Source organism: Elgaria multicarinata, chromosome 5 (genome assembly GCF_023053635.1).
Source record: "Elgaria multicarinata webbii isolate HBS135686 ecotype San Diego chromosome 5, rElgMul1.1.pri, whole genome shotgun sequence".
NCBI classification, from domain to species: domain Eukaryota; kingdom Metazoa; phylum Chordata; class Lepidosauria; order Squamata; family Anguidae; genus Elgaria; species Elgaria multicarinata.
In genome coordinates this window covers 71,968,688-72,216,494 of record NC_086175.1, presented here as the reverse complement: position 1 = coordinate 72,216,494, position 247,807 = coordinate 71,968,688, and the positions used below count along the sequence as shown (strand labels likewise).

The window sequence follows — 247,807 nt, the reverse complement described above, 5'->3', positions numbered from 1 at the left end:
ATAAATAAATAATAATAATAATAATAATACACATTTTAATGCACATCTGTATGCCCTGTTTTGGTAATGCGTTTCCTCTTTTTTGGTGATGCAGATGCACCAAACAGGAGGGGGACTGTTTGGTGGTGACCCACCTGGCTCAGCCTGCTGTTCTGAGGACAGTGCTACCTCCTGGGCTAGCATCACGGAATGGCATCGACTCTGGGGACAGGAGAGTCCTGGGACAGATTGGAGAGAAGAATCACTTCCCTTCAGGCCACTTTGGCCTATTTAAAAGGTCCATACATATACCAAAGCAGTTGGTGCTAGTAATATTGTGGATTGTTTATTTGTCCTCTCTGTGTTGGCTCGTTTATTTTCACCTCCACTTCCACTGAAGGCAAAAATATGACATGAAGAAATTTTAAGATTTATTTTGAGATTTTTATGGAAGTGGTCCATTTATTACATTTGAAAGCATGACTAAGATTAGCTTCAGACTAGATATTTCATAATGCATAATATATAGTTTTAAAGGATAGTTTGTAATAAATGTTGTGTTAGAACCAGATTTATGCTGAATCTCGTGCATTGGCAAAGGTGGACTTCCCCACCCCACCCCCATCTCCCCACAGCAGCCTCTCCAGTCCCTTGGAAATGCTACACAGAGAGTCAGGAGACCCTGATGTATGAGATGAGATGTGGGGGGGGGAAGCCCCATACATTGGGCACAGGGACCTCCCGCAAGAGGAATCTTTCCTCTTGTGTCCAAAACAACATATGAAGGTAAAGGCTGCAATCCTTTACCCACTTACCAAGAAGAAAGCCCAATTGAACTCCATGGGACTTACCTCCAAGTAGACATATATAAGACTGTTTAAGATTTATAATGTTGTGTTGTATTATCTTCCCCATGATAGTAATATACATCTTAGCTGGAAAGAGATTTCCGTGAGGTTGCAAATTAATGATTGAACATGGAAGCCTAAAATAAATTGCTGTGAGCTGATAAGGAACTTTTTTGTATTTCAACAGGGATGGGCATAGTCAGAATAATCATAACCAGAACTAGAAAGGGAATAAAGTTCTGCCTACTAAATACACTAAAAAGGTTGGATTGGAGAGTCTTCCACCCTCCCCATATTTTTGGTAGAAACTAAGATATAAACATAACATTCAAAGAGATTTTCTTTGCTATACTGTATAGGATGATTGGTATTTTTATTGGAACAAAAATGGCAAAATATATTGTGGAATATCATGTTCCCTCAGTGCTGCAAGATGAAAAAGTGGTTATCAATAATTATAATAAAAAGTTAAAAGCGACTTGCCTGAATCTACCTAGCAACTTAATGGCAAAGGCAAAATGCTTCAGGATTTTTGTTGTTCCTGTCTCTACTCTCCATTCTGGTGTATCTTTAAAAACAAGGAGCTCTGAATGTATTTTTAATGTATTTTTCACCTTATGGAAACAAATACCAACTCATAGTTAAAAGGAACTGAAAAATTAATGTAATAAGCCTAACCATGTTGTTGCCAAGCCACTAAAGCAAACATCAAGAGAGTGGCTGGTTTAGGCTGCAATCCCAGGCACACTTTCCTGGGAGGAAGTTCTTTGAACTCAATGGGGCTTACTGCTCAAGAACACAAGCATAGGATTATGCTATTATCAGCCACGGTTTTACCAGAGCTCAGGCTTTATCAGAACTTTGTTCTATGGTGGTTTTATTCTTTTATTCTGTTTGTTGTTCACCACTCTGAAATCTGTTGAATGAGGAGTGGTATATTAATGTTGTAAATAAATAACTAATAAAAGCCTGTAGAGCCAGTGATAAAGCCATTGAAATCTAGTCAGGCCAATGTAAGCTCACAGTACACTTTTGTAACTACCTGGGACCTGGGTGAGTGACTGATACTTATCCTTCACGCCCTTTTAAAAAGCACCAAGTGACTGTGAGTCACTATTTAAATTTCCCACAGTGCCCCAGAGAGATGTAACACTAAGGGTATTGTGGGAAAATAAAATGGCAACTCCCAGCTGCCTGGCACTCATCCAGAGTGCTGCCATTGCTCTCCACTGTCTCTACAAGGATTCACCAAGGAAAGTATTTATATTATAAGTAGGCCTGTGCACTGCTTTGGTTCTGGATCTGGAACCCAAGCGGGCCAATGTGGTCCGCTTTGATCCAAATCTGGATTGGGCCGAAGTAGTCCTGAGCATGTTGAATCAGGTCCAAAGTGCTTTGGAGTGTTTCAGCCCAATCCGGGATGATGGCAAGCCACTGACCTCACCTGCTGAGCCACCATCTTTTAACAGAGATGTGGGCTCTCTGTTGTCGTAGATCCACTATTGCAAACAATGGTGGCTGTAAGGAGCCGTTTTGGGGTGGGGGAGTGGGGGAAAATTCCAATGGACTCCTGGTCGGCCTCATGCTTGGCTTTCGCCCCTGGGGAACCACAATATCTGACCCACTTTAGATATAGGGATCTTGCTTCAGATCCAAATCAAGCAGGCTGAAGGAAGGATTGATTTGTGTCCCTTTCAGCCATGTAGCCAAGTCTATCTATGTGTGAAGATGGAGTACTATATAGTATAGCATGGTATAGCAGACAAAGCACTGGATTGTGACATTGACAAGGGGATGGAGAGAACCAGGGAATTTCATTGACCTGGATTGGGACCTCCACCAGGCTGGATCAGGCCATGAGGTCTGAGATTCCCTTGCCTTGGGAGAGAGCATTGGAGTAGGAGCGCCTGATTTCAAATCCCTGTTCAGCCATTAAACTCTCTTGTTTACCTTGAAGCGGCCACAATCTTACAGGCTGGTGGGAACCATGAATACCACACTGATCTCATTGGGGGCAAGGTGGGGTTAAAAAATGTAATAAACAAATGATCATTCACCTAACGATGTAGCTTTTAGGTACAACTTCTGCTTTAGCAGAAACTGGGATATGGTAATTCATGAAATTCCTTCCAGCTCATGTGTTTCTTTCTACAATAGTCAGTTTAAGATAAAGCAAACCTGCACAAAGTATGATGTTTCAAATTGCTGCAGATGAGGAGCAGCTACTTTCCCAATGTTTCCTTTGCCTGTTTTCTTTACATTTCCTCTGCAATCTAAAATTACCCCAGCTGGAGAGAGAGAGAGAGAGAGAGAGAGAGAGGAGCAAATAGACAAAATGTTTCTTTTCTCGTTGAATGCCGATCAAAGGCTAGCCAGGCTGTGAGTTTTGGCTTAAATCTCTGCAGTGCGACCTACTGCGTATTTTGAAGAGTGCCAGCTAGCCCAACAAACAGGTGGCGGACTTCAACAATAGGCAGTTACCCTTCTTAGTCAAATATTTGTTCAGTTGTACAGGCAGACAAGTTTTTTTTTTAATGAAAATTTATTCCACTCAGTTACTGACAACAGCATGTCTACTACACTTTACACAACAATGTACAAAATCAGAATACTTAGAAACATGCAGACTTTTTCAAGCCAGCAAAAACAAACTGTTTTTTTTTAAAAAAATAACCCTCTACTCCTAAGAGAGAATATATAAATAACCTCAGATAGCCTCTTGCAGGGCATTAACCTAAATCCTTTGGGTTGGATCCAGAGTTGTGCTTTTGAGAATGGATGGGCTCTTGCAATCCGTGGACAAGGCTTGGCTCCAGCAGAAGTCCCCATTGGAGGAGAGGTGTTTTTATTTGTTTGTTTTGTTATTGCTGGGGGGATTCTACACGCCGTACTGAGGCTGCTTCCATGGGCCCCAGTGCGGACCCAAAGCGATCGTGTAACTTGCCTGGAGAAGCGACGAGGAAGAGGCGTCCTTGCCGCCACTGCCGCCACCCACCTACTTCCTCGCCGGCCGGGACGGAGAGCTCGGCAGAAGAAGGCAGGGTGGAGATCTTCTTCCACTCTCCACCCCGCCTTCTTCCGCCGAGCTCTCCGACCCGGCCGGGTCGGAGGTAGGTGGGTGGCGGTGGCAGCAGTGGCAAGGACGCCTCTTCCTCGTCGCTTCTCCAGGCAAGTTACACGATCGCTTTGGGGTCGCACTGGGGGCGCATGGAAGCGGCCTCAGTACGACGTGTGGAATCCCCCCTGGTTCCTCCTTAGGAACATAGGAAGCTGCCTTATCCTGCATCAGACCATCGGTCTGATGCAGTGGCTCTTTGGGGTTTCAGGCAGGAGTCTTTCCTAGCCCTGTCTGGAGAAGCTGGAGACTGAACCTGGGACTTTCTGAATGCAAAGCAACTGCTCTGCCTCTGAGCTACAGCCCCTTCTCCACTCTGCAGCTCCAGGGTCATCCCTGTGATGTTCTGGAGGGTCCCTGTTCCCCAGAGCAGCATTTAAGGGGGGGTACAGGGGGGAGGAGGAACCAGGATACATTGAATCACAGTGGGGGAAGAAGCCATCATGGCTGCTCCCTCTGCCCCCTCGTGTGCTGCACATATAATCTTGCATTAGATGACATGCCATCCTGAAGGGGCACGGATGCTCCCAGGCACCCCCGGACCAGCCTCATGAGTGCTCGGGTGGGTGAATGCAGTGCCGGTGGTGCCTGGAAAACCCTCAACTGTGCTCCTTCCCATGTAGATGTTCAGAAGAAGCATCAATGTGGCTCGCACCATCAGGCACAGCATTATCTACGTCATATAGATGAGAGCCAACACTTCATATTTCACCCAGTGAAGTGATTTTAAAATTGAATCAAGAATGAAGCAAGCAAAGAGAAGTTCAGTAATGGTCAGTGTCTTTAAAAAATGAAAAAGAGAATGAATTAGCTAAGGCTTTGCTAAAAGAAACCTAAATGCATTTTACACTTCTATACTGTGCAGTGGCTGAAGCGGTCTGTGTGGTTCAGCAGATGACTCACCAAAGCAGCTTTCAGGTAGGGGAGGAGAGAGGCCCACTTCGGACTCCACAATGTGGCTTAGTCTCGACTTTTTCCAGTTGCCTGAAGACAAAATAAGACTTCACAAGCAAACGTATTTCTAAGGAGGGTGGGAACTCCCATAGAGAGTTTGGAAATTCACACTGACTAGTCAATATCCCAAGAGGACCTGATGATGCATCCTTCAGGTGATTCTGGTATGTACTTGTGAAACAGGAGTGGGCAACCTCTGTGCATCTGGGAGCCAATTCCCCCTCTCAAACCACTGGGGACCACACCCCATTGAAACTGCCACTGTGCTGCTGATGTCACTGCCAAGGTTCAGCAATGTGGTAGTGGCCCAAAGAAGGCCTGCTTCTTCTTTGAAACAAGGCATGCGGGGAATGCACCATGTTTCAAGGACAACTGGACTCTTTTGCTGCTCTAGCATTGGTAGGGATGATGGGGGGCATAAAAAAGGCCAAGGGAAATGCATGTAGCCCATGGACCACAGTTTGCCCACCCCTGTTGTAGGGGGTGTGACTCATCGGGAGGTGAAGGGGAAGAATCAGCCTTGGATGGGTATGCAGATTTTGGGACCTACAGTTGCTTGGTCACCAGGTCTGGGCATGTTTCCTTGTCATGGATGTATTAAAGGGAGGGGGAAGATTGGATTTGTCACAACGGATCCAACTGCCTCTACTGTGTCTTTGCCAACAGAGGGACATTTTAGCATGACTTCCTGGACTTCATTGCCACCATAATGGCAATAGCATCGGTCTATTTGTGCTATTGTAAAGCTTGATTCCCTTACAGATAATAGTGTTTTCTTTTGTCTGCCTCGCACATTTGGAAGGCACAAATGTTTAGTATGTGGAACTCTGCCCAATCCACCCATAGATGTTGGTTCAGGAAAAAGCAGGTTTAAGCCAATTGGCATCCTGATTCTCAATCTTCACATTTGTGCCAGATGGTCTCTCTGCCAATTGTCAGCAGACCCTCATTTTATGATGCCATGCTCCTGTAGCAGATCAGGTGGCCTGGTGGTTTTCAAGCTGTCTTCGTCCAAGAAAGTTCCACATCAGCTTGGGAAGCCCATTGTATCTGTCACAGAAACTGTGTGCTTTGGCTGAGGATTTTGAACATGTTCTACAGCACTGGTAGGCAACCTGGTCAGTACATCCATGACAAGGAAACATGCCCAGACCATTTTGGACTACAACTCCTAGAACTCTTGGTTGGTGCTTATGGAAGTTGTAGTCCAAAACACCTGAAGGGCCCCAAGTTGCCTGCCCTTGTTCTATAGTGTATTGTCCACACAGCTTACTCACTCTTTAATGGAGATTAGACTTAGAACACACCCCAAACTCTCCTGTGTCTCCACATTGCAGAGGAAAATACCTAGTTGTGGGCAACCTCTCTTTAAGGAAAGCTTGAGGATCAGCTTCCAATGAGCTCCAGAATTCCCCAGAAAACAGTTTGAAAGCCTTATCCTAGCACTTATTGGCCAGCCCAACAGATGGGCTGCTCACAAATATATACTGTAATTTTAATTTTAAATCCACATCACTTATTAACTTTACTGGAAGTAGAATTGCTTAATTTTGCTTAACTATGGAGAAATGGCATGAAATGTTTCTGCAGTTATGAAAGCAGACAGAAGCCTTTAGGGAACTTTAAGTTTTGACATTTTGTTCTAGACAAGAAGCAATCAAGGATGAAGAAACATGGAGTGAAATGGCTTGACAAGCTTTTCTATACAACCTGAAGAGAAATGACCAAACTAGTAGGAACATAGGGAGCTATCTTAAACTGAGGCAGACCATTGGTCCTGGAGACCAGCAGTGGTCTCCAGGATTTCAGGCAGTGGTGTTTCCTAGCTCTACTTCAAGAGGTCTTGGATTGAACCTGGGACCTTCTGCATACAGAGTAGGTGCTCTGCAATTGAGCTATAGTCTTTTGCTATCAATTAGCCAGGAATATATCAGACACTACCTCTTTCATGAAACATTTGCCCCATGGAGCCAAGCAAGCTGGCTGAAGTAACTGAGCTACCTATGGGCAACCTGTGTTTCAGGAAACCAATCAGTTTATTGATCCAGTCAACAGACTTCACAATAATACATATACAACAAATAGACATGGAAGGAAAAAAAATACAAGGCCATAGCTTAACTTATAGAAATAAGATCCTAAAACATAAATCAAATATTCCATTTACACAATAGTTAAAGACCAAATAAAATAAAATAAAACAGAACACAAGCAGATAATTTGGTCTAATTCAACAATATTTTAGACTTTGCTCTCAGCAAGTATTTAACTACATTTTTTTTGGTAACAGACTGTTTTGAATCAGAAAGAAGAAAAAATATAATATTCAGAGGATCTTCCTGGATGCGAAGAGATTAATGGGTTAATTAGCTCATTATGAGATATCAATAAAAATTACAGAAAAGAAAAACATGAAGCAATGGGCTGCCTTTCAATTTCTTCTGAGTGACAAGGGCATAGTCTGGATCCCCCATGGTTCAGCCATGTTTGTGGTGCTGCATGAGGGTTCCTGCCTCCTTTTTCTCACAGGCTCATCTTTAATAGCTATATGGGAGACAGGTACTTCATGGTCTCTCCATGCTGGGAAGAGCTGTGCCTATTAAATTTGGCTTGTTCAAATGGATAAGAATGTCGTTTCAGTTCATTTCTGAGAAGAATTTTCCAAAAGTCACAAAGTTCTTCATAGTCGGGAGAGAAAGAATATTGAGATTGCCACCAATTTGGATACCTTTCAAAGGAGGTTAGAGAAATTCCTGGAGGACAAAGCTATCAATGGCTACTAGTCCTGATGGCTATCTGCTCCAGTATCAGAGGCAGGATGCCTATGTACAGTACATGGGTTTTCCATGGGCAGCTGGCTGGCCACTGTATGAACAGTATACTGGACTAGATGGACTCTTGGTTTGATCCAGAATTGCTCCTCTTATGGTCTTAAATTCTACATTTAAAGCCTTTAAATGAGGGAGAAAGCAAAACTGAGAGTTTTGCCATCAAAGCCCATCATTAACCTGAAGGAATAGGCAACCGAACAGGTTGTCCATTGAAGGCTATGTCAGTTGGAGTTTAAAGTCTAGCCAATCTTGCAGCAGGGTGTTGGACTAGGTAGCTCATGTAATGCTATCCAGTTCTATGGTCCTAATCTGTCCAAAAATAGATGCTGCTGTGCTGAAATGTAATGTCTGTAGTATGCTACAAGGTCTAACTGAGCTATTATATTTGGAGCTGAAATCAGAGCATAATTATGTTCTATGAAACTGTACCGTTTTAGAATTAGTGAATATATTTCAAAACAAGAGATAGATTATGTTATTTTTGAAAGTGACTGTGGTGAAGAACTTCAGAAATGAGACTTGCACCACCTAGTGGCAAGAAAAACCTCATTAACTGCACAATCGTATACATTAGGGGTGTGCACGGACCCCCGCTCCGCTTCTCTTCCAGATCTGCGATTTGCGGATCGGGCCGCTTCGCTCCACCCCCGCTCCGCCTATGTCCGCTCCGCTCCGCTGCGGAGCTCCGGATCCGGATCGGAGCTCCGTTTTCCCCCCCATAGGGTTGCATTGAAAGCTAAAAAAGTATACAACTTTTTTTCTGTGAAAGTTAGAAACCTCAAGTTTGGCACCATGACACCTCATGGACGTATACACACATGCCAAGTTTCAAGGGAATCCCATCATCCCCTGATTTTTGGGGAATTTTTGAAAATCGGGCACCCCATTCACACCCCTTTCAAGAGGCAGCTGGACAACCATCTGTCAGGGATGCTTTAGGGTGGATTCCTGCATTGAGCAGGGGGTTGGACTCGATGGCCTTGTAGGCCCCTTCCAACTCTGCTATTCTATGATTCTATGATTCTAGCTCCATCAATTTGCGCGTTAAAAACCTCAAACTCGCCACCATGACAGCTTATCCATGTGTCCACATGGACGCCCAGACTCAAGGCAATCCCATCATCCCCTGATTTTTGGTGGGGCTTAAACCTTTTAACTCACCCCAAATCAAGTCCCATTCTACAACTACGTCAATTTGCACATCAGAAACCTATCCTTTGGTCCCATGACAGCTTACCCATGTGTCCACATGGACGCCAAGTTTCAAGCCAATCCCATCATCCCCTGATGTTAGGGGAAGTTTTAAAAATCGGACACTCCAGTATGTCAGGGATTTAAAGTTGCAATGCAGACAGCTCAATGGGGCCAGTTCCAAGGAAATCCCAACATGCCATGAGATAACCCTAAATCTTCTTGCACACTTGAAAAATGGATTATTGAACTTGATAAAGTCTAAGTGAGCGCAGGAAGGACTTCTCCCCTGAGTCAAAGCAAGACACCATCCCTGCGAGGCGGGAAGGGGAGAAGGGAGGGAAGGCAGGCAGGCAGGCAGGCAGGCAGGCAGCATGCATTGTAGTGCCGCAAGGATGGCTTGAGCACTAACGTATAGCAAACCAACCCATAAGCGGGCGCAAGGAGAAAGTGAGGCAAAGATGGCTGGTTGTTTCTTTCTAAGCCAGCAGTTACGCATTGAGGGGCACAGAGGAGGACGACTGGGAGCAAGTGTGCCAGAGGGTGCTGGGCACGAACCGCAAAGCCCATCTCCCAGGCACCAGGCAGGCAGAGAGGCAGGCAGAGCAGGCGAGGAGTCAGTCCTGGCAGATGCCCCACCACAGCAGCACCCCGGGGGAGGCGGGCAGGCGGGCAGGCAGGCAGGCAGGCAGCGGGCATTTCTGGGGGCACAAGGAAGTGATGGCTGGTTTCTAAGCCAGCACTGCAGTTAGTCACGCATTGCAAACGCAAACCATCCCAGCGAGTCGGTCACTGAGGAGGAGGACAGGCTAGCAGAGGGGCAGGCAGAGTGACATGTCATAGATCTAGTATTGGGGAGGAGTCAGTCCCGGCAGATGCCTCACCACAGTAGCACCCTGGGTGGGCGTTGGAAAACGCCATCTTGTGGGTCCATACTTCCCCCACCCCATGTCCTGCAGGGTTGCCTGCCTAACCCTCGTGGGGATGGGAGATGGAGAGCTTAGAGTGGCAGTGCCAGCAGCAGCCTTTGGCTTTCCCGTGGAACCAGTCGCCTTGCCCGCCTCTTTCCCCAGCAAGATCGACTGGTGCTGCCTCTGAAGATGCATCTTCATGCTGCTGGTTCCATAATGCCCTGTAGATGAACCCCTGCTTAGGGTGAGTTTGCAGTGGCGACAGACAGCAAAGCGGGGATCCGCTCCTAACTCAAAGTGGTCCCACACTATACTTGTCTTTCGCTTCTGTGGTGACACCACCAATTGCCCGCCTGAGCTCTCTGGTGTTGCCACAGAAACAGGGGTTGCAGCGGAAGAGGTGTGGGGTGAGACTGGGGAGAGAGCCTCGGCCTGCTGCTGCTCCTCCTCAGCCCCCACATCCTGGAGGACCACCGCCTCCTCCTCCCCCTCCACTGTGCTGAGGACCTCGTCTAGGAGGTCTGGAGACAGGTCCATCAGCGGGCTCATGGGCTCAAACGATAATGAAGGAGTTGGGGATACTCCTCCTCCTCCCCTAATGGCACTGCTGCCACATACCTCTTGCAAAGGGGCACTTTTCCCATTCCCACCCTCAAAAAGAGAACGCCGGGCACAAGTTGCAGAAGAGAGTGGCTCTGCCTGCTGCTTCTCCTGCTTCTGTTGCGGAGCAGCCAGCCAAGCAGTTGCCCGTTTGATTTTCACAGCAGGAGAGGCAGCCTGCTTGCCTTGACCACTGCTTTCAGCATGCCCCGCCACAGACATGCACCTGCTCCCTCTTCTCATGATGATATTATACTAATACTACTAATGATATCTATAAGAATATACTAATACTACTAATAATATGTATAAGAATGAAATATTAATACTAATAATAATATGTATAAGAATAATATGTATAAGAATAATATGTATAAGAATATACTATATGCAGGGAAATGGGACAAGAAGTGTGTGTATGCTTTGCCCAAACAGGATTTGAAATGCTCAATCTGTGGCTGTTGCACTTCACAAACAGTGCACACAGCACACTCACACAATAACACAGTCACACACACAGTCCAAGTAACAGAGAGAAGAAATAGAGAATAATTTTTCTTTGGTATTTTTTTGTATTTTTTTGTATATAGAAGGAAGAAGGAAGATGAAACACAGTCAGGCTTTAAGAGAGGGGAGGGGGGGAACAACCAACCAACCAAACAAACACACACTCCAAAATTTAAAAATAAAGTTTATATTAAATCAAAGCAAGGGAAAAACACAGAGCAAACTAAGCTAAAAGTCAGAAAGAAGCAAACAAACACACACACGTGCGCCAAGCTAAATCCTAATCTATTTCCAAAGTCCAAACACAGCAGTAGCACCTATAACTAACTCCTCTCTCCACGAACGCCAACCCACAAAGAGACATAAAGCAGAAAGGTCTCAGGGTGGCTCTGCCTTAGTCCCCCCTCCAACGCTGGGATTGGAGGATGCTTCATGAGGTGATCAATTCTCATCAGGATTGGGAGTTGAATGTGCCTGTCATTGCTTCAAAAACAAAACAAAACACCAAACCGCCGGTTTACCCGCGCTGTCCCTGTTTGTTGACCCGATTTTTAAAAAAATATAGCACGTGAACCGCACCACGCAGAGAGCTCAGAGTAGGCTCAAAATGACCCCCATCCACGACTCTCTAACCACAAGAATTTTCAGAAAGATAGCATCAAAAACAACACAGTTATCCCCCTTTCTTTTCCGCATTGCAATCCTATGGGCGAAATGTTTCAAGATGGCGATAGAAGCGGACCGCGGAAACCGGAGCGCTCCGGAAATGGGCGCTTCTCTTCGCCTTGCTTCTAGGGGTCTGCTGTCCGCTTCTACTCCGCCTCTGGGCAAGGCGGAGCAGGCCAATTCGCTCCTGCTTCTGCACTTCTAATCGGAGCGGAGCACATGCCTAGTAGACATGTCTACTTAAAAAAAAGTCCCATTGATTCTATGGGGTGTACTTCCAGGTAAGTGGATATAAGACTTGCTCTGATCTAGCTAAAGTTAATCATCATGACTATGGCTGCAATCCTAACCAAACACTTACTTCTGTGTAACTCAAGTGTGATTTGATCATCACATCAGGAACTAATTGTTTGTGATTGGGCAGCTAGCGATGACATAATAATGTAATCGATTGGGTCATAATGGTGTCAAAGACTCACTCAGGCACAGCCCCCAGCCCAGATTAATTTTGCAGTAGATGTGGATGGTACTGGGGAAAGAGGTGGACCAAGGGATATTTGTTGCTCACCTATATGCTATCCTGAAGGCACTTCGGTCACCATAGATCTGTGTTCATCTACATGCCTGATGCGCACTGATGATAAGGTGTTATAACGGATTTGAAAATGAATGAACAGGTAGGAAGCCAAACTTTCTCCCACCAGCAGAAGCACTCCCTGCTTCAGGTGCTCCAGTCAGTGTTCTTCACAAATTCCCCCTTCCTCTGCAGTGCTCACTGCCATCTTCCACGCTGTTCTGGAGGGTCTCCTAACCATAAGAACACAGGGAAGCTGCCTTCTACTGAGTCAGACTATTGGTCCATATAGCTCACTATTAACACTAACTGACAGCTCTGCAGGGTTTCAGCAGGAGTTTTTGCAGTCCTACCTGGAGATGGCAAGGATTGATCCTGGGGCCTTCTGCATGCAAACCACATGCTCTATCACACTGAGCCACAGCCCTTCCCAACCCCCCAGAGCCGATTGAGGAGGGGTGGGGACTGCAGAGGGAGGGAGAAATTGGCAAAGATCACCTCCTCCCCAATCTGCTAGTGAAGCTTTTCCCAGCCTGATCTCCACCAGATGAGTTGGACTACATCTCCCAGTATCCTCCAGCTGGGCTGGCTGGGGATACTGGGAGTTGCAATCCAGGCACTAGGTTGGGGAAGACTGCACTAGCAGAAATGCCCTGCAGGCTCAGAAGCCTTCAATGCCATCTGTACAAGGCAGATCCTGCATCCAGGGCTAGGCTTAAGGATGGGCAACCTAGGTGCTCACCCCCTGAACGCTGACTGTACAGTTTGCGGTGATTTAAGTTGAAATAGCAACAATCCTAAGTGTCTTTAACCCTTTCCCTGAAAAGTTTGGCAGGTGATTAGGTTACTTCTACCAGTTTTCAATTTGATGTCATTCATTCTGGATATAAATCAGTAAATCATGGCTTTACTTTGAGGTGGCATTACTAAGCATTATAAGCATTACAAATGTGTGTGGAGGGAGGCAGTCCTGATGACTCTTCGTGCTTAAGGTGCTTATTTATCCTAAGGCCATCCCTGCCTGAATCCCACCCACTGATACAGGCTACAATTATATACACATTTGCCAGGGAGTAAGCCCCATTAAAATCAGTGGGACTTTTGAGTAAACATGCATAGGATTGTTCTGTGAGTGCATAAACATGTTCAAATATTGGCCAGAGTTTCTGTGTCACCTTTTTAAAGGAACGTAAAAAAACACATTTTGGATTGGATCCTGGATCTGCCTTCCACAAGAGGAAAGTTCTGCCCCATTTTGGGGGCTCCCCTCCCCAACCACATCTTATCTCATACATCAGGGTCTCCTGCCTCTCTTTGTAGCATTTTCAGGGTGCTGGAAGGGGGTGGCTTGGGAAGGGAAGTGGGACAGTCCACTTCCATCAGCACAGCTGATCCAGCATAAATCTGGATCCAACCCATTCTCAGTGACTTAATCTTGAGAACTGATAAACTCCACACCTTTGTGGGAGGAGTGGGGGAGGAAGAGAACCTGAGATTCCAGAAACAATTCATTCTCATATGTATTATGTATGTCACATATCTCTCTCCCATCCCTTCTTTTTAGCTTTCTATCCTATTCTCACTTTATTGTGAGGCTTTGATGTTTGGGGCATTTTAAAAAGAATTACAATAAACGACATTCAGTTCTCAAATTAATTATTCTTGTGGGGTGGAGATATTTTTGGATACACTCTCAACTGTGGTGATGAGCAATGTTTTGCAACTACTTATTATTGTTGTTGTTGTTGTTATTATTATTATTATTATTATTATTATTATTATTATTATTATTATTATTATGGTCTTTAGTAAATAAATGGAACTGAACAGAACAGAACAATTCAGTTCTGTGGCTTCCAGGAGTTAAATTAAGTCTGGAGGAAGGAAGGAAGAAAGCTGGAGGAAAAGCTCCAAATGATTTTGTTCCACACAGAATGCCTTTGGACTGTACAGCCAGCCTCCTTATTTCCAAGGAATCGTAGTGCCATCTGTTGTCTGAAAATGGTAAATCAATAGACAGAGCAGATGCACCACCGTTATTGATTGGGGTGTTATACCAGGGCAAGACTTTTCTCTTTTCCCAGGCATTTAGCAGCATGTGATGAGATTTCAATCGATCCCAGATCTGTTTTTTAAGTTTGGCTGATTGCTCAAAGTTGTTTTTAAATGTATGTTGTCTTTGTGTATATTGTCTGTTGCATGCTTTTATGGTTTTAAATTTCCTATATCATTTTAATCTTTTGTAAATCACCCAGAGAACTTTGGTTATTGGGCGGTACAGAAAATAATAATAATAATAATAATAATAATAATAATAATAATAATAATAATAATAATAATCTGCTTTCAGGGTGAATAATAATCTGCCTTGTTAGAGATCTATTGTCACCTGCCTGGCTGCTCTCGGGCATTAGGGATGGGGCAAGGTGCCATCAGAAGTGTGTGTGTACTGCCATCTACCTACAGACTAGAGTAAATTATTGATCCCTAGGAATGTAGGTAGAAGAATATTAGGAAGTGCATTCGCTAGGCTCTTCTTCTTGAAAAAACAATTAAAGACATAGTCACATACTGGCAACATTCCATGGAATGAAGAAGAAGAAGAAGAAGAAGAAGAAGAAGAAGAAGAAGAAGAAGAAGAAGCAGAAGCAGTGATATGCATCTATTGATCAGTGGACTGCAGGAATTCGTTTTTTCATGGGGATGCCTGAGCTCAGAGCTGGTTTTCACACATGACTTACCTGCCTCCTCTTTATGGGGATAGCTCTGTTTAGAGCTCCTTTTTAACACATGCATTCCAAGCCTCCCCTTCATCGGGAAAAAGAGGAGAAAGAGGAGGAGGAGTACCACCCCCAGACCAAAATAGCATGGGACTGAAGCAATGTTTGAGGCTTACCGGGAACATATAGAAGGTAAGCTTCACCAGTTCATGAGATCCTTTTCATGAATGTCTCAAGTTCTGTTTTTCATTGAAGAAAAAAATGGAGCAGATCATCCCCACTAAGACTTTGCTTCAATGCTTGCTCTGCCTGTTGAACACTTGCACAAAGATTCTTTGACAAGATCAGAAGAGAGCTCTTTGACCTAGTAAGAACTTCTCTGCATCCATATTTAAAATACAGGTTTTGTCACAACTCAACATTTTAGTGGTGGAGAAAAAACAACTGAAAAGACCAAGGGGGCTGCATAATACTTTACAAAGAAACATTCTAAAGATTTGACGCATAAATCATTCTCCCACAAAGGGGCTAATATAGGGCTTCCGTGCTCCCCCTTTACTTTGATGCTCACACAATACTTTTAGCCCATGCATACCTCTTATATCAGAGGTAGAGAACTTTTTTCTTTTCATGATCTCATTAACTTGGTCAAAACCTGTCAGGAGTCTGCATTCCAGCAGCGGGCATAGCCACAGCCAAAAAGTGAATGGAGTCACAAATGTCTTACCTTTGTTCAATAGACATGGTTTGTATGTATTTATTAGATTTGTATACCCCTCTGCAACTGATGAAAGCCCTTGAGAAAGTTAGTGATCATAAAATCAAATACAAATACAAACTTCAGTTCAGAAGAGAAACCGGGCTGCTGTCTGACAGTCGTTCTACAGCAGTTATTACATACACAGCTGTCTGCTTTGGGCAAGTGGCTATCACCAATGGCAGTGGGCACCCTGAGCACCATTGGGCAGCTGACTGTAGCAAGCCACTGGAGGAGGACACAGCTTGGGGAAAGTCCCACTGTCTAGACTCAGAGACCTGTTCTACATTTCGATTATGGTCCAGAGCTTCCCCACCCATCTTCTACTCCCAGATCCCTCCCTCTCTTCTGTGTGCTCACTGGTCCACCTGTGAATGTTGCCTTAACTTTGTTACACAATAATTGCTCTGTATTGACTTCCTTTGTCCCTGTTATGCTTTGCACTGCTAGCTAAGATAGAAATGCTAAATAGCTTCCAGAGCATCAGCTGCTGCAATGCTCTCTAGTTTTATCACAGTAGTAAATTTTGCATTTCTGATATCTTGGAAGCTAATTACTTCTCATTCAGATCCTTATGAACAGGATTTAAATAGTCTTTTAAAAAGCTGCAAGGCATAGCTAGCAACATCAAAGAAGATTCAGTAAAGTCTTCCCATAAACTTTACCTCTTATGACATAAGGTGGCCTTGCACCAGCTTTTCCTTCCCTTTTATAGAATTATTACACTACTTTGAGTTTTTCAATGCCTTTAATTTCTTAAGAACTATCTGGCCTGACAATGTACTCATCTCTAGGTGGTAAAAGATGACAAGACAGGAGAGGTTTCAGGACACCTCACAGGACTGTGCTTTAAGATTAACACAGTGCAGAGAACAATCTCTCTACATCAGATGTCATGAGGATATGTAGTGATGAAACAAACCATCTTACTTCTTAGATCTCTTGTAAAGATTACTAGTTCCTAGAGTTCCAGATAGAAAACTGCCAGTTTGTTTCCAAATTGAATTCAAAGTGGCTTTAACCTTTAAAGCTTTAAACAGCTTGGACCCTAGGTCTGTTAAGGATCCGCAAAACTAAAAAGTGGGACATTGAACTCAGGGATAAACAAAGAAACGGTGCTAGTGATTCGTTTACACACAATGTGTTTTGGACTTCAGGGGCAATTCTTAACAGCAACCTGCAAATGTGAGTTCTTCTAGCTTTGTCTTTGGGTGTAAATAAATCACTTTTGCACTTTGACAGCTGTTTGTCTCCTGCTCATTCCATCCTTAAGGACCAGCTTCTTCCATTTGTTCCTTCCTGCATGATGCATTCATTATCTGAAGCCTTGACTGTCTGGGTGGTTGTGACAAATAGGGACTTTATAGTGGTGGTTCCTTTTTGTGGAATGCTCTTCGAGTTGAGACTCAGCAAGTCCCAACACCATAGTCCATTATGTGCCAGTTTAAAACCTAGTTAAGCCCTTTGAATGGGAAGCAACCACATTTTTTTTTGGAAGATGGTATTATCATACAGAATAGTAATCTCTGGCCTTAGCTAGACCTAAGGTTTATCCTGGGATCGTCCCGGGGTCGTCCCTGCCTGCTCCCGGGATCCCCTGTGTGTCATTTACATGAACAGGGATGACTCTGGGACGATCCCGGGATAAACCTTAGGTCTAGCTCAGGCCTCAGTCTTTGAAGTGCAGGTAGCCAAAACTACAACACCCACAAACTGAGAGGTATTGTTTGCTTGCACACAACTTTGGTGGTAACTTAATATTTCATTTCCCAGATACCTTCCCCTGACAAAACAGTTTTACAGTTCTTTTACTTGCAATAATATTTGTGACATAAATTGTGACACGAAAAGTGGATGGATATGATAATAAAATGTTTGATGAATATATTTTGATGTTTGATGAGAAATAGAAAGAAGGCACAGCTTTTTTTTTACTTCAGTCTCATTAGTTCACATCTTCATTTAACTGATGAGTTCTCTGTACACAATTTGCAAGCTTGTCTCTTCAATATAATTCTCATTAAGCCACACATTTTACACTTCAACCCTGAACATATTTAGGAATTGAAACACAAACTTCTGCATTATGAACTCCACCACACCAGTGTTTTATCACACTGTTTACTGTTTTGCCCTGTGACCCTCACATGATGCCTTCCCTGTCCTGCAGTCATCTCACCTCTTCCCTTCCATTTTCCGTGTTTTTCTAGGGTGGGGAAAGTGCGGCATTTTTTCTCTATGTGGGATAGAACCACCCTCTGCCCCTGTATATTGCTGTCCTTGCGCTATGACACAGAATCTCCCTTCTTGGTGGCGTCTGTGTTGAAGGGCAGTCTTGCTGATGAAAGAAAAGGGCATGCTGAGTTGCTCGAACGACTGGGCTTGTGCTCTTGAATGTACTTCCACTGCTCCAAGCCCTCGTTGCTATTTCTTCCCCTTGAAAGGCAGAAACAGTGCCTAATCGATCAAACGCTAAATTGTTAAAACAGTAGACAACAAAACCAGAGCGAGGGAGTGGGAAGGTGCCCACGTCCATCACAATGTCCATCAACCACAAGAACCAATGAACTGGAGGGGGGAGGAAAAGGGGTGGGGTGGGGTGAGTATAGTGGTGATACCAGGAAGCACGCACTGGTGCAGGTGAAAAGATAAACAAGGCGAAATACCACAAGAATGCATGCACGTGAAAGTGACCAGTGCTTGACGCGCTAATCAAATGGAGGTGGAAATCGCAGATGCATACCAGGAAAAAAAAGTGTGATGGGTTTATATGTCCTCAACCCAAAGCTTTACAAATCTCTGACACTCTTATGGTACTCTGTGCAAGCAAGTGTTGAGCAATACTTTCTAAATGCTTACAGGTTTCCCTGAAACTGAAGAGAATGTCACTCTACTTTCTGCATTTCATTTCCTTTTGATCTCAATGCGTATAGCCCTCCTGCCCCCTCAACTATGTGTCTATACACCTTTAACTTTAACACAGTTACTATTCTTGAAATTAAAACTACCAAGGGTATTTTATCTGGTAGTAGAGATACTACCCCCTCCAACCCTGAAATGGATAGGCTTGCCAAAGTTAAGCATGTTTGAAATGAAATGAAAGGCAATCAAAGGAATCTATCAAGGATAGTGCATGGTTCTGAGGCGGCAGTGAATAGGACACCCATCTCAACAGGGTTTTCTCAGTTTCATCTTCCATGGTAGACAATGCAGTTCCTAAGCACTTTCTCTCACTGATGAGAACTCACTTCGCTCTATGGTACATGCATAGGCATACCAGGGAGCTTAGGGCAATGAAGGAACAGGGATGATGCTAAAAAGTGTCTGACCAAATCTAGGTTAGAACCTATTAGTTCTTCTGGGCCTCTTAGCAACTTTTAATACCACCAAACGTGGTACCCTTCTGGATCATTTGTCCAGGCTAGGCCTTGGAGTTCCAGTCCTTCTTGGAAGGACTCAGAAGTAGATGCTGGAAGACCAGCTCCACTCCACATCCATGGATTTTCTCCCATGTTTTTTATTTAATACATACATGAAACTGCTAGGGGAAGTCATCCAGAAGTCTGGGCTGAAGTATCATTAGCATGTGGATGATATTCTTTTATTTCCCTCTGTTTGTCCCAGAGAGGCTGTAGAATGCTAAAATTGTGTCTAGAGCAGGGGTGGGCAACTTGTGACTCTTCAAATGTTTCAGTGTACAACTCTCATTGACCCTCAGTAATGGCTATGATGGCTAAGGCCAAACATCTGGAGGGCCACAATTGCCCACCCCCAGTCTAGAATCAGTTTCTGGATGGATGAGAAGGAACAGGCTGAGATAATCCAGATAAGATGGAGATGCTTTGGGTAAGGAATTGACTATTCAAGAGGAAAGTTTACAATTCTTGTTAATGGGGCACTCCCTCTGAAGGACCAAGTACACTATCCGAAAGTTCTCTTGAAGTCTGCACTAACTGGGGAAGCCAGAAATGCTTTTTACCAGCTTAGGTTGTTAAACTAGCTGTTGCTCTATCTGGAGGATGGGCCTTGTCCCAATTATCTATGCACCAAAAAGTAAGTGTGGGGCTGCCAGTGAAGATCATTCAGAAACTTCAGCTGGTGCAGAATGTGGCCTCCTGAACACTGGTGGGGCATAGTGGCTGGACTACATGACACCTATACTGCACCAGCTGAATGGTTGCCAGTGCATTTCTGAACCCATTTTAAAGTGCTGATTTTGAGGCCCAGGTTCTTGAACAGTTTGGGGCCCAGAACTGCCTTCACCCATTATCAACCTGCCCACACTAGGAAGTCATCCTCTGACGTCTGGCCTGAGAACAACTACATTAGCAACCCACAAGGGTAACAGCTTTCTCAGCAGTGGCCCCACTACCTCTTGGGGTGTGTTAGTCCCTTTTCTTTCAGGCTTTTAGGAGAGCCTTAAAAATGTTTTCTTTTTGTGGCTGTCTCCTAAATTGGTTTATTAGGCTGCTGAATGGAAATTATACTAGCTATAGCTATTATTGGATTTTAATATTTGTGTTAGGTGGGATATTTTATTTTGAAATGTTTTACTATTGATTATTTTGTGTTAGTGTGTTATTGATGTTTTATTGGTTATTTATTGTAGTCACCTTGAAAAGATTATTACCCTTAAAAGCAGGCTAATAAAATAAATAATAATAAATACATTTTAGAGTCTTATATGTGGTGGTGATAGCAAAGTAGGATTATTTTCCCTCTGCTATTATGTACATGCAGTGAGCCCAATAGTCTACCTTTTAAAGGTAGACTATGTTTTGTGCATGCCTTGAGAGAGATAACATTAAACTCTTGGCAGCTAAGGATGGGTAAGAAATGCACTCTGTGGAGTATTTTTTAAATGGATTTACCCAGTCACCACCTCCCGAGCCTTTCAGTGGGCTGAGACAGAGTTGAAATGCCATTTTTTGTGAGCTTTTCAATGCAGCTTGCCTTGGAAAAATGCACATATTAGGGAAAATTATGCACAAAGTGTGTATATTTGTGAAAAGTGCATGCAAAACAGCCCTCCAGCAATGATCTCCTTACTGCCAAGTCTAAAGGCCATTATTCCATTCTTATTCTCCTTGATCTAACCGCAGCCTTTGACACGGTTGATCACGATCTTCTCTTAGATTCCCTCCATGACCTTGGACTCTGTGGCTCTGTCTATAACTGGTTCGCCTCCTATCTAGAGGGTCGCTCTTTCAGCGTGTCGGCTAACGGCAGCTCGTCCTCCTCTTTTCCCCTTTCAGTTGGGGTTCCGCAAGGCTCGGTGCTTGGCCCGTTGTTGTTCTCTCTATACATGCTGCCCTTGGGCAAGCTTATTCAATCTCACGGCCTCCAATATCACCTGTATGCCGATGATACACAATTATATCTTTCATCTCCGGAACTTTCTCCAGATGTTCACGATCGTATCTCAGCATGTCTTTCAGATATCTCAGCCTGGCTGCTTCATCGTCGTTTGAAACTTAACATGGCAAAGACTGAATTGCTTGTTTTTCCTCCTAAACCTTCTCCTCACCTCTCATTCTCTCTTACTGTCAACGATGTCACGCTTACTCCGGTCAAGGAAGCTCGTAGTCTTGGCTTTATATTTGACTCCTCGCTCTCCTTTACTCCTCACATCGAGGCTGTAGCTAAATCCTGTCGTTTCTTCCTATATAATATTGCCAGGATTCGACCATTTTTGTCTGTCTCTTCTGCCAAGACTCTCGTTCACGCACTGGTTATCTCTCGGCTGGACTACTGCAACCTTCTTCTCTCTGGCCTTCCTTCGTCTCACATCAGTCCGCTGGTCTCTGTCCACCACTCTGCCGCTAAGATCATCTTCCTGGCCCGCCGCTCTGACCATGTCACTCCACTTCTGAAATCTCTTCATTGGCTTCCAATTCACTCCAGAATCCAATATAAACTTCTCCTGCTGACCTTCAAGGCTCTTCACGGTCTAGCTCCTCCCTATCTCTCCTCTCTCATCTCACACTATCGCCCCGCCCGGGCTCTCCGCTCCTCTGATGCCATGCTTCTCGCCTGCCCAAGGACCTCCACTTCCCTTACTCGGCTTCGTCCTTTTTCTTCTGCTGCCCCTTACGCCTGGAACGCACTTCCAGAACACTTGAGAACTACAAACTCAATCACTGCTTTTAAAACTCAGCTAAAAACTTTTCTTTTCCCTATAGCCTTCAAATATTGAGTTTGTTCTGACTCTATACTATTAGCTTTACCCTACCCGGTGCCTGTTTACACTTCCCTGTGCCTGTTTGCATTCTCCTTCCCTCTTTATTGTTAACTACAACTTATTAGATTGTAAGCCTATGCGGCAGGGTCTTGCTATGTACTGTGTTATCTGTACAGCACCATGTACATTGATGGTGCTATATAAATAAATAATAATAATAATAATAATAATAATAATAATAATAATAATAATAATAAAATGTGCACAAATGTGCATACATTAACCTTCACATTAGGAAACTGTGCACAAAGAGCTATGAATTTCCACATAGATGATTTGTTTTTTTAAAAAAACTGCAAACACAGGTGGAAACAAGATGGAACATGCATAATCTCAAAAAATATATATTAATGAGACTAATTCAAAATACTTTTGGTTGCATTCTTTAGGGTGGAAATAAGACACATGGAAAATGCATGGCTGCTGCTTTTGAGAAGAACCTGAGTCTCTTGTTTCCCATTTCCCTGGTAATGACCAGTAAAAATAAAAAAATAATGCACATGATATCATCAACATATTGAACGTTCCCCTTCTTCCCTTGCAGACAGCACCAATGACATTACTCAATGCATTTTGTTTTACAAGATGATACCAGGACAGAAGGAGGAGATGTGGATCCAGTGCTTTTGGCAGCAGCCACTTTTGTTACAGCAGCAGCAGTTAGTGCTGTGTCTGTCCCTATATTAAATATTGTATAGTTTGCCATAGTTCCTTGCTCAAATTGCTAGTCCTGGGTTTCCCTCTTTATTCTTACTGAACACTGGAACACAGTTCAATGCCTGATTTTAAAAAAATAAATCAATAAATGGATCTAAAAGCAGGAAATTTTGAAGATTAAAAGAAGAGAGACAGAAGCAGTGCTTTAGTTTTGAATTACTGCCCTGGCTGATACATTACACTGTAACGACAAACACAGATTTTCTGGTTTGGAACCACTAAATAGCAAACTTGTCTTTAGAATGCTCAGAGCACTCTCTTTCAGGCTGGACATAAACAAATATTCTAGGACTAGGAGTATTTCCAGATCTAAATTCAGCGCTAAAAGCAGAGACATACCAATAACAGTATGCTCTTTTAGAACACTTGTCAATCCAAGCCCCTGGCCTGTATTCACACCTACATGACCTGTTGAATTGCATTGATCGCTGATATAATTGAACTGTCTGGAAAACGAATCAATTAATGTACCCCTTTTGCCTTACTCTCTAGCAGGTGCCAAACGTCCAGTTTTTGCAAGACTGCCCAAATTATAAACGAATTGTTTTGAAGACAATAAAAGAAAGAAATTACACATCTGGAACAAGAATCACAAAAAAGATGACAATGCAGGACTACAGTGTCAATCTGAATTGCCATGCTAGGCCAAGCTTATTTTATTACATACATTCTGCTTTCTAAGTACTAGTTAAGTTCATAATGTAAACATGAAGCATACAGAGTTAAAATTCAAGGCCACAATATTTCTGATTGTCCCTTTCTGTGTCTTTGGTTGGCCGAGATCAACTCGTAGTGTATAAATGCATAAGTTATATAATTATTATATAAAAAGAAAAAAAAATAACGTTGACTTGTATATTTCATTCTGACAAACGCACAGCGTTCGCGACTCGGAAAAGAAAAACTGGCGCTGCCTAACAAAAATATCTATGGTTTCAGACTTTGGCAACTGGGGATTGTCTCTTACCTTCAATGAGTAGAAAACAAATTCCCTTAAGAAGAATGAGGTCCTAAGCGTTACTTTTAAATATCAGACAATTCCAGTTTTACCTTCTTTTTTTTTTATAAAGAGATGCACCCTCTGATACTGCTGCTTTTCCCTTTTTGGACTTAAAAAAAAATCAAGTCTTTTCTTTGATAATACTGGAAATGGTATAATACTCAACAACTATATTTCTCAAGTCCAAACAAGTAATTCTTCATAGTTCAAATACTGTCCAGTTTCAGTTTCCTCCATCCTTAGAGGAAATGTTATCTCCTTCATTCTTATCACCCTTGTCCCCCTCTTACTCCTTTCCACTTCACGTATCAGACATGGGGTTACAATAGTGCTCTCGTGCAGCCCTCATACATTTCCACTGGGCTCGCACAGAAGAACATCCTCATGTGTTGTGCCCTTAGTCTACAATCATACACTTGCCATTTAGCACATCCTCAGTCCCAATATTTGGCTCAGAGCTCTTTAACACTGTCAAGAAATCTTAGCTTGCCTTGTCTTCACAGTTTGAAATAGTTGATCCCCCCTCTTAATAATGGAATGCATTTACGTTCATTCCAACTAAACCGTTGCACTCAAAATCAGGTTCTGCTCAAGACAAATATTTATGACACTGTTCTGTCTGTTTGCTTAAAAAAATACAGGTATTTTTTTAGGCATTCATATATTCATGTACTATAACCTAGTTCGTAATTGAATTATCCTTATATTGCTGTAGTAGAGTCCCAGTTTGCATTAGCATGATATTACACATGACATGAAAGCTTATGAACCTTTTCTGACCTCAGTTTTGTTGTTTATCATTACATACTTTTACCTAAAACAGTATTTAACTGTTTGAGCTGTATATTTGAAGTCAACATACTTTACATAGTAGTATCTTTAAACTTCTTTAACACTTTCCTGTAATCCTTATTATTATTTTTTTAAAAAAGCATTTTTATATGACATCTTTCGGTCCTGGGCTACCTTGTCATGTCTCTTTTAGGCACTTTTTGTTCATGTTCTCTAATAAAATTCATTATAATTCATTGCATTCCATGGAGAAATGTCCTTTGAAAATAGTTGTCTTCCTTTAGTAGTAAGTGCCAAGGTGAGAAGGCATATGGGTGGCTGGAAGCCTAGTATTAGGATAGATACTTCCGGTTGGTGAATTCCAATATGGAGTGGGTCCGGCAAAAAAATTGGAGGAAGTGACAGGCAAAGCAGGAGCATGGGGAGAAACAAAGTTCATTTTCTGGGGATGTGCATGGTATGAACTCATGTAGGGCAGGTCTGATGGATATTTGTACATAGACGATTCTGGGGGATGCGGCTGGAGGGCTTGAGCAATTCCATGGAAGTCAAACTTGTAGGCATAACGCTTACCATGAACTTTAGTCATTATATTTTTGTCATAGTAGTAACGTAGAGCACGGCTGAGCTTGTCATAGTTCATGTTGGGTTTGCTTTTCCGTTCTCCCCAGCGCCGGGCTACTTCATCAGGATCCGTCATCTTGAACTCTCCATTGGTGCCCTCCCAGGTAATACAATTAGAATTGGAGCTGTCTGACAAGAGCTCCAACAAGAACTGCCATAGCTGAATTTGCCCACTCCCTAAGGGCAGGAAAAAAATGAGAAAATGAGAAGAGTGACAGCTAAAACATTTCAATATGCAGTTTCACCAATACCACAATCCTGTTATGAAATACCTAAAATATCGTTTATCTACACCACAAATTGGCAACCTGTGGCCTGAGAGTCACATGCAGCCCTCAGCCAGCTTACATGCAGCCCCTTCCTTGCTGCCCAACTAATTATTGCTAGTTGGCTGAGGAGTGCTCAGGGGAGGAGGGGTGGTGCACTATGGGATTGCTGCGGTCCCATTATGCATGTCCTCTTGATGATTAGTGTGCTTTTGAACAGGTGGGCTCTCCAACTGTATACAAATAGAGGTTTATTGTATGATGACAGCTCAAAATTGTTTGCTATAGTGATAGAAACTGGATTTCTTTATATTTCACTAAGGGAACAGGTTTGTTTGTTTTTGGTCAGGGGAAGAAGGGCAAATGACCCCCCCCCACCTGGTCCTTTATGGGCTAGACAATGTCAGGGGGCATGGCCACCCACCCTTGATATGAGGATGTGTGGCCACACACCCCTGATGTCATTTGGAATCACTTTTGTTACTTAAGAGTTTTTATTCCAGAACATTTAAAGAAACTATTCAAATTGAACTATGGTTGAGTATGGAAGCTGATTATGAAGGATATTCAACAATGGGGAAAACTAAACTTTTCCCTTGCTAGCCAAATAGCAACAGTTAAAATGACCATTCTACCAAAATTGTCTTAAAACTATTAAGGCCTGGCAGCAGAGAATAGAAAAAAATTGATGCCTGGGGTTTCCCCCCTGATCCCTATTTGTGTTGTCAAGAAATGATAACTACCACATACCCCCCCGCCCCGCCCCCCATACACATACTACACTTTTGCCACTTCACAATTAGTATTTGCAATGCAACTCCATCCAAAGTTTATTTCTTCAGACAGGCAATTGGATGTTGAGGTGTTTAAGGGAGAAGGGGTGTTTTTTTGGTTAAAGAATGTTATCCTCATTTGAAGCCTCTTCCTAGGAATATGTGGAGAAATCAGTTGAGGGCATGGTATCAAGTGGGCACATTTATTAGGCAAGATATAATAAAACAACCAGCTTTGCAAGAGCTTACACCTTTTGGATCACTTTTTATTAAGTTAGGGGCACAGGGAATAGGCTTAGTTTCCAACATTTATAATGTACTTATCAATCTAGATATGGGTAACGCTGATGGTTTAAAAAAAGTGCTGGGAACCTGACTGCAATATCATAATTGATGATGATACATGGGAAGCCATGTGGTCTACAATTCCTTTCAATTCAGTTTCCTCATGTATGAAGGTAAGATTTTGAAGGTATTGCAAAAATGGTCTCTAATGCCAGCTTGTCTTTCCCATTTCAGCCCTGCTACCTCTGCTGTGGGGATCGAGGATCCTGCCAACATATGTGCTGGTGGCTAAGGGTGGATCTGCACGTCGGCCCCAGAGCGCATTTATGAGACCCCAGGGCACCCCGAAAACGATAGTCTGTACTTGCCTGTAAAAAGAAATGAGGAAGAGATGCCAACGATGCCGCCGCCGCCGCCACCCAGCTTCCTGTTCCCCGGCCGACTCGGAGAGCTCTTTTTGAAGAAGGCGGGGTAGAGAGCTTTTTCCGCTGTCCACCCAACCTTCTTCCGCCGAGCTCTCCGTCCCGGCCAGGGAGCAGGAAGCTGGGTGGCGTCGTCGGCGTCTCTTCCTCATTTCTTTTTACAGGCAAGTACAGACTATCGTTTCGGGGTGCCCTGGGGTCGCATAAATGCACTCTGGGGCCGATGTGCAAATCCGCCCTAAATTCTGGGATGCAGTTTTTGCTAAAATAGATAAGATTACAGGTCAAACTTTGTCTAAAATGTTGGAACTTGCCTTATTGAACTTTTTCCAAGGTGTAAATGATAATTGTTTATTTAAGCCATTTGTGGAATATTTACAAGCAGCTGCTAGGCTTGTCATAGCTCACTTTTGGAAGACCTTGGAAGGAGCCACACAGGCTAACTGCCTCATGTACATTGATGGTGCTATATAAATAAATAAATAAATAAATAAATAATAATAATAATAATAATAATAATAATAATAATAAACAGTATGGAGAGTTGCTCTAACTGTCAAATAATTTATGCCTGGCTAGAGGATAAAAATACAAGGGCGCATTTTCAGCTGACTGGTCTTGCTTTATTATGTATACAGCTCAAGAAGTTCAGCATAAAAGACTTCCAGATGTATGCCAATCATTTTGGCTGATGTAGGAATATGATATTGTGACTGCTGACCTTTTTTGTATTATTTAAATGTTCTTGGTACCTTTAACTTGATTTGATCTTTGTTGTATTTCCTGATTTTTGTTGATTTGATTGGGGAAAGGTTGTTATGTATTGGAAAAAATGCTTAATAAAAATTTATTTTTTTAAAAAATCTTGTCTTCATTCAAACACAGAGGCTACTAAATTTAGAATTAACGGAACAGGTTTACTGAATATTACAAAAATATTCCCATGAAACATGAGCAATCCCCTTTTCATTGCCATACAAATCCTAGTATTGTGAATAGTATAGCCATAAAGAGAGTTATTCATAGGTTGATTCTATCTATATTTACTTTGGCCTGCAGTCATTTAGGCTGTAATCCTACAATGACCTGGGATTAAATGCCATTCAACTCAATGGGGCTGACTTCTGAGAATTGCATCGATAGTTTTAAGTAATTACTGTTCTCTAGGGAAAGATCTAAGGAACCATGCTACTAGTTCTATGAGCCCAATACTGGTTTTCCTTAAGCAGCAGCCCCATACCACGTGTCAAATTTCTTTTGTAACAGGTGGGAGTTTCAAACATCTGTGACACAGTGGGGTAGTGGTAGTGATAATTTTTTTCTTAGATAACTCTGCTTTCCAGTTTGCTCCTGTTTGCTTTTGGTTAATTAATTAAATTCGAAAATGATTTCGAAAATGATTTCAGTGACTGACTTCAGAAGAACACAAGAATATGAAATTCCATCACTCTGGTCTTAAACTGGTAATGAATTTCCATTTTGTAGTTGAAACCCCCAAAACTATCGTATTTCTTCATACCTGGATTTGCAAGACGGCTGCTGGTTGGACCAAGAATTTGGTAGGGATCTAAATAAAGATTTTTTAAAAAAGATGAAAAGGTAAATGAAACACTTAAAATGATCAGAATCTGGTAAACCACTTTCAGCATGGTATATATTATTTTCAAAGAATAGTCATTTATATCACTTAAAAGAAATAAATTTAACACCAAAGCTTTGTTTTAAGGATAATTAGAGTGCAAATTCTAACCCTGAGTTATGCTGGGTGGGTGGGTAGGAGACAATGAAATAAATCTACTTTACAATGGTTTACTGAAGTTTTGATGATGCAGTGATGTAATCTTAAGTCAATGTTACTGCTATTATGGCACAACTACAAAGACTTCGGGGGGGGGGTGATGGGCAGAGAGCAGAGGATGGGCATGGTGGGGAAAGATCGGTGGAATGGCCAGCTTAGTCCTCTCTGGCATGAAGTTAAAACAAACAGAATGGCAGTTGTAACTAAATGTACCCCTTTTAAGATCAATGGAGAGCCCTACATGAGTACTAGCTTTTTGTCATATCTCAGCCTGCTATGGGTTTGAAAACTGTTTATCAGGCAGTAATGAACAGGGGCAGCCATACCCAGAGCGATGGGGAAAACTGCCCCTGGTACACTGCTGACTGTCGTCCTGGGCAACTTCCCCATCCTAATCATTAGTCACGTCAGCTTTCTCAAGGTAAGGCTGCACCAGGGCTGAGAGTCAGCCACAGGCAGCCACTAAAGCACCATCAAAGATGAGGCTCCAGTGACTCACCATCCTCCTGACTCAATCTGTATTCAGCTGCATGGAGGGTTTAGAAGTTAGTGGATAGCAGGATCTGGCTGGAAAATTACCTACAAATACTGGCAATGAAGAGAAGAACATGGGAGAGTCATGGCAGAATGGGATTAAGGCTAAGTGAGCCTGACATCTACCTGCGTGGGACTACTGAAAATTCTACCATTCCCTGCTATGCCATTTTTGCTAGGAGCCCTGGCTAGGGAATGAATCTGGGGCCTCTTGTCTGTTGAGCCACAACTGTTTCACTGAGCTGTATGGCAGGGACCATCCCATCATGGTGCTTGGGGAGGGTGAATGCCACAGGTCAGGCCTCTGTGAGAACATAAAACCCAGTTATGAATCCTCTTCTCCACTTCTGTGGCCATAGTACTACTCTGTGGAGCACAAGATGTGGGTACATTTCTAGCTACATTTCCATTTTCCATCTTAAAGGGCTATTGTCATCAGAGCCCTAACAGGTAGGTTTTGCCTTACGGATGCTGAACTTCCATCTATCTAAGGCAGGCTTCCGCAGTCTCGTGCTCTCCAGATGTGTTCGACTACTAGGGATGTTGGAGGAATCCATCTGGGCCTGGGGGCTGAAGCTTTCCGAACTTTAGTCAGCTTGGCCTCCTAGACTTGGGCACACTTTCCCATGAGCTGGCCTGACTTGTTCTGCATCAACTTCAATCAGCTCGTGGATTTCCAGGAGGGGGAGGAGGGTTAGCATAAAAAGCACTTTGTGCAAATTGCAGACATATGTTGTATGAATTGCAGTCACAATTTCTGCAAATTGCTTTATATACTAAACAACAACAAAGTTCCCAGATTTCAGAAATCAAAACTGCTCAAATTATTGAGAGACTAATGATCGGTTTCAGACATCCTTAACAAAAAACATAATTACATTAGTTGCAGACATACCTAACTGAGGACGTTGGTCTTCTGTTTTGGGCACAGTTGAAGAAGATGCTTGGGCAGCTAGGAAAAAACAACACATTCATCTATTTTTCCAGTTTGAAATGACCCCCTAGAACTATCAATGACCCTGTTCAGATGACACGCTAAGCCATGGTGGTTAACGATTTTGAGCTAAACATTTTGGCTTAGCATGTCATGTGAACCATAACTTAACATGTCGTGTAAACCATTCCTAACCATGGTGGCTACAGAACCATGGTTCAAACATGCTCACTAACCATCTGTTGCAAAAGGGTTAGCGGCCTAAGCATGGGTTAGCATATTGTCTGAATAGGCCCTATGTCAGGTAGGGACATGGTCACCCCTCACCTAAGAGGGAGAAAAACATTTCACTTTACTGCTATGCTAACTGTGGACCTTGGAGTGGTTTGCTTTGAAGTTGATTGCTTTGGGAAGTGCAGGCATTTACAACTGGATGGATGTAGCTATTGATCATAATTACAAAACATATTCTGGACTCCACGGAGAAGGCTCAAATAATTGATATGCATGTGTCTTTCTCTAATTAGGCCAAGAGTCAAGATAGCATACACATGAGATGGTTTGAAACCCTTTATGTAGGATCTTAAATCGGTTGCTTTGAGGAGGAAATGTAATTATCAAAGGCAAATTCTTTTGAAACTGTTATATAATGGCTCAGTTCAGACAACACGTTTCTCAATGGTGGTTTTAGAACTCTACTGTGGAGTTTTTACACCACCATTGAGAAATGTGTTGTCTGGCAGGAAAATTCCACCTCATGGTGGAGATTTTTTGGAAATTACTCCATGCTGAATATCCACGCTGTGAACAGGAGAGTTCCTGCACAACACTTTGTGTGTTGTGTGGAGGGCTCCATGGAGTTTTCTGTTGCGTTGTGTCAACTTTTCCCGCTGGCTACAAAGTTCCCTGGCGAGAGCGTGAAAGGAGTGAGTGCTGATCTAGGAGAGCTGCCAGGATTGTGTTTTTGCAGCAATGGCTGATGGGATACTATCGGGAGGACCAGGGGAGGAGAGAGGGTGGAGGAATTGCCAATCAAATATCACAATGGATTTTACTCAACTCCATGGTATCCCACAGTCATACAACGGTGGGGTTAGAACATGTTGTGTGGGGAGTACCTCCTAAAACCTCAACCATTGAATGGAGTTCTCACACTATGTTGACTAATGTATTGTCGATATCTCCCCTAGATTCTCATTTGGCAGGAAAGGGAAAAAAAAAGATATTTTACCTTTTGATTGGGGAGCGGGATGACTGTGGCTCGTCCAGGCTGATCTCCTAGCTGGTTCATAAGGCATATCTGTGTAGAAAACAAATCATTTCAAATATATATATAATAGAAATTAGGGGGAAAGAATCTTAAAGGCCAAATCTTTCCATGTGTGATGTTTCCTGAAGTAGTGTTCCTAATGGTAAAATACTCACCATAGTTGAAAGTTGCATTGTAGCAAATCTAAATTCTAGGTCATTCTTGCAATAGTCCATCCAAGTGCCACACTGTAAAGTAATCTCTTACTATAGTTATAAGCATGTTTGTTGTCCGGCTTCTAATCTCCATCTACTTAAACTAATTTCTTCTTGTCCTCATTCAAGGGCTTCCAAACTCTCCAAGTCTTACATATCTTGCGCACAATCATGGATGGAAACATTCAATTATCATTCAACTGTGAATCTTTCCCTCCTTTCCTACACTGCAAATGTAATAGATTGATATGCTAGAGCAAGTTGTTTAGATCCAGTGGCTATTTTGTGAGCTTTCATAATTTGATACTGTAGAAATTCTCTTTTGATTTTTGGCTCAAGGCTTCCTCATATAATTTAGGGGTAGCAGAAAATCTTAAAGCAAGCTCAGTCTTCAGCTGCTTCAGAAATGGTGCCTTCATATTCTGAATTCAAAGCAAGAATACATTGCAGTTGATTTCGTTTGAACCAATAGAAATTGCATCTTTTCAGATAGAATTGATAGTTATACCCCTGGTAACAAAGTTCAAAATGTCAAGGCAACTACACATACCATTCCCAGCATGTTTATTAGGCCAGCTTTCCTCAACCTGGTGCCCTCTGGATTTGTTGGACTACAACTCCCATCATGCCCAGACATTGGTCATGTTTGCTGGGGCTAATAAGGCAAATTTATTGTGAGCGCAAAAAGCTTATTACTGATGGTTCAGTGAAGATTTCTTCATCCTAGCATCCTCCAGATGTGTTGGACAACAACTTCCATAATCCCTCAGTCAGTTATTCTGACTGGGGGATTATAAAAATTGCAGTCCAACCTATCTGGAGGGCACCAGGTTGGGGAAGGCAGGTTTGACACTTCTTCCAAATGAATGCTTTCTTTCTGATCTCTCCAACCTTATATGAGAGGAAGCCTTTACAACACTCTTAAAGGAGATACTTGCGGGGAAATCTATATCTATCTATCTATCTATCTATCTATCTATCTATCTATCTATCATCATCATCATCATCATCATCTATCTTAATACAAAACAGAGATATTGGGCTTGTTTTGTTTCTGGTTTGAATTAGGTGACAATTTGCAAGTCAATATACATTTACATTTGTGTTATTTTGACTGGAGCTCTACACTAACTGCTTATGATTCTGCATTCTGGGTATCAATTGGGGGTGTCCCCAAGCGTTTTTGTGAAGGATTGTACAATCCAAATCTCCAAAGAGCCAAAGCTCCATGCAAACACAAGTTTGCTCATTCACTTGATTGTCAGAGAACACTACCTAAATGCATTTAAACACCGTTTGGTCCACTACTTATGTTTACAACACGTTAGAGAATTTATTTTGTATAACATAAAATCAGGAGGACTGAAACAGCTAAAGTGTGTGTGTGAGTGTCCTGTCTTTCAGTTTTGCCACCAACCTGGCTTCCCTGCTTTACTTAAACCCTAGGTGAAGACATTGTGAGATAACTCCTCCCATGGGACTAATTCAGATCAGGGACTGGGGGCAGCCAGGGAGGCTGCAGAATAAGAGAGATGTGTAATTAAAAGGTAATGAGAAAGCCCCCTCATATACCACTTGCTGGGAAACATGCATTCATGTCCTACATGTTGGCTTCCCACAGGCAGCTGCTTGGCCACTGTGTGAACAGAATGCTGTACTAGAGGGACTTTTGGTCTGATTCAGCATAGTTCTAATGTTCTTAAGGAATATGGTAAGCTCAAAAAAATAAATAAAACCATTCAAAGAAATTCAAAAGAAATTCTGAAGTGCCCTGAAAATGAAGCAGAAAAACAGAAGCCTCTTTCATGGGGGAAGACAACTTTCAGGAAATTGGAGGACAGATTTTAACACAGCATAGCAGTACTGTAGAGTTCCTTCCTTCTGACGTAATTAATTTAGCATTATATTTACTTTAGAATCCCCTTTTAGACTGCAAAAGGCCTTCAAGGGAGCTTACAACAGCATGAAGATATCTAATATATTTTCTTATTTGTTTTTCTCCTGAAAAAACTAATCAAATATCTTTCCTGAGGCCTTTTTAGATAAGTTGTATTGCAAATACTAATTGTGAAGTGGCAAAAATGTAGTATGTGTGTGTGGGGGGGGGAGTATGTGGTAGTTATCATTTCTTGACAACGCAAATAGATTTGAGATTTTCACAGTGGAAAATCTTTTCATCGTTTTTCTTTGTTATAACAGACAAAACTGTGACAAAATATCCAATTTAGCTGGAAAAGGTTTGCTCAGATTTTTTTTTAGTCTTGCCTCAGCAGTATATGTTCAGAATTGGTAATACAGTTAAGGCAAGTTTTATATATCCAGTACTTTTGTGCTAAAGGAGGGATTAGGAAACGAAAAACGTCAGTATGTCAGACTGTAGCGAACACACAAAAAACCTGCATCCTGCGTACCTGGCCTGGTGGTAATTCTTTGTGTTGCTTCAGGATATACTGACGTATTTGGGAAAATAAAAGCTGCACCTCCTGGAGACAAGAAGAAGACAACAGAAATCAGGATAATTTCACACTTAGTATATTTATTGGAACAAAGCTCATGAATAGGTGTATTGGGGTTGGACTATGATAGAGCATCTGAACTCCCTATCAGGTGTTCAACTGAAATCAAACTCAGTTCCAGGACAATACTTTGGCAGACAATCAAGCAAGGAAAAAAGAAAAACATATCAATATTTTTTAGTTAGGAGAAGCTATAGTAACATCTCAGCAGGTTTCATATTTTCTTTGAAGTATTATTATTGCCCAATGCAGATGTAGGCAACATCAAGTCTGCCAGGCATATTATATGCCAATTATTTTCCCATCCTGCATAGCTTCAGTTGCTGTTATGTGGTGACTCACGATGGGTTGGTTTTTCTAGGGGAAAGTGTTGAAGTTTGATGAGACATTCATGGCTTCTGGCCTCATGCTATTTACCACTTGCTTAATGCACACATCTGTTATTGCTGTACTCACACTCAAATGTTTATGATCACAAGCATTTGGGGAAATGAATATTATTTATCTAATAAATGAATACAGAGAAAATGGAGCTGAAAGGGACAGACATCCTCCTTACAGTTCATTTCATATGGAGAAAGTGTGGTATGCTGGTTAGACTAATGGACTAGGATTGGTGGGATCCGTTTTCAAATCCCTACCAACCATGAAGTTCCCTAGGTGACCTTGGGCTAGTCACTTCATTCTCTGTATCTTTCAGTCTAACCTCCTTCACAGGGTTGTTGTGAGCATAAAATTGGGTAAAATGGAACACCATGCACATTGCCCTGAGCTCTGTGGAGGAAGAGTAGAATACAAATTAAATAATTAAATAACATTAACAAAGAGATCGCAAAGTCAATCTCCTTAAAACACAGGACTAAAGTCCTGATCCAAAAGTATTTTGGATTCAGGTCAGGGCTTATTTCCCATGTTACTTTTAAAAATCATGGGTACATGTAGCTGAGTCTTGTAATGCATGAAAATATATTCGAAAGGATGACACATTTTGTCTGTTTCTAAAAGGAGAACTGCATACAGTAAAACATGGGAATTGTGGTCTCAAGTTATTTAACCTTGTACTAAGCACATTTATCAGTGCATGGCTGAGGGGCCACCTGGGAACCCTATGTACACCTCCTAGAGTTTCATTGTGCAGAATCAGGACAGATATAAATGTACCGTATTTCTTTGATTGTAAGACACCATCGATTGTAAGACGCACACTAATTTCAGTACCACCAACAGAAAAAAACCCCTAAGACACCTGCGATTCTAAGACGCACCCCATTTTTAGAGATGTTTATATGGGAAAAAAGTGTGTCTTAGAATTGAAGAAATAGGGTAATAAATAATAATAATTGGTAGAAAACATAGCACTGAACTATCAGTGAAAAACTAACTATGGTTTGAAAAGGTGCCCAGAGCTAAGAATGATTGTTCTGTTTCTTATAGAGCTGTTATTTCTGGTCACTATAAGTCATTAAAACCCCCAGGCATGATAACAAGAATGAGGCAATCCAAATGTGTATTTCATCAGATTAAAGACATTGTTGTTTTCCTATATCTGTGTTGCCTTCGGATGCACAATTTCAAGAAGAGCTTCATTTTAGTTTCCTTACTTATCATACAAATTTGAACCAAATCTATTTCTAGATACTGAGAATCAGTAAGATATTTTCCCCCTCTCCTTCCCCCTCCCACCAATTATGACCTGACCCTAATGAACTCCTGCATGGTCAATCAGCTCATAGAAACGGAGCAGGAGAGTCTGCATTGTTCCTACCTCAACCTCCCCCCCACAAACCAATACCTGATGCCTTTGCATGAGGCATGGAAGTGTGAAGGACTTGTGCTTCCTCCTACCATGCTTCTGGGGGCTTGTCTTGATGAAAGGTTTGCCCCGGGGTGGGTTCAGAGTAGTGGCAGGTCATCTACATGAAGCAGCCGCCACTGCGAAGTCATCCACGGGCAAACCCCAGAAACTCCGCTGAAAGAAAGTCGGGCACTTACCCTGACTTTTTTGGCTGCGGAGGTGTGTCACAGCCGATGGCACCCCTTGATTGGTCACCATCAGCTGGACAGGGTAGGGGGCAGACCTCCAGGAGCTCAGAAGAGCCCTGCGCATCCCTGTAAATAAATAAATTTTAAAAAAACAGGGGGAGGGGAGGAATGGGGCCCTGCGCGTCCTGTAAATAAATAAAAATACAGTAAAAACAGAGGGGAGGAACAGGGCATGTTCCCCTGCTTTTTTTTTTTAATCTGTATCTGCTAAGTTTCACAGATACAGATAAATTAAAACATTCCCTCTCTTCATCACCCTCTGGCTGCCTCGTAACTTCCCCATCCTCCACCCCAGTGCTCAGCATGGCGATAGTGGCAGCAGCAACTCCGCACTTGCGTTTCTTCCCATGCAGATGCCGGGAAGCAGCGCAAATGCGGGAGCTGGAGGCCTTGTGGCACCAACTCACCGCCTTCAAGACAGGGGCTGGGTCTTGTGAAAGAGAGGGGAGATGCGTGCATCCCCTGAGGTAAGAAGCCCCTTTCTCTTGCATGGACGTAATGTGCATCTTGCTCAGTGGGATATGGACATTTCCCACCCTTCCTAGAAGACCAGGAAGCATGGGCTGAGAAAGCATGAGTCACTTATGCTTCTTTCTCCTGATGCTTCTGTTTCTAATATGAATGCACACACCGCAGCAGCCCAGTGGGCTTCTTCTCCCGTGCTTTCCCTTGCCTCTATCACAAGGTATAAGTATTTTGCGATGGGTACAAACGTGGGAATGGGAATGGGCTGTGGGGGTGGGCAGAGTAAGCAGGATCCCCTATAGTCTCCCGCTTCTATGATATCCTTTGAGGTATAGGAAGGCTTGCCTGGCATGGAGGCCAAGCCTGTGTATTTATCATTACACCGATATTCCGCTCCTTCAGCTGTGATGCTCTCTAGGTGGATATCAGCTAAAAACAACACAACTGATCCATTAAAAATAAATAAAAAACAGAAACAGCAGCAATACAATATGATTTATTAATAAATATCAAATCAGAAAGTGCTAAAAAAATGTACAGTGGCATAACAGGGCTGAAAATACTTAGAAACCTAGGAGATTTTTTTTAAAAAAGAAGTATTTACTCAGCACTCAAATGATAGCAGTGTAGGTGCCAGGCAAGCTGCACTGTGGGACACAATATCCCAAAGGCCCACTCACTGCTGTGGTAGCCCTGGTGACTGAAGACACCATCACATATGATGCTGCTATGGCAAATCAACAGAGCTGCATCAGTCAATTAAAGACATTCAAGGTAGACCCATACATGAGAAGAATGCTCTGCTTGGATAAAAACTGTGCTTGCCAAAGGGCCGTGGCTTGTCATTTCCCTCTTCTGTCCCAGGGCCAGCTCCTTTCAATGAGAGGACCAGTTGCTTAACAGATTTATACATAGATATTAGGGGGCAGGCTAAGCTACAATGTTTTCCTCTGATATACTGCCTTTTTATGTACAGGGTTGTTTCCCCCCCCCCCCTAATAAGGAAGCCCATTGAAACATACAGTTCCACACATGAAAGGGTAAAGCCCAGCCAAAGCTGCCCAGATCTGCTCTCCTTTTTTGTTTTGTTTTATTCATAGGATGGGAGAAAGGCTGAAAAGCAATGATCTGTGCATTCTGTGTGTGTTTGCCGGTGTTTGTGTTCATGCACATGTTAGGAAGGACATAGGTACATGAACATGCCTTTTCTCAGGGCTGAATATTCCTTTTAGGGAGCTTATGTCCGGCACTATCCACCTGGACAGAATTGCAGCACCTGGCCCTAAATGTTTTACCTGTTTATGAAGTGTGTGTATGAGAAATTCCCATCAGTTCTAGAAAGCATATTACACCCTTACGCCCTATTTTCTTTCTTAATTTACATTTAGCATGCATCCATTAAAAAGAAAACCTGAACTTTCAAAATATGGCCTATAGGAAGGGGAGCAGTGACAGCATTACCTGTATTTCTAGCATGCATTAACCGTGGAGAGTTTTGTAAGGCCTTATCAACATCATCTGAAGTCAAATGTGGAAGAGGAGCTACAAAACAAAAAGCAACACCAAAACTTTTAAAAAAAGATATTCAGAATTATCTTAATAATCATTTTCTTCTTCCTGATAGGGTTGTTTACTGGAGAATCTAGCATAAATTCACTTTGCTCTTTCTGGAGGTGGGTTTATGATAGTGCCAGAAACAGGGAATTAATTTTATTCAGAATATTAGTAGGAAATATCCTGTAGATTAATAAGCCTATGAAAAAGACAATGTCATGTTGGTGTTGCACTACCTGATTTTTTTAAAAAATAGATTTTGTTCATTCATATTTTTATTATTCAGACCTGTAACATTTTTTCATGCCTCAAGTAACTAACTGACTTTTTTCTTCTCCTATCTTCAAATGCTGCCTACAAGTTTCATTTTATTTATATTTAAGGGGCTCTTTTTTCTTCACTCTCAAGTATATAACTTCCATTTCCACGGGAGTCTTATAGAGTGCTCCTTTGTGCAGTGTAGAACACATATATTTTAGGACCCAATTCTATGCATGTTTAGACAGAAAAAAAGTACTACAACTCCAACCATCCCCCAGCCAACATGGCTGGTTGGAGGATGCTGAGAGGATGCACCCTTAATCATGCCTGGAATTTCTTTACAAATCAATATGTCTATGATCTAATTTAGAATTATAATTTCTTTCAGCAATGGAAAGAAGGGAAAATCTGTGACCAGAAAAAACATTACTACAAATTCTTATGTAAATGATGTTCATACTGATTTTTGGCCTTTGTAAACTCTAAAATAGCAAATATTTCTATGGTTTGAAGTCTACTTAGAGAATATCTTGAGCACAGCATTTAAAGTAGACATTTGGAATAAGCATCAATGTGGAAATATAGTGGATACAACCTTTTATTCAAGAAAAAAGACAGGAAAAGTTCTTACTTTCTCTGAGGTAGTGTAGGTGTGAGAGGAGAATGTCTGCATTGTAGCTTGGGGTGAGCCTTTGGAAGTCATCTTTGGTCATCTTACACAATTCCTTCCCATCAATATTCTGAAACAACAAGATGTCCACATCTGGGAGACCATATTCCTTGACAGCCCATTCCAACCACTGGCGTACATGATCTGTGCTCCATAGTGTGGGATCTGTTTTGAAAAAGAAGAAAGTTTCAATGTATTATTCTATGGACTACTATTAAATTGATTAACCTTTTCCCCTATAGCAAATGCGCTACCATGATACTGAATAAGTTTAATCATTCTGATTCAGTGAATTTACCTCAAGAGACTGTTTATTTCATCAAGAGGAATCAAAATAGGGGCAGGTTGGCTGGAGGAGGGTCATCTATCCATGATAAATTCAAAGAGAATTCTGTCATATTCAGTAGGATATGAATTGAACCTACTGCTTGAAGCAGGGTGGTGATTTCAGTCTATGGTACATATTCAACATCATATCCGAGTATTCAAGTTATCTTGAATAGTATTTATCATAAGAAGGCACAACATTAAAAGTGAAGGTAACTCTTTTATGCCCTGTTTACTGCAGCCCTCAATTGCTAAGTTGGGGCATATCCTGGGGAATAGGTGCACCAATGCTATTCATGTAGCACATTGTGGAATTTGCACATCGTGGAATTTGCATCTGCTCATGTTGGACCATGTACTGGTTATGTACTAGAATATACAGCAACTACAAGTGCAGGCAGCTAACATCTGGAAGCGCATTTGGGCACAATCCTATGCATGTTCAGACAAAAAGAAGTCAGACATCTCCCAGTTTTCCCCAGCTAGCCATGTGGGCCAGGTTATGCTGGGAATTGTAGGACATTTTTCTCTCTAAACATGCACAGGATTGCAACTTTAGGCTGCAACCTTATATACACTTACCCGGGAGTAAGTCTCACTGAACCATGTATAGGTTGTACTGTAAATGTGTGTTTTTTTTAATTGGGGTGAACAATGTTAATATGAACACCATATTAAAGTTAGCAAGACAAATAATTCACAGCTAAGCTTCCCCCTCCTCCTGCTTTTTTTCTTTGCCACATAATCCTACAATCTGTAATGGCTGTGTAGAAATGAAAACGTGGCAGTCCAGGAGCAAAACTTAACCCAAATATTTCTCATGCAACTCAGCAAACAGCTGTTTAAGTCTACAGACACATTTCCAAATTGTTTCTTAAGACAGATGTGGATGGGAGAATGATATTTATGATCACTTTCAATTTGAAGACTGGGTCATATATCAATGGACAATTTTGTGGCCAAACTGCTTTAGAAGAGAATAGTGCTGTTTCATGGCCTGCTTCTCAGCATTTTATCATTCACTGAATCAGTTTGTTGCAATTTAGAAAACTAAACATTATCCAAATATATGTAGAAGGTTATGCAACAAATGTGCAACTTGACAAATAACTGACAGAATTAAAGATTGCAATTTTAGCCACAGCTAGTATTCTTGCAGATTCTTGCCACTACATAACTGCAGGAACATTAAGCAATACAAAAGAAGAAGAAATGTTTTATATAAATTATTTTTATACTACTGTGAATAAAGGTACATTCCTCTTTTCTTTTAAAAATTGGTTCGTTATACATGACCACCATTGTATACATAGTGGTAAGGGAATATCAAGTATTATTTTTGGCTAATGAATATAAATCAGAGGAATTAATAACATTTGATGTACAGTAGCAAGATTACTATTTGTAGTATACCAAAAGAGATAATGAAAGAAACAGTAATTTCTGCGCTGAAAATTAAATCCCATGAACATTAGGCAGAGCACTAGTTCCCCTGTTCAGTACTACTTAACACACTAGCCAACGTGCACCCTGAATCTACTTTTATATGAACATCTAATTACAGTAAGTGTGAACTAATTACTATTTTGTCTTTAAGGGCTACCTACACAAAGGGAGGAGGGAAACCATTTTGGTTATGAATACTTTCTTGACCAACTAAATACTCATTAACATTTTAACATTAGTTGCTATTCTTCTCATAGCAACTAATGTTAAAAAAAAAGTCTGTAGAGATGTTAATGATCCAGGTTGCTCTCTTCCACTGCTAATGAGCTACTGAACACCATTGCCTCTTTATTAAATTGAGAAGGCTCTAGGGCCATTTCTACACCTGCCTTTTTTCCAGGGACCATCCCGGGATCATCCCTGTGAATGCAAATGACACACAGGGGATCCCAGGATCAGGCAGGGACAATCCCTCCATTTTCCTGGGATAATCCTCAGGTGTAGAAAGGGCCTAGGTCTCTTTCAAAAAGACAATGCTCATTTTGACGCGGTTTCACTTATGTCAAAATGGAATGTTTTGATTTGTCAATTTTGGGGGTGAAATGACAAAATAAATAATAATGTTTTGCAAAAGCCCAAAGATTTAAAATGTACCCTATGCCAATTTGAAAAGGGTTGAGGCAAATTAGTGCAATCCAAAGGGGCCTTCCTCACAAGTAAACATGCTGAAGAAGCAGCAAAACAGTGTGTGTGTGTGTGTGTGTGTGTGTGTGTGTGTGTAGGAGGGCACTATTTCATGAAAACATTTCTTCTCCAACTGGTGTGTCAATTTCAATAATATTTTTTAATGAAATCACTGTTTCAGAAGATTCTGACACAGATTTAGATCAGTAATTCTTAAACTTCGTTATGTTCCAAATCCCATTCATGAGACGTATTTTTTCTAGCCACATTGTCATTTCCATGGCCACATGTCACCGTTTGAACAAGTTGGTCTTCAACAGTTTCCTGTATTATTTTTAGCATTGCCTTGTGGGCTATCTGAATGATTGTGGATATTGGTGGTTCAGAGACCATGGTATAAAATCACTAAGTTAAACTAAGTGGTCTACATATTGCTTTATTCAATAAATACATATGTTGCTTTATTTACAGACATCAATACTGCAATCCTGTATTCATTTTCCTTGGAATAAGCCCAATTAACTCACTGGGATTTACTTCTGAGTAGACAAATATAGGATTGCACTATAAACCACTCACAGATATATGTGAGATCCTGTACAGTGCCAAGGAGCCTGGTTTCCTCTATATGACTTGCACAGCAGTTAAAATAAACATTTCTGTTAGATAATTGATACATATCTCAATAGGCCCCCGTAAGAACTCCATGGAAGTTTCATCCCAGTTGGCAGTTCTGCCAGTTTTTGTCTGCCATAATGCTCCTCTGAACTGTCTGCTCTTACAAAATCCAACACAACACTGTGTTTGTCTAAAGGCTGAGCCATACATTCATTGTGAGAACCAACTAATTTGAAAAGCAATTATCATCACACAGTCAACGTTAAGCTCCTTTAAGTCTCATTAATTTCAATAGAGCAGAGTTTAGCTTATGGTCAAGTCTCCTTATAAAATCAATGTGGGCCTTAAAAGTGCTAAAACCAAATGGGTTGTGCCCACTACATTTAGTGATGGCATATATCCCATCTAAAAGGGCTATTTAAAAACATTTCTCACCTGCTGGAACAATAACTCTCCGTTCATTGGTAGTCATGTTTGGTGGTGGGATGTGTTTTTCTTCCATATAACTTCCATAGCTCATGCCAACGTTTTCTGTGTTGCTGGCCATCTTTGCTCCTTTTGTTACACTGCAATTGTCGGGGGAATTCCTAAGAAAACAATTTAAGATTTCCTGGATAACAAGAACAACTAAACACTTTTCAGTAAGCAAAGTTCATAAGGGAAAGAGATGCTGTAAGAGGGTTTTTGTATGAAGTTCATCTTGAAATCTCAGTATCTCTCGTGTGATCCTTTCCCCCCGATTTCTTCATTGGTTCTAAATATGTAGAACAGGTCTTCATTGGTGGACACAAGGTCCATAAAATCCTAAACTATTAAAAGGATCTCACTCTGTATAATAAAGCAAATGATGGGAAACAATTTGTTTGTTTTTGGAAGTGACACTTGCGTTTGGATGTCCAGGCTAATGTTTTAGGCCTGATGAATGCAGACTGTTTTTCCTTCTAAACCTTAAAAAAATGCATAGCTGTCTTTCTACATTAGTGCACAAATCAGTAAACCCACAAAATAAGAACACTGGGCAATATACTATGCTGCCCATGCACCAGCAGGACCCACCAACTAGTGCAACGGGGAACTAGTGGTTCTTAAAGCAAGTGGAAATGAGCAGGAATGCTAGTTTCTGGAACACAACAGGTCAGTGGAGCTCACAAAAGGGAGCTCTGCTGACTTGTCCCCATCTGGAAACAAGTGTTTCTACTCATTTCTGGGCTTGTTTTCAACAGCGCTAACTCCCAGTTGCACAATGGGTCCCAAAAATGCAACAGCAGTATTTGATACTGTCCATTATAATTCAAGTTTAGCATTCCATAGGGAATCCATTAATTGCATTTTAATAGCATCACAATATACCCCTGCCAGACACAAGCATATTAGTCCATAAATCTAGTGTCTACATACATAGGGATTTTTTAATACCATAAAGAAAAATTGGTTACAAATTCAGAAGTTAGATGATTTCTTAAATAAAATGAAGGGTTTTTTTTAGTTAAGCGATTGAAGTCCTTTGCTCTTTCATGGCAAAACATTACACCAGCCTTCCCTGCTCTGCTGACATACTGGATTGCAACTCCTATCATTCTTAGTCAGGGGTGGGAATTATGGGAATCATGCTGTAGAATGAAAATGGTGCTTCTACAAAGTAATTCATGGAATGCTATAAAGTGTCATCAGATGAGCATTTTATAGCATGCTTGTTACTGCCGACTCACAGATTTTTGCGGGTCCTTTTCACGATGCTGCCCACCTCCCATGCATCTCCCGCACCATCTGCTCATTTTTTCATCACAAAAAAAGACCAGGAAAATCCGATTTTTTTGGCTGTGACAAGACTTGCTACCATTTCCTGCTGTGTGTAGGAGAAGCAGCAAAATAAAAATGTTTGCTTCCTCTTTCTTCCCCATGTGAAGAAAGTGTCATCTGAGTATCTCACATTGTCATCTGAGTGTCATCAGATTTCCCCCCATCTGATGACACTCATACTCTTCATAACAATCAAACAATGCCTTTCTCCACGGGTAAGATTAGTGCTGTGTCAAAATCTGTCCTCCAGTTTCCCAAAAGATGCTTCCATTTTTCTGCTTTATTCTCACAAGTGCTAGAACGTCTCTTGAATTTCTTTGGGTGATATTTTGAACTTATCATTGCAAGGTGTTTTCCTCTCTTCCTTTCCACACTACTGCTTTATAGCAGTATTGAAATGCACTGACAACTGTTGGGGGCCATTGAAACATACCATATGCTGCTTTCATACTGCTATATCCTGCTTGGTGTGGCTCCTGTCTCCTATATACCGCTTTCATACCACTTTCATAGTGCCATATCCTGCTTGGTGTAGATCTTGCCTAATTTTAACTTTCAGACAGGTTTTATATTATAACTTTGTAAACACCCCCTCTCCAGTAAGGTAAATATTAAATATGTGTATTGGTAAAGTTGGTTGGACCTGAATGGACAATTATAAATGAAATTTATAGCATTACTTTTCTTTGAAAAGACATTGGAATGTAAATAATATAAATCTCTTGCTACAACAATGAAGTACATCATCAGTTTTAATCTGTACTATTGCCATGGACAATTGTGCATTTAGAGTACAATAAACACTTTTCAATGTATTCTTTAAAAGATTGAGTGGTAGCAATCAGTACTTGGCAAACTTTTTAGAGTTGTTAGGGTGGGTCTTTGAATAGAATATAAACATAGAAAGATGAGAAAAGGCCAAATTAGCATTTCTCACTGGAATCCAGAAGTATGTGCTCTAGAATGGTATCTTTATAATCAGCTGAGAAAGATGAGTGATGTTAGCAAAGGTCTTAATCTAAACCCCCTCCCTAATTCTCTCTCTCTCTCTCTCTCTCTCTCTCACACACACACACACACACACACACACACACCATCTGTATCTAAAAATAAGGAGAAGTTTGGAAATAACCTCAGCTGTATTGAAAGATGCATTTTACATGTGAGAGACCTTCTGAACTCCTAACACAGCTCTTTGGATTGCAGCCAAGTCACTTATACCTATTTAATTCTAAGCATTGCATTATTAGCCTCATTAAAGCCAATTCACTCTTTATTTTTTCATGTTCTTTTAATTACCCATTTCCCCTGAGATAAACATGGAAGAAGTAATTGAGAAAAGGTTGGGTTTCCACTTCCATGTTTACTATATGGAAACTTAACTATTTAAAATACAAATGTATCCTGCACCACTGATTATGTAGTGTGTATTTTATCCGAAGCCAAGTACTTCTTTGCTAAAAGTACAGTGTGAATCAAACCTGACTTTAGAAAATCTGCATATCTGTTTGAAGTTGGACTCATCATGCTGTTTGCTGAATATGGAAGCCTATCTGACACTCACAATATGAAGATGAGAGTGTAAGCAGAGGTAGCCACTAGCTTACAGAGTATCAGCAAAGACACTGCCTATGGGGGTGAGGGCTTATTTAAGGACAATCTGCCTTATTTCTGAATAGCCAAGGGACAGAAGATCATAACAGAAAAGCGGCCTACAAGGAAGCATGTCCAGTACAAGGAGTGCAACCTGGCTGTGATCCATTCAGAACTCCAGGCCTGAACTGTAATCTGAGATGTTTTCCTTCACAGCGGCTTGTTATTTTAGTGCTCTGTAAATGTACATACTTCATCAGCCCTGAAAAATACACAAGAACCTCCTCCTCCTCCTCCTCCTCCTTTTCCTCCTCCTCCTTTCTTCTTCTCCTTTCCTCACCCCCTCTCTTACACCCACATACTCCCCACACACCATATTCTCCTAAACTTCCAAATCTATCCATCTGATAATTACATTCCGAAAGAGACAGTGCACTCTTCTCTGGTGTCAAGGGTAGGCATGGTTGTCTTCTTGCTAAAGGCCCACAGTCTAGCAGGTGGCCACTGATATGAGCTCTGTAGACTTGCTCCTACTATTCACCACTACAACCTCCTTGTTCATCTAACTCTCATTCTGACCCAGACAGAATGGCTCTCTGTCTATCCAGCAAGCAGGTGGAAGCAATTATAAGGAAGAGGGGAAGGAGCAACAGGAACTGGTGACAATGTCATTGAGAAGTTAGACGCTGAGGGAGGAGGCCCGCTGAGGGTGTCTAGCTCAAAGTTCCTCAAAAACTTGGAGCCAGCACTGCTTTGGGAGCTCTCAATCTGAATCAGAGCTCCTGTCATACTAAAATGTTATTTAACATCTATATGAAGCTGTTGGGAGCGGTCATTAGGGGATTTGGAGCTAAATGCCATCAATACGCTGATGACACGCAGCTCTATCTCCCTGTGACAACTGAATCAGGTGAGGCTGTGCAGGTCCTGGACCAGTGCCTAGACTCAGTAATGGGCTGGATGAGGGCCAATAAACTGAGACTAAATCCTGGCAAGACGGAAGCCCTGTGGGTGAGTGGTTCCCGAGTCCGGGAGACAGGCTCATTGCCTGTTCTGGATGGGGTTGCTCTGCCTCTGAAAGAACAGGTTCGTAGTTTGGGGGTACTCTTAGACCCGTTTCTGTCGTTGGAGGCTCAAGTAGCCGCCACGGCTCGGAGTGCCTTTTACCATCTTCGGTTGGTTCGCCAACTACGGCCTCTCCTGGACAGGGATAGCTTGACCACGGTGGTACAGGCATTGGTAACCTCAAGATTGGATTACTGCAATGAGCTCTATGTGGGGCGGCCCTTGAAGCTGCTCCGGAAGCTGGAGCTAGTGCAGAATGCTGCAGCTCGGCTGTTGTCTGGAGCTGCCCCTTTCCAGCGTGTAACTCCTCTGCTGAGGGAACTGCACTGGCTGCCTATTCGCTACCGGGCCAGGTTTAAGGTTCTTGTACTTGTGTACAAAGCCCTAAACAACTTGGGACCAGGATACCTGAGAGAGCGCCTTCTCCCTTACCAACCTGCCCGGTCACTGAGGTCATCCGAGGGCCTGCTCCTGGTGGTTCCACCTAGATCCATCCTCCGATTGGAATCCACCAGGGGAAGAGCCTTCAGCGTGGTGGCGCCCCTCCTGTGGAATTCCCTGCCTCTGGAGGTCAGATAGGCGCCAACCTTGTACTCCTTTCGGCGCTTCCTGAAAACATCTTTATTCCAAGAAGCCTTTCTCTAACATGCAGCCTTGGATTTCTGTGTTGTTGTTTTGCTTCTTTTTAAATTTTGTTTTAACTGTTTTATTCTGTTTTTATTTTCATTTTACCTTGTACACCGCTCCGAAATTTTTTCAATGAGGAGCGGTATATAAATATTCCAAATAAAATAAATAAATAAATAAATAAAATATGCTCAGCATGTATATATTTACACATCCACATACTAATGAAGGGCATATACTAACCAAGGGACTAATTTGCATGCTACTTTGAAGATAAAGTTGCTCGCATTCGTCATGACTTGGACACGACAGTTAATTCAGTTCCATTCAGAGCACCATCCGGTTGAGTTTTATTGGATTTGTTTCAGTTGTTGAGGCCTGAAGATGCAGATGAGATGCTTGGCCAAGTCTGGGCGACCACTTGTGTGCTTGACCCTTGTCTGTCATGGCTTATTACATCTAATAAGGAGGGAATATCAAGCTGGGTCCAGGAGATTGTCAATTCCTGTTTGAGACTGTGACTGTTGCCAGTCTCATTAACAGAGGCAGTTATTAGACAACTCCTGAAATAGTCTAACATGAACCCAGAAGATGTTAACAACTACAGGTCAGATGCTAATATCCCCTTCTTAGGTTGGGGCTTGAGCAGGTGGTTGCCAGCCAACTCCAGGCACTCTTGAATGAAATTATCTAGATCTGTTTCAATCATGCTTCAGGCCTGGATTTGGATGACCTCTGCCAAGAAACAGACATGAAGAGTGTGAACCTGTTGATTCTATTGGATTTCTTAGTGGCATTCAATTCTGTCGACCATCATATCCTTCTAGATAAGCTATCTGTGCTGAGACTGGAGGTACTGCACTGTAGTGGTCGCACTTCTACTAGGATGGCCAATTCCTGAAGGTGGTGCTGGGGGATTATTGTTCTGTCCCTTGGCAGTTATGCCACGGGGTACCACAGGGCTCTATTTTATCACCAAATGTGTTCAATATCTACATGAAAATGCTGGGGGAGGTTATTCAGAGATACAGCTTCAGAGGACACCAATATGTGGCTGACACCCACCTCCTTTCCATCAAATCCAGGTGAGGGAGTTGGTGTTCTGAATCAGTGCCTGGGCACAGTAATGGACTGGATGAGGACCAATAAATTGAGACTGAATTCAGACAAGACAGAAGTACTGTTAGTACTGCCTGGCTAAGTGACGTTCAACCTGTTCTGGAAGTGGCTGCATTCCCCTGAAAGGATCATGTTCATAGTTTCGGGGTGCTTTTGGATCCAGCATTGTTATTAGAGGCACAGGTAGACTTGGTGGCACAGTGCATCTTTTATCAGCTTAGGATGATATACCAATTACATCCTTTTCTGGACACAGATAGCCTAGCTATAATTATTCATGCTCTGTTAACCAATCGTCTGGATTACTGCAGTGTGTTTTATTTTTATTTATTTATTGCATTTCTATACCACCCAATAGCCGAAGCTCTCTGGGCGGTTTACAAAATTAAGACAATTCAAAACAAAACAACAGTATAAAACCGTAATATAAAATACAATATAAAAGCACAACCAAGATAAAAGCAGCAGCAATGCAAAAATATAAATTTAAAATACAAATTTAAAACAGCAAAGTTAAAATTAATTTATAGACTGTTAAAATACTGAGAGAATGGGGCTGCCTTTGTAAAACACAGTGCAGTAATCCAGACAATTGGAATGTTATGCTTTTTTCAGTTCCAGGTGCTCTTTGAAATGTCATGCTCTTTTTGGCACCTGGTGAAAACCTTTTTATTTCCCCAGACATTTTAGTTTTTCAGTTTTTGTTTAAATTTTTGCATTGCTTCTAAGTTCTCTTTGGATATTATTTTTTATTTTATACTGTAGTTTTAAATTTTTATATTGTATTTTATCATGTAGTATTTTATTGTTTTAAAGAGACCTTTGGCTATTGGATGGCATAGAAATACAAAGCAATATAATGCTATGAATGAATGAATTTACTAAGAGCCAAAAGAGACATTATTTTAAATTCACATCTAGCACCGATGTGCCCCCATTTTTAATTCTAGAGTATATAGAAGGGCCCTGATCCAGATCTGAGAGGTCCCCCTGCTCCTGCACACTAGCATCCTGATCTGGATTGGGTCCTCTGTTCCTACTCTAGAGTATCTAGCTGCTAGAAGTGGGTATAGTAGAATGCCCAGTGCCTGTTTCCATTCTCTTCCCCTCCTTATTGCTTTACTATGATTTTATTAGAATGTAAGCCTATGCGGCAGGGCCTTGCTATTTACTGTTATACTCAGTACAGCACCATGTGCATTGATGGTGCTATATAAATAAATAAATAAATAAATAAATAATAATAATAATAATAATGGCCCAAACCAAGGGCAATTTAGAGAGTGTGGACACATTTGGATGTAAACCCATCTCACTTTAGATGCAAAAGTAGATAGAAACGGTTTCCTGTTCCCATAGTTACATAGGTACTACAGAGAAATACAGTATTTTGATACCCGTTGTTATAACTGATCTTTTGTCAAAAATTACACTGATTACTTGGATAAGTTCACATATCAAAATGACAAGCAAATGCTACAGAGAAGTAACAATAATTTTAGATAAATGAAGGAGATGTGTCAAAATGCATTTTCAACAATACAATACAAGTTGAGTAATGCAAATTTTAAAAACTCCATTAAACTATATTTCAAATAAGAAATAAAGAAAGTTTAAGAGAAGAACAATGAAAAAATGTAATATAAAAGTATTTTGAGAAATGCAGCCTGTATTTTCAATCCCTTTTACTTATGGTGGGACAAACTGCAGACACATAATTTAAAATATATTTGAGCTGGTTAATAGTTTTACAAGAAATTAAAAGTAACAGAAATGGCCTATTTATTTCTATTTGAACTCATTTATTTTATGTATTTATTGTACTTACCTATTCTGTAAGTACAATAAATTATTCTGTAAATTACTTCAAATGAACATGCAAAGGAAAATGTATTTTTAAAAACATTTATTAGTCTATGAATTATTTTGTGTTCTTATGAAAAAGCAATGGTTTAAACAGTGGAGTCAGTGAACTGGTTCATATATAACATGCTGGGATCACTATGGCTTCTTTAACCCATGGTGAGCCATGTACCTGCAAAAACCTTTATGAATATGCAACCCCCAATGGGTTGTGGCATGTTGTCCAAACCCAGCCACTGTGGATTATGCGAGGGTTAAACAATCCTTGCATAACTCTCGGTTTGAGGTGTCAATACTATCTTGTTAGCTATGCATATGGAGTGTTCTGTGGCTACTGTGAGTGTGGGACCCACCCGCTTAACTCTAATTGATTGATTTATCCATACTTTGCATTCAACTGGCTTCTCTGATTTTAACAAGTCCTTATAATTTAAACTCTTCTAATAACATGGAGCATGATTGTTTCATACTGACTGCCTTTAAAGCACAATGTTTTTTCAGGGCTCTATAGGGAATGTACAAGCACTGCATTCAATTACTAATTTATTCATCAGTGCTCTGCATTAATCTGACCTCTCAGACTTGGTGTGCAAGAGGGAATTTGCTCACCAGACCCTTAGCATAAAAAGTTTACAGTGCAAAAAAAGGCTTACAAGTCTGCTAGGAAAAACCCACTAAAATACCAACCTGTTGTGGCTTGTTTACAGCATCAAGAAGATATTGCTTGTACATGTTACGTTTCCCATTGATTACAAAAATACCAAATACATATGGTCACGCTAAGAGGGTGTGGGCAGATGAAATGTAGAAGCTGTTTGAGCCTGAGGGTCAATGCTCACTTAAGATGAGCACTTGGTTATGCTACACCAAGCAGGCTATTCCACTATGAAAGTGGTATGAAAGCGGTATATAAAGGCAGGAGCCACACTACTGCTGTATAGTGGTACTGAAGTGCACTGACAACTGTTGGGGACCTTGACACATGCTATATACTGCTTTCATACTGCTTTCATATTGTTACACCCTGCTTGGTGTAGATGTGTCTTGAGCCCCAACAGTTGTTAGTGAACTTCAGTACCATTATAAAGCACTAGTGTAGATCCTGCAGTGCACTTCAATATCGCTATAAAGCAGTAGTGTGACTCCTGCCTTCTATATACCGCTTTCATAGTGCAATATCCTGCTTGGTGTAGATGAGCCCATACATTGCAGGGGAGTGAGTTTGTGACCTTGGCATATTGAAGCTGGATGACATGGCTGTAGGCCTGGTGTATGTGTGTACACTAAAAAAAAAGTGGCGGCCAAGCATGTTAGTGATAAGGGCTTATATCCAGTGTGAGACAAGTGTGCTAACTTAATATGTTGTGTACAGCACCAAATTGGACAAGGTCAGTCCAGCATCTTGGAGCATCATCACACAGGGAAATCGCATTCTCTGTCCCAGCTTCCGTCCCTCATTACTTCTTCATACTTCCTGGCCGGGAAAGAGGAAGTAAACAAAGACCAGGTGGCCCATTCAGGGGCTGTTTTTTTATCATGCTGCTTTTCCTGCACACAGCAGGAGATTGCGGTACATTCCATTTAAAAAAAAATCAGAATTTTGGGGGTCTATTTTGTGACAGAAAAACAAGCGGAAGGAGCAGGAGGTGTCTGGGAGACGTATATCATCATCTAAAGGATGAGCACACATCCATAAGTGGGCAGTAGCATGTGTGTGATAAAACGCCTGTCTGATGACGCACTTGATGCCCATTGTTACCTGTATAGCGATAGTCAGTCAAAAAGTGTACTGATGACTTGGATAATATCACATATCAAAATGATAAGCAAATTGTACAGACAATTAACAGTAATTTTAAACAAATCAAAGAGATGTATCAAGATGCATTTTCAGTAAAACAAAAAAAGGCTATGTGAAAGCAATCCATTCAACCCCCTTTCATTGCTTCCCTTGTACATTCCAGCTGCTTTGAGCCTTAAGGCCATCACAGCAAATTAAGGCAGTCAGCGACTGGCTCACCAGAGGCCAAGTAAGCTATAAATATTACCAGCACTGCTCTTTGTTTTTGCAATTCAGGGAAACAGCTGGTTTAAGTTTTACTACACATGATCCTTTCTCCATTAGAGCAGACACTTCAATATTTCTTGTGTGTGAGGTTAGAGTGAAGAAAAGGCTAAGAGGGTGGGAACGCTCACTGCCAGTTATGAAATGATGTTCTTATATACTTAATTTAAAATTAGATTGGTGCTGGGAGAATTCTGAAACCTGATATATTGGTACCAAGACCAAAACCACAATAGCTTCCCAGTTGGCCTGCAACTTTCTAAATCTATTGTCTCTTGTTTAACTTTTATTATTTTATAGAAATTCTACTATAATGGCAATGGATTACATTTCCCAAGTTGTATTTCATTTTGAGAACTATTGGGCTTGTGGTTCTATAAAATAAAAGAGTACTCTGGAAGCCACAGCACTCCTATGCTTGTTTTGGGGATAGGTGGAAATCATAAGCTATTCAATGTTGCACAAGCAGAACATGCTGGCCATAAACAGAAAACAAATTCTTCCTTGCAAATTATAATCTCTGCAGAATTTTTACAAATTTCATTTACTGGCGTTATTTGTGCTAGGCTGATTATATGATTTTCCTTTTTTTACTAAGAGCTTGCACACATGAAATTTTTACTGCTAGCTGAGTAGTGATCACATATCCTTGTAGTCAAGGGCAAACCAACAGTAATTTGAATAGGTCCAGACTGTACTCAGTATTAATAAATGTACTGGATGGTATCCAATTAACCCATCCCACTGTTGGAATGGTTTTGGGAAATGGAACGGGGAGGAGGTGATTCCCCAACCCCTGCAGCCCCCCCATGCCTTCAAAATCTGCTCTGGGGGGTTGGGGAACCCTCCAAAGCATATTTGGGGAGGTATAGGGGGCTGTAAGAGGGTAGGAGAAAGTCCCATTGTGCACACAGAAATCTGCTTGCATGATGTTAGATTTCACCCACTAATACTGAGTGGTGTGGACCTTTCAAACAAACGATGGGGTTGCCACTGGCTACAAGGATTTTTTTTGTACTTAGCTAACTAAGTACTAATCCTCAGTACCTAGCTAGCTGCCTAGAAGACCAACATCTTTGCTTGAGCCCTCCATCTGTCCACCCCCACCATCTGAATTGCTAACGTGTGTCAACACACTAGAATCAGAACATTGCATGGAATAAAACTCACACTACTCCTCCATAACTAGATGCTTGCCATCAAACCAACCTTCTTGACTTCAACTCTTTGCATGTTTAAATTTGATATAACCTCAAAGACAAGGGGAAGGCAGGACATGGAAGTGATGTAGGCCTCCTGCCCCTCCACCTTCGTCCCACTTGAGATATTTTACAGTTGCACCATACCATCACATGTAGAATACTAACCTCATAACTTGTAGCCTTAGGTAGGAGCCAATCAATTCCTGTAGTAGCCTTCTAAAGAATGTACCATTCCTTCCTGCATATCAGTTTCACTTGTACAGTGTACATTGCTATGCTTCTCGGAATCTCAGAATTACTCAAGGTGAGTCTTATTTCTATACTGTATTTCTCGAGAAAGACTGGTAACTGAGAACAGAATGCATTTATGGCCAAACCCTCAAGGCAACTGAACCAGAAGATTCTAATGCCAAGTGCAGCTTTAATTTTTTGTATCACCTATTTCCAATTTTTGGCAAAGGCAAAAATTGACCTGACAATATTATCAGCACAACTGGTGTGTTTCAGATGTGAGTGCCAAAACCCTATCCACAGATCACAGCTATTTATGATAGTTCCTGCTGCGCTCAGAGTATGTTACTATACGGAGACAGGCCAAAACATATATTTTTTTAAAAAAATTGTAAATGCATGCTTTGGCACAAAAGCAAAAAGGCAATATGTTGTTTTAAATAGTATTTTGTCTACAGCTCCTGTAGCCAAAATAGGAAGGAAAGGAAAGGAACCTCTCGTGCAAGCACTTGAGTCATTGCTGACTCCTAGAGGGACGCCTGCTTTCGCTGACATTTTCTTGGCAGACTACGTAGCAGGGTGGTTTGCCATTGCCTTCCCCAGTCGCTGTTACCTTTCCCCCAGCTAGCTGGGTACTCGTTTTACCGACCTCGGAAGGATGGAAGGCTGAGTCGACCTGAGCTGGCTGCCTGAGAACCAGCTTCTGCTGGGATCGAACAGGCCGTAGGGAGAGTTTCAGCTGCAGTAACTGCCGCTTACCACTCTGCGCCACACAAGGCTCATGAGCCAAAATAGGAAACAACAGTAAATATAAAGTCTCTTGGTCCAATTTTTAAAGAGCTCTGTTAAAGTGAGCTTTCTTTGCAACAAAGCATTTAGAAAATTTGGTTATACTGGAGGTTAGCCCACATAAGGCCTCACAATAGAAAAGCACAAAATTTGGAGCACTTCAGGAAAAGAAATCTTATTTCATATCCTGATTGCTAATCCTATTATCTTTTGTTTTCCCCTCAATCCACTACAGATCAACACTGACTTGCCGCATTTCAAATGAGATGTTATTGACATTTGAACTGCACAAGTTAAACCTTTCTAGAGACACAAAAGATTTTTTTGGGAATGTTTTTCTCCACCCAGCCCTCTTTAATATAATTTTAATTTGGCCAAATTCAGAAGAAAATTCACTTTAAAACAATCACTGGATCTCCCAGTCTGGGTGGGTGGGACTATGTAAGCATAATGCCTGTTCCTAATTGCACCCACACTCAGGATCATCCCCAGGGAAAGTTTTACTGAAACCGATCCATCTTCATTTCCCATCCCTAAATCTGGCTTCATTACCTTGAGCCATTAACTTGATTTGGGTTGCATTCCATCTTTATGGTGACCCTGGTTGGAGGTTGTGATAGCCAATCCTGTTGGGGGACACGTGGACTCATCTTTGATGTTTGCCCATATTCACTGGAAGAGGAGGCTGTCATCTCTGTCTTAGCAAGGTGGGGAGTTCCGTAGGCACACTCAAATAAAGACTGGTCTTCACTCACAACTGATAAAGCTTCCTGAAATCCAGAAAAGAAAGCGACAAAAGGACAATGAAAAACAAATCATGCATATTGTACAAAATATTTACTTTATTAAGAGTTTGGTCCGAGGAGGTGAAACTATGCACACAAGTAAGAGCAAACTGAACAAAGGCTTGTCTCTTTAGCAGGGGTAACATCAGCTAAAGCTCTCACTGTATGTGTGGTTCTCTAGGGTGACCAACTGTCAGGATTTCCCCGGATTTGTCCTGGTTTTTGTTCTTTCCATGGTGTCAGGGGGGATTTTCTATAATTTTCAATAATGTCCTGGAATGACACACCTTCCCCTTTAAGGCTGCCATTAGCATGGCAGGAGGGAGTGACATGCTTTCTTGAGGCACATCATTCCCCCACCCCGAGCTCCAATTGAGGTCTTAAAGGGTAAAGTGGGTCATTCGTGGACATTATAGAAAAGGCCCCATTGGAGTGGATGGTGGTGGTGCAGAATGAAATCCTTTCCCCTCCTCACTCCAATCGGGTTCTTTAAGGTGGCGGGGGAATAACGTACTTTCTGCAGGACTCAGAAAGCTGCTTCCCCACACACACACTAGGTGTCCTCTTTTTTGGCTTCTGAAATATGGTCACCCTATGGTTCTCCCTCTCATGTGTGTAACACCTCGCTAGAGGGCTGCCTTGGATATGTAGGTTTTCATATTAATGTTCCTTAAAATATAACTGAGACTTTGCTGTGATGAATAATGGGAAGGACTAATGAATAATTAGTCCTGAAAACTAAGGTCATGTCTTTTCCTGGACAGTAGAGTGGGAAAGGAAGAATTGAAATTTTTGCAGCTGCTCCTTTAGGCACATTGTTGTTGTTGTTTTAATAGAAGCAAAATGCAAGCCAAACAAGCATATATTATTAATCAGCCCTGAATCATGTAATCCAGGCATTATTTTATTTATTTATTTATTTAAAATATTTATATCCCGCCCTATATCACTAAGATCTCAGGGCGGCGTACATATAAAAACATACAGTATAAAACAATAAATATACACAGTTAAAAACAAATTAAACCATGATCCAAGTTAAAACAATATATAATTTAAAAGCAATAGATACAGTTAAAACAGTTAAAACAATGTGCCAGTGAGTTTAACCATCAAAGGCTTTGTTAAAAAGCCATGTTTTACTTGGCGTCAAAATGAAATCAGTGTTGCTAAACTAGACCTTGCTCTGCTGTTTTGCAAAGAGTTTCTCTATTCTGCTTTCACTATTGTATTAACTCATCCATTAGTAATGTGAAGAGAGAAATCACGAATGTTGATTAGCCTGATCCACAAATCATTACTTGGTTTGAGTTTCTGGCAGCCTTGTCCTGTTCTCATTTGTAATTACTTTGGAGCAAGCATAGGTTGATATTTTGTGTAAGACATGTGGGAAGTGATCTCTCTGGCAAAGAAGGGTGAGCCCCCCATAGCTTGCAGCACATTGATTCAGAAATATGCAGAACCATTCCCCCACCTTGTAAAAATAAATAAAAAATAAGTAAATTGCTCAGCTCATTTCCAAGCTAATCCAAATTCCACCATCATTCCTCACCAAATTTGACAGTCAGGAATTATTTGTAGCAAGGAGATCTCTCTTGACCTTGAGAAGCATTTGAAATAAACATACTACAACTGTGAAAACCGCTGGGGTGGAAAGCCATACCCCACAGAGGGTCGTTAGGGCAAGAGGGTCTTCTGTGGTGGAGGAATTTCCCCCTTAATATGGTTTTCACAGGTGCAGCCTCTTATATCACCTTACTCAATCTCATGAAGTGATGTGGGTCTACAGACTTAAAGGGGTGCACGGCCCATACTTCAATGATGTCCCTAGTGTGTGCATTCCTTTACTATCTCCCATATGTAAATAGTTGCCATTCACTCCTATGGTAGGTCTGGGTGAGAGAGTAACATGCTGTACTTGGGGGTAGAGCTGCAGGAATAACAAATATTGCCCCCCCTCCTGATTTGAGATGAAACTTACAGGGATCCCACTAAGGGGTGGGGGCAGTATGTTCCTCTAATATAGCCTTCCTCAACCTGGGGCGCTCCAGATGTGTTGGACTGCATCTCCCAGAATGCCCCAGCCAGCTGGCTGGGGCACTCTGAGAGTTGTAGTTGAACACATCTGGAGCGCCCCAGGTTGAGGAAGGCTGCTCTAAAAGGTTGAGCAAAATAATTAAAACAAACACCTTATATTATTTATTTTACTTATTTATAACCCTGGTTATGGGATGGCATAGAAATACTGTAAATAAATAAATAAAGAGCAAGCCAGGAGTTCTTCTCCACCTCAGATTTTAATCCAAGCTGGAAAAGAATTTGGAAAGAAGGTTGCAATGTTTGCCTTTTCTTGCCAAGTCTTAAATCTGGGCTCAAGCCAGGTGACCTTTGCTGGAATCTCCAATTTGTCAATATCTATCTGCTGCTACTTGCTTGGCATATTAGTTTAAAGCTTCTTCGAGTCCACTCCAAACCTGTGAAATACAGTGACTGTGCAACAGGCCAGAGGCCTGGGCCAGTGATAGGCAAAAACCTCTCTCTCTCTCTCTCTCTCCTCCAGGTTGACAGGGGATCAAGTCTCAGTTTTGCTTCATTGTTCTAAGTAGGGTGGGATTTATAGGCATTAGGAGGTGGTAGTTTCACTTAACACTCATATTCCTACCACCCGGTCTCTAGATTGCATTCACCCTCAGTATTTCAAAATTTGCTGCACACTGTAACTAAAAAAACCACAAAAATTTCCTAATGGTTAAAGAGTATGTCCCCCCCCCCCCCAACAAGCAATAAAAAAAAGTTGAAGAACCACAATGCATGCAAACTGAGTACTGCAAATCATTTTGAGTTACAGAATTTATTCCATCTGAAGATGTTGTGTCCCCTTGTTCCAGGCTTTGGAAAGCATTTAGGACACAATCCAAATCCTTTGACTGAAGGTGTTAAAAATGAGTAAATTAAATAGCAGCAGATGCTGGAGACAGGCTTCTCCAGTTTGAAAAATGCCTCTGAAGCAGTCACAAAATGAATTGCCCTTTTTGCTCTTTTGGCTGCCCTTCACATACATTTTTTTTAATCACAAAGTCATTTCATACTGTTTGAAAACCCTTCACTGATGAGTGATGCTAGACCTCAAGCAATTTGAAGAATGAAAAGGTTCTCAGTGCTGCGGGTGACTGTGTATACACACTGTCCATATGTCAAAAACGAAACCATCCATACGAAATAACTTCAGCAATAATACCTATTTACTGAATGTATATTAACAAGGAGGTAAATGCAAAGATTTACTTATATGGAAAAGTATTATATTGCCTCCATGGCTTCTGCTTCACCAGACAAACGATGAATTAATTGTGTGAAATCTCAAGCACATAAGACTATCAAATAAAGCACACTCAATTCCTTCCCCCATTTTTCCACAGACTTTTTTCAAAATAGCAACTATGTAACAGTCTGCAATAGTAGTTACTTCCATACGTGTCATGAAGATCAACTTTGAATATGGAATATGACACTTCTGAATGTTGTTCATGCAGGACAGAAAGTGGAAGATAGCTGTTTTAAATCCAATGTATTCTAACATATATAGATTTTACATCTGAATTATAGATGTGGGAAATGTGGGAAATAAAATACAGTACAATTTAAGCATCGCTTGTGAAAACAGCCAGTATATGTACAGATTATAGAATTTAAAATCCAAACACCTGTGTCAAGAGTTGTCACACTCATCTGGAATATGTTCTACCTCTGTGAAACAGATTAATCAAATCAGTCAAAGTGCCACGTACTACATTCATGACCAAGCAGATGAACACCCAAAACATTTGGCTTGAAAAGCAGGACAGATGTTGTCTTCACCTCCCTACTCAAGAATTTTATTGCCTGTTTGGAAAATATAACTCACCTACTTAAAATTGTCCCTTAAAAATAATTGATTAGCTCAGTCAAGACATTGGGCCTTTGAGACCCGGTTTCCCTGCTGAGCGTCCAGATGACGCACAGGGGAATCCGGGGTCAAGGCGCACTGAAGCCTACCTCAACGCGCCATAAGCGAAGTCGCTTATGGCGTGCCTTTTCTGCAGCCCCGGCCTGAGGCCGGGGCTGCGGAACATCTAGAAAGGTCCATGGCTTTTTGCGGCTACTCGCTTACTCGTGAGTAGCTGGGAAAAGCCACGGACTGGGCACAGTGCTACGAGCGCTGTGCCCATCGGGCCAGGGAGATGGAGGGGGAAGGCCGGACTGGCAGGAGAGGGGGATGGCGGAAGGTGACGCACGGGAGGGCGAGGGATGGCGGAGGGCGACACACGTGAGGGCGGATGGGGGGGCATAAGTAAAAAAAACACCTAACCTTGTCCGGAGTCTTCGGGGCGCACGTGGCCCCTTTAACAACAACAACAACTGCAGGGCTTCCGTAGTCCCTGTGCGTCAGCCGTCTAGGAGGCGGGGAGAGGCGGCGCATGCTAAAGTTAGTGCGCCGTCATCCCGGCTCCCTGCCGGCTTACCCGGCCGGGTCTAGCAAGGCCCTAAGAAGAGAATCTTAATTTGGGAACATTAAGGGCTACATTTATATTTATTTAGTTGGGGAATGTATTAGGTCCCATCAATATAATGCCCCCACAGTGACATACATATTAAAATAATTAAAGAACAAAATACTCATAAAACTCAATGTAAAGTCATGGGAAACAGCAGCTACAACAAATTAATAAAATGCAGGAGAACAATAAAACAAGAGTAAAGCGAACTCTAAAATATGGTGTAATGCCTGGGGAAAATCTTTGCCAGCTCCAGGATAGCTTTCTTGAATGAGAATTCCATATACACGGTGCCTCAATTGAGGAAGTCCCTTTTCTTCTCACCATCCACCTAACTTCAGAGGGTCTTGGATGAAGAGTGCAAGGTTCAGGACAGCTCATGTGGTTGAAGGCAATCCTTTGAAACAGCCTTCCCCAAGTTGGTGCTGTCCAGATGTGTTGGACTACAATTCCCAGCATCCTCTCAGCTACCTTGTCTAAATCTAAAGTAAGCCAATCCCCCACCCCCAATATTCAGACATTTCTTCTGCACCCTTACCCCATTGCAAAAGGAGCTGAAAATCTCCTTGGCTGGATCGTCATGTGCAAGTGGGGGGAGGAAGGATTTTCAGCATGGTTTCAGTTTTCCTTTTTATTTATTTACTAGCTGTACCCTGCCACGCATTGCTGTGGCTCAGTCTGGTTAAATTGAAAAGAAAAAAAAGACAAAGCGGATGTTTCTAATATGTTTAATTTCACAATGCTTGTGGATATACAATATTTTTAGTTGTTCCATTGTCTGTGTAGATATAGAGATTGTCTGGTTTGCCGACTCTAGAACACGCAACATATAATTGTCCATGTGAGAAGCAATCTGTGTCTAGATCTAAACCGCACAATTCTAAAGATTGGCCCTGAGCTTTGTTGATGGTGATTGCAAACGCCAATCGAATTGGGAATTGCAATCTCTTAAATTGAAATGGCATATCTGTTGGAATCATAGGAATGCGAGGAATGAGGACATCTTCACCTTTGAAAGGTCCTGTCAAGATTGATCTCCGACTATAACAATTGCCACTTCGTCTATAGTTGGAGCATTGAATCTTCGCACATGTTCTCCAGCAGGTGTTTTGTCAGCATGAATAACAATCTTGTGTGTATCAGATGGCATTATGTCAATTGCTGTTTTGAACAAATGTACTAAATTGTTTTTTTCGTGAAGTAGATGTTGCAGTTTTGAAACGATGGACCTTTTTATGCCAGTATAAATTCCGCAGCGTGCATTCAATTCATCATTGCCATCACCAATGAAATACATTTGTAGGAATTTATGTTGACTATCTTGAAACGGAAGGAAGGAGCCGGCTTTATGATAAATTTGTCCTTTGACTTTGAAGGTTGGCATAAATGGAGCTGTGATGATTTCTGTGCCGAACGACGTCATTTGGAAGCATGAGTTGTATTTCCTGATGTTAGATAGGAAATGCTTTGATTCTGCGGTATATCCGGCAAGCAAAGTTTGTAATGGCTCTGGTGGTTCTCCAAGTTGAGGCAGTTTAATTTTTCCAGCAGCGCAACACATTCCTTTTGTTTCTCCATTAAATTTAAGAGCCTTGCAATAAGGACACACTTCAGTCATAGTGCCGATGAGAACATGCCACCTCAAACTATAATCATCAGCTGGGTTGTAATCAGCAAGGCGATTGTAATCGTGTGATTGTTTACCACGGAGTCGTGTTTGACGCTGATGTGCTGTTTCTCGTTGACGTCTTTCAGCCACTCTCAGCCTGTCGCGTTCATTCTGTTGAGAACAAAGCAGATCTGAAGCTGTAGAATGCGATTGCTGTGCTCGCAACCGTGCATCCTCAAGTCTGGCTGAACGTTGCTTGGCTGGTTCCTTGGCACGTATTTGAGGCATTCTTTTTCTTTTTTTCTCGTTTGCTGATGCCCGTTCTTCCTCAGTCTGATTTGCAATTTCTCGTCGCAGTGCTTCCGCTCTGCGAGTACGACAACCTAAGTGTGATCTTCTGTGAGGCATTATTTGGATGAAGTAAAGCAGATTGTTTGGTTTTTTAAAAAGGATGTTTTTACGGTGAGGAGGTTAGTGGAAACTCCTGGCAGTTACCTTTCTTCACAACATGTAACTGTCACAGGTGTGACATCTATATTCACTCAGCCAATTGTGAGAGAATATGCAAATAGGGGAGGAGGCAAAGGCAGTGGATTGGCCTACTGGTTGGCGATATCACAATGACTTATAAGAGCAAATAGGAGAGAACATGCAAATAGGAGAGAAGGCAGAGGCAGTGGATTGGCCTACTGGTTGGCGATGTCACAATGACTTACAAGAGCAAATAGGAGAGAACATGCAAATAGGAGAGAAGGCAGAGGCAGTGGATTGGTCTACTGGTTGGCGATGTCACAATGACCTATAAGAGCAAATAGGAGAGAACATGCAAATAGGAGAGAAGGCAGAGGCAGTGGATTGGCCTACTGGTTGGTGATGTCACAATGATCAGCAGGACTGGTTTTGAGGAGGCCTATTTCTTCGATTTTAAGACAAACCTTTGACCCATAGAGAACATAGTTACATAACAACGCTCGCGTATTCGAACGCAACGCTGTGTCAAAATTTCAAAGCAATCGGTGAAGAACTTTCGGAGATATAAAAGCATGTTTTTACGGTGAGGAGGTTACTGGAAACTCATGGCAGTTACCTTTCTTCTGAACGTGTAACTGTCACAGGTGAGACATCTATATTCACTCAGCCAATTGCGAGAGAATATGCAAATAGGAGAGGAGGCAGAGGCAGTGGATTGGCCTACTGGTTGGTGATGTCACAATGATCAGCAGGACTGGTTTTGAGGAGGCCTATTTCTTCGATTTTAAGACAAACCTTTGACCCCATAGAGAACATAGTTACATAACAACGTTCGCGTATTCGAACGCAACGCTGTGTCAAAATTTCAAAGCAATCGGTGAAGAACTTTCGAAGATATAAAAGCATGTTTTTACGGTGAGGAGGTTACTGGAAACTCATGGCAGTTACCTTTCTTCTGAACGTGTAACTGTCACAGGTGAGACATCTATATTCACTCAGCCAATTGCGAGAGAATATGCAAATAGGAGAGGAGGCAGAGGCAGTGGATTGGCCTACTGGTTGGCGATGTCACAATGATCAGCAGGACTGGTTTTGAGGAGGCCTATTTCTTTGATTTTAAGACAAACTTTTGACCCCATAGAGAACATAGTTACATAACAACGCTTGCGTATTCGAACGCAACGCTGTGTCAAAATTTCAAAGCAATCGGTGAAGAACTTTCGGAGATATAAAAACATGTTTTTACGGTGAGGAGGTTACTGGAAACTCCTGGCAGTTACCTTTCTTCAGAACATGTAACTGTCACAGGTGTGACATCTATATTCACTCAGCCAATTGCGAGAGTACATGTAAATAGGAGAGGAGGCAGAGGCAGCGGATTGGCCTACTGGTTGGTGATGTCACAATGATCAGCAGGACTGGTTTTGAGGAGGCCTATTTCTTCGATTTTAAGGCAAACCTTTGACCCCATATAGAACATAGTTACATAACAACGTTTGCGTATTCGAACGCAATGCTGTGTCAAAATTTCAAAGCAATTGGTGAAGAACTTTCGGAGATATAACGACAGTAACGAACGGTCTTTTTCATTTTTATTTATATAGATTTTATTTTATTTTATTTATTATATTTATATACCGCCCCATAACTGAAGCTCTCTGGGCGGTTTACAAAGGTTAAAAACAGTGAACATTAAAAACAAATATAAAATTTAAAACCATCAAAAGCATAAAAACAACAATATCCATTTAAAATATCCATTTATACAATATCCATTTGCCATATTATTAGTTATTGATACATTTTTGTTTCTTTATTTGTTTTTATTATTGCAATTATTGCTTGCAATTATGTGCTTGTTAGCTGCTTTGAGCTTCACTTGAAAGAAAAGCAGGGTATGTTTTAAAAAAACAAAGGCATAATGTTGCTATTTGGCATTACATATAAACAGTAATTTCTTTCTGAGATTCTTCATATTTAAGCAAGTATTCATTTTTCCCCTTTCACACTGAAATCTTACGCAGTTTGTAATCACATTAATGCTTACTTTCTACAAAGCACCCTATCATTAACTCAGTTTTGCTATATAAAAATCTACATTCCTTAGTGAGGTGACCGGTTTTAAAAATAGGACTGTAGGATAATGTTCAGTTAGACTAAGCATCAGATATATGGTGTTAAAATATATCCAAGGAGATCTCACTTATTACATATAAATCATTTGGGAGAAGTAAGGGCTGGGTAACAAAATATAAACACCTTGTCTTAAATTCTAAAAGAAAGTATTTCATAATCCAAAGCTGTTGAATTTTTCCAATTTTGGTCCAAAAATGGTCCTTTGAAAAATATGGGGAATAAAACAGGGTTTTTCCCTTCACATCTCTACTCAACACAATATCATTAAAACAGGTAAAATAATGAGCACCAGATCAAACTACACCAGCATCATATATTTGTCTAGAAAAACTAGCAAGTTAGAGCAAACATGTCTTTATTGCTCAATTGAAGGCTTGCAATGATGGGGGCATACACATTTCCATTGGAATACAGTTCCATAAATGTGAAACTACTGGAGAAAAAGTCCCTTTCCCTCATGTCCACTAATGAAATTGCTTGCAGCAGTGGGCCTCCAAGGATGAACCAATAGTGTGGACACATTGATATGGGTGTTGGGGACCCTTCAAATAACCTGGCCCCAAACCATTTAGGGCTTTAACTTAGATATGGGCCAGAAACACACAGGCAACCAGTGCAACTTCTACAGCGTTGGTGTCACATGCTCCTGCCACCCTACCCACAACAACATCCAAGCAGGTGCACTCTGCACCAGTTGACGTTTCTGGACCGTCTTCAAAGGCGGCCCCACTTAGAACACACTGAAGTAGTAGAATCTGGATGCTGCTAGTACATTGGTAACTGAGGTAAAATTTGTCCTCTCTGGAAGGGTTTGCAGCTGGTGTATCAGCCTAGGCTGTTAAAAGGCACTCCTAGCCGCTGTCACCACCTGCACTTTCACAGACAGCACTGAGTCTAGGAGGAGCCCCAAGCTGTGGACTTGGTCCTTCATAGGGAATGTAACCTCAGTCGAGATTGGCTGATTTTCCTAGCCACAACACCTCAATTTTGTCTGTGTTAAGCTTCAACTTATTCCCTTCTTCCACCCCAATAGGTCAAAATTTCCAGAGGCTCTCGGGAAGGAGCTGATGGAAAGAAGCAGTAGAGCTAAATGCCACCTGCATATTGGTATGAGTTTCATCCAAACCTTTGAATGATTTCTAGCATTTTCATGGAGATGTTAAAGAGCAGGGGCACAAAACTGAACACTGAGGTACCCTTTAAACCGAAGACCATGGGGCAAAACCAATGTCCCCCAGCACCACATTTTGGGACTGACCCTCCAGGAAAGACTGGACCCAATGTAATACTGTAATCCCAAACCTGGAGGGCCAAGGGCCAAAGCACATATGGTAGGCCTCAGCCCTTCAAATAGTTTGTCCACATGCTCAGGTTGCACAAGATGTAAAGTATCTATAACAATAGGACTAGTTAGCATCCTAGCCACATCCATCTCTAACTTTGACAAAATTATGGCATTCAAGGTGACATGGATGTGAGAATTTTTATCTTCAAAAGCGGATTGATCACAGCGACCCTTTGTGGGTTCTAGCTTTTATATTCCAGAGCTTATACCAAGGTTGGGCAACTTGTAGCCCTCCAGGTGTTTTGGCTCACAATTCCCATCATCCCTCATTACTGCCTATGCTAGCTAGGACTGATGGAAGTTGTAGGTTTCCAACCCCTGGCCTACACAACGGAGGCCCATGATCACTTGAAACAGCAATGGTGGCGGAGAAGTATCAATAGCTATTAGTCAGGGTCGCTATATGCTACCTCCAGTATCAGATCAGTTGCTAGAAACAACTGTGGGAGACCACTACTGCCCTTATGTCCTATTTGTGGTCTTCCCAAAGGCAACTGGTTGGCCACTGTGGGGTTCAGGATACTGAATCAGATAGGATTTTAGTCTGATCCATCAAGGCTCCATTTATATTATAAAATCCCTTCCAAAAACTTAGATACTTTTAAATAAATAAATAAATGAGTTCTGCCTGTATAGAGACTTATAACTCCTCCTCCCTGGAGCATTGTGGTTTAATGTGAATACAACAAGCAGCACCTGAACAAGTGCTACTTTTTCTGGTATGGAGCTGCAGTGGTGGGGGAAGGTTGCAACTGCTTGATTTCTGCCTCTCATGCAGTTGTTACAGGAAAACAACCCTTCTGGGGGGGGGGGGAATAACAATAGCACTATGTACATGTAGCAGGTGGCCGGTGAGTTTAGCGCTGTAATCCAAATCCAATTTATTGGAGAATATTCCATTAGAAACCAACTGAACAGTTCTGAAGTATGTTGTGGATTCATTTTACCATTTTGGGTTCAATAAGGTACACATCAGGCCCTCATTGGGTGCACACATAGACTCATGCATACACAATGCACTAGACCACTACTGGAATTGGGAGGTTTGTACACATCTGCCTCTTGTACCCTGCGAGTGGGATGGCTTGATGGAAATGTGGTAGGAATGCACGGATCTCCCATTACTTGTAATAGCTCAGTGTGTTACATACATCCACATATAAAGAGGAGAAGAGGACAGAACTCTGTGGAACCCAATTATGATCCCACAGTGTTTTGCTCCTGCGCTTGAACTGGAACAGATTGTGCCCATGTTCGTTTTTGTTTTTCGGTACTATTTAATACAGTCAGTTCATATTAAATACTTTTAGGGGTGTGCATTTGCTTCAGAGGAATCCAGTACTCAAGCTGGCTGCTTCAGAAAGCCTTGGGGCATGCCCAAAGAAAGGCAAGTGTTCCCCAAAGTGAGCTGATTGCATCTTTGGACCTGCTTTGAAGATTCATAAGGGGGTTGTCTTCACGGCGCCACACCACTTCACTACTCCTTCCCCCTGAAACCCTGCTGTATCACTGCTGTGGCATGGGGGCAGGAAATCCCCACACCAAGAGAGAGTGCGGGGTTTCCTGGCAGTCATCTGGGTACTGGAGCCTGCTCTCTGCCCTCTTCCTGGCTTCTGGCAACCAATCACTAGTCATCATCTGCCCAGGATCCACCCAGGAGGACCCCTGGATTGACCCTGAACCAAGGGCACACAGTGGAAGGGCCAGGGTGAACTCACTTCTTTGGGACAAGTCGGGGTAAGTCTCTGACTTTTCCAATATGCAGCTTTGGGGAAAAGCCCTGCAGTGGTTGTGAATCAGTGGCTGTGTTGTATAACACACGCAGCACCAATTCACAGCCACCATGGGGCTTATATGTCAGATAGGCAGTCCCAAGGACACAGAGACCAAGGGCTCATCTACACCAAGCAGGATATTCCACTATGAAAGCAGTATATAAAAGGCAGGAGCCACACTACTGCTTTATAGAGGTATTGAAGTGCACTGACAACTGTTGGGGCCCATGACACATACCACACACTGCTTTCATACCATTTTCATAATATTATATCCTGCTTGGTGTAGATGTGTCATGGGGCCCAATAGTTGTCAGTACACTTCAGTAGTGTGGCTCCTGCCTTTTATACACCGCTTTCATACCGCTGTCGTAGTGGAATATCCTGCTTGGTGTAGATGTAGATGAGCCCTAAGACAACATTCCATATAAGGAAAATGCTAGGAAGGGGGCAGGTTTAGTTTTGTAGCACCTGCTCTAGCTTCTAATCACACCAAATGATTTAACCAGACTCTCCAATCTATTGGGAGGGATGTTAAAGTAATACATAAAAATCCCCCCCTAAAATGCTATCCTGAGGGCCAGGGGACCCTGCTGAATGGAGTGAACTGTGGTGATGTGGGAAGAGAGATCCCTGAAAACCAAGCGGAGGCAGAAACCCTTCCACATTAGGCAGATCCTGGATCCAATCCACAGGGTTTTATTATAGTGTGTATAAGCACTAGTGTGTGAAATAAACAATCAATACACTTCCATCTGCAAAATAAGGAAAAAACAGTTTTGTGGAGACAAATCCCTTCTAGCCCCAAACTGTAAAGACTGGGCTGCCCTTGCATAAAAATTCCTGCACATTACTTATCCAGAGGTACCCTTGATATGTGCCATTTTCATACAAATTGTACACAAAGCAATGCAAAGAGCAAATCCTCTTTTAACGCCCCCCAAACTGTAAAGGCTGCCCCTGCACAGAAATATCTCCATATCTGTCTAAAATTTGGCAAGCTTCATTTGCCCAGAAATATTATCCATATCTATCTATCTGTTAGGGCTGTGCTCTGTTCTGTTTCGGGTCGCAGAAGCAGTAGCAGAGCAGCCTGCTTTACCTCCACCCAAGGCAAATTCGAATTGGGTCGGGTGGCCAGCGGAGTGTTGCAAAGCGGTTCTCTCATTTGCAGAGCACTCCGTTCGTTTTTGGGGCTCTGCCCGCCATTTTGGATTTTTTCCCCCATAGTATTGCATTGGGTGAAGAAATGCCTATAACTTCTTTGTCTTTAAAGCTAAATCCCTGAAAATTACTGTGCTTAGACATTGATGATTGGGGGTCATTTGTGTCGGTTTTCAGAATTTTTCGTTGTGCAGTTTGCCTGCAATTAATTTTTATTGAATGGGTAAAGCGGGAAGGGGGAACCTGCTTTTTTTCAGTGTTGATTGACAGGATCATCTCCCAATCATGATAACTGATCAGCCCATGTGAAGCACCCTCCAATCCCAATGTTGGAGGGGTGGAATAAACAAAACAGGATACTTAGTAACTTTTCTTTCTTTGTCTTTTGTAGGACTTTTGTCACTTTTTGAGTGCATTGGTGAAGCAGTAGCCCCAGCAAACTCACACACACAACCTTAAATAATATACAAAGTAGAATAACAGATAGGCAACACAGCACTGCAAGGTACCCACCATAACCTTGGTGAACAGCTGAATAGATGCGGTGCAAGTGGATGATGTGCTGTATGGCATGTGGACGTGCCCAGTGCCCACTGCCCTTGAGGGTCATCAGTGGAAGGAAGGCAGTGATTTGCATGAGTTGATGTGTGATGTGTCTTCTCAAAGGCAGGTACCAAGACAGGACCGGATGAATGACTGGTGGCACAGTCCACTGTCCCACTGGGCATGTCCACTTTTCCCTTACTGGTAATAAAGTCAGACAGTGTTTTTGTTCTAATTCTTTTTGTTGTTTTGATTATTAGTATTTTTATTATTATTGTTATTAAAATTATTGGCTGGGCATAACCTGGAGTGTGTAAACTGTGACGGAGGGGTGTGTGTGTGTGTGTGTGCATCTTGAAAAACCAACACATTATAGCACTTTAAAATGAGTGGACAGCATGAAAGAAATTAAGTTTTTAGAAGTATTGTGACCCAAGCGTGGCAATGCAATGTCTGGGTTTATCCCATGAACAGCTATGTGCTGTACGCTCACCCACTTTAATAATTTTCTATCTTGAAGTTCCCTGTGTTCATTTTTTACCTGAGAAGAAGATTCTGATTTAGGTTTAACTTTAAAAATTCCCCCCAAATCAGGGCATGATCGCATTTCCTTCAAAATGGGCATGAATAAGGATCTATGTGAAAGCTCTCATGGTGTCCATTTTGACATTTCTAACTAGAAAACTAAAAAAGTTATAGGCGTTTGACATTTTCAATGCAAGTCTATGGGGGGAAAACACGGAGCTCCGATCCGGATCCAAAGCCCCGCATTGGAACGGAGCGGACCAGAGGCAGATCACCCCAAAGCAGAGCAGAACCCATCCAAAAGTTGCGGATCAGGATCCGGAGTGGATTGGGGGGTCCGTGCACAGCCCATCTATCTATCTAATCTATCAATCTATCGCTATCTATACCATTCCCCTTAAAAAAATATCAAAATCTAAAGGCTGTTTGCACAAAACTCCTGTACCTATTTGTCTTACTTTTAGCAGCTTCATCCATTCAGAAGGAGCTATTATGCCTGCACATTTTATCCAATTGTATAAAATAAGTCAAGACGTTATATCCATTTGTTGATCTCCCCATTATAGTTAATGTGGAGAACAAAGCTTTAGATTCTCCCAAGGAAGGTTTTGATTCAGACCCAATGTGAAGTGAAAGTGCTCTGAAGCATCTTGAGCTGGATCGACCACTTGCTTTACTAATGAAGTGACATGCGACCCAAATCTTGTCTTTAGTGCTCACACTTAATATGTATGCATAATACTGGGTCAACATAGACTTCCTTACCTGCTCTCACTCCTCAATGCAATAGAAGAGTTCAAATGTTGGCTATCTTCTAGCCAATCTACACATTCAGAAAAACCATGAGGTACACTGTTACTGTTACTTTCTACTGTTACTTTCTACTTTCTACTGTTACTTTCTACTGTTAGTTTTTCCCTACCCTGTGCCTGCTTACCCTACCCTGTACCTGTTTGCATTCTCTTCCCCTCCTTATTGTTTTACTATGATTTTATTAGATTGTAAGCCTATGCGGCAGGGTCTTGCTATTTACTGTTTTACTCTGTACAGCACCATGTACATTGATGGTGCTATATAAATAAATAATAATAATAATAATAATAATAATAATAATAATAATAATAATAATACACTCCTGGACTGTGCTACTCTAGATTTCAAGTTTCAAATAACATGATTTTTAAGTGTGGGGGATGATTCAAGCATGCCATTTGTATTCTGGAGTTGTACAAAAGAGATATCAAAAGTGTGCTTTTTCTGAAAATGTAGATCAAATCTGAAATTGACAGCCACTACTGATGGATGCTGTTTATGGCACTATCATATGTTTATGAGAGTAACACAATAAAATATTAAGATACCTACTGTTTGTCACAGATTAGAGCACAGAAATAATGCAGCAAGAATTCATCACAAATCATGGTTAATCCATTTAAAAAGCAGTTTTCCACAACCTTTAAGATATATCTAAAGGAAAGTGCTCCATTCTGTTTATTCTTAAAAATAATGAAGGAAAAGAAAGAAAGAAAGGTCAAAGAAAAGTTTTTATAAAATTACTGAGGTCAGGGAACTGAAGATTTTTCTTGCAGGCTACTGCCTTTAGCAGTGTTGTCTATTAAAACATACATTTAGGAGGCATACAACTAGTTGCTCTTTTATTGCTTCCCCAAACAAACCCGTTTCCTACAAATTATTCCCATATCTTTTGCACCATAGCCAACTTCTCAGAAAAACAGCAGGAAAACAAAGTGTGAACTCCAAGCCACCCACTTCCACAGAACAATGCACCATACCAAGAAGAAAGAACCTGCTGCTTTGGTTTTGCCAAGAGACTTGAAGAAGAGAAAAAAAGGAAGGAGGAACTTTGAAAGTAAAATGGGAAGGGTTGTGTAACTGTAAATATGCAGCAGGCATGTTGCCAATTATTTCAAAGGCTTTGAGGTTTCAAAATCACCCAAAAACCCAACTGAAAAATACTAAGGCTTTGAGCTTCCAGGAACACTTCAATACCAGAAACCAGTAAAAGTTTCTGGATGATAAGGAGCTTGTGATTAATGTCATGAAGCAGTTTGTATATTAACAATCTAAATTCACAATGGCCATACTATGGTAGTTTATGTCACACATAGTGCACCATTTCATGCAACCAAACTTAAATTAAAATAAATAAAAAACAAACTCCTTAGTATCAGGGTCACTGTGAATTTTGAAGTCAAACATATGGGTATAAGTATAACAAAGTCATTCTTAGAGCAGACCATTGAAATCAATGTGACAAGTCTCATTGATTTCAATCAGTTTAATCTAAGTAAGACATGTTCTTTAACTTAAGGCCCTTTGACAAAAATACCTGTGGAAAACTGGGTCCAAACCAGCTTAATTGCAGACTCACCTAGGAGGTCCAAGCCTCAGTTGTCTTCTCTGTACAAGACGACATACTATTTAAATCAGTAAGCCTCATTCATTTCCATCGGACTTAAGACATGCTTTATTTTTGATCCCTTTTCTCTTCACCAAAACTGTATATATAATACAGATTACTATACTAAACAATGGCACAAATCTAAGATGAGATATGAATTAGCCTTTAATTTTGATATACTCAATGTCATGTTGCTTTGTACATGGATCCTAATTATTTGAATAATATCAAATACTCTCATAAAACAGAAAGTATATTTTAAAAATCTAAGCAGAAAAATTCTATCACTAGGGGATTTTAGCTGTATATCAATCAAGTTTAAACCTGCAAGCAAGCCTCTCTTTTGGAAGTACGGTTCACAGGACCAAATTCTCCATAGGAACTGATGAGTAGCCAAATTTTATCAGCAATGGGATTAGAACTTGAATCGCTGAACTCCTAAAAAGAATTCAGACAATAAATTCTAACTTCCTACTAGGTTTGAATTTCAGTCGTACTGTAAAATTCAATGAGCTATAAATGTTAATAATAGTTATACTGTAACTGGGGGACGTATGCATAAGGCCAGAGAAACGAAAAGGAGCTAGAAGCTGCGAAAACATAAGCGTAATGAAGGAAAGAGCAATGTATAGATACGATTTGTGTAACAAATAAGGAGGTAGATGCATAACAAGATATGTACACCATCTGTAGGGAGTACAGATGAACAAATCTGTCAGTTTTGGTTTCTTTCAGTTTCTCATTTTCCCCAAATTAAGTTTGTTCCATTCTTTTTCACATCAGTTTGTGACATTAAAAAAAATAAGTCTGTATAAACATTTGTATGTATTTTTGCACAGATTTTTCCTAATATATACATATGGATATATAGGTTTGCCTAATATATGCAATTTTGGGAACCAATTTTCCCTGCTATAACACTGTTTTGGGTGTGTTTTCAATAACATACACATTTTCATGCAGACTTTCCCATACGCATCTTTTAATATATTTTTCCTAATATACACAGTTTGAGGCACATTTTCTTGTTCAAAGAACCACGTCACAAAATTCTGAGAAGTGTGAATACCAAAAGATAACTGTGTTCTCGTCCTTTTTTTATTTGGAAAGTGCAAATTTGGGAAGTTTTCATCGAAATTCCAAAAAAAAAAAAAAAAAATTCTCTCCCATCCCTATCTAAGAAGGCTAATAGAGGAAGAAAAGAAGAAAAGGGACAGATTCACACCCATTTACATGGAACTTTTTGACTTAAGGAGCAATCCAAAGTAGGATCAGGTAGGAAGAGAGTGGGGGATCCACTGCCGGATCTCAAGCCCTACTTTCTGGGTTGTTTTTTGCTATGCCAGTTTCAGGCTAGTAAAGCTAAGGAACCCGATCAGAATCTTGGATCTAGCGGTTCCAAATATGCCAGCACTCCACCCTGCATCGCTAGTGGTAGTTCACCATCATAGAGTGCCATTTGTGGGAAGAGCAAACCCGTTGGAGCGTATATGTACATGCACATATACACAGGGCTGGCAGAACTCATCTATACTGGCTTTCTTTGTGATGACACACAGACTTCGGAATTCTCCAGTAGGTACTGCTGGCTCCCTCCCTTTTCTCCTCTGGTGATAAATTAAAATTACTGCATTTTGTCCAGACAGTGTTTTGGAAAGAAAACTATATTGTTTATTTGTACTTGGAATTAATTTTATATTATTTGAGGGAATCTTGTATAGGTGTTTTCCTGCGTTTTTCCTCCCAAATGGAGATTTACTGCTGTTACTTTTTATTTTGCTATTGCATGCATTTTTTATTTTTAAATCAGTTTACTCACTTGGCACTTTATTGTGAAAAGGCACTGTTTAAATATCATAGAATCATAGAATCATAGAGCTGGAAGGGCCTATAAGGCCATCGAGTCCAACCTCCTGCTCAATGCAGGAATCCACCCTAAAGCATCCCTGACAGATGGTTGTCCGGCTGCCTCTTTAATGACTCTAGTGTGGGAGAGCCCACAACCTCCTTAGGTAACTGGTTCCATTGTCATACTGCTCTGACATGAAGTTTTTCCTTATGTGCAAACGGAATCTGGTTTCCTGTAACTTGAGCCCATTATTCCGTGTCCTGTACTCTGGGATGATCAAGAAGAGATCCTGGCCCTCCTCTGTGTGGCAACCTTTCAAGTATTAGAAGAGTGCTATCATGTCTCCCTTCAATCTTTTCTTTTCCAGCCTAAACATGCCCAGTTCTTTCAGTCTTTCCTCATAGGGCTTTGTTGCCAGACCCCTGATTATCAAGATAAATGCTTGAAAATTGGGGTGGAAGATCTAAGGGAACTCTACAGATTAGGGTGCATAAGGAAGTGGATTTGCTGCTTGGGATGTGTCTCAGGGGAGCTTGGGGAGAAAAGAGAACCTGACACAAGGTCCTACAGATCACTACTATAAAACACAGAATTTGTCACAACATGTGCATGCCTTTCTAAACCATCAAATTAAATGAAATAAACCACAGGCTCCAAGAGGGTTAGAAAATGACAAACAGCTCTGAAACCCATACAACGTGACAGCTAAAAGTAAGAGCCAATCTGTTTTGTGTGCATAGAAACGCAGGCTTGGAAGGACAGTCATAGTGAAGGGGATTGGCAGAAGGGAATTCCATGTGCAATGAGGCAGTGGCCTGGCTGGGTGGCAGAGGATATGGTGAGGAACTGGATCCCTTTAGGGGTCAGGCATGATAAAATGATAGAATTATTTCATAATTATCAAGTGCCCAAGAAATTATGGATAAAAGCAAGTTCTTGTGTCAAAAGCTTTTCTACATTCAAAAAATAAAAATGAAACAGTTCACTGTCTATTTAATAAATAAGAGATGAATTTAGAATATAGAATTTCAGTTTTTATAATTAAAATATAAAAAATTAAATCATGTTGAATACTAAAATACTTCTGAAAAAAAGTTTGTCTCATACAGTATTTCTCTAGTCATTGCAGAAATAAGAAAACAAGAGTCTGTCTCTATGAAATAAGTTCCACCAAGAAAGGCCTTCAAAATATATTTTAACCTGTGCCTTGGAAAATATTAGAACACAGACTGAGCCAAGGAAAACATCTGAAGCATCCAGCCTCTGCTACACTGAACATAGGTTCTGCACAATAAATTGGATATGTGCCAGCTTTGTTTCCGTTCAGATGTTCGTTAAAAATAATATTTATCCTTCCATGCTTAACAGTAATGCTTTGGTCTGAATCTCCAAAATAAGAACATAAAAAGAGCTCTGATCGATCACACCAAGGGTCCAACTAGTCTAGCATCCTGTTTCCAATAGTGGCCAGCCAGAGGCATCTGGCTAGTCTACCAGCCAAGCATGATGGCAACAGTATCCACTGTTTATCCCCCAGCACAACCTCCCCCAACTTGGTGTCCTTCCTCCAGATGCTGTAGATTTCCACTCCTTTCAGCCCCAGTCAGCATGGTCAATGGCTAGGAATTTGGGGGACTGTAAGCCTGCTCTAGGAATTGATATTCAGAGGCATACTGGCTCTGAACATGGAGGTTAAATTTAACTATCATTGATAGGTCTATCTTCTATGAATTTGTTTAATCCCCTCTTAAAGACATGAAGTGAAGCACTTATTTTGCACTTCTCCTAAATCTACTGCCATCAATTCACTCAGTGACTAGGTGGGGAGGGGGAAGAAAGGAGAAAAAAAAATCATATCTGCTCTTCCTATATCAGTCTTTCCTAACCTGGTACCCTCCAGATGTGTTGGATCATAACACCCATCATTGATGGGAACTGAGGTTCAACACATCTGGAAGAACATCAGGTTGGGGAAGGCTGTTCTACACCATTCATAATTTTATAAATAAATACATGTCCACCCTTCTCGGTCCTTTGCCCCCCAAAACTAGGGGGAAAAGTCCCCTGATGCCGCAATCCTTTCCTCACGGTAAAGATATTCTGACCTCTTGTTCATTTTTGTTGTCTTTTTCCAGGTCTATATGATAAAGGTTTTCACTGTCCTGAATAATTTGGTGTCATCCAAAAAACTGGCTACTGTGCTGCTCATTCACTCCAGCTCCAGATCTTTTATGAATAAAACCCATAACACCAGTCCTTATAAAATAAAAACCTTGAGGCAAAAAACCTCTTTGGTTATTTACTTCCATAGTGCAAATGCTCACTGCTAAAACGTTGCTGCCATTCCATTTATATGTAAGAGGCATCCATGGGTCTACTCTGGCTAAATCTGAATCCAACCCAAAATACTCCAGTTTGTTATGTGAAGAAATAAAGGTTATGTGAGGCACAAAACCTACACAGCTACTTTAGTTGCAGAAAAAACATCTTTGGAAGAGTTTTTTGGAATAGAGTGTTATGTGCATGGCTGCATTCATACAGGCTCTTTCTATGATTTTCTGCTGCAACATCCTGAACTTCCCCCCCTGTAGGAGTTAGGATGGCTATGTATCCTCTTTTACAGAGGACAGTCCTCTATTTGATGGACAGTCCAACTCAAGGCCAGTTTAAGAGTGAGAACCATAATGAAGGGGAGCAGAAAAATTCTTGAGGTTGTCCATCACCACTTGGGGACCTGATGAAGCAGGCATACATGTCACCTGGCCACTTTGGGCAGTATCCAAAAGAGCCACTCTGATTCTGCTACAGTCATGGGAGTGTCCGCTTGCACACTGTGGTTTTCGCACTTCTAAAAATAACCCCTGGAACAGGTCGGAAGAGTTCCTTCCTGCAAGCTCCATGATCTTCCCCATTCCAGAAAAGAGCATTTCTGCTCATTTCTGGGGTTATTTGTAGAAGCGCAAAAGCCCTGTTAGGCCGGTGGATACTCCTGCAAGCGCATGGGCGCAAAAGGATACTACGCAGTCTTCCCCACTACAGATAGGTGCATTGTATTTCTGTTTAAATTATAGTAATTCTTTCTAAATTCGAATCTATACATATAAATTAGCATATGCAGATGATATGAAAACCTGCGACCTCTTCTGTCCTCTTTTTTGATGGTGCTTTATCTGTCCACCGGAGCAGGAATGCAGATGGCTGTTCATGCATTTACTTTCACAAACACTCACCAGGAATTCTGCCAGAGGAAAGGGGAAACCACCTTGGAAGGAGAAGGCTGAGGGAGGAAAATGGTTAGGGTGACCAACTGTCAGGATTTCCCCGGATTTGCCCTGGTTTTTGTTCTTTCCATGGTGTCAGGGGGGATTTTCTATAATTTTCAATAATGTCCTGGAATGATACACCTTCCTCTTTAAGGCTGCCATTAGCATGGCAGGAGGGAATGACATGCTTTCTTGAGGCACATCATTCCCCCACCCTGAGCTCCAATTGAGGTCTTAAAGGGTAAAGTGGGTCATTCGTGGACATTATAGAAAAGGCCCCAATTGGAGTGGATGGTGGTGGTGCAGAATGAAATCATTTCCCTTCCTCCACTTCAATTGGGTTCTTTAAGGTGGTGGGGGAATAACGTACTTTCTGCAGGACTCAGAAAGCTGCTTCCCCCACACACACTAGGTGTCCTCTTTTTTGGTTTCCCAAATATGGTCACCCTAAAAATGGTAGGTATGGAAAGTAGGTATTTCAAACTCTTTCATGAGTGCTGCAAATCCACACTCACCCACACCCCACACCCCATGATTTTTCTCAAACAAAACCATCCATCCAGGTTTTGTTATATACATGTGTGCAAATTTCTGTTCAACCCTCAGTCGCCCCACAGGCTATACCTTGCTGTCAGCATAAAGGATTCTTGCAGGTCTAACACTGCCACAGTTTGGGCTTTTATATAAGCTTCAGTCAGAGTTGTTAAAATATAATAAATACATTAACTAAATCAAAATATTATAAACTCATTAAAGCTGTCATTAGTGGCAATAGAACTTTTCAGCTAGTTTTTGTTAACTTGATGTGTTTGAAAATATGGTTCCAATCAGAATCTATCTGTCTGAAGTGTGATATTCTAGTAAGGAATAACTTTTATGCTGCTCCTTCATGTATATTTTCTCTGGTGACTGAATTCTGATACTGAGAATGTAGTGCATGCTTCCAAATGAGCCAAACTTCTGCTTTCACCGCCAGGTGAGCCATAATTTAGTTAAAAAGAAGGATTTAGATTTCAGCTGATTTAGCCTTACAGAAATAAATGCTGCATAGAAGGTTATGAAACTTGGCAGGGGAAAAATCTTGTGAAAAGGTAAATGGTTATCTTGTATAGGGCCAGCTTTGATTGGTGAAAGCACTTTCAAGTCTGATACTTTTTCCAAGACAAGAATTAAAATTAAATGAACGAAATATTATTTTAAAATTATTGCACTTTCTTATTCTTTTCCCCCCTGCCAACAGGGCCTGGGAGTTTTATACATTCCATCTTTGAATGCACTCTCCAAGACTAAACCTTCTTTGAGTATATAATTACAACATGTCTATTGTTTCCTACCCCTTCCATGTTCAAAAGACAACTTCACATAGCCATAAATGTATCTGAGAGATATATTTAAATATTGTAAGAGGTATATAAATAAATTCATAAATCTATGCAAAGTGTCCCAGGGCATGCAACAGAATGGATTGTGTAATATGTGGTCTTGCTAGCTTGACCTTGGATACAGAAGGAGTGACCTGGCACCAATTCTCATAGGTTTAGAGGCTTGAAAAAGTACTGCTCTGATAGCATAAACTGCTAGTGGATAAGACTTTCACACAGTTATGGGTACCAGATAGGGATGGGAGAGAATTTCATTTGGGGCTTTGCTAGACCTGCTGGGATAAGCCGGCAGGGAGGCGGGGCGACGGCGCGCTGATGTTAGCGCGTGCTGCCCGGGCTTCCAGACGCGGGACGCGCAGGGACGTCTCTCCTCCTTCTCCCTCTGTGTATGTGTGTGTTCTGTGTCGTCTGTGTGCTTCTTCTCCCTCCGTGTGTGTGTGTTCTGTGTTGTTTGTGCTTCTTCTCCCTCCGTGTGTGTGTGTGTTCTATGTCGTCTGTGCTTCTTCTCCCTCTGTGTGTGTGTGTGTGTGTGTTCTGTGTCGTCTGTGCTCCCTTCCCCCCTGGGATCTCCCCCCCCCCGGCCGATGGGCACAGCGCTCAGCGCTGTGGCCAGTCTGCGGCTTTTTGCGGCTACTCGCGAGTAAGCGAGTAGCCACAAAAAGCCACAGAAGTCTCTAGATGTTCTGCAGCTCCGGCCTCAGGCCGGAGCTGCGGAAAAGGCACGCCATAAGCGACTTCGCTTATGGTGCGTTAGAGGAGGCTTCAGTGCGGCCTGGAGCCGGATTCCCCTGTGCGTCATGTGGAAGCACAGCAGGGAAACCGGCTCTCAAGGCGCGCTAAGGCCTCATGTGTGTTCTGTGTCATCTGTGCTCCCTTCCCCCCCGGGATCTCCCCCCCCTGGCCGATGGGCACAGCGCTCAGCGCTGTGGCCAGTCCGCGGCTTTTTGCGGCTACTCGCGAGTAAGCGAGTAGCCGCAAAAAGCCACAGAAGTCTCTAGATGTTCTGCAGCTCCGGCCTCAGGCCGGAGCTGCGGAAAAGGCACGCCATAAGCGACTTCGCTTATGGCGCGTTAGAGGAGGCTTCAGTGCGGCCTGGAGCCGGATTCCCCTGTGCGTCATGTGGAAGCACAGCAGGGAAACCGGCTCTCAAGGCGTGCTAAGGCCTCATGTGTGTTCTGTGTCATCTGTGCTCCCTTCCCCCCCGGGATCTCCCCCCCCCCCGGCCGATGGGCACAGCGCTCAGCGCTGTGGCCAGTCCGCGGCTTTTTGCGGCTACTCGCGAGTAAGCGAGTCTCTAGATGTTCTGCAGCTCCGGCCTCAGGCCGGAGCTGCGGAAAAGGCACGCCATAAGCGACTTCGCTTATGGCGCGTTAGAGGAGGCTTCAGTGCGGCCTGGAGCCGGATTCCCTTGTGCGTCATGTGGAAGTACAGCAGGGAAACCGGCTCTCAAGGCGCGCTAAGGCCTCATCTAGGAACACCCTTGGTCTGCATTATTAAGTAAACTGAACTAATTTGCACTTCCTGGACTAAAGTGTGAATTGGAACACAGGTATTCTTCAGAATGAGCACTTCTCCAAATTTTGCAATGTGGTTCTTGGCTCAAAAATGTGTATATTAACACAATTTGTGAACAAAAATGCATATATTAGAAAATCTTGCATACAAAAATGCATATATTAGGGAAAGTTGCATGCAAAGTAAAAACTGCACAAAAATAAATGCGAAAACTTTTGCGTGTTTTTTAAATTGCACACTGATGTGGAAGTTGGATGGAACAAACTTCTATTTGAATAAATGCAAAAGTGATGTCCAACTGTACATACCTAAGTAGGACTGAAGCAGTCCATACCATGTAGGAGGCAATTTTGAATAAATGAACTCCCCTCCAAGGCTTACTGCCATCCAGAAAGCAGGCTTACTACTATAAAAATTCTAGTATTATAGGAGATGGAGAAAAATGTCTCCTTACCCACATTCTCCACACCATGCATAATTTTGTATACCTTCATTATGTCTCCCCTTACCCTTCTTTTTCCCAAGCTAAACTAGAAATATTTATTTCATAAAACAACAACAGCACCCACATATCCCACCTCTCAACCAACTGGTTCTCAAGGAGGCTTGTGTAGCAATTAAAATAATCAAAACACATCTCAGCTCAAAAGACCAGTCATGGCTAATAGAGCAGCAGTTGAAACAGAACACAAATAGCAAAATCTCTAAATCAAATACTGCCAAAAGCTTTGCAAATCAAGAGTTTTTAAGTGGGATTTAAATGATAGAAAAGTGGATGCCTGGTTTTTGAATTTAATGTTGTTCCCTGCCTCGATCCAGAGGGAGAGGCGGGTAATAAATAAATTTATTATTATTATTATTATTATTATTATTATTATTGGTTTGGGGCAGGAATTCCACAAACAAAAAAATACCACTAATAGGCCCTGTCTTGAGTAGTCACCCAGCCTTGTCTCAAAAGACTGGTTCACGTAGCACAAGAACTCAGCAGAAGAATTTGAAAGCAGTTGGTCCTTTTCTGTTAGTGAATCCTCAGCAGTGCTTAAAACAGCCTCTTCAAAATAATTTCGCTGCTGTCCTCCACACGCTTGCTCAGGTTTTGCTTTACCTGTTCAGGTCCAAGATATGCAATGGCACGCCTGACTGGGTACAGTGAATAGAAGATTCCCACAGTACATGTGTGCAGGGGAAAGGCTGGATTATGGATTCACAAACTAGCCTAGCAGGTAGGTTTCTAATTCTGGAGAAGTGGCAGAAGCACAACAGGATAACCTGTTGAAGAAGAATTGTTTTGAATGTCAGGGCTGTCCTGGAGTATGCAAGACAATTCTAAATGTGGTAGCTCCTGAACTTCTGAAAAGTGCTTCTCAACCATTACTGAATAAATCACCACCAGTCCTTTCACATGTGGAATTAATGTGCAGGGCTTTGAGTAGGGCTGGCCCCAGACATTTTGTTGCTTGAGGCAAAGGGAAGATACCCCCCTTCCATTCCATGTACAGCAGATGAATCTTACTTCAACAATGGATATGTTACAGTGTCCTTCATCATACCAAAGGGCAACTTGGGTAGATGGGTAGAACACAGAGCAAGGTGTATGACACATATAGCTCTGTCCTCCAATCCCTTGCCATTGCTCTCTGCAGCATCTGCTGCCTGAGATAGCTGCCTCACTCTTCCTAATGGTAAGAATGGCTCTGGCTCTGAGTTCAAGAGCAGCTTTTCCAGGCAGACATGGGAATTGAACACCATTTTAGAAATTAATTATGCCCTGGAATAACCCTAGTATATTTATTCAATAAACGTGATAGGGTTGGATCCAAGGATCTACTTACCATGTATGGAAGGGCTCCTTCCATGGATGGAAAGCTTCTGATCTGTTGACGCATTTTTATTAGCAGAATGGAAAAGAAATCATCTTTGCCAATTCCACTCTCTCACTGGCGTTCCCTAACCCCCCTGAAAATCTGCTCCAGAGAGTTGGGAGACCCTCCAGAACAGCAAGGGTGGTAGTGTTAGGGGCTGGAATTGGAATCAGCAAATGTCATTTCTCCCACTCCTGCTGCCTGGAGTGTGCTGTGCAGAACTCCGGTCAGGGAGTGCTTCTGCTGACAGAGGACATGCTGGATCCAAGCCACAATCTGTTTTCAATCGATTGCTGCGGCCTGGCATCTTTGTTTCCCTTGTGCTCACAATTATTTCTGAATAGTTGAGGTACCACAAACATGGCCTGGGCTTCTCTTATTTCCCCCTTTCTCCTACATATTGTCCTTGGGAGATCCAGAACCTTTTAAGGTCCATGGAAAAGCTTCTTTATAGAAGTAAAGAAAGCTGCTAACTAGAGGTCAAGGCAGGAAGCTCTGTGGAAACATAACAGCTAGCCTGTTGATTGGTATTATTCATATTTTGTTTTTCTGTTTTGGAATTTACTGAAGTTGCATGGAAGGAACAGAGTAGCCAGCCAAGGTCTTTGCCAAGTTGTGTTATTTCGGTTATATCAGAACTCCCAAAATAAACCTAGTTCAGAGACATTCTCATTTGCTGTAATAGACTAGTCTTGCCTAAGGCTTCCTCTTCTATTTCTCAAATGGGTAGGTGATACACTGAGCATTTTCACACATCATACTATACAATCACCTAGTTCAATGAAATTACAGGGCAACACTTCCCCACAGCATTGCTCCAATAGGATTGTGATAACTGGTATGAACAGCATCGATCTTTAGACTTTGCAATTCTAGAGAATTGCATAGCTCAACATTTTGTAGTTATTTCCATAAATGCCTGTGTCGAAGCTCTGATATCCACATATACTAGTGAGATTGGCACAAGAATCCTAAACACAGCACCTTTAAAAGCATGGGAAATCACAGTGGCATACTTCTATGTAAAATGACTATGTCTATGTAAAATGTAGGCTGTTCTTCTTTCTGAGGCTTGTTTCTTCAATACCACCATAAAGCACTAGTGTGGCTCCTGCCTTTTATATACCAGTTTCATAGTGCAATATCCTGCTTCATGTAGATTAGGCCCTGGATTCATAGCATAGTCTCTTAGCCCCGATACTGCACCAGCTCTTTAGTATAGCACCCATTCATCTGAGCAAAACAATAAAAAATATATCCTGTCCTGCAGTTAGAGCGGTACCTGTTTCAGGCATATACACTTTTATTCATTGTATTTATTCAATGTGCATTTTACTCATTTCCTTTCGTTGTAAGCATTGCTTCTGACTTGTACATTCAGTCTGTGGAGAAAACAAAAGCCTGCCCAGATAGAAAACAAAACTCCAGAAGCAGATGTGCAAACCAATGCAGCAGCCCCTTTATTTCTTTCGTTTGCCATGTGATTCACCCAAGCTTTGCTCCTGCACCAATCATATTCCTCTTAATGATGCTTATACAGAAGCAGAACTTGGGTATCCTTTAATCCCCATACCTCATAAAACTTATTTTGTCCAGAATTTTTAACAGAACTGGTCATTTGAAAAGGTGGTATAGATCAATGTCTTTCATGAGTAATCATTGCAAAGGATTTGTGAAAATTTCATAAACAGTCCTTCAAAAGGTCAACAAAATGCATCCGTAATTGGAATGAATCTGTAATCTGTTTCCAACAGTACTGGCATCTCAAAGGAGGTCTCAAGATGAATCTGTTGAAGTCTGTGTTCATTAAGAGTGCTGATTCAAAGCCTTGCAATTGTTTCAGTTGTTTATGAATCTCAGCCTTCAAATTGCTACGAAAATGTGCTGTCTCCTAAAGATGTTCTTTGCCGATATGACACACATTTTGTATTGTTTCACGGCACACAAGTATTAAATCTCCCAGAGGTAATCCACCCTTTTTTTAACGGCTGATGACAAGTCCAATGCCTGAGCAAAATCAGTTGAAGGAAAGGGAAGTCTTGTCGGAAACGAGATTAATCTTGTAATGAGTGTTCAGCCCTGATAACCCATCTGTGCAGAGAACTGCTTTAACTGGAGTGCAATTAACCTTCACCTGACAAGTTCTGTCCAACTGTTATAAACAACATTGAAGGCAACCCCCGCTTCTGTGCAGACTACACAATCACATTTGAATATTATGGTTACTATTATGCAGAACCGATTACTAATGGTAAGTCACAGGGGAACATACTGAATAATACTAGGCATGTTCTCTGAATTATATCTCCATTTTTTAAAAAATCAATGGGCTAATAGAATTTGACATATTTTGTTGATGAAAAAGTTTACCATCAGCTTAAAGTGGGTAGAAGTTGATTGATTTTTCTGGAAACTACTGAGGTTCCCAAACATGGTCTATTCTAAGCCCAGTAAATATTCCTCTATATTGATTTTTTCTGGAAACTACTGAGGTTCCCAAACATGGTCTATTCTAGTAATGTTCCTCTGTTTACATGTGTTAACAATTATAAACTCTTTGTTACAATCCTGATTTCTTTTCTTTTCTTGGTGGTGTCTAAATATATCTTCATGATTTGATCTCAATCCAGGTTGGTGGTAGGTAGGGGATTTTTTTCTCATGTCATTTCTCATCTGCACTTTTAAAAAGTTTATTAAAGATTCAGCTTTCAATATGATAAAATTGCAGTGGTTTGTCCTCCTCAAGCAATAAGGTTAGATACAATCTAGCAATTTCTTCTTCTGTGGTACACACACCACACATGCAACAGATACAAGTAGATTTAATAACAAAGATTCCACTCAGTTTACAGAATTGGGTTTTTTTTAACTTCTGAGGCAATAACATAAAATTGAACATCTCTAGCAACTGGTGTATATAAGCTTACTGCCTCGGATACTAGAGGTAGCACACAGCCATCAGGACTAGTAGCCATTCATAGCCTTCTCCTCCAGGAAATTATCCAACCTTCCCTTAAAGCTCTTCAAACTGGTGGTCATCACTACAACTTGAGGTAGCAAATTCCAGTGTTTAACAACATACTGTGTGAAAAAGTACTTCCTTTTGTCTGTTCTGAGTGCCCCAACAATCAGCTTTGTGGGATTCCAGGTTCTATTAGTATGAGAGGGAGAAAAATGTCTCCCTATCCGCATTCTCCCCACCATGCATAATTTTGTACACCACTATCTATCATGTTTCCCCTTATCCTCCTTTTTTCCAAGCTAAACCGTCCCATGTATTGTAATCTTCCCTTACAGGGGGGATACTGCAGCCCGTTGATCATTTTAGTTACCCTTCTCTGAACTTTTTCCAGCTCTACAATGTCTTTTTTAAATGTACACTGTATTCTAAGTGTGGCCGCAGCATAGATTTATATGAAGGCAGTATGATACTGGAAGTTTTATTCTCAATTCCTTTTCTAATTATGCCTTCTTTACAGTGATAGAAGAGCAGTTGCTGTGCATTAATCAGGGAACTAATTTCTATAAATCAACCAAACATTCCACATTGTTGTGTACCAAATCTACCAAAGTGGCAAATTTCTACTGAACCTTTCTATTGAACAGAAATAGGTTTCTTTTTAATGAATTGGATATTAGTGGACAGGAAGTTCTGATTAAAAGAACTTCCTATATTAGTAGTCCCTGATCTGGTGAGCGATCAGGATAGGGAATGGGGGCAGGAAGTAACTGTCTACAAGCTCACTATCATTACCATAACTGCTGTGTAGTGTATTTACTGTTTACCATAGCAGAAACATATTTGTTTAAAAAATATATTTTTCAGCTCTTAAGAATGGTCAACTCCAATGAAAAACACTACTTTATTTACTTAATAACCTTTATAGCATTGTTCAAATTCCATATATTGTTTGCTTTCTGTTCCATATATTGTTTGCTTCCTGTTCAATCAAGAGATGTTTCCACTCAACATTCCAGTGACTGCATTGTTTAAAAAAGGGGGTGAGACTTGAGTGTCATTTTGGCCTCTCTTTCACCCTTCCTCCTTCACCATAAGCCCTGTATTTAGATGCTAAATGTTCATGTTACCTTTCTGTTCCATTCTAGTACTCTGATCATAATTGTGGTTGCCGTTATACTGGGAGTGTTAGAGACTGGCTGCTCCAAGCTGCATTAATGATGTGAAAAGTAGCCAAATATGGAGCATCATCAGACGGGGGCTGAGGGGGGGAGGATCACATTTCCCTACCATCACTTTCTGTTCCACACTAGGGATAAGCAGCTACCTCTTTCTTCACACAGGAAAGAAAGAGGAAGCAGTAGTGACCACGTGGCCCATTCAGTAGGTGTTTTTATCATGCTGCTTTTCTTGTACACAGCAGGAAATGGTGGCAAGTTTCACCTCAAAAAAAATTAAATTGGATTTACCCGGTCTCATTTTGTTGTGGAAAATACAGCAGAAGGTGTTAGGCCACAGCTAGACCTAAGGTTTATCCTGGGATCATCCAGGGTTCGCCCCTGCCTGAGCACTGGATCCCCTGTGTGTCACCTAGATGAACAGGTTTGACTCCTGGATGATCCAGGGATAAACCTTAGGTCTAGCTATGGCCTTAGAGACATGCGGGAGGCAGATGGCATCATCAAAAGGACCCACAAAATACCATGAGAGGCCAGTAATGAGTATACAATAAAACACTCTTCTGATGATGCTCATAGTAATCAATCTCCCTGTCAGAGGCAGGCAGAGATATCAGGAGTGGAGCATAGGCAAACACATAGGGAAGCAGGACCTGCTTGCTACTTTTCTCCCTTCCTGTTCACACATTCATCCATGAAGAAATGAATTTGTGGTCAGGGAAGAGTGCGATGGGGCCTCCTAGATTGGATCCCAAGCTCCATATATTCATATGGACCAGTGAATAGAGACTATATACATGCAAGCTGTGTGGACATAGACTTTTTGTGTGTGATAGGGGATTCAGGAAAATGTAGGAGCTCCAACAACACAGAGGCCTTAGGTTTATCCTGGGATCATCCCAAGGTCATCCCCGTTCATGTAAATGACACACATGATATCCTGGGAGCAGGCAGGGACAACCCCGGGATGATCCCGGGATAAACCTTAGGTCTAGCTAAGGCTGGAGTCTATGCTTTTACCATTTCTAGAGAGGTATTAGTCCATATCGCAGCAAAAGCAACAAAATACATCTGATGAAGTGAATTAGTACAGCCTTCCCAAAACCTGGCACTCTTCAGTTATGTTGGACCACAGTTCCCATAATCGCCCAGCCATGTTGGGAAAGGTTGCTCTGATCCATGAGAATGTATGCCATAATAAATCTGTTTGTTTTCAAGCTGCTACAAGACTCTTTCTTGTTTATGCTAAAACAAGTTGTAACCCAGTTCTTAAAAACAACTGATACTGAGATCTGATGCTTAAAAAGCCAAAACAGACCTGGAATATTTAATATTTCAGCGCGCGCGCGCACACACACACACACACACACACACTCTACACTACTTTCAAGTATTTGATAGTAGAACCCACTTAATTTTTTTGTTTAGCAGAAAGCCTGTGGTGGACATCTTCAAACTACTTAGGGAGCTCAGTAGTAAGCGTATCTCTAGTAACCCCAGCACAAAGAATACAATAATAATTTATGCTGGTGTATCTGCTTATGATGCTACACTGTTATCCCTGTAATGCCAGCTTGTGTCACTGCATTGAGTGCAGCAGTACCTAAGTCCCATCTCAAGCACTGAGCAGGGGTTGGACTCAATGGCCTTATAGGCCCCTTTCAACTCTACTATTATATGATTCTATATACTTGTAGCCATCACCAGTACCAAGCCTTCTTTAATTACCTTCCTCCAGTTTTCCTATGACAAGTACATATGTTAAGCTATGTTTTCACCCACTCATGCTAGAATTGCCATTCAGCTATATAACTGTAGTACTTATTTAACTAGACCCAGATTCACAGCTGGTCTAAATTACAGGAGTAGGAAGTTTTGGCCTTTATCCTTCCCTATCTATGCAATTTTTCAGAAACAAATTTGACCCTTTAAAACTATTACATTCCCCTCAGGGGGATAATTTTCAAATTCCATTTTTCACATACGTTTATGTTTGAAAACTCAGTCAAGATGCACTTTTCATAAAAATAGGCTCATTGGTCGTGTTTCTTTTAGCACCATTTCCTCAGGTGAATAGATGTTTATTTAAAAAGCATCTATCAATTTTAGAGAAAGAACTATGGCAATGCGAAGACTTGAGAACACTATTCCAAATCACCCTGCACTTCAGTGAAGGTCATGAAAACATCCCATGAAATGGCTGGAGGATTGTTCACAGTACCACGTGTTGCTAACCATTGTCCTTGGATCTTTGACACAACACAACACAATAGCTTAGAGAAAACAAAGGCTACAACTTTGTTGCTCGCAAGCTGTGGAAATAATCTGGTTAAAGATAAGAACTTTAATGTGTTGCTGAAACAGGACAGATTTAGGCACATGTATAACTCTCATGGAAATCAGTTGTTGAATTTAAAAATGTTTATCATTTGCAGAATTTTGACCTGGATCTGATTTACATACTATTCCCACCCTGTTTAACTATCATCTATCTACAGTGCAGAAAACCTTTTCTACAAGTTTTGTTATACAACAGAACATTTTGGGTGAAGTGAAGGAACCCTTTCAAATTGAAAATAAAAGAAGAAACACCCAGGACTGAACACAGGATTGATGCCTCCTCTAAACTTTAGAGTCTAATCGCTCAGAAGGAAATGTTGCTATGTCCACAAATTTATTGTTCCACAGATACAATGAGTTATAGTCCTGCCAACTTGTTATGTTGAGAGTGAAGGGTATAGACTACTTATATATTCTATCTGAAAAGTCTTATATTATCCACTGTATGGTAAAGAGCACCATGGATGTAAAAGAAAGCATCTATAAAGGAAGACTGCTATATATTTAACGACCATTAGAATGCAATTCTCACTAACCAGGGCTCAACTAATAATAAGGTCTTTCCTTTCCTATTTTGGCAACTGCCATTCCCTAGGCCCAACACTGAAACACTCATAGTAGCAGTAATGTCACGTTGTTTGCTGGAATCACAAAGCTAGAAGAGATGGCAAAGTAACACATGCAATAGTCCTTTTCTGCTCTTCCTTCCCTTCCCACAAGATCAGACAGGCAATTCAGACCTTTCTGAGCCCCAACCAAAGAACTCATAGTAGAATAAAATGGTTCAGATGACTCAAAAAAGCAAGCCAAGCCTTGTCTATGGGTTCATGAGCCCGTGTGTCTAATAATGCAATCCTATCCTTAAGTTGCATCAGCTGAATGAGGAGAGAATTGCAACTCAATTCCTTTATGCTGACATAATTCCAAGTGAAATCACAGTGTAGTAGAAACCTCAGGATGACCAATCATGCCACTGAACCAGGGAACATGGCTCATATATATCATGGTCTGCAGCATAGGACCACACTTCTCTACTTTGATATCTAGAGAACTATAAGTATGCAAATGGGAACTTTGGTGATAGGGAATTTTGGTGTAAGAGAATTTTGGAAAAATAGCCAAGGAGATAAAAATAATTTCTAATTCAGAGGGCCCTGCATAAATATGCTATTTGCACAAAAAAACCAGCACAAAGTGGGGGGATGTTAGCTACAACTCTCCCCCAAGCAGGAACTGCAGATGGAGTTGCAGATGGGTGAGGATTGCTCTAACAGCTACATAGTCAAGTGAACCTTCCCATGAGTACATCAGGCAAATGCACATCCAACCGAATCGTGAGGATCTGAACTGAGACATGCACTTATGTAGTGACACTCTTCTTCAAGTACTTAGTCACTATCCTCTAATCATTGTAGGGCCCAATGAGTATCTAATCAGAGGAACCATCTGTTGCAGCTGATACCTATTATTCATACTATGCCTATCTGGTCAAAAAACTGGTCAATTTGACACTAATATTGGTAAGGAATGTTCTTCAACCACCCACACTATGCAGATCACTGGCAAGTCCTCTAGCAGCATATGCATCAATGACTAGTAAGAAACCAGCTGGTCCTGTGTGGACCTGACATCTTTTTGTCCTAGCATAGTTCCTATAGATTTGAGAGCTCTTTATCAAGACAGCCAGCCATAGAAAAGTTATAGCCATACCCAGCTGAGGAATGCTGTGATGAGTAAAGCTGCACCTGCTATTCTACTGTTTGTTATGCATTGTTCAAAGGCACAGCAGCCCTGCTAGCAGCCCTCCATGATGCTTTGAGAATTCACTCCACCAGTGTGTGTCTTAGGTTTTTCTGATAAGAATTGGCACATAGGAACCCTTCCACACTTGACATGTTACTCACCTCAACTGTCTTGCGGATGAACACACCACAGGAGCCTCCGTTCTTGGAGGGTTGTCCATCATCACAACACCAGGGATGGGATTCTGCCTGTATCTTGTCCACAGTCCATCACAGCCTTCCCTAACCTAGCACCCTCCAGATGTGATGGTCTACAACTCCCATTATCCAAACCCAAAATTGCTGGCTGTGGTGATGGGTGTTGTAGTTCTGCACATCTGAAGGGTGCCAGGTTGGACAAGGCAAGTTTGGCTAATAGAGCACCCAACAGGAGTGTCTTTCTGATTCCTCCCCACTGATTCCTACAGGTGTAATAAATCATGCAGTTGGGTTGCATGAAGGTGGTGGAGAAGAATGTAGATAAACAAGGTTTAGTGGGGAAATAACCATAAAATACTGATAATCATCCAAAGAAACATGAGTGAGGTGAAAAAGATGAGATGAAGATGGGTCAACAAAATGAAAGTTGCCATGAGCACAACTATACTGCTCTTTTTGGCACCAAGCAAAGACCTTCCTGTTTCCCAGCTTTTTAAGCCTTTTAACTTTTTCAGTATTTTGTGTTTTATTATTGTAGTCCCTGCAATGTGTTTTTACCTCTTTAGTCCCAGCAATGTGGTTTTTACACCTGAGGCCCAATTAAGGATGATGGCTACCTGACTGAGGCTATAGCACTGCATTGCCTCAGATGTATATACTGGTGTCTTCCTGCATGACCGTATCTAGGGATAGTAGCTGTGATCTCTGCTGTTCCACTGAGTATGGCTGGGATCATCATGTCCATGGGGCAGGGAGAAAGGGGCACATGTTGGATTGGGCCCTAGGAGACTCCCAAGCCCCAGAAGCTTCTCTCCCACCTGTTTCTGAGGCTGTGAGGTATGGGTGTTTCTTGGTACAGTGGGAATTGCCGGTACTTCTATTCCTCCTGTCTCCACTTTTTCCATCTTAAATTATTGTTGCCAGCCAGATACCCAAAATACAGAATTTGCCTTGTGACAGCCACATTTCTACCAATATAGGTTGGGACTTATACTCCCCTCTCCAGTTTCCCACTGCAGTGTTCTTTCCACACTGATCTACCAGGAAGCTCATGCCCTTCCCTCCTTTGAACTTGCTGTTGTATCCTCCCTTCTTCCTTGTTCAGAAGAACTATGTGGGATCTGACCAAGGGTCCACCTAGCCCAGCATTCAGGGGCCAGCCAGCTGCCTCTGGGAAACCCATAAGTAGGACATGAGTGCAATTGCATCCCTCCAACTCATATTTCCCAGCTTCTTCTTCTCTCCCCTGCAAATGCTTATTCCCCTACATAGGCAGTATCACAGACATGTTGTGTGTGGTGTTATAGCATTGTCTGTATGAAATATTTGTCTCATATTAGGACTCGAGCCTTTCTCCAAGGGAATGTGTCACATGTGGGTTCTACATGCAGCCTTCTTCTCAGCTAGTTGGCTCTGGGTCTGGTTGAATGGTGTAACTGGAATCTCTCCCTCAACTTATTTCTAAGCCGCCTTTATGAGTGGAAATGTAAGGGTAGAATGACAAGCCTTCCTTCTATTTCTGGCCCTGCTGTTTTCATTGGCAAAAAGGCAATTGTTTGCCAATTTTGGGCTACCACAGGATTCAAACCCCCATTTTTTTAAAGAAGCACTGTGGCTTCAAGCATCTGTTTCTGCCCTCCTGGCCACTAGGCTATGGCACTAGCTGTGCTAGAAGAATTGCCATAGGTTCTTCCTCACAGCATATTTGTGCTTTGTGTGTGGGAGGGGGTAGGGTATGGAGTTCATGTCATTTTGGCATTCATGCAAACAGCACAGTTGATTGGTGCTTTCTATACAAGGCTAATTTGGGGATATTATTGGGTCAAATGATATGTGTGAGTGGTGCTTGGGGCTCTGTGGGATTTGTTGTTGCTAACGTTACCACTTTTTCTTTTCTTTTTTTGCTACACTGGTGTAAGCTCTGCTGTAGTAGCAGCCATCTCAGATGGATCATAGGATTGCCCTATTTGGAGATGAGGTTTTTCCCAACAGAAATATGATAATCTGTCAAATCCTGAGCATTAGAAAAACTGAAGCTCGCATTACAGTGGGATCTGAATAAGAGGTAGCTGTAAGATTCTCTTTACTAAACAGTTTTCTTTACACTTAACTAGTTGTCTGCAAACTAGGATTACTTAAAGGTAAAAAGTACTGAACTAGACTCTTGTTTTAAAAGCTATAACTTGATGGATAAGGTATTTACTATTTTTTAAAAAGTAATTATTTTCTTCAACGTGTTTAGAGCTTTTACATTTATTATTAATTATTGTTTGTTTGGAAAGTTTACCCCTGTGAGCTGCTTACCAAACCTTGTCGAAACCTCATCAACCTTTTTGAAAAAAGATAACATGTATAAAGATAAAATTTATTTTAAAATAAATCAAGCACTTGACATTTCTTATCCTCTACTCACTACTTGGAGAATCTCATTTATCTGAGTGGCAACAATCTGGATCAAATTCATCATTTGGTGTAACCAGCAATACGCCGGGACCAGATTTAGGGTGCTTCCAGGTGGGGGGCTCCTAGCACTACCAATCAAAATACATTGTGCAGCTATCCAACTTTCCCTCGTTAACAGTAAAGAAAAAACACAGAAGAAGTAGTGTGAAAACATAGAAGGATAAATTCCGTGGATGAGGCAGGGTGATTGCACATTTAAAGACTCATCTGCAAGCACTATTAGTATCTACATGATAAAGACAATTTGTTTCTGCTACATGCATCACGCACCCTATTGAATATCCTTGAACCTTACTTCAAAAAGCAAATAAACCTGAACCATAACATGTATTTGCATAAAATCAAAGCAAATGCTTCATCTAAATCAAACAAAATTATTATTATATTCATTTACATAATAAAGGCTTGCTGAATCTGGGGTGGCCAAGATTTTACCAAGGAGAGAAAGTTAGGAAGACATGCCTACATAACTGAGTGACCCAATCGCATATCTTTCCACCGCACTTAAGCAGACCTAGCTATTTCTGAACTGTGTCCATGCACTTTATCAGCGCAACCATTTAGCAAAACAATAAAGGAGTGATAATATTTAACTTTGGTTTTCATGCAAGTGATATGAGAGAAACTATGGGAAAGCAAAGAAAGGTTTGTATGCTGCGTAATTCTGCTATATTATAGTCATCCTTTATTTCATATAGGATCTTTTTTAAAATTCTGATTTTTCTTCATTGGATTAGATATAGCCTAAGAAATCTAAGACAAGTTATTTTCTTATGCTAACAATAAATATATATTTTCTATAAAAGAATACTGTGAATGTTAGTAACTATTGTAACTGATGTTGAATTACATAAACTGATTTCATCAGCATAGGAATTATGCAGAAATCAATTATATAACTCCAGCTACCATTGAAACCTCAGATATTCCCATTCTATATGTGTAGACATTTTATCTCAGATAGCAGAACATCCCAACCAGCCACAAAAAAGGAAACTAGCTATTAAAAGCTGACTGTGTATATATTCCGAGGTAGATTAGGTGGTTTAGGTTGAACCAACTATCCACAAGTGTAATCAGTATACCATTTCAGTATATGCAGTACTAACTAAAATAGCCCTTTATCACAAGATTGTCCTTGCACCAGCAGCCAAGGGAAGCAAAACAGCAGTCTGCTGCAGAATTAAATTTCCCATTGAAGGCAGTCAGTTTTTTGTATTTTACATCCCACCATTTCTGGGCTGGATGACATGAAAAAATAAACATTGAGATAATTATTGTTATTCTAATCAGGAAGTAAGGTTGTATTTTATGCCCATTTTAAACTAGATGGTGATTCCTTTTGGGTTATTTAACATCATTTACAAAAAGCCTGTAGTCATTGAGTTTACACATATATAATTAATATTCTATACTTATTTTCAGCTTGCAGTTAGGGTTAGAGCAGCAAAAGGCCCATTGACATTCAAACAAAACTTCCTCTGCTTGTACAACCATTTTAAATAGGGCTGCATATATATGACAATGAGAGCATCCAATAGATCTAGATAAGAATACTTATTAAGATATGGTAGATGTACCAAGGATGCAATCCATATATTCCACTGAAGTTATAGCAGAACAGTTATTTCTCCTCATGAAACTGCCAGTACTTTTTTCAACGTCTGATATGAGACAATTTGTAGTTTAGGGGGAGAATTGTTGTTTTTGGTAAACCACCTTCCTCTGAAAGGTGGGTTAGAAATCCATTTAATGAAATATAAATAAAATAAATAATGACATATATGCTGGCATGTACTGTATGTATAAATCAATGCCAACATTAACTAATAAATGCATACTTTACTATTTTCATCACATTTATGCAGTAGACCCCAGAGAGTTTATAAAACAAACAAACAAAACCCTTATTCAGAAATACTGCATCAAACTCTGATTTTGTTTTAAGGTAAAAAGTCATCATTAGTGTGAATAGGGGATTATTGCACAGCAGTATAACCAACTCAACTATACTTTTTAGTGGCACAATTAAATTGTAATGCCAAATGGCTAGGTTTTTAGTCTTGGACATAGCAATCATAATACTATCTTGTCAAAAAAAATTTTAGGTTCAAAGCCTATAAGCTAGCCATCCAGCTGTTCTGGAATACAGTTCCCATTAGCTCCAGTCAGCATGCCTAATAATCAGGGATGATGAAAGTTATAGTTCCAAACATCAGGAGGGCACCAGATTGGTGATGACTGCTAAAAGTAAGACACTTCTTACAGAGCAGATTCATTTTGAACCAACAGAAATATATTTAATGCTTCTGTCCCACAGTCCAATCACTGCTTCAGTAAAAACAAAGTACTTTGATTTACCTGGGTTTAGCACCCTTTGATTTTAATATGATAAAATAAATTTAACACACATTTTAAAAGGTTGTGGATCAATCAATTCATCAATTCACTTTTATTACCATGCTACATGGATTAAGAAAGAAATGATCTGGACAAGAAAAAAAATCTTATTGGAATATTTTCTAAATTGGCCACATTTAACACCAACAGATATAGGGTTGGATTCAGACTTAGTTGTACTTACAGTAGACCCATTGAAATTAATGGGACATTCATTAATTTATATGGAATTTCCACTATAAATAAAATGTTTATTTATTTGAATATTCATAAACTGTAAACTATTGATCTGAAGAATCAATAACTTTCCTGATGGCAGGTGCCAAACTCCTGCAGTTTGCTGGCAAACAAACAAACAAACAAACAAACAAACAAACAAACAAGTCTTACACTTATAACAGTGTTGAATATAAAATACCAATGTATCATAAAAGTATATTAATTGCTAACATTTTCCTGTATAGTAATATGTGCCTGGAATAGAAATAGAAGGCCACAAAGGTATGCCATCAACTTTAAGTGGATCCCTCAATAACTTATTCTGTTATTATTTTTAAAATGTAGAAAATGTGAATAGATAGAGAGGGTTTTGTTAATTTATTTTACAAGCACAATCATGTCCACTCAAAAGAAAGTCCCATTGGATTCAATGAGACTTACTCCCAGGTAAATGTATATAGGATTACCTGCCAGCCTGAATTATTCAAATAATTCAACCCAAAGAACCCATCTATAGCTAGTTTTTATCTTTCATTCTGCAGAAGACATGATCAAACTCTACATCTGTAGCTCTCATCCTACAGTTGTTATAATTGTCATTTCAAGCCTAACCTGCACAGTGCAGAACACCTTTACATCAACAGCAAAATCAATAGATTTGAAATTATTCTGCTTTTTTGATGTATAGTTTCAACACAATTTTCTGCTAAGTAAATTCAGATTTCGATACCTTTTGACAGAATCATGAAAATATCCCTGACTAAGAAAGAGAGAGAAGGAAATGTCTTTCTAACTGTAAAATTAACATGTTCTCCAGGCAAGAATTCCCAGTACTTGGAAAAACGAACACTTTAACAAAAAATATCAAATGAAGTAGAACATTACAAAATGAAGCAGAGCACTCATTACTGTGAAACCAAGCTCCAATTTAAATAATTTAGGCTGGAATCCTAAACACATTTAAAAGGGAGTAAGACCCTTGGAGAACAATGGGACTTGCTTTCCAGGAAACATATTTAGGATTGTACTGTGAATGTTCTAGTTTTGTTGCTATTGTTACATATAATCCTCCAATCTTAAAAAAGGATAAAAGAAGTTTGTATCATGAATAAAATACTGACCCTTTGTATGTAAATTCATGTTTTAATCTGCAGAATGGCTTGTTTCTTCAGTAATTAATCTTGTGTTATTGCCATAGCTATAGTTACGAGCTACTGAAATGCATGACTACACAGGCACAAACCATTTAATATTTATCTGAACAACAAAATATTCCAAGTCTCAGCAAAACTGTCATCTTGCAGTTATTTTAAAAGTAGCTAAGAATAAGGCTCAGAAACTGGAGTCACAAACTCATGACATATATTTATTATCCTCAGATTAAAAACCAAAAGCAAAAGTACACTCTAAGACATCAACTGAATTACCACCATAATTTAAGTAGTATTTAATGAAGATCTTCAATATTAGTTAGAAAATCTATTAAAAACAAATCAACAATGTCCAACTGATAGTAGCATTTCAATTTCAATTAAATAAAGGAAATGTTTAAAAAATATCCCAAAACGTGTTATTTAAATTCTCAATAATTACTTTTCCCCATTACGGCAGTCCAGAGTCTAGTTCAGATACATATCCAAATTTGTTTTAAAAATCATAGCAACAAGAACATTCAGGTCTTCCCTCAAAAGGGCTTTGCAAGTATAATCCACAGCACTGAACAGTGAATTTTAAAAAAAACACTCAGGTTTTTCTGAGTTTCAAGTTTTTAAGCCTTGCGGACAGGGAGTAGGAAAAAGGAAATTTACTAGGCAGTACAAAGGAAATCTTCTTGTCCTCTATTGTGGCTGTGGGGGTGTTGCCCAGTTCTACCTTACTGCTGTTTAGAAAGGAAATTTTAAAAAGACACGTAATTCCAAAAAAAGAAAAGAAAACAGTCTAATAAAAAGGCATTCCCCTTCTTACCTTGATAGTGCTCGCCATAATGTGATCTAGCTTATTGATCGCTAATAATTGTCAATAATAATTATTGCTTCACTCTGACCAGAAAGAAGTTTTGATGAAGTTATTTAGAGCGGATGAGATTGTGCTAACTCTGGGAAATGAAGTCAGCCAGTGGCAGGAAGAGGTTTCTATTGGTCCTGGCTACTGCAGTTTGAAGAAACAGGATATTTGGGAGCTAAGAGATAAGAGGTCCTAAAACAATGTTGTTTTTCTTGACGATATGCAGCTACAAGGTTTTTTTGGTGTGTGTTTTTTAATGTCAATTGGCTATGACAGTGTCGGCAGGTGTGATATGATGTGCAGTAAATATGGTCTGCCACACTGAGGCAGGATGCAGATGTCGCATGAACTGGGCCAAATTTTGATATGGGGCTCCCCAGAGAATTAAAGTTTTGGGGCCAAATTTAGGTTTGGGGCAAATTGCTGTTACCTTACTGACACCAGTGGACAGTTGCATACCTATTATTATTATTATTATTATTATTATTATTATTATTATTATTATTACCTACAATTCCAATTTCCTATTGCCTACAAACACAGGAAGCTGCCTTATACCAAGTCCTATTATTTGTCTATCTAGAGCAGCACTGTCCTCCCTAGCTGGCGCACTGCTCCAGGAGAGGTATCTCCCATTATCTGCTACCCGATTCTTTTAGTTAGAGATGGCAGTGATTGAAGGTACACTTTCAGCATGCCATGAAGGCGCTCTTCCACTGAGCTATGGTCCCTCTCACAAAAAAGGCAAGGAATGCGAGAGCACCCATCTCAGGATATGAACTCACTCCAGCCTGTAGTGTTCTACCACTAACCTTCATTTGTGTGTTCTCTTGCAGAGGCTCCCTTTGGCTACTATGGTGGTTAACTTAATGCCTAGTTTCTGTATCTGTCAAGGACTATTTTAATTGCTTGTTAGCAATAAAGCTGGTGTCAGTGTTATCAGGAAAGTGTGTAGATAACAGGGAGGCAGGCAATATTACAGAATGAAATTGTGTTGTCTTGAAAAGTTTAGGTAGGGTTATTGAACAGACTTATTTTGTCCCCATGTGGTACAGGATTAACAGAAGGACTATGTTGTGGATCTTTTGTCTCTAAAAGAGCCTTCCTCAGCCTGGGTCCTTCCAGATGTTGTGGACTACAACTTCCATAATTCCTGACCATTGCCCATGCATGGTGGGGCAGATGGGAACTATAGTCAATAACATCTGAAGGGACCCAGGTGGGAAAAGGTTGCTGTAAAGTGACTTCACACTGACCTCTTGAATGTCAAGGATGAAGGCCAATTCTCACCTCTCCACATTTATGTATACTACTGTATTTCTTCAATTGTAAGATGCCATCGTTTGTAAGATGCCATCGATTGTGAGACGCACACTAATTTCAGTACCACCAACAGAGAAAATAAACCTAAGACACACCCGCGATTCTAAGACGCACCCCATTTTTAGAGATGTTTATATGGGGGAAAAAGTGTGTCTTAGAATCGAAGAAATAGGGTACTCTGATTCAGTGAGCCTATGAGCTTTTCTGCAAAAGGCTGTTAATCTGCTGTATCTACTTTCAGTTTTGTTGCAGAATTGAGATCTTAGCTCTATATAAAGAATATTTCCTTTCCTGCTTTTCCTCTACATAGCTCTGTGCTATAGTGGAATAAAGCAACTGCATAAGTAGGAAAGTAAGTTTTTTCTTTCTTTCAGAAATAATACCCCATTTTTTCTGCCTCTAAAAACCCCCAGGAAAGTGTTTTTCTTTAAAAAGAAGAAGCGAAACTGAAGGGCCATGATGTCATCTAAAGAACCCATAAACAAACATGAGCACACAATAAATGCCTCATATAGAAAAGCTCTTTCTATATTTTTGAATGCCAGGGATTGTGTTAGTACATGGTGTGTAAGTCTGCTATCACAATGGGGGCTGCTCTCACAATGAAAAGCTGCAATGGCAGAGTTATTTACTTCTGAAAATAATGATTCGCATTAAGATATTAATTCATACAAAAGCTGTGCTTTCTACATGGTAGAAAGTCTTAATTTTGTCGGTCTTCTTCCCCCATCCCCTAATTGGGTTGATAATGAAATTTGTTTCTTTCATAGTGGCGTCTACATTGTTTTGAACATCTTATTTATGATAGTTGGTTTCTTATGTCAGTTAAATATCCAATACTACTTGGTTTGCATGGAAAAGATCCTGATAAATTAAAACAAAAGGCATAGCTTAAGGCAACACAGCACAATTCTAAGAGAAAAACACTACACACTTTTTTTTGCCTTACCCCTCAAGCTAAGTGGAACTGCTCAAGCTCATGGATAAAATATTTAAAATGTGCCAACCCCCAAATATTTTTTGAAAATCATACCTAATTTATATTTTAGCTTCTTTTGTAATAAGATTGAAACATTCCACATTTTTAATAGACTCTTAATTTCACCAAGTTGGGCAAGTGGAAACTTATGAAAACTAAGTATCATAATTTGCCATGAAAATCAAGAGAACTGTTAACAATGAAAGTGTTATATAAAAAAAAATTCATTATGAAGAGTAAGAAAACTGAAATATCAGGAACAATGATAATTCTTGATTTTCCCCTCATTTCATCTCTAACCAATGGAACAATTCAATCCAATTGTTGTTTTTAAAAAAGATAAAAACATGATACAATATTTAACCTGAGCTACTTCTGCGAAAATCAGTTGAATTATTTTTGTACTCCAAAAAGAAAACTTGAAATGCCCACTCTACTTTTGTAGTTGATAATTACTTGACATTTCCTCACAGTTATTTTAAATAAATAAATTCTCTTTCAACTGGAACTCATTCTGCACCCTTCCACTTCAAAAAACAGCAGTTAAAGTGACTAAAGTAACTTACTAAAAAGAAGTAACAAAATTAAAAAACAAAAACAAGCATAAAACAAAAAAGGCAACAGCAATATATATATATATATATATATATATATATATATATATATATATAAAGAAACCTACAAAAAGAAAGATTTCCTGAAGGGAGCAAAGAAAAATTACAGATGGGTCAAGCCAAAGGCTTTCTGAAGCAAAATAAAAATAAAAATTCAAGACTATGAAATTTGTAAAAATGGATCCCCTTCATCCACAGGCATGCCAATGAATTTCCCTAGAGATACAACAGGAATATCTTAACCTCTTACTTGTATTCAATACCTGTCTATACTGGCAGGGAGTGAGATTTTGGTACAATCCCAGCCTTTAATTATACCCATTCATTTTGATGGTCTGCATAGGCCCAGTTGCATGTGTATAGGGCTCTCTCTGTGACATTGGCAATGATAAGTAAACAGTTTCTGTGCAAACCTTCAAAATGTGCACTCCCAGCCACTACCACTATCTGCACATCCATAAGGAACCCAAGAATAGCCCCAAATTGTGAATCTTTCTCTTCAGACAGAGTGCAACCACATCCAGAACAGCAGAACCCCCAAAAAACAGTACTTCTAAGATAATGGAAATGAGAGGCAGAGCTGGGTGTCATCTGCATATTGATGACATTTCACCCCAAATCATGGGATGATCTTACCCAGTGGTTTCATGTAAATGTTTAAAAACATGGAGAAAGAGATGAAACCTTAAAACCCATCTTCTGGAACTTATCCCCGAGGTAGAATTGGAGCCACCACAAAATAGTGCCTCCCAAGCCATTCCTGCCAAGGCAACACAAAAGAATATCGTGACTGATAGTATCAAAACTTGAGAAATCCAGAAAACTCAACAGGATCACACTTCCTTTGTCACTCTTCTGATGCAGCTCATTCACCAGAATGACCAAGATAGTTTCAGTTCCTTGGCTGAAAGCCAGATTGGAATGGATCTACATAATTAGCTTCATCACCTTACCACTACTTTACCTAAAAAGGGGTGTTCTCTAAAAAAGGCAAATTTGGGACAGGTTAGTAGTTGTTAAAATCAAAGGTGTCCATACATTATAAGTAGTCTCACTATTCCTTCTTTAGAAGTTAGGATATCACCTGTGATGTCACTGCCTTTGGTCCTCCTTTATTTCTCTACTTAAATCAAAGGATCCCTACCATGAGGTGGGTCATCAGAATGCTGCACTCTGACTCTGTGACTCACTGGCCCTTTTTAGCCTTATAGCAGCCAGCCCAGCACTCTATATTTTCCCTACTCCTTCACCACTGCCAGCATTGATCACTGTACCCTATCTTAGATACTTCAATAATCCATTCCACTTTGTGAAACAGAAAGAAATTTAATTATCAATAAGTAGGAAAGGAAAGGAAAGGAAAGGAACCTCTCGTGCAAGCACTGAGTCATTGTTGACTCTTGGAGAGACGCCAGCTTTCGCTGATGTTTTCTTGGCAGGCCTTATAGCGGGGTGGTTTGCCGTTGCCTTCCCTGGCCATTATTACCTTTTCCCCAGCTAGCTGGGTACTCATTTTACCGACCTCGGGAGGATGGAAGGCTGAATCGACCTGAGCCAGCTGCCTGAAACCAGCTTCCACTGGGATCGAACTCAGGCCGTGGGGAGAGTTTCGGCTGCAGAAACTGCTGCTTTACCGCTCTGCACCACATGAGGCTAACAATAAGTAAGGTTACGCAATTACAAAGCTTATGGGTTCATCAGGTTCAAATGCTTGTTCGTTTCATTCAGTTTCAATTGCAATCCTGTCTATGCTACCCCTCTAAACTACACTCTCTCCTCCCAATCACTCTGTTCCCAAAGTAATAAAAGCCATTGTTCCTATACTCTCTCAACAGACCTAACCCTGACTTCAACAGAACTTAACTCCAGACTCTTAACAAAACCCAACTCTGACTAACCCACTCACTCATAGAGCTCCATCACACCTACTTTTTTAATCCAGTTTTCATCCCTGGTTTCCCCCTCCATTTCCTTAGCAAGTCGAGCACTGGGCACTTTCACGTCTGTGTATTCTTGCGCTCTTTCAGCTCATGTATCTTTTCACCTGGAGCAGTACTATGCTGGCAAAATCTCCCACCCCACCCCACCCCACCCCACCCCCTATGTTCTCCTTTCCCCTGCAGTTAATTGTTTATTTTTTAAAAAAATAAATCTTTATTTCAGCCAAACACAATAGTACAGCAGCCTGAAAGTGCACAATTACGGTAAAACACACTATACTTACCCCTAAGGTCATATTAATAATATATAAAATTTATTTCGGTCATAGACCAGTACAGCAGAAAACATCATCAACAATAATATTAGAAAACCCCAGCAATGTACATACAATAAAATACATACATAAAATACAAAAAACACGGCAGTCTCAGCCTAAGTCTAAGGTACAATAAAATTCTTCAACATCGATTTCCATCGGCTTATGGCATATTAAACAAACTCCAAGGAGGGAAGTCATTTGTAGGAAGCAGGAAGGAGTGCATGGGCCAAGACTGTTGCAGCCCCTTGGCTTGGGAAAGATTTACAGGGGAGGAGGAGTGAAGGTTTGTTTTGCTCATTTCAAAGGGTGGGCAGATAAACAATCATTTTAACTAATTCCTTTTATAAAGGTGGTCAAGTCCTCTCCTTTGCTCCAAGGTAACCAAAATGCTTACATCTGTATAAGTTTTAAAGATAAATAGATCAATCTTGGCATGGTGATAGCTCGTAAGGAGGGCTTTAGGCATGCCAAATTCTAAGAAGCATTTATGTGGAAATCAGCAAAACCCAAGTTCATCAAGGTTCTATCTTGAAGCTCATTCCAATCCATGCCCATATCAGATTGAGAGGTTTGTTTTGTATGAAAGTTTTGCATGAAACTTCGATTATATTTTCATGGTAATTTTTCCAAATGTTCACACCAATTTTAGAAATATGCACATTTTCTCACATTGAAAAAATGTGTTTGTGCACATCTTTACAACGTATGCATTTTTCCATACAATTTTTTTCAAATGAACATAGTTTGCAAGCACACTTTTTTGTTCTGGGAATTGCATTGTAAGCTCAGACTTATGGAGACTTTGATTGCATTCAGGTGCACTTTGGGTTCTAGGAGGTATGAGCAGGGTAAACTTTGGTAAAAATAAAATTCTGAAACCAATTTTTCATACACCCCTATTTATAACCTCTTCCACCCACTTCCTTAGCCCTTTACTGGCAGATCAAATTAACCATAATGGACATGGGTCAAAGACATGGGTCTAAGAGAGGCATTTTAATCAACACCCAGGTTATTGTGGAAAAAGACAGTTCTTTATATTTGCTGATTCTAGTTTTTAAGTCTTTAAAGGCCAATACAAAAAGGTTTTGAGTGAATATCTTGTAACACTGGCATGATGTGTGTGTTCATGATGGTCAGTCAGTCAACAATCTGGCTGCCACATTCTGAACCAATTGTGTTTCTGGATATTCTTCAAGGACATTTTTACGTCCAAATTAAATTAGTACAACTTGTTTATTTATAACTCTGAACTGGACTATGCAATACCCTTCATAGCTCAAATCCAACACAACACTAATGCTACAGTTATAGCAAAGTCTATAGTGAGTGTATCATAATCAAGCAGTTGGTTGGATCAGTTTTTAGTTGGTTTCTGCTACAGGTACTGACAGGGCAATTGTGTTTTGATCCCTATCTCTAGAGAGGATTATTTGCCTTTTTTTAAAGTCACCACTGAATATATATGTTACACTATAACTACAAGCCTCAGCTTATATTCCAGTTCTGGGCAGAGTGATAGAGCATGTGAAGCATCCCAGTTGCATTCTTCCCAGCACTGATTTTTTTTAACTTACTCTAATCTAGTTTCTCGCCCAGCCATGGAAATGAAATGTCTTTGCCTGTCTTTCAATAGGATTTTCTTTCAGAAATTAAGTATGCATTTCCTTTCTATTAGAAATAGTAGAAGTTGTGGATTAAGTTTAAAACAAAGTGTTACTTTTTAAAATTAGGAAGTACATAAGTGACTTTTGCCTTCGAAGTTTCTTTTATAACTGATGTTAAGCAATTAGGGACAGATTGCTAAAGGCATGTTTAGATCCAAGTGATTTCCAGGGAATGTGGAGACACCTAGGGTCCATTCAGTTCCTAGGAACATTCTTATTTTTCTTTGAAGTCTGTTTTGGAAATGGAATTTGAGCGCTTTTGAAAATTTTATGGGAAGGCATTAATTTTATGCCAATAAAATCACTTGTTTATACTACTTTGTCAGGTTACTAGCTCATTTACTTAGTTTTTCTCCTGCTTTTAAAAACATCCCAAAATAAAAGCTGTGTATAGATTAGAACTTTACTGGGTCTTTTACATACATTTGTCAAGCTAATATGTGTCTGAGCTTGGGGAATAATTATATCCTTATCAGGTTTTCTCCAAACACTTCTAACAAGACTTCCTGTTTTTGATCGACTTGGGAGCACAAAATACTTAGTGCACTCCTGGCATAAACAAATCTTATATAAATGGACTCTCAACAGTAGGGAGCTCTATCCTTTCCCAACCATGCTTTAAACAGACTTCCCTGAGTAACCATCTCAGTATTCAGCTACTTGGCAATTATTATGCTTTACAGTACATACCACAAATGAGGTTCACCAACTACATTAGCCATGTGGAAGCCACTGAACAATACTTCCAAAAATGATACCAAAAGAGTTGCTGCAATATGCAAAGTGGCTCACCACACCTATCAGCCCAAACACGTGAAGTCTCTATACCAGCACTAGCTACTTCCAATAAAGCATGTGGCTCATTTTGTAACACTTGGCCAACCTAAATGGTGAACTATTTCAGACTTTATTATGCTCCCTGCTGCCACACTAGGCAGAGCAACTGGCTGTTTTGCATGTGCCAGAGGAGGCAGGGTAAGGCTGAATCACATCACAATGCTTGTTGCATCATGACACAGCCAACATAGGAGACAGGCCTTAAAGGGCATATATGCCTGCTCAGCTCCCCAACAGCTTCATTGCAAGGAGTGCATATGCCAAGCTTTGCTCTTTCTAGGCCGTGATTGGACCTACTTGAGCCATCAGCTACATGTTGCAGACAGTTCTCTGTCTTGTTGGAAGATTCCTTGCCAACATCCTCCAGCTTCCCTGGCCATGCCTGCCTCCTGCAGAGAGTGTGCACATCCAGCCTTGCCCTTGCCCAGGTCTTGTTGGGTCAGGTCAGCTTTGGGTCATGTGTAGCGTGACCATACCCACCGGAGAAGTCCGGACTCCTCCAGGAAAAGAAAGCCAACCGGACCAACCGGAGTTGAGGGCAAACTCACCGGTAAACCAGGGGTGCCTGGCCCTGCAGTTTGTGTAGGCGTTCTATTCCCTGTCGGCCCAGCCTTCTTCATCAGGAAATCAGACGTCTTGTGAGACTTCCAGTTTCCAGCGAGACTTCCCAGGACCAGCCAAGATCTCACGCGATTTATTTATTTATTTATTTATTTATTACATTTTTATACCGCCCAATAGCCGAAGCTCTCTGGGCGGTTCATTTAGAGCACACTGAAGACCCGGCTGGCTGGCTGATCTGCATTCTGCGCAGAAGCAGCAGCCAGCATGGGAGCACTGGGAGCGGCGGCAGCAACAGGTGGCGGACAACAACAACGACAAGCAGCACAGCACTGGAAAGGTAGGTGGCTGGGAGCACGGCCATCCCACCACATCTGATCTTCAGCCGCGTGGCATGGGCAGCGGGTGGCTCTGTTGTCCGGCCCGGGAGGCTGTGGCCTGGGCGTGAGACCACATGAAGCCCTCCATGGGAAGAGGTGGCAGGAGGCAGCCCCAGGAGGGCCGGGCCTGCATCTGCCAGGGGCGGGCATTTCCTCTGCAGGGGTGGTGATGAGGGCAACTCGGGACATGCCCAGGGGGAGGCATGTGCACCAAGAGCTGAGTGGGGGCTTTGGCCTGGGCCAGCTGCAACGTGGCCATCTGCCACCGCCCCATCCTCAGCTGCAAGGCAGCTCAGATTTCATGGCCTGGGCGGGCGGCTTGGCCAGCACAGCCTGGGGTTCCCAGCCAACCCCCCTCAGCCGTGTGGATCATGGTGATAATGATGATGGTGATAATGATAATGGATGGTCATGTTGATAATGGATGATGACGGTGATGATAATGATGGTGAGGTTGGTAATGATGATGGATGATGATGGTGATAATGGTAATGGATGATGGTGATGGTGGAAATGATAATAGATGATGATGGTGATGGTGGAAATGGTAATGGATGATTAGACATGTGACCAAGGCCACACCCTGTTGGGGGCCGGACATGTCAAGTTGGCCCAGCTTTGGGGTGGGCATGTTGGGGTGGCCATGCCTCCTTGTGTTTCCAAAATATGGTCAACCTAGCCAAGTGCTGTGGACTATTTACTGCAGAGATGGATTGGATCCTTCCACCGTTTGTTCTGCCATGCCAGCCCCAGTGTTTGTTGGGTCTCTGTTTTAGGACAGGCAAGCTGCCTTTACCTCTTCCAATTTTTAAATAGTCAGTTGTTTGGCCCTAGTGTGCAAGCTTCACAGAGGAAGAATAGCTGCATGGTAATCCTCACACACAGAGATTCCCCGCTCCTTTCCCTCTTTATTTTTTCTGCCATTGTCGGCCCTGGTGTGTTAAGGCCCAGGTCTTTAATAGCTTAAAGCATTTCTTCTACCTACTACATGACTTTCACGGTCCTCTCGCTTAATATTGAATATGTTTGGTGAGGGGCTTTCTTTGGTATGATATGGCAATTGGGAGGCTTGCTGTTCTTTTTTAAATTAAAAACATAAATCATTATTATACTTGTATATACACACATTTTAAATAAATAAATAATACACTTGGGATCTATCCCACCCCCCATCCACCTTTTTGTTTTAAATTTCATTAAGGCCTGTGTCTAATATGCCTCTTAAAAGGGGGCAGGGCAAATCATTTCAGACTATGAAGCTCTGGGAAGGAAACTGAAGAACTTTGGGGCCCAGGTAGTTTTCTCATCCATCCTCTCGGTTCCTGGAAGAGGATTAGAAAGGGAAAGAAAAATACTCTGGATGAATGACTGGCTACGAAGGTGGTGCCAACGTGAGAGTTTTGGATTCTGGGACCACGGGCTACGCTACTTGGAACATGGACTGCTGGCAAGGGATGGGTTGCACCTCACAAGGGCTGGAAAGAATGTGTTCCACCACAGCATGAAGAACTTGATCAGGAGGGCTTTAAACTGAATCTCACGGGGGCGGGAAACGTAAACTTCGAGGCAACAATGGATGAAGGCCAATGCACCACAGTACAGAGAACAGCTCCAATAGTGCCCCAAAATAGTGTCCGCAACAATGTAGGAACAAAGCCAGACTATAAAACACATGGTCTTCGATGTCTATATACTAATGCCCAGAGCATGGGAAACAAACAGAATGAACTTGAACTCTTATTACATGAAGGCAAATACGACTTGATAGGTATAACTGAAACTTAGTGGGATGACTCCCATGACTGGAATATAGCAATTGAAGGATATAACTTGTTCAAAAAGAACAGAAGAAATAGAAAGGGAGGTGGAGTTGCACTATATGTTAAAAATACCTATCCCTGCACAGAAATACAGGCGGATCAGACTGGGAGCCCCATCGAGAGCATCTGGATTAAAATAAATGGGGCAAGGAATAAAAAGAACATGATAATCGGAGTCTACTACCGACCACCCAATCAAGGAGAAGACGAGGATGAAACTTTTGAGAAACAAATTGCCAGTGTTTCAAGGAAGTGTGATGTAGTAGTGATGGGGGACTTCAATTACCCTGATATCTGTTGGGAGACAAATACTGCCAAAAGCGCCCATTCCAAGAAATTCCTGACATGTATGGGTGATAACTTTCTCCTACAGAAAGTGGAGGAAGGAACTAGAGGATCGGCAATCCTTTACTTGATATTGACCAATAGGGATGACTTAGTGGATAAAGTGGCAGTTACGGGAACTCTGGGGGAAAGTGACCACGTCATACTTGAATTCTTGATTATGAAGGAGACAAAAGTTGAGTGTAGCCATACACGTACTCTGGATTTTAGGAAAGCTGATTTTAATAAACTCAGAACTATGATAAGTAAGGTCCCGTGGCAAGTGAGCCTAATGAGAAAAGGAGTGTAGGATGGGTGGGAGTATTTAAAAAAGGAAATTTTAAAGGCACAGTTACAAACAATTCCAACCAGGAGAAAAGATAGAAGACAACAGAGGAAACCAATGTGGCTCCACAAAAAGCTTAGAGATGACCTGAAAACAAAAAAGGATACATATAGGAAGTGGAAGGAAGATCAGGCTACAAAAGAAGAGTACAGACAGGTGGTGCAGAAGTGCCGAAATGGCGTCAGGAAGGCTAAAGCACAGAATGAGCTGAGATTAGCAAGGGATGCTAAAAGCAATAAAAAGGCTTTCTTCAGATACGTGAGTAGTAAAAGACAGAGGAAAGAAATGGTGGTTCAACTGTTTAATGAGGATGGCAAATTGATAACAGATGACAAAGAAAAGGTTGAAGTGCTCAATTCCTACTTTGCCTCAGTCTTCTCCCAAAAGCGGGTCTATGACTCCCCTGGAAAAAATGAAGCAGAAGTTGAGGGGGCAGGATTACAGTTTGAGATTGATAAACAAATGGTCAAAGAACACCTAATTTCCTTGAATGAGTTCAAATCTCCAGGGCCCGATGAACTGCATCCTAGAGTAATGAAGGAGCTAGCGGAAGAACTCTCAGAACCTTTGTCTATTATCTTTGCAAAATCATGGAAGACGGGTGAGGTGCCGGACGACTGGAGGAGGGCTAATGTTGTCCCTATCTTCAAAAAGGGCAAAAAGGAGGAACCTGGGAACTACAAACCAGTCAGTCTGACATCCATCCCTGGGAAAATTCTGGAGCAGATTATAAAGAAGAAAATCTGTAAACACCTTGAAATCAATGCAGTGATTACTAGAAGCCAACATGGATTTGTCAGGAACAAATCCTGTCAGACTAATTCGATCTCATTTTTTGATCGGGTAACCTTCCTTGTAGACTGTGGGAATGCTGTGGACATCATATATCTTGATTTCAGCAAAGCTTTCAACAAAGTGCCCCATGATATTCTGATTAACAAAGTAGCTAAAAGTGGGCTAGATGGAACAACTATTAGGTGGATTCACAGTTGGCTACAGAATCGGACTCAAAGAGTACTTGTCAATGCAACCTTCTCAAACTGGGGAGAGGCAACGAGTGGGGTACCGCAGGGCTCAATCCTGGGCCCAGTGCTCTTCAACATTTTTATTTATGATTTGGACGAGGAGGTGCAGGGAATGCTTATCAAATTTGCAGATGACACCAAATTGGGTGGGATAGCTAATACCCTGGAAGATAGAAAAAACTTCAAAGTGATCTTGATAGGCTAGGGTGCTGGGCTGAAAACAACAGAATGAAATTTAATAGGGATAAATGCCAAGTTCTACATTTGGGAAATAGAAACCAAATGCACAGTTACAAGATGGGGGATATTACAACAGTGCAATATGGCTGCAAGAAAGGCAAATGCAATTTTGGGCTGCATTAATAGAAGTATAGCTTCCAAATCACGTGAGGTACTGGTTCCTCTCTTTTTGGCCCTGGTTAGGCCTCATCTAGAGTATTGTGTCCAGTTCTGGTCTCCACAATTCAAGAAGGACGCAGACAAGCTGGAGCATGTTCAGAGGAGAGCAACCAGGATGATCAGGGGTCTGGAAACAAAGCCCTATGAGGAGAGACTGAAAGAACTGGGCATGTTTAGCCTGGAGAAGAGAAGATTGAGGGGAGACGTGATAGCACTCTTCAAATACTTAAAAGGTTGTCACACAGATGAGGGCCAAGATCTCTTCTCAATCCTCCCAGAGTGCAGGACATGGAATAACGGGCTCAAGTTAAAGGAAGTCAGATTCCAGCTGGACATTAGGAAAAACTTCCTGACTGTTAGAGCAGTACGACAATGGAATCAGTTACCTAGGGAGGTTGTGGGCTCTCCCACACTAGAGGCATTCAAGAGGCAGCTGGACAACCATCTGTCAGGGATGCTTTAGGGTGGATTCCTGCATTGAGCAGGGGGTTGGACTCGATGGCCTTGTAGGCCCCTTCCAACTCTGCTATTCTATGATTCTATGAAAGGGAAGGGGAAAGCCTTCCAACCCAGTGATTTCATCCTCTTCAGATGAGAATAAGTGCCCAGATTACAATTTGCTTTTTGCCAGGATTCAATGGCTTGAAAAAGCCCTTAAGCGGGTTGAATTGGAGGAGCCTAGGCCTGCTGAGCAGAAGGGGAATGAAACCAGGCAAGTCAAGAAGGCCAAGCTTGTTTCTGAAGTTGTTGCCTGTTTATCTGCTTTGGAGAAACTGGTTGGAGATGAGTTTTCAAACATAATTGCCAGTGTGTTAGTGTTATGTGGAGGTCAGGCCATCAGGTATTATTATGATTATTATTATGATTATTATTAATTGCATTTTTATACCGCCCAATAGCCGAAGCTCCCTGGGCGGTTCACAAAAATTAAAACAATTCGAAGTATAAAATAGGGGTGTGCACGGACCCCCCGCTCCGCTTCTCTTCCAGATCTGCCATTTTCGGATCGGGCCGCTTCGCCCCGCCCCTGCTCCGCCCATTTCCGCTCCGCTCCGCTCGGAGCTCCGGATCCGGATCGGAGCTCCGTTTTCCCCCCTCATAGGGTTGCATTGAAAGCTAAAAAAGTAAACAACTTTTTTTCTGTTCAAGTTAAAAACCTCACGTTTGGCACCATGACACCTCATGGACGTATACACACGCACGCCAAGTTTCAAGGCAATCCCATCATCCCCTGATTTTTGGGGAATTTATGAAAATCGGGCACCCCATTCACACCCCTTGGGATAGCTCCGTCAATTTGCACGTTAGAAACCTCAAACTCGGCACACCATGAAAACTTATCTACGTGTCCACACGCATGCCAAGTTTCAAGGCAATCCCATCAACCCCTGATTTTTGGCGAATTTTTGAAAATCGGGCACCCCATTCAGACCCCTTGGGATAGCTCCGTCAATTTGCTTGTTAGAAACCTCAAACTCGGCACCAAGACAGCTTATCCATGTGTCCACATGGACGCCCAGACTCAAAGCAGTCCCATCATCCCCTGATTTTTGGGGAATTTATGAAAATCCAACACCCCTTTCCATAGCTCCGTCAATTTGCACGTTAAAAAAAAATCTCAAACTCACCACCATGAAAGCTTATCCAGGGATACATACGCACGCCGAGACTCAAGGCAGTCCCATCATCCCCTGTTTTTTGGCGGGGCTTAAACCCGCAATATTTGGAACTTCCAAAACTCCAAGTGAGCGCAGGAAGGACTTCTCCCCTGAGTCAAAGCCACACACACACAACATCCCTGCGAGGTGGGCAGGGGAGGAGGGAGGGAAGGCAGGCAGGCATGCAGCAGACATTTCTGGGGGCATAAGGAAGTGAGCCAAGGATAAGCCAGTAATGCATATAAAATGGAATAAATAAATAAATAAACAAAGGAGGGGTGGAATTAAAAGCAGCAGTGTTGCTGAATAAACAACAAGAAGAACTTTTTAAAAAAGGCTATATCTGTCTTTTACCAGTAATAGGGGGACGTGCCCGGGGGAGAGGGAAGCAGCTGCCAGTTCAGCTCATGAAAGCCATTGCTTCACCAACAGCTCTGAGAAGTAAACGCTCACTTCAACTCATAATAGGCATTGCTCCACCACTAAGAGAAGTAGAACGCTCACTTCGACTCATGATAGGCATTGCTCCACCGGGTTACTCTCTTTGGAAGGCTCTGATGGCCTTCCAGTACAGGAGAGAGTGGGGGCACGTCCACAATGAGATGCCCTGCTCATCCCCTTGCACCACATCTTTTCAGTTGTTCCCCAAAGTTAGGGTGGGGAGCAGTGCTGTGTTTCTATCTCTTATTATTGGCTTAGTATATGATTTCAGGTTGTGTTTGTGCATTTGGTGGGGCTACTGTGTTAAAAAACACTGGGAAAAGTCTGTTCATATTAAGAAAGAGAAGTTTCCCAGAATCCCAAGTTACTCATTTTGCCTATCCCCTCCTCCAACTTTGGGATCATGTGATCATGACCGGGAGCTGACTCTGCCCCTCAGCCCTTTGAAAAAGGTATTTTTCCCGCCGATTTTTAAAAAAATTCTAGCGCGCGACCCACACCACACAGAGAGGTGAGAGTAGTCTCAAAATGACCCCCATCCATGACTCTCAGAGCACAAGAATTTTCAGAACGATAGCTTCAAAAACAACCCAGTTATCCGCGATTATTTCCCGCAATGCAATCCTATGGGCGAAATGTTTTCAAGATGGCGATCAGAGTGCTCCGCGGAAAAAGAAGCACTCCGGAAATGGGCGCTTCTCTTCGCCTTGCTTCTAGGGGTCCGCGGTCCGCTTCTACTCCGCCTCTGGGTAAGGCGGAGCAGGCCAATTTGCTACTGCTTCTACGCTCCTAATCGGAGCGGGGCACATGCCTAGTATAAAACAAACAGTATAAAAACATGATATAAAATACACATTAAAATGGATTAAATCATAGAACTTGACTACATGAATACAGTTGCATCACTGCTAAGAAATGTCACCCGCTTCCACTCATAACCACTGGTTCCAATCTGAATTGAACTCATTGCGGTTTGCCGATAACAAGTCAGGGGAATATGGAGAGTGGGATATTTTATAACCTTTATCAATAGACATTGGCCTGGTTCGCATGTCATGACAAGCCAGAATATGGGTTGAGTATGGGTTGTAGTTGAATCATGGGTTGTTACATGTAAATCCTGCACTATGGTTTAAACTCTTTCTCTACCAGACAGTAGAGAAAGAGAACCCATGGTATGTTGTTGGGTTGTGAACTCTGGATTGTTCGTGGTCAACAACCCATAGTTAAGCCATAGTGCACTGTGCAGGAAGTAATGACATGATCCAACAACACCCCACAATTGAAAAACAATACACCATTCAACAACAACCAACCCACATTCTGGATTGTGAACCAAGTCAACACAACTCGTTAATGTTTATTTTTGTGTTAAAAAGAAAATAGGACTTAGCGAAAATTTCTTTGGAAATTGGCAAGAATATGATGGTGCTTTTCAAAAATTTCAAGACCATTTGAGCTCAGTCCTAATTGTAACATGCAGTGTTTCAGGGAGGAAAAAAGTGTGTGAATTTGGACAAGACCTTGTTAAATTGGCAATTTCATATGTCATCTAAAATAAATGAAAAAGTCAACTTTTTTCAGCAAAGTGACAGGAAATCTGAGGGAAGTGGCTCGCCAAAATCAGCTGTGTCACATGCAAGGCCAGCCTAAGGGCTGGGTAAGCTGGGCACTGAGCCTCGGGCACCAAGCTGAGGGAAGCACCATGCTGAGTTGAGGTGACATCAAGCTGAGCTGAGAGCAGAACCAAGCTGAGCTCAGGGGCTGGGTTTTTGAATGACTGTGCTGCCTGCAGTGAACTAGGGTGGTAAAAAGCAAATGTCTGTAACCTTTCTTTCAAGGTTCTATAGATTGTTTGATTGTTGTTGTTGTTTATTCATTCAGTCGTTTCCGACTCTTCGTGACTTCATGGACCAGCCCACGCCAGAGCTTTCTGTCGGCTGTCGCCACCCCTAGCTCCCCCAAGGTCAAGTCTGTTACCTCCAGGATATCATCCATCCATCTTGCCCTTGGTTTTGCCTTCCACTTTCCCTAGCATCAGCCTCTTCTCCAGGGTATCCGGTCTTCTCATTATGCGGCCAAAGTACTTCAGTTTTGCCTTTAATACCATTCCCTCAAGTGAGCAGTCTGGCTTTATTTCCTGGAGTATGGACTGGTTTGATCTTCTTGCAGTCCAAGGCACTCTCAGAATTTTCCTCCAACACCACAGTTCAAAAGCATCTATCTTCCTTCGCTCAGCTTTCCTTATGGTCCAGCTCTCGCAGCCATAGGTTACTACGGGGAATACCATTGCTTTAACTATGGGGACCTTTGTTGTCAGTGTGGTGTCTCTGCTCTTAACTATTTTATCAAGATTTGTCATTGCTCTCCTCCCAGGAAGTAAACGTCTTCTGATTTCCTGGCTGCAGTCAGCGTCTGCAGTAATCTTTGCACCCAGAAATACAAAGTCTGTCACTGCCTCCATGTTTTCTCCCTCTATTTGCCAGTTATCAATCAAGCCGTTTGCCATAATCTTGGTTTTTTTGAGGTTTAACTGCAACCCGTAGGTAAAAATCAGTGAAAGACGGCTTTATTTTAAGGCATCGTTACTGAACACTAAGAACTTGAAATACTGTAAACACTATAAGCACCACATAAATAACAGCAACAACAACAACAACAATAACATAAAGCCACACACTGTAAAAGTATTCCTTTGGTTTACCTGTCTCATTAGGTTATGGCCAGCCAGATTCAAGATGGAAAGTATGGCTTGTGGGCAGCGCTGGGATAGCTTGCCTATATGTTTACTGCAGGAGGAAGTTCATATGGGGCTCCAGCCTCAGTGCTTTCTCATACAGTTTTGTAGACCAGGCTGCATAATAGTTGTTTAAGAGATTTAGATGAACTGTGGTCCTAGTTTCATTCTAAACTACACATGTATGCACACTCACCTAAACTCATGGACAACACTGGGGGCAGGGGCTGTTAAGGCCTTGGGGCTGCAGGTTGTGCACCCTCTGGTTTCAAGTAAAATAATCTGTATTTTATCCTCACATTCAGGTAACTAAAATGTTATAAAGCTTTTTACAAATTTCGCCAATGTGCCTTCTCTGCCTTTCATGATTGTTAAATAATTGCATTTTCTGGTTTTAAACACATTAACATTTTCTACAGAAAAGCAATGCATTTCTTTTTTGAAAGCATCAGGCTTTATTATCAGCTGTGATACTAAAGGGAGAATGTTCTTTCTCCCTAGCTAATTACTTTCATAAATGTTTTTTTTTAAAAAAAAAATCTAAAAAAATATTGTTGGAGAATTTAAATGTGTCTGCTTAAAAGTAAATAATTTCATTTCTGCTCAGTTATTAGTAAATATTATTAGCATCAGAGCCTGTATATCATAAAATGAAAGAACGTGGGTGGCAGATTCGGCAAGGTGGAAATTCTCCTAATTGTGATTGGCCAGTTTGAACTCTGCAAATATGAATGTGAATGTGTGTTTCAGTCACTAGATGGTGCTCAGCATTTTTCTAAAGTGAAGGTTTCAGCTGAAATGATTAGGCTATTTGAACAGGCTGAGGATATTCCCCTTATCTCACAGCAGTGCTTGACTCTGTTGCTAGCCCTCAGCCTAATCTGCTAACATGGCTATTGCCTTACATCCACGCAGTTACACCCATCACGTGGATACCTTATATTTATTTTATTTTTATTTATTTATTTATTGCATTTCTATACCGCCCAATAGCCGGAGCTCTCTGGGCGGTATCCCACCCAACTGCCCTGCATGGACTGTTCTTCCATCATACCCACTCATCAATAGCAGCATTTTCAAAACACAGGAAGCTGCTTTAAGCTCATGGATCCACCTAGCTCAGTACTCTTACTCTAGGGTTTCAGAAAAGTCTCTTCCCTAGCCCTGTCAGGAGATGGCAGAGAGTGAACCTGGGATCTTCTGCAAATCCCTCAGACAACAGGGATATTTTCCAAATACTCATTGTACATGTAGATGGCAAGTGACAGTAGGCTCTGCCCCCACACGTTGAAAGGCACATCTGCAATGTGCATCCATGTGAACAAGCATCTGTGTGGTGGCACAGCTCCATGCTATTGGAAATCCTGAAGGGGAGAGTTGTACATATGGATGCAGATTGTCTTTCGACCTGTGGGTGTTGTGGGAGGAGCCCACCACTGCCCATCATCTGTGCATTCAGTGAACATGTGGAGAGCATCATTAACTTCTGAATGTAATAAAATGAACACAAAATATATTCCACACAATGGATTTTGGAAAATATATTCCAAGAAGCTATGGCTAAAACTAAAGTGAACAGCAAAATTCTCCTTGATTAAAAAGGCAGTTGGTAGAATGCTTCATATATTAATAAAATTATTATAAGATTTCCTTAAAATTGGAATTCTTTAAAGTGCTTCACACATTATTCTGGCTTTTTGCTCTAACTTTACAGGCACAAACTTTACAGAAACATGATGTAAAAATTTGGTAAATCTCCCACCACCACCCTGCAATCAGGAAGTAAATATTCATTTATTTTTAACAATATTTTGCCTATTTATGTAAACATATATAGGTCCCATATATGTTTACATGGAAGTAACTCTGAATTAATTCAATTGACTTTTCTCCCAAGTCTGTATAGCATCTCAACATTCATCTGTAAATTTGGAGTGCAAGAATAACTAGACTTATTGGGACACAAGCTAAATTCCTCATAGGAGTAGACAGATGTCTATTACTGGGACAGTATACAGTTTATGCTTCTTGGTGACTGCAAACATGAAACAGATGTGAAATATTTGAATATAGATCTTAGTGAACCAGAAAGACTGGGACTAATCCAGATCATTCTTAATCATTCAAAGCTGTCATACTTTGGCCACCAACACTTTTTCCTCCCTTACACATACTATGGAACTCATACAATGCACATACAGATCCACTTTTTTCCTAAAAACATGCCTAGCAATGCTCTCTTCAAGCACAAACAAGAAAAAATATTTTCTGTCACAATAACCTGTTTTGATGTTGAAAAAGAATAACAAGAAACAATTTCATGGTTGGCTCATTTGAACAGGGGACCCTAAACTGGCCTTAAGCTTCATAGCATTTGCACCTAGTAATCTTAATGGAAAATGAAGTCATAGCACAATCTGCTTATTTGATTCCAATAAAAGTAGAACATTTTGGGCCCAAAGCTCATTTTATAATGTCCAATTCATTTTGTCATTTTCTGCACTCCACTCAACATTGGCTCGCCAACAATCAGTATTCGTATTAAAGCAAACAACTGTTTCACCATGGGTAAAATTGCACCCTCGATTATCCCAGCTCATATTATGACATATGAAAACTGTTCATGTGAATTTACTTAAATTTGCACTGTCTCTGCTCCTTTAAAACTTGAATTCCCTAAGTAAAAGTACATTACCTACATTGAGGCCATATAGGTCCTGTTACAAAGTTCCTATTACAAAAGAATATAATTCAAGCCACACCCATACTGCCCACTCAGTAGTATGTTCTCTCGCTGTTCAATGGGCTTTACTCAAAGGTAAGCAAGCATCTGATTTTAGTATGACTTGGATGTAAATGCAGTTGAAAACAATGGGATTTACTCTTGAGTAAGGGAACCAGCAGATCTGTAGTTTGGAGATGCACAGCTTTGCATGATCAAAGGAAAGCAAAAGCGATCCTTTGCACTGGTGGACTATGAGGAAAAGAGTTTGGGGGGGGATTTAAAAAAATCTAAAAAAACAAGGCAATGAACCAATCTGATTCAAACTTAGGGTGGCTAAAGCCCTCCTTAAGAGCTATTACTGTTCCAATTTTGAACTCTTTATCTTTAAAAATGAGGGAGTTGCCGGCAAGGAGGTTGCATTTTCCACATTTCTTTGAAGGTGAAAATGCCTACTCAGGAGTAAGAACATAGAGTCAAATGGGACCTCTCCCTCCCCCTTCATGGTTGAGCAGAGAACCGCCCCACCCTCGTTAGCAAGACCACCCTTAGACACCCATTCACCCAACAAAGAATGGGATGGTCAGATAGAACGCAATGACAGCAATACATGGGAGGGAGAAGTGCATTTATTTTGCTGGCAGGGAAAATAATCCAGACTTTCCCCACTCCAAAAAGAAACAAAACATGAAGGGGAAGAAGCAAAATGAATGCAAGACATGGACGACGTCATGTGAGTACCAGGCTGCAAAACTGCATACCAGGCATGGCGAGTACGCTATAAATCACTGGTGTGTGTCATGCTGAGCTAGCTTTAGAAAACAATTATGTTGCAGTAATGGGAAACTGCATCTTCAAGTACCACATCTAGACAGCATCTGAATTATTGTACACAATCCAGCAAAGGGCCTTTGAAAGCTGGTTCCCACTGGCAGCTCTGGGAGGTAAGGAGCCATGAACGCAAGCTGTCCTGGAGTCCCACAGACAAAGTGCAAAAGCCTTGAGTGTTCACCCACTAGGCCTAAGAAACTAGAAAAAAAAAATTCTCCCCCTCCCCAAAGAAGCTTCTTGCAAAATCAGGTTTCTAAATGTCCTTGACTCATCCTTCATTATTTGTTTCTGATTTGCCACATCTCCCAATGTCTTCTTATTAATCTCCTCAGTCTTTCTCATAAAAGAAAAGCATAGACACTGATCCTGTGGATATGCATAGCCACCATGGAATGCAAAAAAGCTTACACAATACAGAGTAGTTAGCTGTGCTTGGCAAATCTGTCTGGCTGCATTGCTTGTCATTTGCAAGCTCCTTATAGTAGGCCTCTGCTAAACCGTAGGCCCATATGATTTGCCTGACAGAGCCAGTTGCAAGATGCACCCAGTGCCAGCCCCTAGTTTTTGAAGGCCCTTGGGCAAGACACTCTCAAGAGGACCTATCTGACTATCAGATAGGCCCTCTTCTCTCTGCCTTTGGCCATTGCTAGATGATGGGTTAGCCCAGTGTGAGCCCCTGGCTCGCCCCTGTGCATCCAGATGACGCACAGGGGATCCCGGGCTCAGGCAGGGGTAACCCTCCCTTGGCCCAGGATAATCGGAACTGCCTGTGGCCCGGTGTTTCCCACAGTCTCGGGCTGAGCCTGAGACCACGGGCGTGTAGACCGGTCCACCACTTTCCCTGACTACCCCAATTACTCGCAAGTAGCCAGGAAAAGCGGCGGATGGGGTGCAGCGCTCCACAGGAGCACTGGGCCCATTGGAGCAGGGGGAGAGATCGGGGGTGGGGAGATTGTGGGGGGGGGAACTGGAGATGGGGGGAATCGCGGCCAGGGTGGGGAAATCAGTGATTGGGGGGGGACTGGAGATGGGGGGAATCGCAGCCAGGGTGGGGAAATTGGAGATTGGGGGGAGCGGGGAACCCTTTTTTTCAAAAACAAACAAACAAACACTTACCGGTCGATGGTGCGCTCCTGCGCACCCGGCCCTTTAAAAATAAAAAAAAATTCCTGCAGCCCATCGCGTCTGACATGTAGGCTGGGGTGACAGCCCATGCTACTTGTAGTGTGGGCTGGCCCCTCCTCCCATACAGATTATCAGGTAGGTCTAGCAAGGCCCTTTGTCACCAACTGGTATCGCGCCTCATCCTCTTTTAATCAGTGCTAACATTTGCTTGCTTGATAGCCAAGGAGCGAGGGAGCAAGTAGGCAGTGGAATGTACAGCTCCTCCTTAACACCACTATCATTGTCTGGGCCAGACCAAAAGGCACAAGCAGGTTGCAATGATGAAGAGAAGGGGGCTCTTGTCAGTGGGCCCCTGCTAGGGTATGGATTCCTTAGCAAAAGCCCAACCATGTCTACCCTTGATGTCAGCCCTGATTATACCGCTGCACACACCCTCTCCAGTTCTATGTAGTGCATCAGTTGTGTGAGATGCTTAGTATACCACATCCCAGAGCAACATCAGTATACTGCCACACTTTATGATGTGTTGGCACAGTCACCAGAATGCTTCATCTTATGCAATGTTTTGCTGCTGTAGCAAGTCTTAGGAATAGGGCTGCGAGAGGAAGATTAAGAAAACAGCTTTAAATAAGACAGTGAGCAAAAGTGGTTCCATCTTCCAAGCTTCTTCGCTGATGAAAAAGTACTTATGACCAGGCATGATGATTGCTGCACCAGCCTATTTCCACAACCTGTGCTATTGCATGGGCACTGTATGCTAAAATAAATTATATGGTGGCACAGAGACGAGTGTGTGCTTCTTAAGGCCTATTCGGTCATTACAGTCTAGGCAAAACTCTTAGCCAGGTAGGAGTTTTCTGCTCCCAGGCAGCCCTCCTACACTCTGTGAAGAACAAATAAAGCATGAGCTGAGCTGAACATGGCACAATAAATACAAACATTATGCATAATAAAAAGGAGTAAACATCATATCTGTGTGTAGAAGCCTCATGGTTGAAGTGAAGGAAAGTTATATTTATTTACCTTCCACTGGCAGAGTAGCAACTAATATGCAGGTGTCCTGGCCTTTGACCTTATAATCAACTCTTTAATTATGCAAATCATAAATAACACAAACAGAATGCATTTTTCTTTCAGCTCAAGTCTTTCCATCAGGCCTCTTCAGTTGCAGTGGCATGACCAGAATAAATTGTTTATTTATATTTATTATTTGTTACATTTTTATACTGCCCATCAGCTGAAGCTCTCTGGGCAGTACACAATTAAAACCATAAAATACAACAAGTATAAATTTAAAATGTTAAAAGTTTAAACGGGCAACATAAAAAACAGCTAAGTTAAAATCCAGGGAAAGCCTGTGTGAAAAGGTATGTTTTCGGGAGGCGCCTACATTTTCCACCTCCCAAACCACACAAGGAAGGGTCCTCCAGAAGGTGGGAGCCGCAACAAGGAAGGCCTGCCGCCGAGGTTCTTCATGGCAGCATTCCATTCATTTTGGAATGGCCAGTAGGACCTCCTCTGAGGATTGTAGTTGTCCAGGTGCATATAAGGGAAGGTGGTCTGCTAGGTATGCTGGTCCCAAGTTGTTTAGGGCTTTGTAGGATAACAGCATAAACTTGTATGTGGCTTGGTAGCTAACAGGTAGCCAGTGCAGTTCTTTTAATAGAGGTTTTATATGAGCAAAGCTAGGTGTCTCCGTGAGTACCCCAGTTGCTGTGTTCTGTACTAGCTGCAGCTTCCAAATCACACACATGGGTAGCCCAACATAGAACGCATTACAGTAGTCTAATTGTGAAGTCATGAATTACCGTGGCTAGGCTATCCCTATCCAGGAACGGGTGTAGTTGGCGTACCAACCAAAGTTGATAATGGGCGCTCAGGTCCACCAAGGTCACTTGGGCCTCCAGTGACAAAGATGGACTCAGGAGCACACCCAAACTACAGACCTGCTCCTTCAGAGGGAGTGCAACCCCATCCAGAGCAGGCAAACACCCCAATTCCCAGACCTGGGAACCACCAACCCACAAGGCCTTTGTCTTATTGGGATTGGCCCTCTTCCAAGCTATTACTGTATCCAAGCACTGGTTTAGAATGTGCACAGCCTCTCCCAATTCAGATGTTACAGAGAAATAGAGCTGGCTGTCATTAGGGTGACACCTTGCCCTAAATCTCCTGATGACTGTTCCCAATGGCTTCAGATAGATATTAAATAACATTGGGGAAAGGATGGTGCCCTGTGGCACCCCACAGGGCACCATGGGGCAGAAGTGCATTCCCCCAATGCTATTTATTTATTATTTATTGCATTTTTATACTGCCCAATAGCTGAAGCTTTCTGGACGTTTCACAAAAATTTGGGCGGTTCACAATATTTTCTGGAACCGAACTCACAGAGGTGTTCCAGGAGGATACAGTGGTCAATGGTATCAAAAACTGCTGAGAGATCAAGGAGTAGTAACAGGGTCGCATTCCCCCTGTCCCTCTCCCGAAGCAGGTCATCCATCAGAGCAACCAAGGCTGATTCTGCCCCAAAACCAGGCCTGAACTCAGACTGGAATGGATCCAGATAATCAGTTTCATCCAAGAGTGCCTGTAACTGAGACGCCACCACTCTCTCAAGCACCTTGTTTAAAAACAGGGTATTGGCAACTGGACGATAGCTACTATAAATCTCTGGGTCAAAGGAGGGTTTTTTCAGGAGTGGTCGCACCACTGCCTCCTTCAACGCAGTGGAGATCACACCATCCCACTCCCCTGACCCATCTGGTCAGTGAGATTGAATTTTTATGTATCACAGCAACTTCCCTCCTCTGGCCCTCCAGCCTGGGTTGGTGCTGCACCGAATAACCAGTGGGCAAAGCTGGGTCATATCTACACTGCCAAGCTCACCCACCGAGGTCTCTGTAATGCAAGCCAGGGTGGCTCCCTGATTCACGATCATATCGTGGATGATAGAGGTCTTGTTACGAACCAACCTGGCATTCAGCAGCAGCAGCACCATTAGGCCAGAGGGTACAGTAGCCAGTCTACCAGGAACCTGTGGGATGAGGAGGGGATCAGAAGGGGGAATGACTAGTAGACATCTGAATCCCCCCATGACTTCAATGACATTTCTTCCCCATCATACCATACCGTCCCCTACCCACAACACCTGTTATAGGGGCACCCTCTGACTCCATGACACTCCCCTTCCACCCTGGCACATCCTGGTTTGTAGCCACCCCTTCCCCAAAACTTAAAAGGAGAAGAAAAGAAAGAGTTAGGGAGAACAGGGCTGGTGCCAGACAATTTTGCCCCCTAAGCAAGGCAAGCTACTTGCACCCCCTCCCAAAATGGCAACTTTGATTCATCTGATCAAGAAGAGTTTCTGAACTATTATATTTTCCTTTTATTATGTTTTTTTCTTTAAACAGCTAATTTGTATAAAACTGTGACCCTTAAAGGGCAGTACTGCGCCCTTCTGAGGTCTGCGCCCTAGGCGGCTGCCTAGTTGACCTAATGGTAGCGCCGGGCCTGAGGGAGAAGGAAGAGGAGAGAATTAAGGAGCAATGACAATGGGCTAGTGCAAGTAGATAAGACATATACATGACTGCATTCTAGCCCCAGTTAGTTGGAGCTCTTTACCTCTGTTTCTATCTTTCTTCTCTCCTGACTCTCACTCAGGGGCAACCCCACACACCACAGCTTCCCCTCCTAAACTCTCACCCTAGGTCAGGGTCACACGCCTGTCTCTCACACAGAGCCTGGCAGCCTTCTTGCTTCCAAACCAACAAGGGTGATGCCCCCACCCACGGGGCTCCCCTCAAGGGGCTTCCCCCTTTGCTGTGTCACCCAGCCACAGTCAGCCCCGTCGCCCACAGCAGGGTTGCTTCTTATGTGAGCCTCTTGCAGGTGAGGCTCTGGCCCAATCCAGCCACCACACAATCCCCAGCTACAAGCCCTTACTGGCAAGTTGCAAGGCAAAACAGTCCAGCTAGAGCTTGGAAAAGCAGGAAGGCACTCTTGCTAGCAGGTAACAGCAGCTGAGGCAGAGGCTCGGTAGTTCTTGTGATAGCTGAACTTAATACCATTCTATGTTAGATAGTCAGAGCATAAGGTTTAACCTATTCTTCAGATGTTTGGAAGGTTGAACCACTTATTTGCATGTCACATTAAACCACCCTGAGTTAATTAGTCCCTAGGACTTAATGATGTATGCAGGCAGTCATTTTGAATATTTAACCCGTGACTGCGGCTTGTCGTATTATGTGAACCCAGTATGGGTGGGTTGTTGAAGTCGTTAACAAACCATCCAGAACCCATGTCACTTTTAGGATTGTAGATGGTTTGTTAACCATGCCAACAATCTGAGCATACCAGATATACATGATATGACAATCCAGGGCTGGTGCGTAAATAGGCTACTTGTTGCCTGTGGGCACTGTGGCTCATTGTCACGGTGTTATCTAAAATCTGCTTTTTCTTCCTTTTCCTCTTGTAGCCTTATCCCTAAGAATTATTGGAGCAGCAAATCTCTGTGTACAATAAGGGCATTTTGATGATGGTGCCAACACATAATGTACTGATGTTGCTCCGCATACCGACATTGCTCTGGCATGTGATATAGTAAGCAAGCATGTCAGACAACTGATGCATATCATAGAACGGGAGAGGGAATGTGGGAAGTGGTATCATATCTTGCAACTGGCTGTGCCAGGCAAATCCTATGTGTTTACTGTTTATATTAAAAATGTTCAGAACAGCACTGTTGTGCTGGTGAAGTAAGCCTGGGGTTATCCAGATAGACATGTACAAGGGGGCAGCCTCAGCACTGCAGAAGTAACAGCAGCTGTTACGCCAAGGAAGAAGCGGGGATCAGGGCAGCAGCTCAGGACTGGATGGTAAGTGCTATGTTTTTGCAGGGAAGATGAAAGTTGGTGTTTCATTAAGCAAACATATTTCTCCCAATATTAAAAATGCAATCTAACTAGCCAAAGCAAAGTTTGCCTGCTCTCCAAGCCTCTCCAGGAGGGCAAAACGTGGAATGTAGTATTTGACTTTAGCCCACATAATTGCATTAAAATTTGCTAAATGGTTTTCATCAGTTGCCAGGAGGTTGGGTTTAGTGGTTCCCAATTTTTCAAGAGATACAGCAAGTGCTGTGATGTTGATGTGTTCCCTTTCTAGGGTTAGAAGGCTGTGCTGTCCTGAAGACATTTCCATTGATCTTGCTCAAATCAGTGGCTGCTGGAAGCCCTCAAAATTACTTGGGATGTGGCCCACTGAGACTTACAGCTTGAGGCCTCAATAATAGAAAAAAGAAGCTGCTGCTTTATAAAAACCAAGCAAGCCTTATAAACAAGAACATTGTGTTGGAAAACTCCCAGATCCAACACAAGTTTGAATATCCTCCAACACTACTTAGAACAGCAGATTCACATAACTTGGGGAGAAATCATACTTTCCCAAGCATCTAACATAGCAGGTCTAGTGATCAGAAATGCAAAGCATGGAGGACATGAAAACAGAAGATAAAATAGATGTAGATAATGTTCAGTAAATCTGCAGAGTTGGTGACACTCAGCTTTACATATCTAAAAAAAAATAAAAAATGATGTGCTACTAAAACATTTGTTACAACAGCTGGCTGTAAGCCCACTATAACTTCTAGGGGTGTGCACCAAAGAAAAGATTTGGTTTGGATGCCATTTTGTGCTTTGAAAAATAGGTTGCTCTACCTTGGACCACTTCAGGAATGACCCATTCTACTTCAGGTCTGAAGGAGAGCCTCATTTCAGAAACCCAAGGCTTTGTATGCCTCCCCATTGATTAGGATGGGAAAATGAACAAATGGCTATATATTACTTTTTGACAGACTTCGATGAAACATGCAGGCATACTAGTGAATGAAGCCTGCCAAATTACAGATAAATAGGTGCAGGGGTTCTGTGCTAGACACCTTTACAGTTTGAGATTTTTGTTTTTTATAAATAATAAAAAGGGGGGATGCCTGTAAATTTTTATGGGATAAAATTTGTAGGCACAGTTGTTCATTCTAAGGGCATGAAGCCTGCCAAATTTCAAACAGAGAAGTGCAGTGTGTTTTGTGCATGGGACGTTGGGGAGGGAAGATATTTGCTTCCCTCCTGTGCATTTTTGGGGAAATTTATATGAAAATGGCATACATCATAGAGTTGCCCCTAAGTAACCTGAAATATGCAGGGGTTAGGAAGTTTTGATGAATGAAAAACAGTCTGAGGAGATTCTTGTTCTTGTTTTGTTTTCTGTTCAGTTAATACCAACTGATAAGTTGCTTCTACATCCCTCCCCCAAACACTATGATCACAAATAAAAAAGAGAGAGCCCTTTTAAATTCATTTCCTGGTGGGGAGCTAGAACTGTCAGTCATAGAATTACACCACCTTCTACTCTCTCTCCCTCCCTAGCTGGAATTTCCTTTTTATGGAGAGCTTGCGGGTACGGGGGAGTAAGTGTACCAATTTTAAACCAACTTGTCTGATGTGTTTGTGTCTGTCTCAACTCCAAAGAGGGCTCCGAAGGTTTGGAAGCAGCCTTATTCATTCCAGGTTGTTTTAGAGAAGCCTTACTTCAATCAAATTGCTCTGAAGCAGGTTGCTTCAGTTCTAGATTCAATCTTCATCTGAAGTGGCTGCATGTCCCCAGTAACATCTTAATATTTAGTGCAATGGCTTCTGGTTCATCTTACAAGCCACATGGATTGGTCGTAAATAGGACTCAATGTGCCTGTCCAAAAAGTGTGTAGCATTAAGGTGATAGGGCAGAATTATCTGCAAAAGGGGATCTTGAACTTAGAAAAGCTAGGTACATATAATGTTTACAGAATGTCATTTTACCTTTAGTATACAGACATGAGATAAGAGGGTCAATATCAGGGCAATAAAAGGATTGGGTTTCGGGGAGTTCTAGGTGATTCATATGAACATCTGAAGCTGTCAGACATTTGCCCCAACCCCTAGTTCCATACATAAACCCATGAAGCTGCCTTGTACTGAGCCAAACTATTAGTCCACCTAGTTATAGGGAGGAAGAGAGGAATCCATAAGAGCGTGTGCACCCTCTCCTAGTTATGGGGTATGAACAAGAATCTTACAACCTTGCCATAGATACCTGAGACCAGCTGAAGTGGGACATCTCTCCAAGGGGTTTGGAGCCCAAAGGAAATGTTAAGAACACCTGTGTGTCCTAGTTTGGGGGCAGGGGCATGAGAGATGGTACCAAGCTCTCCTCAGGGAAGAAAGCAACCAGTACCTTTGATACCAGGTGTCTCCCACTGCTGCTGAGGGAGACCCCCAGGGCAACAATAATGATGCCTCCTTTTCCTTGCTGTTGCTGCCAGATCCAGATCCAGGAATCAATGAAGGCAGCCACCAGCAAGGCCAACCACAGTCCCTGTAGAGGACCTGTACTCATAGGCAGAGGAGGCTACCACCACTGCCTCCTTGTCCTGTGCACCTTCTCCCCACACCCCCACCCACCTGGCCAGCCAGTCAGCTGGCCAGCAGTATTTTCTTCTTTGGTGTGCATACATGCCCCCCTCCTCTTCCAAAACTCTCAAGGTCTTGCGAGACTTCCAGGATGAGATGTGCTGTAAAATCAGATATGTGACCAAGGCCATGTTTGGGAGGGGGGCATGCCCCCTTGGGGCTGGACATGCCCCCTGGGGACTGGACACATTGGTGGCTCTTGGGGGACAACCATGTTGTCCTCCTTTTTGGTTTCCAAAATATGGTCACCCTAAATGTACCCTGTTATCAGTGCACTTCAATACCGCTATAAAGAAATAGTGTAGATCTACCCTTAGAGCATCTTCAGACAGGGGGGGAATTGTGTTTCCCACCTGGGACTTTGCCTCGTGCTACTGTCCTACAACAGGGATGAACGTCTTCCTCTTTTTTCAAACACTGAAGAAAGAACAGTGACGGCATGACCGATTCAGTGGGTGTTTTCACTGCGCTGCTTTTCCTGCACACAGCAGGAAATGGTGGCACGTTTCACTTTAAGAGAAAACAGTTTTTCTGGGGTCTTTTTTTAAACAGGAAAACAAACAGAAGGAGTGGGAGGCACATGGAAGGCGGCATAAAAAGGACCGGCAAAAGTCTGGGAGTGCCCAGTAACGAGCATGGTATAAAATGCTCACCTGATGACACTCCAACCTCCATAACTTTGGTCACATGTTTCTGTATCTTTTCCAATATTACTTTATTAGATGGGGCAATCAGAACTATACACCAATGTGTCCATACCATGAATTTCTATTAAAGCTTTTTGATACCGGATGTTTTATTTTCAATTCTTAGCACGTAATTTGCCTTTTTCACATCTTCCAAACACTGACATTAACCACAGCCCTTTTCTTGCACAGTCACAGACAGTACAGATCCCATCAGTGAGTATTGCAAAGTCAGGATAATTTGCCCCAATATGCATCATTAGACTAATTTTCACTGAATCTCATTTGCCATTTTGTTTATTTATTTATTAATTATTTATTAATTACATTTCTATACCGCCCAATAGCCGGAGCTCTCAGGGCAATTCACAAAATTTAAAAACTTTCAAAGTATAAAACAACAGTATAAAACCATAATATAAAATACAATATATATTTTGTTGTTCCAGTTTGGAGAACTTCTTGCAGTTTACTTATGTTTTCACCATTCTGAATATTTTAGTGTAAACTGCAAACTCTGATACATCATTGCTCAACCCTGACTCCAGATAATTTATGAACAGATAGAACTACACACATATTATAGCCCAAACTGAATACTGTCATGAATTAAGACGTCTTCATAGAATTAACAATCATATAAAAACATACACAAATCAATTCATTCCCAAAAGTTATGTTCCTGTTCTTTCTTTCTTTCTTTATTTATTTATTACATTTCTATACCGCCCAATAGCCGGAGCTCTCTGGGCGGTTCACAAAAATTAAAAACATTCAAAGTATAAAACAACAGTATAAAACCATAATATAAAATACAATATAAAAGCTCAACCAGATAAAAACAGCAGCAATGCAAAATTACGAATTTAAAATACTTTAATCAGTGACATATTTCCATGAGGATCTATTCTCTTTTCCCTTGACAGCTTTGTTTATACAGGACTTTTTGGTGAGGGATTCTGTCAAAAGCTAAGGCCTTAGCTAGACCTACCTGTAAATCCGGGCTAGAGGAGGGAAGATCCCATGATGCAACTATTGCGGGATCTCACCCTTCTTCACACGCGAGGTGCGACAAGCTCTAGAGGAGAGCTGTTGTGCCCGCCATTTTTTTTTAAAGGGCCAGCAGCACAGAAGCACTCCAGCGACGGCAGGTAGGTGTTTTTTTTTAAAAAAATATTTCCCCGCTCCCCCCACTCTAGCCCAGATGGGTGCAGCACTTCTGGGGAGCGCTGCGCCCCATGCACGGCTCCCGGCTATGTGCGAATAATCGCGAGAAGCCGCTTCAACGGGCCACACGCTCACGGTCTCGGGCTCAGCCCAAGACCACGGGAAAAACCGGGCCCAAAGTGGTGCCCATTATCCCGGGGCAAGGGAGGGTTGATCCCTGCCTGAGCCTGGGATCTCCTGTGTGTCATCTGGACACACAGGGGTGATCTCAGGTATCAGCCTGGGATAACCCCTCATCTAGCTAAGGCCTAGTATGTAGTATCTACTAGGGCATTCCTATGTACATACTTGCTGACACTTCCAAAATATCTCAAAAATGAGACTGGATTTCATTTTTAAAAATTTAATTTAAAATATTTTTATACCATTCTTCAATTAAAGCTTTTAGGGCAGTTTACAATATGGTATAACATAGTAAAACTGTTTTCAGAAGCCATGCTAATTCATTCACAGCCTGGCCTGTTCTTCTGTGTATTTAATAATTCCACTTTTAGTATTGTTTCCCATCCATTTACCTGGGACAGAATTTAGGTTAATGAGCCTGTAATTTTCCATCTCTTCTCTGAATTCCTCCCTGACTCCCTTCAGAAGACAAAGTTCTGTGCTACCTCATCCCTTCATGATTCAGAGCAGTTATTCAAGCATTATTTGGGGCCAGTCAACCAAGGTGTGGCCACCAATACTGCAATTCCAGATCTTGGAGCATCAGACTCTTATGAATCTTCATTTTTATGCTCACTGCAATTGAACATTTATTTAGGCGCTGCACAGGTTAGGGGGTGTCCTTGTCCTTGCTAAGGCTCACTATATCAAAAGAACATGTATATCCAGGGGAATCTGGGTCTCACTATCAAGGGTGGGAGAAGGGAATAGTAATAAGTTAGTACTAAAGATAAAAGCAAAATGAGGATCGAGTGGTTCAGAATATGTTTTTCTGAAGAACAGAGTCCTGTATGACAACATTTTATTTTTAAAGGCTAACACACAATACATCATATGACTAAAATTAAAAAAATCAATAAGAAACTCAGTCTAATTAACTCTTTGCATAACTTTCTTGTTACTCCAATAACGGTCACCAAAATGGTGAATGCTATTTCCATGGAAAGTGGGAGTCAAAGGATCCCAAATATACATGCCATCAAGATCTAGTACACAAAAATTATTTGAAGAGAGCCTTCCAAAAGTGGGTTTTGAAGATGCTTGCCAGTTGGACATTCTGCCTCACAGCTATAATATCATAAAATCCATTCAATTTAAATTAATATATTTGGGCAGACAGCTATATTAGAATTCTTGTTTTTCTGTTATAAATGGTAGCCTGTGGTATGATGAGTCCACTTCAAAAATCTGTGCAGTTATTGCCTTTCTTTTGCCTAGGGCACATCATGTGTTTTTGATTTCAATGAGCTGTATTGCACTACCTCATTAAAAGAAACACTTATGCAAAGCAAAAAGATGTGCATCATGACACAAGGTATGTTTGCCAGCTTTGAAGGCTGCATTGTTTCCAAGAATATCAAGTGGTAGTTAGCATCTGTGGACAATATCTGAAATGCACTAGACTTCTATAGATCGGCAAACATGGTTTAAGAGATTAAATAACAGAAATTACAGATAAGTACAAGTGGGACCTGCAGCCAAAAAAAAAAAAAAAAAGTTGCAATCTATCCTCATCTCTGCAGGAGTCCAGTTCAAGGTTCCTGCCAGCCAATCATGCCCTTTCCCAGGATATTATAGATTGTACAGAGTTAAGAGCATAAGAAAAGAAGAACTGCCATGCTGTATCAGATCAAGGGTCCATCTATTCCAGCACTCTGTTCACGCTATTCACACAGTGGCCAACCAGCTGTTGTCCAGGGACCAAAAAAACAGGACATGGTGCAATGGGACAGCACCCTCCTCCCCATGTTCCCCAGCAACAGGTTCACACAGTCTTACTGCTCCGGATACTGGAGGTAGCACATAACCATCAGGGCTAGTAGCTGTTGATAGCCTTCTCTTCCAGAAATTTATCCAACTCCCTTTTAAAGCCATCCAAATTGGTGGCCATAACTTCATTTTGTGGTAGTGAATTCCATAATTTAACTATGCATTGTGTGAAGAAGTACTTCCTTTTATTTGTCCTGAATCTTCCACCAATCAGCTTCATGGGATGACCCAAGGTTCTAGTATTTTGAAAGAGGAAAATGTCTCCTTATCCACATTCTTCACACCATGCACAATTTTCCTATCCTGTCTCCCCTTAGCCTTCTTTTTTCCCCAGTTAAACAATCCCAGCTGTTGTAACCTTTCCTCATAGGGGAGATGCTCCAGCCCCTTAATCATTTTAGTTGCCCTTTTTGGCACTTTTTTTTTTTTTTTTAGGTGTGGTGACTAGAACTGTACACAGTATTCTAAGTGTGGTACCATAGATTTGTATAAAGGCAGTATGATACTGGCAGTTTTATTCTCAATTCCTTTTCTTATAATGCCTAACATGGAGTTTGCCTTCTCTACAGCGGCCGCACACTGGGTTAACATTGTCATCAAGCTGTCCATCACCACCTCAAGATCTGTTTCTTGTTCAGTCACTGTCAGCTCAGATCCCATGAGGTTATACTTGAAGTTGGGGGGGGGGGTTGTCCCAAAGTGCATCACTTTACACTTGCTTACATTGAACCAGATCTGCCAGTTCAAGATAAGCATTCCACTCCCCCCTCAAATGACAGTCAACATTCCATAGCTACTGAACATGCTCAGTCCTCAGAGGTTTTTTTTTTTTTGCCCCCTGATGTCTCCCCACCACAAAGGTTTATTTTTTCAGTTCTGCAAATCTCAAGGTTCCCTGAAGCATGGTAATTTGATCCCTCTGTTTTTATTTTCATTTTAGCTACTATCCTGTGAGCACTCACCACCAAGTTCACTTTTAGAGAGAGAAATAAAAGGGGTGAAGAAGCTGAGGGAAAATACTGAAAGTAAAGCTGGGAAGGACCATCATATGCTTTATCACCCCATAAATACCTACTACAGCAAGCGGTAGGCATCATGGTGCCCATGGGCACCAGTATGCCCTTGGAGACCTTTCTTGGAACCCATTGAGGTGCCCTATTCCTCCCTACTTTTTTTTTTTTTAAAAAAAAACTTACTGGCAGCTGGAAGCAGTGCAAAGCAAAATGAAGGCTTCTATCTGCTCCCATCTTCTTTTCCCAGTAAAAGATGGGGCCACATGTGGGGCTCAGTGACATGAAGATGGTAGGTTTCTGCAGGCCAAGGATTTAATCTGTAGCACATTCATTTTAAGGTGCCCAAATGTGTCCACTGGGGCAAAAAGGTTGCCTACCATTGTACTGTACCTTGTACCTAACTTCCCCATTCTGCTGAACATCCTCCACTCCTACGGCACAGTGAACGCCGGAACACTTTCCTATATAATTTGTCTCAGTGCAGTACAGCACAGTACAGTATGATTTAAACATGAAAAACCATAAAGGTCTTCCCATTGAAACAAAAGCAGGTTGCTCTCTGTGAATGGGGTTTAAGAAGAAAATCAGATTTTTACTTGAACTAAGGCTATGGGAGCCCAGGCCACATCGTTTCTGATGTTTTAATTGAATGTTTTAAATGTTTTAACACACGATTCTGTGAACTCATAAGCATTAGGAAGACTGATTTTTGACCGTTCAATTCTTTGAGTTGTTAAATAATACCAGTTTGCAAACTTCAGTTCTGATTTTGATTTTGATTTTTTAAAAAAAGGTTTAGTAGGAGAGATTTCAAGATTCAGAAGTTTGTATTTCAGCAGGTGAGTACTGCTGATTAATCTTTCCATTAAGAAATACCCTGCACCAGGCAACCAAGATATTTCCAGTTTGTATGTTAGAAATGGTGAACATTAAGAATTATAAATATTAAACATGAAGTCCATAATTCAGTTAAGGAGAATGATATTTGTCCAGGGGAGCAACCATCTCTCTCCTGGCCTCTCCCACGATGCCTCTGGGAAACAACACTATACCATGACATAGTGTCAGTCCCATTGGGAGATTCTAGAGGAATGAAGAATGTCAACAACCTGCTCACAGCAACTCCAGTGCAGCTTGAAGCAGTGATAAAGCTTTGTAAAAGAAAAAAAGAGCAAGGCTTAAAATCCCATTGCTGCCTTGTCTTAATGAGGGAAGGTTACAACCACTAGGATTGTTTAGCTTGGAAAAAAGGAGGCTAAGGGGAAACATGATAGAGGTGTACAAAATTATGGATTGTGTGGAGAATGTGAACAGTGAGACATCTTTCTCCTTCTCCCATACTAGAGCCTGAGGTCATCCCATGAAGCTGAATGGTAGGAGATTCAGGACAAATAAAATTAAGTACTTCTTTACACAGCACATAGTTTAACTATGGAATTCACTACCACAAGATGTAGTGACGGCCACCAATTTGGATGGCTTTAAAAGGGGGTTGGATAAATTCCTGCAGGAGGCTATCAATGGCTACTGGTCTTGATAGCTATGTGGTACCCCCAGTATCCAAGGCAGTAAGTCTATATGCACCAGTTTGTAGGGAACATAGGTGGGAGGGTGCTGTTGCACCGTGTCATGCTTTGTTGGTCCCTGGCTGACAGCTGGTTGGCCACTGTGTGAACAGAGTTCTGGGCTAGATGGACCCTCCATTTGATCCAGCATGGCACTTCTTATGTTTTTATTTTCTAAAGGCAGGGCCACCCCATGCAAATTCTTAAGAATCTCTCCCAAATGTCTCCCAGATGCCCCCTTTGCTAGAGATGCATGGTGGTGCGTTACTTTCAGCCCAGTAACCACAGATGGAGTAAATCCTCAGAAGGCAATGACATGAGCCCTGATCCTGATATCCATGTTGTTCCTTACATGATGTTGTAGCAGTGGATAATGTTGTGTGTTAACAACAAATACTTTATTTCATTTTAGTCTAAGAGTGTTAAATCTTAGTTAACCTTCCAGCTTGTTCTCCCTCCCTCCTTCTCTACTACCAGTCATAACCCTTCATCTTTAATATATTTCTGGTTGTTCCTTCCATCTCTTAAAATAGCCTTATCCTCAGAAAAATCCACGTACAGAACCGGACCTTCCCCCATAGTCTTCTGTGGGAAAGAATGGCCATTTTTAGCACTCTGCATCCAACAGCTGCTCACAACAACCGGTTTTTTTTATCGCAGTTGGGATTGTGGATATAGAGGGGGGGGGAAAATCCATCTACTTCCATGCATTGAGAAACTTCTGTCTCTTGGTCTAAATGGGGTCCTCACCCAGTCCATCTCCACCAAGCAGATCATTTTCTTTTCCTTAAAAAGAACAACATTGAGAAGGACTGGGAGCTACTCTAATCACCAACAAAGTTCTCATGAACCTTTTCATTAACACTAGAAAAAATATTACAGCTAGGTGGCTCTTGTTAATAAAAAAAAACAGGGTTTTTGATTAAAAAATAAATTTTAAAATATAAGCATCAGATTATGAAGATAAGAGATTTTTCTACATGTACATTTTTTAGGGGAACTTGTTTATAACTGCAAGCACTAAGATTGATATATTTCACTGGGGTTTCTCAAGCTGTTTACAGGACAAATTACATCATTATTACTACAAGCTTAATAATGTTTACAGCAATCCAGTTTTGGAAGGTCGTCAAAATGTTAGAGAATCTCTATGATCATTAAATTTGTGCGACGTGGTTCCAGTGTTACTGCAAATGATCATTTTGTGTCAAAACAGTAAGATTAATGAAGGAATGACACTAATATATAAATTGTTTTGCATCTCAACATTTGCCAAGGATCCTTTTTAATTGTTATTGAAATGAGGTGGAACTGGCAGCACATAATGAAACAGTTACTTGAAGAAACCCAGATATTTCTTCTAAAAGTCTCTAAAACATGCTACTGTACAGTAAAAACAAAAAGGGAATGAATAAGAAAAAGAGTGATCTAAAAAGGTTTCTTCTAGGTTTTCCATTGCAAATTAATGTTCTCCAATAATTTCAATACAAAATGGTGAACTCTTATATATTATTCAATTTAACTTGCAATTTATTTTTTTAAATTTAGCTATGAATACACTGGCCTAAAATATATATTTAATGGGATCCACATATTTTTGTACTGCAACTCCCATGAGCTCTCACCATCAGCAATGTTCGCTCGAGCTGATGGGAATTGCAGTCCACCATCTAGGGGAGACAAATTACCCAATCCCACACTAGATTCTTAAATTTGATTCATTGCATAATGAAGAGAGCAAATAAAAGGGAATACTTTTTAATATCAAAGAGTCTTCTATTTCTTCCCATATAGGTCAGGCACGATAATAACTCAAACAGCAGTCTTCAGTCACTAGCAGCAATGTAATATCATCACAGTAGATGGTACTACGAAATTAACCAGTAGTGATTTGGAGCAGTAACCAATGCTGTTGTTCTGCAAACTAGCCAAAACTACTGTTTCCAGAATGAGACAAGTAAGTGGTGTTTGCAGAAGGGATCTCTGCTGAGCTGTACTGTTCTGGATGAGGTAGTTTCAGCTAGTTTCCGATTGCCCTAGCAGTAACTCCTGTTACCACAATGTGTTTAGAGCTAGTGGACTGCCACTACTCTTCCCCCAATGATCTGTTTTGGTGTTCTATGAACACCTAAATAGAATCCTCTCATGTGTGGGCTGTAGTTAAGTATTTCTGTAAACGGTTTCAGGATGTTTTCTCTCTTGTATGAAAAATTTTCTTCATCAGTCATACAGCATAGAGTTTACTTCCCTCCGATAAAATGTGCAAATATATCATATATTCAGCTACCCTGACCATGCAAGTATTCTTGTCTTTTCTGAAAAGGGTTTGGCTCTCAACTAAATAATGATCCTAAACTATAACCACATGCTGTTTATAAAAAAAAATGACAGAGGAAACTCTTTGCCCAGCCAAGTCAGTCACACTTTTGGCTACAGAACAATTTTCCTGCATTTCTGGAGCCAAAAGCACTAAAACCAACAGTCCTGCTGTTATATGGCTTGATCCACAACACAATTAAGCCAAAGTTCTTGAATTTAAACTGATTTAGTATTATTTACCAAATTAGCTTAAATCCAGGTATTTGAGTAAAATGGGGTTACGGACACAGTTTAAAGCGAGAAATTCCACAACAGAAGTTTATATATACATATACAGTGTATGTGTGTATAATATATATATATATATATATATATATATATATATATATAAACACAAGCACACTGTCTATCTGTATGTGCATGTATTTCATGGTACTTCATTTCAGACAAGGCATAAACTGATTGTGAAGTATTTTTATGCAGTACATGGTAGAAACTAAACATCAATCCTGATAGGTCAATGATTAAATAAATATGGTTCAAAATGTATGTGCTCGCAGATCAAAGTTTCAGAGAATGTTTGCATACATTTTATGTATTTATTTTAAAACCTCACATCCCACCACTTAATCAAACAGGCTCTCAAAATGACAGTAATCCCATTGGACGTAGTGATGGCTGGTCCTTACATCTTAAAGCAATAACCTTTATTTCATGTACATATAAATGGATCTAGTGTACCCAAGAGGTCTTCATTTATTCCAATTACGTGAGCCAATCCCCATGCACAAAGAGATACACAAGCACATTAAGTATCTCAGTTGAAATGAACAAGAAGGCAACAATTCTAGGCAGAAGTTCTGTGAACCCTGTTTTGGGCAGGGATGCATCAGTATCCTGACCAAGTGGCTTGTTTAGAAACAGAAATAGATGTTCCAAGGAACACAGAGCTGCTGTTCCTTTGGTTGCTGTATGGTCCTTCCCTCCTCCTCTTCCCAATAATATGTAGTGATACTATCGCGCTGGGCATTTCCCCACCATCACATAATCATTTGTCAGCAACAAGGAAATGCTCAGTACAATTGTACTATATAATACATGGTGTCATACTTTACATTACCAGGAAGTGGAGAAAAACAAACATAGAATAGACTAGTTCTATATATGTGTGTAGTTCTGCCCTCATACTCATAACATAAAAACCTACTTGATATCTGAGGAGAGAACGCCTCTCCAGTGCCTGTAAAATATTAAGGTCAGGGAGACCTACAATTAAGGAGATTCCAGATTCAGTGTATCATAGTTACTCAATGGTTGAGCTTTGGAGAAAGTACATTCAATAAAAAACTGGTGATTCCATTTTGGCAAATTGCCTGTCAGAAAGCATTATTGGAATCCAGCCCTTAAGACTGTTAGGATCATAGTTGTTTTCCTATTGTACTGCAGACTCAGGCTGTAGCTAGACCTAAGGTTTATCCCTGGATCGTCCAGGGGTCAAACCTGTTCATCTAGGTGACACACAGGGGATCCAGTGCTCAGGCAGGGGCAAACCCTGGATGATACCAGGATAAACCTTAGGTCTAGCTGTGGCCTTAATTACAATTGAATACTCCATATTTCAAGCAGACATTGGCTTCAATTCATTTATGAAAGACATTGTTCCTCTAAAATTTTTAGTAACATATTCAAGTATTCTTTTAGGACAAAACCACAATCTAAATGATTCCTCATGTAATCAAAAATACTATGCTTTTATAGATCATCATAAATTAAATACGTAGCACATTGAACATTAGGGATCCCTGATACTAGGAATACATGAACATCACCATGTTCTGCTCAAAAATGGTCAGGGTTTTGTGAGGATTTCCTTCCAATATTCATAAAAAATTGTGGGCTTTTGCCAAAACAAACAAACAAACAAACAAACAAACAAACAAGAGTTTGGAGGTTTTAAAATCTGCTTGGTCAAATCATTAGAGACTCAGGTGCCCATTTATTTGAATAGCTAGAACTAAAGATGTTGCGTCTCAAAAATGGCGCTGAAGAACATCTCAGCCCAAGCATCTTCAGCACTGGGTTGCGTTCAGCCCCACATTAGGCATTTTTGATAAGAATCAGTATAGGTGGCCTGTTCTAGGAAGGCTGTGCCTACCATGACTCTGCTCAGTTATTTGAGCAGAGATATTTGTATATTTCAACACCCTAATTCAAAGGCTTTCACATCCCTAAGGGTTACCAACATAATGATAAACATGAAACAACTGTGCATCTCCATTTGAAACAAGATGTTACAAGAGTATAAATAGTTGTGGCTGCTCTCTCGCTCTCTCTCACTCTTGCTCTCACACACACACTCTCTCTGTCTAGAATTAGTTGCAACAGTATCCCCCATCTTATCTGGATTGAGCTACAGATTGATATTAGGGTTGTGCACTCCGCCTCAGAATTATCTGGTAACCACAAACATCTGCGGAGCATTCAATCTTCCAGAACAGAGATTGGCCACTTCCAAACCCATCAGCTAATATCAGAGCGGAGACATGCCCAATTGGAGCTTCTAAAGTCTCCAGAATCATCCTGGTGTGTGTGTGTGTGTGTGTGTGTGTGTGTGTGTGTGTGTAAAATGTACATTGATGGTGCTATATAAATAAATAAATAATAATAATAATAATAATAATAATAATAATAATGTGAATATCTCCATATTCGGAAGATGCTGAGTGGTGTGAGGTGTAGCTTTGATATTGACATCTGTGGCTCACTAATTAGGAATAGCCACAGCGCTGTCCCTGATCGTGTTCTTCTCCAATCACAGTGTTTAGGTGAGTGAGAAACACTAACTGACTGCTGATTCTGGCTGCGGGGGGGGTGGTAGGGAGAAAGGGAGCACATTTCTCCTCAGACTCATAGACGTCAATCATCCACATTTCCACAGTGTGAAAGGGCTGCTGGGCTGGCTGACTGGCATGTTGAGTGAGAAAGCTTCTACACCTGAGTCAGGCACAGGCAGGCTCTTTATTTCAGTGGTTGGGCTTCCCATTTCAGGGTGGGTGTGGGGCTCTGTCCAATAGATCTGGACAGAGGCAGAGAAGCTCCAGATTGGAGCTCCAGATTGAATTTCATGGCAGGGAAGACCCGCTTTGCACACCCCTACTTGATATGGCATACACAAGCAGAATAAATGAATAAATAAATCTTAATTGTAATGTTATAGAGATAAAATACACATTTGAAATTACATGTAAACATATGGGTGCCTTTAAACAAAAACCAATATACAAAATAGGTTGGCTATGGGATATGTCTAAAAATGGTCTAGAAATTTCAGGTAATGCAAAACAGGGCATCTGTGCTAGCTGTGAGTCCATTTCTGGTTTTAACTTTTTAAACCCTAAACAGCTTGGGAAGGTTACTAGAAGGAATGTTTCCCATATTCACCTACTCAGATCCTAAGATCTTTTGATGCCCTTGTCCAGGTGCCCCACCAAATGGGGTGAGGCAGTTGGACACAAAAGAAAATCTTTTCAAGGGTGACTCTCCATCCGCAGAACACCCTACCCAGACATCTAAAGCATTCATCTTTCAATTTCTTCTTCCTATTGCATTTGTTTAAAACCTTATTTATCAATCTATTAGATCTGATTTTTAAATTCAGGTTGTAGGCACTTAAGGCATTCCACTGTAAAGATAAATAGCTGAAGTGCAAGAGATCAGTTTTGTTTTCCTAGGAAGAAGCAAAAGCACCAACTGCTACTGATAATAAGAAAATAAATATGCACATGGACAATTTAAAAGAAAATAAGAACATGCATAATTTGTTCACTGAAGAGTGTGCATTTTGTTAGTGTGTTATTTTAAAAAAAGAAAAAATGTAGCATGATCACATTAATTTCAGCACTGGAATTTGATTTTGTTAGCTTTTGGCTTTGCAGTTCCAAGTATAGGATCCATCCCAACATCTGGTGAACACAATCCACACAAATTAATGCACATGTGGAAGACAATGTGCCTGCGACTTCACTGGTCCTAAGGACAGACACGTCGTCTCTGTCTGCATTTTTGCCTGTCTGTGTCCCTTTTCTTTCTTTTGATAAGACGGCACATGTGTTTCTTGCTTTCCGCTACGAATATGACCACCCTGTGCTACATTGTAGTACTTATACAAAATGTCTGGCAAAGACATTGTTAAGTGGTTCTGTTTTACCCAAATTATGGGTGCCTGCAATTACAACTAACCAATGCACCTGGCAATTTCTACATGAGAGGAAACACTATACTGTGTCAGCAGTTTGTTTCATGCATCATGGTTTGGGGCTTTTTAAATGGACAAAGGGCTAGGATGGTTTTAGAAATTAGTATCACTGAGCATGCAAAAAAGCCCTGAAGTTATTAGTAGTAGTGCTAACAGTTGTAAGTATAGTTTCAGCAGCAATAAGGACCCCTTGTTCCTCCACAACACATGTGATTTTTGGGCCTCAACTAGGGATGTGCTCCGCTTCTCCTCAGACCGGAGAAGCAGGAGCGAATTGGCCTGATCCGCCTTGTCCAGAGGAGGAGGAGAAGCAAACCGGGGGCCTGGAGAAGCATGGCGAAGAGAAACGGCCATAGGCGGAGCGCTTCTCTTTTCGCGGAGTGATCCACCAACCATTTTGAATTTTTTCACCCATAGGATTGCATTGAGGAAAAGATTAGGGGATAACTGTTTTGTTTTTAAAGCTATCTTTCTGCTACATGGTGTTCTTAGAGAGTTGTGGGTGGGGGTCATTTTGAGCCTACTCTGAGCACTCTGTGTGGTGTGGTTTGCTTGCTATAATTTTCAAAAAAATAGGGTAAAAAAAGCGGGAGAGGTACCTTTTTGAAGTGCTGAGAGGCAGATTCAACTCCCAGTCATGATCACCTGATGAAGCATCCTCCAATCCCAAAGTTGGAGGAGGGGATAGGCAAAACGGGATACTTAGTAACTTGGGATACTGGGAAACTTTGTCTGAACGGACTTTTCCCAGTGTTTTTTAAAACAGCAGCCCACCAAATGCACAAACACAACCTGAAATCATATACTAAGCAAATAAATAACAGATAGGAAACACAGCACTGCTACCCACCCTAACCTTGAACAACTGAATGTGATGCAAGGGGATGAGGTCCCCTAGGGCATGTGGACGTGCCCAGTGCACTCCATGGAGGATCATCAGAGCCCTCCAAAGAGTAACCAGTGGAGACTAATGCCTGTCATGAGTTGAAGTGACAGGTAGCTTCTTAAACATTGGTACTTACTTAGGGCCAGTCAAAAATTGGCATATCCCCCTCCCTCTGGGCACGTCCACTTTCCTCTTACTGGTAAAAGACAGACATAGCCTTTAAAAAACAATTCTTGTTGTTGTTTATTCAGCAACACTGCTGCTTTTAATTCCACCCCTCCTTTGTTTATTTATTTATTTATTCCATTTTATATTTACACCCCATAGCCCAAGCTCTCCTGGCTTTTCCTCTTCAGTGAAGTCAGGCAGGCTTTCATTGTGGTTCAACTCCTTATTGTTGTTGTTATTATTATTACTATTAATATTAATTAGTACTGCTATTATTAACGTTACTATTGTTGTTGTTGTTTAATAATGGCTGTGATCACAGTGCAGTCAATCAACTCTGAAGCAAGGATCACAAAGCTTTACTCTTATCCTCCTAGCCTCCTAGTTATGGGATGCAAAAGAAAAGGCATCTCTCTGTGCTGCTCCCACCTCACAGGGATGGTTTGCATTACTGGCTTTGAAACTATCCTTGGCTCACTTCCTTGTGCCCCCAGAAATGTCTGCTGCCTGCCTGCCTGCCTGCCTTCCCCCCGGGGTGCTGCTGTGGTGGGGCCTCTGCCGGGACTGACTCCCCCATACTAGATCTATGCATATCTCTGCCTGGCTCTCTGCCCGCCTGTCCTCCTCCTCTGTGACCGCCTTGCAGGGATGGTTTGTGTGTGTCTTGCTTTGTCTCAGGGGACAAGTCCTTCCTGCACTCACTTAGACTTTTTGAAGTTCCAAGATTCATATTTAGGGTTATCTACTCCCCAATTCATGGCATGTTGGGATTTCCTTTGAAATGGCCCCATTGAGCTGTCTGCAGCTTTAAATCCCTGAGATACTGGGGTGTCTGATTTTCAAAAATTCCCCAAAAATCAGGGGAGACTTGGATTGGCTTGAGGCTTGGCATGCATGTGTATACGTGCATGAGGTGTCATGGTGCCTAACTTGAGGTTTCTAATGTGAAAATTGATGGCGATATCAAAAGGGGTGTGAATTGGGGTTAGGGGTGCTGCGTTAGAGGTTAAAGCTCCCCCCAAAATCAGGGGATGATGGAATTTGCTTGAAACTTGCCATGAATGTGGATGTGCCTGCTTCCAAGTTTTTATCTGTCAAAATGTCAGAGAAAAGTCCATGTCTGAAAACGGGGTGTCCGATTTTCAAAAATTCCCAAAAAATCATGGGAGGCTTGGATTGGCTTGAGGCTTGGCATGCATTGTGTATACATGGATAAGCTATCATGGTGCTGAGTTTGAGGTTTCTAACGTGAAAATTGACAGAGATATCAAAGGGGTGTGAATTATGGTTCGGGGTGCTACGTTAGACGTTAAAGCCCCCCCAAAAAAATCAGGGGATGATGGAATTTGCTTGAAACTTGCCATGAATGTGGATGTGCCTGCTTCCAAGTTTTTATCTGTCAAAATGTCGGAGAAAAGTCCATGTCTGAAAATGGGGTGTCCGATTTTCAAAAATTCCCCCAAAATCAGGGGAGGCTTGGATTTGCTTGAGGCTTGGCATGCGTGTGTATACATGCATGAGGTGTCATGCTGCCAAATTTGAGGTTTCTAACGTTAAGAGAAAAAAAGTTGTAGGCTTTTTTGGATTTCAGTGCAAGCCTATGGGGGGAAAGCGGAGTTCTGATCCGGATCCGTAGCTTCGCAGCAAACCGGAGCGGACTATAGGTGGAGCGGAGCGGACCTGATCCGGAAGTTGCGGATCTGGAAGAGAAGCGGATCGGGGGGGTCCGTCCACACCCCTAGCCTCAACCCAAGTTCTCACAAGACATTGTGGAAGATGTGGAAATATATATATATATATATATATATATATATATATATATATATATGCCTGATTCCTGCCTCTGGACAACACCCTTTGGTTGACAACCCATACTCAATTCACATATGTGTTTACGCAGAAGGGCACACAAGATTTTGTCTAGTTTTTTAGGCCGGGGTGGGGGTGGGGGCTCAGAAGGAATTATGGCAGCTTGGACATGTTTACCATATGCTGTGGACTGTTCTTTCTCCTGGGTGGGGAGGATAATTTCCAGGTTAATTCAAGGGTAGCATGTCTATCTCTAAACAAAATGCATGAGACAGGATGAATATTAAGTTGAAAGAGAAGGGTGATCTGCAGGGCATATGTGAAAAAATGTTGCACTGGTATGCTTTCTTGCTTCTGCTTACAAATCTTTTCAACGAAATTCTCATGGATTTTGTATTCAGACAAAATATTGTCACATTAATCTATTTTTTCCATAGAAGAAAAGTATTGCACTAGAATTGGCCGGAAACATTCTTACGTGAAGTCAGCAAGTACTCGGGGTTAACTCATCCACTGACATGGATGAGTTAACCTTAATATATTTTGACCTACGACTGTAAACCTCTTTTGATCTAAACTAGGGGTGTGATCCGCTCCGATTAGGAGCGTAGAAGCAGTAGCGGATTGGCCTGCTCCGCCTTACCCAGAGGCGGAGTAGGAGCGGACCGCGGACCCCTAGAAGCAAGGCGAAGAGAAGCGACCATTTTTCGGAGCTCCTAGTTCAGGCGGAGCGCTCCGGTCGCCATCTTGAAAACATTTCGCCATAGGATTGCATTGCGGCAAATAATCGCGGATAACTACGTTCTTTTTGAAGCTATCGTTCTGGAAATTCTTGTGCTCAGAGAGTCGTGGATGGAGGTCATTTTGAGACCACTCTCACCTCTCTGCGTCGTGCGGGTCGCGTGCTATATTTTTGTGAAAATCGGGTCAACCGCGCGGCTCAAACGGCGTTTTCAGCTTTTCGCCCATAGGATTGCATTGAGGGAAAGACTCGGGCATAACTGGGTTGGTTTTTAAGCTATCGTTCCGAAAATTCTTGTGCACAGAGAGTCGTGGATGGGGGTCATTTTGAGACTACTCTCAACTTTCTGCGTTGTGCGGGTCGCGCGCTAGAAGTTTTAAAAAAATCAGCGGGAAAAATACCTTTTTCAAAGGGCTGAGGGGCAGAGTCAGCTCCCGGTCATGATGATCCCAAAGTTAGAGGAGGGCATAGGCAAAACAGGTAACTTGGGATTCTGGGAAACTTCCCTTTCTTCATCTGAACGGGCTTTTCCCAGTGTTTTTTAAAACAGTAGCCCCACCAAATGCACAAACACAACCTGAAATCATATACTAAGCCAAGAATAAGAGATAGAAACACAGCACTGCTACCCACCCTAACTTTGGGGAACAACTGAATCGATGTGGTGCAAGGGGATGAGCTCCCCTAGGGCATCTCATCGTGGACGTGCCCCCACTCTCTCCTGCACTGGAAGGCCATTAGAGCCCTCCAAAGAGAGTAAAACGGTGGAGCAATGCCTATCATGAGTCGAAGTGAGCGTTCATTTCTTAGTGGTGGAGCGATGCCTGTTATGAGTTGAAGTGAGCGTTTGCTTCTTAGAGCTCTCGTGGTGAAGCAATGGCTGTCTTGAGTTGAACTGGCAGCTACTTCCCCCTCCCCCGGGCACGTCCCCCTATTGCTGGTAAAAGACAGATATAGCCTTTTTAAAAAAATTCTTCTTGCTGTTTATTGAGCAACACTGCTGCTTTTAATTCCACCCCTCCTTTGTTTATTTATTGATTTATTCCATTTTATATGCATTACTGGCTTATCCTTGGCTCACTTCCTTATGCCCCCAGAAATGCCAGCTGCATGCCTGCCTGCCTTCCCTCCCTCCTCCCCTGCCCACCTCGCAGGGATGTTGTGTGTGTGTGGCTTTGACTCAGGGGAGAAGTCCTTCCTGCGCTCACTTGGAGTTTTGGAAGTTCCAAATTTTTCAGGTTTAAGCCCTGCCAAAAATCAGGGGATGATGGGATTGCCTTGAGTCTCGGCGTCCATGTGGACACATGGATAAGCTTTCATGGTGCTGAGTTTGAGGTTTCTAACATGCAAATTGATGGAGCTATCAAAAGGGGTGTGAATGGGGTGCCCAATTTTTAAAATTTTCCCCAAAATCAGAGGATGATGGGATTACCTTGAAACTTGGCATCCATGTGGACACATGGATAAGCTATCATGGTGGTGAGTTTGAGGTTTCTAACGTGCAAATTGACGGAGCTATGGAAAGGGGTGTGAATGGGGTGCCCGATTTTCAAAAATTCCCCAAAAATCAGGGGATGATGGGATTGCTTTGAAACTTGGCATGCTTATGTATACCCCCATGAGGTGTCATGGTGCCAAACATGAGGTTTCTAACTTGAACAGAAAAAAAGTTGTATAATTTTTTAGCTTTCAATGCAAGCCTACGGGGGGGAAAAACGGAGCTCCGGATCCGGATCCGGAGCTCCGAGCGGAGCGGAGCGGAAGTGGGCGGAGCGGGGGCGGGGCGGAGCGGCCCGATCCGGAAAATGGCGGATCTGCAAGTGAAGCGGAGCGGGGGGTCCGTGCACACCCCTAATCTAAACTATTGGCGAAACTCCATTATATTTCAGTAAACTTCAAATTCTCTTTGCTACTCTTCCTCTCACCAGCGATTATGTAGCCTAATCTGTGCACATTTACTTGGGAGTAAGCCCACTGAACACAGTGTGATTTATTTCTAACCAAACATGCACAGGATTGGGCTGTTAATTTCCTCTTTATATAAAGAGCATTGTTTTAGTAAGTAACAGCCAAAGGAAGTGAGGCAGGTGGCTACTAGGAGGAGGGCTTTCTCCGCTGTGGCACCCTGGTTGTGGAATGAGCTCCTCAGAGAGGTCCACCTGGCACCTACACTGAACTATTTTTGTCACCAGCTGAAGACCTTTTTATTCTCTCAGTATTTTAACACTTAATTTTAACTTAAATTTAAATTTTACTGTTCTAACTCTGTATTTTAATCTTATATCAATTTTGCTGCATGGTTTTATCCTGGTTGTGCTTTTTATACTGTATTTTGTAATTGTGCTTTTAACATGTTGGTTGTTTTATTATGGTTTTAATTTTTGTGAACCGCCCAGAGAGCTTTGGCTATTGGGCGGTATAAAAATGTAATAAATAAATAAATAAATAAATAAAATATTTTATTCCTCTTGTAAACTTTTGTGCAGTCTCTTTGACAATTATGTCCATTCATTCTTTATAATATAAATTAAGGTCCAGGCGATAAGCAATTGTTAAAATTAGGCTAACATTTCATTGAGGTTTTTAGTAACCTAATCATAAGTATTGGAGAGTTTAATGATGTATATGCTGCTGTTGTTTGCATCTGTTAATCTACTGTTTTATTTGCACATATGAATTTGATGCATATTATGCTATGCCTAAGTCAGTAATATCTTCCAATGAGGTTTATGCTCTATTAAATTATTATCTGTCATGCTAGGTAAGCAAACTAAATGCCTCACTGGATGTATAGATGTAAAAATGAAATAAAACCAAAAACCAAATTGGTTCTTTCAGTCTGTAAAGCTGAAAAGGGGAGCTTCTTGCCAAAAATTCAAGCTCAGCCCTAAATAGTTGACTCAGCTCTGCAGGGACAAGTTGTGATCAATTTTTAAAAAGACTATCTAGGAAGATCCGGGCAAAAAAAAATAAATCCCTTAAAAGTTTAGCAATTTATCGTAGACAATGCAATGGATTGTCTTCAGTCAATGTGTTAACGCCACTTTAAAAGACAAGAGACTTTTGGAATGCAAATAACAAGGGACCTAATCTCGGCTCTTTTCCAACTGGCATATCAGTGAAGATGCAACCAAGTGTGAGTAGAGCAACTCTTCCATTTCCGTATCAAATCAATAGAAGTGGGAGGCCAAGCAAAGGGACAGAAGGGATGCTCAGCAGCCCCGAATATTTAATAGAAATCTTTAAAATCTATAAACGGACTCATATCAAATTCAGGGAGAAGATTAAAGTAACATGTTGCCCTTTGAACACATCATTAGCACTGTTCTCCATCTGGCTATTGGCAATGATTTTTGCATTTGCTCAGAAATCCTGAGAGTTATAAAAGAAAGAAACGGTTCTTTCCGGCTTCTATTTTTCAAACCAAGGAGTTTAGTGGTAGCATTTTTTAAATGACACACAAGAGAGAGAAAACAGAATGGTATTCAAGAATTTCCTTTTTTGAAATTAACACTAAAAATTCCATCAGACCCAAATAAATGTAAAAGAAGCACATAGGGAGAGTAAATTGGCTATTTAACTTGTTTACTCTCCTGGAAAAAAATGATTCAATAAATCTTTCTCCATAGTTATGATCAAAGTTGTTCCCCCACTCCCATTTCTTATTTTCATAAATATTCAGGATTAATAATCTCAGTTTCACTCAAGATTTGACAACTGTGATACTCAGGAGCTCTGCCATGTTGAGAAACAGTGAGAAAGGAACATTGAAGGGTGACACAAATAAACATGGCTGTTACTTCAAAAGTGATTAGTTATTGCATGGTTTCAGACCTAAACTTTTCAACTGATTGGTTTTTGGCAAAGAGTAAAGGGGTTAAAGTAAAATCATTCTGCAATGTGCATTGCAAATGGGACTTTTTGAGTTTCTTGGGGAAATAAAGGGTTACAGCAACAAACAACTGAGCATGTGCATTGATGGTGGAGTTTGGCTGTTATACTGATCATGCAGACCATATAGGAACAGAAAATATAAATTAATTCAGTCTGGGTTCGAATTATGAAAATATCAAAGTTTGTTGGATCAAAGTCAGTCTCCCCCCTGTCCCTAGGACTACCAGCCTCCTTTTGTAAAGATGGGATGCCTTATCTACGCTGGTTGTCTATTCCTAAATACAGGAGCGCATTCTCATTAGCCAGACTTAATGTTCTTCCCTCCAAACTTTTGGAGGGCAGATTTAATAAAATTCCAGTGCTCAACAGATGCTGCCCCTGCAACAATAGTGAAGTGGAAACTGTATCTCATGTTTTACTGTTTTGCAGATTTTATCTAGGGGCTAGAAATGATCTTCTAAACCCTATTTTACAATTTTATCCTGGTCACCCAACTGAATTCTTAACGTCTCTTTTACTTTGTAATATAGACAAATCAACCACTGAGCAAGTGGCCAAGTTTTTGAACCTGGCCATTTCTTTTAGATCTTCTATGATCGCCTGACTTTTAATAGTTAATAGTTAATGGTATGTTCAGTTTGCTGTATGTAAAATTTTTATCTGCTGGAATGGTCTATTGACCGCAATAAACTGTTGTTGTTGTTGTTAAGTAAGATCAAAGTCAGTGTTCATTTGAGACTAACAAACAATACTAGATTTGACCTACTGTACACACCAATTTATTTTGAGTTTCGACATCATCACTTACACAGCCTAACAACAAGAACTTTCACCATCTCTTCTTGTTTTGCTATTCACAAGCCAAATGTTAGACCCTTTGGATTCAAAGCACCACAGCACTCTACATACCCCACCGTGGATGTTTTTATTAGCCCAGCAACTCATAGGACACTTCTATATGTTCAATTGTCAATAGGGCTGTGCTCCGCTCCGATTTGGATCGCGAATCCAGAGCGGAGCAACCTGATCCACCTCCGCCAAAGGCAGATCCGAATCGGGTCGGGGGAGATGCGGATCGAGGTGAAGCGGTTTGCCTCCATCCGGAGCTCCGAACACAGGTAAGGGGGGGGGAGGAGGGCTCACCTGGCATTGGCACTGCAGTCCGTGCGGTGACGGTGGCAGAGCCAGGTAAGGGGGCAGGGGGGCTTACCTGTACCCGTCGCAGTCTGGCGCAGGCTTCAACTGAGGGTTGATGTATAATGTTGTTAATTAAGCACTAACATTACCCTAGGTGAACTTGAAAGTAATTATTGCTGAAACCAAGGTGGGTTACTTCCAAGCATATGTGTTTAGAATTGGCTTGATAGATGGGGGTGGCTTTTATCAGGTAAAATGGATTCATGGTATTGACAACTAGGGCTGTGCTGGACCCCCTGAACCGCTTCGTGGCCCGATCTGAAACTGTAATGTAGTTCACTTGTAACTTTCCTTTTGCCCAGAAAACTCAGAGAAGCATCAAATCTTTAAGACTATGTCTGAGTTCAGACAACATATTAGGCAATGGAGCGGGTAATAACACACAGTGCATTAATTTTCCTGTACTCTTCAAACGACATGTTGCCCTTCCCCCCATCACGCGGCTGAGAGTCCCATCATGCTTCTGGGCTGCTGGTGTTCCTCCCCACCCTCCCTCCTCCTGCCTCCCTCTCACCGCCTCTCATCAGCTATTGCGAGTTCTGCTGGCTGTAGAGGAGCAGCCGGGGTGTTTTCGGCCTCTCCTGTTGGAGAACTCTATGGCCAATGGAATAGTACACTTGACGGAGGGGGAGAGCCCTCCACACGACATTTTAATTGATTGATTGATTAATGGATAAACAACGGAGCAGCCTGTTGTTTTTCTGCATTGCTTAATTAAAAATAATAATGTACTGGCCGTTGTGTGTGCATTGTATGTCCCCCCCAACTTGGCATAATAATCAACTCAACCAACAGTTGCCTCCTCCACCCCTCCCCATTGATTGTGTCGTCCAAACCCAGCCTATATGTATTTATCGACTACTGCTTCTATCCAAAAGATCTGTGTCTGTTCTTAAGGTCTTTTTTTACACTGAAAACTGGGGGTGGGGGGTGGGGAAGAACTTGGTACAACTTGCCTTCTCTTACAAGTGAACTACATTACACTGAGGTATCATTTGTGCAATGTGTTACTATAGCTACCGCTACCTGTTACCTTGTTTTTAATGAACAGTATGAAAAATGAAAGCCAGTGTAAAAGGCAATTAGTATTGCACTTACAAAGGAATAATTCAAGCCCTGAGCTTTCTGAAAATATTTATAGTTTTCTTTCTCACTTTGATGAGTTTTAGAAAAATTCTGGTTTGGTCAAATTTTTAAGAATAAAGAAATTAAGCACATAAATTTCCATTTAGTTGTTGTGGTTCAAAGGAAAAATAGATACATTAATGGCAAAAACTTTTCTTTTCTGAGTAACAGGCATAAGGTTGTTCCACTAAACTCCCTTCTTGTTTGATCCCTTAAATCATGCAGCAACTTTATTAGCTAAATCAAGCCTTGTTAAAATACACATCTTGATTATGGTCAGGTAACCCAATCTTCAGTCAAAATTTGGCAATAATATAAGTGCCAAAGAAGCAAATACAGTCTGAACTGGCTCAGTGTTTTTATAAACACATGGAAATACTCATTTTAATGCACGTTACATAAAAGCATGTGGATTTCCACTTTAAAATGACATCTTCTTTATAGAAGTGGTCCTTGTGCATCACTGTTTAGACCCAAGGGCTGTGCTCACAGGTATTTTCCTGCAGCGTGGCTGCATTTTGAGGTCTACTGTGGCACATGATGTCACAGCCATCTACAATGTTCCCCTGTGCCTCCACATTAAATCCTGGGTGTGCCTGTGACCCAGCTGTGACGTGGGCTGGCCCTTCCCCATTCACTACTTTTTATTCCCACTGAAAGATGTCTATATGTTTCCTGCATTAATTAACTTTGGAAATTTGTTAATTTGCTTCTCTAATGTGTTGTTAACTCCGGAACTGTGCAGCTCCAGAGTTGCAAGGGACTTCGTTAATTTGCTTCTTTGATGAGTTGTTTCCCCCTCCCCCCAGTAGTACATGTTACCTTGCAGACTGGTAATTTTTACACAGCCGGATACTATGTGCAGAAATGTGTCAAAAAAGTGACAACAGGATCAAGTTTTGCTAGGAAATATAAATGAGACCTGCAACAAAATGTTGCAGTGTATTCCCAATCCCTAAAAGAGGTGTTCCTGTTCCTGTCTCCAGACAGCCTGGAACAGGTGCCTTTCACATATGAAAGTGGCACAGACCAGAAATAGACGTAGTTGTCCATCCTTCCCTATGTCTGCATAACTAGGGTATCCCCCAAATATCTAGAAGCCACCTTAGTTTGGGGTGGGCCTGTTCGACTTCTAAACTAATGGGCACTCAACCACCTGAGCTCACAATTAGAGGAAATGATGTTGGAAAGCTGAGGGATATTTGAGCTTTTTCTGAGCTTACTCTGAAGTTTCACATGCTCTCATACAGCCTAATCCACAAGCCAGTTAAGGCAGAATACTTGGATTCCGGTCAATTTAGTTTCTTTACCTCTGACTACACTAAGGGCTCAGGTTTGCTCCTGTGAACTGCTGTACTTTCTTACAGCAGTGTGTAGCCTCCTCTTCCAATGCAGAATTACAGAGAGTGGCATAGATCAGGCCCAGGTTAGGAACAAGCTGACTCTCATGCACACTCTACATATTACAAAAAGGTGTGGATGCCATACACACTTCTACACACATCTTTAAAAACATGTATCCATGTATCAGTTTCCAAACTAGTACCTCTTTCAGAGCCATGTGTGTGTGTATGACACCCTGAAGCAATCAAAACATTTGGAGCTGATCCCAAACTGTTCCATGCCCATTTCTTTTCAATAGGATCTGAAGTTCATAACATCCATGCATCCAGTGAAATTTAAGTTCCTGTTGTAAAAATAACAGTTTGGTGCAATTTTAGCAAGTTGTAGTACTACATTCAATACTTCTGATGTTATCTTTGGCTCAGAAAGTAGTTAGACTCCGGAAAGACATAAACACTCAAACTGTTACCATCTATCTACACTTCAGATCATTTTGTATATCAGCATTGCATGGGATTAGCTCATATACCCTAAACAGCTTTTGCAAAAATAGAAAGCCTTGAAAAGTCTTATTTTTTGCTTTTGTTTACCCATCTTGATATTTTGTACTGAGAACTATCCTTAAAGTATCAGAGCACAAGCCAAAAATCATATTTAACCTTAATGCTGAAGTAAATGTTATGAAAGATGCACTCACAAATAAAAGAAACAGTTGATTATTTTTAACATATGCAAAAATGAAAGGCTGTAACAAATAAGTTGCAGAAATTGAAAATTGGTAGTACTTCAACTTTAAATATTTGTAATTTATTTTTTTAAAATTTAAAGTTACAACATACTAAAACTTTAAATATTCAACAAAAGTCATTTTACAACATTTATATTCATCTAAATAGGTTTACTATTACAGCCTCATTAGAAAAGAAGAAATCAAACTCTGTTTTAGAAATTGGCTCTCTATATGGGAAAATAGTAAAGTAGGATGATAGAGGAATAGAATAATTTATCATATCATATCATATCATCACATGCTCAGCTGTGAACAAGATTGCTAAGACCCATGTTGTTTTGATACTTTTAAATTAGTCATGTTCTGAGCGCATTTTTGAGAACACATAACTAGTTAAGAGCGTTCTCCCCTTTGGAAAAGGCCTTGATCCAAGAGAACACTAGGAATTGATGGTAATGGGCAGATATGGTATAAATCAGTTGCGGGGAACCTCTTTCAGTCTGAGGGCTGAATTCAATTTCAGAGAAGCTCTTGGAGGTCATATTCCAGAAGTGGGTTGGACTAGGGCCAATGGCAAAAGGAGTGGGTCCTAAAATATGCCCCCAACCCAGCATTAAAGCTTAAACGTCTTACTGCCAGTAACTAAGCCTTAGAGGAGACATTTCAATCTTTTAGAATGGGGAGAAAATGGCACAGAAGCTGGAAGAACCAGTAAATAATCAATGGCTGGAGCAAAGGAGGTAGGGGCAGGAGAAAGGGTCATGGCCATCTGGGAAATCCTGGAGGACAGAAGTGGGAGGCCTGTGGTACCCAGTGGGGATGCTGGAGAAATCCAAGGCAGATTAAAATGAGTTCAGATTCCTAAGAAACCAACCTGTGGAAGACTTTCGGACTAGTTTTTACTTTCTTGAAATTTACGCAAATTTATTCATTGGAAAATATGCAAGTTTACCGGGAAAACATATACACCAGGAAAAGTTGAATGGATGGGGGCTGATACACTAAATTTTACATACTAAAGTAAATTATGTAGATTGTGTCGAAACGTCTAACATTTTTGTGTGATTTTTTTTTGTACATTGAAAAAGAAAATCTAAGTGGCAGACACTGGAGCGAACAATGCCAAACAATCAGCGAAAAACACACAGGATGGATTTCTAAAATCCAGCATCCCTAGTCCCTAGACCTGTTGTGCATGAATATTATCAGATAATATTATGAAAACCTTTCAAAATAAATGGGACAAAGACCTGGATATTTCTGTTTCCAAATAAAGATGGAAATAGGTTTGCAATAATAATTAGAAATATTTAATGTCATTTAGGCCAAGGGGAAATGTCCTGAAAAAAATCCTAAGTAACTAACTTATGTCCAGTTGATTTCAATGGGTCTAATCCTAATTTGACTATGTCTGGATCCAATCTAATTGTGGGTCTAACCTATCTATTGTATAGCTGAATTTTTATTTAAGCCAGCAGTATTTACTATAAATAACAAAAATACCCATGCAGCAGTCTTAAAATGGAAACAAATATTGATAAGCTTTCTTGCTTTCTGCAGTGTTCCAGAAGCATTAATTCCCTGGAAAATAACTGTTCCAAGAGTATTTCTCAAGAGCTTTTATGGGGTGTGTGAGTGTATTATAGTGAATAATATATGATTCTGTAATTCACATTGAATACAAGGGGACATCTTCCAAGTCCCAAATAAACATTTGTATAGGATATGTATAGGATAAACATATGTATAGGATTGCACAGTCACTAGTGAACCAGGAAGTTTGCAGTTCAAATCTCATCTCAGCCATGAACTATGTGGTCTTAGGTAAGCCACTCTCTCCCAGCCTCAGACCCATATCTGCCATATGAACTACTCTAGAGGGCATTTGTGAGGATTATGATGCAACTAAAGTATATGAAATGTTGTATATAGATGTGCATTATTATGAATCTCTGTTTAAAAAACAATTTCCATAATAATAATTGAATACAACTTGCCTGGCATTAAGAACATTCTCTGATATTCAAGCCTTACTGGTACTTGTGGCAGAAAGGCCAATAGTTTTTGATTTTTAAAAGCAAACTAACCTGACTCTTATATCATGGTTTAACTCTCATTGAAATGGTAGAAAAAAATTGTCAGTGGCTCCATTGGCTTCAAGAGCTGGACTGAAAGAACTGTGTCCATTCTGTGTCACTTCGTCTTTTGGATATTATCAAATTTAAGCAAAAGAGCGGTAATTTTCAGTGAGGTTGAGTGACTGAGTTACAAGCCAGACATCAGGAAAAAAGATTCACCCAAAAAAAAGTCTTAATATTTTTTTAAAAAAATTAATATTTTTAAATAAAATAGAATTTAGAGAGAAAACCATGTCAGTCATATTGTGTGCCTATTTGTTTATTTTAGAAGCCAGTTCCCCACTTCTCTCCACATTCAAGCCAGCAGGATGGAAGTGAGAAACAGTTTGAGTGGGAAAGGAGAGTGGAACTATGCAGAGAGGGCACAGAGTTGCCTCTGTTTCTCACCTTGTTCCATTTGCTCACCTGTACTATACTTGAAACATGCCAAGGCCAGCATGGATGACTTGAGAGGGTGAGACAGATCTATGGAGTGCAAAGAATGGTGTGTGTGTGTGTGTGTGTGTGTGTGTGTGTGTCCCTGGCATACATACACACATGTACACATACACACCCACACCTCCTCCATGCTTTGAGGCAGAAGACAGTAGCCAAGCTGGCTTCCAGAACAAACTAAGTATAGATGGGATCAGAATTACTGTAGTATCTCCCCAGTCCCCTCCACTCATCTCATCCAGCCATCTTTGGATGGGCATTTAACTACTGTATAAAGAAAACAATTGGCTATCAATAAACCTATAAGTAAATATGAAATTTACCTTGATATGCGCTGCTGGATCTGGGACAGTTTGAATCATGTCCTTTAACAGCCAGCATATGTACCAGAAGGTCAGACCCCCAGGCAACTGTAGACCCAAGAAAACAGAAGCATATAAGTACAAGAATTTTCAATTATATTTTGTAGAGAAATAAGACTTTTTATAACCCAACTACTCTACATAGACTTTTGAAAATCCATACTCATTGTGTTAACTATATTTGGCATTTCTTTCTCAGAACGTCAAAGTAATTTTATTCTTGCCTTGATTCTTCTATTGACCTTATTCAATGTCAGTCATGAGGTGCTTGTTCTCATGCTTTGGTGGAAACTAATGAAGTGTAGGGGCACTGTGAGGCAAAAGAACATAGAGATATTTTGGATGATTTTACCAACTCTATTTCAACCGACACCCAAATTTCAGCTCCATATCATGATGATTAATTTATAAAGCACCTAATATTGTGCTAGATGCTGTACACATGAATGTCTTCCTTACATAGAATAATACTAGACAGCCAAGCTCATACATTCACTGGCAAAGACACATTCAAATGGATCCTCTGAAATACTGTGAAAATCATGGAAATGGGATTAAAAGGGGCTTTACCAACCCATATCTCTCTCATGCTTTTCCCCAGTGTGAAATGTCATAATTGCATTCAGAATACCTTACCCCTGGCAAAAGACAGCCAACAAACTGAAATTACATCATTCTTTTCTTTTTACCAGGGAAACATATTGGTGAGATGCAAGTTAGTGGCAGACATGCGTCCCCTGTAACTTCTAGTTGGCTGTCTCCAGGGCTGGCCCTACTATTAGGTAGAGTGAAGTAGTTGCCTAGGGTAGCTGATCTTGGGTGTCATGAAAGGGTTAGTAATTTCATTTATAAATGCTATATTTTTATTGCCAGGGAAGGAAAGAGGTAGTTACGGGATTTTCTGCCTCATTTGCCAAAATGAATTGGCCAGCCTTGGGTGTTCTGCACCTTGACTAAGACGGGGGTCAGGGACAGCATTTGCTCTCCCTGTCAAGCAGCAAAATGTCCTATGCTGGGCTGCTGGCCCTTAGATACTTTATTTCAACTGCAATATTTGTTTTCCTTCACAGTCTCCTGTACGAATTCCAGCATTATAGAACTCTAATAACAAAATAATCCTGAAACCTTTAACATCAGCTCAAATGAAGTATGCAAAGCATGGTTTTGTTCTGCTTTTCTTAGAATTATGGAAACAATATTTTCCCCAAAATACTAAAGCTAGGAAGTCAGACTAAGGTGTCTGAACTGATGAATGGAGGGTTAGTTGGTGGTATGAGGATGCTATTCAGAAGTAAATTTAAAAGTGAGGAAAAGTAAATCTCAGCTCTTCAGAGAGTGGGGAAGGTTTTCTAGTTTCTTGACAGGGAAACTAAGCTGTAAAGGGAGAGAGTAATTTCATAGCTAGGATAAACGAAGAGACAGATGAGATACATATACAGATTTTTAAATGTTTTGATTTATGCATTTATTACATTTCTATACTGCCCAACAGCTGAAGCTCTCTGGCAATTCATTAAAAACCATACAATAAAACATAACAAAATATAATATAATAAACTAAAATACCTGAGAAAATAGGGTCTTCTCCTGGTACTGAAAAGACCACAATATATGCGCTAGGAGGGCCTCTCTGAGAAGCCAATTCCCCAACTGGGGTGCCACAATAGAAAAGAGCTTTTCCTTAGTAGCCACCCACCTCACTTCCTTTGGTGGGGACTCCCAGAGAATGACCACTGAAGACAATCCTAGGGTCTGGGCAGGTATATGGGAGGAGACATTCCTTCAGGTAAACTGGCCCCAAGCCATTTAGGGCTTTGAATGTTAATAACACCACTTCAAATGGGGTCATAAATGGTCTGGCAGCCATTGCAAATGTAAAAAGTACTGGCATAATATAATAACTTTGGCCAGTCCTTGTTAACAATCTTGCTGCCCTATTTTAGACCATCTGAAGCTTCAAGAACACTCCCAAACTATGAACTTGACCATTTGGGAAGAGTGAAACCCCCTCCAGAACAGGTTAAACATCGCTTCACAGGGCAGACGAACCACCCACTAACAGTACCTCCATCTTGTCTGCATTGAGTCTCAGTTTACTGGCCCTCATCCAGACCATTATCACACTCAGGCATTGGTTCAGAACACCCACTGCCTCATCTGGATTTCATAAAAAGAAGAGATAATGCTGAATGTCATCCCCATATTGGTGACACCTCAGATCATATCTCTGGATAATCTCCCCCAGCGGAGTCATGTAGATGTTGAACAGCATGGGGATAAAACAGGGCCCTATGGCACCCCATGGCATAAATGCCACAGGACAGAGCAATAATCCCCCAGCACCATCTTTTGGAATCTGTCAAACAGGAGTAGAACCTCTGCAGTGCAGTAACTCAAACTCCCAAATCAGATAGCTTATCAGAAGGATTCCATGGTCAAATGGTATCAAAAGCCACTAAGGTCCAAGAGAATCAACAGGGTCACATTCCACCTGTCCCTCTCTCAGCATAGGTCATCCCACCAGGTGACTAAGGCAGTTTATGGCCCTTTCTACACCTCCCGGCCTTCCAGGAGGGAAGGGAGAGGATCTCGGGGTTTCCTGGTTCCACGATCCTCCCCCTAGGCCCACATGCCTGCACCACATCCAGGGACAGCGCGGTTGTCTTTCTTTGTTTAAAGCAGTGGGGCCGGTCATGGAAGAGCGAGGCCCCACTTCATCAAAGTTGTAAGTACTTTTTTGAAAAAAACAGAACCCCAAAACCTGAGACTGCCCCCCAAACCCCCTCCCTGCCATCCCAGGGGCGGCAAAATTGCTGCCACCCATTCCCTTGATGGCTCCGTGCCCATTTCTGATGCCATGCTTACTCACAAGTAAGTGCAGCATCAGGTGGGATGGGGGCCCACACCTCCTGCGGTCTCAGGATGGTCCCAAAACAGCAGAAAGTATTGGGTTTTCCCAGGGTTTCTTTATCCCTGGGAAAACCCATGCCCATTCCCCCCTGCCCCAGGGAGTCCCTGTGCATCATTTGGACACACAGGGACTTGGCAGTGACCAGCCTGGACCATCGAGGTGATGTAGACATGGCCTCTGTTCCAAAACCAGGTCTGAAGCACAACTGAAATGGGTCTAGATAATCAGTTTCATTCAAGAATGCTTGGAGCCGCTTGGCATCTATCCACTCAAGCACCTTGCCCAGGAAGAGGATATTAGCAACCAGCTTATAGTTGTTGTGTTGTGGCCTAATAACTACCTTATTGGCCAGTGCCACTCTCTCTCTCTCTCTCTCTCTCTCTCTCTCTGAGGAGTTGACAACCTTCTAGACCCAGCCAGACTTCCCCTCTCTTTTAGATGCAATAAGCCATGATGGATATGGGTCAAGCACAGAGGTGGTCAACCGGACTTGGCTAAGCACCTTGTCCTCAGGCCTCAACAACTGAAACTCATCCAATAAAACTGAACCACACAGTGACCTGGACACCTCTACTAATGGAACTACATTAATTGTGATGTCCAAGTCATGATGAATGCAAGTGACTTTAACTTCAAAGTGTCGTGCACGTTTATCACAGCATCCTACTAAAGTTCCCACCATCTCTCTCCCTGGTCCAGATTGCAAAAGGGTCAACTATATGGTGTCTGGATACTGGCAACAACAAAACTTTTCCCTGGGTCATGAACAAAACCAGCAGCCCTCTCTTCCCTCATCTAATCCAGCCCATTTCAAACATGACTCTGATATAGTGCTCTCGGAAATAATGAAGCCTACCACTCTGGAGCTACCGTTTATTTTAGCACAGGAGTTCTTCCCAATGGATTGTGCCCCGTGTGAATACTAATGGAATGGCTTGTAGTGGAATAAGACTTATATTGGGCCACTACTTAGATAGCTGTCAGAATCTATTTATTGTGACAAGTGTCAGATCTTTAATAAGCTTTTTGTTTTTTACAGGTTCAAATGTAATCCCCCCAAAATCAAGGGAACACCTCACTTTAAGATCTAGATCAACAGTCACTATGCAGCCAAAATTCCCATTTATTGGTGTAGCTTCTTTGGGTAGGGGAGATTCCACATGCCATAGAACAAAAATGGGTGTTTTTGTAAAACTCTTCACAAATTCATTTTCTAGCCGCACGATCACTTCTGGATTTGAACAACACTGCCCATTGTATTTTGCAGAATTATTATTTTTTAGCTTTCTAAATGTCACACTTTAAAAATTAGAGCTTATGAACTGGAAAATGCCAAACTTGACTGAAGATGCCAGAAAACTGTCTAAAAGAGGAGCAAGGCACACTTTTTTGAGGTTTTTAATTTCACTTTCTTGGTTGTGTGGAACACTTTTACAGCTATTGGAAAAAATGTGACAAAGAAAATATTAATACTGCATAGTTTGGTTTTTTTTGTAATCACAGAATGTGTAAATGTTGCCATAGATGAATAATAGCATGCTATTATTAGGTGCATATCATTTATTTTCCAAATCTCTTCAATTTTTTTTAACTTGCATCACCACAAATGAGTTCTTAGCAATACTGTAATAGTAAACTATAAATAACCATGTTCCATAAAACTGTCTTTGCCTATTGAAAGTTGGTGAACTTCAACAAAATGTGTCCAGGCCATGTGGATATGAAAACACTTGTCACTCTGGAATGTATGGCCTATCCTGATCCTAAATAATTGGCATTGCGTACAATTGTTCTATTGACCTGGTCCTATGAGCAGCTGTGATATAATGACAATGACAACCCATAGGTTTAAATATTAGAATCACAGGGTCAAACTACCCATGATGTGGGACAGAAAAATCTGGATCACCTTACTAAAGTGAAAAACAGCCACAATGAGGCCTGAATTGGATAGGAGTAATGGTGCTTGATGAAAAGATGTTAAACCCGTTGCTCCTACGCCATTTTCTTCATTGAAATCTCTTCTCTCAAGAGGTGCTATTAGACCTTCTGGGCAAAAAGGACAGATACATATATTGTGGCTGTCATTTTCCAATAGCAAGGTTAACAGAAATCTGATGGGGTGATTTAGACTGGAAAAATGGTGCAGCAGAAAAGGGTTAAACAATTTCTCCAAATAAGCTCTTCTAGAATCAATAAATGAATGAATGAATGCCATGCAGCAGCACTGCTCGGTGGTCCCATTAAAAACGGTAATCATACTTTACCATTACAACCCACCGGATGCTCAGGCATACTACCGTATTTCTTCAATTCTAAGATGCCATTGATTGTAAGATGCACACTAATTTCAGTACCACCAACAGAAAAAAAAACTTTGATTCTAAGAAATAATAAATGCACCCGTGATTCTAAGACGCACCCCATTTTTAGAGATGTTTATATGGGGGGAAAAGTGTGTCTTAGAATCGAAGAAATACGTTATATGTGCTCTTGATGGTAAGCAAGAAAATCACTGGGACTGATTATTATTGGCTTTCTTAATTTGGCAGACATTACCTAATATAATTTGTAGGCTACGTTGTCAGAAACTAGCATATTATGCAAACCTAAACTCAGGTTCTTCTCATAGAATCTCTTTCAAACACAGTAAGCAAAGGAAGTCTAAAAAAGACTATCTCATGATCTATCAACACTGTCTGCCTTTCTTTCATAACACATAACTTTAAAAAAAGAAAGAAAGAAAGTTGGAGAAGACTGTGTCAACTAGGAGGAAAATATTCTGAAAAAACTTAAGACTTGCCAGTAGTATCACATCACCACTGGGCTTCAGACACTAATGAGCATGCCCACCCCAGAGAGAGGGAGGCAGCTAGCTGGGTAACAATGTTTGTTATGGGAACCAGAGAACACTGAGGGACAGGCCAACTAAAAGAATTTTAAAGTGACAGTTGGCACTGCATTCTGCTGAAAATCTCTCTCCCAGTCCCTTTCTCCAAGTTGCCACAATCTTCAGATCTTTCTGCATGAGATGAAAAGGGGGAGTTATTGGAATCTTCTGCAAAGCAGTGTGAAATCAATACCAAGGGAACATCTAAAGCCACTTTCATTTGGGGGAACGACAGCACCTCTGAAAGTCCCATTGTCTGTGAATGGAGCTGCTGCCCACTCCATTCCTTGGGGAGATTAGACCTATGTTTTCCTTGTTCTGGGCACGATTCATATTGCATGAGTGGAAAGAGCACCTGTTAGGATTCTGCTGTAGTTTGGGGAGGGGAAAAGAGGATCCTTCGTATTTCCAGCAATGCGAGGACATAATCAGCATCAAGATTCAATTTCTTCCACTACCTACTCCTTCTGCTAAGGTTTCTGGGGTGGGGTGGGGGGCATTAGTCCCTTCTGTTCTCTCACTCTCACACCTTGCTTAGAAATTTAGTTCATCTACCTTTATTCCTTAGAAGTGAGTGAAGATCACTGGTATTTCTAGGAAGGATGGAAGTATAAGGAAGTGGGTGAGAGGCAGGACATGCTCCTGTTCTGTGTAGATGGGTGTGAATGGACTGAGCTTGCTCTCTCTCTGTATAGAAATAGAATCATAGACTCATAGAATAGTACAGTTGGAAGGGGTCTACAAGGCCATCGAGTCCAACCCCCTGCTCAATGCTGGAATCCACCCTAAAGCATCCCTGACAGATGGTTGTCCAGCTGCCTCTTGAATGCCTCTAGTGTGGGAGAGCCCACAACCTCCCTAGGTAACTGGTTCCATTGTCGTACTGCTCTAACAGTCAGGAAGTTTTTCCTGAAGTCCAGCCAGAATCTGGCTTCCTTTAACTTGAGCCCGTTATTCCGTGTCCTGCACTCTGGGAGGATCGAGAAGAGATCCTGGCCCTCCTCTGTGTGACAACCTTTTAAGTATTTGAAGAGTGCTATCATGTCTCCCCTCAATCTTCTCTTCTCCAGGCTAAATACAATACTTCCAGCATATTTTGCAAGGGTGCTTCCAGATGGATGGCTCCTAGGGTTACCAATCCAAAGACATTGTGCAACTATTGTGTTTTTTTCCTCCTTAATTGGCTTTTCTGTGATAAGAAAAAAGATGAAGAAACATTGGGAAAATATGGGAGGGTTACAAATGAAAGACACAATCATCGGCATCTCCCATATCATTCCATGAATGAGGCAGGACAATTGCATGATAAAATCCTCATCTAGAACCACCCCTAGATCTAAATTGTATTCCATATTAAACTTTCTGGTTTCACTTTGCATAATCAAATTTAGCTTCTTGAAACAGATTGTGATGATCCAGAAGCTATAGTGTTAATGACAGGAGACTTTAATGCCAGACTGGGCAATTGTTGCTTACTGTATTTATTCTAATAATCCCCTCAGTTTCTAAAGATAAATAATGCAACTCAAACTGCAGCAGATACTTAAGCTTAAGCAGCTACTTTTCCATCACCCTTGGGAAAAGCCTGATACACTATATGATTACATGCCTGTTTTGATGGATATTGTCTTTTATGCTTTTTATGATTTTAAATTTTGTATATTTGTTTTTAATGTTCGCTGTTTTAATCTTTGTGAACTGCCCAGAGAGCTTCAGCTATGGGGAAGTATATAAATGTAATAAATAATAATAATAATAATAATAATAATAATAATAATAATAATAATAATGACGCTGTCAGCCTCCAAGACTTCTTCTGTGCCTTCCCCTGGAAATCTTGCTTTAAAAGAGATCAGAGACAATGCACTAATTTTTAATTATTGTGAGATATCATTTTCTTACACTGCAATTTGCAAGACTAAATTCCAGTCTTCTGCAGAGAGAAAAAAATCCTTTTATTAACAATCAGAACTTTCCAGCTATGTTTAGAACTTGATGCTGATACTTCATAACAAATAATTCCAATCCGAGATCTAGCAAACTGCCAGCACAATCCTATGCACGGTTACTCAGAAGAAGATCTGCTGTGTTCAATGGGGCTTGCTCTTAGGTAAATGTGTATAGGATTGCACCTTTAAACAGCTATGTTTTCTTGAAGAGAACAGAACAAAGAAGGCAGCCTTTGAAAAAAACCCAATGGAGGGAAGTAAATAGTGGGGTCCAACAGGGATCGGTATTGGGACCAATTCTTTTCAACTTATTCATAAATGATCTGGAATTAGGATTGAGCAGTGAAGTGGCCAAGTTTGCCGACAACACCAAATTATTTAAGGTTGTTAAAACACAAAGGGATTGTGAAGAGCTCCAAAGGGATCTCTCCAAGCTCAGAGAGTGGGCATCCAATTGGTAGATGCGGTTCAATGTAAGCAAGTGTAAGGTGATGCACGCTTGCGGGGGGTGGGGAACCAACTTGAAGTATAACCCAATGGCATCTGAGTTGGCAGTGACTAAACAATAAAGAGATCTTGGGATTGTGATGGACAGCTCGATGAAAATGTCCACCCAATGTGCAGCTGCTGTAACGAAGGCAAACTCCATGTTAAGCATTATTAGAAAAGGAACTGAGAATAAAATGGCCAGTATCATACTGCCCGTATGCAAATCTATGGAGCGACCACACTTAGAATATTGTGTACAGTTCTAGTCACCACACCTAAGAAAAGATATTATGGAGCTGGAAAAAGTGCAGAAAAGGGCAACTAAAATGATTAAGGGGCTGGAGCATCTCCCCTATGAGGGAAGGTTACATCAACTGGGATTGTTTAGTGCGGAAAAAGGAGGCTAAGGAGAGACCTGATAGAGGTGTACAAAATTATGCATGGTATGAAGAATGTCAATAGGGAGACATTTTTTTCTCCTTCTCTCAGGTGGGAGATCCAGGACAAATAAAAGGAAGTACTTCTTCACACAGCGCATAGTTAAATTATTGAACTCACTACCACAAGATGTAGTGATGGCCACCAATTTGGATGGCTTTAAAAGGGGGTTGGATAAATTCCTGGACGCAAAGGCTATCAATGGCTACTACCCCTAATGGTTGTGTGCTATCTCCAGTATTCAAGGCAGTAAGCCTGTGTGCACCAGTTGCTGGGGGACATGGGTGGGAGGGTGCTGTTGCACCATGTCCTGCTTGTTGGTCCTTGGCCAATAGCTGGCTGGCCACTGTGTGAACAGAGTGTTGGACTAGATGGACCCACGGTCTGATCCAGCATGGCATTTCTTATGTTCTTAAGGCATCCAAGAAGGCAGAAGTAATCACTACAACACTAAATGGATCCTTATTCTTGTCTGTATGGAAAATCTACTTCACAGGAAGAAAATTAACTATGCCTAATTCCCACAAAGGATGTAACAAAGCTATTTCAGACAGCAGGTGTCAGTTCAGAAAACTGAAGTCAACCAAATGCAGCCCTTATTGGCATGAAAGTTTCTGATCATTCATTATGGGGGGGGGGGGAATTGTACATCCTAGCACCCATTCTCTAAAGCATACCTAAGACCTATTATAGCTGTGCATGCACTATTCAACTCCAGTTGTTTCAGAGACAAAAGAATGGGATTCTGTTCCGTATATTCCCTTCAAAAGTGATAATCCCTGATGATAACAGTACCAACCATTTGACTGGTGCCATGTTAGCTATTCATAATATAGTTGGTTTTGTTTTTAATCAGTTTTGTATTTTATATTTTTATTCAATGTTGTTCTCCGCCTCAATCCAGAAGGAGAGGCAAGTAAGAAATAATAATAATAATAATAATAATAATAATAATTATTATTATTATTATTATTATTATTATTATTATTATAAAAGGAACTAATCAGGAACAGATTGTATGTGGATGGAATGTAGCTTGCCAAATAGAGCAAGTTAGTAAATTGTCTTATTAGGGAATAATCTCTCAATGACAACAGTATTTCTATCAAACTGATAAAAATGTGCTTCATTACACTTGCATTAATAGAACTGTTAAACTAATTGTCCATAATTGATTTGGTTTTACTGATACGCAATGATTTGCAACGTTGTATTTAACATTTTTTATCTTCTACAAGATGTTTTAAATAATATGTTGCAACTTTAAATAAACATAGTTTACATATTTTATTACCCAAAATTTTGAGTTCAATGCAGTACCTTTGATTGTCTCAGCATTTGTGCATTGATGGGTCATATGGTGATGGTTTTTAGTATGTCTTTCAGCAGTTGTGTGAAGACTGGCTTTGATTGATTTGGCTCTGTTGGAAAAATGCTAGGTAAAGCACCTTTCACACTGTGAGCAAGAGCGAGGGTGATGGAAGGGAAAGGGATGTGAGTGATGGAATGAGTGGGCAAGTTGTAGTGCTGCTATTAGGGGACAGACAGGAGAAGATCCTGGGTATCTACAAAAAAGGGAGTTACCTGGAAATTTCCCAACACACATCCATGTGTGGAAATTTCATGAGCTTTGTGGATGAATAACACACACACCCCATTCACTCTGGTTCCTGTACCTATAATGGAGGCTCCAGCAGTCAGTGTCCTGGGGTCTGTCTATATATGACAAAAGACCCAGGGTGGGTGAGCAGTGGTGCGAGGTCAATTATATGACGCAGAAGCCACTGCGCAGGCATCCCGGGGTTTTCCCCCCAAAAGCTCCAAAGCAAAAAAGTTAGGGATTTAGCCCAACATTTTTGTCTGGCGTGCAGCAAGGATGGTGCATTGCTATCTGTTGCTGTTCCAGGGTTGCGTTGGAGGTGTGGCCGGGTGGATGGCGACCCCTGATTGGTTGCCATCTGCCTGGGCAAGGGGGAGGAGGCGAGCCTAATGGCTGCTGGAATGCCGCTGCACTGCCTCCATGGGGAGAAAAGTCTCCCGTTTGCTGGGGAGGAAGGTTCTCCCTTTCCCTGGCTTCCAAAATGTAGCAAAAGTGTGGGGGTTTGGGGGAATTCAGTGCCGTGAACATACTTCCCTGATGTTTTTAGTGGAGAGGTGATTGTGTGTGCATATGCATATGTGTGTGATGATTTTATATATGTTCAAAGAAATTTTGAAGGATCTGAGTAAATGTATTTCTAAGATACAACTAGATGTGAACTCCAAACCACCCACTTTGCTTGTAAGTGAGTAATTATGATGTCTCTTCTAGCTCTTTGCTATGCAAAATACAGGAATTTATGCATCTGTGTCTAATGTTATGAAAAGTCTAAGGGGGTAAGTTGATGTCAGTGTTAAGCACTTGGATCAGATCTCAAAAGTGCTGCATATTTCCAGTACAGCAGCTATTGTAATTTCCACTTCATTCAGTCTTCCAATAACCATGAACAGCCTTGGGACTATCTACATAAACAGTAAAATCAATACTGAAATATCTGAAAAGATAAAATGTGTACACTATCTCCAAAAGGTGATGTTTATGCTCCTCCTCCTCCAGAAATCTTCAGTACTCTCTTCTGGTAAACGATTGAGAATGATTTATCAATAGTTTATTTCCCATTTACATGTGTGAATAAATGGAGCTATGCAAAAATGTTTCCAACCATGCCTTACTCCTAAAGGTTCACTGAGCGACTACATCTGTGTAGCAGATGCTCTGTAAATCCCTGTTTAGAATGGGGATGTGTGTGGGGAAGTCATATTTCCACACTACAAGTTAGATAAATCTGTTGCCTTATTTAAATTCTAACCCTCACGTCTTAAGGGAGGAAATGATACTAAAGTAAATTCTTCTACAGTAGGAACTTTAGGCAACAACCTGTAAAAGGTTATTATTAGACCCTTTCATCTATTTCCCCCCTGAAATACCATGTTCTTATTCAAAGCTATATAACTAGGATTATGCATCCAAGTGGAATGCAGTGCAGCTATTCCTGGATCTCTCCATACTGCATTAAGAAACTTGGAATTCCCCCAATGGGTTTTTTCCCCAATCCTGACCACTTACAAATCTGGTTAAAATGAAAATAAAGGAAGGAAAAGGAAAGGAGACCTTTGAGTCATATCTGACACATTTAAATGCAATGACCACTTTCCATATTTCTGGGTTTAACCACCTATCTTAATACTGTGCTAAAGTGTTTGATAATGATTAGTCTCTGATGTTTATCCTGTTACAGGATATATATGTATGTGTGTGATACCAAGGAGAAGGTAAAGAATTTTGTGTATTTCTAGTAGGAAACCACAAAGCCCAAGGGTGTATGAGTGAGTGAGTGAGTGTGTGTGTGTGTGTGTGTGTGTGTGTGTACACAAACACATGTACACACAGAGAGAGAGAGAAAGAGAGAGAGATATTTCTGTTTCAGTTCAGTCATATACTTTTCCTTTCTTTTTGCCTAGACCATTTATTTGAAAATAGGTAACACTGAAATCAATTGAATTTCTTCCATCTATTTCTAGTGCAGGTTTAGCACAACAGCCATAGGGCTAGTGCACTTAGTTAGACTAAATATCCACCTTCATTAGTATGTCCTCAAATGAATTAATTTCTGGCTTATCATTCTTATAGCATTCAATTACTTATAGGTTGTCAACATCCATAATGAACCAAAATAAACACAGAACTCCAGGCCAAACAAAAGTCTAATCATCAGGGCTGATGCAAGCTCTTCCTCTGCCTGATGTGGGAGAGCACAAACATGCCAGCACTGTGTCACACACACACACACCCATTGCTGCTGTCATGCATTACCCCTGCCTCCCTGTGCATGACACTCCCTCCTCCCTCCCTCCTTCCCCATCCTTCATTCCCCTGCCACCACGCCTGCTATCTGGTTTGCTCTCTGGGTGATCCAGGGAGCAGGTGGGCTTTCTGAAGAGCCATATTGGGTAGAAAAAATGGCTGGCATAGCTCTTCAGAGAGCCAGCAATGCCAAAATTGCTGGCTCTGAGGGGGTGCTTCTTCAGAGCCAGGAATTGTGGAAGAGGTGTCCCAGGAAATCAACTGTACTGAACACCCGTCCCACAATTCCTGGCTCTGAGGAAGGACTCCCTCAGAGTCAGGTATTTGGGCTGGTTGGCTCTCTGAAGATCCGTATCAGGTGGCTGATGGGGCTTATCAGAGTGCCCTTCCCTCTGATTCACTCTGAGAGTATCCTTAGGGTGAGCCAGAGTCATGAGACACCCCTATGGCCCTCTAAGGGAGGGGTCCGTCCAGTCCTGTAAGGGGTGCTCCACAGCATGGGGAGGGGGCAGCCATAGAAATCTGTCCCTCAGACTACTCTCCCCTAGCTTCAAACTGTATTAACAGCAAAAATGTAAAATGGTTAGGAAATTGACTGCTGTCTTCAAACATATGAACATATTAAAATTAATGTGTTTTAAAGGCCAAATAACCCTGATATACCCACCACTAGGGTTCTTTTAGGATGCATGCCAAGTTTCAATTGCCTAGGTTTCATGCTGCTATGGCACTGAAAGACACCCATCATCTTTTATTATTATAAACGTTATTTCAGACTTTTGACTATGATTGCAATCACAAGCTTACAGTCTTCTTTGGGGAGGAAAACATGAGGATCACTTTGTTGGGGGTAAGTTGAATAAACTAACAAATCACTTTCAAACACCTCCTGACATTGCAGAAACTTTTAAAGAGATCTATTTATCAGCTTGCAGATGTTGCGTCCCACTGGGAACATCAACTATTGTGATCTATGTTTTTATTGTTACCCATTCATTAATTAAAAAACATTGTTGTGAATATTGTTCTCTGAGCCACTGAAATAGCAATTATCTGAAATAAGAACTCTGTTTCATAATTGTTGTCATTTTAAAGAACTTGGATGATATTTAAAGCAAACTACATTAGAGATGCTGACATTCTTGGAATCCTTTTTGTTTATAATAAGTTGTGCTTTCTATCCATGTTATTCTTTGGCATAAACTCCTTATTTCTATCCAGATTTTTTTTATGTTGGCACCTCCATTTAAAATGTATGAACTTTAAAAGGGGGAAATAACAGCTGTACAAACATCAGATAGTTTAAAAGGAGAGGTATTTTCAATCAATGTTCATATATTACAAAAATTCTAGTAAGGAGTCACATAGATCAGTTTTTCCCCTTTTTGCCATTTTAAAATGAATATTTTTTTTAATGTCTTACAGAAATTTTAAAATATGTTATATCTAGACCTAAACCATGTCTGTTGGGAAAAAAATGTCATCTCTAATAAATAATCCTTTGATTTCTGGCCTTCACTGTGTTGTTTCCATTTTATTTCAAGTACATGCTAATAATACACATATATAGCTTGCACTGATTAAATGTATAATGTTGGTCTAGCCCCACTTCCACTTGCCAGCATCTGAATACAATGGAATATCCCTATTTTTAAAAGTAGAATCTAAGGCCTTCAAGATCATTCTTTTCACAAATATAAATACATCTAATTATTGATCAAGATGGGCTTATTAAGGTTTACAACATACATTTGCATTCCCCAGAAAAGATGTAAATATGATGGGTTGACAGGCAGGTTTACAGCATATGTACTCTTTGCAAGTTGGTATGAAATCAACAACTGCTTCAGTTCAGTTATTTCTTTGTTCTTTGAAAAAGTGCAAGTTATCTAAGATAGCAGGATTGGGGTACGTAATCATCAGACTAGATGAGCCAATGGTCTAAGTTGGTATAAGACAGCTTCAAACTTTCAGAATTGATTCCATGAGATTGTGACCCTGTAATCATATCAAGCTCATAAGCATATTGAGAAGCCCAGTTAATTCTCAGAATATGGCACATTTTAGAACTGACCAATTACTTACTTGTATCTCAAGCTCAAACTGCTCAGCACACCAAAGCCTGAGAGGCTTGTGAGATCATATTTTCAAGGAGGGTTGATTTGATTTAAATCAATGACTTGAAACACTTCTTTGAAGAACCCAATGTTAATGATTTAAATTACACTTTAAACTACTAGTGAGGAAGATTCTATTTAATCATCACGTTTAGTAGAAATACATCATTGTTTAATATAACCTTAATACATATTCAGAGAGGTAGATTTCAATAGAAGGTAGGTACACACTAAACAATTATTCTGAATTGTTTTCAGATTAATTTTCATCAACAAATAGGGTGATAATTTGGTCATTACTGAAGATCGTTACCTATTGTTTTTATGCTGTATGGTTTTGTCTATTTATTTATCTTTTTAAATTGTTTTTAACATTTTATGCTGCCTATACTATTGTTTTATTGATTATGCCATTTATTTATTTATTTATTTATTTATTTTATTTTTATTTATTTATTTTATTACATTTATATACCGCCCCACAGCCGAAGCTCTCTGAGCAGTTTACAACAATTAAAAATAGTAAACATTAAAAGTATACAAAATTTTAAAAAACACATAAAAAACAGTATAAAAACAACAATTTATTATTGCATTTCTACACTGCTCAAGCTCTCTGCATGCCTAGGGTATTCTGTATATAGGTGGGATATAAATTCAATAAATACTACTACTACTACTACTAATAATAATAATAATGCAGAATGAACTTGTGAAGTCATTCAAGAGATGAGCCAGCTCCAACAGTTCAGTTAATCATGATTTTTTTTTTTTTTGGTCAAGATGTTCCAGAATCACTACCATCAAACAGGCTTTTAAATTGTACTAATAAGATTGTTTATTCTTCTGATTAGTTTTCTTATTTAACAAACAATATTAGCAAAACATACATGGATTTTTGAATAGTTAACTATTTCAGGTTTTAAATCATTTTAATGCTTTGCTTTTTAGATAATTTTAGATTTTTTTAAAAAAAATTAAAAAAATAAAATAAAAAATAGGTGTAAACAAAATATTCCTAAACCAGTTCTCTTTTACAATCTGCTGTCATACTAGATGTCTTCCCTTCTACAGTGGACAATACAAGCAGCAGAAGCTTCCTCAGGAGTCAAGACTGCATGAATATGTTCTGTTCACTATTGATTTCACTTTCTATTCCCATCCCCTATCCCTCACATTTATATCCAGACTGCTTGTCTTTGTTCAAGATCTACTCCATCTTCCCAATTTCTCTATTCATTAACCTTCTCTATATTTGCACTTAGAGATAAAGCTGAGAAAGAGAGAGAGAGAGAGCATACACTTCCTGCAGGAGCTGGGACAAACCGCAGTGCCCAACCACACGTCCCTTTAGGCCCCAAAAAATGGGCCTAAAGGGAAGGGTGAGATCCCGGGGCAAGGGAGGGATCATCCCTCCCTGATCCTGGGATCCCCTGTGCATCATGTGAATGCACAGGGACGATCCCAGGGATCGCTCCGGGATTTTGCCCCGGTCTAGCTATGGCCAGAGTGTCCACCATCTCCCTAGTCCATTTCCTTCTCTTCTCCTCCATCTTTTCTCTACAGTTTTTCTAAAACAACAAATCATCTCTACACATTTTAAATAAATGTCCATGCTTACTATTATTTTAATACTTACATAGCTATTACCACTTAGTAATATCGATTTCAGTGCAAGTTATCATTTGGTTACATTTTATGCAATATGATTTTCCAGGTAGGCTTTGCAATGGTTGCTGTGGCTAGATATCTGAGCAAGTAAATATACAAATTGTTCCCTAATGATCCCAGCAATCATTCCCATGACCAGAGCATGTTGCGTAAATGGCCCTTCCGTCTCTGTTTGCTCCCTCCAAAGATCTTGTTAAAATATGATATTTTTTCAAGTGAAGTGGATGGTTATAAATAAAAACTAAAAAACTGAAATAGAAATTTGTGGGACTCATGAAAAGACAAATATATATGAATAAATGAAATAGGGGGAAAAACGCCCTGCAATAGAAAAGGAAAATAAAAGATGGAAGATTATTTTAAATTGACCATGCTTAGGGAGGAAAAGGGGAGTGTTTCTGATGTGTTAATGTGTGTTTGTTTATTCTTTCACTGTATTTTTTTAAATAAAAAAAGAAAAGCATTGGAATTTGGATTTAGGAACATAAGAAGGATCCCTTTGGATCAGACCAAAGACCTAATTAGTCCAGCATTCTTCTCCCAGAGTGGCCAACCAGATGCCTTCTCCCATAGTGGCCAACTATAAGCAGGACATGAGTGCAACAGCATGCTACTGTACCACTCATGTTCCCAGCAACACGCACACAGAGAAATACTGTCCCTGATACTGGAGATAAAATATAGCCATCATGACTAGATTTAAATTGATTGCAATCCTATTTCCAAACTTACCCTTTTTCAAATTGAACTTTGATTTTTTGCCTGATAAAGATCATTTGCCACATTCAACCATTTTTCACCATCTTGTGTATTCTTCCTTGTCTCCCTACAATTTCAAACTGATATCCTAATTTCTAGCAGATGAACTTTAAGAAAATCAAAGTAAAAGTAACATCACAGCAAGTTTGCATCCCTGGATATGTTCAGCCAAAACTGACAGAATGTTTCATTCAAAAATTATTTAGCCTCTTCCAGTGCTGCTTCCAAAGCTATGCTGGCTTCTCTGTGTCGATTTTAACCAACTCAAACAATGCACTGTATTCGGATTGCCAATTTATTAGGAGTCTCATGCATATAATTGTTTCCTATAAGTCCCAAGTTCTAAATGTATTTTGCTGCAATCTTAACCATGCTTACTAAGGAATAAACCCTATTAAACTCAGTGGGACATATTGCTGACTAAATATGGTGATGATTATGCTATTAGAATCTCAGTTTCAATATGATTTTAGTAAGGCTGCAGATTCCATGCGCTCCATTGAGGTGGAGCTTTTGCTTTGAAGTAATATAAAGGTCAAACTCTATGTTCCTAAGTGTGATAATAAGAGAATCTATTGATTATCATAAGAGTTCAAAGTTCCAAAAAAATTCGGATTACTTTTCACTGGCACCAATCCAGCTCTAGACTTGCTTTGTTGTGAAGGGGCTAATGGATGTTCCTCTCCATTTGTGTCAGATGCATTCATTAAATTTGATGGTGACCAAATGAGCATCACAGTATGCATGTGCGTTTAAATCAGCTGCTCTGTAGGGATATCCCATGGAATACAGTTTGTACTATGCTTAGAAACTGCTTCATATATATGTATTGAATTATTTCCATCTTTAATTTAAGATTTAATGATAGGCATAGCGATACCCTCAACATTTTCAAAAAATAAAAGAAATAGGTCTGCAATTCAGAAGTCCAATTGGCATAAAAATCCATGGTCACCAATGGACCTTACAGCCTGGTACTACATATAGCAACACTCCACTTTTCAAATACACAGGATCATGTGTGGGACTCAATTGCTGACGGAAATAGCACAGCATCAGGCCTCAAAACTGCTATCCAGAGCTTCTCTCAGGCATATAAGTACCACACTGTGGTCCCATCTTGACTAAGCCATGTCATGATAATCCACCAAGTTATGGATATGACCTGGCAAGCCTGAGACTACTATTTAAGGATGAAGCAATACTCAGACTTAGGATGCCCCCTCCTTCACCATAGGCTGTGGAAGCACAGAGCACAGCTATGCAATTGCACTTCATAAAGGATACATGGACCTTAACCATAGACATAATCCATCTCCTATGCACAGAGGTTGGGAAGTGTAAGCATGGAATGGATTGTCAACAACAAAAATTAACCTACTTTCCCATTATCCTACACTATGGAAGCCATTAATATTGGGATTCATCAATATGCTGATGAAACGTAGCTGTAATTCTATTTATATCTGAGGAAGTTGTTCTAGTTCTGTATCACTCTCTGATGTCCATAATGGACTTGATGAGGCTGAACAAATTGAATCTTCATCTAGGCAAGACAGAAGTGCTCCTGGTTAGTTGAAAGGCAGATCAGGGAATAGGGATTCAACCAGTGCTGGATGGGGTTACAATCCCCCTGGAAGTTCAAGTTCACAGTTTGGGTATGCTCCTGCATTCAGTTCTCAACCTGCATTCAGCCCAGGTTTTGGTGAAGGCCAGGAGTATGTTTGCATAGCTAGTGGTACTGCACCAACTGCAGTTGTTCCTGGAGATGTCAGATCTGGCCATGGTGACACTTGCTTTATCTGTTAGGACTACTGCCTGCAAAAACTGTATGGAAACTTCAGCTGATTCAGGATGCTACAGCCAGACTATTGATTGGACTGATTACCAGGAGCACATGATTCCCTTATTAAAAAAATAGCTACTGGCCTGTTTCCAGTCTCAAAGAAGGAGGAGGAGGAGGAGGAGCTAGTTATGCTAAAGTCCTATATAGCTTGGGACCAGGCTACCTGAAAGGCTGCCTTCTCCCATATGAGCCTGCCCAAGATGCTTGAAAGAGGCCCATGCCTTGTCCTGCAATCATTGGAGGCACATTTGGGGTGGGGGATGTGAGGGAGGTTTTTTTAGTAGATCCTTCCAAGCTCTGGAGCTCCAGGCTGAGGGAATCTAGGTTCGCTGCCTCCCATCAACCCTCATCATTGGCTATGCTGGCTGGAACTGATGGGAGCCATACACTAGAACATCTAGACGGCCACAAGTTCATATTAAGATAATATAGTATTATGCTAGAGAAACTTAGAGAAATGTAGTCTTTATAGTTGTCCCTTTCTATTTCAGTTTTCTACAGTAAATAATAATATGGATGGAATCTCCTGATATCTTGAAGACCTCAAGATCTATAGGGAAATCTTCAATAATGATATTCTTCAGTTTCAGAAAAAGGCATGAAAGATGAATATTGTCACTGAACTACCAAAGTAAGCAAAGCCGAGAATATTTGCTTACTTTAATGACTGCCAGGCCATTCTGCAACTGAAATTATTACTTTATGGGCACTCTGGGAAAAGACCTTGAGAAGGATGTAACTAAAACAGCACCAGTCAACAAAGCATATTCTTCCAAAGCATATTGTATCCATAAGCATCCCAAGAATGCTGCTTTTGCCAATAATAATCTATATAAATAAAAATGTAAATGTTCGTTTGTTCCTAATCTAAAATCTCCGAAAGTTCTTCACCGATTGCTTTGAAATTTTGACACAACGTTGCATTCGAATACGCACGTGTTTTTATGTAACTAAATTATATATGGGGACAAAAGTGTGTCTTAGAATCGAAGAAATAGGGTATATAAAAGCCCAGAGGCCTCCTCCAAGCCACTTATGCAAATAGGAGAGAAGTCATTGTGACATCACCAACCAGTAGGCCAATCCACTGCCTCTGCCTTCTTTCCTATTTGCATAAGTGGCTTGGAGGAGGCCTCTGGGCTTTTATATACCCTGCCTAGCAGAGGGGCCAAAACCCACTAACCTCCTCACCACACCTGTCACAGGTAAAAACATGCTTTTTTTGAAAAACAGGGCCATCTGTTGGACGTAAAAGCAACACATGCTGGTCAGGCTGGAAGATACATAAGCAGCAATGAAGCTGTATGGTGAATTCTTTCATTTCCCATACATGAACGAAGTCCAGCTGTTGTTCACTTAGCAGTACATCTAGAAAATGGACAATGTGTTTATTTCACAGCTGCAAATGTGCAACAAATGGCCCTGAATCCACTGGCTACAACATTAACTGCTTTCTTCAACTTATGTCAAAATGATGCGTTTGCAAAAACACTGCTGTATTCGGAAGTGCCTAAGTATTACACATGGAATGCAAGTAGAAAAACATTTGAACTACGCAAACGAGGAGAACGAGTCGACGGACAACCTGGCATATTCAAAGAAACTACAATAGGCAGACTGTACACCGTGCATCCCAATCAAGATGAATGCTTCTTTCTTCGCATGCTGTTGGTAAATGTGGCCGGTCCAACGTCTTTCCAGCAATTGAGAATTGTCAACGGCGTTACACATGCCACTTTCCGCAGTGCATGTCAAGCTCTGAATTTATTGGAGAACGACCGACACTGGGATGTATGCATTAATGACAGGTGCAACACATCACATCCAAATCAAATTCATGCATTGTTTGCAATCATATTGACCGCCTGCTCTCCTTCATCTCCAACAGAGTTATGGGAGAAATATAAATCGGACATGGCTGAAGATATTTTCTGTTGAATACACAATGAAAATTCAAATATGAACATGGATTTCACAGCAGAAATCTACAACGAAGTGTTGATAATGATTGAAGATTTGTGCTTAGAAATCGCAAACAAAGTTCTCAATCAATTGGGAATGCCATCACCGAATCGATCTGCTCCTGCTTTGTTTGATGTAGAATTGCATCGTGAACAAAATTACAACATGGGTGATCTTTTGTTGCATGTGCAATCAAATATTCCTAAGCTAACGCTTAAGCAAAATGGCATTTACGATCAAATAATAAAAAATGTCAATAACGGGGTTGGAGAAATCTTCTTCTTAGATGTGCCAGGAGGAACTGGTAAAACGTTCCTAATTAGATTGATTCTGGCAGCAATTCGATCCCAAAATGACATAGCCTTAGCTCTTGCGTCGTCCGGAATAGGTGCGCCATTGCTACCAGGTGGAAGAACTGCTCATTCCGCTTTGAAATTGCCATTGAACATGCAATTCATTGAAACTCCCACATGCAACATTTCCAAAGCATCCAGCATGGGAAAAGTATTTCAGAAATGCAAACTTATTGTTTGGGATGAATGCACAATGGCGCAAAAAAAAAAAATCCCTCGAGGCTCTTGATCGATCATTGCAAGATTTGCGTGGAAACATCAGACCATTTGGAAATGCATTAATATTGCTTGCAGGAGATTTCAGGCAAACACTACCTGTAATTCCTCGATCGACACCAGCGGACGAAATAAATGCTTGCCTGAAATACTCTACTTTGTGCCGACACGTAAAGACTTTAAAATTAACTACAAATATGTGTGTCCAGCTGTAAAACGATCGATCAGCTGAGAGATTCTCACGTCAATTGCTGGAAATTGGGAACTCAAAGGTGCCGGTTGATCTGACCTCAGGACGAATTTCATTGCCTCATAACTTCTGCAATTTAGTCACGTCAAAAGAATTCGTTGAAAAAGTATTTCCCAATATTCAAACCAATTATAAGAATCATGATTGGCTGAGTGAACGAGCTATTCTTGAGCCAAGAACAAAGACGTCTACGAACTTAACAATATTATTCAGTCTAACATTCAAAGCAAGGCAGTCACATACAAGTCCGTCGACACTGTTGTGGAAGCAGATGAAGCGGTTAATTATCCAACAGAATTTTTTAATTCACTCGATCTGCCAGGGATGCTACCGCACGTACTGCAATTGAAAATCGGGAGTTCGTACAAAGCTTTGCAACGGCACGCGGCTTGCAGTAAAAAAATTACTGAGCAACGTCGTAGAAGCAACAATCTTGACAGGACCTTTCAAAGGTGAAGATGTCCTCATTCCTCGCATTCCTATGATTCCAACGGATATGCCATTTCAATTTAAGAGATTGCAGTTCCCAAATCGATTGGCGTTTGCAATCACCATCAACAAAGCTCAGGGCCAATCTTTAGAATTGTGCAGTTTAGATCTAGAAACGGATTGGTTCTCACATGGACAATTATATGTTGCGTGTTCCAGAGTCGGCAAACCAGACAATCTCTATATCTGCACAGAAAATGGAACAACAAAAAATATTGTATACCCACAAGCATTGTGAAATTAAACATATTAGAAACGTGCGCGTTCTCTTTTCTTTCTTTTCCATTTAACCAGACTGAGCCACAGCAACGCGTGGCCGGGTACAGCTAGTACTTTTAATAATAAGCTTTTATTGGATGACAACTAGTTGGTGATAATGCAAACATTTTGAGTTGTCTTCTGTTGATTTCTATTTCTAGAAAAGCTTTGTTATGCTCTAAAGGTTTGCCAATAAAAAAATGTTCGCACAGGATCAAGCTTTTATGAAATGGTCATGCACCCATCAAATTGACTAGAACTTGCTGGTAATTTCACTGAACAGACTTGGGCATATAAGTGGCAAAATAAGGACACAAACTGAGGCACTTTTAAATCCAACCAAATAACCCTTACTATTTTCCACAGGAAAAAAATGGGACTTAAATGCGTTCCTCTCACTCTATAATGACCATGATGAATATTGAGAACTCAAATAACTTTAAGAAACCTAATGTAATACCTATGTGATGCTACTGCTGTTTAATTCTGAGCATTCACTACTGTTTAGTTTGGTTATCAACGTACATATTGTTGTAGTAAGTTTTCTCCCTCTTTCATCACTTTGTAATTTTTCTTTAACTTGCTGTGAAGCAGATCCGATAGGAAATCAGTTTGGACTTCTGAAAATCAGCTTTATGTACCCATACGTATGCTGTCTAGGGGGTAAAGACCAAGTCTTACCATTGTATAAATAAATGAGTATACAACACTTAGTAATATTAGCTCCTGTGATACATAAGAGCCTTTGGGGAGAAATCCACTAATCTATTAATAATAAAGAGCCAGCAATACTAAAACTTATATGCTCTCTTACTTTTTAAAGTACCTTAGAGACAGTTTTTAATGCAACAATAGCAGACTCCGTTACTAATAGTACATGTGCTCTGAATCAGGTTTAAGCTGATTTGTTGTAGCACAGAGAGTGTCCTACAGTGTTAGCATTGCTGAAAGTAATATGAATATGGCAGGACAATAGGAATAAAACTGCAGTCCTATGCTGCAAATTCACTTCACTATTTGTCTACCTAGATTTCTTGTCACAAAGACAGGTTTGCAGGTGCCTACTTGTTTACAAATTTAAATATTAAAAACAATCATAAAAATTTCAGTATCTAATTAAGCATTTACAGGAGAAAAATGGAGCATCTACGCATCTTCCCCCCTTAGCAGATACCAGATTTCAGCTTCATTTACAGTTATTCCTAGCTGAAATTGAAGAGCCACAACCATTCACAAATACTTCCTTCTCTAACACCTCACAATTGTCTCATTACTACAGATTCATTATTTAATAATGATACATACATACATTACTGATTCCCTTCCCACCATCTCCTCCCCCCTGGTTACTTACCCAAAATATCTGAATGATCTCTCACCTAACCACAAATTGTTTGTATCCAACCCAGTGGTGTCCTATTCTTGGTGCAAATCTAACACTCCTATTCTCTTAAAAACATTTAAGAAATCAGGAGCAGGCTACAGAATCCCCCTTTTTAGGGTGACCTTACGAAAAGGAGAACAGGGCTCCTGTATCTTTAACAGTTGCATAGAAAAGGGAATTTCAGCAGGTGTCAATTGTATATATGGAGAACCTGGTGAAATTCCCTCTTCATCACAACAGTTAAAGTGCAAGAGCTATACTAGAGTGACCAGATTTAAAAGAAGACAGGGCACCTGCAGCTTTAACTGTTGTGACGAAGAGGAAATTTCACCAGGTTCTCCATATATATACAAATGACACCTGCTGAAATTCCCTTTTCAATACAACTGTTAAAGGTATGGGAGCCCTGTCCTCCTTTTCATATGGTCACCCTACCTTTTTGGCATAAATTCCCTCCATCTTTAAACATAGCTAATAGATGCATCTGCACTAACCTTAATGAGGATTAACATAAACTAGGATTTGAAATCAAGGATTGAAGTCATTTTGGGGAATGGCAGATGTAATTTCTGCCAGAAAGGGGAAAGGGTATGTGTGATCCCATAATCCACCCACCACAAAGTCTGCACCCACACACCATCTCATTACATCCTTCTTTGAGATCAACTGTGTCTGACCCTTGCTTAGATCCACCCACATCAAAGATACAAAAGAGTATCTACAATCTACTCAGCCACAATAGATGCCTCTATTATATCCATTAAACTTGGATACAACTTCTCTGGATCACTCATCTATTTCAATAGTCGTCACATGAAAAATGGTAATAAGATTTTACTGGAGGCCACTTATTTCCAGTGTCTTTAAAAAATACATACATTCCTGAAAGATCCCGATAATATTAAGTTCACTGTTTGTATCCCTTACAGCAGCTGCTTTAAAAACCATGCCAAGAGAATTGATAGCCAAGACTGTGTGCTTAAGAATTCACAACTCCCAAAATATTGATCCATGCTGTCAGCAGTTCTTGGGTCACTTCAAGCACCACCTCAAGAGTTGGTAATGATGAATGTTTCACACATTAAAAATGCTTTTTGAATAGGCAACAACCTACCCCAAGTGATTTGTGGTCAATAATAACTCATCATCATCTCTACATAAGAGAAAATTAACTATACATCCTATTTATTTACTTATTTAAATTTATTAGCAATATTTATATTCAACTTCTCACTCCTGCATATGCATACATCAAAAACAGGTTAGACAAATATAAAAAGGCTGTGATTCAAATGAATACTGTTTCAACTGAATATATATTGCAACATTTCTTGTTCCAAAGCTTCCCCCGCAGGCAGCTACTCTTTAAATTCCCCCCCCCCAGCTCAAAAAGTGTATTGGGGGTTTAGCACAGCAATAGTTCAGAAGGAAAAGTACCATGCACACATTGGTGGCAGTCTCCATTTAAAATGATCTTACTTAAAATTCTCAAATACTTAGAGAACTCGGAAAAGTTTAAAGAACAGTTTGGGTATTCAATGGGACTAGCTTCTGAAAAGCAAACTCAAGATGCACATGCAGAAGGTGAATGCAGGCCTTTTGTGTCATGGCCATTATTTTAACCTTCCATTCACATTTCCACAGATTTTTTTCAGGTACAGGTAATTGTTGATGGGCTGCATCAGGGAGATAAGGATGTGCTGGTAGGAGAAAGCACCCTGACACTGTCTGGATAGTCTGTTAATGTTTTATTCTTCTCTTGACAATATCAACACTGCTGCTACCACAGTAAGGCAAGTTGGGGGAAAGGTAAAAGCCCCCTTCACTTGCTCCAGTAGCAGCACTGGAAGCTTTGATTCTATATAGTCAAATCTGTAGCACAGAATGACTTTTGCAGGAAACTATAATGTCAAAGGATTGGTTAGGACCGGGGCCTCTAATTACACTCAAGCACTAATTCCTCCTAATATTTTATATTTTTCTCAACGTAGATATTTTATGGTGAACTGTGTTGTTTTTCTATGTGTACACACACACACACACACACACAGTTGTGTGTACACAGTTTTAACAAAGGCATCTATTGCTTGATTACTTTGGAGACTGTACTATAATGGCTCCTACTGAATTATTATTTTTAGTTTCTAAATTATATTCTAAATTATTTTATAGTTAGTATTATTTGCCCTTCATGTAGTATTGGGAGCATGCATGTGAGAAGACAGGCCACGGGTGGGGGTGGGGAGATTGACAGGATGGAACTATAAATGCAGGGGACAAAACAAAGGAGGATTTGGTGGGCACTCAGTACCCTTGGTTTTCAGCCAAGAAATTAACAACAGGTTTAAGTGTGCTTATTCATTGCAGCTATTTATGAGAATTATTTAAGGGGAAAATATTATTATATTTGTGGCTTTTGTGACACATTACAACCTAGGTTTTAATAACTTTCCCCCACAAATATTTTCCCATTAAGACAAGAGCTATAGGTGTTCAAGCTGAGGGGCTACACAATATTGTAGAGTCTCATAGGTAAAATTTATCAGTGAGGCCTATGAGCCAGTATTACTAGGTCTCCCCACATGTGGCAAAGAAAGAAACAGGCAATTCTCTACAATTGTCTGCTTAACAGGTTGCACTTCTAGCCAACTGGTAGCAATCAGGCAAGACACTGTAGAGGGCAGGAAATCTAAAATTAGGTTTTACTACCTATAATGGAGGATTTATGGGATAATTTAATTGGCAGTCTTGGGACAGAAACCCAGGGTGGGGGGAACAAAAACATCTTTCTCAATGTACTCTGTGAACCTTTCCTGCAGGGCACTGAAGAATGAAGGCCCTTGGAAATCAGTTTAAAGATGCAGTGTCCCCCTTTTTAGTGCTGGTAGTAAGAAATAGGAGCAGAGGCATTTTATATTGGTCCTCCCTCCCACTTTTTTCCTTTTCAGAAGAAACATTACATTAATTGTTTCTTGTTGCAAACCATGTCTTTAACACGTTGTATAACAAATAGCTCTTGAATAAACAGAAGGTCATAATTCAGTCCCATGCTTTCCTGACATCATAAACCACAAAAGCACGAGCTCAACAGTTTATAAATGGCAGCAAATTGGATTCAGAATTGCATTTGTTCACTCAGTAGCAAACAGCATTGTTTGTTACTTCTGCTAAGCTCTTATGAAAAGCTCTATAATATCCTTTGCAGAGGGTTTTATTCTATAAGATGTTTTAAGAAAAGCAATAACAATAAAGGATTTATGAAGAGATGTTTACTTTTCCTGGGATATATTGTACCACTTTCAGAAAATAAACTCGCAGTCCTCAAGCCAGACATTTTCTCAGTCATCATGATAATTCTGCCACAAAACCCCAACCATGTTATTAATTGCATCTCCGTTGCCATCCTTGACAGCTGACAGATCTGTCCTTACTAAGCTACTGTATGTGATTTGACATATTCCCCACCCCCTGTACCACTGCAACCCACCTGCCCAACCATATAAATATATAAATAAATGGTGCTAATACTAAAAATAACCATTGATTGATCTGTCATAAGTGAACTTCTCTAAAATCGTTTTCAAAAGCAATCAGAACTACCTACCACAATATCATTAATGATGTCTTGCATGCAGTGTTGAAAGTGAGTAGAAATGGACAGCTCTAAAATATTAGCAAAACTTTACAGAGGACTAGGAAAGTATTTCATCTTTAAACATAATAAAGTTTAGAAGTCCCAGATCCCAGTGAGTGCCAAAGTTATAGTTACCCAAGCAAAGGGTTTTTACTACTACAATGTTGATATGTTAGCCTGTGTAATTACATTGTTAGCCTATGTTGGTAGACAAGGAGATTCTATCTTGTTCATTCCATGGTACCAGCATGGCATCAGATTTTCCCCCACACAGAGAATGTTGCAGCAGAAGGAATTAAAAACATCACTGTACCAGATACAATACTGCCATCTTTTCCCTTTTGCACAAAATAGGATTCTGTCGTAACTGCGCTCTCCAAAGCCAAGTAATAAAACTGAACAAACTGAGTTTAATTAATTTGCTTCATGCACTAAAAATTAGTGAATAAGGGTCTTTATCAATTTCCTTTCCTTTCTATAAAATCATTTATGGCCTCTGGTATGTTGGCATCTGGTTGACCACTGTGCTAACAGAATACTGGACTAGATAGGCTTTTAGATGTATCCAGCATGGCTCTTCTTATGATCCTTCTTACCCGGATTATAATATGCTTAGATCATGGGTAGACCCATTTTCATCATAGATGTCTACATTCCCTAATGGCATTCTATAATAATTTAGCAGAATTTATTATTTTCCCCCACATATCAATAGGAAATCATTGGATTTTACACATACACACCATATATATCTGCAAGCCTCCATTTTGTTTTGTTGTTGGTCTTTTCCTCCTATTCCCTACCCTTCAGATGTTAAAAAAACTAACATCACAAACTATGAAACATGTTTCACGATGTCCTTGTTTCCTCATTTTAAAATGTGAAAAACACATGGGCAGTCCAGCACATGGGCAACCATTGCACTGAAACATGTGTCCTCGTACAGTACTCCTTCAAGATTGACCCCACGCATGCAAGAGTGTGCTACACAAAGAGCAGTGGGATTGCTCCACATTGAGTATCCAGGGCTCTACACATATTGTCCCTTGCTGAACTGGGTCTGTAAGTATCTCCACCCCCACCCCACATGCCTTTCATCTCCTACAGTCACCTTGTTGGGGAGAAAGAAGGGCTGACTGCAGTTATTCTCTCCCCACCCCTCATCCCAGTAACAGATTATCAATACTGTCAAAGCTGACAGTGCTGACCATCTGTTGACCAGAGAGATCCCACTGCTGCAAGCAAGAACTCCTATATTTTTGATGTAGAACCATATGCTGCGTTTCATGAAACAGCCTCCATCTGTAACCATCTATGTTTCCATTTCATAGAAGTACTATTCAGAGAGCAATAACTAACCCTTTACAGCTCTATTTCTCTCATCATTTACCCAAATGTGTGTTGTTGTTTTCATGGACTGATTTTCATTTGGAATAAAGGGCACAATAGCAATTTTAAGGCAGCAGCAGGTGGGGGGGGAGGATTCTGCTTTTTTACAAGAGAAAATATATTTAATATTACACAGCTGCACAGTAATACCTTGGCTAGCCTAAGAAAATGATCAGGTTCACATCTGCTCCTTGAAGAACAGCATTTAACATTCTACAGTAGTTGTCAAAACCTTTGCTAAATTACCATTATCCCTAAATAGTGCAATAGTGTTTGATGGAAATATAGCATTTCCTCTCATCAAGGTGTATGTACCCTATGGCCTTTGGGTGCATGGACTGTGCCCTTTATTCAATATTAAATAAAGAAATTCACATTGATTTGTACAAGATTGGTCCAACACTTTCTGAAGCCCAGCAAAGCCCATAGCCACATAAGCAGTGTGATATGCACTTAACCCGATGCTCCAACTTTACAGGTTCTACTTCCATTCTGCTGTTGGGAGGACTACTTTCTTAGGTTCTATAATGCTGGAAAACCCAAGTTTCCCTATATGCTTATAAAGGAAAAGAAATATAGAAATAACCACAGAACATGTGCATTTATTTATTACATTTATATCCTGCCTTTCCTCCAAGAAGCCCAAGGTGGTGTACATGATCCTCCTCCTCTCTGTTTCATCTCCACAACAACATTGTGAGGTAATTTAGGCTAAGAGTCAGTGACTGGCCCAAAGCTACCCAGTGAGCTTCATGGCTGAGTAGCAACTAGAACCCAGATTTCCCGAGTCCCAGTCCAGCACCCTAAGCACTACACCACACTGGCTCATGGAAATGAGAAAGCAGCTATGTGGAATACTTACTTGAGTAGGTGCTTCCCCACACCCTCAAACTTTCAGAGAGTACCACAATATTGCCTCCACTGCCCTATTCTCCTCTGATCACAAGTGAGCAGTTTAGGAAAAGCTCAGTGAAAGACTTCCTTTATCTGTTGCTAGAGTGTATCGGCTAATGTTCTTCAAATTATTTCCCAGTTCTGGCTTCAGGTTTTGAAAAGGCAATAGCCCCTCGCCCTCAGTGAGTCTAACCTCCTCGTGGCCAGCTACTCATAGAATCAGAGAGTTGGAAGGGGCCTACAAGGCCATCGAGTCCAACCCCCTGCTCAATGCAGGAATCAATGTACATGGGGTTCCCTGGTAGTCACCCTTCCAAAAACTGACCAGGCCTAGACCCGCTTAGCTTCATCAAGGTAGCAGCATCCCAAGCCATCACACCAGATAAGCTAGAGACACCAGATATTGTGCCTCATCCTCTTTCTCATCATTGCTGGAGAGGCAGACAAGCAGTGAGCAAGTAGGCCGTGACATCCACTGCTCCGCCTTGTCATCACCACCATTGTCTGGCCAGAGGGAGAGGCCAGACTGTAGCTTGTAAGCAGAGTGCAATGGTGAAGAAGAGGAGCAAGTCCAGGGGCCTCTTTTCAGTGGCCCCCTGCTGGAGTATAGGCCCCTGGCAGGTGCCCGTCTATTGGTGCCACCCCTGTGTCCTCCCACATACATTGATTTGTTAAACAAATTCCTTGCATAAGTAAGCTCTTTGAATATACAAAGGTAGTATGTCAAGGGAAAGGACTTTCGATCAGCCCTTTCTCTGGCATGCAGGTTTTATATGTATAGGAAGTGTTTATGTATGCAAAGCATTCAGACATTACATTCTCACACTTGCAGTTTGAAGTGGTAGCAACATACATATTACATAAGCCTGCCAATTGTCAGATTCAGATCCTGTGGACACCAATATTATTAAAAAGTGCTTCTACAACATATTGGTGCCGCCTATCTCTCAGACCCCGCACTTTCCCTCCCCCAGGGTGGCATTGGGTAATCCCGAGGCTGAGGAGTGAGCGCAAGGTTTCTGGGTGACTATCCAGGGACTGGAGCCACCCCTACCCTCTTCGTGGTGGAAGGCGACCAATCACAGGTCACCTTCCACCAGGCACCGCCTGGCCATGCCACTACTGTGACTCTGGAGTGAGGCGAGGGGCTGTCTTGACGTTGTCTTGTGCATTTTCACCTCGCTCTGGAGGACAAAGTCGAGTTAAGTCCCAAACTTTTTCTCTCCACAGCTTCAGTGGAAAGCCCTGGGATGGGTGCACATTGTAGTGGCAGCGTACAATCAACAGATTATACACTTTCAGAGCATTTAGACAGCCTCCATGACACTCTAGTAACTAGTTGCTAGGATAGTTTGCAAATCAAACATTATTGCATCCAAGGGATTGAAACATCATGGAACACAAAATCTACTTCACTGTTCTAGGCTAGGAGTTCAGAAGTTTAGCCAAATCACACTTGTAACAGAAAGTAGGTATGTAGAAGTCTGGAAGTTCTCCCTTGACAAACTTGAGACACATTCATATGGAGAAGGGTGGGATTTGCAGTGGCAGCCAAAACCATAGCTATGTTTGCAGCATGCCAGTTATAGATGCCTTTGACACACGGTGATATAATAAAGGCACTTCAGAAAGCTGAGATTTGAAACATGTACTGCAAGACACCTTGATAAAATCTGAATATAGAACATGGGGTTCCCCTTATTAGAGTGGCCACCAATCCAATAGTGAGCAAATCAAGTCATAAATGCAATAGTATGGCACACAGCAGATGCTTCTCTTTTAACATTCTTTAAAATAAAAGAAGGGAGAATTTCAGCGGTAGCTGGAAATGTATTTATACTCTAGCAGAATGCACCCCATATAGAAATCAGTCTTCTATGGCTAAAATGTAAGTAAAAGTAAAATCTATTTCAACCATGTTATTGTGGATCTATGGATCTATCCATGGTCATCATCTCATTTACAGTATGCCACAAGCATATGTCATACCAAAGGTATCTTCAGAACAAGCAATATGTGTCTTCTTTTTTAAAAAAAATCCAGACAGACTCAAATTCCACAGCCAAACCAGCCTTCCCCGTGTATGTTGGGACTACAGCCGACACGGCCATTGCCATGCTGGCTGGAAATGATGGGAATTGCAGTCGAACACATCTGGAGGACACCAGACTGGGGAAGGCTGAATCAAGTATAATCCCTTTTCAAATTCAAACTTGCTAATTAGTCTCAGAGCAACAACAACAAAAAGTAACACCAGCTACAGAGCTTCTGAAAGAAACTTTTATAGCATAAATCAAATCTACTTAATATTTCTACAATTACTAAATGAGGATGAGAGGACATCTTCTGGAATATTAGAAAAGACCACAAATAAAGCCTAAAAACATCAAGTTTGACTTCTGCTAAAAACATTTATCTTAGGAAGGTTTGTATCTGTATTGGGAGGGAGGTCCTTAGCAGGGCAAGTAGTAGCTTTGAGGAGGAGCTCAGTTTTCACTGGTAAAGCAGAGCAAGGGTAAAAGAATTAAAACAAAAAACAAAACCCACATCTCCCCGCGATCCAGATCCAGATCGCCCCCTCTTCATGACTGCTATTTGTAAAAGCTTAAAATAGATGGAGATTCATTCAAAAGTTTCCATAGTAATGTGTAGTTTTGCCCTACAAAGGAAAAGTCCTTCAAAGGAAAAATAAAAATAAGGCATTACTGTGAGAAAATCGGTAACCACCAATTTCCTTTTCTGAGGCTACATTACAATCATGTGGAAAAGTGGCTAATCATCTGTCCATTGCCATTTCTACCTCATGAGTTCCCATCCACCCACAAAAGGGAAAATGCTTATTACTGGCTGTTTAGTGACATTTCCACCTTTGTCCTACCCCATCCCACCTCACCCCACTCAGATTGCACATGCATGCACACTTTCCCTTGTTCTATACTTTTCTTTATCAGTATTAGAAGCGTGAATAAGGTACAAGAAGAGCTCTTTAAGCACCATTTTTGGTGGAAAGGCAGGATATTAATTAATTATAATATATAAGATTAAGACAATTGTCAGTAAGATCTAACCCCATGGAGGCAAAGCAGTGGTGCTGGTGCTGCATTTCCTTGTCTTGTTAACTAGCCTTTCTTTTCATCTCTCCCTGGTCACCAAGGCCTTAGCTAGACAAGGGGTTATCCCAGGCTGATACCCGGGATCGCCCCTGTGCATCCAGATGATACACAGGGGATCCGGAGCTCAGGCAGGGATCAACCCTCCCTGTCCCCGGGATAAGTGGCACCACTTTTGGCCTGTTTTTTCCTATGGTCTTGGGCTGAGACCGCGAGCATATGGCCCATTGAAGCAGCTTCTCCCCAGCTTCGCGCGATTACTCGTGCGTATCCGGGAGCCACACACGGGGCGCAGCGCTCCCCAGGAGTGCTGTGCCCATCGAGGGCAGGGTGGGGAGAGCGGGGAAAGTATTATTTTTTTAAAAAAAACCTCACCCTTCATCGCTGGAGCGCTCCTGCACTGCTTCCCCTTTAAAAATTTAAAGAAAAATGGCTGGCACAACGGCTCTTCTCCAGAGCTCGTTGCGCCTCACATGTAAACAAGGGCGAGATCCTGCGATAGTTGAATTGCGGGGTCTCCCCTTGTCCAACCTGAAAGAACAGGTAGGTCTAGCAAAGGCCCAAGACGATCAAATGCAAGACATTCCATCATTTTTCTCCGTACCCAAAAAGTAAATTTGTGAAACCCAATCCATTTTGGGAGCCTGGCATGATGGCAATCCCACTCCATAAAAAGTTCCATTGTTCTGGATGGTCTTCCACTGTGGCCCCAATCCAGAACAAGGTCTTTATGCCTGAATTTTTTTATTGCCAAAAGAGGATTGATTTGTTTAAAAAAAAATCTGGAAATACAGATTGCAAGCATGGCAGAACAATCCAGATTGGGACCACATCGGGGGAAAAGGATTAAAGCCTCCTACCCACCCACCCCTATGCTAGTGTTCCCATTCCAGGTCAGGTCCCCCATGCTAACTTTTGAGTAAGGGAAAAAAAATGTACCTGCTAGCTGCATCTTTTAAGAACTGTATACTCTGTCTCTTGGTGTAGTTGCATTGAGTTAATTGAAAACAGACAAATGAATAAAAGTAATGAGCCACTCATGGTGAAAAACCTTATATACGTCTACTCAAAAGTAAGCCCGATGGAATTCAATTGGACTGATTCTTGAGTAGGCATGATAGGTTTGTGTTGTTAGTCTCTCTTAAACAATAGTGGAGCTATGAAACCTTCAGTCTGTGTGATGATTTATGATGTCATTTCTTCAGGTTCTGCAAGGGCATATGGATTTCATAGCTGCAGTTTCCAATTAGCATTGCATTTAAACCAGTCACTTTGCATATTTTTAGTTTCAGACCATGGCTGTTGTATATTCTTTTTTCAATGTTAGGCATGAAATGTAGTTGGAATTCATTGAACAATTTGAAATCAATCTACAGTTGACTTACTAGTATAGGTTGCCCAAAACAGATGTAAACGAATTATTAATTTTGACCAAATGTCAAAATTACTAAAACTGGAGTTCTTTTCAAAATTGTCTCAAAAGGGTCCTGTCCACAAGTTATGTCTACTTTGCTCAAATCTTGCAAAGTTCCTTTTCCCTCCTTTCTACTCAGTTTTCCAAGAAAAGTGCCTAAGCAAATATGCTATTTTAGTAAGAGTTTAAAAGGCCATTATGGTCAGAAAAATGACTGTGTAAAAATGACACCTTTTTTACTTCACCACTCTATTCACTGCAAGTATTCTGAGTCATGTCTGCTTATTTTAGTGCTCAAAATAGGTCTTTATTACTTTTCATTCCTTTTTAGTTCTGCAGCACCAAAACAGGACTGAGAGAGCTAGATGGACTCCATTCAGTCTCATGCATCATCAAGAGACTTGTTAGCTACATTGCTCTTGCAAAATCTTTACTCCTGGTGATGCTGTAGGAGCCAAAAAGCATACAAGTCGGCATTCGATTCCCAGTTTGAATCTGCAAGGCAGCTAACTAAATAAATCAGCCTTTTATGAGAGAGAGCTGGACAAAGATTTTATTGCATGGAAATCTCTGAGAGACACCTACTCTATGTCTCACACCTCAGCATATACTCTTTGCATTTCTGTTATCTCTTAGGTCTCACCTTATTAATTTGTTTTTCCCCTTCCCTGCACCTAAATCCATCTCTATCTATACCCATGTATGTGCATATTTATTTGTTTGAATTTAATGTGTTATATCCCACCTTTCCATTCAAAACAACTTGCAAGGCAGCATAACATCAAAACATGTGAAAGCATAATAAAACAAAACAAGCACAGCACCAGCAGCAATAAAAACAACATAGCCTGAATAAGGACTCAGAGACCATGAATAGTTAACTACTATCACAAATGTCCTCAAAAATATTTGGGTCTTATACAGGCAATCACTAGTCCTATCTACCTCATGCTTTTAACAGAGTAGGCTTCTTCCTACAAAAGCATATGCCATAATAAACTACTTAGATTGTGCACACAATCCAAGATGACATTTGGAAATGTACAACCCCACATACACTATGGAGTTTGAACAGGAACTGACTGCATGGGATGCCTTGCATTCAAATGCACATCAGCGAAGATGTGCATCCAGATACACATCTAAATCGATCCTGCATGCACTGTTTTCAATCTATTGAAGGAATCCAAACCAGAAAGCTGCTTCTGCTTTTATCTCCCTTGCTAGGGAGAGATAGGATAAAACGGTGTATGTGTTGCAACCTTAGGTGTTTTTTTTTTATAAAAACAACAACAACCCAGATTTAAATACCTATTTCTAGAGGCCTGATAATTTCCGATGCAGACTATCTAAAAGTGTTTAGCAAAAATATTAGTATTGTCACCCAAACTCTAACTTACAGAGAAATCCTTTGGTACCTGGGAGAGCATCCTAGGGACAGTAGGTCCTAATCCACACCAGCCGTTTATTCCAGAATACTATTGAGGTCATCCCTACTGTGCCACAAGACACACAGCTGATCCCATGGTGATCTAGGGATGAACTCTCCGTTTTCCCAGGATATCGATGACAGCTTTTTCCCTGCTCTCACAAAAATCCTGAGGTGCACAGCTAGTGTACCCTCCACGCACGAAGCTGTTGCAGTTCCTCACGAGTAGTGGGGCTCAGCAAACCAGCAACCAGCTGTGCAGAGAGAGCCCATGGGTATTGGGGTGAGGGGAAGAGCATTGTCAACTCTGCTCCTGCACAACAGCCAGGAGTCGTTAAAACAACAACATGGCTCTCCTTAAATTGCGGGCAAACTCACTGGTGTGTGACCCATGAGGGACGATCGCCTAAGCAGAAAACTTTGTGATCATCCCTCCACCCTCTTGAAAGGTCTCTAGGTGTAGATGAGCCCTAGCATATGTCAGATTTCCCCTCCCAAGTCCATAATAGACTGACCTTGAGAGGGGGAATCCAATAACGGGCCATTCACCCTCCCTCTTGCAATGGCCATAGAAAGCATTGCAGCATCAACCTCAGAAGACCCTGGAGGGGTCAAAAAGGGAGCAGGATGGCAGGCATGGAGGGGAGAGGAGAGGTCAGGGTCCTCAGGATCATATGGCTTCTCCATCACTGTCCACAACAAGATAGGTCAGCTAGATGAGCTTAGAGGCCCATCTAGATTAAATATTTTTTATTAAGGAGGAATGGGAAGCGATCATCCTCCTCCAGCCCTGCCTAGATTTTGACAGCAGGGCACAGGAGAGAAGAGGGTGCCCTCTCTCTATAAACAGAGCAATCCATAAGATTTCTCTTTTAGCCACCTTGTAAGTCAAATCTAGTAGGTCTGTAATTCTTGAATGCACAACAAGCTCTGACTTTACTCCAGTGAACTTTAATATTTTTGTAATTCAAATCAAGATTGTTTAGCAGTTCGTTTATATTTTATGTACATTCGACATGGCTAAGTATCTAAACTCTGCCATCTTTGCATATGCTCAAATGGTGATTGCTGTAACTCTACTTTCCAAAGGAAATGAAAAAGTCCCATTCAAATCACACAGGTGTACACAATGATTTTAATATAATTCTTTAGTCACTGACTTCTTCTCCTTGACAACTTTATCAGAAAATTAAGCAAAATGCCATCTCTCTCTCTCTCTCTCTCCCCTCAGTGACATGCATGAGCAAAGTTTGAAAATGTGTAATAACAGAAAAATTCTGTCCAAATTTATAATATTAGACCCATACCTCATTGAGCAAATTATGACAACAGGGCCAGTTTGCCCATCATGAAAAAATATGAGGTTCGCTGCTTAATTAATAAAATGTCTGACCTAAAGAATTTAAATATCCAGAAAGCTCAAATTGTCATGAAAAGAATCAGAGATTTATCATTTTTGTATTTTAGCAGCTTTATAATGCAGTCCTATCCATATTTGCTCAAAAGAAAATCTATTATGTTCAATACGCATGTTTAGCATTGCAGCCTTAATGACTGTGCTATTAAACTGCAATAAGTGAATATTAAAATAATATCTTTACATGAAATATACCTCATAACTCTGAAGGAATAGGTCCTTTGGATTTTGTACAAGATAAGTAGCAAGGCTGCTATCCTGAAAGCTCTTTTAAAAGAGTGTTCTGGAATTTGTCACTGCCCTGCTCCTGCCCTGACAGCAGTTCCTTGGTCTCTGTCACAGGCCCTTTCTGAAGTCCCCTCAACTTTTAGGAGAAGCTTGTCAAGTGACACTGAGGGAGAAGGGTATGCCATCAGAAAGAGCCCTAATGTGCATGTGCAGCTTCGGCGTGGCCCTCTGGATCAATTTTTTCTTGAAGTATATTTTTTCTTGTTAAAAACAAGTTATGCTGGAAAAGAGTTCCATCTGATGCAAGCAAAATTCAACAATAATATATTTCCAGTAGCAAATCTCCACTTTTAAAATTAAAACCCTGGCACAGAAAATGTAACTTGGGCTGGGGGAAGCCCTTTAGGATGCAATCACAAACAAGGAAATTCCACTGAAATTAATTGGAGTTTTTGCTTTCATTCAAATATCTTATGGGACCCAAACTTTTGGCAAAGTCATTCCTGTTTATTCTAGATCAAGTATCCTTTTAGTTCCCCAGTTAATATGAAAAATGCTAGACTCGAGGGGATATTTTATTTTATTTTTTATTTTAGATACACATTCATGACAATTGTTGCACACACACGCACACGCACACACACACACACACACATCATTCTAAATGTATAAGCAACAAGTTAAATGCAGTTTACAACAAATAAATTCACAACACACTATTTAGATATATAACCTCTAATCCCCCTTGCCTACTTTTTAACTTACATTTATATTTAGCCAAGTAATTTTAGGCTGCCAACTCTGTACCTACAATAGTCTTACTATATGTTACCAGTCAGCATATTTTTTAAAAAAATCCTCTCCTATTCTGCATTTTTAGAGAAAGCCAAGCTTAATGTGAGTTTATAAAGGCCATACAAAAATAACTTCCAGTGGATTCTAATATACATCACTGAGACTGCAATCCTATTCTCAGTTACCTTGGAGCGTGCCCCATTGCATTCAGAAGGACATACTTCTAAATAGACATGTATAGGATTGCACTGTGAGTGTTCTGCCTTGATCAGTACAAATTAGGATTACAGTAAGGTGGGAGCACCAATATGGTTCTGCACCCGAGTTGGTTCCCTGATAAACAAGGACTAAAGCATCACCTGATGAACCCCAGCTATGAGAAATAACTTTACGCTATATGTTGGAAATATCCTGCTGATGTTTATATTATGAAAGTTAAAATCTCTTTGAATAAGCAGGTGTGAAAGATACCATAAATTGTGTGGTATAAAAACCTGTGCTGTAAGACTAGACCACTAAAGTCAATGAAGTATATGGCCTTAGCTAGACCTAAGGATTATCCCAGGCAAATGGAGAGATCGTCCCTGCCTGCTCCCAGGATCCCCTGTGTGTCATCTGGATGCACAGGGATGATCCCGGGACAATCTCGGGATATAGGCCTGGTCTAGCCATGGCCTATGACGCAGGCTTTAGGAGGAGTTGAATATGGTCCAGGCAGACATCTCATGTATTAGGGTGACCATATGAAAAGGAGGACAGGGCTTCTGTATCTTTAACAGTTGCATAGAAAAGGAAATTTCAGCAGGTGTCATTTGTATATATGGAGAATCTGGTGACATTTCCTCTTCATCACAGCAGTTAAAGCTGCAGGAGTTTTACTAGAGTGACCATATTTAAAAGAGGGCAGAACACCTGCAGCTTTAACTGTTGTGATGAAGAGGAAATATCACCAGGTTCTCCATATATACAAATGACACCTGCAGAAATTCCCTTTTCAATACAACTGTTAAAGATACAGGAGCCCTGTCCTCCTTTTTATATGGTCACCCTACATGTATGCAATTTCCAAGGGACAGTCCAATGGGTGCATGATCAAGTCTTCAGCCCTCAACTTGCTTATTCTAGAAAAACCCCACAGATTCAAGAGGTTGGGAGATGCTATTCCAGAGTCACAATATGATAGACTGAGGCTTGTCTGCATTTTTACTCTTAATTATTGTGAAACTTTATACTAAAAGGGATAATCAGACAAGCATTTTATAGCACGCTCATTACTGGGCACTCATGGATTTTCGCGGGTCCTGTTCACGACACCATCCATCTCCCACTTTTTCTGGCCATCTTCTAGAAAAAGAAAGACCCCAATAAATCCAATTTATTTTTAGAGGTGGAACTTGCTGCAATCTCCTGCTGCGTGCAGGAGAAGCAGCGTGACAAAAATGTCCACTGAATGGGCCACGTGGTCATTGTTTACTTCCTCTTTCTTCTATGTGAGAAAGAGGAAGTATTGTGCAACAGAAGTGGGAGCAGAGAAGCGATGGTAGGGAACCATGATTTCCCCTCTCATCTGATGAAAGTCAAAGTGTTTCTGAAAGTGTGTGCTTTCAGTGTGTGTGTGTCTGTGTGTTTAGATGTTTTTGAATTAAACAACTCTGCCATCTCATACTTCAGGTCACAATGGGCAGTACCCATTAATTTCACATGAAAATAACAAAAACATATCCAAACCCTACCCACTAAAAATACTAAAAAGCATCTAGGCTAACTTAAAAGTAAGCTCCACTTAACTCAATGGGATTTACTTCTGAGTAGACATATACAGGATTGTGCTATTAAGATAGCACATTGTTTTAACTGTTTTAACTACTTTTATTGCTTTTAAATTATATATTGTTTTAACTTGGATCATGGTTTAATTTGTTTTTAACTGTATATATTTATTGTTTTATACTGTATGTTTTTATCTGTACGCTGCTCTGAGATCTTAATGATATAGGGCGGGATATAAATGTTTTAAATAAATAAATAAATATTGCTCAGCCAAAAATTATCAGATGAGAACTTTCAACTCAAATGGGGGAATAAAAGGGCAAAGGGGAGTGAAATCACACTTTGTTGCTATTACTTCTGCCAGCAGCAAGGACAACTCTTCAAAGCCATTGCCCCTTTCCCCCCAAGATGGTAGCCAGCATCTTCCAGAAACAGGTTTCTCTGTGCCAGTAAACTCCACCATTTCACATTTTGTTACACTAAAAGATCACTGAATATCACCCATGAACATGGCCTGTGGGGGAGGGGGGGGGCGGGATTCAACACAGCCCTAGTTTGATTTTGAACCTGATAGAATTTTATACTAGGGTTGGTATGCCAGTCAATCTGGTTATATATGATCAGTTTACCAGTCAATTGCCTATTATTGGGCCACAGTCAAATATTGTACAATATTGCAAGATTGCTACTGTGCAGATGAGAGCTTTCGTATACAAGAAATTTATACTGTCATCTGTTAGCAAGGGCAGAAATAAGGGCAGCTTGCCCACATGTCCAGCTGCAGCATCAGGAACAAACTCAGAAGCAGAGCAAAGCTTCTCCCAATGGCTATCTCCAGACAGGAACTCAACATCAGTGGCAAAGGCCATTGTCTAATGAACAGAGCTTCAGGCTAAGGCCAGGAAGACCAAGGTTCAAAACCTTACTCGGCAAGGTAACATTGAGCCAATCACACTGTCCTACCCTAATCTACCTCACAGTGTTGTTGTGTGGGAATTGATGTATGTCACCATCAGCTTCTTGTAAGAACAGCAGAATAAATAAAAATAAATAAATAAATCATTTCATTTGTTCAAGTGAATATCATTTCACAGTAACTGCTCTCCTATTTGTTTTTTGGTTATTGGTATAATTATCTGATCTGTTGATGATTATCTTCTTTGTTATTCTCATTAATACTTGAGTTAATACTTGACCATTATTGGACAATCGTTGATCAGCCAATTGACCAATCAAAAGTCCAATCCTATTTTAAAATACAAAAGAAAATTACAGCTGTTGGAGCTCATCTACTAAATGTTTTTCAGATTTCTTATTCAAACTAATATAGATTACTTGCAAAACCAGGTGACATCAATGCAGTCCTACAGGAAGAGAATATTCTTCGCCATCTCATATAATGATGGGAATATATTGCATTTCAGTTTTAGTATTCATTCAGACTATCAAGAAATTAAGGTTTTTAATCAATAAACTGTATTATTTTTAGGCTCCCATGCCCTCTTACCTGGGAGTAAGACCCACTGAACTCAAGAAGTAACTATGCATAGGATTACATTGTTAATCAATTAAATTACAGTATCTCAGCAAAAGTACTATTTTGAGACGAACTCATCAGTCTTACTTGACTAAACAAGAAAGGCAAATATATTATTCAGAAAATAATTTGAAATATGCTATCTAAATCAAGGGACACATGTGGATTACTTAGAACAAAGCCATAAGCGTTATTATAGGAGATGACACTAATTAAATCATGACAACAAAGAATGTTTCGAACCTGCAATTTAGTGAATTAACTGATTGTACTGATGAATCTGTTCAGCCTTTAATATTAAATAACAACTTTCCAACAGCAATATTAATTGTGAACTTTGTCACTATCTGTGGTTTTTTTAACATATAATACGTCACCGCTGTGCACTGAAAATACTAAATGCAACTTCTGCTCAAAGGATTTCAAGGGGAGGAATTGAAATTCTGCTAGAGGTATATAAGAAATGATATTAAGGTCCAAAGTGATTAAAGTGAAGAAGCAAAATCAAGTATAATGGAAAATAGCAAAATTCTCAAATAAAAAGCTAATTACATTTGGAACTTAACAATGCAGACCATTTATGCAATCGTTGCAACATGTGATTCTATCTTATACTACAGGATTTGTTTAACTTTGGAGAACAGATCTGATTTTAAAAAATGATGTGTAAGCTATTCAAAGCTGTAACCTCTCAAATATTTATTGAGCTTTCTCTCATTCAAGGAATCCTTCATGCATTCTGCCCTTCCCCTTACACTAAGATTCAATTTGTGTAAGGAAAATGTCCTGTATGGTGGCACAAACAGTGCTAGCTTGCTGACCATTATTTACCTAAGACAACAAATAAGAGAATTGCCTTCTTTTAAAGTACTGACAAGTTCATAACAGTTTTCTTGCTTTGTCTATTTCCTTCCCGAAATAGACAAAAATGTCCTGACCAGGATAAGATGGAGTTTCTTTCTGAAGGCAGAAATAAATGCATTCATTTCATTATTCTAACCTAGGTTAATAATAGTATATTCACATACAAGGTAAAAACATGTTCATGGGATTTTTGGTTGGTTCTTTATCTGAACTCAAAGCACTCTTTGTCTGCTCCATTTGCTTCAAACAAACCATAGATGTGTGCTTATAGGGTTAAAACTAAGGAATGTGACAGTTCTCCATGTGCAGTCTATAGACCTAACTGTTCCACTTTCCCTGGTGGGGCTCCAAACTACATGAAAACAATGCAGCACACAAACTACTATTCTGACACTGAAGGTTTTGTTAACTTTACAGAATGCTATTTAGACCAGAATGACTTTTTATTTTAAAAGTAGCAATTACTGTACTATAGGTTCCTAGTGAATACAATCATGAATAGGCCTTTGCTGACTTTACCACATACTGAGAGTCTCTGATAAAATGATGATTTATGTTTACTTGACAATCACCTGATCACAGAAATTAATTTCCTGCATCTGAGTGTGCCATTTGCACACCTACCAAAACCAAATCTGAGCCTCGTTCATTACATTACTTCAAATATTTAAAGGTCTCTTTACCTTGGACAGGGTTGTGCACATTTGAAAGGCACCATTGTATCAAATAATTGAATGATATGCTATAGTAACCTACAAAGAACATTTTAAAAAAATCAGTGCACAGAATAGGAGTAAGAGTGATGGGAAGTGGGATGGTGGATAGTAAATTGAATTAAGTACGTTTAAGTGATAGTATTAAATGAGTGAAACTACAGTGACAAAAGAACACATATTTACTAGTTCAAATAAAATCCAACAGTCATTCTGAAAGTTCGAAACTTTCCAAAATGTGAAACTTTCCAAAATGTGAAAATAGTAAGAATTGTGATACATGGATGTAGATATCTACAAAATCATATAACGTTTTCATATTTAGCTTTATTAAATGATCTTGCATTAGTTTTAAAGAAAAATGTATGGCTGAGCGGGGCGGGGGAGAGAGGAGATGGGATTTGAACACTGGGAGGAATTAATGAGGAAAAACCAGGTAATAATTTCAAAAGTGCAGGGTGTTCTTTACCACTTCACGTGTGGCAAAATGAATGGGTAAATGGTGTGTTTTTCATAGCTGTCTTCAATATGACCCAAACATGTGTAACTGTGCCTTTTCTCAAAAACTATATTCAGATTATTATTTTTAAAAAGTAAAAAAAAGTAAAGTATGTCTTCCACAAACCACCATCGAAGCACCTTAGCAAGTGGTATTACCAAGAGAAAAAGTGATAGGAGGTCTGATTAAAAGCAGAGAAGGCTACAAGTACATCGAGGAAGCTCACAGCTTTTAGGATTCAGTACAATAACACAAACTATAAAGGATTGTCTTGTTCTACGTTTCCTGGTTTGTGGAACTACCAGATTTCAAGTTATCACAGTGTGTTTGCTGTCCTGTTCTTCTTTCCCTTTCCTGCTCCAACTTTCACCTCTTTCCTTCAGGGCCAACATTTTGGGCAACTGCCCCCCTTCCTGCTCCCCCCACCTCACAGACTCCTTGCTTTATTCAGAATGCTACAGAAACTTTAGAACCCAAAGGCAGCATCCGAAAATGCACCAGGACGAAATTCCAGAACCTCCGCTTATAAGCCTATTATTTTCAGTTCCCAAATCCCTATAGCGTCATATCTTTACTGGGCCAACTCCAAGATCATTTTCGTGATCTTTGAGTTGGCCTAATAAAGGTATTGCCCTCTATGGATTTTGGAATTTTGCTGACGGCTAACACGGCTGCCTTTTGTTTTAGGGCTTATTTTTAGGCTCAATTTTGCGGGATGTAGTACAGCAAAGAGTGCCTCTGGGCTTATGCAGAGTGCCTTTCCCTCTCTCCACCTCCCACCCTCTCCGAAAGGTCCAGGCGGGCATCCACCCTGGCTCTGGCTCTCTCTCTCTCTCGCTCGCTCGCTCTCGCTCTCGCTCTCTCTCTCCCCCACACGACAATCGCCACAGCTGGAGTCTCCCACACGAAGCCTCCTGGGCGCTCAGCGGCTGTTCAGCAATCCAAAGAGCCCACCCAGCGGTGGGCGCAAAGGCGCTCGTCCTTTCCTCAGGTCTTGCGGCGCCCTCGAAACTTCTCCCCCATTTGGGAGCGGCGTTCCAACGCAGGCGACGAAGCGCGCCCAGGAGTCGCCCGCCAGGCGCGGCAGCCTCTCCTTCAGCCGCCGCACACTCCACTTGGCCGCCCAGCTGCTGAGGCAGCCGGGGCCGCCGGCGGGCTCCCTCACGCCCACGCCCACCTGCCGGCAGAGCGACGGCTGCTCGTTCTCCCCTACGGAACAGCCCTCGAGGGAAAGACTCACCTCCCCGAAGCTGAGGGGCCGCCAGCGCGGGCCCGGCGACTGGAGGGCGAGGAAGGCTGCCGGCCGACGGAGCGGTGCCCGTCCCGTCCACCACCGGCTCTGGCTCACGAAAGGGCTCAGCCCCGAGCGGCGGCTCCGGCCTCCGAGCGCCTCTTTCCGCCGCCAATCATGGCTCGGCGAGCGCAAATCGTCGCCCCTACACGGCAAGCCCCCCTTGCGCGCGGAGGTCTCACCTCCCCCAGCGGTCAGGCCTCCAGAGGTGGCGGAAGAAGAAGAAGGACAACAACAACCAGAAGAAGAAGAAGAAGAAGGAGCAGAAACGCCACACGCGCGAGGCGGCGGCGGCGGCGGCGCCTGTATTTACTCAGCGTAGGCTGCGTGTGGGTGCGAGCCGGCTCCATTCAAATCCACGGGAGTTTGGCCATTGGCTTCGGTGGGAGGTGGCTTGCGCGCCCAGAAGCTGATGGGCTCTCAGTCACCACCATTCCTGTGGCTAGAGGGGAAGGGGCTCTAGAGCGGATCCCTGACTCACACGTGGAAGCGGAGACGGCGATCGCAGAAAGAGCGACCTCGGCAGGGAAGGTTTTTGTTTTGTTTTGTTTCTTCCGCTTCTATTGAACAAGGGATAACACTTTTTTTAAAAAAAAACAAGAACAATTTTTAAAAACGAAACAAAAAAAGCTTGCCGGTTTGGTTTTTTTAACCACTCATCCGAGAATATTTAACTTTAAACACCCTGATGATAGAAGGATGGACGTGACGCCACAGTGAAAAGAAAAAGAAAAGAAAAAATGACTTCAAAGAGAGAGACTAGAGTGAAAAAGATCCAACTTTTCAATAGCTAACAAAAGCTGACAAAGTTTGGAGCGAAAAGGGGGGGGGAGTAAAGGTTCAAGGAGATTCAGAAGAAAGAGAAGCCTCCCAAATCTAGTCATCGACTTATTCTTGCTACAGACCTGAGAGCAGAACCTGTCTGGGAGAGAGGAAGGTGTAGAGACTGCAAAGGCTGAAAATGCACAGCAGAGCTTGGTGCTGACGCGCACTTACGGGAGAGGAAGTCCTATTAAACGCCCGGTGGGGCTTAGTTCTGAGGAGACGGTGTTTGGGGATCGCGCCGGCGGACACAGCACAGCCCGATTTCAAACACATGTATTTGGAGCGACCAGCTGGGTTGTAGAAATGGATTCAGTTTGATCCCGAACATCTGACTTCTCACAGCTAGGGAAACCAACGCACAGGCAGTGCGCAGAGAAAGCTCGATTTGTAAACAACAAAGTTCGCCAAGACCTTATGAAAGTCTGGAATCTGTCAGATTTTAACCACCACCACTACTACAAGAACTATAGCGCTGAGAAGCTGGATGTTTGTAATGTGTGTGTGTGTGGGGGGGGTGTCTTACCGTGGTGCGTCTGCTCCCATGATCCTTGCCATTGTACTTTCCTTTGCAGAACAGTTTTGTTCAACAAACCCCATTCATTTGTTGCTGTTCTCACTCCTGGTCTGGAGTCCTGAAAACGACCTTCTTCTCCACCCCCCTCCCCCTTTCCCCTCTTCTGCTCTGAATCCCAGCTACGAATCCCGACTGACAGTGAGACAGACACCAGGGCGAGCTTGCAAAGGAGAAACTCGAGTAGTCCTTTAATTAAAAAACTAGCGACTAAAAGTGGCTTGGTTTCTTTTCTTTTTAAAAGCAGAGTTACATAATGTATTAATTGGTTGCTATTAACGCACTTTTATTGAGCATAGCGCACAGAAGTTTGATTGTAAGTGAGGAGTGTTTTCAATGAAAGTGGAGTTATTTTAGCTGCAGACATGTTTACATTTCTGTGGTTTAGTCTATAACTTTCTCTTTTTCTTGCTTCAGAATTCTGCTCCATGAAGCAAAACCCTTAGCTCCCAGACATTCCAAAAAGTCTGCCAAAATAACGGGGGGGGGGGGAATCACGCACACACAGAGACCCCCAAGTCTAGGTCAGACGGGGGAGTGTATACCCCCTCCCCACTCTCTAGTTCAAAAGCCTCCAGGGCTCCGTTTCCTGTTTCTGAGCACGGGTGGGGAATAAAGTGGGTCTACAAGTAGTCATTCTGAGGACCCTTTAACTCTGAATACAGCAGTTCACAAATTTGCCTTCAAGCAAGAGCCCTGAACCATAAGGACATACCATGTGAATGTAATCTGCTTTGCCTCAGTATCATTTCATGTCTGCACTAGCTATTTACCTTGCACCAGAGTTGATCTGAGACACCTGTAATGAACTTTGGAACCATGCAATATACATCAGCAATATCTGGAAAATCAGTGCGATGTGCTGCTTTGGTGCTGAAAAGGATTTGAGGAAGTGCTAATTTCTCCATATCTACTTGTCACGGTACAAAAAGCTGTGGGTGGAAATCCTGTATATTGTGTATTATCATAGTTGCTAGTGAGCAGAACCTCTCATTTTATCTCTTATACACACTGCCACTTCCAAAAGTAGGATTTATATTTTATCATATTTTTGTTTCAGTTGCATGAATTCCTATGTTACTCACAACATGGAAAGTACAGAAGTTTTACAATCAGTAATGGCAACAACCTTCGAATATGTTTCTACAGATAGCTTTCTTTAACACCAAACCAATTGGTCCTAGAGTACTCTGAACTGTGTTGATACTGGACTTCTAATTAAGGAGCAGTGGAATACTCAAATGTGAATATGGTATGAGCACAACAAACCTAAATAATTTAAGAAGGTATTAGTTTGTAATGCAGCACTAGCCCAGATGTTTGTGCCCTGACTGAAATCTTAGTCTGTGTAAGGCATAATGTTTCTTCATTTTTCTGACAAGTCTGGGCAATAGGTAGATCTCCAGATGTGTTGTGCTTCCAACTCCCAGAAGCCTCTGCCAGCATGACCCATGGTCAGGAATGCTGGCAGTTGATGTGCAAAACACCTACTTTCTGCACACCCATGCTAAGATAGGGAAAAGAAGATACTACCCCAAAAGAAGGTAGAACTGACTTAACTTATATTACAGATCTGAAAGAGGAAAATTGCATTGCTTGAGTGAAAAATACACTTCTGGACAGGGCCCCTCTCTGTATAAAATATGTGATGACATTACTATTGTTCATATGCTTTTTCTGTGCATTCCATGGCTTGCCTGAGCTACCTGGACCTGTTTGCTCTCCATGTCATGCACATTTTTGTGATGCGCCTATTCTATCCTGGATTACACCAGTTGACATGAGAGGTGAGGGCGTAGAATGGATCCTGGGTACATGGTCTTGCCTCACAGATGAATTTGATTGCCCATTGCTCTCTTCTGATTCTGTTCAGTGTCCACTATGTTACAGAAAGTCACTACTGTCAATTTGGTGTCTTTGTTTTCTGGTTTTAATTTACATTTTCTCCCATTCCAGGTTTGTTCACAATAACCCTGAGGTTTTCACATTGCTTCAGATGTTACCCAGTTTATTCCTATCATTGTTTTCTTAATATAATCCATACCAAATCCAGGATGAAAAATCACCAGTATCAGTCCCTGGAATCTCCACTTAGATGGATCTCAGGTAGAATGACTAGAAAAGTGTCTGCCCTAAGGCTGCTGCCCATCAAAGTGGAGAACACTGGGCCCCTGGACCAATCAACTGACTCGTTGTTTTGTATCACTGTGCACCCAGTTCCCATCAGATCCATTAGCCCACTTCCCACCCTAGATCTATGCAGAGAGAAGCCCTGTACTCTTACAGTGGCTTCAGCCAACTCACCCCCTCTCTCTGTCTCTTCCAAATTGCAAATCGCTGTTTCTTCACTTTCACACATCTTACATCAGCCCCCTCTTAGTTTTGGAGTAGTCATTTATCCAAATCTTTAAAGTAGCTGCTTTAAAGTAGCTGCTCCTGGCCTGGGAAGTGGGCCCCCTTCAAGGCACCATCTCCCAACAATTGGCTCCTGTGAAGATACATCAACTGACCATTCTGAGCTACTAGCCTAACAAAAGCACAGTTACCCAGAAGCTGTAGCACTGTTAACATATGTATAAATAATTGGATATGATGAGCTGAGTGAAAAACATCTGAACAAGATTTCCATCCTACGCCTTTGGGATTGCACTGCACAGAATCCTCTTGTAGGACACGTTCTTGGTGTGTGGTTGGAAGATCTGGCAACTTCAGTGATTCAAATAGTAAGGTTTTTTTTGTTTTTAAAGAAGAGTTATGTAATGCAGTCTCATACATCTGTCAAGCTTTCTAAATAGTACAGCAGACAGAAATTCAGACCCATTTATTCATGAAATTCCACTGATCTGGTATATACATATTGTGAATATTTCAAGGTTGTAATATATTAATAAAAACAGAGGGTTTTTTAGTCACTTTACTGAAGGGGAAAAAATTCAATGAATCCACAAGGATGAACAACGCTGTCTCCATCTCTGTAAAAATTGAAACTCTATAAATAAACACTTGAATAATCTACTTCATATTTCTCCCATTCTAACTCATGTGGCACATCCATCTCGATATTAGGAAGTCTAAACCCCTGCCCACAAATCTCTACCCAGAAGTGAACGTTTGTATTATTATTATTATTATTTATTTATTTATTTATATAGCACCATCAATGTGCATGGTGCTGTACAGAGTAAAACAGTAAATAGCAAGACCCTGCCGCATAGGCTTACATTCTAATAAAATCATAATAAAACAATAAGGAGGGGAAGAGAATGCAAACAGGCACAGGGTAGGGTAAACAGGAACTGGGTAGGGTAAAATCTTCTTCATTTCTTTCCACTTGGCCATTTTCTCTCATCTTCCTCTTCTAATAATAGCAATAACGGATTTGAGGCAACAACAAAAAATATCTTAGACATGAGGTAGTGGTGGGAATACCATTTGTTTGTGTCTCACATCTTCTTTACCTTCTGAAGCCACTTTGAATTAGACTCTACATTATAAAAGTCCTTTGATTTGTATACCTTTCTCATTTAAGGGGACCAGAAAGAGTGAAATTATGACCATGCTAGATGTCAAAGGGATTATTATTATTTTGTCCGTTGAGGTGTGTGTGTGTGTGTGTGTGTGTGTGTGTGTGTGTGTGTGTAGGTTTCAGCTAAAGCCTTACAATCATCAAGCATTGTTTAACAAAAGAAAAAAAAAAGGGAAGGGAAGGAAAAAGGTCACTCCAGAAGATGTTTTATATTAATTTAAGTATTTGTTGCTGGATAATGTCAGGCTCTCTCTCAATGAAATGTCCTGCGTGGGCTGCCACACCTGCTAAATATAACCCCCTCTTTCTTTTGAAATTCTATAAAGAGGCCTTTAAAGGTTTACATCCTCCAATCTGGAGGTTTAATTGCTTCGTTTATAGTTTTTTTAAAAGGCCTTGTAAATTTCAGAATTTTTGGATATTTCAAAGATGAAGGGGCTGTTCAGTGAGGATATGAGAGCTGAAATTTGAAACAATTCACTGTGTTAAATAGTGCATTGCTTCTATTATGAAGGGGCTGGCAGTGGGGAGGGAGGGGAGGAGCGGCGCTCCCACTTCTTATTCTGCAAGTTCCTCAGGCAGACATTTCTTGCACTGATTTTATGGCTTACAGGCAAGTTCAATATGAAAATAAGCAGCAAGGGTTCACTATGATAAGTGTACACTAGGGAGGAAGTGAAAGATTCTGTTTTATATAAAGTAATGGAGAGTGATTACTCACACTAATACACTTTAATATACAGAATACATAAATCTAGTGTGAAGAGGATACTCCCAAATCAGTTTCAAAAACAGAAAGTAGGGCAGTGCTAGAAAATAAATTATAATTTTCTATTAACTTAGAACATTGTCAAGAAAGGATATCCACAGCTATAGATTAGACTGACATATAGGAAAATTGTCTATGACATTTGCATGCAGCAAATATGATATTTCCGTTTTTAGGGGGGAAAGTCTAAACCACTTTGTATCAACAAGGTGTCATTTGAAAGCTGATGGCATACTGATTTAAGTAATTTAGTTTACCCTTTGTCTGCTGTCCCCTTCAATGACCCATTGAATAGAGGATCTCTCCTGAATAACCTTCCTTCCTAAATAGGAATCACCATTTGGGGGGGGGGGCAACTGACCTACATTCCAAGCCACTGGAAGCTACTGCTGATCAAGAATTTACATGTAGCTTCCCTTGCTTTTCAAACGAGGCCCTCCAGTCAGATTCACTGCAGCAGCAGTTGAGCCCATCTATAAAGGCAGGCACACTAGGGAGGAGCCAGCTGTCCAAGCAGGAGGAGCCCCAGTGACAAAGCATCAGGACACATGCAAGTTAAGCAACTGGGTGAGTTTAGCAGCAGGGCGAGGAAGCTAGGGCAGAAAACTCCTCCCTTCCCCACTCATAGTAAGTAACTTTAAATTAAACACACAAACACACACACAAACACTAAGCTCTAAATAAATTCCCTACCTTCTCCCAGTAACAAACTCCTAGTAAATAAACCCTGTAACAGCAATAATAACAATTTAAAAAACAGTTATGAAGGGAGAAAGCCAGCAGGGGTGTGGCCGCTTCCCAGTGTATTGCATTGAGTGCCACACGTATGACTTTCTGCCTGCTGGGCAGGAGTCATGGGTGTGTGCTCAGTGTAATGAGCTCCTGGCACTCAGGGAAGAAGTCCGTCCCCTTGAGGCTAAGGCTGCTGAACTGGAGAAGCTAAGAGAGGCAGAGAGGTTGATAGATGAGACCTTCAGGGACCTAACAGTGATGTCACACTCCATTGGTGACAGCTCCTCTGCAGTCATGGAGAATGCAAGTCTCGAGGAAGGAGGGCGTCACTCCAAGGAAGAGGGAAATGATCTCTTAGAAAGGACCCATTCCTCAGAAGATGTGCAAATATCCTCTCACACTGAGGATGTGCCTCCAGGGGGAGGGGGCTTGTGGTAGTGGGAGATTTGATCATTAGGCACATAGACAGCTGGGTTTGTGACAGGCATATAGACCTTATGGGGAATTGCCTGCCTGGTGCAAAGGTTGCAGATATCATGCACCATCTAGATAACATAGTAGACAGTGCTGGGGTGGAGTCAGTTGTCATAGTCCATGTTGGTACCAACAATGTGGGGAAATGTAGTTGTGAGGTCCTGGAAGCCAAATTTAGGTTACGAGGCAGGAGGTTGAAATCCAGGACCAGCAAGATGGCTTTCTCTTAAATGCTACCAGTTCCATGTGCAGGGCCAGCTAGACAGGCACAGCTGAGAAGTCTCATTGTATGGATGAGACAGTGGTGCAGAGAGGAGGGATTCAGGTTTGTTAGGCACCAGGGAATATTTTGGGAGAAACCAGGCCTGTACAAGAGGGATGGGCTGCACTTAAACCAAACTTAGTCTGCTGGTGCTAAACATAAAGGTGGCAGAGCAGCTTTTAAACTAAATCCTTGGGGGAAGCCAACAGGAGCTGGAAGCATCTGGTTCGGGTTAAATCATCTGATTTAATTCTGCAATATTAGTAGGGTGCTTTCAGGGCACACCATATGAGGATCATTTGTGTGGCTGTGGTGATGAAGCAGTTGAATCATTAGGGCTTTTTTTTTTAATGCAGCCTCCACAGAGAGAGAAAAAAATAGACTTCTTGGCCCTATCATGAGGAAATGCCCTGGAAGGTCATCTGAGCAGTATTTGGAATACTTCCTGGCAAGGATGAACAAACCAACAACAGAGGCAATGGCTAGGTTCCTTTTCACTGTACAAAGGACTTGTAGGACGATTTAATATTTTTTTAAAGGAGGCAGACAAAAACTTTTTTATTCCGGCAGTGCCAAGGACTTTTAATAATTGTCATTTAAAATGTTTATATGTTTTAATACTGGAATTTATTTAATTTATTTTTAATTTCTGTATATTTGTATTTATAGGTCTTAAATGTATATGTTTTAAATCTTGTAATGCCTCCTTGAGGCCCAGCATCGGGCAAAAGGCAGGATATAAAGAAATATAAAGAGTTTGGAAAAATCATCTGAAGGAGATGAATATGAAAATGTATTTGATTGTCCCAATGTAGAAGGGGAGCAAATAGGTCATGAGTACAGGATCGAATATGATAGCCAATCAAAGAGGCTAAAGTGCAACAGTGAAAAAGGGGGCATGCCAGAGACATTTGGGGAGGGACACCATTTATAAGTGTTTCTATGCAAATGCTAGAAGCCTCTGAGCCAAAACAGGAGAATTTGAGTGCAAAAATGAGGGAAGTGGTGAAAAGAGACTTGAAAGGGGGAATCAAGAGGGTTAAATCCTTGCAAAATGCATGGAATGTATGCAAAAGCACAATAATAGTTCAACTAAAATGTATTCCACAGGTTAGGAAAGGTAGCACCAAGCTCAAGAGGTCACCAGCATAGTTAACAAGCAATGTCAAGGAAGCTATTGTAGAAAAGAGGGCTTCCTTCAGAAAATAGTAGTCTTACCCAAGTAAGGAAAATAAAAGTGAGCACAAACATGCTCAAAGGCAATGCAAGAAAACAGTAAGAGATGCAAAAAAGCATTTTGAAGAGCACATTGCTAATAATATCAAGGCCAACAATAAATAATTCTTTAAACATATCAGTAGCAGGAAACCAGCTAGGAAAGTAGTTGGATTGTTGGATGACAATGGAGTTAAAGGTGTACTAAAGGAAAACACAGAGTTTGCAGAGAAGCTGAATGACTTCTTCACATCGGTGTTCACTGCAGAAGATACAGGACAGATGCCTGTGCCTGAAAATATGTTTTGAGGAAGAGAGACTGAGGAACTGAAGCAAATAGTGGTGACAAAAGATTAAATTCTCAACTTTATTGACAAATCGAAAGCAAATAAATGACCAAGCCTGGATGTTATCCATCCTAGAGTTCAAATATGAAATTGCAGGTCTTCTAACCAAACTATGCAACACGTCCCTAAACTCAGCCTCTGTATCAGAGGACTGGAAGATGGCCAATGTAACACCAATTTTTAAAAAGGGATCCAGGGGGAATCCATGAAATTGTAAGCCAGTTAGCTTGACATCTGTTCCAGGTAAATTGGCTGAAAGCATCACTAAAGACAAAATTAGTAAGCATATAGAAGGGCATGTCCTGTTGAAGAAGAATCAACATGGCTTCCACAAAGGCAAGTCCTGTTTCACTTATCTTCTAGAATTCTTTGAGAGTGTCAACAAACATGTAGAAAGGGGTGATTCAGTGGGCGTTGTTTACTTGGACTTCGAAAAGGCTTTTGATAAAGTCTCTCACCAAAGACTCCTGAACAAATTTAGCAATCATGGAATAAGAGATGAGATCCTCTTATGGATCAGTAACTAGTTAAAAAACAGAAAGCAGAGAGTAGGAATACATGGTAAATTCTCCCAATGGAGGGAAGTAAATAGTGTGGTCCCACAGGGATTGGTATTGGGACCAGTTCTTTTCAACTTGTACATAAATGATCTGGAATTAGGAGTAAGCAGTGAAGTGGCCAAGTTTGCCGATGACACCAAATTATTTAAGGTTGTTAAAACACAAAGGGATTGTGAAGAGCTCCAAAGGGATCTCTCCAAGCTGGGAGAGTGGGTATCCAAATGACAGATGTGGTTGAATGTAAACAAGTGTAAGGTGATGTATATTGGGGCAAAAAACCCAACTTCAAATATAACCTGATGGGATCTGAGTTGGCAATGACCAAACAAGAAAGGGATCTTAGGGTTGTGTTGGACTGCTTGATGAAAACATCAACTGAGTGTGTGGCAGCTGTAAAGAAGGCAAACCATGTTAGGCATTATAAGAAAAGGAATGGAGAATAAAACTGCCAGTATCAAAAGTTAAGATTACCAGGATAGATACAATGGCACTCATAACCTACTGCACTAATAAATCTTAGACTGTATACCTTAGGAATGATTAGACACTTTTCTAGGTCTAAAGAGAATGGGATTAATTGTTTTACAGCACAATCCTAAAATGCCAACTCAGAAGCTAATTCCCATTGAGTTTAATACAAGATCATAGCCCTGTTTGGTTTGCGGGTGTATTTTTTTGTATTTTTGGATGTTGTTGATAATTTTACAGTGGAAAGACAGGATATAAAATCCTGATAAGTGCTTTTAAATTATATTATTTTCCTTTTTTGAATGTTTCTAGTTTTCATTATTGTACAGCAAAGTTTGTCAATAAAATTGCATGATATGCCTCTGCAACAGAAAGCAGTAAAGAGAAAAATAATATCCATTCTCATGATCTTGGAAGTGAGCATGTTGAGGGTATATGGGCTGAGTTTGGATATGTGGGGTAGTACTAAAACATGGTCTTAGTCATGGACCTTTTTACATGACTGAGACCCATCTTCATATTCTCTCCTCCCCCATCTATTCATATCAATGTTAATACCTCTCTGTTGGATGAATCTACTTGGCATTAAGGTAGTGACAAGAATGGGTAGTGCAAACTGCTTGCTGTTCATTTCAAGAACTGTGGACAGTTACTTTATTGATTTGAAAAGATCGCCATGTTGATGTCTGAGAACTGATGCTCTGCATCAGGGGTGCAGAATATCAGGGGTCCCAATCCAGCCCTCCAGGTTCTTAGATACCCATGGCTTGGTGGCTTCCTGGCTTTTGTGCATTCTAAAATGTTGAAATGCTCCTCCTAAGGTTTAGTTACCGGAAGGAAGAGCTTCAAGCTACAATATGCTGGTATTTTGGTCCAGCCCCTTTTGCCTTTGGCCCTGACCATTTTGGGAATGTGGCTCTCAAAATCTTCTCTGAATTGGAATTTAACCTCTTGGCTAAAAGATGTTCAACAACCCTGCCATAGATCATTTATGTCAAATGTACTTAAAGTGCAGTAAATGAAATTAGGAACAGCCAGCAGTAACCTAATTCTAGTAAGAAAAAGTCAGCCATAGCCTCTGCTGCTGCTACAACAACCATCACTGCCACAACTACTGCAGAGTTTTGAAGTGCCAGCAGTGTCCAATGTGCTGTACAGAATATTAACTCTCTTTAATACAGTCATTCCCAAATGTGTGTGGCATGACAGAACTGCTAGTGTACTATGAGAAACGAATCAATTACACAAACATTTCCTGCGAAGCTAAAGCACATATTCATGAAGGAGGCACCCACTATGTCTTCACATGTTGAGATGCCCTGGCCTTACCCCTTCCCATCAGAATGAATGCTCAGAATAGAGTCAGTATTTTCATTCTTACCCAAAAGCAGCCATGGAAGAGAGGACTCCAACATCGATTGGGGAGGCAAAGTTTAGTCAGGTAAGGTGATTAGTCAGGTAAAGTCAAGGAGACACTTTAAGCAGAAGTCACAGAAATTCGGTCTACAGAATGTTCCCAGTCTGCTGGCTATAGCGTTTTCCCTATATTGCAGGCAATGGAGAGATTCTGGCCTTAGCTAGACCTGGGATCGTCCTGGGGTCATCCCTGTTTATTTATTTATTTATTTATTACACTTATATACCGCTCCCATAGCCAGGGCCCTCTGGGTGGTTTACAGAAATTCTAAAATTGAGGTAAAAACAAGTATACAAAATTTAAAACTCTAAAACACAGTACATACACACATAAAGCATTAAAAACCGATTAAAAACTAAACATGTGGGTAATTAGGATGTGCTGCCATATGCCTGGGCAAAGAGGAAAGTCTTAACCTGGTGCCGGAAAGATAGTAGCGTTAGTGCCAGGCGAGCCTCATCAGGGAGATCATTCCACAGTCTGGGGGCCACCACCGAAAAGGCCCTATCCCTCGTTGCCACACTCTGAGCCTCTCTCGGAGTAGGCACCCGGAGGAGGACCTTAGATGTTGAACGTAGTGACCGGATATATTCACGTCGGGAGAGGCGTTCTGTCAGGTATTGTGGTCCCAAGCCGTGTAAGACTTTATAGGTCAAAACCAGCACCTTGAATTGGGCTCGGAAACATACAGGCAGCCAGTGCAAGCGGACCAGAGCAGGTGTTATATGGTCAAACCTTCTGGTTCCTGAAATCAATCTGGCCGCTGCATTTTGCACGAGCTGCAGCTTCCGAACTGTCTTCAAAGGCAGCCCTACGTAGAGCGCATTGCAGTAATCTAACTTGGAGGTTACCAGAGCATGGACAACTGAAGCCAGGTTATCCCTGTCTAGATACGGGCGTAGCTGGGCCACCAACCGGAGTTTGTAGAAGGCACTCCGTGCCACTGAGGTCACCTGAGCCTCAAATGACAATGATGGGTCTAAAAGAACCCCCAAGCTACGAACCTGCTCCTTCAGGGTGAGTGCAATCCCATCCAGAACCGGTAGAACACCCCCCATCCTGTCAGCAGATGACATGTATATGACACACAGGATATCCCGGGAGCAGGCAGGGACGACCCCGGGACGATCCCAGGATAAACCTTAGGTCTAGCTAAGGCTGTTGTCTTAGCAGAGAGCTGAAACAATCTGCATCCTTATGAAGACTTGCAAGTCCCGATACTGCAGTTGGCCACACTTCCTTGGAGGAGCTGGATGTACTTTTCCAGAGGGTCATTGTCTGATTTGCAGCCTCTGGCTTCCATGAGGGAGAGGAAGAGAATCTTCTGGGGACTTGTCCCCTGAGTCAGAGTTAGGTGGAAAGCCCACATCCTCAGACTGTGATGGCGCCAGAGGAGGTGCCAAAGTTTCCCTCCTGAGTGGGAGAGCTTATATCTCCTCTTCATCTGTATAGTTTGCAGGTCCTGTACATGACTTTGTCATCCTGGTTTTATTTCCTAACAAAGAAAGTCAGGTATTTTTCTGAATGGCATTATAGAACCCTTGCGTAATTGCGTAATTCTGCTACACCACAGTGTCATCTTGTGGTTATGAAATGGGACATATAAAAAAGACAGAGAAAGGAAATGCCCAGAAAAAACACATGTAAAGGAACCCATCTTAATCCTGCAAAGAATTTGGAACCAAAAGTCTTGGCAAAGGTGTGGGTTAAAAGTGTCATGATGGAAAGCCCTGTGACCTGTAACATGTGTCAGGCCATATATTACATTAGAAGATCTGAGCTAGGATATTCCACATCTTGGCTGCTTTGGCCCTCAGTCAGAAACACAGCAGTAAATTCCCTTGCAGGCATGTACTTCTTATCACCCCCTCTCATTCTAAACCTTCTAAACCTTAACATTATGCACTTCATTTTAATTAAAAAATATTGCTTTTCAGTTATCAGAAATGTAGAGACATACCACTCTAATCTAACAATTTCGATTGTTCACCTTTGGACAGAAAGTACCCTAACATATCTAGGGTAAGTGTAGATTGAGAAAAAGACAATTCATTGCAAATTATCATGATTTCCTCTAAAACTTTTCGTGAATGTGCCCATGCCTGTTGCAATTTAAGTCTTCAGTACACACAGCAGTTCCCAATAACACATGGTGACCACAAAGTGCTCCATAAAATTGCATAATGCATAATTCCTATCAACTTGCACAGTGCACATAGAGAAGATGATATGAAACACATTGTACATCTGCCACTGAGCTCCAGTGACAAATTTATGCAGGATGGATCAGGGGAACAAATTTAATTTTGTAAAAAGAAAAAAAAGGGGGAAAGTTGCAAATACAACCAGGAGAGTCATTATACTGTTATATATGATAACTGGTTCTGAGTTTCCACAAAGGCTGAAGTTCTAGCATACTTTCTGAAAAGTTAATACCACTGAACTCTAGCCAGTTGTTTTGGAATGGACATATTATGATTATCCTGTAAATAAGAAAGATAATTGAAACGTTAAATTAACTGTTGCTGGAATTCTATTTTAACATTTTGTTATGTTTGTTATGCACTTACATTACCTACCCAGTTCTGATCAAAAAAATGCTGCATACAAAAAAGAAGGAAAAAAAGGGCTTAGGGTTGTTGACACAAATTAACCATCTGGTCAATTGTTTCATTAGACCTGGGTTAGAATGTCAATTCTTTGTGTAATCAAGCCTAAAATACTATATGTGAACATAGATATTTTTAGATTTTTGAAACTAATTCTGCTCATTTCTTAGGCTACGCATTAACTCCATCATCGTTGCATTTACTGCAGGGGTGGGGAACAAATCCAGCCCTGCTGGGGTCCCAACCTGGTCCCTTCAAGGCTCCCCAGATGTCCCTGCCCCCTTCCCCTAGCCCTCCCCCACCAAACACCAATAATTTGTTTGTCTCCCAGGTTTTCTGCAGTTTCCCCTATTTTAAAAGGTTGAAATGCCTCTCCTAAGGCTTAGTTACTGGCAGTAAGAGCTTTAAGCTAAAATATGCAGGTATACTTTCTATTTTTGACACCACCCCTTTTGCCTTTGGCCTCCGGCTTCCCTAAAATGGCATTTCGCCCTTGGGTTGAAAGAGGTTTCTTACCCAGACTGAATGAAAGGTATTTGTTCCAATCCATTGAATGCATACAGTATCCAGCAATTCACACAGGTAGTTCCAGCCAGAAAAAAGGCATTAGTGTCAACCAATTGTCCAGCAGGGAGCGGGGAGCAAATTGGACCCACCCCGACCCTGTGTTTCCCCTCCTGAGCAATTGACTGGTACTATTGCCTTTCATCCAATTGGGCCTGGCTGGTGAATAACGCCAGGAACAATTTGCACAGTCCCTGCTTGTGTGCACAGTTTCTTGCTGTGTGTTATTGGGAATACATGTGTGTCAGCCTGCTTCTGCACATGTATGCCCCTAGCTGGATTGAGGAATTAAAGGTTGAAATTAACCAGGTCTTTTGTAAAGCTAATGGGTCTTAACTGCCCATTCAAGTTCAAGCCAGGATTGCAGCTCAGCTCAGAGGGAACCCCATAGCCTTAGTGGGGTGGCAGATGACATCAGTGTCCCTGCTAATCATACTGGCATACTGTCCCTATGAGGCCTGAGTCCACTACACCACTGTGCAAGGCAGCCCCACAAAATCTAGAATCCTCTGTGTGTTCCAATGGATGCACGGAATTCCTGCACCAGCAAATCTCTCTGTTCCCGTCTATGGGAGAGGTCATGTGGCACACGCAAAGTAAACCATGGGGAGCTGCCAACTGCCATTGGAAAGCATGGGGAAGCTCTCATGGGTGGGAGGGCTTGGGGTGCATACTAGATCCCCAGGCCTGAAAGAAATTGCTGGTTTCAGGTTAATGGTGTTTATTTTAGCATAGCGGAAAGATTAATGAGAAACATGGGGACAGTTCTCAAATATTTTAAAGTTTGCCATATGAAAGAAAGAAGGGTGCCTCCCCCCCACTCCCTACATAGGACAGTGATGTTTTGGGTTGAGTGTTAGGTTTCACAACTCTTCCAGCTTCACCTCTCTTTGTTTAAGATGTGGCAAAGTGATTCTTCTCTTTGTTTTCTGTTGAGAAGAATGTTACCAAAAGTCTGTTCCATTTCTCCCACCATGGTTGCATTTGTTGCTTAAAAGAACTGACACCAATCTGAATACTATTTATGTAAAAGGGACAACTGGTTTTAAAATAACATTTTTTATATAAGCCAAAAGTATGAGTATCATTTGTATATATTGCACAACTGAGACTAAATGCATCAGCTCTCTTGTCAAAATTTGAATCAGTTTAGAGAAGACAAACATGTTCTCATGTTGCAAAGGAAGGGGGGATAAGGTTTTCTATGTGAAAGTGACCATTTCAGCCATTGCCTTTCTCATTAAAATAAAATAAATTAACATTTCCCCTACAAAAACGACTAGCAATCGGATCCAGCAATTGTATGAAAAGCTGACAAGACCCTTAATGCCACCCATCATACATGCGGTTGACATTCATTAGAACAATATCTCTGGTTTTTAAAATGACATTTTAAACCAAGACAGAGTGAAGGATAGATTGACACATCCTTTTCTCCTTCTTCAACCTTTTCTTATGAGTTGTACACTTGGGCAGGCTCTACGTTGCTATGACAAGAATGGAAGGATGTAATATTGGGGGGGGGGGAGGTTTCATAAAGAGCACTGATGCCAAGCAATCCTATGTAAATAAGTCCCATTGAGTTCAATAAGACTTACTTCCAGGTATGTAGGCATACAATTGCAATCTTAATGGTGGAAAATGAGATAGCATCTGATATTTAACTAATGCTGCAATTCTATCCATACTTACCTGGAGGTAACTCCCATTTAACTCAGTGGGACTTACTTCTGAGTAGACATGTATAGGGCTACACAGTTAAACTGCAATCCTATAGAAACTTACCTGGGGGTAGGAATGAATTTATTCATAAGTCCATTCCATTCCATTTCTGCACAAATGTGTAACTTTTTAAATTAGAACAAAGTGCACAGAAAACCCTCATTTAAATTCATAGTTAAATATGCCTTTTATCTTAAAATATACATTTTTATGCATTTTATCCTAAAATATGCATATTATATGTGTTTTGTTATGAGATTTGAGCTGAGAAGTGCATGACAAAATTTGGAGAAATGCACAATCCAACGGATAACTGTGTTCCAACATGCACACTAGTCCAGGAAGTGCAAATTAGGCCAGTTCACTTAAAAATGCAGGCTGAACAAAGCCCTGGAGCGCCCCTGCTTGTGAGTGAGTCACATTAAACTCAGTGGGACTTACTTCTGAGTAAACATGAATAGGATTGTGTTGTTAAGCTGCAATCTAATGCACACATACACCCTAGAATCCCATTGCATTCAGAGGGACTTATTTTCAAGGAAATGTGTATAGGACTATACTGTTTAATAAAGAAAAATATATTGGTAGGGGTAGAGTAGAGAAGGACAGAGCTCCTACACCTTTAATAGATATGCAGAAGAGGGAATTCCACCTGCTAAAATTCCTTCTCTATCTGGCCACTGTGGGGTGGGACTCTGAATACAATATTGTTCTCAGTTATCTGCAGGTAAGAACCATTCATTTCAACACATGAGTTACCAGGGGCAGAAGGAATGAACTTTATTGAGAGACACAAGGTTGGAAGAATTTATTAGGTGAATATACCCCTAAGGACACACACAAAGGAAAGATGTGCTGGTCTCATTTGCCACCCAGGGCCAGCCCTACAATTAGGCAGAGTGAGGCATTTGCCTCAGGTAGTGTATCATGGGAGGTGATAGCAAGGAGTTGGAGGAGAAAGCCATGTGCCTGCCTTTCACTCCCTAAGCTAGCCTGATGCCTTCGGGTGCAGTGGAAGGTGCTGTCCCATCACCAGTGTTTAAGATAGATTCAACTGCCAGTCCCTTTGGATTTTGCACATAAAATGGGAGTTGAGACCATCTTGTTCTTTACCTCAGGCAGCAAAATGTGTCTCTGTATAATCTTCATGCCTAATTTAAAATAATTATTTAAACCATAAAGATGTTCTAAATGCAACCAGTGACTTTTCCTTCAGCAAGCTTATTGTTTGGACATTAATCCTGTCACAGGGAGATACTTGTTATCCATCTGTGGTGATACAGACATATGCATAGATGAAGAGTGAGGGCTTGAGAAATTTATTCCAGAATGAAATCTAATGCTGTTCATCTTTGTGCATGTTACTGAACAAATACAAATTAGTCATTGGGTGTTTTTTCATTTTTATTTTTGTAAAGAACCCTAATGAGTGAGAATGGATAAATTCTTTCTGAATCCACTGGGATCTGGATCAATCCCAACTTTTTAAAAGTATCAGACATTTGATACAGAGAACAGTCTGATAATTCTGATGTTTGGCTGAGCTTTATCTAAATTGTCTTATGATCCTTTAGTAAGCAAAACAAGGATATAGATCTCACAAAAACAACACTCTTCATGGCATTTTGGCGTGTCTAACCTCCAGGCTTGGTAAAAACTCCAAGGAGCAGAGGATTTCAAAAGAGGATATTAACAATAATGATGGACAAAATCAGTTCAAGAAACTTGTGTCATTTTTTCTTCACATTGAAGTCTTAGAGACAGAGGACATTTTACCCAACCATAGTGCTTAAGTTTGAACTGACATTTTCTTTTTCAAATATCACTTTGAATTAATTGTTAAATGAGTCAATGTTTTTCCTTTGTGTATCTCTCAAGCATCCCAGCCCTTTAAAGCATGCCTACTCAACAAACTGGTTTGCACAGAATGCCAAGCCACCATGGGTTAATTTCCCCATGGGTTTGTTGTCACATAACCAGCCACCATTTTTAAAATGGAAGCCATGGTGGGGGAAAGAGTTAAGTGTCCCCTTCCCCCACCACTTCTCTACTCTCAGTTTGCCCCTCCTGATAAATAATAGAAATTTCTGCATTTATTCTCAAGCATTATGTGGCCATGTAGAAATAGCTATCATAAGAAAATGCATTTATATTAAAAAGTATCTTATGCATGGGGGATTTCTAGTCATGGTGGCTTACAATATCTTAACATAAAATAGGAGAAAAGTTATAAAGTTTATATAAAGTCAAGAAAAGCAATAAAAACAGCAGAAACAGGAGAGAGGGAGAGGGAGAGGGAGAGGGAGAGGGAGAGGGAGAGAGAGAGAGAGAGAGAGAGAGAGAGAGAGAGAGAGAGAGAGAGAGAGAGAGAGAAACCCAATGGGAGGAAAATTAACTAAAAATACCCAGGGGGAGGGGAGAAGCAAACCCATTTTCAATGCCTGAATAAAAGCAGACAATGAAGAGATCTTCTGAACTTTTTGGGGATGGTGGGTACCACAATGGAAAGACCCTTTCCCTCATCCCTGCCAACTGAATTTCCACCCACGGGGTGCAGGGGACAAAAGAAGGGTTTCAGAAGTTCTTCAGTAAAATCCTTGAGCAGGATCATATGGAAGGAGATGGTTTGCATTCTGTTACCCTTCAAGATGAAGAATTGATTGGTTGGAAAATGTGGCAGCTTACGTGAACAATCTTCTTTTCATAGACAAAAATCTTTTTTGGGAGGCAGAAGATGGGATGATTCCCAACATCCTCACAGAATAGAAGAGCAGAAGAACTAACTTGGAAATGAATGATGATAAAACCAAAAGGTTTGGTGGAAAGGGGCATGCAATAACTCAGAACAGATGGAAATATCTGCATACATGAGAGGCCTGATTTGAAAGAAAAGAATGAAAAAAATGTTAAAGGGAAGAATAGGGATGAATGGCATAAGGTTTGAGAAAATAAGAACATCTCAACAACTAAAATAAAAATAGAAGCATCTAGCGGGGCAATCCAATCCCCAATTTATGTCAGCAGAAAAATAGGATTACAATTAAATCCCATGATGCCCATCTAATTAAAGTTGTGATCTAGGGTAACTTCAAGTCACCATAAACATATCTGATCATAAAACATTGACAAAAGGGTGGACATGGACAAAGATGGAGTATGGTGGAGGAAGGGTAGAGGAGTAGTTAGGTTTGTTTGCTCACAGTTGAGCTCCACCCCTTTTTCTCATTTAACATTATATTCAGAAAACAGCAGTTGTTAAAGCATACCCCTCACAGCCAATGGCTAGTCTCAAATCCTCCCCTACAACCCTCCAGCTCTGTTGTAGGATAGGATCCATTCCCAACTAATTAAGTAGCCAACTATGATAGAACAGCAACTAAGGAACATAGCTCTCCTCTTGAGTTGCACTGCTGAGGGATTCATGTAGATCCATGAGTACATCAGAGCACAAGTGGGAAGTTAGTGATGGGGAACCATGATGGAAAGCAGAGTGAAGAAATGTTTTAGCCCCGACAGCCACACTGGCACCCCAGAAGCATGATGTGGGAGGGCATATTCCAGCAGTGGGTATTCCACTCCCACTCTTCCCCAAGTACATTCATACATACAGTCACATACCCCATTTATTCACCCCATTCATTCATTCTCTCTCTCTCTCTCTCTCTCTCTCACACACACACACACACACACACACACACACACTCCATTCACACACACACACACACACACACACACACTCCATTCAAACACACATACACACTATTCATTCACACACACACACACACACACACACACACGCACACACCATTCATTCACTTAATTTATTCTCTCTCTTTGGGCCTGTTCAGAAGACACCTTAAACCCTGCTGGCTAAGACTTTTGGTTAAGCAGCAGGGTTTAAGGTGTCTTGTGCAATGTGTTTTGTTAAACCCTGCTCACTCCCTAACCACAGTCAGACCGTCTGCAGCAGCATTAGTGGCTCTAACCATGGCTTAAAGTGTGTGACAGCATGGCTTGTGCTTAGTGCTAACCCCAGAAAACCACATTTTTTCTCTCTGTGGACCTGTTCAGACAACATGTTAAGCCATGATGGTTAAGCATTTTGAGCTAAGCTGTGATGGCTTAGTGTGTTGTGAATGGCATTTTTCCTCACCATGGTGGCTACGTAACTACAGTTTAACCATGCTCATTAACAACTTGCTGCAACATGATTACCAGCCCTAACCATGGCTTAGAGTGTTGTCTGAACAGGCCCTCTCTATCACAATCATACACACACACACACACACCGTCCATACACCCAGTTCATACACATGCCTCTCTCTCCATGTGCAGAGAGGTCTGTAAAGGCAGCAAGCACAAAAGGAGAACTTTAGACACACCTACAACATACATGCGACCATTAAGGATAACTAGAAAAACAGGAAAAGCAGAAACTGTGTGCAAGTAGACACAACCAACCACTAGGCACCACAGCTCCTTGGCTGCAACTGGAACTGTAAGGGCAAGGCATGCAACATAGGTAAGCAAGGTTGTAGAACCACCTTCCCCAACCTGGTGCCCCCCTCCCCCAGACATGTCAAACTACAACTCCCATCTCCCCAAGCTTGTAGCCCAACACATCTAGAGGCTTGGGGAAGGCTGTGGCAGAGAAACCTGAAATACTGGCAGTGCTGTGGAGCATGAGGGAAAGCATCAACTTGCTTTCTCGACTGTAGCAACTTCCAGGGGTTACTTAGGCCTTAGCTAGACCTAAGGTTTATCCCGGGATCGTCCCGGGGTCATCCCTGTTCATATAAATGACACACAGGATATCCCGGGAGCAGGCAGGGACGATCCCGGGATAAACCTTAGGTCTAGCTAAGGCCATAGGCTGCCATCGTAAAGATACTTACTTACCATGTGTGTGGCTTGTGCTGCCACGCACAGAAAGGGTGCTATATTGCCCCTAGGTGAGAGCTGGTCAGTAGAAAAGACTGTATGGCTGCGGCAAAAAGTTTAGAACTTCAGCAAAAGACAATCCGATGGCACAAACACGGAAACTGACTAGACTGAAAATTAGTCAGTTAACCTACAAACATGTAGGTTGCAGGCAGCCACAGTCGGAGGCAGTACAGCGTTGCATTACATGGAATTAAAGGGATGCCCCCCACAACTCTGAAAAAAGAGGTAAAAACAAAACAGTAAAAGTTAAACATTTCTGTTTTCCAATGTCAACAAAAATGAAATGAGCAGCAGCATATGGCTGTGGTTTTGGAAGGCGTAGTCATTGCAGCATCTCAAAGTCTAGAAAGGTTTTGGGATAAATATGAAAAAATGTACTTAAGAGAAAGAACTGTATTTATTGGGTATTATTGTCCTTTATTGTTTTTATGTGTGCATGCCACCGTGAGCTTAAGGGGACAAGGTGGGATACCAAATTGTAAATATATCAACCTTTAGATTAAGCTTAGAAGAAATAAATGACACTGTGAGGATCACACAATTGATTATTTATTAATTAATTAATTACATTTCTATACCGCCCAATAGCCGGAGCTCTCTGGGCGGTTCACTGCAGAAAATCTGAAAGTGAGCAATGGATATTCCATTTAAGACTGTTGTCACACTGTTTAAAATTGCTCCCAAATACCTTTAAAATCATTTTTAAAACATTCTCTTTGTATGTGTGTCTCTCTCTTTTAATCCTCCAAAATAAGATTTAGCATCTAAGTATGTATTATGTACGTTTGAAGTATAATAAAGTTGCAAGGTCCTCCGTAGAGATTTCTCTCTTGTTTAAATCGGCTGTACTTGAGCTCTGATTATAAACATTCTCTGCACGAGATGCACCTGGTTTTTGGAAGAGCATCTATTATTTCATTTTGTTTCAGTTCCCAAAGCGGCCTTTTAAAGAGAACACTCTGCATTTCAACATTGGTGTAAATAATGTTGCCGTTTTCTCCCTCTCCCTCCCTCTTTCTCTCTCAAGCTGCTTTCATTCCCTCCTTCCTTTTTCATCTGAACTGAACCACACCTCTCTAAAAATACTCACTTTTTAATGAAAGCCATATTTTTAAAGCCATTGTTTGTGTGTGCATGACCTGCTGAAAAGCTTGCAGAGTCTTTAATGTCAGTTTCAGATGACACGTGTCTTAAAAAGTCTGGGATCCAGCTCTCGTCTGGGCCTGGAAGATCTGTCCCAAATCTTTATGAGAAAGAGGGACAAAAAACTTCTGGTTTTGGCATTTTGTATTGGAGCCTGTTTTAAGCTCAGAAGGGCGGGTGGAGGGTGGGGGGGACCAGCAACGTAGAGTCTAGACAGAAGAGATTGGGTTGAAATCTGGAAGCTATTCAGTGAGGCTACAGCACATGGCAGCTTGACTGCAGAAAAGGATCACATTACACTGCCTAATTACACATGAAAAATGTACACATCACTCCTCTTAAATGCTTGGAAAAATAGATGTTCAGATGGCAATTGTGAACTGCAGCCTACACAGGCAGTTTGCACATAACTGGAACATTTCAGAAATTGGCATTTCAAAACCGGAGGACTTCCTTTTTTCCCTCCCTTTTGTCTTTTGCAATGTATTTTCCCCAAGTACGTTCATAAAATAAATTCTCTTTAAAACAAACAAACCCCAAAACCCAAAATGCCTATTCTAAATATAGCAGATGGTTTGTTGAAAATGAACGATCTGAAGGGGAAATGAAATCAATCAAATAAAAAACCCAAGCCTTTTCCCATTCACATCAGTAGCAAAACTCAAACAGGTAAAAATATTTATGAGACGATGCCAAAAAGGCATTGATAAAATTTATAAATAAAATTATAACTAATGTAACTCCTGTTTATTATCAGCCACTGTATTCCTGGCTAAATGAAAAGGACTTAGGGTCAAAGTAGTTGAGAAACTGGGGGCCTTGCTAGACGAGGCCTTAGCACGCTTTGAGGCCCGGTTTCCCTGCTGTGCGTCCAGATGACGCACAGGGGAATCTGGGGTCAAGCCGTGCTCAGACCTCCCTTAACGCGCCATAAGTAAATTCGCTTATGGCGCACCTTTTCTGCAGCCCCGGCCTGAGGCCGGGGCTGCGGAATGTCTAGCAAGGTCCGTGGCTTTTTGCGGCTACTCGTGAGTAGCCGGGAAAATCCACGGACTGGGCACAGCACTCATATGAGCACTGTGCCCATCAGGCCGGTGGGATCCTGGGGGGGACATAGGGGGGGAGGCCGGACCGGCAGGAGAGGGGGAGGGCGGAGGGCGACACAGGGGATGGCAGAGGGCGACACGGGACAGTGGAGGGCGACACAGGGGATGGCAGAGGGCGACACAGGGGACGGGGACGGGGAGGAAGGGCAGGGAAACAGTGGGCAGGAGGCATGGGAGGGGATCAGGAGCGGATGGGGGGGCTTAATTAAAAAAAAAAACCACCTACCTTCTCCGGAGTCTTCGGGCACATGTGGCCCCTTTAACCAAAAAAAAAAAAAAAATGGCCAATGCTACAGGCCTTCTGCAGTCCCTGCGCGTCGGCCGTCTAGGAGGCGGGGCGGCGCACACTAAAGTTAGCGTGCCGTCACCCCGCCTCCCTGCCAGCTTATCCGGAAGGGTCTAGCAAGGCCCTGGGAGACTGTGATCAGATTATTCTTTTCTCAAGGCAACCTTGGGTGTGGGGGCAGAGAGAAATCAGATCAGGGGAGCAGTGCTGGAGCTATTGAACCCTTTCCTCCATGTCATTTTCCTGATCTAAAAAAATCTCCCCATGTCTGTTTGCCCCATAGAAAGTTAAAGTTAACATGATATTCATAAGACAAAAAGGTTGAGAGGCACTGACTGTTGACTGAGAGCAATTAATGCTTTATTGGTCTGTTAGTTCAGGGGGCTGTCTTCACAGCACTGAGTTGGTACTGCCTTCCCCCAAACCGCTTGGTTTCACTTACTTGGGATGACATCGGGTAATCTCCATGCCAAGGAGAGTGTGTGGGGTTTCCAGTGGTCATCCAGGTACTGAAGCCACACACACCCCGCTCTCTTCCTGGCTTTTGGCAACCAATCACCAGTCGCCTTCTACCAGGCCCACCTCCTGGATGGGCCACGGAGCAAGGTCAGCTGGCAGAAGAGTTGAGGTGACCTTGTTCCCACCAAAAAAGTCAGAGTAAGTCCCTGAGGTTTTTTGGTTTTTTTACTGCACAGCTTCGTGGAAAAGCCCCACAGTGGCTGTGAATCTGCAGCTGCACTGACACAGAGCAGATTTACATCCACTGCAGGGCTTTGAGAGCGCATAGGCAGCCCCCAGGAGGGCTAAACCTCTTCCATCCCAAGGGTCAAATCCTATGCTCAACATCTAAGGTCCTCCTCTGGGTGCCTACTCCGAGGGAAGCTGTCCAGGGCCAAAGGCAAATATACCCCCAAATCCCAGCATATCGTGGCTTCAAGCTCTTACTGCTAGGTAACTAAGCCTTAGGAGAGGCATTTCAACTTTTTAGAATGGGGGAAACTGCACAAAAGTCATGAAGCTCCCAGAGCTGAGGTCCTGCACCTGTGTTAGACATTGGCCCCATTCAGGCAACATGCTAAACCATGCTGCTTAACCACAAAATGGTTAACAGAAACTATTTTGTGGTTAAGCAACATGGTTTTTTAGCATGTTGTCTGAACGGGGCCAATGTCTCTTATTCTCCAGTGACAGTTTCCTCTCTTTTCTTGCAGCTACAAACCTACACCATGGGTTAACCAGGTCAGTTTTTACTCTGTACAGCACCATGTACATTGTACATGTACATTGATGATGCTATATAAATAAATAAATAAATAAATAAATAAATAATAACAACAGTTGCTTGTGGTTTGGTTTTGGTTGATTTGTTTGTTTGATCCATCCCCCCACCCCACCCCATGTGAATTGTACTTCTTGACATGCATCTTTAATAAAACTCAATCATTTTAAAATTATTTTTTTAAATGACACAGTATATGAACAAACAAGAACCCGAAAGAAGGCACCCACGATCAACAGAAAGCAAGAAGAGAATGAGTTCTCAGAGGTGCCAAAGTGAAACCACTGAGCATGCATTTTTATTACCATGTATGCCATTTATATCCCACCTTCCCTCCAGGGATTTCAAGGTAGGGCACATGATTCTTCCCCCTTTTTACCCCTAACAACAACTGTGTGAGGTAGGTTAGGCTAAGCAAAAATGACTGACCCAGGGTCACTGAATGAATTTCATGGTTGAGGGTGGATTTGAACCTGGGCAGTCTCCCCAGTCCTGCTCTGACACTTTAACCACTACACGACACTGGCTCCTAATATGGCTGAAACTCTCTAAAGGCCATACTTGTCTGTTACTAGGGATGGATGGGGATTTCATTCTGCTCAGTTATTTTATATAAGGACTTCACAAAATTCGATTTTATTTATTTATTTGGTCATGAATGGAACAGAAAGAACTTGAGGTTTAAAACAGGTGAATGTGGGAGAAAGCAAAACTGACAGGTTTCTTCATCCAGGCACAGGTCTTAAAAGTCTAGGTTTGAATTTCTGTGAAATCAGCCATGCTTGTGGAACTGCAATAGGATTGGCACCTCTTTTTCCTGACAGGCTCCTTGGATTGGATCCAGGATCTGCCTTTTGGGAGAGAAAGGGACCTTCTCCAAGAAGAAGGAATCTGCTCATGGAAGGTTCCTCTGCCCAATTTTGGGGGATCCTCCTTCCCCCCACTCCCCCACCTCACTCTGTTCAGCAGGGTCTCCTCACCCTGTGTAACATTTTCAGTCAGCTGTGGCAGACTCCCATGCCCTAGAAGTGAACAGTGGTGATGGGGGTGGAATGGGACTATGAATGCAAGCCATATGAGCAGAAGAATATTATCATAGCAATGTAGATAAATCTATTAATGAGTTCCTTATGATATACCTTAAATCATTTTCAGTCATTTCCTCTTCAGCCCATGCTCTCAAGAGCCAGTGGCATAGGAGATGGAGCCACCACAGGAAATATACCACTTCCTGTAATAATATCTCTGCCCAGGGCAAAGTTATTTTTTAACAAATCTTATTAATTTTGCCATCTTGTCTTCAGGGCATATGTGTGACAGTATGAGTAACAAACAAGTCAAAGCAAAAATAAAAACACAATTTGGAGTGCCTCTTTAGTGCCAAAGGGCTTTGGCACTAAAGAGGCGCTCCAAATTGTGTTTTTATTTTTTATTTTTAATATATATATATATATATATATATATATATATATGCTGCATGGATGCAATAGAAATAGCCTTATGGAACCTCTTCTTGTGGTCATTTTCTCTTTGGCTAGAAAACAAAGGGCAATTTTAACTCCACAGTGCTGCTTCATCAGGGCAATGTTTTCTAGACATCTAATTGACCTGGTTCACATGTAATGACAACCCATAAGTCATCCACAAGTTGGCTGCCAGATGATCAAGGAAACTGCTGGTTCTTTGGTCAATTCCTGGGTTGTTAGGTTCCCATCCCCTTTTCCTTCCCCCTTTCTGTATCCCAAATGCCTTTGCAGGCCTGTAGCACTGGCATGTAGAGCAGCTGTTGTTGTTGTTGTTGTTGTTGTTGTTGTTGTTGTTTTTAACCACTCTTGCTTGCCACTTCTGTAGCCTGGTGAAACAATACACAAACCAACCACACTTCTGGGTTCTCATTTAATGACCACCTATGGTTTAAACTAGGGTGACCATATGGAAAAGAGGACAGGGCTCCGGTATATCTAACAGTTGTATAGAAAAGGGAATTTCATCAGGTGTCATTTGTATGCATGAAGCACCTGGTGAAATTCCCTCTTCATCACAACAGTTAAATCTGCAGGAGCCTTGCCCTCTTTTGTATCAGGTCACTCCAGCAGCACATGGGTTCTCTTTGTGGATTGTTCATGGTTAACACCCATAGTTAATCCATAGTTCTGGGTCCACATAAAATGACATCCCATGATCCAGTAACCCATAGTATGGGTTGACTTTACATGTGAACCAGGTTATAGAGCCTTTCTACATGAGGCTTTTATTGTGCATTTTTGATTGCTCAATGACAGAAGTTTGTGAATCTTTTACACAATGTCATCCTCCTCCAGGGCCTCTCCCGTGCTTTCAGCCATTAATGTGTTTTGTTTTAGATTGAGGAAAGTGCAGTATTTTTCTGAATGGCATTATATTTCTGCTATACCACAGCACCATCTAGAGTGTTTGTATAATGAAACAGATAGAAAGGCAGAGAAAGAAAAACCCTGAGGGAAAAGCATGCGTAAAAGGAGCCGATCTTAATCCTGCAAAAAAACCTGGAAGCAGAAGCCCCAGTAAAGTTGCAAGGCAAAAGCCTCAAGAAGAAATGTTCATAGACTCAAAATATTTTGCTAGGGCTCTGTTATGATAGTTTCACCAATTGGTAATTTGATTTAGTCCAGACACTTAGTGAGGCCTTATATCTTAAAGAGCAGCATAGAAGGAGAAATTCTCTGAGATGCAGCTTCACCCATCCCAATACTGTGAGGAATGGTAGCAGGTGCACCTGGCACAATTCTCCTTGCAATTCTTAAAGGAACGGGAGTCCTTTCAGCTTCTCAGTCTGGCAACATTGTGGGAGTCTCTGCTTGTCAGCTTTGAAGAAAGAAAGAAGTTGATTCATGATTTTCAAAGGCTCGCAGATGGCATTAGTATTACAACAACAAATCCAGGTTTCTGAAGCTTACACGGAACTTTGTTTTCTAAAACAATCAGGACTCTCTTGTCTCAGGCAAAGCTTTCATGTACTCAAGAGGAATGCATTCTTGTATTCCCTCTTTGCAAATCTTCATGCTGTAACACTCCAAGATGCCATAGGATCCATTGGAAACAAATATTTGTCCTTGTGGTAGAAATAGTATTAACAGTGCAATCCTATGCATGTCTACCAAGAGTAAGTCCTATTTTCAATGGGGCTTTCTCTCAGGTATGCATGTATGTACAGAATTTTAGCCTTACTTAGGTTTTAGCAATGTTGCTTTCACTAAATATAATAAAGGCTCAAGACACTGAAGTTGCAATTGTATACTCACTCACTTAGGAGCAAGCTCCATAGAACTCAAAGATATTTATTTATTTATTTATTTATTTATTACATTTTTTATACCACACAGTACAGTTAAATCGATAAAACATAAAACAATCAAATATAGATGATAAAATGCAATATAAAATTTAAAACTACATTACAAAAATAAAATAATCAAATGGAGCTAGCAGTAAGAAATTTAAAATACAGTACTAAGTAAAAATAAACTAAAAAACTAAAATGCCCGGGAGAATAAAAACCTGGCACTGAAATGAGTATAACATAAGCGCCAGGTGAACCTCATTCCACAACTGGGTTGCCACCACTGAAAAGGTCTTCCTAAAAATGCTTACTTTTGAGTAGACATGTATGGAATTGTGCTCTTAAATGGTACTCAAAAACAGAGTGCTAATCCTAACAGTAGAAAAAGGATGGCAGATGGTGCCTTGGTTAGCATCCTGCCCACCCCCATTCTCTGCTTCACTGGGGAGAGGGGCGTCTGTTCAGTCAAATAAAGTCAATAGCAAGGAATTAACCATCAGTATGAGGGACAGATATCTCTTACTAATCAGAGCTCATTGATGGGGTTGCCTGCGTTTCCCGATCCTACCTCTTCACTAAAGCCCAGGATGGGGAACCTCAGGCCATGGGGATTGGGCCATAATGCATCTAAATGAGCCCGTTGTAAACCCAGAAAGACTGGAAGAAGAAAGGCCAATAAGGATGCGGGATTTTTCTTTATTGTAGACACCCTAAATGCCTTGGCAAGTACATAGAAACTGTGGGGAAAGGGCACTATGAGTTTGAAAGAGAAGTGCCTTCCTTTCTTTACGTGTGCCATGGATCACACAGAAATTGGGAAGAGATGCAATGAGCATCTTTGTGAATTCTCATCTCCTGATCTGACACAGGGCTGTCCCTGTAGGGAGGGAGAGGCACAAAGGATTGCCTGTTTGTGATGGGTGTTAAGCACTGTGTTCTGGTGGTTTGCTTCTCCTACCTGACAAGAGGATTCCAGGTATTGCTTGGGGAATGTTGCTCTGCATTGTGGCCCTTCAGTTATGGAGTTCTATGGGGCTCTGACGTATTTCCCCATGTGATAGGACATCTACACCAGCCTTCCCCAACATGGTGCCCTCTAGCTATGTTGGGTTATGAGCATCCCCCCTCCAGCTGCTAGCTGGGAGATGCAGGGAGTTGTTCTTCAACACGGCTGGAGGGTACCAGGTTGGGGAAGGCAGGTCTACATGTAACTATTGGGAAATGTCATCCAGGAATCTGGAGTGGGAGTCCATCAGTGCACAGATGCTATCCAACTCTTCTTCTCCTTTTCAGCTGACCCAGGTGTGCAATGGACATTCTGAACAGGTCTGTTCTATACCATCAAAAGGTTGAGGAGGCCAGTTTGGTGGAATCATGACAAAGAAAATCTCAGTGATCATCACAGGATACAAGGGAATCCCGTTGCTACCACCACAATGGATGTAACCCAGCCTCCTTGCATTGCAGGGTTTTTTGATCCAACTACTTTGCTTTCTTGATGTTTATGTCCCCCAACCTGGTGCTCTGGGGTTTTGGACTTCAGCTCCCATCAACCCCAGCCAGCCAATGGCCAGGATGATGGGAGTGGTAATTCAAAATATGAACTTTCCTGCTATAGTGAAAGGTGGAAACTGTATTTGAAGATTGCAGCCACAACAGAGATTTTCAAAAATCTACCCCATTGTCTTTAAAAATATAATAACAACTAAACTATCATGACTCAATCTTCCTGTTTAGAAATCATTTCAAAAAGAAGATTTTTCAATCTGCTTTATTCCATCTTTAAAAACTCAGGCCATAGTTCTTTGGATTTTCTTTTTAATGTACTGTAGCTTTTAAATATATTTTGCCAATGCTTTCACATAAAGGCACTATTATGAGGGTTAGAAAAGACCTTTCAACAGCAGACTGCCAGCTCTAAAGGCTTGTCCAGTATTGCTCCAAACAAGGCATATATAAAAATGAAATATCCCAAGGGCTTCATGAAACACCAGTTCACACTTTTATAAAATGTGCTTCTAAACTACACTACAAATCTGGCAGATCATAGTGTTACAAATCTTGTGGAGTTGAGTTTGGATTAATTTGTCTCAGAGGGCAAAATTGTAGTGGGGCTTTCCCGCCCTGATTTCTTTTCTTTCTTTCTTTTTTTTTAAAAAAAAACAAAACGCATCATGAATATATATATATACTGTAAAGGCTTCCATTGCTGTCACTGGTATCAACTCATAAGAAAAACCAAAGATCTAATAAATATTCAGAGCCTTTCAAACTCAACATTTAATAGATGAGCATGAAGAAATTTGAATTCAAGCATTTCTAAACTAAAATAAAAATTCAAATATTATGCACAGAGTTGAAAAGTATTTTCTGCTTTAGACTGAAATTATCTGCATGATTAGGCTTCTTTTAAATCTTTTGAAGGTAACATATTTAGGCTCAGCCTCAAGTCTGAGACAAGAAATCAGAATAATATATAGACACTAAGGCTTCAATCCAAGACCTGCAACCCATGACTAGCCCTATGAATGGGCTACAGGAACGCAACATATATCTGGAGGTGTCTTTATACATTTTACTGCCACCTGGCTGAAAAGCCAGGGAGGTTTTTAAATAGAAAAGTAGCCCACCCAAATCAGCCCCAGTAAAAACTTTCAAAACACCTCTGGCCACATATGTGTTTCTCCTCTGGCCTTGCATATGATTGTCTAGGATTGCAGCAACATAGTCCAATCTAATGCATATTTACTCAAAAGTTAGTCTTGCTGAGTTCATTGGGGCTTACTTCCAAGTAAGTGTGGTTAGGATTGTAGCCTTAATGTCAAAACTTTATTATAATTCTTGTTTAGACATTTCTGCCTAAACTTGTTTATTGAAAAATACATCCTGCTGAATTCAATGGAACTTATTTCTTGGTAAAGGATCCTTAGGGTTGCTGTCTTAATGCAAAATACTTCATAGGCCTTATTTTGTTAATATTCTCATAAGCTCCTGAGAGAGGATCTTTCGGCTCTAAATAACAGAAATGTCTGGTTCAATCCAATGCTCCAAAACAGAAGCATAAGGGTCCAAACAAGACTATGGAATGTTCTCCCCAGGGAAGTGTGCTCTGTCATGTTTTTAAGCACTGACACACCTTTGTTTTCTGGCAGAAGTTTTTTTGTAAAGAGTTATAGCATAATGATTTTAGGAAGCTTTGGGAGATCTTTTGTGCACAGATTCTGGACCAATCAAACTGAGCTGAGATTCTTGATAAAATTTGGTATAGCCATTTATGTATTTTATAAGCAATTGTATATATTTTACAACTGTAACCTAAGGGGCTTATGAAATTCTCCCCATCTTAATTTCTCCTCATTTTTTAAAATCACCTAATCTTGTTTGTGGAACAAACCACAATGTATTAGTGGACTTTGTTCAGATATCTATGTGCGCATAGTTTGCTGTAGATTTCTTTTGTATCAATGCACACATTTGCATGTCTTTCTTTTAGATGTTTCCAACAGACATCGGCACATATGCATACTGATTAAAGCCACACAAAATGAAATCTTGATGCTGGTATTAGGCCAACTCAGATGTCATAAAAACTGTGCAAGCTTTTGGGCCATCTGCCTGATGAAGAGTTCTAGAGAACTTGAAAACCTGCCCAATATTTTGTGACCTCTGAGTTGGGCTAATGAAAACATTATCCTAATATTGATTTTGGATTCCCACCCCCCTTTATGACTGACATGGCTACATCTGCTTTTGGTATGACCTAGAGAGTGTCAGTTCTAGCCATTTAACAGAAGGATCTTACACTGAAAGAAGAGGAATTTATACCACCTGAAGCTTTTTTCCCTGAAGGTACAACTTTTCCATCCACTAGCTGATGCCATGCAATTTGCTTCTATTGAGTTTTCCTCCATCTAAAAGTATCTCCATCTTTGTTAATATAAAATCTTTCAGTTTCTCTCTAAATCTGTTTTCTGCCTACCAAGAAATCTCTGTTTCACCTAAGCATGGAGACAGTTCCAAGTAAGAGCTGGATTTTTATTTTCAAAAATGGGATCAATCATTGCTTGTCCCAGCAGTCCTAGAGAAAATGCTGGGTGCAATCTGAACCTACAATTAACTCATTGGTTTGCAATTCATGGAATAACCTCCAGTCAGCCAATTGGAAGTCGCATATTCAAAATGGTGGTGGTACACAACCCAGATGAATCATGGGTTAATTAACCCATGGTTTGACACTGATACATGTGAACCAGGTTGTACATGTGGACACAACTAACAGTTCTCTATCTCTCTTCCAACATTCTCTTCCTTCCTTCCAATGCTAATTTAAAAATAATCTTCATTTTTACATTTTAAACTCACTTGAATTGTAGCACCATCATGACTACAGGGGAAAAAAAGGAGTTTGCATCTGCTGTCTTGATGCCCTCATCACCTGCCACTGTCTGGGTGGTCATTTGGGGGCCTTGACCCCAAGGTCCAGCCTTACCTACACCATTGCTCAGGACACAATTTGAAGGCTACTAGATTTTTGTGGCTTTCTTATTTCATGAGAGAGGAAAAATCAGAGTGCCTGTTGATAGTAAAAATGACAAACAGCACTGTTAGAATAGGAAGTTCTGCCAAAGGAGTAAAAGTAGATTTAGTCAAGACGTGTTTTTCTTTTAAAGAACACCACAGTGCGTGCACTCATGCCTGCACACAGTTAATCTTCTACAGAAACACTTACGATAGGATATAGCTTTGGGCCAATGTTCAAACATCACATCGGGTAGGAGGAGGACCCTTTCTCATCATCATTAAATACCAGCATCGAGGAGCGTGTTAACATCCAAGTTCTCAGGGAGATCCATCATGGAGCCTTGCTGTGTGGGCTAGTAAAGACGATGCACATGGGACACATTCTTGGCCACCAGCATGAGCCAAGAGGAGCCAACGCTTCTCCTCCTCCCGAGTGTGCCTTGTACTGCAGGTCTGGATCTGAACGGCTTTCAGCTGCACAGGATGCTGCTCTTTCTGGCTGTTCTGAAAGATGAAAAAAAGATCTAGGACTCAAATCACTGTAAAGGGTGGATTTTAAAGAGGATTAAGATGACAGCCAAGAATATGAAGGGTGGTGGAAAACCCAGGAGGCCCCACAGCTCCTGTCTAGTGCCTGCCTGCCAAGTCACACAGATCTGTAGTGTGACACATGTCTTCCATTTTGGATCACATGGCCACACAAATAACTCACTTGTTCATCGTGCTTTTCGCAGGTTCCTTCTCTCTTGGCTTAAAGTGCCAGCACCACACACTGTGTGTACTACTGTATGGTTCCTTTCTTCTTCTTCTTCTTCTCTTCCCTAAAGTGTTTATTGACTTTAAGAATAAAAACAACATACAGAACGCACCACAGAGGTTACACTGATGTAATTTTTTTTTTGCAAGTAAATAATTCCTCTGGAGTTCTCCCATATAAATGTTCTCGCTTTGCCTGTCTGTACGTTTTCTCGTGGAAATGCAGAAGGGACAGAGACAGAGGAGATGAAGAAAGAGAAAGACATGTTGAGTGCATTGAGGCTCACATTGAGACAGCCAAGCTTTCCCCAGCCTGGCTCCCTTCAGATGTTTTGAATGGTAGCACCCCTCATTCCCAGCCACCACACCCCCTGGGTTGTAATCCAACAATGTTGGTTGGGCACCAGGTTGGCGAAGGCTGAGCTACGATTTCCTGATATACTCAAAGCCCAGAAAACTTAGTCCAAAAAGATTCACCAAACCAACTGGAGAAAAATCACCACCACAACAACTTTAGGCTGAAGAAAGGCATTCATTTTCTAAGGGCACAGATGGCTGGGGCATGCTGGGAGTTGTAGGTCTTTTTCCCCCTGTCTAAACATGCATAGGATTGTGCCTTAAGAGAGCTGAAAGTAGTTTGGGAGAGGTATTGCTTCCCATCATCTATGGACACTTACGTATTTTACCCCAACAAGGTTGGCAGGCTTATGAATCATCATCATCATAATCAACAACAACAACATACCCTGTTAATCAGTGGTAGAGATAGGATGGATATACACACTACAAGTGGCAATTTCTCTTTCAAAGCATGCACAATTCCCTGGCAAAGTGGGGGAACACATTGGCTGTCTGCCACCTCAGTGCGTTGGCTTTTTATAAGGGAGCCTCAAGCTTTTATCATCCCACAACCAGTAAGCTCTCTGGATGATTTTGAACGTCATGATATCTTTCTCAGCTTCCTAAGCCTCATACAGTCGTTGCGAGAGTAAATGAATTCATTGACATAAGAACTGTAAACCACTTTGTACCCTTCCGGTGGTATACTGTGCCCATTTTTCTGGACTGGGGCACCTATCCTGAAGGTATTCAGTCAGAAAGATTTAACAGTGGCATACAGAATGAATTGGATTTGTAGCTGTGACGGTACCTCTACCACTGTGTGATCTTAAAGGCAGTAGAGCTGATTTTGGTGGGGCTGTGAATCCATTCTGGGTTTCAGTCAGAATTAGCCAGAACTCTAAAGGAGCTAGGTTCAGCACATTGGAAAGCTCCTTTAGAGTTCTAGCTGGTGCCAACTTCAAACCCAGAATGGATTCACAGCCCCACTTAACCTAGAGCCACCAGCCTGCTTAAATGGTCATTACTCATCTTCAAGAACATGAAGGAACTCAAGGCTCAAAGCTTCAGTTCCTCAGCTGCACAATGGGGATAGAATTGATGCACCTTGCTGGTGGCTGTGAGTTTGAACACAATAAATCAAGACTGTCAACTCTTTCAAAGTTAAAAGTGTTGTGTGTGCATGAAATAATAATAAAGGGAGAGATAGTAGTCAACTAAGAAAGGGATCATGTGAACCGCCCAGAGAGCTTTGGCTATGGGGCGGTATACAAATGCAATAAATAATAATAAATAATAACAACAACAATAATCTTCTCATTTATTGGACCAGCCTCTGTGGTAAAAGGAATCTGCAAACTTTCAAGATACTGCAACAATACGAAGAAGGTAACTTATGGCACAATCCTATACATGTCTACACAGAAGTAAGTACCACTAAGTTCAATGGGGGCTTATTCCCAGTTAAGTGAGTATAGGATTGCAGCCATAGCCTGCAATCCTATACTCAGAAACGCCCCACTGAACTCAATAGGACTTACTTCTGAATAGACATGTATAGGATTGCACTGTAAATCCCAGCTATAAACAAGGCAAAGTAGATCCTTGGAAACATATGATTACTCCTACAACCACTACTGGCCAATTGTATGTGTTTGTCGAAAACAACATTTCTGTGAGTGGGTCCCTATCCATCCGAAGCTATGAGTCAAGAAACAGTAACTGACCATGTTCCTTATATAGCTGAAAGTTAGCTACCGTTCCAGGATGTGGTGAAACACACAGTTGGGTGAACCCTCCCTTAATTATCTCACTGATGAGCAAAGGAATTAATACAGTTCCTGTGAATGCCCTGTCCTCTCATAGACACAATAAAATCCTTCATGTTTGTGAGTAGCTAAGGCCATGTGGGAGCTACTGGAAACAATAATAAGCATGCTCATGTAGTCAGCTTTGAAATTCACTTTCCATGAATTTGTGCCAGTGAAACTCAATAACGCAAAATGTTCAAAGACAGGGAACATGAAAAGGGACACAGGCACGGCCAAAATGAATCTATTTAGTGACGAAAATGAATATGCAGGAAAAATCTGAACAATGTTCCTTCAGCTCAAAGGCTAACGAGTCGCAAAGCCAAACCTCAAAGGGCATCAGTGTTTTGTTAGCTGACTCTTTCACCTTAGCACAAACGTGGCAAGCAACATGAGCATAAGAACAAAATCCTCTTCCAAAAAAAGATTTATTGCCGGGTGTTCCAAAAGAAGGACAGCCTAAAGATGCAAGCCGAAAAAAGATCATATGCTTCTAAATTGCGGAATGATTGTTTTCAACAAGTAGAAATTCCTATTTAAAAAGGAAAACGGTGCTTGAACAGTGCCTGAAGTAGTGCACATGGTGTCCTTGGCTTCTCCCCAATAAAGGATTTCAGGCAGCAGAGATAGAAGCAGGGCTGGTATCAGGAGCAGGCATCACTAGGCACTTGCTAAGACCCACACCCCTGCAGGAGGCCCACTATCAGTACCTGGAGCTTCCTGGGCCTGCTGCTTCTCTTCCTGGCTGTCACTCAGGGCCAGCATCAACACCTGGAATCCTTGAGCAACTGCCCAAAGCCCACCACTGATACTTGCCCTGGACCTTTAATATTTTTTCCAGTCTAGTGTTCCAAGCACTGCCAGTCAGCTGGGTCTAGCTCCCATTTTAATTTCTGAATCTCGCAATGTCCTAGAGTGATGTTATTGTGGGGAAACTAAAATTGCAGCTACACCCAGCTATCCACCACTGCTTGGAACATTTCCATAGCCTGTCACCATGATCACACCACCACGTACACCCACCAGGGCCTACCAATGGAACAGGGGCCTACTGATAGAAAACAGATCTAGCAGAGGGCATTTTTTCTGAGTGAGGCCTCAAACCTGGAGCTGGCACTACTTGTTCAGCTGACTCTGGTAGCATGCAAACAGTGACAAGAGTGAAAAGGTAGAGCAGCTTCCTTGCCTTGCCTTGCCTTGCCCTCTCCCTCTAAGTGATTGCATGGATTGGGTCCAGAGGAAGAGGGCAAGTGAATGATAGCCATGAGGAAGAGATCAGCCCACTCATAGAGGTGGTTTCAGTGAGAGCAACTTGCCCCAGGACCCTCCAAACCTGGCACAAGATAGGGCCAGCTATCTGTCCGATACCTTGGCCAGAGCAGATAACACCTGGGCCAGCAACACATAGGAAACATGGGACTGGTGCCAAAAATACCAGCCCCAAGTCACATTGCCCACTTTTCATCTCCACTGTAACCTACCTTGTGTTTTTCCACTTCTTCTTCACCACACTTGAAGGCCAGCTTAAGGCATTTTGCCACCTGAAGCAGGGCAGCAGGTGGTGCCCCCACCTGAAAGTCAAGGTACATAGTATTCAACAGCAGTCAAGTTATTTTGCCACCTATGATACACACCACGTCCCTATTACTTAGGAGCTGCTCCCATGTTAATAAACAATGCATTATACTCAAGGTCTACTCAGGTAGTATCATTGCCACCATTCCCTGTTTGCCATATTTCCCTGGCTGGGTTTGGACCATCCTTACTCTTTGGTCTTTTCTACGCAAAGCATTTGATGTGCACTACTCATACCCTACTCATCGATATTTATGGGTTCTTTAGATGACATGGTGTCCCTCCAGTTCTGCTTCTGAGTTTAACCAGCACTTTTGGTGACTTTTTTCTTTTTGCAGCAGGTGAAAATGTGGCATTTAATTGTGACACTGAAAAAAAGCACAACATGCTAACAGGGTCAAGGATAAGGCATCGTTAGGGAAATCTGCGGGGAAAGAATCTGTCAGATCATGCCACAAGTTCCACTGAATATCCAAAATGGGCCTTATTTATTCATGGGCAAAAAAGGCATGGGTTATAGATGGAAAACATAGATCAACATAGGAGCAAAAGAAACAAACTTGTTCCCTCATGACATGAACTATATAAACTCAACTATCAGCCATTCTACACCTGAATTCACTCTGTTACTGGTTATCACCTTTAAAGCCCTACATGGTTTGGGTCCAGGCTACCTGTGGGATTGCCTTCTCCCATACAATCCACCCCGCACACTCAGGTCCTCTGGGAAGAATTTCCTTCAGCCAGGTAAAACTAGGCTGACAGGTATTATCCAGAGGACCTTCTCTTCTGCTGCTCCCAGACTGTGGAATGGCCTGCCGGAGGAGATTCACCAACTTAACAGTCCTTTAGCATTTAAGAAAGCTATAAAGACTGATCTCTTCCAACAGACCTATCCAGTGGGAGTTTAGGATGCTTTTAGGATGCCTTTAGGAAGTTTTGACAATGTATACTATGTTTTTAATCAGTATTTTATGTGTTTTATACTTACTGTTGTTCCCCGCCTTGATCAGGATGGAGAGGTGGGTAAGAAATATTATTATTATTATTATTATTATTATTATTATTATTATTATTATTAAAAAATGGAGTGAGGATCACTTATCACAGTCAGCTAGAATACTTACAGTATTTTATTTATTTATTTATTTATTTATCTATCTATTGCATTTCTACACTGCCCAATAGCCGAAGCTCTCTGGGGAGTTCACAGAATGAAGGGATATCTTGCCTAGACTTCTTTTCTTATTTCAAACAATTTCACTTCAACTAGCTAATCTAACTTTGACCAAGTGGAACAAGTTATTGTCAGATTTTATCTGGTCATGATGGAAAAGCCAAAGTTGAAGCTTGCTAAGCTTTGAAGCTTTGCCTTAGCAGACTCCAGGCAAAGGAAGTCTTGCAGAGCCAAATTTGGAATTATATTATGCTGCTTGTCAACGGAGATTTCTTCTAGGATGGGTACAGCCCTTCTCAGAGCACCAGTAGACACTCATAGAACAACAGACAGTGGGCAACTACCCTCTATTTGCCTTGATATGCATCGGACATTGTGGTAGTCCTAAATGCATCTTTGAGCATTGGTGATGAGAGACACTATACTTACTTGGGAATGCTGGCAGAAAAGATTGGCTCCTGACCTGTCAATGCTGCGTCATCCAGAATTTGCAGCACATAACAACCCCCCAAGGTTTCCATGCTTGTATAGCAGCAAGTTTATAGATTTTTTGATAAAGGGGAACTTCTCTCCTACGCAGATGTTTTGAAAAGAACTAAGTCCAAACTGTGCTGATGTTTTATCATTACCTGCAGCGTGTCACATTCTTAGCCTGAATCACATTACGAAGTCAGCCAAGCACCTGATTACTTCTTTTGAATCTTTTATAGAGATTTGATATTACCTATTTATAAATAAATAAAGGATTTGATATTATCTATTTATAAGATCTTCCAAATGCCATTATTGGATGAGAAACCATCCTAGGTGTGAGCATGAGAGACTGACTTAGGAGAGTCTCTGGAAGAAGATGATTGGCAGTGTAGACATAAGTGTGCGCAGCACATTTCATTAGGGTGTGCACCCAGGGATATTTTTTTAAAAGTGAACATTTATTGAATACTCAACTATAAAGGATATTATTTTTATTCATTTATTTATTGAACACTCTACACACCGATGCCCTACTCCATGTTCGGCTTGCTTGCCATTGCAGGTGAGGGGGGAGGAATGAGGAGAGGCTTTGAGGTGACAACAAAGCAATATTAGCCTTTTAGGGCCCCTCCTCCTGGCCTCTTTGAAGCATGGCCCCTGGCAGACAGGCTCCCAGCAAGGTAATTCCTTTTTGCTTCTGCTGCCGGGAGCAATGGTGCTCTCTCAGAGGCAATGGTTCTTTGATGCGACAGCAAAGCAGCTGGGGGGCAGTCGGAGGATCGTCCCCACTGTATTCCCTCTGGATCCCTACTCAATGGCCCCCTCAATTTGGCACTTATTGCTTGAGACATCAGGGTGTGCCGGAGCCCACCTTGCACACCGCTTGTGCACACCTGTGAGTGTAGTCAACTTCTTTTGTAACTTTATCAATCAATGCTAATACAAAGGAAGCACAACACAAAGTTCTCAGTAGGTGGTATGTTACTCCTGCAAGGCTTCACCTAATACATCGGAATTATAGTCAATATTGTTGGAAGGGGGTGGTCAGATTGGTTCATACTTTCATCTTTGGTGGGAATGTGCAACAGTGCAGGAGTTCTGGAACATCGTTGCTGATTACTGTCAGGAAATTCTTCATATTAGACCACTTGTAAGTCCAAAAGATATGCCTCTTCGTCTTTTTTTTTAACCTAATGACCCTGGATTCTTGCATAAAGACCTTTTTAAACAATTGTATACAGCTACAAAATCATGTAAAGCATGTCATTGGAAGTCTCCAAAGCAACCAAGTAATCAGCATTCGGTTGATAAAATTGGGGAGACTACAACTATGTACAAACTTCCTCAGCAAGTGCAGCAAGCAAAGAATCGTAATTTTAAGAAAGATATTATGGCACCAGGGTTTCCATTTATTTTCTTTGTTGAAGCTCTTCAAACTTTTGATCAAATACCAGCCAAGTACAGTTACCTATATTTTTTCTGACTGATACACACGTATGTAGAAAATAACACAAACTCATGCACAGTCCTTTTATATTCTGTATAAATTGTATTGTCATTCTGTATAAATTGTGTTGCATATTGAGTTCCTACTCAGGCCATTTTACGGTAGATGTTCCAGAAGCTTATCAGTTATAGAGTGTCACTGCACAGGGGGAAATCGTGCTTCCTTACTGTCGCTTCTCCACACTTCCTCCTTCTTTCCAGAGGGGAAAGAGGAAGTAAATAAGGACTACGTGGCCCATTCAGAGGCTGTTTTTATCACACTGCTTTTCCTGCACACAGCTGGAGATCGTGGCACATTCTTTTTTCTTTCTAAAGCCAGATTAAAAGGAGCCTATTTTGCTACAGAAAAAGGAGCAGAATGAGCAGGAGGCGGGCGTCATCATCTAAAAGACACGCACATATCTGTAAATGAGCAGTAGCGAGCGTGCGATGAACCTCATAGACTAAGAATTATAATTAATGGATTTGTTTCTTTAGTGATCTTGTTATATTACTATGTATGTTTTTCTATTTGTTGCCTATATTTCAATTTTTTAAAAAAAGCATGAGAAGAAACAAACTTGCTACAGGCCTTACACTATTAACCAGTTAGTATAATCAAACAGTGGCCAGTGTTTTTCCCCTTTCTTTTTCTTTTTAACTTCAGAGTTTCCCCAAGGCTGCTGATATCTCATTTTCATGTGTGAGGATGGTGCTGTTTCAGCTACATAAGGAGCAGCACTTGGAGACCTGAGTTCACTATTGGTATATATGTTTCATAATACATTGTCAGGTTCCATGTGTCCCTTCCTGCAGTTAATTGCATTCATTTTTGGAGTTGTTTTTCTCTTATAAATTTGCTGAGTTTCTATCTCAAAACATACTTGGGGAAAAAGGTTGCCTTTCAAAGGTTCTATTCCTCTTCCAAATAAATAATTCTAGACATTTGTTCTAAAATTTCTAAAGATCTTGAGAAGTCTACCCTTGGGCTACTGCATTTTTAGAAAGCATTGATTTGAATGTATTTTTGTTTTGGTGTGTGTGTGGGGGGGGATTTGAATGTGGCTCATGTTTCTCATTTGCTGTTCCAATCCTGTCCAGTCATTTAGGTCTCAGTTCACAGATGGTTCTTCATTCCTGAATATAATTTAGAATAGTCCAAGTCATATCGCTAAGACAAGAAGCATTTCTTTTACCATCAGAGGGCATCTTGATGGCCCTGGAAAAATATTCATTTAGTTAAACACACACACACACACACACACACACACACACACACACACACACACACACACACACACCTGGCTGACATTTAACAATGCAAAGCCTTTTGTAAAACTAGCAGAAGGTCACTGCATATTTTCTTCTCAAAGAAAATGGCAGGGCCATATTTATACAAATTAATATTTGCACAGACAAGTGGGATACCAGAGAAGAGATTTCTACTTTGTTTGCAGCAAGCCAAAGCAAAACATTGTCTTTTATGTGAAGCAAATATGTCAACCGTCTGACCTCATGAGGGAGATAGCTCCCCTTAAACAGCTTCTCCCCTCAGCCGATATTGCTTTCCCAGAACCAGAGGTTACTGAAATGACTGACTGAATGAAAGGTAAAATGGCCCATAACTCTCAAACAGTTGAAATGGAGTTTAAACCTATTCTTCATTTCTTTCATGTGCTGTGTTGAAATATGAGTACAAAGGGAGGCCAGCAGAGTTAAATATTCTGTCATGAGGTAATTCAGCTCTGAATGAGAGAATACAATGATGCCAGTGTGCTTTTCTGTTTCCATAAAACCTCATATAACAGTGAGCTCAACAGGCCCCTGCAATGCACAGCTGAAACAGGAACAGGCAGGAGTCCCCCAAATTCAAATGTTGAGATTAAACATCCAGCCTGAGAGCAAATCAACTATTAACCATCTTTGAATGGATGGTTAATATGGAACATATATAGTTGCTTTCAGTTCAGATACAACCATTGCCAGTTAGTTTCTAAACCATTTCAAGCCACCACCAGGAATACTTGGCATGGTGGCATGATGAAGAAAAAAATGCTGTGGTGGCCGATCCATATGGCCAACTGGTGCATGTGAATGACTCATATCATGAAGCACAGATAGTTTCAAGAGGCACCCAAATGGTAGCAGCATATCATAAAAAGAAAGTTCTGTCAGGCCAAAGCAGACATTAGGAACTGCTGGGGACAAGTGGAACACACAAGCCATTTCCGCTTTTAGTTAACAACCCAGAAACTCACTGTTCCTGTGATGTTTCATGATGTGCAGATCTGTAAACTCTGGGCTGCTTATGGGTTAATTTTGTATTGTTTGACCATAAACAACCCAGAGTTAATGGGCCTGTTCTGAAGACACCTTAAACCATGGCTTTAACCATGGTGGTTAAGCCAGAAAGCCAGGCTATGTTCAGAAGACACCTTAAGCCATGGCTTTAACCACGGTGAATAAGGCTTTTTGCTTTATTCACTCTTGTTAAAGCTGTGGTTTAAAGTGTCTTCTGAACAGGGACAAAGATTCACACATCATGGAACAACCCAAGACTGGGGTGTTCCTGGTTTGTTAAATAAAAGGGGAAATGGCTCTTACATGTTTTAAAGTTGGTGGACTGCACCCCAGAGATTCAAACTGACAAACAAACCTAATTGTTCTTCTGGGTTGTAATAGTCCAAGTTGGGGGTTTGACCACATTCCAGAATTCCCCTTGGATCTTTTCTTGATTCCAGCTTCATTTGACTCCACTATCCATTGTCAATATGTTCTGGAATTGTTTACTGTCACTGTCTACACTTACAGTGTACACTATAGCTTTGAGATTTTTCTGCTTTGATAGACACTTGGATGGATAGTGGTTAAGTTTGTGGTGCGTAGGTCAAGAAATAATGAGACGGACAACAATAGCTGGGTTTAAACAGGGCCACATTTATTTAACAATCTGCAAAGGTGTGGAAATCCTATCGGGCATCCAGTATGGCCTGCTTGCAGGCCCTTCAGGTCGGGTGAGCCATTCGTAGCCCGTGGGCTGGCGCTGGACCATTCGCCTTCCCAAGGGCCTGCCCTTTGTGGGGTAGGGAGACCTTCCTTTGTCACACCCTAACTCAGGCCGCCCAGCTCAGAGTGGATGAGTAGGGTTGGCCCCAAAGGTAAGCCTTATCTCCCAGGCAGGCCATGGGGCTCAAAGCTGGGAGCCTCACATCTTACCAGTCACCTTGAACAGCACCTGTGAATGCTCACCAATTCGCAATCCCTCTGGATGGGCCGTACCTAGCGCCAAATAAAATGTGACCAAATTGAATCAAATTAACCTATTTATTACTCCCAAGCTGTCTTAAAGTGTGGAGTAGGCGAAAAAACTTATGTACAAATCAGTACATGAGTAAAAAATTCCTACTCGGCCCCAAATGGCAACCAGCAAGCCCACACTGTTTACAGGGAGGGATGGAGGGAGCCATACAGCAAGGAGCAAGCTGAGAGGGGAGAGTCTTTCTCTTAAGACTTCTTAGTCCCTTCCCAGTCTCGTGGCCCTGAGGTGCCCAGCCAATGGCAAGCAGGCACGTCTCATCCTCTCCCACGCCCACAAAGGCCTCCCCATGCCCAGGCTATGCCAGGCCTGGCAGAATGGCACTTGTCACAGTTGTGGCATTTCTTCCCATAAGCTGGACAACTCCCTTTCTGCCTTGCATATTTCCCCTGACAGCACTTGCATTGCTATATGGTGTTCACTGTTGTCCTTACAGCTGGTTTCTCCCTCTCTTTCTTCTGTACTATATAGACAGGTTTGGACAACTGAGCTGTCCTGCAGTTTTCCAAGCTTTTATCTAACGTCAAGTCCGCTTCCCTCAAAACAATCTTGCCAGTCCCTTATTAAGGAGCCTTTGATATCTCCAGAATTGTAGCTGGCTGCTAAACACCTTTAAACTGCAAACATCTTTAAATTATATATTCCTCAATGCTTTCCCCTATTGCTTGATTCCACTTGAAAAAGCTATATATATTTCCGCTATTTCATTCTTTCTGGGGTTGCAGTGGGCATCAAAACAACCTATTATTGTAGCCAAAGTACGCTGTGCTTGAAGAATGTTTTTACAATGTCTCACTTATTTCTCTCCTCCTTTCTCCAATCAAATATAGAAACAGTTTCATTTTCACAGACTCCTCTTTATCTGCCATCGCAATGTCCACATAGAAATTAAACTCCTCTTTCTAGGTTTTCCATGCTGTGTAAGTTCTGAGCCTGCAGGTTTAATGTGCTTGTTGGCTTCAGGCCATTCATTTTCACCCTCTCTGTCTTTTGCTCTCTCTTTACTCACAGTTTGTTATTCTTTTTCTTTCTAGGATTCAGTCACCACGGCCATCATGTTTCAAAGCTGGTGGATTGCACTCCACAGATTCAAAGACAGTCTGCTTCCAGAAAAACTTAAAAGTTTTATTTAGACAAAGGCCCCTCGACAGAGTTACCACCGGCTGTGGCCTCTCTCTCCTCAAGCCAGAAACAGTGGGTGCTGCCCTCAACTACTTCCTGGTTCCTCCCAGGAAGCACAACACACCCAGGCCAAATCTAGCAGCCATTTCACATTGTTACAATGCGCTCCACTAGTCCCCAGCAATTCCTGGGTTAAACAACCCAGAAATTTCCCCCGTGATATGCAAACAGCACCATTATTTTAAACCTGTGTCTAGCAGCTATGTCATTTTTACCCTAGAGTAGATGCAGGACCCCCCACCCCAGTTTGGATTTGGACTCTTATGTAGGAGTAGGGGGGCTTTGAAGATCCAGATCAAGAGCCCTCCTCATACTTCAAACAAAAGATATAGCTGCTAGACACAGATTTGAAGTAATATCTGTTTTGACCCTTGTTACAAGATGAAAGCCAATTCACTTGGCCGTTTTGGTATGGCAAGATACAAGATGGGTTGAGTGAACATATTTCATATACGTTCATCTAGGCACATGGTTGACTTGTTGTGCTTCACCACATTCCCAATACCCAATTCTTCATTATGTGACTACATTTTACCACTCTGTGACCCATTCCTGCCTTTTCCAAAGCTATGAAGTAGTCAGCACTGTATATTTGAAGAGCAGGAGCTCATCATGACAATGTATATACGTGCACATACCTTTACATATATCCCAAAGAGCAGCAGGACACAGCAGAATACCCAGTTTATTAGGATCAGCATGATTTATTAGGATTGTTGACCTGGGAGTCTGCTCTGTTGAACTTAGCTGTATTTACTTCAGGCTGCTTAGGCTCAACACAAGTTCTTTAGCCAACTGAAATGAAACCTTCTAGGTTTTTATTAGAAAGACAAACAACCTTGCAAATAAGTATTACCATTCAAATTGCTAGGATGAAGCCCATTTTAAAAAATGGAAAGAAGTACCCAGCATCTGCTTGATCATTTTCCTCATTCTCTGACTTCCTCCTTGCTAATCTGTCACAAACAATAGTATTGCCTCATTTGCTTGACAAAGCAAGTGGGAGATCCCTCAGTTCCCCTGGCACTTTGGCAGATGATGTCACTGCTCCTACCCTGGGGAAGGGGGGTGAGGCTGGAGCTGCAACACACCTCACCCTGGTGTTCACCTCCTCTGCACCACTGGCAGTAGTGCAATAAAACAAGCTGTGAATGCAATCACATAAGCACGTTGCCACGCATTAAGAGAAACAAACAAACAAATTCTATATTGATTCAGATGACTGAACCCTGACAAACACAGCATAATACATCTGCATTAGATTTACCAGAAAGATCCCGTTTTTCGTTTATTAAATGAAAGAGGCAAACAGAGCTTTTAGAGCTGCTAATTTCAAAAACAAATCACTCACTTCTCCCCCATCCCCCCATCCCTTGCTCTGGCCACTCCATGAGTTTGTCTTTTTTAGAACTGATCTGATGTGAATTTAGGGCAGCAATCCAATCAATACAGAGTAAGTCCCATTGAAGTCAATGCAATGTACTTGTGAGTAGACAAGCATCACATGTACTGTAAGACACCTTTTACAACAGTGGTGGGCAACTTGTGAGCCTCCAGATGTTGTTGGATTGCAATGCCTGTCAGCAGCAGCCAACATAGCCCATGATTAAGGATGATGGGAGATGCAATTTATCAACATCTGGGGAGACACAAGTTGTCCAACCCTTTCTTTTATGCATGAAATGTTTGAGACAGGATAGAGGGGAATTACTGTAGCCTGTGTTATCACACTAAATACCATCCAGTGCTGAAGAAGCTGTGAACCTCACCATCACCACCACCATGGACTGAACATTCACATGAACCCTGTTCAGATGACAAACTGGTTCATGTGAACCAGTCACATTAACTCATCACTACAAGGGAATATTCTGAGCTTGAGCAGCCATAACTATAACTGTAAATGTAACCGTAAGAGCCCGGCTGCTCCAAGCTTCTTCTCCTTTAGAGAATGATTCTAATGATGATATAAAAAGAAATATATTCTTCTGAATTTCTCAGTAATGAGTACAAAAACACTCAATGACTGACAAGTACTTGGCACGGTTTTGTTTTGGTTTTTTAAAAAATTATTTCTTCCCAATTATTTAATCGATGAAATGACCCTAACTTAAACACATTAGACTATTTGCACTTGAGTTCTTGTTACCCCTCTGCCCCCATTCTAGCCGCTAAACTTTTTGACCTGGTGCACCATGAACTGGGTGGAAAAAAATCCACACTGCTGGCCCAACGTTCAGGGAGGGGCTTTCTGCTCAAGGTGCCCCATTCATATAATTTGTTATGGCAAATATTAAATCTATGAAGAGGGAGAGAAGCAAAGCTGTATGGGCTCAAAATGAACCCCTCACCCCAAAATGGATGTGTGAATCAACCCTATAACGATCACATAAAAAGAGAGAGAGATTAGCAGCCTCATAAAAGGTTCCTTATTAAATTGTCTTGTTGCTGAAGCACCATGGCAATTTTAAAGCAATTCTTCTTTTAGCCATGTGGTGGCACTAAAAGCAAACTCTTATTTCCTTTGCTACTAAAAAAGAAAAAGTCAATTCTGTTCACCGCAGTATGGTTTTACAACCAGCCATCTTGTCTTTATTTATGAGAGTGCTTTCTAGATTGTTTAATGTGCGCAGCCTGATGGTGTTGGTGGTATCAAACAGAATGACAAACGCTTTATAATAAGATGGTATAGTTAGCCAGATTTATTAAGTACAAATTCAGAGGAATTTGCCTTTGTTTAAGGGGAACGCTTGGTATGTTCCCAGAAATGACTCTGCTACTAAGATAAAAGCATTTACATATTAGCATATGTCAAACAATCCATAAATAGAACTGTTCCCAAGGGCCTTCTGAAACAAATTAAACAGGCAGGTAAACAAGATTTAAGTTTCATACACAAAAGGGCAGTGATTGTCAGACTGTTTTCACAAGTGACACTTGAAATTGGCGCTGTTCTTCTTTAGTATTTCTCTCATCTGCAATTAAATGTTACATGGGCTAAACCATACATCCAGAGGTGCCCCCCTGCTGCCCCAAAATATCTGTTTATTAAATGTGTCTGTTTCTCTGCAATTTCACATATTTGCATTGAAGACTAACAACCACAACTTAAGGTAGAACTACACACATTAAAGGGCAAACGCAAGATTCTCAAACCTATGTTTGCATCATAAAACTAATGGCGGCAAGGAGCATCTGCTGAAGAACATTGTCGGGCAGCAAGATATGCTTAAACTAGCCTTCCCCCACTTGGTGCCCTCCAGATGTTTTGGACTACAACCCCCATCACCCCCAATAATTGGCCATGCTGGATGAGACTGATGGGAATTGCAGTCCAAAACCTATGGAGGGCACCATACTGGTTTTACCCTTCCCACCCCACTCACCACTTCTCCACTGCAATAACTCCCCCAGCCAGGTTCCATCCCCCTTTTTCTTCCATGTCATGGGGTGGCCAAAACAGTACAGTTTTACCAAAGCAGCCATATCCTAAAGGTATTATCCAAAAGTACCTTACCTGAAGGGCTTGTTTTATTTTGAGTCCCTTTCTTAACAATCCCAAGGATTGAATTTGCCTTTAGCATTGCCACTGGAAGGAGTAGACATTCCAGGGTGTGTCAGAAAAATTAAGAAAAGGGCCTGGATTACTATTAGCTTTTGCCCAATGTACATAAATGTACACTTACTTACAATGAACCTTATTTACGTCTTGTG

At 41.3% G+C, this 247,807-nt stretch overlaps 1 protein-coding gene across 2 annotated transcripts; it reads right to left on the bottom strand.

Moving 5' to 3' along the window:
• Positions 1–23,261: 23,261 nt before the first annotated feature.
• On the bottom strand, positions 23,262–199,343 carry ERG (ETS transcription factor ERG). 2 transcript variants are annotated; one of them, XM_063126625.1, is made up of 11 exons: positions 199,269–199,343; positions 154,471–154,557; positions 54,994–55,211; positions 42,523–42,674; positions 38,974–39,177; positions 37,989–38,069; positions 33,915–33,986; positions 31,271–31,339; positions 30,001–30,057; positions 28,293–28,340; positions 23,262–25,204 (listed from the first exon to the last, which is right to left on the bottom strand). In XM_063126625.1, the coding sequence occupies exons 2-11, from the start codon at positions 154,507–154,509 to the stop codon at positions 24,684–24,686; spliced, it is 1,461 nt and encodes a 486-aa protein (XP_062982695.1). In that variant the 5' UTR covers positions 154,510–154,557; positions 199,269–199,343; the 3' UTR covers positions 23,262–24,683. The 2 variants fall into 2 exon arrangements, with proteins under 2 accessions (XP_062982695.1, XP_062982696.1); XM_063126626.1 differs by lacking the exons at positions 154,471–154,557; positions 199,269–199,343 and adding an exon at positions 97,090–97,182.
• Between the last annotated feature and the right edge of the window lie 48,464 nt (positions 199,344–247,807).

What these genes read in the sequence shown, in the direction of transcription:
- ERG (XM_063126625.1), bottom strand. Translation starts at nt 154,509, where the DNA reads ATGATTCAAACTGTCCCAGATCCAGCAGCGCATATCAAG. An exon ending in AAGAATTACCACCAGGCCAG is followed by an intron (nt 31,340 to 33,914) that starts GTACGCAGGATG and finishes TTTTCTACACAG; the next exon opens with ATATGCCTTATGAACCAGCT. An exon ending in CAGCCGTCTTGCAAATCCAG is followed by an intron (nt 25,205 to 28,292) that starts GTATGAAGAAAT and finishes TCCTGCCCTTAG; the next exon opens with GGAGTGGGCAAATTCAGCTA.